Below are 288,358 nucleotides of genomic sequence, written 5' to 3'. Positions count from 1 at the left end.
TTACCTTGACCTTTGAATAACCTTGACTCTCAAGGTCAAATTATAAAATTTTGCTAAAATTGCCATAACTTCTTTATTTATGATCAGATTAGATTGATACTTTGAAAAACAACTCTTACCTGACATACCACAATAGACTCCACCCAAACCATCGCCCGTGCCCCCCCTCCCCCCCCTCCCCCCCCTAATCCCCCCCCTATTTTTTTTTTAAGATCATCTCACAAATGACCACCACGCCCTCACACTATATCCCCCCCCACCCCACCCCCTCCCCAAATTTTTTTTAAACGGTTAAAAAACAAAACTATTTATTTTGATTATTTTATGTTTGAAATACCGTCCAACCATCGCACCCAAGAATCCCCCCCACCCCCCTCCCCCCCTCACCCCACCCGAATCCCCCCCCTATTTTTTTTTAGATCATCTCACAAATTACCACCACACCCTCACACTATACCCCCCACCTCACCCCCCCCCCCCCAATTTTTTTTTTTGAAACGGTTAAAAAACACAAATATTTATTTTTATTATTTTATGTTTGAAATACCGTCCAACCATCGCATCCAAGAATCCCCCCCCCCCAACCCCCCCCACCCCCCACCCCCCCCCCCCGATTTTTTTTTCCTTTTTTCGCATTTTTGGAAGATAATGTAATAAATGTCCACACCCCCACACAATGCACCCCTCTTCACTCCACCCCTCCCTCCTTTGTGATTGAAAATGAGAGTCCCTTCACCTTTAAAAAGAAAATAGATGAGCGGTCTGCACCCGCAAGGCGGTGCTCTTGTTTTAATATGCCACATCCCCCCCTTTTGAAGAAGACGGGGTATATTGTTTTGCTGGATGTCAGTCTGTCTGTCTGTCGGTAGACTAGTTCGTTTCCGATCAACTACTCAACAACGATTGACCAATTGCATTGATACTTCACATGTTCATTGGCCTTGAACAGTAGATGATCCCTATTGAAATTGGGGTCACAAGTTCAAAATTAAAGGTCAATGTCACAATAAATGTGAAAATCGTTTCCGATCAATAATTCATCAACAAATTGACCCATTGGCTTGATACTTCACATGTGCGTTGGCCAGTAGATGACCCCTATTGAAATTGGAGTCACTTGGTTGAAGGTCATGGTACTGTCACAATAAGTGGGGAAATCATGTCCGAACAATGACTCGTCATTAATTTGACCGATTGGCTTGATACTTCGAATGTGCATTGGCCTTGGACTGTAGGTGACCCCAATGTGAAAATGGCTTTTTCAACAAGCATAAAACCAGAACACCCAGCGAGTAACTAGCAGCCTGTTCAGGTTTTATGCTGTTTCCTGCTCACCAGTAACTAAGGGTTGGTAATGAAACCTTTAAAACTTGAATTAAGTAAGAAAGGTATTTAATTAAATGTTACTTTCTAAGGGACTACAGATGCGTCAAAAAACATATCTAAGTGGGAAATAGTTAAATCTTAACACCACTAATCTGACACTTACTTATGCATATATTACAGAAAAATCAAAGTTTCTTCCTTTGAATACTTCAGTACTTTTTGTATTGCTAGTGATTGTAATTGATTTTAGCCACATCCACACACAAAACAAAAAATGAAATAAAATATAAGACACATTATGCATACAGATAATTTATGCTAAAAGAGTTCAAAGGGTCAGGCTAATGTTGTCACGTTAAATCATGTAAAAATGAGCCACCTTGTGGGAAAAATTGGGCTTAATGCATGTGCATAATGTGTCATCCTAGATTAGCCTGTGCAGTCCACACAGGCTAATCAGGGTCAATGCTTTGTTCTTTTATGGTATGTTTGTTAGATTGAAGGAACTCTCGTCTTAGTGAAAATCCAGTTTAGGCAAAAAAGTTGTATTGGATAGTTTAACGCATATAGAAACAAAAAGTAAATTTATTTTTCTAGATTTTAACTTTGCTTCAATGAAAATTTTGGTTGAATATTTAAAAAGTTTAATATGCCCAGAAAATGTTCCAATGAATATTTTAGTGGAATATTTAACATGTTTAATGTGCCCAGGAAATGCAAATTAACTTGCAGCCTGTTCAGGTGTTATGTTATTACCTGCTCATTAGGCTTGTAAACGAAAGCTTTAAAACTTGAGTCTATGATCGTACAAAGGTCTTAAATTTATGTATATTGTATAAGGAACTACAAAATAATCAAAGTACATATCTAAGTGGAATAGGGTTGAGTATTGGCATTAATCTAATTTTAAACGTTGCAGGAGTATGAAACGTTTATGCTGGGTTTTGTAATGTCCAACATTAACTTTCCCATGAGTGCGACCCAGCTAGTGTTGAGTTGCGAGGCAGAAGAGGTACTGGTTATTACAAGAAAGGTAAGTTAAGTTAGTTTAGACCTTTTTTATTTGAGCTTGAATGCATCGAACGCCTTAGGCTTAGTGAAACGGCGTAGTAAAAGCTATTGAGTGTGTTTTTGGGTAAAACCAGACTTGGTGTCTTAGGGTGAGATCTAAAGAAAGCTCCCATGGTGGGGATCAATCATGTGACCTTCCGGTTAGGCGGACACCATATCCACTATACCATTGCTACTAATCAATAAGTAAATTGATTAGATTTGACTTTCTTACATAATTTAGCAGCATTCTATGAAAACTGGGGTTAATGCATGTGTGGTCGGAAAAGGCTAATCATGGGCACAGGCTAATCAGGGAACAACACTTCCTGCCTACACTAAATTTTGGTTTAATAGAGATTGTCTTTGAATGAAGCAGTCGGTAAAAGCGGAAAGTGGTGTCCCTGATCAGCCGGTGCAGACTAATAATAGATGACTTTTTATGCAAACGCGTTAAGCCCGATTTTCCAAGAGCAAGGCTCAATTATTGCTTCAAATCTGTTCTGACATCATCCAACATAGTTATAACTGGTAACTACAATATAATAAAATAAAATAATGTTTTTGACTGGTTTAATCAGTATTTTCCCTAACATAGCCAAGTCAACCATACTTAACAAAAATGTTATTTATGATTTCTGTTTTCATTTTGAGTAAAAAAGTAATACATACTGTTGCATCAAAGGCATAGTATTAAATGTTATCAGTTAACTACATGATCGGACCAGAGATCTGCAATAACTTAGCTCTTACAATACAGAACTAATACCATACAAGTTTGTTGATCGTTTCAAATTTCATCTCATCGTTAAACCGACTTGTGTTGGGTTTAGAATTGTTTTCCTAATGAGAAATGTACACAGACTTTTTAAACCCGACCGTTGACTTTCCTACCCCATATTTCTCAGACAGAATCTTGAGTGTAGGTTAAGGCATCATATCTGACTTTTTGATCAGTTTGCTTTTGTCTTCAAGAGAGAATGTCACGCGCTTTCGCTATGAAGGAGGTTGGGGAATTTTAGTCTTAGTTATCTGTATCGCCAATTTGAACATATAAATGGATATCTATATGCAACTGCTTCAAGACCTCCGCTAATCATCATTTTATATGACACTAAATAAGCAATACAATATCAAATTGCTTATTAAAATTTAGCACTGCTTCCTACATCAAAAACAAAACACACTAAAGAAACCTTATGTTTGTTATCAGTTATTATAATCAGCATTATCACTTCTATTGATTGATATCTACATCGCAAGCAGTCTCTTTAAATGGTTTTGCGATGTTTACAGTTTGCAAAATTTTCGACAAACTTTATTTATTTCACGCGTCTTTTATCCGCTATTAACAGGTTTTTGACCCTATGTCTGAGCTGCAATAAACCGGTCTTGACCGGTTTAGAGAGGTACAGTTACGTATGGAATAACCCAATTTTTATCAAAAGAATGACCGGTATTTAGAAAAGAGGTGATTCCGGTCTTGAGGAAATATTTTACGTATGGTTTTATAGGCAAAAAAAATGGGACCGGACATTGTGTCCGATTTAGAGAGGATTCCGGTATAGAGTGGATCAGGTTTAGAGGGTTTCCACTGTTGTACCCTAAAAAACTCATACGATTGTTTTTTTGTACCAGCGATTTTCTTTGCTCAATTGGGAAAAGTACCATAACGATGGGAAAAAAGTAGGGCTAAAAACCCTGAAATTGGGAAAGTACCTGTTGTGAAATCTTCAGAGTGGGAATTATGGGTCTTTTAAATTGCTTTATGTAAATTTCAAACAAACTATTTTGTATGGATACTTTGTAAAGAAGGCATACTAATGCTGTTTGTACTCATGTCAGCTCATGCCCATATGTTCTTGCTGGGCTTTTGTGGTCAGTTTATGTCTCTTACTGAGCTATTGTGGTCAGTCTATGTTTCTTGCTGAGTTATAACAGTCAGTCTGTTCTCTTGCTGAGCTATTGTTGTAAGTAAATGTCCCTTGCTGGGCTGTTGTGGTCAGTCTATGTCTCTTTCTGAGCTATTGTTGTCAATATATGTATCTTGCTGAGCTATTGTGGTCAGTCTAGTTTCTTGCTGAGCTATTGTCGTCAGTCTATGTCTCTTGCAGAGCTATTGTGGTCAGTCTAGTTTCTTGCTGAGCTATTGTCGTCAGTCTATGTTCTTGCTGAGTTATAACAGTCAGTCTGTTCTCTTGCTGAACTATTGTTGTAAGTAAATGTCCCTTGCTGAGCTGTTGTGGTCAGTCTATGTCTCTTTCTGAGCTATTGTTGTCAATATATGTATCTTGCTGAGCTATTGTGGTCAGGCTATTCTCTTGTTGAGCTGTTGTGGCCAGTCTATGTCTATTGCTGAGCTATTGTGGTCAGTCTGTGTCTCTTGCTGAGCTATTGTGGTCAGTCTGTGTCTCTTTTTGAGCTATTTTTGTATATATATGTCTTTGCTGAGCTATTGTGGTCAGGCTATGTCTCTTGCGGAGCTATTGTGGTCAGTCTATGTCTATTGCTGAGCTATAGTGGTCAGTCTGTGTCTCCTATTGAGCTATTGTGGTCAGTCTATGTCTCTTGCTGAGCTATTGTAGTCAGTCTGTGTCTCTTGCTAATCTATTGTTGTTAATATATGTCTCTTGCTTAGCTATTGTGGTCAGTCTACGTCTTTTGCTGACCTATTGTGGTCAGTCTATGTCTCTTGCTGAACTATTGTGTTCAGTTCATGTTTCTTGCTGAGCTTTTGTCGTCATTTCTTTTTTATATGTAATTAAGTATGTTTACTGACACATCTATAATGTTTTTGAAAGTCTTACATGATTACAATAGAAAGTAAAAAGTTGAATAGAAAATGTTGAAGTTCCTGTTGTTTGAAGCCGGTCCCTTCTAAAGCAAAAGCATGAGCCCCGACTAGTTACGCACGACTTGTATTGTATTATTTAATTGTTAAATGCATTTGTTTCTTTAAATACTTAATATGTTTATTTTTTATCCAATGAATTCAAATTAAATTAAATAATCTTTAGTGTTTTAATTGTTTATTGTTGCGTCATATTCCATATTAATAATCATTCCTGCTACGCCCTACTCACTTACTGCTCACAAATGAAGAATAAAATTACTTTATGCTTGAGTTTTTCAAACAGTATGACATTAATATGGTTAAGAATATAACTGTTTACAAACGCTACAAGTTAACAGAGGATCTTACATAATAGTGAGCATTTATTCCAATAATAACACTTTCGCAATGCCAATTATCTATCATATATGTAGATAATTTTCGGCATTATGAAAGTGTTATCATGTTTACATCAAATAACGTCACATCGCGTGAGTTAAAAAACACCACCTCACTGTAATTCCAAACACGTTTTTCGTTAAAATTAGTTGACCATGGTATATGCATAGGTAAGTAAATACGCGTTCTGTTCGTTATTTTAGATATCCTTGAAATTGAATTGTTATAAATTCGGACTCGATTCACGATTATGCGTTATTTTGTTGGCACTTTTCGAGTAATTCTCCTGGTTTGTAGTTGTTGATAGTTGCAAATACAGACGTGAAATGATCGTTAACAATTTTTTCCTCCTTAATATGTACGCTGATGGTGTTATTTGTTTGCAATAACTGATACTTGGAAACATTCGCACGTTTTTCTTCTGTACAGTATAAATTAAATAACAATTGGTTGCAGTTTGTGATACATTTTCTAAAATAAATGAAGTCCCCGTAAAGTGCGAAAAGCAAGTCAACAATTAAAGGACAAAACTCTCTACTCAATATCAATCAATGAACCCACCCGAACTTCAAAGCTAATCAGTTTTTGTTGTTATTTTTTATTATTGATTAATTTACAAAGGATGAGAGCCTATTATGATTGAAGTTGCGGAAGACCATATGTGGTATGTTATCACAGATGTGATTGGATAGTCAGCAATCTATTAGCTAATCAGCGACGTTAACAATGTATTGGCAAATCTGAGTCAACCAGGTCAGTTGCAGCGGATAGAGTCTATGGACTCGCCAGCGTCATTGACAGGTATCTTGCACTTGAATATCCTCGCGTATTAATTTGCTAAGTCGCCCCCTACTGTGAACATGTGCGTGTTATCTATAGTTTGCAAATGGATTTCTGAACTTAGGGCAAAGTTTTTTTCTCCCTTCTGTATTAAAAAGCGAAGTTTTCTCCCCGTGGGTGAATTGTTTTGCCTCAGTCGCCCGGTCGGCCGACCCCTGCCAAACAAAATAATTTTTTGCCAAGTTTGGAAAAGTACCAGTCCCAGCCCAATAGAGAAAAGTGTGTGCAAAAAAACTGATATTGGGAAATTTTGCATCTTCAATTCTTCAGATTGGAATTTGTGTGTATTTGATTTTTTGCTCACAAATACTTTTAAATTGATAACTAAATGTTGTCAAGTTGCCAATATTATAATTACATAGGTTCAAGCCATAAGGCTGCATAGGAAAAATAACTAAATGTTGTATTTTATTTATAACAATTGTTTTAAACCTGCAATTGGGATTTTTTGGACAGCAGTTGGGAAATTTACATTTTTGGCACACTTTGGAAAGTGCCGTTTTCCGGAACTTTAAACAGAAGGAAACAAATCTCTTCCAAGTTTAATGAAGGTTGGAAATAAATGAGGCCACTAGACTGTATACAAGTTTTACTCATAGTATATAGTTACCCAGTTTTTGAGCCGTTGTGACTCAGTTTAACACTCAAGCAATAAATCACAAGATACTAATCTGACCAAGTTTCATGAAGATAGGGATAAAAAGTGACCTCTAGAGTTTCCACAAGCTTTTCCTTTAATTTGACCTTGTGAACTACATTTTGATCTCAGGCGATACAGTCTGTAGATAGTCTAAGCAAATGACCTTCAGAGTGTTCACATGTGTTACTACAATTTATTATAAGAAATACTGCAATTGTAAATGGACCATACACATTTGTACTCAGTTGAGATATCATAAGACCAAATGTTGTAATCATGTATCATAATGATTGGCACAACAATTATTTAGTGTTCAGAAGGTTTCACTATAGGCATACCAGGAAAACTGTCATGCCCCCTGGAGGCCAATTATTTCAATGGACTGGAACTATACATCGGCATATAAAAACCTTGAGACAAACATTTAAAACGTTTCATTAAGATTGGGCATTGTATGTAACATCACCATGTTTCAATATAACCATATAAGAGAAACTGCTCAACTCACTTGTGGCTATGTTTTTAAACAGCCCGTTACCGCTTTCGTACTCGACCGAGATTTCATTGGGAAACATTTTCTGACAAATTTGCATGAAGATTATGAATAAATGTGCCCTAAACTGAGTTAAAATGGCAAATTGTAGACAAACAGCGCACAACAGACAAAAGCGGATCATAAAAGCTCACCATGTGCTTTGTTATGCGCAGGTAAGCTAAACATGTATATCACGTCATCTACAAAATACTCTTCTCTCATTGGCTGTTTGACGTCACATGCTGACCCCATATATTCTATGTGGTGTCAGTAGACTATATGGGGCAGACTTTACGGGGCAGTAAAAACTACATTTGTATATGGGGCAGTAGAAACATTAAAATTTGTTAATTGGATGAGATGAGATGGAAAGTAGTTGTCGTGATAAAATAGTTACGGGGTTAGTTACTGACCCGATAAGGAATATACGGTTCTGTGGAAAACTATATCGGGGCTTGGCCTTCGATCTCGCCCCGATATGGTTTTCTACAGAACCGTATATCCCATATCGGGTCAGTAACTTTCCCTGTAACTATTAATAGTGTGCATAATAAATCAACATATTTATCATGGAAATTACAAACTGGTATTCAGTGGAATGAACGCTGCAATTTTAAGAAGAAAAATATACCCAACATATGTTAGGCTAGAAAAAAGTGTAAAAATGCCGTGCAAAGAACATGTATTACCTTAATACTTACATGTAAACATGTGTAAATGGTATTGGTGTATAACAAAGCACATTATTTAAACTGTAGTTTAAACATTCCATGGATGCTTATTATCAAACTGACATCATGTAACCTTTGTGTCAGGACTTCTTGCTTGAGAATATGTAACCTTTAAGAGAACACTTACCTTTTGAATCTGAATGATAACAATTTATTCCTATACAAATAATCTGTTTCAAGAAAGAACACTAAGTACTATGACCCAGGTACGTATCTTTATGTGGGAAAATAAGATTAAAAACATCATATGAAATTGCATTTCACTACAAGAATTTAGCCTAAAAACATTTTCAATGGAACCTCTTTGAACAACTCAGGAAATCAGATTTAAGCAGAAACATTTCCTTTCAAACGACAGGCATTTGCATAACATAATACCAAAGTGAAAAATATTCTCTGTGGCGTTGCACGTATCCTTACACAGGGTGTTTAGAATTCTGGATGAAATTCTTTTTTCATATTAAGCCTTGTATGTGGTAAACTCAGTATAAAAGTAGCATTTCAGATGTCATTAGACCCCAGAAGATGGCTTCTTTATAAATGTGTATGGAAATAGTTTGACCCCTTGAATGTCTATGTCGGATAATTCTTAGTCTTTGGGCACATAAGAGCCTGTCGGTACATGCGTGAACCTTGTCAGCAAGCATCAGTCTGCATTATATACTCTATTGCTTGATCTGAACAATTGGGAACATTTTAAGGTTTTCTATTCACATCTTAAATCAGTTCTAGATCACTGAAAGTGTTATCAAACTGTTTTATTCTAAATTTTCTGGATAAGTGATTAAGTGCTCAATTAGAGCTGACCATCGTTAGTTAGTATTGTTGTATATCATGAAACATTTTATCATAACATGTACTGGCCCTTTATCGTCCATGTAATAGTACTGGTGACATACCCACCAACTTTAAATCAGAGTATGCAAAATCACAGACTTTTCATATTTCAACAAGCTGATAAATCCAATCCCATATTGTAGCCATCTTAGTTTGAGATAAAAAGAGATAATATTCAAAGTCAACAATCTGGCCTAAGATGTTTAAACAATAAATGATGTTGATAACCCAAAATGTCCTATGGACGTTCTAACATTTAACCTGTTAATTCATGTCAGGTGATTTTATCACAAGATATCATTCATATAGGTGAAGTGGATGTTAGATAATTGAAATATTTTCTGACTTTATCTATTGGTTTTTCCATTTATAGAACATCGGATGATTAAACTATTTGTACTTTGCCCTAGCATGTGATATACAGATAAAGGTTACAAAATATTTGTCTGAGAAGCAGTCAATATTATTGTGAATGCAATCTTTGGGTTGATTTTTATGTCATTCTGGACACACTGATCCCAATAATAAAATAGAACAAGCTAAGCAGTTCTTACAAATTCAATAAATTACATGTCAAAATATTGACTTAAATATGGCCACAATATGTTTTGTTTCATATTCATGTTTAAATATAATATTCACTACAAACGCGTCAAAATGATCTCAATGGAATATGGCTCGGTATAGCCTCTTAAACTTGGATCAAGTAAGAAAGGTCTTAAATATAATTAGATTTTCAAATATGAAAAATGTTGGTTGATTTGAACTTTGATTAAATCAATATATGAGTTGAATGTTCAAAGTGCCCAGAACATGTGGTTTTAAGAACACTTGTTGATCTTATTCTGAACATTTCAGGAGTATGAAACATTTCTGCTGGGTTTTGTTATGTCCAACATTTACTCTCTTATGAGTGTGGCCCAGCTTGTGTTGAGTTTCCTGGTAGAAGAGGTACCAGTCACTACTAGAAAGGTACGTTAAGTTATTTTAAGCCTATTTTATTCGAGCTTGAATGCATCGAACACCTAAGGCTTAGTGAAACATTGTTGAGTCTTTTCCTGGAGGGATCCAGCCTTGGTGCCTTTGGGGGAGATCTGAAGAAACCTCCCATGGTGGGGATGAAACCTGTGACCTCCCGCTTGCTAGGCGGACACCATATCTGCTATGCGATAGCGACCAATCAATAAATATATTAATTTGATAAGAATTTGTAATTTTAAAATATTTTATCAGCATTCTGGGAAAACTGGACTTAATGTGTGCACGGTTAGCACAAGCTAATAAGGGATAACACTTCCCGCCTACACTGGAGTATGGTTTAGAAGAGATCTTCTTTATATGAAAAAGTCGGTAAAAGCGGAAAGTGGTGTCCCTGATCAGCAGGTGCGGACTTATTGAGGACGACATTTTATACAAATGCATTAAGTCCCATTTTCCCAGATCAAGGCTCAATTATTGCTTCAGATCTGTTCTGACATCATCCAACATAGTTATAACTGGTAACTATCTTACAATAAAATGAATGTTTTTGCACTGGTTTAATCAGTATTTTCCCTAACCTAACCAAGTCAATCATATCAAGTAAAAAATTATTTATGAATTCAGTTTTCATTCTGAGTAAAACACACTGTTGCATCAAAGGTATAGTATAAAATGTTATCAGTAAATTAGGGCCCTAAAAATACCATTGTTACTTTGTACCAGCGATTTTTTTTTGCCTAATTGGGAAAAGTACCAGTACCGTTTAAATTGGGAAAAAGTAGCTCAAAAAACCTGAAATTTGAAAATACACGGCGTGAAATCTTCAGATTTGGAATAATGGGTCTTTTTAATTGCTTCATATAAATTGCACGAACCAATTTATATATTCATTTCATCCCTTTTGGTTTGAAATATTTAGTTTCAGTGCTACTTGTGTCCACACAGGCTAATCTGGGAAGACACTTTCTGCATAAAAAAACAAATTTCGGCAGGAAGAGGCTTCCTTCAAAATACAAATTCCATTCACGCCAAAAGTGTTATTCCTTATTAGCTTCTACAATCCACACCGGCTAATCCGGTATGACAATTTTGCACATGCATTACGCCCAGTTTTCCCAGAATGCGGCTCAATTAACTCTCAATTATTCTCACCGAAGCCATGTCCAGAGACAAGTGACTCCTTCTTTTCAAGGTTGTGCTTTCAATGGATACAAAGGTGAGTTTATACTGTGAGCCTCACTCTGGGAAAACAGGGCTTAATGCATGTGTGTAAAGTGTCGTCCCAGACCAGCCTGTGCAGTCGGTAAGGCTCATTTGAGACGACACTTTCCGCCTAGATAAGATTTTCTTGTAAAAGAGAATTTTCATAAAAAATTCCATAAAAGCGGAAAGTGATTACACATTTCGCACATGCACTAAGACCCGTTTTCCCAGAGCGCTGCTCTTTTGAAGTGTTCTTAGATTTTGTATTGTTTATTAATACAATGTTTTAGAATGTATCTAACAGGGCTACAGAGAAAAAAGGGAAATAGTTGAGATTTATGTGTAATCAGTCGAGGTCTTTTATCTAATGCTCTACTTCAGCTTGAAGAGACATGTCAGTGATTACGCATAATTCACTGTTCAAATATTGAAAGATAACATTGAAAATTACAGATAATTTTTAAGTTTTGGAGGATGTGACATGATGTGGCGTCATTGCTGATTATACGTTACGCTTAAAGTGGTTATATCTTCACTCCGTAATCATGGGACAAGACCCAATGTTATGTACGGAGCACAAACTATCACAACTACATCAATGTTTCATGTTGCTTTAAATGTTCTACAAAGAAAATGTTTGTATCAAAATACTCCATAACCATTGTGCCCCATATGGCGAGAACTAAGATTTATTTTAAGTTATATTAATATTTGCATTTATGATTTCTTCTTGTAAATGTTATAATCTTTTAAAATAATGTATGATGTTTTTTTCTGATTAATTTTAAAATTCTGTGTTGAGCGTAAATACGAAGGGAAATTTTGTAAAATAGTATTGACCCTAAAAACTTACAGCTTTCGAAGCGCCTGTAATACGTTTCGTATTTGTGTATGATATTTGGCTTATTTGCATCGATTTGTTAATATGTATTATAATTACATTTAATAAAACAAAAATCAAACACTTTCGTGAAATGTATTGAAATCAAATAACATTTTAACATCACCTGATAGAGGTTTTAACTCACAGAACTCATCGAAACAATTAAGCTCAATCTAACACTTTGAAAGTACGACCGCATTCATCAAAAGCGGAGAAAACGATTTTATTGAATATTATTTTCAGATATTTGTATTGTGCTACTTGCAGCTATTTTATCACAAGCATGTAAGTGTTTCAGTGATTAGATTACCTTTCATAAAATAACTAAGACTCGTGCATTTTCTTTAACCATATTAATTGAAGTGTTGTAATAGTATATGCAATATAATAAAACATCCATTTAACGTGTTAACTGAGATGTATTTGATTTTACCTGACCCCCGTGTAACATATGTGACAGTAACGAATAAATTCTACATAATATCCCGAAAATATTCTCCTGTCCGTCGGCGTGGCCTATTTGCTAGTGGGTTCGCTTGAGCAGCGGGCGTTCGAAAATTTGATTCCCTCGGGACACGCTCTGAAAGGACTGTTTGCCTTTCGAGAAGCCCGTTAAATCGATAGTACCGATTTTCTTACTGCTGGAACCCGGTACAAATGATAGGAATCTGGAGTAGAGTTCATCAGTAAAGGAGTATCATAAGTCAAACTGTTCATCCTTTAATCGGAACTGGTGACACTATAATAAATAAATCCTAGAATGAAACGCTTTTGTTTCTGATGCATATGGCTACTATTAAACAATGATCAAACTACTCTTGTCGACAATGCCATATCAAGCTACCTTGTTTGTGCTTAATTAATTATCCACTGTCAGAGTGTGCTATTTCTACATGAGAAATTTGCTCATAGCAATAAGTGATGGAAACAATGTGTGGTTTTAAATGGTCGTAGTAACATTTCAATGCAGTTTCATCAGTTGAAAGTACTTGTCGCCAATACGTTATCCCGTGTTTATGTCACGATAGCTTTGTACTTCGTTAATGCTTTTTGGCAATGAGAAATGTTGGACACATAACTGATGGTATCAATATCATTGTTCTTGTATGTATGTTGCAAAGTTCAAGAACTATGTATGCTGTGTAACGCGTTCTAGAACAATAATATATGGATTATTCAATATAATTGTTCTATTTGCATTTTGAATGCATTGCTTTTATATATGCTTCAGTAAGAATATGTATCAAAAAACTAATTTGCATCATTGTATCAATAAGAAATGTTAAAATGCAAAACTGATTTATGTCATTGATTGGTTATGCGATTAATTTCCGTGATTGCTGCAATGTAATGTTTATATTAGAGGGCAATTAAGGCGATTCTTAAAGCTATTTATTTCATGATAGGCTTTTCATCTATTGATCTGCAATAAAAAAATGCCTATGCGTCGTTTTCATCTTTAACATACAAATGTGTGTACATTTTTTAGATGCGCTTGAATGCTACGACTGCCGAAATGTCACAGATACGAACCTGCAACCGAACGGTCACGAGCTATCCACGTTAAGTAATTTCATATTCTTACTTAGAAGTACATAATACATGTATGTTATAGCTGAACTTGAAACGTTTTACATATGCTAATTTATGAAATATAATGGTTTTCCGTAAAAGGACATTATCTATGTTCAGTTGCATTCGTGTTTTTCAGTCATGTTCCATGGTAGCAGTAACGCTGGTTTCTTCTGAAAGAACAAACACGTTGAATTGCAAAGACAATAATATAAATATTTTCAAACTGTAATAAGGAAAACATGTTATTCGTTCTTGCTCAGTGAGAATGATAAAATATGTTCCGTTATTTATTTCATTTAGTTATTGAACTCTTTTAATACAAATTGAAAATCTGTCTTATTTTACACTTTTTAAGTTTTAACTGCAAAAACATATTATTTTGATATTTCAGTATACTGTGATTCCCTTGAACGGTTATGAGTAGTGTACTATCAATAAATCAGACATATGTATTGAAGGTAGTTTTAAGTAGCTGTATACAAGTTTTACTTGGAAATAATGGCCTTTCCTACTGAGGTTATTACCAATGAAATTTATTATAGAGTTCTGTCTCTTGTCCGTGTTTTAAGCAATGTCACCAAAACAGTTCGACCGGTCCTTTGATTAGTCGATCTGTTGCGTCCGCGTCCCAAGAATCATTTTCTACCAAACGTGATGCTCCGTCTTGTCATGAATGTCGCTCCACCCCCTTGTGCAACAAGGCTCTGTTCTACCAAACGAGATGCTCCGTCTTGTCATGAATGTCGCTCCACTCCCTTGTGCAACAAGGCTCTATGTAAACACTCAAGACGTACGTGCCCTTGCTTTTTAGAGTGATGTCTCTTTAGTCGCATTATTGATGTATAGACCTCGAAAACATGTTTTTTTAATAATGGAACTCATTTAAGAAATACGAGTAGATAAATACGTGTGTTTGTAATATAAACAAAAGCACACAATATTATTATTCAATCTGAATGAATCCAGTATACACTAGGAATTTGTTTACGTCCTTGTTTAATTGAAAAAAGTGTATTTGATTTTTTTTATTCAATATAAGACATACAATTTATACATGTATATGCTCATAAAACAAAGTGATCATGTAGCACGCTAATGTTCAAACATGTTATACAAGATAAATGCTAATATATACTTTTTTGTTCTTGTGATTACAAAAAAGGAAAAAAAGGTAAATATGTATTTTTTTGTTTTTTGGTTGTTTGTAAAAAAACAACAACAACATAATAGTTTAGAATAAAGATGAATTGCATAAAGTGGGTAAAAAGCATACTGAAATTGTTTATGAAAGTTTAATGTGTTTCCAGTTTTGTTCAAATAAGTGAAGTGTATCATTGTTTAGGGCGATTTCTTTTTAATTTGAATCTTCAGTTTTAAATAATTAATACACCAGTTCATGGTAGGTCTTTGTTTTCTGTATTTCATGCTGAATATAAAATATTTCATTAATATAATTATGTAATATACAGCGTTATTAACCTCTTGAATTTTGAAGGTATTTACCTCTAAACTGATGTCTAAGAGAGATAGTTTAACATTTAGTTTGTGTTTCTCAAGAAAGGTTGTCAATTGATTCCATAGAGATTGAATATGTTTACAATCCCTGAAAAGGTATTCTATTGTTTCAATATGTTCACTACATATATCACATAGATTTGTGTTGGATAGGTTGCACTTAAAAAGATGTTTATTTGTAGCTATGATTCTCTGGCTGTATTTATATTGAAAGTGTCTCAGTTTGCGATCAAAGTTTATTTGATGACGTGTATTATGCTGTCGTGAGACTGTCGGTGTCATTTCAATGTTTATTAAACATGTTCTATATATTGAGGTATATTTATTCTGATCAATGCTTATTATTCAAAACATTCCAAGACACATGAATTTTCAGCAAGAAATTGTGTTGACGATCCGTCCGTCGATTGTGCGAAGATGGATTCCATATTCAACGTGTGTGCCGATATTCAAAAAGCGAAATTGGTTTGCCCGAGGTTTTTCAACCTCTGTAACGTGGGAAGGGAGTTAGTGATTACGACAATTGTGTTGCTTGATTGTTTAGGTAACATTTCTGCCCAAAACAATTTTTATTAAGAATACTTTTATTGCATAAAATGATGAAATGATAATTGATTTTGCATTACCTGGTTTATAAAGTGCATTTACCCGTTTTGTATAATCTTCCTAAAGATAAGTATTTATATCTGGCTCTTAAACAACAAGAATTCTAAAATATTTCCATTCAAATTATTTAATAAAACGTTGAAAGTAATATGAGACATATAGCATTACTGTTATACAATCATGCAAGTTGATGGACATTGGAACTGGTTGTCTTCTTCGAGCGGATGTAACGTCACGTGCGCAAATGGAACTCAAGCACGTCATCGAATTTGCACCGATCCTGCACCTCACAATGGTGGACTGGACTGTGTGGGAACAGGAACTGAGAGTCAGACGTGCATTATGGATTCGTGTCCTGGTAAAATATAACCATTTACGTTTTAAAAAAAGATCACTCATATAAATATTAAAGCGACACAATGACCGGTTCCACTTATTTTCCCAAATAAAAGCTCATTATGTAACAATTTACCGTGGTTTACTTGTAATGAATTTTTAAAATTATAAAACACTTTATTGCCAAACAGGTAAACCGCAAAAATCAGTTGAAATGAGATACGTTTACTCACATGCTATATATGTAATCATTTCTTTGTTCAATGGGCCAGTGGGCACCATCGGGTTCATGCTCAGTTACATGCGACATTGGCATGCAGAGACGGGTCAGATCGTGTGACAACCCATTACCGACAAAAGGTAGGGACAATTGTTTGGGAGATTCCAGAGAGGACCGAATATGCCTCGCTACAGGATGCACGGGTATGTACCGGCGGATATGTATTTGATGATTTTCTCAACTGAAACGTTCACCAGAATTATTATAATTGAGCATATTCTTTTAAACGAAAACACATAAGTGCATGTATCAATTAGCAAAGCAAATAATAACTAAAACCAAATATAGCATCCTCTAAAAAATAATTGTCTTCCCGCTTGATGACCGTTGCCATGATAACACCCACATTTTGTACAGCAATCGCCACACGAGTCGTCATATTTATGAAATGTATGTGTATATTTTTCCGTTTGTATTGTATTCCTTATGACTGATTGTATGGCTTGGTAGCGTAAATGTTTTCGTCGTTTGTTTCTATATACAAGTTAAAAGACCTGTGTCATAATGAACACCTAACAACATCTACTTTAAGCTGCTTATTACCACAGCGTTGTGTATGAAAAAGTCCATATAAAAACACACACACTACGACGTTCGGTCGACAGCATGGGACTCGGTTCGGTATTAATATAAATCACGTCGGATATTATGCACACGTTAAAGTACTTCTTTTTTTTGATGGACATTGGTTGGCGTGGGACAACTGGAGTTCCTGTTCTGCGTCGTGTGGTGGAGGGCGTTAAACTAGAAACAGAGCATGCAATAATCCACTTCCGTCTCTTCTTGGCCGTTACTGTGATGGCCTTCCACAAGACATTGAGATCTGTAACGGTGCTTCTTGCACAGGTATTGCAATTATTCGTCAACAATGATATTAAAATACTTTCTATGTGGCTGCTAATGTCACATGTACACAGATTTTATTAATTGATTATAATACGTGTGATGGTTGATAAAGAAAAAAGGCCATTGATATGGAAACAATTAAAATACTAAATTTTACACTCTGATAATAGTTGGGTTACATGAAATCTTGTACAAAAATGCATACGTCTATTTTGAATGTATTTAATTTCATAGTGTGGTGCATTGTTTGCTTGCAGTATTAATATTATGTATTTCAGGTTATGATATTGTATTTTTTGTTGACCAACCAGCCATGCCAGGTTGTTGGTTATCAAAAGACTATACATACAAAACATGTCGTGCGGAATTTGGTAGATATAATTCACACCCAAATTACCAATTTAGTCTTCAAGAAGCAACGTTTACGGAAGCCAATTCAGGAGTGTATATGTTTACATGGACTTTTATCATATCACAGACTCATAGCTGTCAACGAGTGTCTTGTGACCTAAATAAAAACTACCATTTACTGTCGACAATTGCGATCGATACAACTAACACTAGGGTAGAGTCTAGTGTACTGGTATACATGTAAAAAAAGATTACGTGAAATTGGACAGATGTGTTTGTCACAATTCAAATCGTGGAAACCTCCAACTCGCCAGACCACTCGACAGCCGATCCACATTAACGGGCATTTTTATGCATTAGTTAAGATGCACATTTTGATTATAACGTCATTATTAATATACATGATGGGTAATATGGAATGATTCACTATGCTTAGAATGTTTCTAAATCATTAATTTTTTGTTGATCATGCCGAAACATTTTTAACAGCTGCATTATTTCTTGAGAGTTTTAATTATTTTGCCGTTTTGTGTTTTTGCTTTTCATGTACTAGTTCACTGACTTTGAATGTTATTCCGAAACACGAAACATTAAAGTATCGCAAATGAAATCAAATGGTGCATTTATTAGTCCAATACTTTAAAATTAAATTATGATTTCTTCTTATCAAAATATACTTTGTCACTGTGGCATTTATCTTGTTAAACATTATGGTTTGATTTGACACAAATTGTGCCCACATTTGTTCTTTCCAGCAGCTTTCTTAATTGCAATTATTATGAATGCCATTCTGGTTCGATAGAACAGAGACCTAAGCGTATAAGAAGTTTTAACGCAAACAATGCAAGACAAATGATTCGCTGTATTGTGTGCACATAATGAGACCCAGGCGTTTAAGATGTTTTAATGCAACCGATGCAAGAGAAATGATTCGCTGTATTGTGTTCACATAATGAGACCCAGGCGTATAAGAAGTTTTAACGCAAACAACGCAAGATAAATAATTTGCTGTACTGTGTTTACATAATCATTTTCACCTTAACGACTGAACGATGTATTCACCGAATTCGCAATAATTTTGTACTTATGTCACTATTGTTAAACCATCTTTAAAAACCCTACAATTCTATTGCCCGTTATGCTTTTCAACTCATTAGTGGACATGTCAATAGTTAGTTTCAAAGGAACTCCGTAGACCCTATCATCTTCGATATCGTTGCTGGAATTTCTGCTAATGTTGATAAACTGGACGAACGGATGCAATACAAATGTCTTTGCTGGAAGCAAAACGATATTGTTATCCGAAAGATCGAATATCCGAACACGGGTACAGTTGCACGGTAGTTCATAGATGTACCGAAGTAGATTGGAAGCTAAAACTAGTTTAGTGAATATAATTTCCTCTAGCAAACAACACATATGCATTGAACATCCGAAATATAGCAGCATTTTGCACGTAGTTTGTTTTATTGTAGAATTTCATTCCCAACTGTCACTTTGGTGCCAATAGACCAACTTGCAATTATTGATTTGAAAATATCACATGAGCTGTTTTGATTGGCTATGCTAGTATAAACAGAGACGTTGGTTCCTTCAATTTGCAGAATTTTTACAAAAAACGAAAGTATACACAGATACACAGATACAAAGAATTGACATAATATCCGATGGTCATCTTTGCTTGTATTTTTTTTTAAATATTAGTACACACGTGAAAATGTGAACTAGTTGTTTACATTATTTTGTTACTTAACATTGGGAACTATATATTGTATGTTCCTCTATTGTTATGAAAAGAACGCTGTAGGAGTAATGTATCATAACACATCATGTTGTATCCATTGAGAATCGTAATTCAGAAGGCTTTTATTTTTCACAAACGATGTTGCAATAAGAGTGTTTTATATTTCTAGAGGACGCAAGTCAGCGGAGATAAAGATCTTCACATCTGCTTCACCACAGGCCATATGTCCTTCTGGCTGTGGTAGAATCACATTTGCGCTGAATCACACTGTACATGATTCGTTCGTATCTGTATCTACAATAGGATAAAACAACATTGATATGAGCCTCGCCAGGGTTTAATGTATGTGCGTAAAGTGTTGTCCCAGATAAGCCTGTACAGTCCGCACAGGCTTATTACGGACGACACTTTCCGCATAAACTGGATCTTTGTCAAGAATCTCCCAATAAAAACAAATACAAAATAAGTGGAAAGTGTCGTTTCTGATTAGCATGTGCGGACTGCACATGCTAATCTTGGACGACATTTAGCGCACATGCATTTAACCCCCTTTTCACATACACTTTATCGGTTACGAGAAATAACGAAACCTGGTGTTGTTATTCAGAGTTATTATTTTCAGCCCGTTATTTTTATAATATTTTAAGAACTGTTACACACAAATTTATGTTTCAAATTAATTAATATAGACAAAAACGAAAATACTTCACAATTTTTTTTTTTCAGTTCATTATTACAGATGAAAAAAAAGGCTACAAATGTTTGTTTTTTACCTAATGGGTCAAAACCGTTTTTGCGGCAACATACATAACTTACAGACTAGACGAGAATTTACATGCTTTTGTAAACTATATTAAATATTTAACGACTGTTCTCAAGATCATATTATATATTAAAACAACTACTTTGATGTTCATTTAACTTTTTATAAGCGTTCAACATTGTGTCTTGCCCAAATATTTCAATTGTTTATGCTACATCGTAAATTAAAAGTAACCGATTTTGCTGAGTAATTTTAGAAAGTTGCATTTGTAAAAGTTTTCATCAATTATTTTTGTCGGTTGACTAACGACATGAGTACTATATCAATAGTAAATGAAAGGATGAAACCACGGGTATGACTTTCACTGAAAGTTATTACACTAGAAAACAAAAGGACCTAAAGGCACTACGATTTTTGAGTAATTTTGCTATATTAGGCTGACCCTACGGCGTGGACAGTTTTGACCCCATGGTCATGACTTCAGCAAATTTAGTAAGGCCAACTAGTCGTTACACTTGATGTTACACACCACGTATGAAATCCCTGATTATTTTGGTTTAGAGAGTTTTTAAGTTTTCATTTTTTACATATATAATTAGCTCCAGTGACCTTCATATGTAATGAACCGGGACGGTATTAGCAAAGCTCCCTCTGAGCACTGTTTGCTCAAAAGAGCTAAGCATATCTGAAAGTGATTTATTGTCATTCATTACAAGTGACATGTTCAAATGTTTCTGTTGGCGACATACGTGCAATTTATGTTTCATCATAACAAAGTGTCAAATATTTGCACCACCATTGATTAAACTGCCATGAGACATATAGTAAATGTATTTCTTTTCGTCATAACGGTCTAACCCAACCGTCGTCATATTAATATCAGATAAAATGTAGAGTATTTCCTCAATACTTTTAGAAAATGAAAAAATCGTAGTGTGTAAGCAATTTTTTTATAGATATTTCGCACTAAATAAGCTATAACGATTTAAAGGGGCATTTTCACGTTTTGGTAAATTGACAAAATAAAATAAAAATGTTTCAGAATCACACATTTTCGTATTATTTATGATATTTGTGAGGAAATAGTAATACAGACCATTTACCATACTCTAAAATATCCATTATACGCATCTTTTGACGATTTGAAAACCTGAAAATTAAAAAGAGTTGCAACGCGAAACAATTGAATAATTTGGAAAGTTCTGTTGTTGTCGTTATTGTTTGTGAAACTACGAGGATTGCTTATATAAGTAAAAAATACATCTGCTCATATCATAAGCACGGACGGTCGACTGGTCTAGGTGGGAGACTTTTTACTCCAGGATTCCAGTGGCTCGAGTCCAGTTAAGGTCTACTTTTGTTTAATTGTATTCTTGTTTTTTTTTACCGGAGAGTTTTAGGTCAGTTGTTTAAATTTATCAATATAAAGCATTTCATGACAAACTTCAATACATTCCAAAATCTGTGAAAAGGCCCATTTAAGCACAACACTATTCCTTAACAATGTAGGCCAGGAAAACATTAGCAATTGTTTCTGAGACACGCACATATGATCTCTCATATACCTTTTCACGCGAGCCTAATACTTGTGCTTTGTCAGTATGCGGATACTCGTAATAGAAAAACGTGTCCATGTACATGTACCGACGGCGTTAATGCATACATAAGGTGTACTTTCCAGACAGCTCAAACACCGATAAAACGCAGAAACATGCTATTCGATTCTTACTATTATAGCACAAATGGCATACAGCTGAAATGTAACTGTTTTAACAACCAAATTCTAAAAGCTGGCGTATGAATCTAGTTTAAGTTTCTGTTTCGTCTCCGTAACGGATTTTTTTTATCTTCGCGCCAATTTTCTTATACACAGCAAGCATTAACAACAATATGAAAATGCCATTGCGTTTTGTCATGCGTGCGTTTTTATAAATTATATGTTAGTTATACGTTACTCATAGCATTAACTATATTATAAACGGTTCAAAATGATTCGAACAATGGAATGATGAAACACCAAAATACAGTTTGAAATGATACAATTATAACATCGTACCTTAGATAGCGAATTGCATAATAACAGCACATTCAAATAATTGCAAATGTATTGAGAAAGTTATCCTTACCGTAATCACCCAACACAAGTATGAAAATAACATCCAGGACAAAACTCATTAGATTCAGGAGATACACGATTTGTCTGGATGACCATAAGGAGCACGATGAATATGTTGATTTAGACGAGCCAGTATCGACAAGCCTGTCATGAAACATATATCTCCAGTGATCACTGAGGCAGTGTCTTCTTTTTCAATAAATATAATGAACGACGGCAGGCGCTGTTAAATATCACATATATTAAACTAGGATTCTCATGAAATAAGATGTCAAACATTTTTTTCTTTAAGAATTACACACGATGGACGAGTTTTGAGGGGCTGAATCATTATGGGTATGTGCACATATTATCTTTCATATGAATGAATACACTGTCATCTATCAGGAAAGCATATACAGTTGAATCTGCAATCAAAAAGTCAACTGATTTCCTTTACTTCAAACATGTACATTTTGCACACTACATATACTATATAAACATGGGTAGAAAATTTATATTAAATATCAGGTTGCTGGTATTAACAGTCATGTATGTATAATGTTTAATTTTTATCTTTTATTAATTAATTTAATATCAACTGAGGTGTTTTGGGGATTATTGATACCTAGTTGCATTAACTAACTCAGCTTTTTAACAAAGTTCTATAAATAAAATATGTAATGGCCCAATCATCTGGCAAAAATACAAAGTAACTTTATAATTGCATAAATAATTAACATTTCCACTTAGTGATACAATACAGCGATGGGTGGTTAATTTACATTTGATAATACTAACCTGATGGTCAATAAAGCTTAATTGGTCATTATCGGCTTGGGTACTGCTCACATGTACTGCGGGTACTGCATACTTAAATGAACCCCGGATACGTAAAATATACTAAAACATACCCGGCCAATTTAGACTGTACCCGACTTGTATTCCTGTCCAAAACCCGATATCGTTAAACGCTCTACTTAATATGATACAAAATTCTCCTTGAAAAAAAAATGCTTTTATGAGTAGGTGTTATATGAACATAATTAATTTGACAAAAATAGCCGATAACGCCAATTCTAGCGTTAGAATTTCCGGGTACGTTTCAGTATATTTTCCTGTACCCGGGGTACATTTAAGTATACTTAAGAGTACCGGTGTTACATTTGAGTAATACCCGAGCCGACAATTACCAATCAAATGTCAATAAAGACATGTGTGAACTCGATAACGATAATGGCAGTTAATTTACGCAAGTCGGCTAAAACATGGCGATTGTGTATCTCACGGCAAGAATGTCTGATACTTTCTTTTGCTCCGGATAAATGTTTCAAATCTTTATTTATTTATAGATCTTTGTTTATAACCCAAAATGGTTGCTGAGAGCTGTCACAGCAAACATTATCATAGGTTTTATTTACACTCCTCTGTTTTAATATGTGGATACTGCTATTTACTTATTCACTCAATTACATCTGTTTACTGAGTTTTGTACAGACTCTGAATCAGCCATTCTACAAAATTAGCCCCACAATATTTCAAAACACATTAGCCTCAATTTAGGAAAACTGGGCTTAATGCATGTTTGTAAAGTGCAGTCCACACAGGCTAATCAGGGATGACACTTTCTGCTTTTATGGTATTTGTTGTTTATAAAAAAGTCCCTTCTCAGCCGAAATCCAGTTTAGGCCAAGAGTGTCATCCCCGATTAGCCTATGTGGACTGCACAGGATAATATGGGATGACAATTTACGCACATGTGTTTAACCATGAGCAAGGCTCGTTTGACATATTTTTATGAAGATGAGCGTCCAATAAATTTGTTTCAGTTATGTGGTATGTGTGCTGCTCAAAACTTTAGTTACTTATCTGTCATACGTTAAGAAACTTATCTTAAAAGACTTGCCAAAATAAATAATAAATGGTCTGGGTCCCAAGCGAATGGCTGGTACTGGCCTCTTTCGTATACTTGCCGTACCTTTTGTATCAACCATTGAACGAATTGCTTAACAACAAGAGGAATGTCTTGAAACTGGTGCGAGCAAGCTGTTTTGATAACCGTAGGTGTTTCTTTACCATTTGGGCATCGCTGTGGGAAAAATGATGCTTAAAGTGACTGGACTAGACTTGATTTTTGATTAGAAGAGACTTCAATAAAAGCGTAAATTGTCGTCCTTGATAAGCCTGTGCAGACTGCACATTATTATCTGGAGGAAACTGTACGCTTATACACCGAGCTCGTTTATCCCAGAGCGCAGCTCATTTACATTTACCCTCACCTGTTTTAATATGTGGATAGTGCTATTTACTATATTTCCCCCCTCCCTCCCCCCCTCCAACACACACCTATGAAAAAATGTATTGTGCTCCTTTTTTTACTATCTGTGTTATAATTCCCTTTGCATTTGCTGAAGGGTTCTGTACAAACGAGATCTATATTGATGCCTTTTCACTAGAATACAAATTGGTATATATATATATATATATATATATATATATATATATATATATATATATATATATATATATATATATATATATATATATAAATATATATATATATATATATATATATATATATATATATATATATATAAAGCCGAGGTTGACAGTAATTTTCAGAAAGTTGACAAATTTACTGTCACACTGTCAGACATGTAATATTTATTTTATTATACCGAATAAACTATTCAAACATGAACAATTTATATGAACCATGAACAATTTTAATATTCAATAACTGAATTTAATTTCAGCAATGAACAACCATAAATATGTTAAGTGGTTCAGATTTACGGGCAGAGCAAAATGAACTTCGCTTTATTCGGCACCGACATAGTAATCAATTTATCCCATCAATTTTCTTAGTTGTCAATTATTTCTTTAAAAATATATTACGGAACCAGCTTTCCGTATTTTATTTTCATCACTTGATTACGCAATTTATGACGTACTTGTGTGACGTCATTTCGGTGACGAAACATCTTGGGACAACACTACGGACGTGGTGTTTTTTTAACAGTAAAATTTTTGTTTAAAGCATCGAACAAATCCAAAACGTATTTCGGATTGTGTTTGTCATGCATAACACCTTAAGAACAGACACTGGAAGTGTATATCGTTGTTACTTTATTGTTATTAGAATTGGAAAGTTGCCGTTGAGGTAAGCGTGTCGTTTATACTAAATTGATTTTCTTTTTGACTCCTGTCAAACCTTAAATAATGGCATTAATCTATTCTACAGCACAGTTTCAGTTGCAAACGATATTTTAATTATCCAAATACAACGGACACGCAAAACTGCGTACTGCGCATGCGTGAATGGGACAGTTTAATTTTCGAACATTCCGCACGTGATTGCTTAGGCAGCCGGATACAGTATTTTTTGTCAGTAAATTTTTCCCGCTGGTGGCACGTGATTGCTATGGCAGCGGGATACAGTATATTTTGGACAGTAAATTTATTCCCGCTGTGTCTGACAGTATTTCTATGTCACGATTGCCTATGGGAGCTTAGCATTGCAAATAAAAGTGAGGTATAATAATACCAAATGTCACTGGTCTCTTGAAATGATTCTAACGGTCTTTGCCATAATGCTTCGAGTTTAGGGTTCAGTTTAGATAGGTACTTCTCAAAGCATCGGACTGGACAAAACGTACTGCCAGGCTGCTCGTAGATCTTTCCTTCTCCTGTGGTATCATTAGGCGTATCGTCAATCCTAAAAAGATGAATTAGAAACTGGTCTGACATTTGAAATTGCCTGAAACCGAAAATAGATAATTTTGCTAAAAGATTATGCGGTTGCACCACTAAAATTCCATATAATTTATGTGTTTTTTTGCCTCTGTCAAGTAAATTAACAGCCACCTTTTAATAGTTTTTTTTGTGCAGAAACTGTCAGCTTTTAGTAAAATTACTACGATTTGAAAGGTTGACATTATATATATATTTTTAATTCAACCTACCCGTGGTTTTTTGTTGATTCTGCGATGACCTGGTGTATGAACTTTCTCCCGGTTGAATCAGTTGCTATAGTTATGTTGACCTCGTCATTGACCCTAAATTCTCTTGACCTCTCCTCAAAAGATAGTACATTTAGTTAAACCACACCCTGTTTTGAAAACCACATGGAGTGTTAATATGTTAATATTAAACGGTACACTGTTGCCACTTAATTTTTCCAGATGGCTGTCTGATATTACAGGTTTGTGGTCGACACTCCCATGTCCACTTCGCTTAAGCTGCTTAGCTTTTGACTTGTAGGTTTCATTACTTGATGAAAATTGCTGGTCTTTCAAATTAATGTTATACGTGCTGAAGAGATGCTTGGAAATTCCATACCTCAGACTGTCCAAAGAATTTTTCTTTAGTTCCTCGCCGTTTTTTTCTGACGTACAGATGCATAGAAAAAGCGTAACTCAATAACTGGTTGTTAAGTTCCGCTGGATTTTCCACGAGATCACCAAGATCCATGTAATTGGAACGAAGATTTTCGTTGTACAAGTTCATACCATGTTTAACTAAACGTTTAGTGTGTTTAGAGTCCTTGTCGCGATCGAATGCCTTCAAATCCTCCTTGCTTATCGTTGAAGAACGTTTGCTTGCCATTTTGTCGTCTGTTTACAGCGGAAAGGCAAAATTGCGTACTGCGCATGCACGAATGGGACAGTATAATTTTCGAACATTCCGAACGTGGTTGCTAAGGGAGCGGGATACAGTATTTTTTGTACAGTATTTTTTTTCCCGCTGGTGGCACGTGATTGCCAAGGCAGCGGGCGACAGTACTTTTTGGACAGTAATTTTTTTCCCGCTGGGTCTGACAGTATTTCTATGTCACGATGGCCTATGGGAGTTTAGCATTGTAAATAAAAATTAAGTATAATATATATAGTATATGTCCTCAAATGTGTTAAAGGGCTCTGTTCACATTTTGGTTATTTTTTAAATAATTGTCGTAGATTAAAAGGGCCGTCCAACAGATTTTGGCATGTATTGAAGCTTGTCATTAAATGCTTTATATTGATAAATTTTAACATTTGAACTAAAAATCTCCAGTAAAAAAAACAACAAGAATATAATTTAAAAAAATAAAACAAGTAACCCTCAACAGGGCTCGAACCACTGATCCCTGGAGTCCTGGAGTAAAAGGTCTCCCGTCTAGACCCCTCGCCCATCCATGCTCATGCTTAGTGCTGATGTATTATTTACCTATATAAGCAATCGTCGTAGTATCCCAAAATAAAACGACAACAACAGAACATTCCAAAATATTTAATTGTTTCGCGTCGCACGACGCTTTATAATTTTCAGGTTTTCAAATCATCAAAAGATGCATATAATAGATATTTAAGAGTATGGTAAATTGTAAGTATTAATATTTCCTAAAAAATATAACTAAAACGAAACTTTGCGAATCTGACATTTTTTTTTAATTCTGTCAAATTACCAAAACTTGAAATCTGTTGGACGGCCCCTTTAAACAAAAAATGTACGCATTATGTTTAAACAAGCAAAATAACGTTCAGGACGGACACATTTTTTTGGGAAAATATTGGTTCATTAAAAGACGATTATCACTCAAAATTGGTTCATTACGCTTTTGCTCTATAATTTGGGAAAAACATTGAGTATTTAAAAGTAATTTCGCTGATAACTATGTAAGCCTAAATGTTGATGTTAAGTAAAGAACTATCGTTTGCTTCCAAAGGTCCCATTTTATTATATCGGGGCAGACAATCTTTTTAATAAACCTTTTTTCTTTTTATTATAATAAGTAAGGATTATTCAAAACAGTACAAAATGGTTAGTCAATATATTTAATGACATTTAAAAAAAAACAACAAACTCCTGATACCCTTCCCTTTTATAAGTTGATTAGGGTCATTTAGGCCTTTAAAAAATGGTCTGCTTCCTGTAACGAGTTGAGAAAAACTTCGGTAGGTAGGTATTTTTTTAAATGAATGAATGAATGTTTTTTTTTAAATCAACACGTATTTCGTGAATGCTTAAATAACTTACTTCTTAATTTCATTCTTAAAAATATTTAATGAAGACTGGTAGTCATAGACCTGGCCCATGTCTAATAAATATAAAAGATTTGAGAAAAAAATGAAGTGAGACTTTGTTGAAAAAAACCCATTATGTGCAGGTGATTATTATATATATACATCACTCAATAGATACACTCACGATAATGATGATTCTTTTGTGTTGTTAGTAAACACGGTCATACATTGATATTGTTTTATGCTAATCCGTGGCATCCCAACCTCAAAAACATTAACAGGGCTGTGATTCAAGAATCGCCACAAAGGAGTATCCTTGTAATTGGGGTACGGTAATTACAATTACAAGAATGGTTGAAAAGTTGTATTAAAACATAAATCGTCTGAAACATTTTCTCCAAATATCAAATCTTTAAAATTCAGTTTCTATTTAAAGTAGGCATATGTGACAACAAAAGATATATTCAATAGAATTACATATTCCGATATTTTACAAATTCCGAAACCAAATTCTAACGACTTACCGAGTAGGTTGCATCATAATTCACACACGAAAGGGCATCGCTGAGCACCATTGAATAGCTATCTGACTACGTCTGACAATGAGCAATACAACATATACTTTTTGTCACAAGGCTTTTTAATTTTGGACATTTTAACACCTCGGCCAGACTGGACGCCATGTTTATTGACCGGATATGCGCTCGCAAGTATGAAAAGACACAAGCACGGCTAAATTTATCGATGTTGTCACGAACCTGCGGTAAAGTCAAACTTATGTGGAAAAAATACGGTCGGCGATAAAAACATACGGTCGTTAGGGTAACAGGAAACAAGACTATTTTTTGATGCCTTATGATGGGCATACACTTGCCTGTGAACCAGCCATTATCTAAAATAATATATGATCCTTGCTCTGGGAAAACCAGGTGTAATGTATAAGCGTTAAGTGTTGTCCCAGATCAGCATGTACAGTTCGCACAGGCTAATTAAGAACAACACCTTCCGCATTTATTTTTTGTTTATATTAAGTCTTTTTTGAGCAAAAATATTGTTTATGCAAAAAGTATCTTCCCTGAAAGACTGTGTGTACTGCACATGTATTAAATTTCTTTTCCCTGTTCATTGCTTATTTATATTTAACATATTTTTCATAAAGCTTAGCTTACAAAAACCTTCAATAGGTTTACAGTAATAAGAAGGCTTCCACTTTCATAGACACTTAAATCAAGGTCAGTCATATTTAAATGCTCTGGAAAAACTGGGCTTAATGCATATAGATGAAGTGTTGTTCTAGATAAAGTTGTGCAGACCGCACAGGCTAATAAGGGGAATGACACTTGCTTTTATTGTATGTTTTGTTTAAAGGAAAACTTTTCTTATCAAGCATCCTGATTTGGTGGAAAGTGCTGTCCCAGATTAGCCAGTGCAAACTGAACAGGCTTACGTGGTACGACTTTGTATGCACATTAAGCCCAGTTTTCCGAGTTTGAGACTCAAATGTTCTACAATATTATACTCAACCTGGCACTTGAGCATCACATTTTGTGGTTGTTCAATGACAAAACATAAAAGAGCAAACACCAATTGAGAATGGTGATTTGAATGGACATTCCATCTTAGCTTTGGAAAATTAAAAAAAAAACTTCCGTTTAAACCTTGCTTTTGATTGTAGCTAAAAGGTACACATGTGTAATAAACAATACATGGGATGGTAACCAATACTGAAAATGATATTTGAAAATTCTTATGTCATTATTTTTATATATTTGAATAATTGATTTTTAAACCATCGACTAAAATGATCCAATTATTATTATGTTCTGCATTTTTACTTAATACATTTTGATATCAGAAGATAAAAGATATTTCTAAAAAAAGTATTTCCGTTCTTCACATTTAATTTAATATTATACTAAATTATATTTATACCATCCTCTAGATGCTATATATGCTTTTGTTTTCGCATTTTTTTCTGAACGCACTCCATAACCATGACGATTTAATTGGTTAATGTTTGAGTAACGAAAGTCTCAGTAAATAATAATGGATTTGATATATGGATATATCAATTAAAATGATTGTCAATTTGAAAGTTACCCAAGTCGGTTTGTCTGTTGTCTTAATTACGAGATACTGAATTGTCAATAATATGTAAATTATCTTATACAAATAATTAAATACAGTGTATTAACACCCATGTACAATGCCAGATTAAACCAAAAATTAAATTACACTTTCTTGATACCATCATGTATGCCAATTTTCATCTCTTGAATTGATGGCAGCTGTTTTCAGAACATTGTCTGATCCATCAAAGATGCCTGAATCAAAACAAAATTGTGACTTATACATATTTACCATTATTACTGTTTGTATCGTGTCCGAAAATTTAGATACGAAATATTAAAAAAATGTAGGTGTCCAAAAGTTTAGAGACACAAATTAAATGTCCGAACATTATAATTATATTGTCATAACTGTGATAAATCAATGTGTAATAATTTTCTTTTGAAGCATTTTTCTGTTCTTGCTTAAAAAATAAATACAACATCACAGCTGTGCTAATTCTTGCCTCAAGTTATATTGAACAAAAAACAACAACATAAAACATTGCTTCCTTTATAAGACGATACTGTTTCAAATGCTGTTGGGTGAGTTTATTATTTTCTGCTGGTACACAAATGTACATGGTTGTTTACCCGACTACGCGAATGAAATGATCAGTTGCCCTCAGACATGAATCTTTCAGGTTTTATGACATTAATCCGGTTGTAAAAATCCTTGATCAAAGTGTCACAAGATAAGGGAAAACAGGACCGAAGTCTGAACAATCGTGCGGTAAAATATATTGTCTGAACATTAAGAGACATTTATTATGGATGAAAACCCGTATGTAAAATAATTAAGAGTAACGAAAAATAATTATTTTTGCTAAAAAAGAGGGCGTCCTAAAACTTAGTCTGTCCGAAAACTAAGAGTAATAACGGTAATGCCCATAGTAGGGTGGCAGCAGTGGCACTGTCCGTCAGTCAGTCTGTTTGTCTGTCCAGCTTTTCAGAGGGTTTTTTCGCATGCAATCACATATTGAGCTGATTTTTAGGTATGGTATGTGAGTTCTATTATTATCTACATGACTACATATAAAGTGTGAGTTTCGTAAGAGTCCGTTGATATTTGGCGAAATTAACTTATCTTAGACATGTTCTCTATAATAAACGTTTTTTCTAGAGTTTTTTAAGCAACCCTGTCAGATATTGTGCTGATTTTGGCATGTTAGTCTACCTTCATGACTTAAAGGGGCTGTCAACCAGATTGACGAAATCCCGACTGGAATATTATATTACATGAAAAAAAGTTTTCATATTTTCAGTATATTCGGAAATCAAGTTCGCGATTTGAAATCGAAAGTACATCGAAAATAGGCGACATAACGATATACATGTACACACTATAAACCACGCAAGTAGATTGATCGTTTTTAGATTACTTTTTTCCAAGTAATGTTATATAAAAGTCGTGATATTTTAATCAATATAATCTAATAATTTTAATTGTAAAAATAGAGTATTTAATAACTTTTTTTTTCGTCAATCTGGTTAACAGCCCCTTTAACAGATGAAGTGTGATTCCATTTTTTGGCAAATATGTGGGCCTTGAACTTAGCAATGTTCTCTATAACCGTTTTCCGGAGGTTTTTTGCTCAACGCTTTCAGATATTTCGCTGATGTTTTGTATTTGAGTCTACATTCATTTTTAGCTCGACTATTATATGAAATATATATAGTGGAGCTATCCTACTCACCCCGGCGTCGGCGTGAGCGTTGGAGTGTTGCAAGTTATCCCTTGACATATTGCTTTTATATTTTGTTTAACCTCTTTACCAACATGACCCCAATCTATAAACAAGACCACACACGTGTATCAAGCATTTTTAAGAATTGTGTCCACTTAGAATATGCATATTATTGATAACTCTATGTTAAAGCGTGCGTACCACCTCAACTATTTTCTATTTCCCTTGACATATTGCTTTCATATTTTGCATACTTCTTAACCAACATGACCCCAATCTATAATCCATAGAAGACAACTGTAACAATCATTTTGTAAGAAGTATGGCCATTTTTCCACTAAGAATATGCATATTATTCATAAATCTATTTTAAAGTGTGCGTACCACCACACATTTTTTTTAAGTCCCTTGACATATTTCTCTCATATTATGCATACCTCTTCACTAACATAACCCCAATCTATAAACAAGGGCAGAAACCTGTTTCAAGCATTTTGTAAGTTGTATGCTCCCTTTTTATACTTAGACAATTAATAATTTGGTGTTGTGTTTAGGTCCACTTGATTCCTAAAGTATGAAAGCTATTTTTTTCACATTTGCAACACTTACTAACTATAATAAGGGAACTGTGCATGCAAAGTTATGTCATTCTGACGGGCATTTTGACAGAGTTATGGCCCCTTTTTATACTTAGAAAATTTACAATTTGGTTACTTTTTGTGTGTTGGTCCACTTTACTCCTAAAGTATTATAGCTATTGCTTTTAGAATTGGAACACTCACTAAATATCGTAAAAGGACTGTACATGACAAATTTGCATAACTCTGGTTTGCATTTTAACGGAATTATGGCCCATTTTTGACTTAGTTACTTTGAATATTGTGTTAAATTTTGTGTTATGATCCACTTTACTTATCGAGTTGAATTTGACCTTGACCTTTGAAAGACATTAACTCTCAATGTCAATTAATTAAATTTTGCTAAAATCGCTTTAACTTCTTTATTTATGATCAGGTTTGATTCATACTTTGACAAAACAACACTCACCTAACATACTACAATGTACTTCACCCAAACCATCACCCATGCCCCACCCCAGAATCCCCCTAATTAACTGACCACACAACCACATTATATCCCCTTCTTTTTACCTGGTTTAGATGTTTAATATTTATAATTTGGATCAAATAGATTCACCGAGTTAACCTGGTTTAGACTATTGCAAAACGCAATGCTGCATTTTTTTACGTTTCATATTAGCCCATGCTGAATTACCACTTCGCCCCATTGGTGAAAACAGGTACCATGTCACATTTTAATTAAATGCCACATGGTACCTGTTTGTACCAATGGGGCGATTAATTTGTTCAGGTCTCATGGAGGAAAATATTCTCAACATTTTAATTGATATTAATGTAGATCAAAAGCTGGGTAAGACAGTTACAGTAAATAAATGACATGATCGCAAATTAGCAAGAAACATGTTGTCAGTGCAAGAAAAAAAACAATTCATCGCTCTTCAAAATCAAAGATATTTTTTATATTTAACACATTTATTGTGTATGCTAAAGAAATGACAACCTATCTATGCCAACTTGTTGTGTCAATGAGAAAAACAAAAAAAATTGTTATAATATAATTGATGCAACAATAAAATACCCTCTATGATAGCTCTTATGTTCACAGAAACTCTTAAAATTATTTTAGCTTATTACAATTTTGTTTACAAAATAATTTCACCTGTAAAACTCTAAGAATGTTATAGTATCATAACAGAATGTTCAACACAATCCAATGGTAATTTAAATCATCTGATCAGAATCATAAATCACAATACATGGAGAATTACACTATTGCACTTTGAACTCCAGGATACTGCTGTTGCCACCAAGTCCCAAAAGGATGGAGTCAGTGTTCCGGTTGTAGCAGACTGACCGTGGGGACACCACTCCATCCTCCTTTGAAGCAATTGTAGCAAGCTTCCTTCTGCCCTCACAGTCCACCTGAAGGATAGTGTGAAAATTGTATCCACAGACCAGCACTTGGTCTCCAGGTGTAACGTGTACACACTGTGGCCATTGTAGTGCAGGGTCAGTGAAGAAGGTCAGGGCTGAACCATCCTTGACCAGTGTGAGGAGCTGGTTCTGGGAGCTGTGTGTGATGTACAACGTGTCCCCTCTGTGACTCACAACACATCTATTTACTGTAAAACAGAGATACATCAATATATTAAATAATCAATTATGTATAGAGTATTCAAGAAGAAATCTTTTTGAAACTGTATTACTAATGCGTTTTTAAATACCAGATGCAACACATTATACAGATATGCATACAATCCAATAATAATAATAACTATGAATTTGTGAAGGAAGTTCTGTCTAAGTGTATTGTGTTCTCTGAATGTTTGACAAATTAGTGAGTATTAGAACAATTAAAGTCTTCACAACAAACATAGGCGGACATATTATCGCTGTAATATGAACAGAAATATGTCAGGTGGTATACCTCCATGCCATGCAGTCATAATACATACATGCATACATAGTTATAATTTTATTGACACATACATGTAATGACATTTTGTACATGACCATTATTCAAAAGAATAAGAATAGTTATTTTTGTTACTGAAATTGAAATTGTATCCAGAGTATTTATCAGTTACAAAAGTCAATTACTGAAATATAAATGCATACTCATTTACTGAAATTTTAAAATGTACCAAAAACTGAAAAAAAGGTTACAAACAGTTAGTACAAAGCAATCTGTGTCTACTGTGAAACCAGTATAATTCAAGCAACATTAATTTTCCCTAATTTTGTGGTGTCTTTTTAACCTTAAAACCGAACGTTCAACATATTTTAAGATAAAGTTTTATATCAGACATTATGAAAAAAGAACCAATTAAAATGCCCCATTTTACCAATCCATGCAATTGTATGTTGGTGAAATTAAATGAATTCACGCTATTGTAGACATGACATATACATAGAATGTTCGAATCAAATTAATATGAAATTGTATTCTTAACAGCGACTTGATATAAACTGATGGTTTATTCTAAATATATTTATTCATAAGGTTATCAATAATAATTACATGTAACTATGATTCCTACCTTTAAAACTCTCTGACTTATCCTCATACACCTTGCTGACAAGTTTCCCTTTGAGTGTGTACTTATACAATGCAGTACCAGCAGTAATATACATTTCATCCTGGTGGAAGGCAATACCAATACATCTATGTTCTAACCGAAGCTTCCTTCCGGTCAAATGCTGCCTGTTCTTGACTGTGATAAACTGGACCTTATGTTTGTCCCTAGAATCCACAGTCACTGCCACCTCACTGGGCGTGATCTGACACATATCCAAGAATCAGGTAGTTTCATTCCAGTGTCTCACCACCTGGTACTGCTGGTCAATAAGCTTGACTTTCTTATTATTGTTGTCTGCAATCAAGACCTGTCTGTCGGGAAGAACAAGGCAGGCTATGATTCTGCATTCCTCTGAATCAATTGATATGTTCACATTGTGTACTGACTTGTCCTGCACAGTGATTACCCTGTTTGGATTCTCTTGCATCATTAATGTCTTGATACTGTTTTCAATCCTCCCAAGGCCAGAAAGTTTGGATAAGTTCTATACAATGTCATTGTGAGGCTGGACTGTTAAATAAAATTTATCCTGAAGAGAGTTCTTATTCAGAAAAGTGTTAGATTGTTCTATTATAGCCATACATTTCCTGGTGGCTATAAAAGATAGTTCTAGTTTGCGTTTATCACTAATGTCCTGTATGTAGTCTCGAAGTTGTTTCAATTCATCCCTTAGCCTGATGCAGTTGTCAACATCGTTTTTCGAAGAGGCTTGCAGTTTGGTTAGAGTATCTTTCATTTCCTTCAGTGTCTTCAGTTCAATTGTGTCTCAGGCTGAATTTATATCTCTGCGAGTTTCCTGTATTGTGTTTAACTGTTGATCGTATGAACTTTGCACAGACCTAATGCTAGCCTCCTGTTTGTCTTGAAGTTTCTTCATTTCTTTCAGAATAGTTTGGATAGAAACTGACAGCTGTTGAAGGTCTGTTGACTGACTTTTTACAATGTCGGAAATAAGTGTTACCTTTTTGCAGTGTCTGAAAGAAAATAGAAAAATAAGCTTAAACTTGTTTAAAATTCTTAAATACTTATTTTGTAAAAGTTTTCGTAGAGGGAATCCAAAAATACTTTCGTAAAATCGGAATGAGAAAAAATATATATTAGAGTCCAGTTATAGCTCAACATGGTATGTACACAAATATTCATTTAATTAAATATAAAACCTGCATTCATTTTGTCCGATGCAAAATCAATTGGTACAGATTTCACGAAATGTTTTCAGGGACACTACTGTGTAATACTACATACCAGATCCTGTAAGAGTTGTCTCTACTGTTTATCTTGTATTTATATGATTATAAGTCCCCTTCCGGTGAAACTTATGGTTTTCGCTTTGTGTGTCCGTGTGTCTGTAAGCATGTTAGTCTGTCAGTCAGTCTGTCACACTTTTCTGGATCCTGCGATTACTTTAAAAGTTCATATTTTTTCATGAAACTTTTCATGGACAGATGGCAATATTGAGTTTATGTACGTCATTTCATTTTGTTCATACGTCAATAATTATGTTGCTATGGCAACAAATAGACTATAAATATTGCTGAACATGGGGATTTTTATTGTCATCTACAAGGCAAATGTAAAAGAATTACGTCCCTTGAAAACAAAGGGAGACAATTATATTTTTTTCCATATCTTTTGAAAATCAGTAAATATAATATGGAAAACACTTTTGTTCTCGATTTTTAAGTAATTGTTTGCATACAAAAAACAACAACAATTTCCCAATTAAGTAAAAGACATGCACTTTTTTCCTATTGCAAAGGGCATTTTCCCAATAACCAAATTAGTGATTGTAAAAAAACACTTCACTATGACAAGGCATATTGATTTAAAAGTCACTGAAATTCATACAATAAATTGTACTACTTTGATTATCAATGATCTTGACTCTGGGAAAAAAGGACTTAATGAATGTATGAATCTTTTCAGAAATTGCATGTGAAGTCCCACAGGCTTATCAGGGTCGATACTTTCCGCTTATATGATTTTGATTCTTTTAATGGAATTCTTATCTTAGCGCAAAAATCCAGTTTAGAATAAAAAGTTTGGACCTGAATAGTCTGTCCGGACTTCACAGGCTCATCTGGGACAACACTTTCTGCACATGTATAAAACCCATTCCCAAATAACAAGGCTGAAATGATTTTGTTATTAATTAACATTTATTGCAGGTCTTAGTGGCAGCATATATCTAGTTGAAACGGAAAATGGAGTCCTCTGTATTTACTGGTGATCGCATACATCACATACGTCATACCATTCTACCTTTGCTTAATTGAAAATGTAAGTAATCCAACCTTGCTTACGACATCCCTTTCTATCTAAGCTTGATTGAAAAGGTAAGTAGTCCATCATCACTTATGTCACCTCATTCCATACGCTTGATTGAAAATGTAAGTAGTCCAACAGCACTTATGTCATCTCATTCTATATACACTTAATTGAAAAGATAAGCAGTCAATCTTCGATAACGTCACCCCATCCTACATATGCTTGATTAACTCGGTAAGCAGTCCAACATTGTTTACCTCATCCCATTCTACCTATGCTGATTGAAAAGGTAAGTAGTCCAATATCACTTACGTCATACCGTTTTACCTATGCTTGATTGAAATGGTAAGTAATCAAATATCGCTTACGTCATCCCATTCTACCTATGCTGATTGAAAAGGTAAGTAGTTCAACATCAATTACGTCATCTCAGTCTACCTAAGCCTGATCAAACAGGTAAGTAGTCGAACATCGCTTACGTCATCTCATTTAACTTTAGCCTGATTGAAAAGATACGTAGACAAACATTGCTAACGTCATCCACATCTATGCTTGATTGAACAGATACGTAGTACAACATCGCTTACGTCATCCCATCCTATCATTACTTGATTGAAAGGTAAGTACTCTAACATGATTGATATTATCTTGAATTGAAACATTGCTATACTTGAGGAATCGGAAAAAATCACGTTTTGGGATCTGGGCAATCATCAACCCATTCTTAGACTTAAGAATGAGGAATAGGTTAATGGAACCAAAAATGCGTCCAGCCGGTTTTAATGCTTTTTTAAAGGTCCAGACTTACCTTGACATATTTCTATAGTTAGTACTACAAGTGTTGTCAGCACTAATTAAGTCATCAAACTGCTCTTTAGTACTGAATGATTTTATATATTCATGTTCTCCACCAAAAACACTTATACTTAAGATAGCACTAATTTATTTTGCAGTTGACAAGGTAAACACCAAAACAGAACAATATGTATAGCTATCCACTAATAAAGGTTAATGTAAGTATTGCCAAATATGTTATGTTTTATTTGTACCTTGATAAATCTATTTTATCAATTTCGTGTGGGTTTGTAGGCCTTGTTAATTGATGCTGCAAGTGTTGTAAGTAAATATTTGTAAGGTTTGTTGAATGTTCCAAGATTGCTTCAAATACTTAAGAGTTTACTTAAATCATTGATTTGTTGGATCTGTGTGATTTAATAGGACACTGCGAATAATCAGACATGTAACGATTTATAAAATGTTGTTTTTATATCCTATCAAAGTGTTCGTCATCGGCCTATGACATGTTCAAAGTTACAATATTTGTGGTTGATCACTAGAAACTGAATGTCAGAATAACGCCCTTTGTCTCATCAGCTAAACACTGTATATTTATTATTCTAAAAGAGCACATGGATATTTTCCCATTTAAAATAATGAATTATTAAACCACTCAATGCAGGAGCCTTACAGTATGTAATGAAAATAGTTTACAATAATTGACTGAAAAGTTCTGTTAAATGCACGTTTTGTTTTAGCAATGTTGTAAAAAACACATCTTTTCTACCTTAGTTGGCACAAATCTTCTTTTCATTATCTTAGACTACAGGATTGTGATATTGAAATTCAGAAAAGTCTCCATACGAAGTTTTTCTTTCATTTATTTGCATTGTATTTATAATATTCTTAGCCTAATGTGTTATTTGCGGGTACACCATCTTGACCATCTTGTATCCATCGCATACCAACAGTTGAGTAATTTAGGTTTAACTACTTGGTGAATGTTCAATCTAAACAAACGAATGCAAAGTCATCATAGTTTACGCTGATGTAAACGCAATCATAGGCATGTGAATTCTCCTGTTCATTTTAAAAGAATACAGATAACAAGTATAATCTAACCAATATTCAAGAACCATGCCGTATATAAATCTAAGAGTCTACATGCCGAATCACAGATGACACAGCATGAACGTGAAGTATCTGACTAATTTATTTTCCATTTTCATCGATAAAACACTGTGTGCGGTTGAATGTCTTGACAAGCAGATTATATGGTTTTAATATGAAGCCTGATTTATCTAACGTGGCATTATCTTGTCATAGATTGCTTACATATTGAATGCTATTAATCAAACTTTATCGTGTCATTAGGTTTTTTCTGCCAATCTTCCACTATACTCAACTACCTTGCAAGATAAACTTCTATTAGTTCACCATCACCAATATCTAGCTATCAGGCAACAATACAAATGTTTAATATATAAAGTTTAGTCGCATTTTATTTTGATAAAGCATGTTTCAATTTTAGATCGCTGGCCGAAAAAGGGTATGACCATGAATTTTTATAGCTTGATTTTTAACTAATAAGTTCACAGTGGTATGTGAAAAATGGGCTATTCTACTGAGCTAGGGCAAATAGTTCTATAGATAATTATTTTATCTTAACTATTAATTTTTTATTTACATAGTTGGAATAGTTTTGCATTTTTTTCAATTGACCTCACTTTTTTAATCCTCTTTTATAAAGCTTTATTGCATCGACAGCTTACCGCCTAGTGAAACAATCTAGAGTCCACTTCCTGGGTAGAAACAGTTCTTGGTGTCTTTGGGAAAGATCTAAAGAAGGCTTTCACCGTTGGGATCAAACCTGTGACCTCCTGGATGATAGGTGGACACCATATCCACTTCCCCACATCGACTTTTATTTTTTATCAATACTTAAATATAATTATTTTGTACTAAAGCTTTATTTTTTATAAATATTTCTATTAAGACTTAAATGTAATCATTTGATTAAGAATTTGTTATTATTGTTTGTTATTAAGACTTTCATTTTATTATTTTTGTATAAAGACATTTCTTTATTAAGACTTTATATTTATTATTTTGGATCAATACTACATTTTTTAATTCTTTATTAAGACTTTATATGTATTAATTTTTACCAAGACTAACTTTTTATTATTTTTATTAAGACAGTATCTTTCAGGGCATCACCCTCAGTGGAGGACAAAAGCAGCAAATGCTCTGGGAAAATGGAGCTTACTGCATGCGGGAAAAGTGTCATCTCAGAATAGCCTGTGCAGTCCGAGTCAGTTCGGCTTAGGAGGCCAGGCGACAGACGTCTACTTTGACAGGGACATCTAAATCTAGACTCCCCGCTCATTGCTGTTGATACATTCGTTGGAAAACACATCTATGATAAATGAGGTAAATTAAGGTAATTGTAGACAATGGTTTCTTGTCTTTATTCCTTTCCCACTCAGAAGCAAAGTGAAAATGCTTATCTCATACGTTGTTTTCTTATAATTTTGTGCGCAATCGGATTTTCTATTTTATACATTTTACATTGTATGTAACAGGACCTTCATTAATTGTCGAATGACAAATGATTAAATTCGTAAAAATTAATAGTTCTGACCATTCTTCGTTTATCGGTCTTAATGTTATATTTCTTAAATAACAAATACTATCTCTACCAATTTTCTAGTTCAGTGAGCGCTAAGCGCTGATACTCATTCATGCATGAGAAAGATAAATAACTAAGTCGATGTTAAACAGCCCATTTTATTCTCTGAAAATAATATCGACACGCTCTGTATTATATATCCAAACAACACAAATATTTGCATGACCAATATATAAATGCAACGATATTAATATTCATTATAAATTAATAAATCATACAAAATACTATTCTGTTTTTTCAAGCTTTAACATTTTCAAACATTAACATTGTTCTTTCAAATCAGAGAACAAAGAAATGATTAATTCATGAGAAAACAGTGTTATTGTTTTTTCTGGTATAATACTTATAAAATATCGACAATCATAAATACATAATTCCTATATTTTATTCGGACATTGTGCAGTTAAATATTTTTTCCTAAATACCCTATATTGAATTTAGTTAAAATGAATGAAAGTAACCAACAATAGTTTAAGTATGAAAATATTCATTTGCAACAAACGATAATTAAAGTATGAAAATATGTGAATAGTTACAAAGATCTTACCTGAAAATATTATCAGAACGCTCTGGCCAGTCTGCCGAGAGCGGTTCTTTAAATATTATTTCGATATTAATTTCTTGGAATTTTGATATATCAGGCATTTCCAAATATGTATCTCACATGATCCCACGTGGTCTCACGTGATACGTTTACTCACTAACTAATTCATATTTATTCGGGTCAAAACCGTTGACCCTAAGTCACGGAATTTTCCCGATTCTTCGCACGTCTTTTCAATGTTCCCAACATGGAAGAGAATTTGGATCGGGAATGTATAAGTCATTCTATGACCGACTTTTGTTTGATTTGTTTTTGGTTCATTCATAGTAAAAGTGCACCAAGGTAAAACTCCGGGGTGAAACAGGTTGGTGATTAAGTCCGATAGAGATGTTTGCTGCTATTTTTCTTTTACATCTTTTTGTTCATTTGTTTATTGATTCTATTTTCTATTAACTATTAGTTTATGTATTAAATAGATCTGCAACTTCACACATTAAATGCATGATGTGAACTTCAAAATGGAAAATGTGCTTTCACAAATGAATAGTGCTATGGGACAGCGGGTCTTAACGCAAGTGTGTAAAACTGCTATCACTTTGATATATTGTTATCAGAAAATATACTGCACAATTCCTTACATAGAATTAATCGTTTCTAACATTATACAATAACAACTATTAAAAAGTGTTTTAATTGAAATTAAAAAAACTATGTCAATAAGGATTAATTAAATTTATTAAATAAGTTAAAAGTAAAAATGAAATAATACATTATTTTATGAAATTGTAATTTTGTTTGGATTACAGCTATATGCAACAAGCATAAAACCAGAGTAGCCTGCGAGAAACTTGCATCTATTCAGGTTTTATGCTTTTTGCTTCTCATTAATATATAATGTTGGAAATGAAGTCTTTACAACTTGAATCTAGTAAAAGATGTTGTTATTTTTATTTAATTGTTTAAGGGACTATAAATTGATCAAATGCGTATATGAGTTGGAACGGGTTTTCTTGAGTAAGCATTTTTGATGACCGTCCATGTACATGTGTATCTTATAAAAAGAGACCCACTTGGATTTGATGGGATGGAAAGGTCAAGGTCAATGTGCAATTACTTAAAACAGTAAAAGTTGTATCTGCTCAATAACTTAAGAATTTTAATAATGAATTATATATGCCTTTTATACCTTAAATGCATGTGCATAAAGTGTCATCCCATATAGCCATGTACAGTCAGCACAGGCTAATCAGGGACAACATTTTCCCCCTAAACTCGATTTTCACTTAGAAGAGACTTCCTTTAAACAAAAAAAAGTATTAAGGGCGGAAAGTGACCTCTCTGATAAGCCTACATATTATACAGTCTAATCATGTACGACACTTAACGCACATGCATAAGGCCAGATTTCCAGGTTTCAAATTATGGTTATCAATGATTGCATTACTTATACAACTGAACAAGGGACTGGACTGGTCTTACAAAATTATTGTCACTGAGGAACAAAGTAATACACACATAAGTAGCTTAGTAAATTAAGACTCTTTTATATATTGCTATTTGCGTTTTGATTCATGAAAGTGTTGCCCCTGATAAGCCTGTGATGCATTTAGCCTTGTTTTCCGAGACGGAGGCTGATGTTTATTAGCTATTTGATTGGGTATAAGCAGGGTACTCTTGACCCCTGGTATCCACTTTCTGCCTCACATTGTTAACCATCGTCGTGGTTACCAATAGTTAGATATCAGAGATGGGATCCCACGAGGCTCTTCTGAGTCATGACGGGGCATTCTCCAAATTCCTGAAGACGTATCATGAGAAAGAACTAAAAACAGCAGATTCTGATGATATTGAAGGTATCCTCGGGTTATTTTTACCAGGACTGTGGAGCTGAGTTTAATCAAGGTATATATGAATATGTATGAAGATATTTTAAGATAGTTTAGGCTATTTTTAAGCATTACTGTTGAACTGCGTTGAATAAGGGGAGAAAAATCTGTGTAAACCTTTTTATTTTAGCTATAGTGCATGGAAAGCTTAACGCCTATTCTTTCTGATTTTCTTTATGTGTGTCTGTCTGTTTGTCGGTCTATCAGTTGGTCAGTCGGTCTGTCTTTCTGTCGGTCAGTTGGTCCTTCTGTCGGTCTGTCTGTCTGTATGTCTGTCTGTCGGCCGGTATTCATGTACATACATCTGAAAAAATGTTCCAAACTGGAAATTCGTCCATATATCAGGCAATTTAAAAACGAATACAAAGAAGTTATCTTGATATAACTTGCAAATTGTAGCAGCAATGTAAAACTCAATTTATTCAAGGAAGGGAACTGTGTTTTCTTGCTGAAACAAATGTAAGATTACAAAAGTTGTCTTAAAAGTTGTATTTGTTCTTCACATTAAGCATTGCACTTGTCGGTGTGTCCGTCGGTGTGCATGTAGTCCTTAGACCTTTTCTGAATGGAACTTCTTGTATTTATTGTGCCATTTTATATTACTTAGCACTAGCTGTAAGGTTTAACTTGGCATTTAAAATTTAAAAAAATGGCAACAATACCAGTGTTTATGTTCTTTTTTGGTGTACTTACATGTTTTGTGGGGACATTCATGGCTTTGACATATCTTGATATATAAAGAAAATAACTAATCCAGGATTTTCCATAAAAAAAACGAACACTGCTTTGAGAAAATTAGGCTAAATGCATAACGCCTCAGATTAGCCTGTGCAGTCTGCAATCTGATTTGGTGGAATATTTTGAAAAGGAAGTCTCCTCCATAAGAAACTCAAGTTTATAGTATATAGGCGTAAAGTATCATCCATGATTAGCCTGCGTGGATAGGCTAATCTGGGACAAAACTTTATGCATCTGCATTAAACCTGATTTTACAAGAGTACGACTCACATGAATGATATTATCAAGATTTAAGATTTAAAAATTAATTTTATATTTCCAGATGTAGTTTTAGATTTTAAGATTTTTCTCCATGGACTGGTGTCCATTCAGTCGAACAGCGATCATTCCGAAGAGAACTGATTGACCGACAAAATGCTACGCAGGAGGTATGCAGATAGATTCTGGGAAAACTGGGCATGGCCGTAATGTGTCTTCCCAGATAAGTTGATGCAGTGTCCATAGGGTAATCAGGAATGACACTTTCAGCTGATATGGTATTTGTTTGTTTAAAGGAAGTCTCCTATTAGTGAAAATTCGGATAAGGGGAAATGGTCGTCCCTTATTATCCTGGTTTGACTGCATAGGCTAATTTGAGACGACAAGTTCTGCATATGCATTAGGCCCAGTTTTCACAGAGCAAGGCTCATACAGGTGCTATTTTGTGTGTTTAATAGGAAACTCTTCACATATGTTTGGCGATGTTTGGAGACACCTTTTTTATTTTTGTTTTTCAGAAAGCAATTAGTTGAATCACAGACTAGAAGTATTTACTGCAAATAATTTAAATGTGTACAAGCCACACATCTGTTCAATGTGTTCACTTTTTATGCCTCCGATAGGATGGCCAATAGCTTTCGGACTGTCTGCCCATCTGTCTGTCCGTCTAAACAATACTTTTGGGTCAAAAGATACTTTTGGTTCAAAACAATGCGTTTTGGTCTAGAATACTTTTCGGTCGAAACGATACTTTTGAATGGGACCTTCACCCAGATTGACGAAAAAACAAAAGTTCTCAAATATCTTTTTTTAAATTATTAGTTTATATTGATTAAAATATCACGACTTGTATATTACATTGCTTGAAAAAAGTTCATAGTTTCAGTATATTCGGTAATAAAATTTTGCGATGTGAAATCGAGAGTAGTTCGCGAAAATAGGTGACATAACTATATACACACTATAAATAACGCAAGAAGATTGATCCTTTTATATATATAATATAAACAATTCAGAATGCATGCACAATTTGCTTTCCTGGGTTTACCACGTGACGATGATGATCAATCTACTTGCGTTATTGATAGTTAACCGGTAGTTACCTGGTACACATACCCAGTAAAATGTTATTGCCGATTATATGAAAATATGAAAACATAACAACTTTTTACAAATAATTTAATATACAAGTCGTGATATGTTAATCAATATGAACTAATAATTGTAAAAAATACGGTATTTTAGAACTTTTCTTTTTTCATCAATCGCGGTTGACGGTCCCTTAAGACCTATTTTCAATGAGTGAGGCTCATAAACATTAGTTTGGCACAGGCTCTGGAGAAATTGATGATCTGTGGTCAGTTTGATGAGCTGAGGTCTCGATTAGATTCCAGATAACTAAGTAGTTCTCTGTATGTATTTTTTGTAAAAGCCATAAGGGTTTTCTTCACTCTTGGGAAATTGTGCTCAATGCAAAAAGAATCGCTCCAGATTAGCCTGTGCAGTTCGCAACCATATATGTGTCAATTGTGTGGACATGGTCAGAACCTTTAGGAAAAAAGCTCCACTAAGGAAAATAATACACACGTTTTTGGAGATTTATTGACAATGAAAATAGGTGGAATATACCCTCCGATACAACCAAAAAGAGCATAAATGCTCAAAATGCATAATATAGGGATATAATGTTCATTGGAAAACTGAAATCGTGACTGAATGATTTCTAACATTTGTTTAAGAAAAGTATATTACCCCCATGGGAAACTATTTATGATTCATCACGGGTTCTGCCTTGTAAGTGAGACAATTAATTAGATACATGCAACGAATTTCTACTCTATTATAAAATTCCATAACATCTCCTGGATACCTATTTTTATTCTATTGTATTTGCCCTAATCAACATATCTAGTTACTTCAATACGAAGAAGTGAGTCGCGCTCTGAGATAACTGGACTTAATGTATGTTCGTACAGAATCGGTCGAGATGACAGTTTCCGCTTTTTGGATTTTCACATTTGCGGGAAGACTTTTGGTAGTGAAAATCTAGTCAAGGAGGATAGTGTGGGCTCAGAATAGCATGTGCGGAAGTCACAAGCTAATCCTGGATGACACTTTATGCATTTGTTTTAAGCCCTATTTTCTCAGAGCAAGGCTTAAGTGTTTTTAATAAAGTGGCCATGGCTGTGTTCAGCTTATTGTTATCAAGCACTAGCTGTCAATCCATCAGAGTTTACCAGGAAAACCAATGTTGGCCTTAAATGACTGTAGACAATCACAAAGAAAGGTATTTGGGCTTATATACCAGGTTTTCGCAGAATTATGACCCATTTGTCTTTTTTTCCACTATTGAATATATATAGACTCAAAATTGTGCATCTATTGTGCAGTTTAAGAATTTTATTGCGTAAAAATCATAATAAATGTGGCCTACTGATAGAAAACAAATGCTCTGCAAGTACGTCATGTTGGAGGAACAGGAGTAGTGTGTGAAAATGATTTTATTGCGTAACTTTAATAAATGTGGCCTACTGATAGAAAACCAATGCTCTGCAAGTACTTCGTGTTAGAGGAACAAGTGTAGTGTGTGAAACTGTTTGAAACTGTTTGATATAACATGACACTTATTTAAGATGAGTTGTGCCTTGCTCTGAGGAAATGAGGCTTACAGCTTAGCACATACATAAAGTGTTATAATGATGATGACGTTTGTGTCACAAGTGGTTAGCATTTGGCTATGATATTAATTAGTGAACACATCATTTTGAATGAAAAATAATCAAATTATGACGAAAAATCTACTTCTCTGAAAACTTTTACTATCTCACTATCTCTTGACACTGGTGAGTAGCTTTTGTATCGACCCATATACATGTTACCTAACGAAGAGAAGACTCTTTTGAAACTGGTTAATAACTTTTGTATTAACCCTCGAATGTATTGCAAAGCAACAAGAATAATCTTTTAAAACTGGTGAGTATCTTTTGTATCAACCCTTAAACATATTGCATAGCAATAAGATTTTCTTGAAACTGGTGTGTTACTTGTGTATCAACCCTCAAATGTCTTGTTTAGTTTAGCAGCCTCTGGTTCAAGCCTCGAACGTGCTAGCAACAAGAAAATCCCCTTGAGACTGGTAAGTAACTTTTGTATCAACCCTAAAATATGTTGCTAAGCATAGCAACTTCTGTATCGATCCTCGAATGTGTTACCTATTAACAAGAAGAATATCTTGAAATTGGTGAGAAACTTTTGTATTCACCCTGGAACGTATTGCATAGAAACAAGAAGAATCTCTGGAAACTTGTAACTTTTGTATCGGCCCTCGAACTTTTGCATAGCAACAAGACGGTTCTCTTGAAACTAATGAGTAACTTTTGTATAAATTAGCTCACCTGTTTCCTAAAAAACAAGAAGTGTTTATGTTGCACGTATTTAAATAGGTCCTCTTTTATTATTTCATCTGTTAATAACCGCAAATTGTAAGTTAACATTCAATCTGATGTCTCATGAAATTCTATGCATGTAGTGTATGTCATTATTTGAAATGTACCCTGTTGTGGTGCGCAATACTGGTAGATAGGCAAACTGGTAGATCACTTAAAACACGTTTTAGGAAACATTTTTATAAAATAAAAAGCAACAATAAAAATTACAAATTAATTTACCAACACTTTAATAAAACGGGTCGTAGCATAACAAATATTTCTATTCAACCTATGGAACAACTTATTTTTGATAATAGTACTTCAAAACAGTACCAATTAAAAGCAAGGTGCGTGTTGGAGTTTTATGGATTACACGTTTACAAACAGCTCATCCACTTGGATTAAATGAAAATATATTAAATGTTGAAACTATTTCTAAAAATAAATTGATTTATTTATTTTCTCTTTTCAGTAAACGTCTTAGAAATAAACGTTCACACCGCATAAGGGAAAAGGTAACATAAGGCGTAAATTTAAACGACTTCTTTCTTTAAATGACTGCTACACATTATTACAAAATAAGGGTAAACATAAATTACTAAGTGCACTTTGCTTTCTTTCTGTTTCTTCTTTGGCGCATATTGATAAGGAATGTAAACTTATTTTATTTCAATCTGATCGAATCATCCACTGACTATTATCTTAAATCTTTTATTGAAAGTGCACACAACAAAACTAGAAATCGTATCAAAATTGACTTTTGTAACAAAGGTCTTGATTAAATTCACCTTCCTAAAATATTCAATGATACAAATGTGCGTCAGTTGATACCCCCTTATTTCCGCAATACTGAACATGTCATGAACTTGCAGAACAAAAAGGGTGTTTGTGTTTGTTTTTTAACGTTGAAATGTTTTGAAAGTTCAGGTATATGTAAATTAACAATAAATACAAGTTTTTAGATAATTCTAAGCTCACGATTATGTCTAAAATATTATTTCGTTTAGCAACGTCTTCTCCTGTTTTTCTAGAAACTTCTTCTGAACAGCTTGTCAAATATTAACTTATATTTTAAATTTTGAGTGTAAAATCATATGGCGGTCCTCTACTCAGTCTAATGGTTCCGGTATTTTAAGTTTTATAATGAATCCGGTCATTTGAGTTTTATAATGGTTCCGGTCGTTTGAGTTTTATAATGGTTCCGGTCATATGAGTTGTATAATGGTTCCTGTTATTTGAATTTTGTAATTGGTCCGGTCATTTGAGTTAATAAGGGTTCCGGTTATGTTAGTTTTATAATGGTTCCGGTAATTTGAGTTTAATAATCGTTCCGGTCATGTGATTTTATAATGGTTCTGGTCATTTGAGTTGATAATGGTACTGGTCATTTGAGTTTTATCATAGTTCCGGTCATTTGAGTTTTATAATTATTCCAGCTCATTTGAGTTTATAATGGTTCCGGTCCATTTGAGTTTTATAATGCTTCCGATCATTTGAGTTTAATTATGGTTCAATCTTGAAAACTGTAAGAGGTGTCATCTCTATAACATTATATTAATATAATACCAATCTAACAATTTCCATTGAAAAAGAGCATGAGGGGGAATATTCAGGCTTGACTAGGACTGTTTAAGTATTACTTAAATTTTAATTTAATAAGTTTGTATGTAAATGAATTATTATCCGTGATACTTACACTAATTAAAGCTAGTTTGGAGGCCTAACTTAACATTTCAGTTATGAACAGTTACAAATGCTTCCTGTTTATACCCCTGTTATCAAGTTCACTGAAACCAACTATTTCTATTACTTTATTGATTCAACACAGCCTTAAGTTTAAATAGTTCCGTTGGTATGGCCTGATAAACCAACCTCAAACTCAGGTGTAATCATTTAGTCTTATCTTACCCTACAATTCATATGACAAATTGGATAGTTACTGTGGCTACTGGACTTTTAACCTTATATTAAACTTCATTTTTATATTTGTTTGATAGTAATTGTGTTAGGTGTTATGTGTTTACAGACAATGGACCAAAACTAGATGGGCTTCATTTGTTGAGCTCATTTATTTAGACAACCAGCATTGGGAGACACCAAATCATTGACGTTAAATCTTCAGTAAAGATATCTCAAGCTGCTGTTTTTTAAATCTCATTCAGTAAAATGGCAACTTTTTCACAAGCCACCATTGACAAGGGATCTGACATTGTCCAAGACTTCTTGTGCTCGACCTGTGAAGATAAGAAACTGGATACCACGGCTGATTTCTACTGTGAATCATGCGTGAAGTTTTACTGTGAAATTTGTATTAACATGCACAGCCAGTTGTTTACAAAACATGCCCCCTTTGGAAGGGGATATTTGAAGAAATGGCCGGTTGCCAAGAAGGTGGAAGATTTTCTTCTGAAATGTGATGTCCATACGAAAGAAAACCTGACAATGTTTTGTGATGAACACAGTGAGCTCTGCTGCACAAATTGTGCATTACTTAATCACAGGTGTAGATTTATTTAAATTATAGACAACAAATACACCTACATTTGGAAACAAATGTAGGGTTTTCTTACTGAGTTGGAAGGAACTTTACTGGGCAACTATTAATTTGTTTATGTACAATACATATTAATACAAGACTGCAGTTGTATGCTTCCTTTGTAATTGTTGACTCGATTTTTAGCTCACCTGATTGCTCAGGTAAGCTTTTGTGACCGGTCTTTGGCCGTCGTATGTCCGTCCGTCCGTCCGTCCGTACATTTGCTCGTAAACACTCTATAGGCCACATTTCTTGTCCCATCTTCATGAAACTTGGTCAGAAGCTTTGTCCCAATAAAATCTCGGCCGAGTTTGAAACTGGGTTGTGCCGGGTCAAAAACAAGGTCACTAGGTCAAAAAAAGAAAAACCTTGTCAACACTGAAGAAGTCACATTTCATGCCCAATCTTCATGTAACTTTGTCAAAATGTTTGTCTAAAGGATATCTTAGTTGAGTTCAAAAGTGGTTGAAAAACATGGCCGCCAGTGGGCGGGGCGGTTTTCCTTATTTGGCTATAGAGAAACCTTGTAAACACTCTAGAAGTCACAATTTTTGCCCAATCATCATGAAAGTTGGTCAAAACATTGGTTCAATTGATGTCTCGGACGAGTTCAAAAATGGTCGAGATCGGTAAAAAATACATGGCCGCCAGTGGGCGGGGCATTTTTCTCTATATGTATATAGTGAAAACACGTCAACACAGTAAGTCACATTTTTGGCCCAATGTTTATGAAATTTGCGAAGAAAATTTGTTTCTTTGATACGAGAGTTGAGTTCAAAAATGGTTCCGGTTTGTTGAATAACATGGCTGTTGGGAGGGGGGGGGAGCAGTTTCCTTATTATGACCCTCCCCCCTCCTTTCGAAGAAGAGGGGTTATATTGTTTTGCTCATGTCGGTCCGTCCGTCCACCAGATGGTTTCCGTATGATAACTCAAGAGCGCTTATGCCAAGGATCATGAAACTTCACAGGTACATTGATCATGACTTGCAGATGACCCCTATAGATTTTCAGGTCACTAGGTCAAAGGTCAAGGTCACGATAACCCGAAATAGTAAAATGGTTTCCGTATGATTACTAAAGAACGCTTATGCCTAGGATCAAGAAACTTCACAGATACATTCATTATGACTCGCAGATGACCCCTATTGATTTTCAGGTCACTAGGTAGAAGGTCAAGGTCACGGTGATCCAAAGCAGTAAAATGGTTTCCGGATGATAATCAAGAACGCTTATGCCTAGGATCATGAAACTTCTTAGATACATTGATCATGACTCGTAGATAACCCCTATTGATTTTCAGGTCACTAGGTCAAAGGTAAAGGTCACGATGACCTGAAATAGTAAAATGGTTTCTGGATGATAACTCAAGAACGCTTATGCCTAGGATCATGAATCTTCATAGGTACAATGATCATGACTCACAGATGACCCCTATTGATTTTCAGGTCACTAGGACAAAGGTCAAGGTCACGGTGACCTGAAATAGTAAAATGGTTTCTGGATGATAACTCAAGAACGCTTATGCCTAGGTGCACGAAACTTCATAGGTATATTGAGTATGACTCGCAGATGACCCCTATTAATTATAAGGTCACTAGGTCAAAGGTCAAGGTCACAGTGCCAAAAAACGTATTCATACAATGGCTGTCAAGGTCACGGTGACTCAACTTAGAAAAATGGTTTCCGGATGATAACTCAAGAATGCTTACGCCTAGGATCATGATCATGACTCGCAGATGAAATAATGATGAAACTTGACCAGGACGTTTGTCTGGACAATATCTAGGTCAAGTTTGACATTTGGTAAAGATTGAATGAACCGACTCCTCTCAGGTGAGCGAACTAGGGACATCTTGGCCCTCTTGTTTAGTAAGCTGTTTGATTCCCAAAATACAAACTTCCAAAAATATATATTTAAGTAATTTATATATTTTAAAATAGTATTCCCTTTACTTTCAGACAGTGCAAAAGGATAACTCTTATATCCGACAAAGTAAAAAGTCAGTCCACACACCTTCAAAAACTGACAGTTTCTATCAAAAAAATTCTGAAGAAAATGAAGAAACTTCAAGAAAACAAAGAGGCTTGCATTGATTTTGTGCAAAGTTCATATGATGAGCAGTTATACACGATACAGGAAACTCGCAGAAAAATAAATGCAACCTTAGACACGATTGAACAGAAAACACTGACGGAAATGAAAGATACTTTGACCAAACTTCAAGCCTCTTCCAAAAGTGATGTTGACAAATGCATCAGGCTTTGGGAAGAATTGAAACAACTTCGAGAGGCCATACAGGACTTAAATGATAAAAGCAGGCTGGGACTATCCTTTATAGCTAACAAAAAAGGCGAGGCCAAAATAAAACAGTCTGAAACTTTTCTGAAGAAAAGCTCTCTTCAGGTTAAAGTTTTGATAAGATTCCAGCCTAACAGTGACATTGTGCAGTACTTGTCCAAACTGCCAGGTCTTGGGAGAATAGACAGTACACAAACATTGATGGTACAAGAGCATCCAAACAATGTGTTAACTGTGCAGGGGAAGTCTGTACACAATGTGAGAATATCAAGTGATTCAGATGAATGCAAAATCACAGCCATCTGTGTTCTGCAGGATGGACAGTTCCTGGTTGCAGATAGCAACAATAAGAAAGTCAAGCTGTTTGACAAGCAGTACCAGGTTGTGAGTCATTGGAGTGCGAGTGCCTATCCAAGAGATATGTGTCCTATCACGCCCAGTGAGGTGGCTGTAAATGTGGATGGTACCAACACACATGAGGTCCAGTTTATCTCAGTGGACAACATGCAGCTGGTGGCAGGAAGGACGCTTCAGTTACAACATTCATGTTGTGGTGTTACCTTTCACCAGGGAGACCTTTATATGTCTTGTTGGAATGCATTGTACAAGAACACGCTTAGTGAAAATATTGTCTGCAAGATGTATGAGGACACATCAGGCAGCTATACAGGTAGGAATCATAGTTCAAGATTCATGGTTCACTAACATTATAAGGGATATGTTGAATAAATAGATTTCAAACATTGTATTTCAGCCGGAGTTAAGAATACAATTTATTTTTTATTGATTTAGGCATTTCTAGAATGCCCTGTCTAAACATACCGTGAATTTATAACAGTTTGTTTACATTAAATTTTATGGATTGTTTAAATCGGGTATATTGGTTGGATCTTGTTTGAGTGTGTTTTTTTGTAATGACTGTTTTAAGGTTATGAACCTTAAAATAATTGGCTGAACATTAGATTTTGTGGTTGAACGGACAGCACACAACTAAAGTAAAATAAATGTCCGTTGAATTATATTGGTTTCTCTGAAGACGCGGGATGAATAAAAATAACAAGTATGTTACTTGTTTTTTAGAATTTGGTATATGTTTGATAGTCTGAAAATGAGTTTGAAAGTATACTTGTAACAACTGCCCTTTTTAACTGATTGAAGAAGCTATAAGCAATATTTCAATTTCAGTTAAACAAAATATCTATCGTTTTGCATGTGTATTATTGAAATGTACACAATGTCAATATGTGCCATTTACATTTTAATCATGTGTTCATGTTTGGGTGATCTATTGTAACTGCATTTAGTAAAATCACCTGACACAATCGTGTGTATACTGTAATATAATTACAATGTATATCATTCTATGTTTTTTTGTGGAACACTTTAAATCTTCAAACACGAGTCCAAGACAAATATGTAAAACATGAAAAGAACACAAATCACTGGAAAAAATCTTCCTTCAACAAATAAATAGGTTTATTATTGAGCCTTATACATACTCTAATAATTTGTTGTATTTAACAACACATTATTAATACAGTTTGAATGATATGTGTTATTTCCTACTACATATATACATATAATTCAATGTCTTGATGTTACTATGTTTTGCAGTTTATAAGTGTGCTGTGAGTCCCACAGGGGACAAGTTATACATCACTAACTACTCCCATAACAAGCTCCTAACCTTGGCCAGAGATGGTTCAGTCCTGGCCACCTTTACTGACCATGCGCTTATAAACCCAAATGGTGTACACATGACACCTGCAGGCCAGGTGCTGGTATGTGGATACTGGTCCCACAATATGCTACAGATGGACAATCGGGGGAGAAGGAAGCTAGCCACTCTTGTGACACTTGAGGATGGAGTGGAGTGTCCAATGTCAGCCTGCTACAACAGACACACTGCCTCCATCATTGTTGGACTTGATCATAACAGCAGCATACTAGTGTTTAAAGTGGAATAGTGTTATTGGACATGCATCTTGATTTTTGATTTAGATGAATTAAATTTCCATTGGAAAGTGTTGTTGTAGTCTTTTAGAAAATTGTTTGTTCATACTACAACAGAATACGTGTTATTGCAGTTTATTTATTTTGTAAATACAAAATGTCATTAGTTAAAAAAAAAATTATGTGAACATAAGAACTGCTCTAAAATATATTTTATTGTCACATCTACGTCGATTGTTTTTGTATTTCTCTTTGATGTAAGAGGTTGACATGAATTCCTTGTTAGAATGAAAAAAGAATTTGTTCAGAAAATAACTTTTGTTATTTGCACGACATAACAATAACACTGGATCTATGCATAAGCTGTCATTCCTTTAACATAACCAATTTGTTGAGGAGTACTTGGGTTTTTATTGGTTTTTAAATACGGTAAAAAGTGTCATGCACTGAAAACATGTTTTTTTGTAATTTAAAAAATAAAAGTTATTTTGTCAGCATTTCTGTTTTTAAGACCCAGTTTTCATCTAAATTAATATCGAGTGAAATATTGGGAAATTGTCTGCCTGTAGACCTCAATAAATAAATAATGATAGCAAGGACTGATGAAAATAAAAGCGATGCAGCATTGCGTTGTGCAGTTATGATGTAAACCCTAGTGGTTAGGGTGAAACGAAAGTAATGTTAAGCAGCTACACCAGTTTGATTATTTACTTTCAATATCAATACATTTTGTTTGTATCCCTTCAACTCACCAGCGCGTTTATACCTGCATGGTTTGTTCTCATATATAACAATTAGTATTTAATAGCATGTTTATGTATATATTTAAGCATATTGTTGTAAGTTTACCTGCATGGCTAACATATCAAGTTTGAATGTTGTTTCGGTCCATTGATTTGAGGCCATGTTATGGGCCTTTGACTTAGTAATTTCCATTACAATAATCTCGTCCGGACTTTTGAGTTAACCTTTCGCCGATATTTACCAGATTGTTGTGTTTGAGTCTACTTGACTTACAGATCAATTTTGAGTTTCGTTCCGGTTCATAGATTTTTCATGAAGTAACGGGCCTTGGAATTAGGAATTTTCTTCAAAATAATACTTTTCCGGATTTCTCTTTGAAGTTCTTTGAGATAATTACTTTATTTTGGGTATGTCAGTATTTGACTAAAAACCTTTTTTTACTAACATATATCAACATAAAAACTATATACATTTTTGTAATTATATTTAATGTTTTCATTCTTGTTTATATGCGATATTTAATTTGTTGAATGTTGGTATTTAAGAACTGTTTATTATATTACTGAGACTAGTGTGTACATTTTGTCAATAAATTTCTGCATTCAAGTTACGTGACTTATCTTTATGGAGTTTGGGACAGTATTTCAGGCATTTCACCTCAGTCACTTGCCCTACTCAAACTTTCGCTGGAGTTGCTGATTTACTTGTACTAAATGCACATCCTTATGTCAGTAACGGATAACTGCCCTTTTTGTCAGAGGCACAGGGAGAATGGCAATAGAATTTCATGACCAATCCAAACTCAATGGATTATGTGGTCGGGCTATGGAAAGATACCACAATACTTGCATTTATATTCTAGATCTCTACCAACTGAGGTAGGTGTACGAGTTGCAGCATTTAAATAGTAAGGATTATCGAATATTTATATTTGCACACAACAAAATAATTCATGCACCTTGTTGAAAAAGTGGCACTTATGCATTGAAAACACATTTTGTTCAGTTGTCATCCACAAAACTAGCATTGAAGCGAAAACACATTTTGTTCAGTTGTCATCCACAAAATTGGCATTGAAGCAAACTTTTTATGATATGACATATTTGCCACATCTGTTACACAATCATGTGTTCTCAGACAGCGTTAAGAATTCGCATAAGTAACGATGTCCTTAAAGGGAAGCATATACAAATATAATTATCTGTTCTTCCGTTTTTTAATTGCTTAGTATGCGCCACATCTTGTGCGGAATATTACGCATGAAGTATTGCAGGAAAACAAAAGAAACTTTATAGCTTTAAGAGGAAGTGCAGATTTTTAATCTGAGTCACATGCTTTCAAAAATTGGTCACCATGTTAAATCTTAGAGAAACATTTTTACCACTCTAGAATAAACATGTATGTCTTGTTCCTGATGAGAAATGAGTCAGAATGTTTATCTTGAAAAAATAGACTGATTTCGAATTTGAGTCGCGTGCGTTAAATAGTAAGGTTACCTGGTCGAATCTTTGAAAACACATATAACAACTCTAGTAACCATAGTTTTCACTCAATCTTGATAAAACATGGTAAAATGTTTATCTTGACTATATTTTGCCATGATAGAATATTGGTCAAGTTTGGTAAAAATCTAGCTCATCTGGTTTGACAATATATGTACGTTGGGCACAGGTTAGCGCTTAATGGTCCTTAGGGCCCTTTTGTTATTATTTATTTATTTAATACCTATAAATAAAACTTAAATACTGTTTATGTTTGTTTTTTAATCAAGAAACGACGCTATAGAATCTCCATATTTCACACTTATAAATCGTCCGTTTTCAATTACTTGAAAATTTGACCAATTGAATGACGTCAATATTGTTGATCAACACAGCATAACGGTATTTAAATTTGTGCATACAATTATTGTGGCCATACCACGTGGTCCGTGACGTAATTTTGGCTAGCACGCTAAGAAGAAATTTGTAAACATTGGCCCCGCTTAAAAACTTCAAATCCACGTATCTTATTCTTTACTCTATTTGGACGAACTAACGCGCAGGCTATGGGTAAAGTTAAGCACTAGTCCCGGTTATATAAATATTTGACACCAGGTGTGTAGTTTAGTCTATCATTCGAGTCGAATTCCTTGTTTTTACGTTACAATGTACGCAAGTACGACAAGCACATTTCAAATCGTCCAAAATTTCTGTTTTATATTCCTTTTTGCAGTGAACCAATATGTGCGGACGTGATTAATTTCATATACAATGTGTTTTTTTCTGAAAAAATATCTTAAAACACCACCTTATGATATTTTTAATGTACACCAACATTTTGGCTAACACGACAAGCAACGAAATTCAAGGCAAGCACGACAAGTCGATTTTCGGCTAGAACGACTAGTTGTGATAAATTAAGTTTCTGAAGCAAGTTAATAAAGATTTCAAAACATTTTCTTGATCCGGCACATTACTCACAAACATACAATGTCGGACAATAACTTCGATGCTGCCTTACACAAGTGCTATTGAAAAATGTGAAACTTTCACCGAAAACAACCCTCGGAATCTGACAGAGGGACTATATGCCTGAACAAGTTCCAATTTAATCTGGCGAATGTCTGCCACGCCCTTCTGGAGTCGGTTACACATAATTCTTTTGATTTCAATAAACAGTCCACAATAACTCAACTATCGTTAAGATGAACTGATTGATATACAATGGAACATTTGACGCAGCATATCAACGCACGTTCCTTTGATCGTGTTATCCTTAAGTAACATATGCTCATGTATATTAGCATTTTTTGTGTAGGATTATATAAGTAATTTTTTATTAGTAGCATTCATGACGACCGACGAGCGATACATTTGTGTCATATGCGCCAGAGTGTACAAACACAGGCGCAATTTGGTTTACCATGAGAGAAAACAAGCTGGGAAGTTACCGTTTAACTGTTTCGGCGTTGGGTTTTTATCAGAGACACAGGTCATTGTCATATTGCGCTTTTAGACAGTAGACAAATGACAGTTGGCTGTTTCATTTTCCTTGCGATTCTAATCATTGAGAATTATGTAGATTGCAGTTTCACTACATAAACGATATCTTAAGAAAGCTGTGATTAACAGTCTTATCAAAAATGCATTATAGATTTATAAGATACACATTTCCAAAATCATTAAATAGTTTATTATACACATTGCCTTACCACGTGACTTTTTAAGATCTATGTTGGGAGAATAAATTGAGACACCGGCAACGTTTTTAAGGATGTCAACATTTTATATAAGTGTAGAACCGTGCGTTTCAACGATTATAAAAATGTCAGATCAGTGTTTGGACTTCATATTACAAACGCGCGTTTGCACTTTACTGAAATAATACTTTTTTGTTAAAAAAAATCATGATACCGATAGAACACTCTCACAAATGAGAGGGCTGTGCAGTTTATCCCATTAAAATGGTGAACTATTAAAAAAGACATCCTTAAAAACGTTACCTAGGTCGTGTTTTATTCTCCAAACACAGATTTTAAAAAGTCACGTGGTATAGACACCGTATTATTGCAATTAAGTAGCAAACAGTGTACATGTCAGATACATGTGCTTATTATGCTTATGGATGATTACAGGTGCAATGTACACGGAGACGGAAAGAACTATGTTTGTCCTAATTGTGGCAAGGAATTCGCAACGAAAGTTTACTTAGATGCCCACTCGGCCCGGGAAGAGCGCACTCGAGAGATCGAGTGCGAGATATGCGACCACAAGGCAACAACACGCGCTCACTTGCAAGAACATCTCAAAACACACAGTGAGGAAAAAACAAATGTCTGCCGTGTGTGCAGAGCCGCCTATAAACATATAAGCTCACTGTGTAGGCATTACGCGCAAAAACACAAATAAAGTGTTTTTACCTGTCTGTGATTTATACAACGATGTTTACTTGTTGCGTTTCTTTACTTTTTATTGTATTTTATTTTGTGTTAACGCTACTTTTATATTATAGCAATTGTGATTTATATTGTGATTTACATGTATTTTAATAGTTTTAATAAAAGCTTTATCATCAGATCTCCATCATAATTAACATTTCAATCTTAGCTGTTTGTACCACGATGTTTACTTGTTGCGTTTCTTTACTTTTTATTGTATTATATTTTTTGTTTACGCTCCTGTTATATAATAGCAATTGTGATTTAGATTGTGATTTACATGTGATTTAATGGTGCCAATTAATATTGTTTCATTAATTAAAATTATTAATAAAACATAAGCTGCGATGTATGAATTTCTAAAACAAAAAGAATGAAAACATAACAAATCGGTTAAGAATTTATGCAAAATCTGTGTAATTGGTACTCACAAAGAGTGACCAAATCTTCGTTGTTCACTGCATATGCAAATCACACGACAAAAGCAAAGGAAAATGAGCATTTGTGTTATATTGTATTTTGTTTTTATCCGAAATGAGAAATTATTCAATCATTTATACTTTGCTTTTATCCGAATTTTTTTAATTAACTCCGTCACGCGCAACGCTCAATTCCAATATATAAAATAGAGTATTATCTTTTGTTATTGGCAGTTTAATATTTCGCAGGTTTGGAAAACGAAGAGTTATAAAAACAACGTTTGACTTAATGCTGTTCAAAGCTTCAAATAATTACATTTGCAAGCAATTAGTATCTGATTTACAAAGGCGACAATAAACACATACCATTTGCATTTATTAGAGAAGGGTAAATATTCAGCACTATTAACTTAAATACTGGAATAAACACACACTATGTACATGAATAATTATATATATCTCCAATCAAGCTACTTGATTCAATCACTCTCAAACACGGAAGTCTTCACAAAGGCTATATCTAATTAAATGTCTTTAATGTCGAGCCCAAGTCTATAGGTTGGCAACAACTTGCTTGTTTCTTCTTGCACTTTCCCACCGCACTCCTAGTGTTCCCATGGCAACAGCATTTCGACTTGCGTCCATTTTGGCCCCTTTTTACTTCGCCTTCACACGGAGTCTCACCGGGTTTTCAAACTCGTGGTATCTAATTTTGAAATAAATAAAAAATAAATACATTGATGCGTTGAAATAACATGTTTCTTTTATGCCCCCGAAAGGAGGGCATTCAGTGATCGCACTGACCGTCTTTCCGTCCGTCCGACAGTCCGTCACACTTTGCCTTTAGGAAAAATGCTCATAACTTCTATGTTGCTTTAGATGTAACATTCATTTTGATATGCATTTGTATATGGACATGGCCTTTCCATACGCACATAAATTTTGACCCCTTTGACCTTGACCTTCAACAAATAGTCCGCGTTTAGGCTGTAAAATATGCGTTCAGTGGTCTTTAATAAGTGCAGATTATGTTCATTTGTCCTGTCTAAAGATGTAAAACACTACTTTGTATACATTGTACACGGCTGAACGCGCACAGGACAGGGCGCAGAATCACACGAAGACAGTTAAAAGACACAAACTATTCAAGGGGCATACACATTTAAATGATTTGAAGTATATTGTTTGACAACAAAGAAGTTACCAAATCTATACTAATAGTTCTAGTCGTTTTAGCCGAAAATCGACTTGTCATGCTTGCCTTGAATTTCGTTGCTTGTCGTGTTAGCCAAAATGTTGGTGTACATAAAAATGTCATTAGATGGTGTTTTTAGTTTTTTTTTCAGACACACTACATATTATATGGAATTAATCACGTCCGCACATATTGGTTCACTGCAAAAAGGAATATAATACAGAAATTTTGGACGATTTGAAATGTGCATGTCGTACTTGCGTACAATGTAACGTAAAAACTAGGAATTTGACTCGAATGATAGACTAAACTACACATCTGGCGTCAAATATTCATATAACCGGGACTAGTGCTCAACTTTACCCATAGCCTGCGCTTTATTTCATCTAAATAGAGTAAAGAATAAGATACTTACGTGGGTTTGAAGTTTTTAATCGGGGCCAATATTGACAAATTTCTACTTAGCGTGCTAGCCAAAATGACATCACGGACCACGTGGTATGGCCACACTGGAAATATGCATCTTTAAATCCTCTATTTTAATATAAAAAAATTGAAGAAGTTTGTTTTATCTTAAGTGGTAAGTGTGTTATAATTGTAGAACTGTATACTCGGAAAATATCATTTAAGATCAGGTTCGTTTGCTTTAGAACTCCGTTTTACTGCTTCGTTAAAAGAGCTCGGCTTTCCTTGAAATACTTATCCAACGGCTCGTTAGTAGTGAATGATATTATAGTTATGTTCCCAAGCATGACAATGAAACTTAAGATAACACCAATGTATAATGAAGTTGACTACGTAAATATAAAAACAAAACAACGTTTTAAACTATGCTCAACATTTTTTATATCTAAATATTACCAAATATCTTCTTTAGTTTATTTGTACCGTGATAAATCTATTCCTTCACATTTTGTGTGGGCTTTAACGCCTTGTTTATTGATGTTTTAAGTGTCTTAAGAAAATATTTGCAATGTTTGTTTAATGTTTCAAGAGTGTCTCAAATACTTAAGAGTGTACTTAAACAATTGATTTATTGCATCATTGTGATTAAATAGAAAAATGCGATAGATCTGACAAAGTAAAGCTTGTTAAATGTGTTTTTTATCATACCAAAGTGTTTCTCATCGGCCAATGACATTTTTAGGTTACACTTTTCGTGATCTCTAGAAAACTGAATATCAGAATAACGCCCTTTGTCTAACCAACTAAACACTGCATATGTATTATTCTAACACAGCATATGGATATTTTCCCATACAAAAAGAGGGAATTATTTAATAAACAACTCCATGAAGTACAGAACATCCCGTTATAAAAATAGTTCAAAGTAATTTTATGAAATTTACTTTAAAATGCATGTTTTTTTAAAGCAAAGTTGTAACAAACAAATCATTTCTGCCTTAGTTCGCACAAATCTTCTATTCACAATCTTAGACAACAAAACTGTGATATTGACGTTCAGAAAAGTTTTTCTTTCGTGTATTTGCTTTTTATTTATAATTCTAAGGCTAATTTGTTATTTGTGGGCATAAAATATCGGTCCTATTGTATCCAAAGCGTACAAACAGTTAAATAATTTAGCCTGAACTGCTTGGTTAATGTTCAATATAAAAATACAAATTCAAAGTCATCTTAGTTTACGCTGATAAAAAAAACGCAATTGTAGGCACGTGAATTCTCATGTTCATTTCAAAATGATTCAGAGTGAACAATTATAGACCAACTACGATTGAAGAAACAAGTCCTAAATAAATCTAAGGGTCTACGTGCCCTCTCACTGCTTTCCAAAGATAAAACAGTATTAAAATGAAGTTTCTGTTTAATTTATTTGCCACTTTTCATCGATAAAAAACTGTGTGTGGTGGTTGTCTTGATAAGCAGATAAGCTTGCTTTCATATTTAGCCTAAATTGTCAAATGTTGCATCATCTTGTAATAGCTTGCTTGCATATTGAGTGTGGTTTATCAAACGTGGCATTATCATGTCAAGAGTCTTTTGTCTACCAATTCTCAACTTGTGTATATACCTTGCAAGGTAAACTTTTTTAAGGTCACCAGCACCAATATCTAGCTATTTGGCAAAAACAAATACTCTTTTTTTTCTGGCTGGGCCGCAATTGTTTTATATAGCCTGTTTCGAATTTCGATCATGGCAGAAAACAGGTATGAAAATGACCGTTTATAGCTTGGCTATTCACCAAATAGTTTCAGCTAAACTACTCACCTACATGTCGTCTTTGTTGTCAAGGTCTATGTAATTCTCAGGTTAAGATTACTTTACCAAATATTTATTTTACTAGTTCTACTACAAGTATTTAATAAAACGTCGCTATGGTCAATGTCTTTGTGTGAGGTGACATACCAAGTTCCATAATTCCGACCTGCAATATAGCAGAATGATGCCCTCCATGTATCCCAAAAGGCCTGGATCCAAAATGTGTCTCTGAAAAACAAAATCTTGTTCGAGGACGATTTCCAATGAGTCAAAATATAACAAGGTGGTTGAAGCCTACGCACTAAAGCGATGTATTGCCGGCAGGTGATCTTACTGAAAGTGACATATATGTTTTCTAGTTTTCGTTGTACCAAACTGACCACTGACTCTTAAGAAACTGGATAAGCAAAATATTCAATGAAGCCTATACTGCTCTGTATAGGTAAATGTATGCATTAATGTATGTAGCATTCCTACAAATTACGTTTGTAATAAATTTTACATTTATTGTTATCCTACATGGTCTTGAAATGTTGTTTTGTTTACCAAATGTCTATGCATCAATTAGAAAAAAGCATTAGCATAACATATCTTAAAAGTAACTTAAAAAACGCAATTGTTTTTCGGTGTGAAGCGAAAAAATGACCATCATTTGCAAAAGTCTCGTGAAAATATTACATTTCTTACTTAACTGAGAAAATATTTTACAAAATAACCAAAAAGTAATTTATGTTAATTATGTGACAAATAAGAATTTACAGTGTTTGTTTTTGTTCAAATTTCGGTCCGTTAGGGGGACCCATTCCCAATGGAATTTTTTTTTATTGTTCCCAAATGGCACCCAAACATTCCCAATTGAAGATTAAAAAAAATAGTCTAAATAAGTCAAATCGTCTCCAAATCTAGCACTTTAGATTGAACATAAGAACATATTTTTGAAAGCACTTTTATTATGAATTTCAAAGTATTTGTAAGCATGAACTCTACACCATTAATATCCCGATTATAGGCGAAAGTACGCGATATTTCTCAATCCAATGGGACCTTGCCCCTTCCCAAACTTAAAAAAAAAACATTAATTTAAGTATTCCTTATATATTTATCCTCACAAAATACCTAAAAGGGCAGTGGTATGTGATCAACAATAGAAAGTGATTTGCTACTGGGCTAATGCAAATTGTGATAAAGGTAACGAGTAGATCCGTACTATTTGATTGTTTTCATTTACCTGGTTGGCATTTTTGCCGATCTTCAATTGACTTTGATCCTATTTGTAAAAGCTTCATTGCAAAGAAGGCTTACGGCCTAATGAAATGATATGGAGTCTATTTGCTGAGTAGAATCATTACTTGGTGACTTTGGGAAGATCTTAACAAGGCTCCCACAGTGGAGAACAAACCTGTGACCCCTAATTGCTAGGTGGATATCATTCCACTATGACACAGCGACCATATTTTTATTAGGTCGTATTTATTATTATTTTGTATATAGAATTTATTTTTAAAAATATTTTTATTAAGGTTTTATTTTAATTATTTTGTATTTAGACTTTGTGTGTATTATTTTCTATTTTAGACTGTATAATTTTTATTATTTTTTATTACGATTTTTAAAAATTATTTTTATTAAGACTATATATTTTCTATGTACCTTGTCATATTGCTTTTAGTTATTGCATACTTGTTTACCAACATGCCCACAATCTATTAACAATAGCAGACAACTGTATCAAGCATTTTGTTAAAATTATGTTCCCTTTTTATACTTAAAAAATGAAAATTTTGTTAAGTTTTGTGTTTAGGTTCACTTTATTCCTAAAGTATCGAAGCAATTGCTTTCATACTTTCAACATTTACTTACTATTGTAAGAGGACTGTACAGGGCAAGTTGCATAACTCTGGTTGGCATTTTTATGGAATTATGGCCCTTTTTTGTCTTAGTAACTTTATAAAATTGTGTGCTTAGATCCACTTTAAATCTTGAGTATCAAGAGTATTATTGCTTTTAAACGTAAAATACTTTCTTACAATCATGAGGGTACTGTACCTGACAAGTTAAAGTTGACCTTAACTTTTGAATAACCTTGACTCTTAAGGTCAAATTAATCAATTTTAATTGAATTGCCTTAACGTCTTTATTTATAAATGATTTGATTCATACTTTGACATAACAATACTTACCTGACATACCACAATGGACTCACCCAAACCATCACCATGCCAACTTCAGAATCCCCCCCAAAAAAAAATTGTTTTTATCATTTTTTTAATTTTGAAAGATCATCTAATAAATGACTATCCCCCTCGCATTATACCCCACTCTCCACCCGCAACCCCCGCCAAAAAGTTGTTTTCTTTGAAACCTAAGCTATTGCTATCAAACTTGAAATAAAAGCTTATGTGTGTGTTTTATGTCTTTACAAATGTTAAAGAGATTGTGGAAAATATACCTGAACTCAAAATCGTCTATAAAGTACAACTTAAACATAAGCGGTCAATATGTTTCAATTATGGTCCTCTTCCACTTATAATATGACTATATTACCTTGACCTTAATAACTATGAACAATTTCCCCATGATGGCTTACATTATACTGTCAAGCATTCGAATAGTCGAGCGCGCTGTCCTCTGACAGCTCTTGTTTCTGAACTGACTCCATTACCACGACGATTTAAATGGTAAATATTTGATTTTCAAAATTCTGGGTAGATTATAATGGATTTAAAATACGGATATAGCAATTAAAATGATCTGCCAATTTAAGGAAACGCAAGTGGGGTTGTATGTTGTCTTAATTACGAGACACTGAATCGTCAATAATATGTCGATTATCTTAGACAAATATATGGAATATGGTTTATTTACAGCAATTAATATACTCCCTGATTAAACCAATAAAGACACTGAAAAGAACTGTAACATAATTACAATGACTTTAATAGTAAAATAATAAGTAATTGTCAATAGTTGGGAGGTCACAGATTTGATTCTCAATGTGGTTGCCTTTTTTAAATCTCCCTCATAGACACCAAGAACTGGTTCTAGTCTCAGGAAACAGACTCAAGAGCGTGTCAAAAAAGCCTTAGGCTTTCTATGCAATCTAGCTAAAATTAATATGTTTAAACTAAATAAGCTGTCTAAAGACAGTGACCTTGGTGTATTAAATGCAGTTGGTGTATTAAATGCAGTTTTGGTAACATGCAATACAACGTGACATCAAATATTGAATTCAAATACCTTCTTGGACGACATGCAATACAACGTGACATCAAATATTGAATTCAAATACCTTCTTGGACGGTCCCATTTGAAAGCACAGGTGTACTTATAGTGTTAATGTATGCAGTTTTGGTAACATGCAATACAACGTGACATCAAATATTGAATTCAAATACCTTCTTGGACGGTCCCATTTGAAAGCACACACAAAATCAGAATATTCTCCTCGTATTTTTTATCGAGCTGTGTTTAATATTATTTAACATTTCATGTTTTATATGAAAAAGAAAACATTTTCAGTGTGAAAATCATACCGAAGATCAGAAGTGGTTATCAAAATTGCGCAAACCATTTGAAATATGTTCATGTTTTTATGAATGGATTTTTTGAGTGGTGCAATAAATATTAAACAGTGCAATAAAAATGTATAGTTTGTTTATGGAGCTCGGGCATTTAGTAGCCAAGTTGACGCCACGCATATAATTTAAGTTACAAAACCGCATTAAAAAGTCACGTTTTAAATATATAAATTCGATAGCACATTTCAGCTGTATTTCGATTATGGTATTAAAGGGTATTCATCACTTAAATAGATAGCTTAAGTGTTTCGGTAATAAAAATGTGGATGGAAAAAGAACAAATTAGCATTTCTGAAATGCTCTTTTATAATGGACTAATTCATGAAACATTCTATAATAATGACCATTTCCTTAAATCTTGTAGGATATATTTCCTTAATATGCAAATGCCTTAGAGGCAGCAGCAATTTATTGATTAATACGGTCTTTGTTTAGACTGGACGGACTATAAAAGCCATCATAGAGCATAGAAACTATAGGAATCTGAAGTTGGTGATTACTGATTAATAACCTGGGAAGTAAATCCTACGATTTCAAATCTTATACAAACTCTAAAGGCAGCTGGCTTTCAGAAGTAAACTATGAATACCATGCATATAATGACTATGAATGTTTACTAATAATGTTATAATAATGTATATAAATGATTCGTTATTTAAATGTGAAAGGTCGAAATTGCTATTGAAGTGGTTCAAATTTCCTGTCTCAGTCATAACTTTGTCATATATTGAGTGATTCTAAAATGATTGTGTGCTAATATAAATTGAACAAAATGTGTCGTGTGTAAAACCCATCTATATACCTCAAAGATCAAGGTGACACCTAGAAATTTTTAGTTCAACTTGGGCTACAAAACAGCTTGTGTGCAAAGTAATGATGTTCTTCACCATGCAATCTTAAATTAACGTGAAGGAACTGGGGTAAATTTGCACCTTTAAGTCAATCAGTAGGTTTGTCCTGGACCTCAAAAATGTGTTGCTTTTTTTTCACACAATATGTGGAAAAAGCTTCGACCTACAATCATGCAAATTATTATGATGGTCACTTAGGAGGAGCTGAAAATGCCTATTTACTATTCCAGTCATTGATTAAACAATGTTCTGATTTTCCTTGCTGGCTGATTTATAACTGTAGGGGAGTGACATCATAGAAAGGCATGCATGTATGAAGGGCAGGGCGGGAGAGTATTCTATGTTTTAAAAACATCTCTTGTTATAATTGAATGTGTTTTGTATATTTATTCAGAGAGCATGTTTACAGATTTTGTGTTGGTTGAGTGCGCGTTCCCAAATTTCTTTCTCCATATCTGTTTTTGGAAACAATTTAAAAAATCATATCTGTGTCAACATTTTAATGCTGTAATTAGATCAGCAACAATTTAATTTTTTAATCAAGGATTGGCTGCTGCAATACTGAGTTTTGCAATATTGCAGATTTTATTGCATATCATGCAAAATGGTATTATTAAGCTACAATTTATTTCGTCAGGAGGCTATTTTAAGAATAAACTTTTACTGATTCTTAGTAATTTTAGGATGGATTTTTTTTGTTAACATCATATTTGGACATTTTAAGTTTGCCATTTAAAATAGTGAATATTTCATGTACTGTTGATTGAATTGTTAATTATATTGTACATCAGAAATCAAATAGGTAAACTACAACCTACAACATTGCCGGTATTTGTTATGACAGTTACTGGTTTGGATGTAATTCTGACTGCATTTAAAAGATTCCTATAAAGATCTCACTCTGTAATTTATTAATCTAAATAAAACTTAATACCATTTCAAATGGTTTTAAAATCCGTGTACAATATACCATGTTAATGTATATCATAGCACAGAGTCGAAGCTTAATAAGTAATTAAACATACGGAATATATCCAAATTCAATGTCCATGTCCTATTCAGTGTTTATATTAATGGTAATAATGTTGATTAAAAATGTCATTATGTGAAATGCAACCACAACAGTTTGCATTTTTTTTATTTTTAAATAAAAAAATCTTTCAAAGTTGCAGGACTGTTTTATTGATAACATTCCTTACATGCAATCAATTACCTCCCTTACGTGCTGTTCGAAAAAAGCTTTAGTATTTTGCACATAACATCTAATGGATGCCCTGAACCAAGTTTGTTCAGTTCTTGCTCCAGAGATCCAAATGTTTCCCACAGTGGGGGTTACTGCTATCCCATGTAATTAGTGAATAAGTGAAAGCTTTGAAAAGCTATCCTCTAAAATTGTACTGCTCAGAGGTTTGATATCTGTCATGTAACATTGTAAAGTGATTCTTCAGCAAATTTGATCATTCATGCCCCTAGAACATAAATATACACGGACCTGGATGTTAATTGTTTCTCCAAACTCTAAAAATAAAGTGCATGTATATAATAATTTATAAAATTTACCAAATTATACGGCTGTTTGATAGCCAAGATAAATAAGTTAATGTGTTAAGTATCCTGTAAGTTGACCTGTACACCATTCTGATTATAACTCTGCAATAACATACTCGATATGCTGCAGGATATGTTATGGTATATGAAAACTATAATAGAAAAATACATGTTAAAATCTGCTGCTTTGACACTAACATGCCAAAAGGTTTGGTATTTGGGTTGTAATTTTCTAAAGTGGTATTTAACAAAATGTTGTTTTGAATTGAATTATGTGGTCGCCATATGCTCTGTCTTTCGGGTATATTTGTTTCGATATTGTAAATTATGAAAACATTGTTTACCAGCTAAAATGAAAGATGTATGTTAAACACATTATAGTTCCGCATATATTTTACAGGCTTACAAAAATATTATATTTTGAAGCCAAATCGGTCACGCTTTATTGCGAAATTTGATAAAAGTTATTTCAATATGACATAAAGCTTAAGTATGAATCTTATTTGATTTGCACTTTAATGACATATTCGTGTCAGCTTGTTGTTGAAGCCATCCTTTTCATTTCATGTCATATTCCTTTTTAAATGCTTGCGTGCGTTGATCAAGTTACAACTGTGTATAGTTAAAAGGTGCATACTCAGGCGTACTAACAGGTTGCTTGTGCATGGCCTAATATGATTAAACAAACAATTTCTATAAGCTTAAACAAGTGGCTACTGAGACTGAAAATGAAAACACTTTTTAAAGCAAGTTTACAGCGACACATGTCTTGGTGATGTTTAATTATTCATTAAACTACTATTTGGAAACTTCTTCTATGAAACCAAAAAAACTTGAACTTTGCCTTTTAGTTGGTGACTTTAGAAAATGGTCCTCTACCAAGTTTGATCAAATTATGGTTCTTGGTATGAAATTTGCCATGCCCCAAGGGCTGCATTTCAATAAAGACTTTATAGTTACTTTGTTAACATCTTTGGGCTTTTTGGAAGTGCATAGTAAAGTGCTATTGATTGATAAATATACACATTGGTACTTAAGAGCTCCAGTGTAATTGAATAAAACATTTTAAGAAATAAATTATTTACCCCACCTGGGCTTGAAGCAATGATCTTTTGATTTTAAGGTTATCACCAGAGTCATGCAGCTATTCCGGTCAGTGTGCATTTGATATTGTATACTGGTATATTCAATCCCAATGTTGCCACCAAATACCACGAAGATAAAAGGAACCCTCCAAATTATTTAATACCAAGCACTTTTTACACGTTATAAATGTTCATAATTGTTTATTAATGATTGTTCATTAACAAACATGATTCTTTATTAGTTTACGTCATTAGTGTGTTGTTTTGTGCTGCCTGAGGTTCATTGTTTTTAAATGTTTAACTCAACTGAGCGCAACACGTTCATTGTGAATAGCCGTTCTGCGACGTCTGTCGTCAGTTGTCAATACTTACCTTTTTCCAATCAAGAGGTCACATTTATTTCCAATCTTCACATGACACTTGGTCGAAACATCTCTCCCAGTGATATCTTGGCTTTGTTTGAAACTGGATAATGTGATGCCAAAGACTAGGTCACTAGGTCAAATTAAAGACAAAGCTCCAGAAGCCCAAACGTTATGAAATTAAGTCAGAACAATTTCTTGAATGATGCCTTAGCAGAGTTCAAAATGGATCTGGTTTGCACGAAAACATGGCTGCCAGGGGAAGGGAAAGTCTTCGAATATGCTATAGTGAAACATTATTAACACTCATTTTTCCATTTCCATGATATCTGGTAAACTAGGTCACCCAGTAAGCTAAGTATTTAGTTGGTAAATTAAAATGTTATCACTACTTTATATAAATCGTTCGTTAATTATGACAATATACGAAACTACATCAGTAAGCACACAATTATGCCATTATGGGTTTAATAAGATTTACAAAAAGAAAATCAATATATGATACAAATTTAAGTTGTTTATAACACTTGATTATCAGTATAGAGATTGCTTCATGTGCAGAAGGTGGTTTTCTTTCCGTTTTCAGTAAACAATAATTGTTTTGTCATTAAATGAACATGTACCTCGCATTTTATTTGGCTTTGTTTTATGGTTGATCAAATGTTTCTCTGACACTTTAATTGTTTCATGAAAAATAATACACACTAGCACAGCCATACCATTGTACATAGTAATGACATTTCTGACATCAAGATTTTCTCGAATATACTATTTAAAAAATATAATTTTTTTAAACTGTATGTATTTCTTCTACTAGAAGAAGAACTACCGGTTGAAGCTTTGTTTTACTTTTTAAAACAGTAAATGTGTCCATTTTTAGTCTTTAGACAAACTGTACTTTGAGGCTAATGAAGACCTCGTATTTGTATAAGAATGAAATAAAGTTTACTAATATCCACATATATGTACTAAATATGATATGTTTAAAGAGTTGGCTAGGTGTTTTAATGTATATTGCGGTTATTATCAATTTATTGACTAACAAGAAATATCTTTATTCAGTGTATTTATCATACCACCGCGTTGATATCTGCCTGATATAACGTTGTCTGATATATTATTTTATATCATGGTCAACAGGAAGTTTTTATATCAGTCAATGTTTTCAAAAATTTCTATCAACAGGTTCAACAAAACAAACAATTTGATTCCAAGAACGTACATAGTTTATTATAGTTTAAAGTCATAAATCACATAAACGTTTATTTTTTTTAATCACCACAGCCCGCACTACAGATGTTTAATTACGTCATTAATCGGATAATAAATCTCAAAATGATATTATGGGCATCTAACAGTTTAAAGGTGTCTATCGCAACAGTTGTTTATGTTTGGTGTTTTCACTTCATATACACGTATATTTGTTAATTCAGCATCGACATACTTAAACAATATCCCGAAAAAAGAAAAATAATGCATTTGAATATCAACCGTACTTTCGATTTGACAACTGAGGACAGAAATGATTCTATTTACGATGTGAATCTAAATTATGTTTAAGTGTAGATTCGTTCATACGACACAAAGACACTTTTTTTGTTTTACGGTTCATTTCGGCTTAGAGGACTGGATGAGTAATGTAAAATATTGAAAATAATATATATTTTTTATAAACAACTGGTAGAAAGATGAGTTGCAGATATTTGGCCAGTAACCACATTTTAACTTAATCTTTTGACCTGTTAATTCTTTTCAGCTCAATTCAACAGTTAAAAATGCCCATGATATCACTTTAAATATCTATATAGTCATTGCACTTGCAAGTGTTGCACATAAAGTCTAGACACATGATAACTGTATGCTAATCTTCAACTATTTAAACAAACGATTTAACACGCTTATGTCAATATTGACACAATCATCAAAATGTCAATTTCAAAACACATCTCCAAAGTGGCGTCTCGAAAACTATTCGGTGAAGTATGTTCTGCGATTAAATTTGTCGCTGCAGTCCATTACTAATCTGCAATGCAACACGTTTATAATTGAAGCGGGTGTACTCATCCCATTCGTAGTGCAAACAACTGTTTGTTCTATACGATATTTAAAATAAGCGATTATACGTGTCGTATTTTCGAACGCCGTTGCTACATGTGTGTAAACGTGTAAAAGCCGGATCAGAAAAATCAGCGGGAATCCGTACATTTTAAATATAAAAGATGATTGTTTCGCAGATGTTTAGAAAAATGTGGTCTGATGAACTGAAAACCAGGTTGCTTTCCCATCGCTTTGTAATATATCAGGCTCCGCACGAATAAAATAACAACTCGGTAAGCCTCGCCGTTATATTATTCTAAGCCTCGCTTGATATATCACAAAACGATGGGACAGTAACCTGTTATTCTCTATATATCCTGACTATGAAGTTTAACAAAAATACGTATCGATATTGTTAAAAAATTCAGTTGAAAACAAAGGGTTTATTGTTATAATTTGTTTACTTGTGAGCCACATACCCATCGCATGAATTGTGTGTTATTAAGTGCGAGTATATTCAAACCACACTGTAGTATTCGTGGATAAAAATTATAATACTGGGGATCACATTGTATGTGTCCTCAAAAGGCTTATTATGAGTATTTTTCTTCACAGTTGAAACATAAAATATGATAATATTTGATAAACACGCATTTTCCTCCGACACATTCAAAGCACACTTTTATAGAAGCGTCATGCGAAAATAGGTCTTATAGCATTTCGGTTAGCATAGCTCAAGCCCTTCCTACACAATTGCACAGTCTGGTCGGATGCTTCAATGTTACCTATAAAATCACGCAATGCTTCATGGTCTTATAAGGGATATCCTGACCAAATTGCGATATCTGCAGGCTGAGTTATAGCAACGCTGGCGGCATATGGGATAAGAAATTGTCGGCGAAATGACACTCGCTGTTCATATTTTAATCATAGCCGTTATTGTTTGGAGTGAATGTCCATGCATGCTAGTTGACTAGATTAGTTTCAACAGCCGTCGATCTGTTGCGGTGATATCATACATAAAAAGTGTCCTTAGTTACTTTATGACATGTGTATACAGATAATTTTCAGATGGAAAAGTTGGAAAAAAAGACGGCAATGTAGTAAAAAAAAGAAGACGGGCGTCGACTTCTCCTTCATATAATACAAGGGCGAGGTTATTATGTCCCTGGCAAAGTTATCGCCCACGTTACCCTCACGGCTGAGCCAAGCTTCTGTTCTTCAAAAGGTTAAAGTAAAATTCTGAACTAAGTTTTACAGTAAAATATGATTGGACTATAGGGGACTACAGGGTTGTCTCTGGTCCGTCCATGTGCCTGTATGTCTGTGTGTCTGAGTCAGAGTCAGACTCCTGCTATAACTCATATAGAACTTAAGCATATGGGTCTCACTGACTGGAAAAACTAGGCTTAATGCATGTTTGAAAAGGATGATCTGGGAAAACACTTTCTTCCTAAATTGGATTTTTGCAAAGAAAAGACTTCTTTTGAATGAAAGATACCATAAAAAAGGAAAGTTTCGTCCGTGATTAGCCTTTGCAGACTGCAAAGGCTAATCTGAGATGACACTACGAACATGCATTAAACCCCTTTTGCCCAGAATGTAGCTCATATACATATATATAATGGGTCAGAGTTTAAAATGTTTCAGGTGTTAGCAGTGCTGCAGATCGTAGTCCTCATCATGGGTTTATCACATGGGGCATACAAGCTTAACAGAAAACAAGAGACCTACTGGCGGGCCTCATATTGAAGCCGTCACAATGGTAAGTCTTTAATATAGAATGCCCTAGCATAGTGGATATGGGGCCCATCTAATCACCGGGAGGTTATGGGTTCATTCCCCCAAAGACACCAAATACTCGTTTAACAGTAAACAGACTTGATAGTATTTCAATAAGCCTAAGGCTTTTGATGCAATCAAGCTACAATTAAATGGTTTAAACTAATAGTAAGGCTTTCTTGTACATAGACACTTGTGTGAATGTCAATCATAATTAAATGGGACGAGTTTTGGGGAAACTGGGCTTAATGCAAGTGTGTAAAGTGTCATTTCATATTAACTTATTTAATTTTGGGGAAAAAATCCGCTTTTATGGTATTTCTGTCTCGCACAGTGTCAAGGACAGTGTGGTGTCAGCAGGTCTGGAAACCATTTCAATGTTATCTCGTTTGCTCAGGCAAGAAATATATTTGAAAAGAAAGTTGGTGCATGACACAATTATCATGCTCCTGACAACAATTTTATAGGTGTTTATATTTGTCCACATTCTAATATATTATTAATGCATTTTTAAGATTAACATGATTTAAACCAACTTTGGTTAATTTAATGAGAAAAACATAATTCGATCAATGCATTTAGCATGATCGCAATGACTTACAAAACTATTAAATCTGTTATATACATTAGTCAAAAGCTCTGCACAGCACACCACAAAAAGATGTCTGTTTGAAGAATAGTTAGGTTTTAATATTTAAAATGTTACTGATGCTTAAAGTTAAGCTTGTGATTGTATTAGTTTATTATTCCCACTTTCAAATAAAAGAGGGGGTATATTTTATTGCTGGATGTCAGTTAGTATGTCGCTCGGTAAGTCGGTCTGTCTGTCTGTAAACCAGTTCGTTTCTGATCAATAACTGGTCAAAAATTGACCAATGCCCTTAGACAGTGGATGACCCCTATTGACGTTGGGGTCACTAGGTCACAGGGAATTGTCACAGTCACAATAAGTGTAATGGAATCGACAGATTGGCTTGATACTTCCCATTTGAATTGGTCTTGGATAGTACATGACCCCTATTGAAATTGGGTTCACTATGTAAAAGGTCAAGGTTACTGTCTTAATAAGTGTGAACATTGTTTCCGATCAATTATTCTTCAACAATTTGACCGATTGGCTTTATACTTCACAAGTGCATTCGCCTTGGACAGAATATTACCCCTTTTGAAATGTGGGACACTAGTGTAAAGCCCTGTTTGGGGGGCATATGTCTACAACAAATGAACTCTTGGTTATATTTGTATTAGTATTTGGTTTTTTATATATAGGTAGATAATAAAAAATGTATACTATGGAGATAAAAATTACTTAAACTGGCACAGAACCTGTATCAATATTGATGTAGTTGTGATGTAGCTTAAATTTTGACATATTTTTTTTTTACAAAAGTCAGTTCGATTCCTTTTTATCTGATTGATGTGACTGATTATCTTTTTCACAAAAACCAACATCAATTCTTTTGGAGACATTCTATGTTTACATTTTTGTTTATATATAATAAGTAATTGGTTGAATGCTGATTATTTATATTTGTTTATTATATTAATGGGACTTAATCTTAAAATGTGTGAATACAAATACTGCATTTAAGTTTTATGACTTATCTTTATGTTTTGTCTTGTAGGCTGCATCACTCTCTTTGGCAGTTTTTCAGTCATATCAGGGGAGTCAGTTACCCTTCTCACACTTTTCATGAAGTAGCTGGTTGACCAGGACTGGGTGAACATCCTTATATCAGTAACTTATAACTACCCGTCTTTAATCAGAGGCAATAATTGAAGGCATTCAAAGAACCTTCATACAATGACTGTTAGTTAAAGAAACTGAATCTGTATCCTTTTTAGATTGTTTAAATTGTTCCGCTCTGTTTCACATGTATCCACCGGAGCTTAAAAAAGATTTAAAAAATGAAAACTTAACAAATTTCTTCTCTAATACCACAAGAGTCACATCAGATAGTGGTCCACAAAGATCAAGCCTTAAATAATTGGTGTGTAATATCATCTTGGAGTCGTCTACTAAGTTTATCAAAATCTGTCCCATAGAGCCCAAGCTTGCCACACTCCATGGGTCACATGATTTATATAGACAATAATGTCCCTAGTGTCCAAGCTGGCCACACTCAAGGGGTCACATGATTTATATGGACAATAATGCCCGTAGAGTACAAGCTGACAAGGCTCCATGGGTCACATGATTTATATAGACAATAATGCCCCCAGAGTTCAAGCTGGTCACTTTCTAGGGATCACATGAATATATGGACAATACATCGCCTAGAGTCCAAGCTGGCCAGGTGAAAAGGATCAAATAATTTCTATAGACAATAATGCCCCTAGAGTCCAAGCTGGCCAGACTTCATGGGTAAAATTATTTATATAGACAAAAGTGCCTCTAGAGTCCAAGCTGGCCACATTCGAGGGGTCACATGATTTCTATAAACAATTCCCATAAGGTCCAAGCTGGCCAAACTCAAGGGTCACATGATTTCTATGAACAATAGTGCCCCTAGAGTCCAAGCTGGCCACACCCCATAGGTCACTTGATTTATAAAGAAATAATACCCATATAGTCCAAGCTGGCCACACTCCAGTGGTCACGTTATTTATACAATAAATTATGCCCCTTTAGTCCAAGCTGGCCACTCTCCAGGAGTCACATGATTTATATAGACAATAATGCCCCTAGAGTCCAAGCTGGCCACAGTCCTGGGGTCACAAGATTTCTATAGACAATAATGCCCATAGAGTCAAAGCTGGCCACACTCCAGGAGTCATATGATTTCTATAGACAATAATGCCCCTAGAGTCCGAGCTGGCCACACTCCAGGGGACACATGGTTTCTATAGACAATAATGCCCCTAGAGTCCAATCTTGCCACACTCCAGGGGTCACATGATTTCTATAGACAATAATCCCTTAGAGGCCAAGCTTGCTACACTCAAGATGTCATATGATTTATATAGACAATAGTGCCCCTAGTGTCTAAACTGGCCACACTCCAGAGGGCACATGATTTCTTTAAACAATAATGCCCCTAGAGTCCAAGTTGGCCACACTCCAGGAGTAACATGATTTATATAGACAATAATGCCCCTAGAGTCTCAGCTGGCCACACTCGAGAGGTCTCATGATTTTTATAGACAAGAATGCCCCAAGAGTCCAAGCTGGCAACATTCCAGAGGTCACACTATTTCTATAGACAATAATGCCCATAGAGTCCAAGTTGGCTAAACTCCAGGGCTCACATGATTTTTTATAGAAAATAATGCTCCTAGAGTCCAAGCTGGCAATAATCCAGTGGTCACATGATTTCTAAAGAGTCCAAGCTGGCCACACTCGAATGGTCGCATGATTTATATTGACAATATTGCCCCTAGAGTCTGAGCTGGACATACCCCAGTTGTCACATGATTTCTAAAGACAATAATGACCCTAGGGTCCAAGCTGGCCACACTTTAGTGATCACATGATTTTTATTGCCAATACTTTTCCAAGAATCTAAGCTGACCACACTCCAGTGGTCACATGATTTCTATTGACAATAATGCCCCAAGAATCCAAGCTGGCCACAATCCACTGGTAACATGATTATATACATGTGTACACCTATTTAGTAAATGATTTAAACAATCTTTTCTTCTGAAACCATTAGGGTCCGCTGTTATTTTGTTTTCATTTTTTAATGTGTATGGTGGTCCTCTACCCAAGTTGTTTAAAGAATTCCCATGTGATAACATGTATCATTGAAAACGATGGATGCTCCCCTTGCTTGATCTTCAGCACAGTGGCCTTAAATCTCACCAAAAGGTACCTACATGCCAAATATCTAAGAGATCAGTAAAATATTGAAGACGCTATTAGAAACTGTAACAAAAGTGTGAAGGAAAAACCATTATTAGCCTTGGTGACTTTGACCTTGACCCCAATGACCTAAAACCTCATCAAAATATAGAGGTCCATTCAAGGTACCTACATGTTTATAAATAAGAGATCGGTAAAATATTGAAGGCACATTGAGGAACTGTAACAAAAGTGTGACGGAAGGAATGAAGTAAGGAAGTAAGGAAGGACAAACTGGAAATATATTCTCCCCAAAAAATATTTTCGGAGAGCATAAAAATTGGCCCTGCCGAAGGGGTTTATTGTTTTATTTCTAAACATTAACAGCTCTAAAAGCTCGTCCACAGGTCCAGCATTTTGAAAGTTGGCATGTAATGTCTTATATTGGTCCTCTGCTTATTTTATTGCACAAATAAGTTTCTCATTTATTGTTGTTTATAATTAATCTAGATCCCTTATACACTTTATGGTAACATCGCTCCTCTTGCTCATCTGATGGATTACACATTATAAATTTAGTATATATTTGTCAAGATTGGTTATCAATGTATGGAACTGTTTATTATATTATTATTTTTAAGGTAAGCAATAAAACTTGTTAAACAGTATGTCGTTTATACTTTTATTTAATTAATTAGTAAGATGCGCTTAAAAATCACACTTGCAATATTTAGTTTGAATTCTATAAGCTTAAGACTATGAGTTATTTGACTCCTGGTTTACAAAAGCTACTAAAATCCAGTGAAATAGTTTACATTTTTGGTGTAGCTGTCTAACCCAGGTTTTCACCTGTATTGACCCCTAGTGCAGCCAATAAAATTTTGCAGAAATTTCCCGTCAGGAGGCACAAAGGAATAAGTGGAATTTTGCATTTGTTAGAAACACCGTATCAACAATAAATTTGAATATGAAAAACTAGTTGATATCTGTGTTGTGCAGTTTAGCGTAAAAAATGTACACTGTTGGGAAATTCCCCCTATTTCATTAAGATTTGTTATTGGCTGTGTACTCAGGATAATTTTGGTAATATTGTCGAAATGTTAATATCATAATATGGTGTAAATGCCAGTTCAAAATTTTTGTATTTAGATCTTCGAATAAACGTTATAAATGTAAAATATTCTATTGCAAATTAAAATCAAGATTTGAAACAAGGCGTACATAAAGCCAATATACAATGTATACATATCCGCCACCACCGTTATACACCATTGTTTTATTAGTATCTCGTTCACTTACGTTTTGTGATGGATTAGGCGATTGATAAATAGACATACCACATCTTCATCTTAGAGCTTGTTTTCACCAACTTGCTTGCATTGAGTGTCTACATTATTAAAGTAAAGATAAGATTATAAACTACTTTCGTCCTCATTCAAATGTAATTAGATATAATGTAGTTATAATTTGTTAAAAAAATTATCTCAACAAATAAGAAATTCAATTTAAGCGGATAGTGTTGTCCCTGGTTAGTCTGGATACAGTTGTCCCTGATAAGACTGTATGGATTTCAGAGGCTTATCTGTGATGACATTTAACGCACATGCTTTAAGCCCTATTTTCCCAGAGCATGGCTCATTTTAACCAGGTTTTCCGAAGTGTTTATTTGATTGGCGAATGTCGGTAGGCGGGGGGCGGGCGGGCAGGTGGGCGGGCTGGCGGGCGGAACAAGCTTGTCCGGGCCATAACTTTGTTGTTCATTGTAAGATTTTAAAATCATTTGTCACATTTGTTCACCATATTTGGACGGTGTGTCGCACGAAAGAATTATGTCAATATCTCCAAGGTCAAGGTCGCCACGACTAAAAAAAGATTTATTTTGAAACAAAGGGGTTTTATTATAAACAGTCAGTTCAGTTTGAGTTGTCTCCCTTTATCAGACTTTTTTCAAATTGAAAATTGTGAAATTTTGTCCCTTATTTGATATGAAGATGATATCCCAATATTGTTATGCGGTACGTGTGTCTTGTGTGTTCCTTGTGTGATTTGAATGTGCCATTAACAATGAAACTAGGATATATGTTGTGAATATAAGCATAGTGCTCAGTAAAATCAAATGACATTCATTTATTGTATTAAAACGTAAAATATTTTATTTATGAAATTTGCTGCTGTTTATATTCTCAAAGTTTTCAATGACTATATGAGCCTCGTTCTAGACAAAAGAAATAGGCATTAAGTGTCTTCCCATATTAAGATGTGTAGTTCACATTTGTGAGTTGTCTTTAGATCTTCCCTTAAAGACACCAAGTACTGATTCTTCCCTGGAAACGGACTCGAGAGCATTTCATTAAGCCTAAGGCTTTGAATGCAAACCAGCGAAATAAATATGTTTAAAGTAATGGGAAGGCTTCCACTTACATAGACGCTTCAGTTAATGTCAATCATATTTTAATAAGCCGTGCTCTTGAAAAACTGGGCTTAATGCATGTACATGAAGTGTTGTTCCATATAAACTTGTGCAGACCACACAGGCTAATAATGGGAATGACACCTTCCGCATTTATGGTATTTTTATGTCCGCCACTATAGTAGTGGTGGACATATTGTTTTTGCCCTGTCAGTCTGTTGGTCTGTTGGTCTGTTTGCGCCAACTTTAACATTTTGCAATAACTTTTGCTATATTAAAGATAGCAACTTCATATTTGGCATGCATATGTATCTCATGAAGCTGCACATTTTGAGTGGTGAAAGGTCAAGGTCAAGATCATTTTTCAAGGTCAGAGGTAAAATATATGTGGCCCAAATCGCAAATATATGTGGCCCAAATCGCTTATTTTATAAATACTTTTGCAATATTGAAGATAGCAACTTGATATTTGGCTTGCATGTGCATCTCATGGAGCTGCACATTTTGAGTGGTGAAAGGTCAAGGTCAAGGTCATCCTATAAGGTCAGAGGTCAAATATATGTGGCCTCAAATTGCTTATTTTATGAATTCTTTTGCAATATTGAAGATAGCAACTTGATATTTGGCATGCATGTGTATCTCATGGAGCTGCACATTTTGAGTGGTGAAAGGTCAAGGTCATCCTTCACAAGGTCAAGGTCATCCTTCAAGGTCAAACATCATATAGGGGGGACATTGTGTTTCACAAACGCATCTTGTTTGTTTGAAGTAAGACTTCTTAGCACAAATCCTGTGTTTTACAAACGCAGGATTTGTGGGACGTTTTTGTGCATACAAATCAATTATTCAAATATGAATTTGGATTCAAATATTCAGCTGTTTGAAAATATTTGAATATTCATTTCCAGCCCTAATAAATGTATACCACAATATAATTATTTGTCAGGAGCATTATACTTATTGCATACATCATTTGTTTTGAAATGTTTTTCCTGCCTAAGAAAACAAGATAACATTGAATGAAGATGTACAGACATGGTTTTTGCTCACCGACCTTGCAACCCTGCCAGATAGAACGTATTGCATTCAAAGAGAGCGCAAAAATGCACTGCCGGAATGACTACCTTTGCGAAACTCATAGGTTTTAAAGTTTAAATGGCAATTATAAAAGTATATCAGGGTAGAAAACAGCAAGGAACAACAATATGCTATAATATATATTAGTGCACAGAATGCAATATACATGTAATACTATTTTTTATAAATGAGAACACAGTGTTCAAGAATAAAACCTCAGGCAAATATACAGGTGCATGCACAAGTTGATTTATACAGTTAAGTATCAAACTGGTGTAGCTCCTTAACATTTCTAAACTTTATCAAATAGTTTCACCTTGTAACCCTTTTTTCATGTATCAATGATTGTATTCATGTCATAAACCATCAATTTACAAAGACATGTACATACACATACTTATTTTACCGTATATCTTGTGTGTTTACTGTGTAATAACTGTAAATACACAAACTGAATTACAGTATACTTTATTCTTACTTTTTAACACAGTTAATTTATTTTATACTTATTTATGTATACCACATTCTTAACAAAAAAGTTTTCATATTTACAACTACCCTTCAATTTACATCTATGATTACAGTGTTCATATAACATAAAACTGTATACTGTAAGATTTGCTAGTTATTCATGTATTTATAATGGACATTATTAACAAACCTGTGATTTTGCATATAAAGTGCATTTTGTACAATACAATCAATTGCAATTTAGAATACAAAAATAACTTAATGCAAGCAATCACAATTTGCAAGTTACCTACATTATGATGGTTACTAAGTAAACAGCATGTTTTAATGCAATTTACAATTACATATATAACATATAACACATATAATGCGAGTTGCTTGGTTGACAACACATATTTTTGCATTAATAAAATTATGAATTACATATTAGTCTTATAACATTCCAAAAAACTCCTTTATTTGATTGACGTGTTGTGTTTGCATAAACATTTAAAGCAAATCTTAGTCTAGCCTTAAACCCCTGAAAATTTGTGATAACTTCTTTCCTTTTGCACTCAAAACTGTACTTTTCTCCTTGAAATGAATAAAGTATTGAATATTTGCATTTTTTAAGATTTCAGAGATGTCTTTTATGAGTTTTTGTACGGCATTTCATTCCCAGAATAAATTGGTAATTGATTCTTCTGACATTTTGCAAAAAGCAAAAAGTGCATGTATTACTATCTGACAAGCCCATTTAAAAAAGGAAGTTTGTTCCCAATATTTTGTGGATAATCCTAGTTTGTAGCCATTGCATATATGTATTATTTGTGTTTGTAAACACTGTGTTGCAAAAAATCATTTGTCAAGGCTCTGTTAAGGGGTCATTTGTACCTGATCGCAGATCTCTTGTGCTGTTTTTTAAGAACCCTTTCCACACAGCATCATGGGTTGGTTTACATTATTGCAAAACGCAATGTTGCATTTCTATAAGTTTCATGCTAGCACATGCTGAATTATCATTTTGACCCATTAGTGCAGAAAGGTACCATGTCGCTTTTTAATTAAATGTCACATGGTACCGTTTTGCACCAATGGGGCGATTTATTCATTCAGGTTTCATGATTGAAAATATTCTCAACATTTCTTGGATATTAATGTTGATCAAAACCTGGGTTACACAGCTACGCTAAATTAATTATTATAAATTACCAAACACATGTTGTCAGTGCAGGAAAAAATCATCATATATTAGAATCAAAAACAAAAATTCTATGCTATCTTCAATACATTTGTTGTGTACATTAAAGAAATGACAGCCTTTATACATACATGTTGTAGTTACAGTGTAATGTTGATGTTATGAAAATAACAGACACTATATTACTATATTCGGATCTAAAATTGATTGCGATTTTTTCACCAGCATTTTTTGTCAACTTGTAAAGTAAATGAGAAATACAAAAGCAATTTGTATAGATGTAACAATATTATACACTATTTAGCAGTTCTTTTTTTCACATAAACTCTAAACATTCTTTGAACTTGTGACATTATTTTTTTTAAATAAATGCATCTTGAAATCACTAACAATGTTTTAGTAACACAACAACACAATCTAATTGCAATTTAAGTCATCTGAATTAAAAATCAAATTTACATGAAGAATTAACCTATTGCACTTTGAACACCATGATGCTGTTGTAATTACGTCCTCCCACAATGATGGAAGCAGTGTGTCTGTTGTAGCAGATGGATTCTGGGGTCAGCAAACAGTTCTTCTCCATACCAAGAGTAGCCAGCTTCCTTTTGCCCGCACTGTCCACCTGTAGGATGAAGGGATTGGCGAATATTTCTCCACAAACGAGCACCTGTCCTGCAGGTGTCACGTGTATACAACGTGGGAATTGTAGTGCAGGGTCAGTGAAGGTGGCCAGGACTGAACCATCCCTGGCCAGGATGAGGAGCTTGTGCTGGGGGTATTGTGTGATGTACAACTTGTCCCCTGTGGGACTCACAGCACACGCACTATCTGCATAACAGAGTAACATCAAGATATTGAAATATCATTTTCCCAATCAGAGCAATAATGGAAATGGCTATGTGCAAACAGCTTAAAACCTTGACAGCCTGCAAGTCACTCGCAGTTTTTTCATATTTTATGCTGTTTACTGCTCATCAGTATCTAAGGTTTTGAAGATGAAGTCTTAAAAACTTGAATCGAGTAAGAAAGGTCTCATATTAAATTTAACTTTCTAAGGGACTACAAATGCGTTAAAATACGTATATAAGTGGTAAATGGTAATACAAAGAGTGGTTAATAACAAATCTTATTGAAATTGTATTAATAGTGTGTTGTTAAATACCAGAGACAGCACATTAGTAACATATGCATACAATCCACTAATAATAAATATGTATCTGTGGCAGGATGTTCGGTTCCAGTGTACTGTGTTCTCTCAATGTTTCAAGTTTGACATGTTTGTATGTGACTGGTGTTAGAATAATTAAAGTCTTCACAAACAACGTAGAAAGAAATAATTCAATATGCACAGGAATATGTAAGGTGGTATAACTCCATGCTGTAATAATACATTACCCATACATGCAGACATAGTTATAATGTCATTGACACACTATAAGAAATTTTACATGACCATCATTCAAAAGAATAATACTAGTTATTTTTGATACAGAAACTGATATAGCATCTAGTTTCTTCATCAGTTATAAAAGTCAATTGCTGAAATTATAAATTCATACTCATTGACTGATTTTGTTTTCCAAAATCAAAAACAGGTTACACACAGATATTGAAACGAACTCTGTGTCAACTATGAAATCAATATAATTCAACAGAGAATAATTTTCCTGGATTTTGTGGCGTCCATTTAAGCTTAAAATCAAATGCTCAACATATTTTAGGGCAAACTCTTATATTGGACATTAAACAAATAAATTAGAATCAATAAATATGCCCCATTTTACAAGCTCATGAAATTGTATGTAAGTGAAATTTAATGGGTTCTCAATATTTTAGACATGGCATAGACATGGAATGTCTTAATGAACTTTACATGAAATTGTATCATATCCTGCTACTGAAATATAATCTGATGGTTCATTCTAAATCTATTAAACCATAATGATATCAATATAAAGTAACTATTATTCTAACCTGTATAATAATATGATGTATCCTCATACATCTTGCTGACAAGTTTCCCATTCAGCGTATACTTGTACAGTGCAGTCAAAGAAGTAATATACAGGTCCCCCTGGTGGAAGGCAATACCGTTACATCTATGTAGTAACTGAAGCTTTCTTCCTTTCCTCAGCTGCCTGTTGTTGACTGTGATAAACTGGACCTCATGTTTGTTATTTCGATCATCCACAGTCACAGCCACCTCACTCGATGTGATCTGACATATATCCAAGGGCCATTGAGTCATACTACAGTGATTTACCACATGGTACTGCTGGTCAAGAAGCTTGACATTGTCATTATTGTAGTCTACAACCAGGACTTGTCCGTCTGGGAGGGCAAGGATGCCTGTGATCCAGCATTCCTTTGAATCACTTGGTATTTTCACATTGTTTTCAGACTTCCTCAGCACAGTGATTACCTTGTTTGGATTTTCTTGTACCATCAATGTCTTGGTACTGTGTTCTATCCTCCCAAGACCTGACAGCTTGGACAAGTACTGTACAATTTCACTGTTAGGCTGGAATGTTATATAGAATTTATCCTGAAGAGAGTTCGTGTTCAGAAAAGTTGTAGACTGTTCTATTTTGTCCTCGCATTTCCTGGTGGCTATAAAGGATAGTTCCAGTTTGCTTTTATCACTAATGTCCTGTATGGCATCTCGAAGTTGTGTCAATTCATCCCTTAGCCTGATGCATTCGTCAACATCACTTTTGGAAGAGGCTTGCAGTTTGGTTAGAGTATCTTTCATTTCCTTCAGTGTCTTCTGTTCAATCGTGGCTAAGGCTGCATTTATTGTTTGCCGAGTTTCCTCTATCCTGCGTAACTGCTCATCATATGAACTTTGCACAGACTGAATGCTAGCCTCCTGGCTGTCTTGAAGTTTCTTCATTTCTTTTAGAATACTTTGGATTGAAATTGACAGTTGCTGAAGGTCTGTAGACTGACTTTTTACGATGTCGGATATAAGAGTTACCTTTTTGCAGTGTCTGAAAGTTAATAGAAAAAAAACACACTTAAAATTGTTTAAAATACTTATTTTGTGAAAGTGTTTGGCCTGGAATCTATAAAAAATACTTTTGTAAAATCAAAATATGAAAGATTATATATAAGAGTCCAGCTTTAGGTCAGTATGGTATGTACACAAATATTACTTTATTTAAAGCTAAAACCTACATTCATTTCGTCTGATATTTTACTAAATGTAAAATCTATTGTTACAGATTTCAAAAACATAGTTGAAGAGACATTACTGTGTCAAAATAAATACTAGATCCATAAAAGTTGTCTCTACTGTTTTTGTATGATTATGCTTCATAGTTAGTTGTAGCTTGGGTATGAATGAATAAAATATATATATGCTTTATATATATTATAACACATATGCCTTACATTATATTTATTACACCGGCTTGACTACAAAATCTGAAAATCAGCTTAAAACTGCAGTCTTTTTATAATTATTGTACATGAACAAATGAATTGTTTCTTGAAATAACAAATCTTTTGTTGATATTATAAAATTGTTATTTGTTGGCTAATAATTTGACTTCCTTGCAAAGAAGTTTGAAACCACTACATCAGTTTCTTAACATATCTGCTTTTTAATTTAAGTAAAGTTATCATTTACCTGTGATTTAGGAATTCACAATGTTTGCAGCACAGCTCACTGTGTTCAGAACAAAACATTTCGAGGTTTTTATCTTTATGGACATCACATTTCAGTAGAAAATCTTCCACCTTTTTGGTCACTGGCCATTTCTTCATATCTCCCCTTCCAAAGGTGTCATGTTTTGTAAACAACTGGCTGTGTGGGCGGATACATTTTCCACAATAAAACTTAACACAAGATTCACAGTAGAAATCAGCTGTATTATCAAGTTTCTTGTCTGCACAGGTGTTGCACAAGAAGTCGTGGAAAATGTCAGAGCCCTTGTCAATGATAGATTGTGAAAAGGTTGCCATTTTACTGAAAGAGTTTTACAAGTATTATCGGCTGAATTGAATAGCTGAACAAATCAAGCTTATCTAACCACGATCCGCAGTCTTAAACAAGAAGGACCAAACCTTCCAATATCAAACACAGTTGAAACTCAATTTGATTTGAAGGTTAAAACTTCCGATAAAAAAATATTTTAACTGTCACATGAACTGTTTCTGTATAATTACACCGTCAGTTTGCGGTTGGTTTATATGGCCACACAAAAGCAAATATCTCAACTCAACGCTGTGTTTTATCAATAAAGCAATGAGAATAGTCGGTTTAAGTGAACTAGTTAGCATGGGTAAAAACAGGAAGTATTTTAATCTGTAGATCACGTGAATGCCAATTTATAACTCTAATCTAGCTTTCATTAATAGACTTAATATGAAAAGATAAATCATTTACAGACCAACTAATTTAATTTAAATGAACTTTAATATATATAAAACTTTCCTTGTCATGCTGAAAATATTTCACCTTGTGCTGCTCTGTCAGAGGGAATCACTGGTTTGGTGTCATAGTCACATAACATAGTTAATATCACTTACAATACTCAAATTGGTCCAAAGTTTAAATATAGTGAATAGCAATAAGTCTAACCTCTTGGTCAAAAAGGTACAAGGTCACTCACCAAAGATGAAGCTGAGCAGATTTTTTTCTGTTTTCATTGGATTCTTAGAAACCAGCAATGATATCATAAAAACATTTCGAAGCAAGTTTAATGATGATTGGGCACAAATTGTGACTTCAAGAGTGAAAAAACTGACAGCTCAACGGCGGCCAGTTTTTTCAACAGACAGTAATTATTATTAAACAAGTTTGAGATATCATAAAAAAATCATAAAGACAAATGCCCCAAACAGTTTTCCTGAGAACTTTACAAAAATGCGACTTACAGAGTGTTCACAAGGTTTCACTATTGACATTAATGAAGAACTGCAACAAACCCCTGTCAGCCATTGTTTTGAATGGACTGGAACAATTATAAAACTCTAATAAAAATGTATCTATGAAAAACATAACTAGAACTGTAACTGTCATGCCTGAAATACTCCCTTTATATGGGTTTGTCAGCGGGCATAATAAGTTCAGTGAGCTATAAATTTTCTGGATATGAGAATGTTAAAAGTCACTTTAATAACTTCATAATATCTGCATTTTGCATTCAAATGTTTTACGAGACAACTCTTGTCTCTTGCATTCGAAATTTTTTGCATTTTACATTTTTTTTTCTGAAAAACAAATCCCAATCCAATGTTTAAACAAAATATTTTTTATACATAGCAACATTTAGTTCATTTCCTTATCAAGCTCTTAAATTTGAAAGTTCAACCTTTATATTTAAAACACTTTTATTCTCGATTTTAAAGTATTCGTTAGCAAACAAAAAACAACAAAACTTTCTTAATTTAGTAAAAACCATGCATTTTTTCCCATTGCAAATGACTCTTTCCACATTGCCGAAATAGTGAGAGAAAAAATGCTTCAATATGACAATGCATTAAATTTTATTTTAAAGTCACTGGAATGCATACAATAAATTGTACTTCTTTTATTATCAATGATCCTGACTCTGGGAATACAGGGCTTAATGAATGTATGAATCTTCCCAGATTAGCATGAGAAGTCAAACAGACTAATCAGGGATCACACGTTCTGTTTTAATGGTTTTGTTTCCATTATAAGAATTTTGTTCTTAGCGCAAAAATCCAGTTTAGGTAAAAGAGTGTGGCCCCTGATTAGCCTGTGCAAACTTCCATGGCTTATCCGGAAGAACACTTTCTGCACGTGTATTAAGCCAAATTTCCCAAGAGCAAGGATAAAATAATTTTGTCAATGATTTACATTCATTTCATGTTCTAGTAGCAGTATATATGGAGTTGGAACAGAGAAAGGGGATCGTTACATCAGGAGTCCTCTGTGTTTACTGGGTGATCGCAAACATTGCTTACATCATCCCATTCTACCTACACTTGATTGAAATGATACATAGTCCAATATCACTTTCATTATTCCATTCTACTTACCCTTAATTGAAAAGGTAAGTAGTCCAACATAAATGCGAACGTCATCCTTTTCTACCAAGGCCTGATTGAAAAGGTACTTAGATCAACATAGCTTAAGTCATTCCGTTCTACCTTCCCTTGATTGAAAAGGTAAGAAGTCTAACATCACTTATTCATCCCATTATACCTAAGCCTTATTAAAATGGTAAGTAGCCCAACAGTGCTTATGTCACTCCATTTTACCTATGCCTGATTGAAAAGGCACGTAGTCCAACATCGCTTACGTCATCCATTTCTACCTATGCTTGATTTAAAAGGTCAGTTCTGTACTTACTGGGTATAATGCTTCCATGGGACTTGAATCGTGACCTCACTGTCACTAGGCAGACAACATATATACCACACCACAGCAACTTCTGTGCATTTGTTTTTGTTTAGTTTGTTCCAAAATCTGGTTTCATGGTTTTTGCGCTTATGTTTCATAAATATGAAAATACTAGATATGGAATACATTTATGTGTTACTTAAAAGAGACTTGAGCACAGATTATTTGTTTAAATGTAATTTAGTATGTTTACTAACAATATTATACTGTTTTAAAAAGTCTTACATAATAAAAATAGAAAGTAAAAAAGTTGAATAGCAAATATTGACATTCCTACGATTTGAAGCCGGCCCTCTGAAAGCAAAAACACGAGCGCAAAAACTATGCCACGCTGGCTTTATAATTATCATCTATTGCATGTTTTTTCCAAATTATCATGGAAAAGCAATGTAAGCACTTTATTAATTTTCCAACTTCACATGAAAATTCTACATAAATGAACCAACATTTTGAACATTTTTGTTGTCAGGAGTGTTATTTCGCTTGTTTAAAAATAAATTATGCATTCCTGCTTGTATCTATGATGATTATTTTGAAAAACATAAATTTACCAATTTGTGAAAAAATCCCTTAAAATCTTAACATGATTAGCCTCACATTTTTCTATGCATATATTACATTCTGTATATATTATTATGCCCCCCTTCGAAGAAGAGGGGATATATTGCTTTGCTCATGTCGGTTTGTCGGTCGGTCGGTCTGTCGGTCCGTCCACCAGGTGGTTGTTAGACGATAACTCAAGAACGCTTGGGCCTAGGATCATGAAACTTCAAAGGTTCAATGATCATGACTAACAGATGACCCCTATTGATTTTGAGGTCACTAGGTCAAAGGTCAAGGTCACGGTGGCCAGAAATAGTAAAATGGTTTTCGAATGATAACTCAAGAACGCATCTGCCTAGGATCATGAAACTTCATGGGTAGATTGAACATGACTTGCAAATGACACCTTTTGATTTTGAGGTCACTAGGTCAAAGGTCAAGGTCACAGTGACCCGAAATAGTAAAATGGTTTCCGGATGATAACTCAAGAACGCATACGCCTAGGATCATGAAACTTCATGGGTAGATTGATCATGACTTGCAGATGACCCCTATTGATTTTGAGGTCACTAGGTCAAAGGTCAAGGTCACAATGACAAATCGTATTCACACAATGGCAGCCACTACAACGGACAGCCCATATGGGGGGCATGCATGTTTTACAAACAGCCCTTGTATTCTATATTGCAAGTGAGTGCAATTGAAAAAATACGACAAACAATTCATTTTTGCTAAAAGATTTAACAAGTGTCAGGCTAATGATGTCACGTTATTATAATAATGTAAAAATGAGCCACCATCTGGGTAAACCGGGTTTAATGCCTGTGCATAAAGTGTCATCCCAGATTAAGCTGTGGAGTTTAATGCCTGTGCATAAAGTGTCATCCCAGATTAGGCTCAGGGGTTTAATGCCTCTGCATAAAGTGTCATCCCAGATTTGGCTGTGGGGATTAATGCCTGTGCATAAAGTGTCATCCCAGATTTGGTTGTGGGGTTTAATGCCTGTGCAAAAAGTGTCATCCCAGATTAGGCTGTGGGGTTAAATGCCTGTGCATAAAGTGTCATCCCAGATTAGGCTGTGGGGTTTAATGCCTGTGCATAAAGTGTCATCCCAGATTAGGCTTTGGGGTTAATGCCTGTGCATAAAGTGTCATCCCAGATTAGGATGTGGGGTTTAATGCCTGTGCATAAAGTGTCATCCCAGATTAGCATGTGCAGTCCACACAGGTTAATCAGGAAAACCGCTTCCGCTTGTATTGTATTTTAGTTTAAAGGAACTCTCCTCTTATTGAATATCCAGTTTAAGCGGAAAGTGTTTTCTGCACAGGCTAATCTGGGACAACACTCTGCGCACATGCATTAAGACTAGTTTTTCCATAACGTGGTTCAAATTTATTTATGGGAATTCAAAACAAGTTTTATGGGATAGTTCAACGGATATAGTTGCAGAAAGTATGACATTTTTTTCTACATTTTTACTTTGCTTCAATGCATATTTTAGTTTAATATTTTACATGTTTAATATTCCCAGGAAATGCAAAGGAACTGGCAGTCTGTTCAGGTTTTATGCTTTTTGCTGTTCATTAGTATCTTAGGGTTGGAAATGAAAGCTTTAAAACTTGAATCTTTGTGCAAAGGTCTTAAATTTAATTTGATGTTCTAAGGGACTATAAACGCTGCCAAGTGTGTATTTGAGTGGAATAGGGTTTAGTATAGGCATTGATATAATTTTGAACATTGCAGGAGTATGAAACATTGCTGCTGGGTTTTGTGATGTCCAACATTTACTTCCTCATGAGTGTGAGCCAGCTTGTGTTGAGTTGCAAATCAGAAGAGGTACCAGTTACTACAAGAAAGGTACGTAAATTAGTTTAAACCTATTTTACTAGAGCTTTAATGCATTAAACGCCTTAGTGGAACGGCTTTTAGTGAAACACTATTGAGTATGCTCCTGGGTAGAACCAGACTTTGTGTCTTTTTAGGAGATCTGAAGAATTTTAGCTCCCATGGTGTGTATCAAACCTGTGACCTCCTGGTTGCTAGGCGGACACCATATAAACAATGCCATAGTGACCAATAAATAAGTAAATGAATTTAATAAGAATTTCTAATTCTTACATATTTAAGCAGCATTCTGGGAAAACTAGGCTTAATGCATGTGAATTGTCATAGGCTAATCAAGACAACACTTCCCGCCTACACTTGATAATGGTTTGGAAGAGATCTTTAATTGAAAACGTCGGTTAACCTGGAAAGTGGTGTCCCTGATCAGTCGGTGCAGACAACATAGGCTAATTAGGGACGCCATTTTATACAAATTCAGTAAGAACCATTTTTCCAGCGCAAGGCTTAATATTGCTTCAGATCTGTTCTGACATCATCCAACAAAGTTTTAACTGGTAAATACCTGACAATATAATGAAATAAAATAATGTTTTTGCACTGGTTTAATCAGTATTTTCCCTAACCTTCCCAAGTAAACCATTCCAAGTAAAATGTTATTTATGAAATCAGTTTTCATTTTTAGTAAAAAAAAACAACATACTGTTGCATCAAAGGCATAGTATTAAATGTTATAAGTCAACTAGCACCCTAGAAAACTCATACCATTGTTACTTTGTATCAGCGATTTTTTTTCCCAAATGGGAAAAGTACTGGCACCATAAATGTACCAATTGGTTAATAGTAGTGCAAAAAACCTGATATTGGAAAAACACCTGTTATGAAATCATCAAATTGGGAATTGTGGATCTTTTCAATCGCTTCATAGAAATTGCACAAACTAATTTATATATTCATTTACATCACTTTTGGCTTGAAATGTTTAGTTTCAGTGCTCATTGTGTTTGTTCATGTGCAGAAAATGCACTTTTGAAAAAGACATTGATTAAATTGTCCTACCCTTTGGGAATTCTTCAGATGTCACTTGGGAATGTTGAATTCGTTTTCAAATGGGAAAGTACGTTTTATGGGTACTTTATAAAAAATCACCATTTGTACCCATGTCAGCTCATGCTCATATGTTCTTGCTGAGCTCTTGTGGTCAGTCTATGTCTCTTGATGAGCCCTTGTGGTCAGTCTATGTCTCTTGATGAGCCCTTGTGGCCAGTCTATGTCTCTTGATGAGCCCTTGTGGTCAGTCTCTGTCTCTTAATGAGCCCTTGTGGTCAGTCTATGTGTCTTGATGAGCTATTGTGGTCAGTCTATGTCTCTTGATGAGCCCTTGTGGGCAGGGTCAGTCTATGTCTCTTGCTGAGCTATTGTGGTCAGTCTATGTCCCTTGATGAGCCCTTGTGGTCAGTCTATGTCTCTTGATGAGCCCTTGTGGTCAGTCTTTATCTCTTGCAGAGCTGTTGTGGTCAGCCTATGTCTCTTGCTGAGCTATTGTGGTCAGTCTATGTCTCTTGATGAGCCCTTGCTTCTGGTCAGTCTATGTCTCTTGATGAGCCATTGTGGTCAGTCTATGTCTCTTGATGAGCCCTTGTGGTCAGTATATGTCTCTTGCTGAGCTATTGTGGTCAGTATAAGTATCTTGCTGAGTTATTGTGGTAAGTCTATGTCTCTGGATGAGCCTTTGTGGTCAGTCTATGTCTCTTGATGAGCTATTGCGGTCAGTCTATGTCTCTTGATGAGCCCTTGTGGTCAGTCTATGTATCTTGATGAGCCCTTGTGGCCAGTCTATGTCTCTCGATGAGCCCTTGTGGTCAGTCTATGCCTCTTGATGAGCTATTGTGGTCAGTCTGTGTCTCTTTATGAGCCCTTGTGGTCAGTCTATGTCTCTTGATGAGCTATTGCGGTCAGTCTATGTCTCTTGCTGAGCTATTCTGGTCAGTCTATGTCTCTTTATGAGCCCTTGTGGTCAGTCTATGTCTCTTGATGAGCCCTTGTGGTCAGTCTTTGTCTCTTGCTGAGCTGTTGTGGTCAGCCTATGTCTCTTGCTGAGCTATTGTGGTCAGTCTATGTCTCTTGATGAGCCCTTGCTTGTGGTCAGTCTATGTCTCTTGATGAGCCCTTGTGGTCAGTCTTTGTCTCTTGCTGAGCTGTTGTGGTCAGCCTATGTCTCTTGCTGAGCTATTGTGGTCAGTCTATGTCTCTTGATGAGCCCTTGTGGTCAGTCTATGTCTCTTGATGAGCCCTTGTGATCAGTCTATGTCTCTTGCTGAGCTATTATGGTCAGTTTATGTATCTTGCTGAGTTATTGTGGTCAGTCTATGTCTCTTGATGAGCCTTTGTGGTCAGTCTATGTCTCTTGATGAGCTATTGCGGTCAGTCTATGTCTCTTACTGAGCTATTGTTGTCAGTCTTTGTCTCTTGATGAGCCCTTGTGGTCAGTCTATGTCTCTTGATGAGCCCTTGTGGTCAGTCTATGTCTCTTGCTGTGCTCGTGTGGTCAGTCTATGTCTCTTGATGAGCCCTAGTGGTCAGTCTATGTCTCTTGATGAGCCCTTGTGGTCAGTCTATGTTCTTTGCTGAGCAATTGTGGTCAATCTATGTCTCATGCTGAACTATTGTGGTCAGTCTATGTCTCTTGATGAGCCTTTGGGGTCAGTCTATGTCTTTTGATGAGCTATTGCGGTCAGTCTATGTCTGAGCTATTGTTGCCAGTCTTTGTCTCTTGATGAGCCCTTGTGGTCAGTCTATGTCTCTTGATGAGCCCATGTGGTCAGTCTTTATCTCTTACAGAGCTGTTGTGGTCAGCCTATGTCTCTTGCTGAGCTATTGTGGTCAGTCTATGTCTCTTGATGAGCCCTTGCTTCTGGTCAGTCTATGTCTCTTGATGAGCCATTGTGGTCAGTCTATGTCTCTTGATGAGCCCTTGTGGTCAGTCTATGTCTCTTGCTGAGCTATTGTGGTCAGTCTAAGTATCTTGCTGAGTTATTGTGGTCAGTCTATGTCTCTTGATGAGCCTTTGTGGTCAGTCTATGTCTCTTGATGAGCTATTGCGGTCAGTCTATGTCTCTTGATGAGCCCTTGTGGTCAGTCTATGTCACTTGATGAGCCCTTGTGGTCAGTCTATGTCTCTTGATGAGCCCTTGTGGTCAGTCAATGTTCTTTGCTGAGCAATTGTGGTCAATCTATGTCTCTCGCTGAACTATTGTGGTCAGTCTATGTCTCTTGATGAGCCCTTGTGGTCAGTCTATGTGTCTTGATGAGTTATTACGGTCAGACTATGTCTCTAGCTGAGCTATTGTAGTAAGTCTATGTCTCTAGCTGAGCTATTGTGGTAAGTCTATGTCTCTTGATCAGCTCTTGTGGTCAGTCTATGTCTCTTGCTAAGCTATTGTGGTCAGTCTATGTCTCTTGATGAGCCCTTGTGGTCAGTCTATGTCTCTTAATGAGCTGTTGCGGTCAGTCTATGTCTCTTGCTGGGCTATTGTGGTCAGTCTATGTCTCTAGCTGAGCTATTGTGGTCAGACTATGTCTCTAGCTGAGCTATTGTGTTCAGTCTATGTCTCTTGCTGAGCTTTTGTGGTCAGTCTATGTCTCTTGATGAGATATTGTGGTCAGTCTATGTATCTGCTGAGCTATTGTGGTCAGTCTATGTCTCATGCTGAGTTATTGTGGTCAGTCTATGTCTCTTGCTGAGCTCTTGTGGTCAGTCTATGTCTCTTGATGCCCTATTGTGGTCAATCAATGTCTCTAGCTGAGTTATTGTGGTCAGTCTATGCCTCTAGGTGAGCTAGTGTGGTCAGTCTATGTTTCTCGCTGAGCTATTGTGGTCAGTCTATGTCTCTTGCTGAGCTATTGTGGTCAGTCTATGTCTCTTGCTGAGCTATTGTAGTCAGTCTATGTCTCTAGCTAAGCTTTTGTGGTCAGTCTATGTCTCTTACTGAGCTATTGTTGTCAGTCTTTGTCTCTTGATGAGCCCTTGTGGTCAGTCTATGTCTCTTGATGAGCCCTTGTGGTCAGTCTATGTCTCTTGCTGAGCTCGTGTGGTCAGTCTATGTCTCTTGATGAGCCCTAGTGGTCAGTCTATGTCTCTTGATGAGCCCTTGAGGTCAGTCTATGTTCTTTGCTGAGCAATTGTGGTCAATCTATGTCTCATGCTGAACTATTGTGGTCAGTCTATGTCTCTTGATGAGCCTTTGTGGTCAGTCTATGTCTTTTGATGAGCTATTGCGGTCAGTCTATGTCTGAGCTATTGTTGCCAGTCTTTTTCTCTTGATGAGCCCTTGTGGTCAGTCTATGACACTTGATGAGCCCTTGTGGTCAGTCTATGTCTCTTGCTGAGCTCGTGTGGTCAGTCTATGTCACTTGATGAGCTCTTGTGGTCAGTCTATGTCTCTTGATGAGCCCTTGTGGTCAGTCAATGTTCTTTGCTGAGCAATTGTGGTCAATCTATGTCTCTCGCTGAACTATTGTGGTCAGTCTATGTCTCTTGATGAGCGCTTGTGGTCAGTCTATGTCTCTTGATGAGTTATTGCGGTCAGACTATGTCTCAAGCTGAGCTATAGTAGAAAGTCTATTTCTCTAGCTGAGCTATTGTGGTAAGTCTATGTCTCTTGATAAGCTCTTGTGGTCAGTCTATGTCTCTTGCTGAGCTATTGTGGTCAGTCTATGTCTCTTGATGAGCCCTTGTGGTCAGTCTATGTCTCTTAATGAGCTGTTGCGGTCAGTCTATGTCTCTTGCTGGGCTATTGTGGTCAGTCTATGTCTCTAGCTGAGCTATTGTGGTCAGACTATGTCTCTAGCTGAGCTATTGTGTTCAGTCTATGTCTCTTGCTGAGCTTTTGTGGTCAGTCTATGTCTCTTGATGAGATATTGTGGTCAGTCTATGTCTCTGCTGAGCTCTTGTGGTCAGTCTATGTCTCATGCTGAGCTATTGTGGTCAGTCTATGTCTCTTGCTGAGCTTTTGTGGTCAGTATATGTCTCTTGATGAGTTATTGTGGTCAGTCTATGTCTCATGCTGAGCTCTTGTGGTCAGTCTATGTCTTTTGATGAGCCCTTTTGGTCAGTCTATGTCTCTTGCTGAGCTATTGTGGTCAGTCTATGTATCTTGCTGAGTTATTGTGGTCAGTCTATGTCTCTTGATGAGCCCTTGTGGCCAGTCTATGTCTCTTGATGAGCCCTTGTGGACAGTCTATGTCTCTTGATGAGCTATTGTGGTCAGTCTATGTCTCTTTATGAGCCCTTGTGGTTAGTCTATGTCTCTTGATGAGCTATTGCGGTCAGTCTATGTCTCTTGCTGAGCTATTGTGGTCAGTCTATGTCTCTTTATGAGCCCTTGTGGTCAGTCTATGTCTCTTGATGAGCCCTTGTGGTCAGTCTTTGTCTCTTGCTGAGCTGTTGTGGTCAGCCTATGTCTCTTGCTGAGCTATTGTGGTCAGTCTATGTCTCTTGATGAGCCCTTGCTTGTGGTCAGTTTATGTCTCTTGATGAGCCCTTGTGGTCAGTCTATGTCTCTTGATGAGCCCTTGTGGTCAGTATATGTCTCTTGCTGAGCTATTATGGTCAGTTTATGTATCTTGCTGAATTATTGTGGTCAGTCTATGTCTCTTGATGAGCCTTTGTGGTCAGTCTATGTCTCTTGATGAGCTATTGCGGTCAGTCTATGTCTCTTACTGAGCTATTGTTGTCAGTCTTTGTCTCTTGATGAGCCCTTGTGGTCAGTCTATGTCTCTTGATGAGCCCTTGTGGTCAGTCTATGTCTCTTGCTGAGCTCGTGTGGTCAGTCTATGTCTCTTGATGAGCCCTTGTGGTCAGTCTATGTCTCTTGACGAGCCCTTGTGGTCAGTCTATGTTCTTTGCTGTGCAATTGTGGTCAATCTATGCCTCATGATGAACTATTGTGGTCAGTCTATGTCTCTTGATGAGCCTTTTTGGTCAGTCTATGTCTCTTGATGAGCTATTGCGGTCAGTCTATGTCACTTACTGAGCTATTGTTGCCAGTCTTTGTCTCTTGATGAGCCCTTGTGGTCAGTCTATGTCTCTTGATGAGCCCTTGTGGTCAGTATATGTCTCTTGCTGAGCTCGTGTGGTCAGTCTATGTCACTTGATGAGCCCTTGTGGTCAGTCTATGTCTCTTGATGAGCCCTTGTGGTCAGTCTATGTTCTTTGCTGAGCAATTGTGGTCAATCTATGTCTCTTGCTTAACTATTGTGGTCAGTCTATGTCTCTTGATGAGCGCTTGTGGTCAGTCTATGTCTCTTGATGAGTTATTGCGGTCAGTCTATGTCTCTTTCTGAGCTATTGTGACCAGTCTGTGTCTCCAGCTGAGGTATTGTAGTCCGTTTGTGTCTCTAGCTCAGCTACTGTGGTCAGTCTATGTCTCTAGCTGAGCTATTGTGGTCAGTCTATGTCTCTGGCTGATCTATTGTGGTCAGTATATGTCTCTAGCTGAGGTATTGTTGTCAGTATATGTCTCTAGCTGAGCTATTGTGGTCAGTCTTTGTCTTGCTGAGCTATTTTGGCCAGTCTGTGTATCCAGCTGAGGTATTGTGGTCAGTCTATGTCTCTTGAAGACCTATTGTGGTCAGTCTATGTTTCTTGATGAGATATTGTGGTCAGTTTATGTCTCTTGCTGAGCTATTGTGGTCAGTCTATGGCTCTTGCTGAGCTCTTGTGGTCAGTCTATGTCTCTTGATGAGCTATTGTGGTCAGTCTCTGTCTCTTGATGAGCTAGTGTGGTCAGTCTATGTCTCTTGATGAGCTATTGAGGTCAGTCTATGTCTCTTGATGAGCTATTGTGGTCAGTCTATGTCTCTAGCTGAGTTTTATGTCTCTTTCTGAGATATTGTTGTCAGTCTTTGTCTCTTGATGAGCCCTTGTGGTCAGTCTATGTCTCTTGATGAGCTATTGCGGTCAGTCTATGTCTCTTGTTGAGCTATTGTGGTCAGTCTATGTCTCTTTATGAGCCCGTGTGGTCAGTCTATGTCTCTTGATGAGCCCTTGTATTCAGTCTTTGTCTCTTGCTGAGCTGTTGTGGTCAGCCTATTTCTCTTGCTGAGCTATTGTGGTCAGTCTATGTCTCTTGATGAGCCCTTGTGGTCAGTCTATGTCTCTTGCTGAGCTCGTGTGGTCAGTCTATGTCACTTGATGAGCCCTTGTGGTCAGTCTATGTCTCTTGATGAGCCATTGTGGTCAGTCTATGTTCTTTGCTGAGCAATTGTGAACTATTGAGGTCAGTCTATGTCTCTTGATGAGCTATTGTGGTCAGTCTATGACTCTAGCTGAGTTTTATGTCTCTTTCTGAGCTATTGTTGTCAGTCTATGTCTTTTGCTGAGCTATTGTGGTCAGTCTTTGTCTCTTGCTGAGCTATTGTGGTCAGTTAATGTCTCTTGCTGAGCTAATAATATTAAATTATGATGGACCACATACAATGTTAACGGGTCAAGGGTAACTGATTATCTGGACTAAATTGATATTTCTTTGCAGATTATTTTGACAAGCAATCCGTCTTGTAATCTGGTTAAGAGAACATCAAATGAGAAAAACAACGACTCGATTGCTTGACTTTACGCATGTTAAAATAATGTGTAAATTGCGTCTCGGCTAGTAATCCCTACCCCACATCGATCCCAAGTTAAATTGTTGAGAGTAAAACATAAAAATGGTCCCAATTATTCAAATGTAATCCATGGTTGTATCAATACTGGTACGATCTGTTTATGTATGTGTTTATTGACAAGCTATTGATTCCCTTCATTGGTTTAGCATATAGTATTAAGTAAGTGACAACAATTTGTATTGTGCTAGAAATAAAATTTATACGAGAAACTCCATGAAAAATGCATAATTAAAAACAAATTTAGGTAAACCTTGACTTTAACATTTAACCAGATATTTGATGGTTTCAGTAGGTTAACCAGTTAACCTGTGACATCCGTAATAATTAGGGCAATATGGGAATATGTGTGTTTTATAAGCTTTTTCGTCTTACACAATTGTGTCTGCTATGCTTACAGAAATAAGTGAAAACTGTCTGATATATCTGGATCCTGTTATTACTCAAAATGTACATTAATGGATCTCGGTTCCTGGATACATATGCATGTTATTTCAGTTTTTTCTTCAGACCAAAATTGTATTGCTATGGTTACAGAAATACTTGAAAACGAAAATCTCAACCCTGCCATAGATAAAAAATACTTTAGCTAGCTAACTCCATTACTACTTAAATGTACGCCGGGTACTCCAATTGTTTACTGTAATGTACCCTGGGTACGGAAAATATTCTCAAACGTACTCGTGAATTCTAACGCTAAATTAATGGCTGTCTGCTTTTTTTAAAATTAATTATTTTCGTATGTATATCAATATTCTGTAAAATGGCCTCTTTATTATGGAAACTCAAACTGAAGAAGCATGTTGGGGAAAGTTTTGTTCAAAAAGAATTTTGTTGCGTATCTAGTACCGCGTTTTACAAAATCGGATTTTGGGTCGCAATCAAATTCGGGTACAGTCTTAATTGGCCGGATACGATTTAGTATATTTTTCGTACCAGGTGTACATTAAAGTACACTAACTTATACCCAGGGTACATCAAAGTAGTACCCGAGCCAACATTGACCATTCTAGCAACATTAACCTGGTATGAGACTGCTTCATGGTCAGTCTGACTGATGTTTTTAGAGACTGTAATATCATAAATACTATCAAAGAACAGCAACATGACAGGATTTTGTAATGAATTTGTTTATACAGGTCTCCCCTTACCTGTGATCCAAGGTGTGTTGTGTGTTCTGTGTTGATGACATAAGTATATGAACTATACGTACTAGTTGCTTAAACATATTTTTTTCGCTCCATTACATCGAACGTCTAGAAATGCTATCTAGTCTGTTTCCTATGTAGTACCAGTACTTGGTGCCTTGGGAAGGGAGATCTAAAGAATGCTTTCACGGTGGGGATCAAACCCCTGACCTCAAGGTTGCTAGGCAGACACCATCCACTATGCCCTTAATACTAGAAAACCAAATTACCCAGGAACAGTGGGAGTAGGTGTAATTAATTAAAAGATATGACGGAAATACTGTTGAAAACAGTGAAAATAAAAACGTCACAGACGTGACGTATAACTCCGCATGCTGCATTGACACAGAATATTTTGCATGTTGACTTCACAAAACAAGAGAAGCTAATCTATGGCTATTTTTAAGAATTATTATGCCATTATCATTTATTGCCATTTTGACCTTTGAACACTTGAATTCTTTCGCATGACACGCCTTCTAATGACTGTGAACAAAATTAATGTACAGAGTCATTTTAAAATCTCACAATGAATGACATAGTTATGACCCAGACAGGATCATTTTTGGCCATTTTTGACATTTGAACTCAAAGTGTGACCTTGCTCTTTGAGATATCGACGTAATTCTTTTGCATGACACACCGCCCAATGATTGTGAAGAAATGTACAGAGTAATTTTAAAATCTAAAAATGAATGACATAGTTATGGCCCGAACAAGCTTATTTATGGTTGAAGTCAAAGTGTGACTTTGGTCATGGAGATATCAGATATTCTTTTGCATGACACACCATCCAATGACGGTGAACACATGTGCCAAACAATTTTAAAATCTCACAATGAACGACATAGTTATGGCCCGGACAAGCTAATTTATGGCCATTTTCGACCTTTGAACTCAAAGTGTGACCTTGACCTTGGAGATGTCGACGTAATACTTTTGCGTGACAAACTGTCTAATTATGGTGAACAAATGTGCCAAATGATTTTAAAATATCACATTGAACGACATATTAATGACCGGGACAAGCTAATTTATGGCCATTTTTTATCTTTGAACTCAAATTGTGACCTTGACCTTGGGGATATCGAAGAAATTCTTTCGCGCGACACACCGTCCAATGCTGGTGAACAAATGTGCCAAATGATATTAAAATCTGACAATGAACGAAATAGTTATGGTCCGGACAAGCATTTGACCTTTAAACTCAAAGTTTTACCTTGACATTGGAGATATCGACGTAATTTGTTCGCGAGACACACCATCCAATGATGGTGAAGAAATGTACCAAGTCATTTTAAAAGCTAAAGATAAATGACATAGTTATGGTCCAGACAAACTAACGGTTTAAAACGCACTAAGTGACCCCGTGACCTAGTTTTTGACCCAATATGACCCATATTCAAACTTGGCCTAGCCATCATCTAGATACAACTTGTGACCAAGTTTGGTCAAACGTCACGATTCTGTAATTTCTCTTCCTGATGGGTCGGCTGCCCCCCCCCCCCTTTGAGTACTGTAGCTGTCTGATGTAGCTCAATGCTTCTTTTTCTTGTACCGTTCGGATGATGCCATATATGTTTGGGTGTTGGTGATGAATCACTTTTTTCATCATATAATGCCATGCCTCTAAGTTGTTGGTTGTTCTTGGACCGTGTGTGTTGAAATGATTCCATACTGCTGTATCGCCTTCTACCCACTGTTCGGTGACATAGTCGGTGAAGCTCTCTACAGCTGCGGGAAGTACCAGATCGCCAACGTCTGTAAGGGCATTCCACAGTCTCGAGAGGCACAAGCGGAAGAACAGCTGCTCTCCGTACCAGGCGGTGTACATCCTTGTCCGTTCTGTATGCCTAAGGAAGTCCACAACACTGAACTTTCCTCCAAATACACTGCGGAAAGTGAAAGAAGCAGGCCTTTACATCTGTTGTTGAGACAATGCAACCGGCGGCATTTCTGGGCGCTACCGCGTGGCCCATAAATTATACGTCTGGCTAACGCTGTAACTGTGTCTTACACCATTCGTATGTTGGTAAACTCATGACAAGCTAAGCGGTTTCTTCATTCCATTCTCGGGTTCGAAGCGACGTTACCTTTTCCTTGTAGATTGTTGGAACTGTCGGGGTTTTTTTGCATCGTTTTTGTATCTTGCAACGCATGCAAGTTTGTCCAATACTTGTGGACTAGACTTGTGAACCGAACTGTAACTTTTCCTTCACTACCCTCTTCACACCTACTTGAACGTGGTAATGGATTTCTGAATGTGGGACAATCGGAAGGACACCAAAAGTTTGATCTTTATTAAATTAAAAGCCTTTTTTTAAGTTTTTTGATAGATTTTTGGCGTCTTCCCAATTATGAAATGTCTGTCTTTCTTTGTCTTTTTCGCAATAATGAGTGATTAATTTTCTGAATTTGAAAATGTTTTAATTCATTTTAAGAGAATAGTTTCTGTATTTTGCATTCAAATCTTTAATGAGAACACTCTCATACTGATTGTAAGATTATGAATCAAATCTTTAAATAGAAAAATTCCACAATTCTCTTTATACCGTCACTTATGGAAATCTAGTGAAAATATTAACATGATCACTAACAACCCCCTCTCCCCCCTCCCCAGACCTACCCCCAAAAAACTACAACATTGTTTGTTCAAGTAATATCAATTATTTTGTTAAATAGAAATATTTCCCAAACTTTGACGCATCATTTTTCTGATATCATTGTTATTGTTTGATGGGCAAATGTTTCCCAAACTGACAGGCAAGGGCTTCTTCCCAATATTTTTTGACGAAGCCTTTAGACCTTTTTGAGCCTAGCTCTGGGAAAACTGGTTTTAATGCATTTAAGGTATCGCATCAGATTGGGCTGTGCAGTGTGCACAGGCTTGTCAGGGACGACATTTTCCGCCTGAACTGGATTTTCACTAAGATTAGACTTCCTTTAAACGAAGAATACATCAAACTCAGAATATTTATTCCCTGATTAGCTTTGTGCAGGCTGAACAGGCTTATATGGTCCGATACTCTCATCACATGCATAAGGCCCTATTGTACCAGAGCAAGGCTAAAAGATATACTTGGGATCCAGCCAGGACTCTCCTTAGCCTTGTTCTAGGAAATCTGGGCTTAATGCATCTGTGTAAAGTATAGTACCAGATAAGCCGGTGCAGATTGAGCAGTGTTTCGAATAACGAATACGTTAGTTTGTTTACTTGCTGACGGAGTTTAAGCTCCGTCGGAACTCCGCCAGAGCTCTGCCGGAGACGTCATGCTTATCTCAAGTTTATTGATTCTCACGATTTTATGACGTTTCCTTTGTTTTAAACTCTTATATAAGCAAGTTGTTAATAAGTTTTGTTTTCCGATTCAGTTAAGTTTAACAGTTCATACAGGTGTGATGTTAAAATACTAAAATAAAATAAATGTGAAATTACGTACGTTGAATACAATCAAATTTTCGGAGTTAATTGGGAATATTAAAAAAGTGGAAATTAATAGAATTGTTTATTTGTGTTTAAAATAATGGATTTGAACTAAAGTAGATTCCTATGTTGCAGTGAAACTTGTGATACTCTACAGTCCGCCGTTCAAACAATAAACTAAACAATGAATTATTCGCCACAAACAGACTTATATGGGCCAACACTCTCCCAACATGCATAAGGCCCAGTTGTAATAGAGTGAGGCTATATATATATATATATATATATATATATATATATATATATATATATATATATATATATATATATATATATATATATATAGTGGGGATCCAGCCAGGACTCTCCTTAGCCCTGTTCTAGGAAATCTGGGCTTAATGCATGTGTGTAAAGTATAGTCCCAGATTAGCCTGTGTAGATTGAACAGGTTTATATAGTTTGACACTCTCCTCACATGCAGTAGACCCCATTGTACCAGAGCGAGGCTCATAGATATAGTGGGGATCCAACCATGACTCTCTTTAACCTTGTTCTAGGAAATCTGGGCTTAATGGAAGTGTGTAAAGGATAGTTCCAGACTAGCCTGTGCAAATTAAACATGCTTACATGGTATAATTAATACCTCATAATTCATTGTTGATGAGCATAACCAATAGTGTATGCTTTGTACTTATATTTTAATGCATCTTTATTAACACTTACATTTATTAAATATATTAGCACAATGATGTTCAAAATACTGCATTTGAATTACAGTCCAACCTGCCCGAGTGACCGCCTGTTAATAGCGACCAATAGTCAATAACGACCACACCGATTTCCTCCCGAACGATTTCGCTATATATTGAACCTGCGAATAAAGCCCACCTGCGAACAAAGACCAAAGACCGCCCTTTTACATTCCCTAAAGTCCATTTTGATAGCTTACAACGACCACTGCAATCATAAAAATCAACGATTTTGGAACTTTCAAAAAACAAAATGGCCGCCATGACGCTGTGTAGTCACGTTATACACATCTTACCAGTGGACTCGTCGGTCGCTATGGAAATATCGGCAAGTGACAGTTTATTGCACTCGATAGCAGTTGTTTGTTTATTTAACACGCATTCTTATTGGTAGTCGCCTGCTTCTTTTATGCATTTGACAGTTTGTCAAAAGTGTAAAAATATTGCCTTTGTATTAAAGTGACTCGCGATTAATGTACAAATTAATGAAAATATCAAAGACAAGTTTAGGGCTTTCATCAACTCATTAAGGAAATTAACGGTTTTATATCAATAACGATGCCTGAAATACAAACATTTTGATAGCCATTCCCTTCTTACATTTCTCCTTGATAAGACATGCATAGATTATAGACAAGTAATCATTTCAATTTAACCATCATGGCTTCCAAGCGTAAGTTCTTGATGTTGGAAGAACGCGCTGCGGTAATTAGTTTGTTAGTTACAGGACGCAGTTGTAGACGAGTGGCTAGTGTTCTTGGTGTAGGCAAAACTCAAATCCAGAACATTCTGAATTACATGTACATATACATGTATGTCAATAATTATTTATAAATGTATATGATTAATGAAATAAATAATAAAAACATAAGGGAATGGAAAAAAACAAAACTGTATTTTCAATCCTTTATTTATTATACATGCATACGTATTCAAACATTTAAACAAAAGAGCACGTACATAGATACGGTACCTGTTAAAATACTACTTGCATATTTTGCAAAGTTTCAATCGACCCTGGGAATAAAGACCACCTGTGAACAAAGACCACAACGACCAAATCCCTTGAGTGGTCTTTATAGACAGGTTAGACTGTATATATCTTTTGCTTGAACAGTTCCCTTATGATAGCTAGTAAGTGCTGCAAGTATGAAAGCAATAGCTTTGGTATGTTGGGAATAAAGAGGATCTAAACACAAAACTTAACCAAATTTGCAATTTGTTAAGTAAAACAAGGAACATAATTCTGTCAAAGTGCCAGTCAGAGTTATCTTACTTTGCCTGCCCAGTCCCCTTATGATAGTAAGTAAGTGAACCAATAGTTTGAATGCAATAGCTTTGATACTTTATGAAAAAGTGGACCTAAACACAAAACTTAACCGAACGGAGACGCCGACACAGACTCCGAAGTCGCTCAGGTGGTGACATAAGCTCTTTTTTTCAAAAGATTTATGCACCTTGACCTACACAATTGTATTGTTGCCATAAAGAAGTATTTTAAGTTTGAGTTAAATATCATGAATAGTGTTAAAGTTTTAGAAATTTAACGACATATTCTAAGTTAAAAAGGGGTATAACTTTAAAAATATTGTTGACAGAGTTATCCATCTAGATCTGAACAAGTGTCTTGTCCCCATAAGGAAGTATTCCAAGTCTGAATTAATTATCTTTGATAGTATTCAAATTATTGAACTTATTAAAAATTGTAACCCGAAATTCTAATTTAAAAAGGGGCTTTACTCTAAAAATAATGCTGCCAGAGTTATGCACCTTGACATAAACAATTGTCTTCTTGCCATAAAGAAGTTCCAAGTTTGAGTTAATTATCTTTGATAGTGTTAAAGTTATTTGACTTTATAAAATAAATTAACCAACGCCGACGCCGGGGCGAGTAGTATAGCTCTCATTTTTCTTCGAAAAGTCGAGCATAGCTCTCATTTTTCTTCGAAAGACAAGCTTAAAATGTATTAATTTGTATAACAATGAAAATCTTTCTTTGCATGGCCACTATTTTTGTAGTTATCTAAAGTTTCAGACTAAATTATGCATATAAATAACTCCGTTACTATAATAGCTATTTATCATCACGTATGCCTTGACATTAATAATATCAGTGGACTGACATAAAATGTACAATACACTTGACTAATAGCCGAGCATGCTTTCTTCAAAGATCTTTTGTCATATAAGCTCGCAGTCTTATGATGGGCCATCTAAGTGTATCGTATTCTTGTTTTGCAGACTTCAGTCTGAAGACTAACATTTCCATTACATGGAATATTAAAGCTAAAAATTGTTCAATCAATAAAAGAAATCTTAGTTGAAAATTTGTTATTGTCTTTTAAAAAAGCAGATTTCATAGTTTAACATTTAGAATCAAAGAGGATGTTGTGTTCTCAAGTGGTTCAATACAGAGTCATGTACGAACACTTCAACCACTAGTTAATAACAATCAGTGTTCTCTGTAACAAGGAAGATTTTAGGCTGGCTTGTCTTTTCACAATTAGAAATGTTCAACTGACACTAAGTGATTTCTGGGAGACACACTCAACTAAACAATACCATAAGTGTGACTATGCACTTGAAAAAGTATTGTGTGTATGAAAACCCATCAATGGTTAGAAAGTTTTCCTAGAAGATTAAATTTGAAAACTTATTTTACCATTTCAAACAAGCTCCGTCAGGTGTGATGCAAAGTGTTTGTACTTCACTGACATTGGTAGTTTAATCACATAATATTAGACTACATCATTGTGCTATCTTATCTCCTAGACCATCTATGGCAGTATAGTACTTTCATATTTCTTTATGTAAATTTGTTATGTTTTGCAAGTTTAATCATTCCTAAATATAAGCAATAATGTCCTTTTTGCTTTTTTACCGTTCAATTGGCTTTACCAAACATGTTGGTTCAAATCGTAGTGTAAAATGGATTTAACAAGTTTACCATTCAACTGCAATATACAGTATCATAATAAACTTTTCTATAATAAATAATCATTCAGCAACCACCCGCGACTTGTTTTCTGTAGACAGGGATTTTTTGTGCGATCAAGTGTGTGGTTAAACTGCAATTAATCATGGAGTTATTCTGCAAGCCTGAGGCCTGGATCAGCCATGTCACAAAGTTGACGCAAGCATTTCACAATTTTAATATTTCCATTATATTGTGCAAAAACAGTCATTGTAAACTGTTTGAAATTGACTTTTAGGGCTCAACACTGTCAAAAACTGACATTTGACATTTTAAAAGTACAATTTGCTTTGCTGTAATGTTCTGATTTTGCAAATTGTGTTTTCTACGAAGGTATTGGGCTATGTTGGTTTTAATGAATTATGATCCTTAATAAACAACATCAATGAAAGTAAAAAAGAAAATTGTTTAGATTCTATGTTAAAAAATTGTTTGCATACTGTATATTATTATGACGCTTTAAAGAAATCAAAGTTAGATCTAAGCATGCACTTTTAAAACGGACGTGGGTTGAATTATAAGGATGATCATGTGGCGAAAGCGAAAACACACATGAGTGATGTAGTTATGACCAATAGCAAGACAAGTGCAACAATCTGGAGTCAAAGTTTTATCATTATCCGTTTATAAATGTCATAATTGGTTAAAGTTTGATTCATTTCTTTTTAAATTTGATTAAAATGCACTTTCGTGAAATTTATCAAAATTTCACGAAAGTGCAAATATTTATGATTTGTAGGCAATCCTATGCACATGTGACATGGCATAATTATTGTTGTTGACAAAGGTTTTAAACTTGCAAAAAATATGGCTTATATTTCTCACAAGAGAACTGTAATTCAGTCTATAACTTATGTGTCTTACCAAACAGACACTACATATACACACATTTTAATATTTGCAAAAGGTATTGACTATGGCATTTACTGTGTTCCACAATACAGTTGAGCTGTCATTATTTTGTTGATCAGATGATTTTATTTTTGGCTTTAATCAAAAGTGTTTAGCCAATTACAATATGATAATATTTTACTATACTTGTGCATTAAAAACAAATTTTTACAATTTCTACAAGTTTGTAAATAGGTAGTTTCTTTACAACTTTGAGGAGTATATGACTCAATTTATCACAATTTTAAAATGTTTAGGATTTTTTTACAAAAAGAAAAAAAAAGGAAAGAACGCCCTATGCTGTGATGGTTATTTCAAAAATTGCAAGAAGTTCAGTTCAGGAAAATTCGCCTCCTTAAATACGATTGACAAACTTATAATTTCTGCATAAATCGCAGTAAAGTCACATTAGTAGTACAATAGTCATATATAAGTTGCCAAACGTATTTTTGTATTGTTAATTTGGTGTTGAATATGCATTATGAGCTTTATAGTTTTATTCACTGTAATTATCTCAAATAATGTGAATGAATCCGACATAATTTAAGACTGGATTGGAGTGCTGACATCATGAACATATATGTATGTATTGTTTCATGGAAAATGGTGAATCATATATTACTCAAAGTGCCGACCGCGTTGAAAGTCTATTGGCAAGATACGGGGAAGTTTCTATCAATGTATATGTTAGAGGAACAGTTGACTAAATGAAAATCTAAATTTGTTTAAAAAAAAATTGTTTAATAAATGTTAGTTTAATAAAATATCACACCCATCCGTGAATCTCCTGTAGACTCAGGTCTAAACGAATAAGTACAAATAAATGAAACAAGAAGTGATGAAATATTGCAAAAATCCTATATATCAATCGTAAAATAAAAAGCACATATCAAGGGAGCTTGGTATTGTGCGAGCAATTAAATGCCCAATGTAAATATTATTTCTGATTGGTGGATGTTTATTTATGCTCTTGTTTTACTTTTGAAAATAATTAAGTTACCAACAGATCTGTCCGTTGTTTGTTTTTTGATAAGGATGACTTTGATATATTTCTACTAGGTGGTAATTAACGTTATCATTACATCATTATTATTTACGAGACTGTACGACTTTTTTCTTTCGGGAGCTAAGATCAAAGTTATATCTTTGTTTTGTTTTGTATTTATTACTTCTTAGTATACTGTTACTATCGCTTCGTTATGATTTAAACATAAAGGAACAATTCATAATTATTGTTATTGTGTTGTTGCTGTTATGTTTAACGACCACGTTACTTACGCAAACAATTACATGAATGCTGTAGTTTGGAGCACATGCTCTGAAGATGTTCATCCTTATTGAAATAATTTCAAATAATATGCACCATAAATTGCGGATAAATATCATAATACTTTTATTTGCCGCCCTAAACCGCATGGTATTTTTTTTACTTTAGATTTTGATATTTTACGCGTGTGTAATGGTGTTTGTTGAGAATATTTCTGCGATACGAGCCAAGAACTGGCCCGCATAACTACCCTGTAATGGACTGAAGCGCCCTTTACTTTAAGCAGTTTTGTAACGAATTGTGGTTGAGTCTTGCTCTGTGAAAATGTTTAATGCATGTGCTACTCGTGGACTACACTTTCGGCTTTTATTTGTTTTTAATGAAGTCTATGCGTGCGAAAATCCTGTTTCAGCTGAAGGTTTCTTTGCTGATTAGCCTCTTCAGACTACACAGGCTCCGGGACAACACTTGATGCACGTGTTTAAAGCCCCATTTTCCTAGTCCTCTACCGGTTTCACTAGAGGGGACTATGGATTTACCCCTCCTGCTACTTTATCATGGACTGTCGCGCCATTTACTGTAAGCAAATATGCTGTTGTTGTTTTTTTAAGAAATATTTGATAGGTCCTTCAGGGCATCTTCGGCTTTCCATAGAGGGGACTTTGGGTTTACCCCTGGTCTGTCTATTCTTTCATGGACTGCCACACCATTTCCTGTAAGAAAATATTCTAGATATTTTATTATAGTGTGCGTTGTTCTGGGAAAATGGGGTTTAATACATGTGCGTAAAATTATGTTCCACATTAGCCTGTGCAGTCCACACAGGCTAGTCAAGCAGGACATTTTCTGCTTTTATTGTACTTTTCATTTTGGGGCATTACTTTGCGCACATACTTTTAGTCCAATTATCCAAGAGCAAATTGAAAACTTATTGAGGGGAAACTGTTTTAAATCATCCTTGTCCGGCATTATACAGTATGTGTGGTGTGTTGTCAACTTTTTGCTCGTTACGAATCTAGAACCCCCCATTTTTGCATACAATATTGATGAAATTTGCAAAGAATGGTTATCTGGACAATCAGTTCGAGTCTACCCCACTTGCGTCCAAAAAATAGGTCATTGGGTCGAATCTTAGAACAACCTTGTTACCACTGTATAGCTCATTTATCAGAAATTGTTTGTTAGTGAGAAACTTATGTACTATGCAGCATGCAAAACACAATCATATATTGAAAATGGAAAATTAAGCCTGGTAAAATTTTACACTGATCTGTAAAAATGTCTGTTTGTCTTCCCTTACAATTCTGAAGTTGTTTTTGCAATGTCTACTTATTGCATATTGCAATACGTAAAAACCTTTTTAGCTCACCTGAGCACAATGTGCTCAAGTGAGCTTTTGTACTAACCTTTTGTCCGTCGTGCGTCATGCGTTTTGTGGCGTCAACATTTGCCGTGTTAATTCTCTAGAGGTCACATGTATTGTCATGACATTTGGTCACAAGATTATATGCTAATGATATCTTGGAAAAGTTGAAATTGAATCCGGTGGAAAAACATTGCCGACAGGGGAGGGGCATTTAACCTTATATAGCTGTAGTTAAACATTGTTTACACTTTAGAGGTCACATTTATTTTCCAATCATCTTGAAACTTGGTCAGAAGATTTGTCCCAATGATATCTTGGACGAGTTTGAATATGGTTGTGGTTGGCTGAAAAACATTGCTGCCAAGGGGCGGGGCATTTATCCTTTTATGGCTCTTTATGGCTATAGTAAAACCTTATTAACACTAGAGGCCGAATTTATTGTTCGATCTTCATGAAACTTGGTCAGAAGATTTGTCCTCATGATATCTTGGGTGAGTTCAAAATGGTTCCGGCTGGCTGTAAAACATGGCCACCATGGGGCGGGTCATTTTTCCTTATATGGCTATAGTCAAAACTTTTTAATACTCTTAACAAGTCAAATGTTTTGTCCAATCTTGATGAAACTTGGTCAGAATATTTGCTTTAATGATATTGGATGTGTTTAAAATGGTTCTGGCTTGTTGAAAGACGTGGGGTGGGGAATTTATACTTAGATGGCGAAAGTTAAACATTGTTAGCACTATAAAAGTTACATTTATTGTTTACTCTTAATGAAATTGGTCAGAGCATTTTGTTCTAATGACATCGTTTGCTGCAAACAAATAGGTCAGTGCCTTTGTATATCAGGTAAGCGACTTTAAGCCTTTCAGTCCTTCTTTGTTATTGTTCCAAGCATCTTGCATAAGTTAGTGAACATTAAAGTGTGTTTGGTCCCAAAATCTTCAACTGAAGGAATCTATAATGTAATTTATCTTGTTTTTAGGAATTTACTTCCTGATGATTTAAATAACATATTGCAAAATCTGTTACTTCATGCTAGGGATAGGTTGGTTTTGTATACTGAGGTATGCTAGTTCATAGTTAATTATTCAGATTGCGTGATTAGATCTGTGTAATATGAAGCTTTGCAGTAGACGCATCACAACCTTCCTGTTTTGGTGTTTGTTTAATCATTATACAGTTATATATCTTCCTTGTATTTGTATTTGTTAACTTTATTGTTTAAGTAGAAATACATTCCATGAATGGTTGTTTATTAGATCAAAGTAATTCCTTGCCTGTATTAATGTCTGATCGAAATAAAAGATAAACAAAATGATAGGGGCTTGTTAACATTGTGACAATTAAGCAAATATGTCACAGATTAAAAAAAGAGATGTACTTTTGTGAAAGTCTGAACTAACTGGCAGAGGGCCCATCTGTCTGTCTCCCCATCCTTCCGTTTATTCGTCCGTCTGTCTGTATATCTGTCTAAAGTCTGTAAACTATTGTCAAAATGTGGAAGTTTAGACAATTCGACTTTAATCATGGAAACTAATACAATTATACAAGTTTTGCTAGGAACAATATGTAATGGTATTGAAAAACAATATCTGTTAACAAGTCTTTTAAAATATATTTGTGTTAGCCAACAACTGTCTCAACCAAGGAAATTGTGTTTACTGGAAGATCATCTAATAAGTATAGGTATTTTGAGTGTAATTAGATTTCAGCAATGAAATAATGATGATGAAAACTCCATTACATTTTTGGATTTAAATGAGCCTTTGTGAAAACTGGACGTGCATGAGCGTAATGTGGCGTCCCAGAATAATAACCTGTGCAGTCTGCACATGCTTATCAGGGACAACACTTTCCACTTGTATTGAATTTTCCGTTTAAAGAAGGTCTCTTCTATACAAAAATCCAGTCAGGGATGACACTTAACACACATGCATTAAACCGTGTTTTCCCAGAGCAAGGCTCATTTATTTCAATATGATTATTATAATGAGTTGCATGTGTTAAAGGTCAGTCTAGTTACGTTTGCAACCTAAATGTTTACGTCAACAATTTGAGGATGTTTACAATAATATATAATGATCATTATGAGTTTCGTGTATTTTAGGTGGTTCAAGCAACATTCGCCACCTATGTTTTTAGCTTTACAACTTTATGATTTATAATGGCCACGTTACTTTTTATGGAGCTGATCATGTGCTTGTTGTCTGTTGCTAGGATACAGGGGTACCTGAGTAAAGCTGACATCGATACTTCCAATGTTACACACCTCTCAGATAGAAAGTTATGATTTTTTCCCCTATTTAGACTTGGGTACGCCATTTGACGCGATTGCATTCCATTAGAAAATCAAGTTAAAATCTCCATACTTCAAATGTGACACATCTCTCTGATAGTAGGTACTGGTTTTGTTTTCGATGACCCCGTAGAGTAGTTCATCCGTTAGACCATCCGTACAGTGTTCCATTTCCCGAATTCATTTCCTTAATGCGTTCTTATATTGACCTGATTTTAGTGTGTTTTTAGTCCACCTGCATGACTAACAGATCACGTTCCAGTTTCTTCTGGTGCAATGATATTTTAAGAAGTGTTGGGTCTTGGATCTTGATTTTTCTCGAAAATAATAATTAAAACAAGAGCTGTGTTTGTTAAACACAATGCGCTTTGAAGTCCCACAACAGCTATTTAAGAGAAAACAAGGCCCATGATAAAATAGCCAAATATCAATGGACTGGAACGAGTAACACACTTTATCTGTAAGTCATGTAGGTAGACTCACACCAAATAAAGGTCACATAGACCTTGACCTTTGACCTAGTGACCTCAAACCATGTTTGATTGTAGATTTCAATGAGATGCAAGCACATGTGACGTTTAAAGAACATAGACCCAAGAGTTTTCATTTTATGAGCAAGGTTAAAGTTTTGGGACGGACACACACATATAATGACAGACAAACAGGCCAAAAACAGTATACCCCCTGATCATTCGATCTGGCAGCATACAAAGCAAACAGGCCAACTTTGCAACAATGGTATTAACAAGAATCATCTATGTGTATTCTTTGAAACCATTAAGTTGTAAGTACCCCCTTCAAAAACAAAAAAACATATATCTGTATTCTTTACAACACTTAATTTGAAAGAACCTTCTTCAAAAACAAAAGAAAATTTATTGCAGCTTAAGTTGATAACATAATTGGCAATATATTTTTATTTCCTGTTCATTTGTTGTTAAAACATGGTTCGCGCCTTACACATAGTGTTTAGTAAATGTGTGTTGTTGTTGTTGTTGTTTTGGGAAATGTGTCTACTCTCTTAATATACACATTGTTCAATCTAGTTTAAGTTAGTAAGAATATCCAATTCTAGACGGCGCGATAGCGCGATTCGCTTTATATTTCCGAAGATCACTCACATTTTCAGCATATATGCGAGAAAATTCGCATGCTCGATATCAAGGAGTACTCTTTAAGAGCAAAGCAATATCGACTTCGACGTAAATTTTGAGAACCGATTTACGCTTAGATGAATATAAAGACGAAACTAAAGGCCGCCTAAAAGCGGAGCGTCGTTGTTTTGGAAAATTGATATTAGCCAATAAGAGCGCATGCTCTGACTGAGCGACAGCACTTATAGGCAGTCAATACCTGCAGTTAAATCATGCAGAGGACACGTGACGTAATTTCCATTAGTGCGTTTCATTCATTACACACAAATGTAAACGTTTTGTTAAATTCTCGAAATAGACCCATTAAATTTGTTATCCAAAATACACATCGGAGTTTTTATGTTAAGATGACGTTTTCTTTTATAGCTTCAAATAAACAGTTCTCCTTTTTAATCCTTTGTCTCGATAACAAGCGCGCGAAAATCATGCTGCATGTATAACATCACGTCATCCGCATGGAAAACATGGGTGTATCAATTGGTGTATAAAAACTTTTTAACGCTGATTCCCTTATATCATGAAATGCATGCAAATAATTACATGTTTCTTTTTAAAGATACAGAAATATCATGTGGAAACATATTTGCGTTTTTAGCAGGGAAAGTGCAGTTTTATTTAACAGTATTTCACTGTCATAACGGTATGAAATAATGTTTAAGGTAAAACAATTAAACATTAAAACAAAGCTGTATACAAATGGTTTTTGATAATTGCCCTTGTTTCTGAAAAATCCCCCTACTTTCAAAGTGAGGGGGGAATTTCTCCCCTACTTCTGGATTTCTAGAATAGACACTGCCTGGGTTACTTCTCATATTAGACTTTGAAAAAGCATTCGATTTATTGAACAGAATACTCTTTCCTTCTTAAATGTTGGTCCGTACATCACGCATTGGTTTCATGTTTTATATTAAGATCTTAAATCAGCTGTTTCTAAGTGTGGCTACTTATCTAATTTGTTCACAATGTGAAAGAAGCTGAACCCAAGGAGATCCCCTCTCATGTTATAGTTGTATCCTCTTCGCTGAAGTGTTGCCACTTGTATTGAAAGATTACAAGAAAAATAATAGGTATAAGTATTCATGGAATTGAATATAAGTTGTCCCAGTATGCGGACGATACTACTATTTTAAGGACGGTTCTTAACAATCCTTAAATGAAACACTTACTGTGATCCAGTAATTTGCAAATATTTCAGGTCTTTTTGTGAATTTTGAGAAATATGGAAACTTCACAGTCTGAGAACATTTATGTTTCTGCCATAAACATGGTTAGGCTAAAGGGCGCATAACTCAGGAATGTGTGATCAACTGGGAATAAAAAGTGACTTGAAGTTCCAGCGTGTTATTTTCTGATTTTGGGGAAAGGGCCTGTTATTTTAAGGGATAAAAAGCGCAGAAAACGCCTGATTTGGGGGGAAAATAAGCAAAGTCTTCAATAATTAAAGGCAATACGTTATTTAATTGTGAAATATTTTTTTCTACACTGGATCAGGTTATCATATATTATACCCGCCTGTAGATCTGCCGTAGAATCATATGGAATTCTATAGAAATCGTTCGATGGAATTCCGTTGAGTATTGGCACTAACTTTCCATACGATTCCATGCAATCAATGGAAAAGTGAGACAAAAACAACAGTGGACGGACTTGATATGGTATGGAATGCCGTAGAATTCTATAGAATGCTGTGGATTTCCATAGAATGCCATACAATTCCATAGAATGCAGTATAATTCCATAGAACACCGTGGAATTCCATAGAATGCCATGTAATTCCATAAACTGTCGTGGAATTCCGTAGAATGCCGTGAAATTCTATAGAATTCTATAGAATTATATGGAATTCTGTTAAAAGCTATGGAATTTAATAGAAAGCTGGATTAAAATATAGCAAAAACTGATTATAGATTATATATTACTGGCATTTTATTGATTTTGAAAAACAAATATGCATGTAACTAAAAGTTTATCAAAGAAGTTAAACAACAGCTTTAAGGTAATTTTGTAGAAACCTGCCTCTTTTATATACACCATATGGACAAGACCTGGCATCAATCATACAAATAAATGCTTTAAATTCAATAGTGTTATATTCAGGGTCTTTGTTGTGTACACTGTCAAAACTTGCAAATATTACAAGCAAAACTTACAGTTCCAGAAACAAGGCAGTTCAGGGGCCCGTCTTATCAAAGATCGTATGACAATGTTAACTTTAGATTCAATTTTGTAATATAAAAATATAGGCGACCATGGAAAGTGTGTTTCTAATTTAAAGGCGATAAGACAGATACTTGGGAAATGACTGGAAGTTAAACATGTGAGTTTAACACGTTTCTTCCTTCAACACTTTTTAGCTCTAGATGGCTTCAGAAGGTCTCGAAGAACATACTGCATGGCGTCATTCATGGTGAAGGGCCATTTTTCCTTGATGACATCTACAAAAGAGAAATATACGATACAAAATATTAAATCGTCTATAGTGTTGTTTTCTTCGTGTTTTCTCGTACAGACTGTAATTGTGATCTACTTTGCTGTCGGTGTCATAAACTGTAATGAAATTATTGTAGGCACCGACTTTGATGGCATCAAACTATTACACTTTGCAGGTTTTGTTAATTAATTCTTTTATAAAAAAATGACATGATATAATTTTAATGTTTAAAAAATCATTAAAGTGAATTAAAAATTGTCATAGTGAGGTAATAACTAACGGTTCGGAATTCCAATGCATAGGAAATAATAACATCCTGTAATCCTATATGTCATGTACTTCTACTTAAATAATCTTCAAGTAGTTGTCCATACTACTTAAGTTTTAGCTCGGCGTTTTCTGAGAAAACCCGAGGTATTGTCATAGCCAGCTCGTCTTGTCGTCCGCCGTCCGCTTTCTGCCGTCCGCGTCGTGCTAAAACCTTTACATTTTGTTAAAGTTTTGAACATTGGCTCTAAAATCAATTTGCTTCCACCTACAACTTTGAAACTTCATATGAAGATGCACCTTGATGAGTTCTACACGCCACACCCATTTTTGGGTCACTAGGTCAAGGTCACTGTGACCTTAACAAAATGTTCTGACAAGCTTTCATTTATTCAGCACCCGTAGCCGAGCGTGGCACCCATCATGCGGTGCTCTTGTTTAATTTATTTCTGTACTAGTAAATTTTGCTAATAACTGTTTATGCCCCCGAGACGCCAGCACAAATTTTCTAAGTTAATTTCCATTGATTTTTATCCATTAAAATGTTAGTTATTTTCCATTACGATAGCCATTGAAAAAAAAATGGCAAAGTCCAACTTTACATAGTGTTTTCCATATATTCCGTAGAAACGCATGGAGTTTTAGTATAGATTCCATGCAATTCCATAACAGCTTCAGATGGAAAATTGGCAAGTTGATGGAATTCCATCAAATTCCATTGATATTCATTGAATTCCATATAATTTTCTATAGAATTCCATAGAACAGTGCTTATGACTTTGGCAGATCTACAAACTGGTATTGAGATCGATTTGTTGTTTCAATTTTTTATATTTCAACCTATGCACCATTAATAGGTTGATATGACTTCAAGAACAAATTATTTAACACTCTGTTCTCAATTATTGTAAATGCTAAGTTCTGCCATATTCTGTTGCTAGACGAATTCATGACCCTTTTTTACTTTCCAACAAACATGTGAACAATTTCTTCAATGTCTTTTTCACATGCCCTGGGAATGGGTATTGAACCCCGGTTGCAGAAGTGAGAAGTGCATGTATCAACCACTGCGCTACCGGACAACCTTGTAGATAAAGAATTAACATAAACCTATCTAAAATGAGATTTTGAAAATTAGGTCAATGCCTTTGCTGCATAATACAACAATCAGGCCAATATGTTGTTTTGCATTAAACAACTAAATCACTTGAATGTGAATGCTGCATAATTAAACACTTCAATGTGTTTGAAGCAAAATGCAACTAAATCAGGTCAATGTGTTTACTGCATAATACAACAATCAGGTAAATGTGTTCACTGCATAATGCAACTAAATCAGGTTAATTTGTTCACCGCATAATACAACTAAATCGTGTCCAATTGTGTTTGTTGCATAATGCAACAATGAGATCAATGTGTTCACTGCATAATGCAACAAACAGATCAATGTGTTCGCAGCATATTGCAACAAATGGTTCAATGTGTTCGCTGCATTAAACAACTAAATCAGGTCAATGTTTTTGCATACTTATACAACTAAATCAGGTCAATGTGTTTGCTAGATAATGCAACAATCAGGGTACTGTGTTCACTGCATTAAACAAATTAAATCAGTTGGATGTGTTGGGTGCATGATACAATAATCTGATCAAATAGTGTTCGCTGCATAATGTAAAGTTCATGTCAATGTGTTTGTTGCATGATGAAATAATCAGGTCAATTTGTTTGCTGCATAATGCATTTAACAGGTCAATATGTTCACTGCATAATACAACAATCAGGTCAATGTGTTCACTGAATAATGCAACAAAGCGGTCAATGTGTTCACTGCATAATACAACAATCAGGTCAATGTGTTCACTGCATAATACCATTTACAGGTCTATGCGTTCACTGCATACTACAACAATCAGGTCAATGTGTTGTTTTGCATTAAACAACTAAATCACTTGAATGTGAATGCTGCTTAATTAAACAATCATTTCAATGTGTTTGAAGCAAAATGCAACTAAATCAGGCCAATGTGTTTGCTGAATAAAACTACGTAGTCAGGTCAATGTGTTCATTGCATAATGCAACTAAATCAGCTGAATATGTTTGCTTCATAATGCAACAGTCCGGTCAATGTTTTGGCTGCAAAATGCAACCAAATCAGGTCAATCGGTTTGCTGCATAATACAACAATCAGATAAATGTGTTCACTGCATAATGCAATCAGTTTAATGTGTTTGCTGCATAATACAAAAAATCAGGTAAATGTGTTATTTGTATAATACAACAATCAGGTCAGTGTGTTCTCTGCATAATAAAACTAAATCATAGCCATTCATACCTTGACAAAGAAATTAGTTTTTACAGTGATGTATGCATTTGATTTCTCGTTTATTTGCTGTTCTTATTGATATCCGAGTTTTTCAAATTGCAACGTTATATATTCCTATGATAAATTGCTTAAGTGCTAGAAAGTAACAAAATTGCAGGGCATAGACCTTATTTTTGTAAGTTAATACATGTCATTTACCCACACTATTTCATTCCATTTATATTTTTTAACAACAAAAAATACATCTGGAGCAGTTAGGCAAAACTTCCTTGTCATACAAATATTAACAATCAATAAGAAACATCCTTAAGGGTGTGATAATGTAAAAAAAAGTGTTATGTTGCAGAAAATATTATAACATTTATGTTGCCTTTCTAAGTTTTGCTTGTCAGCATGATCGTGGCAGTCCAAATTGTGTTTGTCGGTCAAAATTAGCAATGTTTGTATGAATCCGGAGCGATATTTACAAAGGACAATTTGTTTGTGACTATCTGATATATCTGTTACGTTATTCACTCTTATCGTGTTAAATGGATCTTTTCAAGGTTTGGTAAATCGACAAAATTGAAAAAAATTGTTGCAGATTCGCACATTTTCGTTTAAGTTATGATAGTTGTGAGGAAACAGTATTACTGAACATTTACAATAGTCCAATATAGCCATTATATGTATCTTTTGACAATTTGAAAACCTAAAAATTATAAAGCGTTGCAACGCGAAACGATTGAATAATTTGGAGAGTTCTGTTGTTGTCGTTTAAATTTACGAAACTACGAGATTGCTTATATAAGGTATAAAATACTTATTCTGTGTATACTCGGCGGAATAGCCATAGTTACTTCAGACTAACCCCAGGACTCCGGGGGTAACTGGTTCGAGCCCTGGTACCGGCTACTTTTTTTCCTTGTTTTTATATTATTCTTTATTTTTATACTGGAGCTTTTAAGATCCAATGTTTACATTTATCAAAATAAAGCATTTAATGACAAACTTCAAAATATGCCATAATCTGTGAAAGGCCTCTTTAAATTTGGTTGTTATTGTATCTATGAACTAGGATGTACATAATAGCAATACTTAAAGCAATACTTAACTATCGGTCCTTCACAGTCAACATTTAAGAATGCCCTTTCGTTTACCAGATCTGCTTGGCGCTCCTCACAAGTGGTTATTTCCGTTGATCTTGAATGTGACACCAAATTGTGTGTGGTACTAACAGTAATATATTTAAAAGTTGACCCAATCCGAAAATATTGTACGTATGTCCCAGCATTGACTGACTGGGAGGTATATATTGATTGACCCATCCTTCTATCTCTATACGGTTAACACAAAATGACATTCCATAGAATATCAATTATGTTTCCTACAAAGCTTTCATACTTGAATGGATGTTGTCCTTGAACACTATCAACACACCCACTCTAACCTTACCACATGTTGCTGTTGACTGACCTTCATTTGGCACAGACTAATGCAGAGCCCAATCTCTTGTTTAACCCTTTAGGACTTAGATATATATTTTGTACACATTTGTAGTCCCTTAGAAAATAATATTAAATTTAATACCTATCTAACAAGAAGCAAGTTTTAAAGGCCTCATGTTCAACCTTTATATACTGATTAGCATCAAACAGCATAAAAACCTGAACAGTCAGCGAGTTAACTGGGCTCAAACCACTGACCAATGGAGTAAAAGTCTAACACTTAGAACACTCGGCCATTCGTTCTGATATATTGACTGAAGTATGTTATACTTTATGTAGGCAATCCTCGTCGTTTTACAAAATATAACGATGAAAAACAGAACTCTCTCAATTATTCAATCGTTTCGCGTTGCAATGCTTTATATTTTTCAGGTTTTTAAATCGTCAAAAGATGTATTTAATAGATATTTAAGAGCATGGTAAATGTTAAGAATTACTGTTTCCTCACAAATATCATACATATACCTACAACGAACATTTGCGAATCTGAAACATTTTTTGTAAATTGTGTCCATTTACCAAAACGTAAATAGGACCCTTTAATCATAAAATGCAACCACTTCTGTCATATCAAATATAGCAGAATTTAAAGATTGTTAACATATGCTCAATACAATGATTTTACAGAAAACCTTTTATTGGCTTTTGGTGAAACAAAAACTGCATTAGGATGTTTTTAGTTAATTATCTAGATGGAATATAATTATTTATTTGCTGAGTAAACTATGGTTCCTGTCTGTTTAGAAAAATAAAACAAGACTGCAATGAGGCGCAGTAGGATTTTTTTGCTATAGAAAAACAATATGACGACTTCTTGGCATGATAATGTTTGTGTATTTTTTCAACATAAAATGGATGCCAGGTGCTGGGGCAGTTTTTTTTAGACTTTTTTGGGGGGTAAAATCTTGCGAAAACCACCTGCTCTTAATTCTTTAGTTCCATGAAGTCTTAGATTGCGCCTTAGGACCTTTGGCGTTCTTGTGTCTTTTCTTGTATACCTTCATTTCCAGTCAGGCATTGACCTTAATCAAAACAATCATGTGGTTAGTTTAACCGCACTTCCCATTGCTGATCTTAAAATCATGACAATTGTTCAGTTGGTTCTTTATTTTTTTTTTTGACTGTCAACCAAAGAACCTCGTGTGCGCACATTGCATCCTACCAACACTTTTCGTTCTGCCAGTAGTGAGCCTTGGTATGTACGTTGAAAAATAAATTTTATTTAACAAATAACATTATCTATCAAATCTACGTCATGTGAAAATGTCATTGCGATACGTCTGTTAATTGATACATCCTGCAATGGCGGCGCCTCCTATCATTAGCGCCCCCTTCAAACATTGGCTCCATCTCTTTTGGAAAAATGCAAAATTATCTACCACGTTGGCAAGAAGCCATTATTTTTGTGCATACAGCATCTAATGTATGTTGTACGCAATCGTTTGATGCCGTTAGCTATTTAATTGGGTTGGCATGTTCTTGTCACTCAGGAAAAACTCCTCGAAATGCTTTTTAAGACTCCAACATGCCACAGATTCTCAAGTTTTTGAATGGGTTGAGAATGTATGTGTCTGTACATTTTTGGACGAATCAATTATCGCTGAATCGCACGTAACATTGCCCGATTTTAAAAACAATGCAAATTATGTTAAAAAAACATATAAAACCTAATCAACCTGTAAAATTGTCCATGAAATTTCAAAACATCCGGGCCTGAGCGCCACCTCGGAAGTTTCATTGGCTCATTTATTAATGCATCGCAAAAACGAGGTGGCGCCCGTGTTTAAGGCTAGTGACTATTTACTGACTTTACAATACTGATCTATACATCGTTTCTTAAAAGCTGTTTCTTGTGCAAAGTATGCTGTCTCATCATGCGTTTTTAAAAGTCCTGCTTAAGACAAAAGTTCACTACCAACACCCTACCAGCTCATTTGGAAATAGGTATAATACATGCAGATGCCCAATATTCATAATAATGTATATTTACCATGACATTGCAGTGATGGGGAAAGATTTGTGCGTAATATCCGTCAACATGTATTTCTATGAAGTCAGTCAAGAGCCACTAATTTACAAAACGGATGCAAACTGCTATTTCCAGCCATCCACTATTTAAGTACTCACAGTCAACAAGGATGTGTGTTGACCCTCTTGTTTAACTGTGGCTGTCTTATCCAGAGGTTTTGACCTAGATTCATTACCATACTTGTATGCGGCAAGAAAATTGATGGCAGATATAATTGCGCACATGTTCATGTTGTTTTGCATGTTCAGGCTATTTAAATCTGCCTTCCATGTCAACATTAGTAGATTTCACGCAAACACTTGATGATATCTGCAAGGCCCAGGATGTTAGTCCATAATTAGAATAATGGATGTTTGCGTAGCTATGAATATTTAGAGTATTTAAGTAATTGAAATATGGAAGTATATAAACGTATATAATATATATATATATATATATATATATATATATATATATATATATATATATATATATATATATATATATATATATATATGATTTAGAGTGATAATGCTGGAACAAAGCTTACTTTATAATTTAAATAAATGATTTTAGAATATTTAATAAACAAATTATTAAATATTTATTACAGCAATTTGCACCATTAGCATTCAATTATGGTTGTCAGGGACGGCAAAACATTAATAACTGAAAAAAACCCAGACTGAACTAGATAAAACATTCGTAAAAGGAGAAGAAGGGGTCTGTACGAAAAAGAACCCCCTACAGTAGAGGTTGAATGTGTGACTTCCCAGCTGCTAGATGGACGCTATATCCGTTACGCCATCATGAAAAATTGTGAGGTTACTGCCTTGATGTGGCTAAAATACTGTTGAAAACGACAAAAAAGTAAAAAACACAAACAAGCAAACAACATATAAATTGCTTAGTAAAACAATGATCTAGTATTTATTACTGTTTGCATTTGAGCCTCGCTCTGGAAAAACAGGGCTAAATGCATGTGTGTAAAGTGTTGTCCCAGATTAGCTTGTACTGTTTGAACAGGCGATTTGCTAAGACAAGACTTTTTCAAATGATAAAAACCCATTAAAATTACCTGAGTAGCTTGTGGAGACTTTTCAGGCAAATCTGGGATTGCAATTGCATTAAGCCCTGTTTTCTCAGAGCAACGCTTATTTTCATTTTGATTGATCAAGACGAAGGTACTTGGGACACATTATATCCACTTGCTGCTTTAAGAAGACGCCATCTTACTGGTTAACAATGGCGAGATATCAGAGCCTGGAAACAGTGTTTGATGCGTGTGCGTAAAGTGTTATCCCAGATATGCAAGTGCAGTCTTCACAGGACAACAATCAAGGAAAGCATTTTCGGCCTAAATTGGATTTTTCCTAAGAAGAGACTTCATTTTAATACCATAAAACCATAAAAGCAGGAAGCGCTGGCCCTGATAAGCATTTGCAGAATGCACAGGCTAATCAGCAACGACACTTTCTGCTTAAACTTGATTTTCCCTAAAACTAGACATCCTTTAAACGAAAAACACCATAAGGGCTGCACATACTGCACAAGCTAATAGCTTATGCATTTAAGGCTCATTTTGATTCGTTAAGAACAGGGTACTAGTGACCCATGCTATCCACTGGCTGCCTCATGTAGACACCATCATTATGGTTACCAATGGCAAGATTTCGGAGATGGGATCGTACGAAGCCCTACTGAGTCGTGACGGAGCCTTCTCCAAGTTAATGAAGACGTATCTCAGCGAACACCAAACAGATAAAAAGGAAGCCGGTTGTGAGGAGGAAGAAGGTTTGGGTTATTTTTATTTCTTCCTCGGGCGTTTGTCCCTTCTAAGAGAATTTTCGTTTTTGTTATCCCAGAGTAAGGCGCATGTAGTTACATTGAAGACTTTTGTTTGTTGTACAGGAAATTCTTCACAGATAATTTTGTTTTTGGAAAAGTTCATTTTAATTGGTAACATAAATATAGAAAGCATTCGGGTGAACCACACAGACTTATATTATATTGTCCAAAAAGAATATTTGAGCTGCCCTCTAGGGAAACCGTGTTTTGTTTGGCATGCGCATTAAGTGTGGTCCCAGATTAGCCTGTGCAAACTAAATCATTTTACGGTATCAAAGCTTAATTGTATCATACATTTCTTAATCCAATGGTTGAACAAGAAAGAACATTCCATATGTGCTTGCTGACTTACTACAAAATATGCAGAAAAAAGGTAGACACATTTTTGTTAAATAATGACGTCCTGTAAAAAAAAAGTTAATCGTCATTGTTTTTTTCACTGTTTGAGACGTTTATTTTAATAATAATAATAATATTATTATTATACTTATTATAATAATAATTATGAATATTATTCGTATAATTAAATCAAAAAATATAAACTTATATAATTTATTTTAAAATATAAATAAATTTTAATAAATTATTCAAATTAAAAATTGAATATTTGTAATAAAAACAATCAAATTAAATAAATGATTTTTCCTCATAAAACAAAGGAAAGCGTAAAATAAGAAAAAAAATCTATCATTTCGACAATCTCACAGAGAATCAGATAAAAGTACAACAGATATGAGACACCTGGCTTCACAAGGAGACAAAGTGACACAATATTCAGCACAGACATCTCTGATCTCGGACACAGTTCCGTCTGCTGATATGGACTCTGCCAGGCTTATAGAAGAAGAGGAAGTGGAAATTGGTCGTGTAAGTATCCGTTAAAATCTTGTTTATTTTAAATTCAGTGTATTTAAAGCCTAAGGCATTGAGAAAGAGTCCTGCATTCTTGGCTGTCCAGTTGACACAGTGGTTAGTACATGCTTCTCACCTGGATGACATGGGTTCAATCCCCATTCCTATAAGCACGTGAGTTTGGTCACCATACCAGACAGGTGGGGTTTTCTCCTGCTCTAGCTATCCCCACAATACAAGATCACATCAAAAACTGAAAAGCTTTCAGCAACAACTAAATAGCTGGAAATTGTAGCTAATATCCCGAATTATTTCCAATGTTCATGAGTATAGTAAGCAAATCAGGTAGGAGTGCTGAGACACACTCCGGGTCCTCACATTATGCAGCCTCAGGCAAGGAAGGACCTCATAAACTTATAAATACACACACACATTTGGAAAGTTCTTGAGGACGTTGTCTGAGTGGGGACCATTCACAAGACAATACCCTATTTAGTATTTGTAATGAATTCATGTATACAGAAGCTTGGCTTTGTTGGCTTAAATATATATCAATTTTTTTCTTGTTTGCTAAACTATATAAACAATCCCTAATGGAGATTTTACAGCATTAGTTTCATATATAATTGCAGGTGCAGTGAAGGTTGTGCAGGCTAATCAGGGATGACTCTTTCCACCTTAACTGGAGTGTTGTTTAGAAGAGATCTTCTTTAAAAGATAAATTTCATAAAATGAAGTGTTGTCCTTGATCAGTCTGTGATGCAGTATGATACAATGTAAGTAAGATATAAATTTTTGGTAATTGAAAATAAATGATGTAAATCTTTTTTGAGTCTTGTGTTCTGGGAAAACTGGGCTTAATGCATGTGCATAAAATGTCGTCCCATATAAGCCTGTGGAGTCTGCACAGGCTAATCTGGGACAACAGTTATTGCTTTATGTTTTTTTTTGTTAAAAGGATGACTCTTCTTAACAAACCTCCAGTTTAGACAGAAAATGTGGTCCCTGATTAGCCTGTGCAGACTGTTTCATAAACACAAATCCCAATTTCAATTTTGTGTTTTTCGTTGAATGTTCAAACATAGACCTGATTAAAGAAGCAAATTAATGTACTTAAGGGAATGCAATCAATCCCTTACCGTGAGTCAATTGTGGTTTTTTAAGGAATGCCATCCGTTAGTGCATCTGCCAGGCTGTCCATATCACTTAATTGTCCAGTGCATCTCCTATGCTCTTTGGAAGGATTTTCAAAAAAGGTAATACTATTTCAAGATCCTTGAGATCCTGTGCAGACGTCACTTTTAAGTTATATTTTCTCAGGGTCAATGTCACATATGAAGATCAACAGTTCAGGCCTCTATTCTTGTGTCAGCTTAAAGTGTGCTATACCTGTAATAGGACTTTCTATCAAACTCAGATAGTATTTTTAATGTCACTAAGACATAGGGCAGAAGACACAAGTTAGGCATGCCTTCTTAAGGTCAAAGTCACACTCAAAAGATTTCATATAAAGTTAATGGCATATAGCTAAAACATTTGTCAATCACACTAGCTCATAATGCTCGAGGTCACCAGTTACATGTCAAAAGAGAGCTGGAGATGAAGCTGCCTCTTGGAATGCCTTGTTAAAGTAAGCGTAGTGTTAAGGTTGAGCGTTTACCAAGCTTATTATATGTTATGAAAGAAATTATATATCCTTGTTTAGTTTTATAATTATGAGCTCTGTGAAAACGGGGCTTAATGCATGTTCATCGGTCAGTAATGCAATCAGAACAGGCTAATCAGGGAGGACACTTTTCAGCACAGGCTAATCAGGGAGGACACTTTTCAGCACAGGCTAATCATGGAGGACACTTTTCAGCACAGGCTAATCAGGGAGGACACTTTTCAGCACAGGCTAATCATGGAGGACACTTTTCAGCACAGGCTAATCAGGGAGGACACTTTTCAGCACAGGCTAATCAGAGAAGACACTTTTCAGCACAGGCTAATCAGGGAGGACACTTTTCAGCACAGGCTAATCAGGGAGGACACTTTTCAACCTGCAATCACTAAGAAGATACTTCCTTGAAAAAGAACAAAATACCATTAACACAGAAAGTGTCATCTCTAATTAGCCTGTGCAGAATGCTTTGGGACCACTCTTTACACTTTAAGCCCAGTTTTTCAGACCAACACTTTACGCACATGCATTAATCACAGTTTTCTCAGAATGAGGCTCATATGTTTTCAGAATCCTAGTTCTCAGCGATGAAGAATCGTAGAAAAATATTTTTCTGTCATGTTTTATGTGTTTTCAGAATCCTAGTTCTAAGCGATGGAAGAATCTTATAATATGTCTGACCCCAGACCTTGTTGGCGGATAGCAAATCTGCGTTTTATGCCATGACCAAGGATACAGAGCTCGTGTGAACAGTCTTGTGAATAAAGGTATGTGACATCAAATGGTGGTCCAGTACCAAGTTTTATTCAAATCAGGCCCCTGAAGTCAAAACTGGAAAAGCTACAGGGTAAGCTGGTTGATATACAAGTACACTATTTAAACAAAGTCAATTTATAAATATTGTTCTATGAAACCACAAAGAATTATTACCTTGGGGAGCCATGAAATCGCCCTTTTGTTTTTAAACAAATTATTGGTGAACCAATCATCCTTAAAAAAAAATGTAAACATTTGTATTTATTTTTGTAATAATTTATTTTTAAAAATTGTGAATATTTTTGGGGGGTTTATTATTTGCTTCATTATTTTGTTTTGTGCTTTCAGTGGCATTGAAATTGGATTATGTGGATTTATTTTGATTGAATGAGCCCTAAATATAGCAATCACATGACTTGAAAGTGGTCACCTGACCATAGTTCAGGTCATGTGATTGCTGTTTTTTAAAACAAAGTTTTTTCAATTTAAAGGAGAAATTAATATTCCACAATCACTGTCACAATCCTCAATAGCTCAAGTGGTAGAGAAGTGGGAGGGTTTGGGAGTTGTGTGATCTCTTGGAGTGGGTTCCATCCCAGCCTGGACCATTAGGGGCGTTTTACAACCAGCATCTGTTACAATCCTTAATAACTCAAGTGGTGGAGCAGTGGGAGGGTTTGGGAGTTGTGTGCTCTCTTGGTGTGGGTTCCATCCCAGCCTGGACCATTAGGGGCGTTTTACAACCAGCATCTGTTACAATCCTTAATAGCTCAAGTGGTGGAGCAGTGGGAGGGTTTGGGAGTTGTGTGCTCTCTTGGTGTGGGTTCCATCCCAGTCGGGACCATTAGGGGCGTTTTACAACCAGCATCTGTTACAATCCTTTATAGCTCAAGTGATAGAGCAGTGGGAGGGTTTGGGAGTTGTGTGCTCTCTTGGTGTGGGTTCCATCCCAGTCGGGACCATTAGGGGCGTTTTACAACCAACATCTGTTACAATCCTTAATAGCTCAAGTGGTAGAGCAATGGGAGGGTTTGGGAGTTGTGTGCTCTCTTGTTGTGAGTTCAATCCCAGCCTGGGACATGCGCATCGTTTTACATCCCTTCATGAGGGGAGGATTTGCGGTTGGGGGAACAAGTGGAATTAGGTTTAAGTTGAGTAACTAAAGAGAAAGTAGATACTTATAAAATATATGTAAATATAAACAAATATTTTTGTTAAGAATTTTTCACAAAACACGCTTCTCTCTCTATTTATACACTTTGGAACAAGTTATAAATAACAAATAGTGTCTTTATTAATATTGTGTCACATTTAATGTAACATCAGATATCACGGAGTATTAAAGAAATAAAATGTTATTTTTAAGTTAAGACCAAGTTTGAGATTGAGGGCTGGTTATAAACAAGAGCTGTCAGAAGACAGCACGCTCGACGTTTTGCGTGCTTGACAGTATGACGTAAGCTATCATGGGGGAAATTTGTAATATTCAATAAGGTCAAGGTAATATAGTCACATTCTAACAGGAAGAGGACCAGAATTGAAACATAATGATCGCTAATGTCTTAAAGAAGTGGGACATTAAAGATGATTCTGAGTTCAGGTATATTTTCCATAATCTATTGAACATTTTTAAAGACATTAAACAAACTAATAAGATTACATTTCAAGTTTGATAGCAATAGCTTGGGTGGGATGGTTTGACGGTCTTTAAAAAATAAAATAATAATACAAATTTGTGTTGTTTGTTTTACCATGTTTAAAAAAAAATCTTTGTGTGTGTTTGGGGGGGGGGGGGGGATTTGAGAGTGGGAATAATGTGGGGGCATGGTCATTTATTAGATGAAATTTCAAAAATAAGAAAAAACAAGAGCTGTGTGCATTAAACACAATGCACACTACTGCGCTGCTTTGAAGCCATAGATTTGACCTTTGACCTTGAAGAATGACCTTAACCTTTCACCACTCAAAATAAGCAGCTCCATGAGATACACGTGCATGCCAAATATACAGTTGCGATCTTCAATATTGCAAATTTGACCTTTGACCTTGAAGGATGACCTTTACCTTTCATCACTCAAAATGTGCAGCTTCATGAGATACACATGCATGCCAAATATCGAGTTGCTACATGTATCTTCAATATTGCAAAATTTGACCTTGACCTTTGACGTTGAAGGATAACCTTGACCTTTCACCGCTAAAATGTGCAGCTCTATGAGTTACGCATGCATGCCAAATATCGAGTTGCTATCTTCAATATTGCAAAATTTGACCTTTGACCTTGAAGGATGACCTTGATCTTTTACCACTCAAAATGTGCTGCTCCATGTGATACGCATGCATGCCAAATATTGAGTTGCTATCTTCAATATTGCAAAATTTGACCTTGACCTTGAAGGATGACCTTTCACCACACAAAATGTGCAACTCCAGGAGATATGCATGAATGCAGAATATCGAGTTGCTATCTTCAATACTGCAAAATTTGACCTTGACCTTGAAGGATGACCATGACCTTTCACCACTCAAAATGTGCAGCTTCATTAGATACACATGCATGCCAAATATCAAGTTGCTATCTACAATATTGCAAAAGTTATGACCAATGTTAAAGTTTTCGGACGAACGCACAGACTGACAGACAGGTCAACTGCTATATGCCACCCTACCGGGAGGAAAAAATATGTTGTTTTTTTTTAACTGCGCGGGGGGGGGGGGGAGGGGGATTCTGGGGTGTGGAGTGGGGGATGGTTTGGGTGGAGTCCATTGAGGTATGTCAGATAAGTGTTGTTTTGTCAAAGTATGAATCAAATCTGATCCTAAATAAAGAAGTTATTGCAATTTAAGCAAAATTTACTTATTTGACCTTCAGATTCAAGGTCATTCAAAGGTCAAGTTCAAATTCAACTTGCCAGGTACAGTACCTACATGATAGTAAGAAAGAATTTGAAGTTTGAAAGCAATAGCCTTGATACTTTAGAAGTAAAGTGCATCTAAACACAAAATTTAACAAAATATTCAAGCTTACTCAGTCAAAAAGGGCCATAATTCGATCAAAATGCCAACCAGAGTTATGCAACTTCTCCTGTACAGTCCCCTTATAATATTTAGCGAGTGTTCCAAGTCTTCAAGCAATACCTATGATAGTTTAGGAGTAAAATGGACGAAAACACAAAACTTAACCAAATTTCCAATTTTCTAAGTATAGAAGGGGCCATAATTCTGTCAAAATGCCAGTCAGATATAACTTTGCCTGCACCGTCCCCTTATGATAGTAAGTAAGTGTTGCAAGATTAAAAGCTATAACAATTTTTCAATGTCTTAGTATAAAAAAGGGCATAACTCTAAAAATAATGCTGACAGAGTCTTGCAACTTCACATACACATTTGTCTTGTTGCTATAAAGAAGTGTTTTAAGTTTGAGTTAATTATCTTTGATAGTTTTAAAGTTATTTGACTTTATAAAAAACTTTAACCAACGCCGAAGCGTAAAATAAAAATCAAAGTAAGTAAAACAACAGTCCACTGATATTGTCTAATCATCTTTTCATTGGTTGGCAGGTCTGGATCGATCTCATGACTCCAAACATGTATGGACTAAACTGCTTCTGGTCCCTTGTTCAAAACAAAGACCGTGCCCCAGTCCTGAGGAGGTTACGAGCAGACAACTGCATGTGATTGTCAGTGCGAGCAGACGCGTCCCTGAAATGATATGGGACTAAGCTTTAAACATTGTGGCCTTGTGAAAAGAAACCGTGGGAGATATACACTTTGTTTTTAAATTAAACAATGTTTTATTGAATCAAAAATAAAAACTAGTTCATTTGCAATATGTGTTTAATTCACCCAGTTACACATATTTACTATTATTGTACATATGAGCCTTGCTCTGGGAAAACAGGGTTTACTGCATGTGCCTAAAGTGTTATCCCAGATTAGCAAGACTAAGTGAAGTCCAAACAGGCTAATCAGGGATGACACTTCCCACTTAAACTGTTGTTGTTGTTTTTTTTAAAGAAATTACTTCCTGTGCAGTCAGCACAGGCTAATCAGAGAAGAAACTTTACGCACATGCATAAAGCCCCGTTTTCTCAGAGACAGAGCACAGCTCAAAAATAACGCAAATTCATCCAAAAGAAAATTTCTTGTGTATTTAAATAATTACATGCAGCAATATTCTGTCATAGCTTTTCATAGTACATGGCATTTTAAAGATGCTGAATCTGTAAAATAATAGCCTTGTTTATTTGCAATCAAACCCATTGCTTACTTATCAAAAATGACTTTTGTTAAGAGTTTTTATAATTTGCTGTCGATGAAGGCCAGTGTTTTATGAGCTTTCTGTGTGTCCACTCCTATGGAAATATTTCTGGACATTATATTGAAAACAGGAAATGCAAATATAAATTAAAACAGCCATAAAAGGTTGAAAGCTATGTTCACTCAATGGTATTTTTTGCACGGTTTGTTATACCTTGTTGTTAACAGTAGGGAATTATTAGTACTGTGTGGGTTGTGAAAGAGTGTTCAATTTTTTTTATGAGTGATATCAAAACATTTGTGAAAAGATACATATTCAGCATTTATAAAAGATTCAGGGACAGTAACCACAATGAAATACTCAAATGAGTCTCATTCTGGGAAAACTGGGCTTAATGCATGTGTGTTAAGTATTGTCCCAGATTAGCATGTGGAGTGCACATAGACTCATCTGGGAGGACATCGGAAATGATTTTCACACTTATTTTGACAGTGACCTTGACCTTTGACCTATTAACCCCAATTTTAATATGAGTCATATACTGACCAAAGCCCTTGCACATGGGAAGTATAAAGACAGCTAGTTGGTTGACGAGTTATTGATCGGAAACAATTTTAACACTTTGTGACAGTGACCTTGACTTAGTTACCCCAATTTCAATAGGGGTCATCTACTGTCAAAGGCCAATGCCCATAGGAAGTATCAAGCCAATTGGTCCCTCCATTCACAAGTTATTGATCAGAAACGAGCTGGTCTACCGACACACCGACCGACCTACATTCAGCAAAACAATATACCCCCTCTTCTTCGAAGGGGGGAATAATAAAGTTGATTTTCAACAGTAATAAAAAACAAGAGCTGTCAGAAGACAGCGCGCTCAACTATTCGAGTGCTTGACAGTATAACTTAAGCCATCATGGGGAAATTGTTCAAATGATTCAATGAGGTCAAGGTAATAGTTCAGGTATATTTTTCACAATATATTGAACATTTGTAAAGACATAAAACAAACTAATAAGACTTATTTCAAGTTTGATAGCAATAGCTTGGATGGGAAGTTTGAACGGTCCTTCAAAAATAAAGTAAATAAATATATATTTTTGTGTAACCATGTTTTAAAGACAAAAAATATTCGTTTTGGGTTGGGTAGGGGGGGTTGAGAGGGGGGTATAATGTGGGGTGTGGTCATTTATTAGACGATCTTTCGAAAAGGAAAAAAGGGGCGGCAGTGATTCTGGGTTGGGGCGTGGGGTATTGTTTGGGTGGAGTCCATTGTGGTATTCAGGTAAGTGTTGTTTTGTCAAAGTATTAATAAAATCTGATCATAAATAAAGAAGTTACGGCAATGTAACTAAATTTATATGCATATTATAAGTGAAAAAAGGGCCATAATTCTTACAAAATGCATGATACAGTAGTCTGCTCTTGTTTATAGATTGAGGTCATGTTGGTTAAGAAGTTTGCAAACTATGAAAGCAAAATGTTAAGGGACAATGAAAATATTTAAGGTGGTACAGGGCTCAACATTAACAGTTGTCCTATTGCCCCTGGCAAGTAAAAGTTGGGTCCGGCAAGTTATTTTATAATCAAGTTGTCCGCCCAGGCAAGTGCAAAAAAGAACAAAGAGCATTTAATTTAGACTTTAATTAGACTTTTATTGCTGTAATCATTTTGTTAAATGTGCAAAAATAAAGAAAGATGTTGTGGTGTATCATTTTGATCTTCTTAAAATATATGACATTTACAGTTAATGTGATATTTCATGTTTGGGAAAGTGACTTTACGTTCAGGGCAATTGGATTTTTTAAGTACTTGCCCGGCAGAGCAAGTTGGTTTTTAGGTTAATTTGGTACGCAAACTTTAACATAGATTTATCAATAATATGCATATTGTAAGTGAAAAAAGGGCCATAATTCTTACAAAATGCTTGATACAGTTGTCTGCTCTTGTTTATAGGTTGGGGTCGTGTTTGGTAAAGAAGTATGCAAAATATTAAAGCAATATGTAAAGGGAAAATATTTGGGGTGGTACGCAAACTTTAACATTTGCATGCTAACGCTAACAGGAACAGGAACGCTTATGCCGACGCCAGGGGGAGTAGGATAGCTCCACTATATATATTTCATATATAATAGTCGAGCTAAAAATCATAAAAAGACAGCATTATTTTGTATTCAAACAGATCAATTGAAAAATAAACTTGTTTGAAACTACATTCTTAGTTGAACCCATTTAATATGTATGTGATTATTGATGTCACCTTCGAATCTTTTTCATGACCTGACTAGAACATATTCCAACTTCTATGAAATGTAACCAAGTAATGTTGAAAATTAAAGATACAATTCATAATTGTTTCTTACATTTATACTTGCTTTGGTTAAATCAAAGGGTAGGGATTCCCGTAAAACAAAAGAAAGAAAAGTGCATATTACTAATACATTAACCTGTTAAAATTAATCCTATTTTTATCTGCCTAAGTCTTATTGAAACACACTTCGTCTTGAGTCCGTTTTCTTGGTAGATCCCGTACTTGGTGTCGTAGGGGGAGATCTAAAGAACGCACTAACAGTGAACGACTGAACCTGTAACTTCCAGGTTGCTAGACAGACACAAGATCTGCAAAACCACAGCGACCTGTATAACCTGTTTAATAAGGGCCAGAACTGCAGTAAGAATGTCTCCTTATCATCTCTGCACACACTTCTTTCCCGTCATCTAATGTTCGGAAAAAAAGAATAGATTTCTCAGAGAAGATGTGCTGGAAAAACTTATTCATGCAACTACCCAGTATAAAGTGGTATGAGATTTTGCTCCTGTATGTATGTTTACTTTAAAGGTCGAGTCAAAATTTCATGAAAACGGGAAATGAACATTTTCATCAGTAAAACTGCGACTCCATCTTATTTATAATTGTGAGTCTGATTATAAAACACAACTATCGTTTTTAATATTTTTGTTGTATTAAATAATCAGAAATCCAGATATAAGTGTAGTTAAAAATATCATTATATTATGACTCTGTTACAAGTACCCGGGTAATAATCCAACATAAATTGCTTTAGTTCCATTGTGGTGGATTGCATTCATTGAAAACTAGTATATAAGGACATTTTAAAGCAACACAATGCTAACTGACAGCATCACTGTCATTTTGCTTAAAATTAGTTGTTTATAATTTACAATACAGGTAATTTAGAAGAGAATTTAAAACACTTAATAACAAAGTTAAAATAATGGCAAAATCTGTGAACAAGTCACTCGAATCAATTCAATGCAAACCTAAGTGCGCCAAAATACTAATGTCTCAACTGTTGTCAAGAACCAAAGGCCAGAATATCTTCACAACATTGGGCATCAGAAGTCCCTAAGACTCATTGGGACAAGAAGTTTGCAATTGCGGTGTAAGCAGATTCCCATTATCTTCATTTGGAGACTGTACCTGAAAGAAAAGTGCAAGTTCAGTTGCAAGTGCTTAATTTTCTTTTTTTATTTGATTGGTCTTTTTGATGTCACAATTTGGATTGACAAATATATACTCATAATAATGGTATACAGGTATTGTACAGATAGATCGTGAGTGTATCTGTTACTTGGTTGGGTCAAATAAGACTAGCACAAGTAGCTTACTAAGTTACGCTCGATTGGTCATTGTCAGCTCGAGTACTACTTACATGTACCCTGGGCACTATAAAGTGTACTTACATGTACCCCATGTACGTTTAAATACAAAAAACATACCCAGAAATTTTTCACGCTAAATAAGACAAAGTCGTTGTTGGCTATTTTTTTTAAATTAACTATGTTCACATTTATGTCAATTGTCTGTTAAATGGCCTCTATATTATCGAAACTCATACTCAAAAAGCATGTTGATTCAGGTTTTTTAAAGAGAAGTTTGTTAAAGATAAACAATATCGTTTTAATGTAATTGGTAGCGTGTTTTACAAGGGCGAGAATACAACTCGGGTAATCTAATATTGACCAGGTAGCGTTCAAATTCCCGGGTACGTTTAAGTATATTTACCATACCCAGGGTACATGTAAGTATACTCAAGAGTACCCAGGGTACATGTAAGTAGTACCAGAGCCTACAATGACCAATCAAGCCTAAGTTACTATGTCAATGAGTAAATTATATAGTTGTTTTTTACAGAGGTTTTGAAGCATCAAGTCAATAAATTGAACTTATTCAAATGATTTTTTAACAAAAATAATAACATATAATTAAATATGGCATAATTTAAAATCAACAAATTTGTTGCATAGACAAATTTAGATTGTCCAAAACCGAACAGTCTGGATCCTTCAATGTATAACAAACGTTTCCTTCTTATGGTTGTTTTGATGTTCACTGGCAGAAAATTCAATAAACAAACATTACAACACATAATTAAACTTGTATTGATTGAATTATTTGAAAAACCTTTTCAATCAGTGTTTACAAAGTTGTCGAGGAACTGTCCGAATTACGTTGTAGTTCGATTACCGATTCACTTTGTCCAACGCTTGGCAGACCAATTGGCTGAATTCTACGAGCCGAAAACTTCTTGTTAACGTTCCCTATTGTCGCCTAATGGTGTCATCTCAGTTAAATGTGAATTAAATATTTAGTACCCCTGTTTGTGACTGTACGGCGCCGACATATGGACGCTGACATATTGGAATTGGTGACAACTCGCCCCCTTAAAGACTCGACCCATAACGATTCGCCCCGTGTTTTATAACGATTCGCCCCACATATATAATGACTCGCACCACATATTTAACGACTCGTCCCATCATAACTTATATGGTAGGATTTTTTTGTAATTTGTTAATAGCCTAGTATCTTTGATTCAATTTCGGTCATTTTAATGCTTTATTTCGATTCTATTGTGTATAAAGCGGGTAAAAACAAAAACGAAACATTCAAAAGTGGATGGGGTATGAACAAATATCTTAAGAATTGGCAAATTAGAAATTCGATGAAATTTGTTAAAATGCTTTTCTTAAAAAATAATATAATTTTAAAACAGATAACATTTCTGTATTAAATGTTATTGAATGGTTTATTGTTTATTTATTGTTCATTGTTATAGAAACCACGTTTTTAAGGAACGTCTCAGTTTCAACAGAAAATGGGATATTGTATCGCATCCTGCATGATGTTCAAGATTTCAACACCTGGAATTTTATTAACTCTTGCAATTAATTTTATACATGACCACAGTTACACAACTAGGTTTTTTGCATATATAATATATAACGACTCGTCCAATCATTTTTTTGGTAAACCCGTCGTAGACAAAACAAACAAGGAGGCGCAGGCATGGTGTTAGTTGACTTATCAATTTTAAATTATGATGTACTATAATCATGTATACATCTTTAACTACTAAAAAAGTAATTTTCAGTACATGTAAGCAGTCCCAATTTAACCAAAATTCTGTAAGTATGGATCACCTTGATAGTTTTGACAGCTACAGCTACGAGAATTCTCAGGACGAGCCTTTTATAACCCAAAACAGGTTCGTCAATCCACACGTGGGGAACAATGTAAACAATGTAAACAATGTAAAAAATGACAACACAAATAGGAAGCGGACTAGAATAAACACAGGTGGTGAGTGTAGCAATGGTGCAGTAATAACAAACGAAAATGACTTTGAGCAATTATCTCTTGATGGAAAAGTGACAGAAATATTTAAACAAATGAAGAATTTCGATCACAAGGTTGATGAATGTTTAAAGATGCATACAAAATTGACATCAATAGAAGGCTCACTATCCGAACACGACCAGCGCTTAAAACTGCTTGAGTACAAATCCATTGACATCGAGGCAAGGAGCCGAAGAAATAACCTCATATTTGGTGGAATAGGTGAACAAAGAAATGAAAACTGTTTTGATGTCATAGGTCAATTTCTTGACGAACAGCTCCAGATAACGCACCGTCCAATAATCCAGCGAGCCCACCGCCTTGGAAGATTCTCTCCAAGCAACAGTAGGGGTATCATTGTGAACTTCCTGAACTTTCAAGACACAGTAGATGTTCTCTCTCATGCAAAACACTTAGCAGGGTCAAACTTCAGCATAAACCGAGACTACCCTAAAGAAATCTCACAAGCTCGGAAAACGCTCTGGCCAAAATACAAAAAACTCCGTGAAAGTAATCCACGCAGCAAAATTGCACTAGTCTTCCCTGCAAAAATAGTTATGGATGGAAGGGTAGTCGAGGACATATATCCTGATTGGAACTCAATTCTCAACGGTAACAGAGTTCGCACAATCCCCGAAGTCTTCGGGACGAGTCAGGCACACAGTTTCCGTTCTCGCCAAAGCACCTGGAACAATATCCCGCCGGCTTCTATCACAACCTCTGGCAACCGGAGGAACACAACTGCGGTCGCCACCCCCATTACTCCAACTGCCACGATCCCCGAAGTACCACGGTCCAACCAGGCACACAGTGTCCCTCCTCCCCAAAGCGCCAGGAACAATATCCCGCCAGAGCCTATCACAACCTCTGCTAACCAGAGGAAAACAACCGTGGTCATCACTCCCAATACTCCAACTCCCAATTCCGAACACGTATCAAGACGCTCGCAGTCTGCTTCTCCTAATTCTTCAAAAGCTCATGCTCGTAATCATCCTCCAGTATCTCCCAGAACTCCACTGAACACCCAGTCATCTGTGCCCAGCATCCAACGCCCCTGGGATTCTGCGCGTACTGATAACCGTGTGCCCTCTAGGGACACTCCACAGTCCAATAACCATAGTAGGACCACAGCAGACAGCAACCATAGCCATTAGGCCAGTGGGGGGACAGAACCCTCATCCAACCTGAAAGTAAACACCATAAAATTAGGAACTTTAAATGTTAGCGGCATCAAGAAAAGACTAAATTACCAGGAATTCACTGATTTCATAGGTTGTTATGATATATTTTGTATCTGTGAATCTCACACTGATACACACGATATTATAAAGATAAATAACTATGATTATTTTGCGAACCATAGAAAGCAAGAATATAAACGCAAGTCTGGTGGCATTGGTATATTTGTTAAAGACAAGCTTGTACCCTCAATTAACATTTTAAAGTCAAATTGCGAATATGCCCTTTGGATCTCTATTGATAAATCTCTAACGATGCTTGACGAAAATATTGTCATTGGTGCTGTATACGTCCCACCCGAAAACTCTAAATTTTTTAACGACGATGAATTTATGACCCTTGAAAATGAAATCTCCCAGATATGTAGTGACCATAAATATGTAATTCTTGCAGGTGATTTCAATGGCAGAGTAGGCAGCATGAAAGATTACATAACCACTGACCCACATTTAAATGACATTTTCGATATCGATGACGACATACAGAGTCAACTAGACAAATACAAAACTCTTGAAAAATTATCCGTCCCACTTGCCCGCACCTCTCAAGACCATCGAACGAATGCACATGGCCTCCGTCTTATAGACTTATGTAAGAACAACAACATTTTCATTCTAAACGGTAGACTAACCTCTGGAAATAATCACGATATGCTTACATTCAGAAATAAATCCACAATAGACTATGTTATTGCCTCATCTGATTGTTTCTATTTTGTTTCGGAATTTCAAATCATTGAAACTGACCCAATATTCTCGGATGGCCATAATGCACTCTCATGGTCAATAAATATATCACATAGCAATCATCCAAATATAACTCCAAAAAGTAAAACTCACACCAATCAAAAACCAAAATGGAAACCTGATCTCGCCAGCCAATTTGTTAGCAATATCAACCCTAATGCGATTAACCAAATACTTAACCAAATGGATACTTACCCCAAATCGCAGCAGACCATAGAGCACATAACTGATGAGCTGCAATCAGTCTTCCATCAAGCATCCACCAGCACCTTCCCTGAAAATAAAACACATTTTCAAAATAACCATTCAGCTAACAATAAACCATGGTTTGGTCCTCAATGTTTCAAAGCACGCAAAAAGTATCACACTGCCAAAAAAATTTATAATAGCAACAAAACCACATTTAACAAAAAAGAAATGACGAACGCCAGCAAAAAATACAAACAAACAATGAACCACCATATTAATGCAAACAAACAAAACATGTCAAACAAACTTCGATCAATGTCCGACAAAAACCCCAAACAATATTGGTCATATCTTAACAAACTAAAACCAAAATCAAAAATCACAACTACACCAACTCTAGAAGAATTACAGGAACACTTCAAAGAACTAAATACAAACACTATCAATGACAACCGTTTCAATGACACAAACGACCAATCACATTATACAAGCACCACACTTAATTCCACAATCACCAAAGAAGAAATAGAACAAGAGCACCGCCTTGCGGGTGCAGACCGCTCATCTATTTTCTTTTTAAAGGTGAAGGGACTCTCATTTTCAATCACAAAGGAGGGAGGAGTGGAGTGAAGAGGGGTGTATAGTGTGGGGTTGTGGACATTTATTACATTATCTTCCAAAAAAGCGAAAAAAAAAAAAAAAAAAAAAAAAAATTCGGGGGGGGGGGGGGGGGGGGGGGGGCGATGGGGGGGGGGATGTTTGGGTGCGATGGTTGGACGGTATTTCAAACATAACAGTTTTTAAAAAAAAATGGGAGGGGGGGGGGTATAGTGTGAGGGTGTGGTGGTAATTTGTGAGATGATCTTAAAAAAAAAAAAAAAAAAAAAAAATTGGGGGGGGGGTGGGGGGTGGGGGGGGGGTATAGTGTGAGGGTGTGGTGGTCATTTGTGAGATGATCTTAAAAAAAAAAAAAAAAAAAAAAAAAAAATAGGGGGGGGGGGAGGGGGGGAGGGGGGGGAGGGCACGGGGGATGGTTTGGGTGGAGTCTATTGTGGTATGTCAGGTAAGAGTAGTTTCATCAAAGTATCAATCAAATCTAATCATAAATAAAGAAGTTATGGCAATTTTAGCAAAATTTAATAATTTGACCTTGAGAGTCAAGGTCATTCTAAGGTCAAAGTAAAATTCAAGTTGCCAGGTACAGTAACCTCATGATAGCATGTAAGTATTTGAAGTTTGAAAGCAATAGCCTTGATACTTAAGAAGTAAAGTGGATCGAAACACAAAATTTAACCATTATATTAAAAGTTACTAAGTCAAAAAAGGGCCATAATTCCGTAACAATGACAACCAGAGTTATGCAACTTGTCCTTTTACTGTACCCTTATGATAGTTTGTGAGTGTTCCAAGTATGAAAGCAATATCTATGATACTTTAGGGGTAAAATGGACCAAAACATAAATCTTAACCAAATTTTCAATTTTCTAAGTATAAAGGGCCCATAATTCCGTCCAAATGCCAGTCAGAGTTACATAACTTTGCCTGCACGGTCCCCTTATGATAGTTCATAAATCTTGCAAGTATGAAAGCAATAGCTTTGATACTGTAGGAATAAAGTGGACCTAAACACAAAACTTAATCAAATTTCCAATTTTCTAAGTATAAAAAGGGCACATAATTCTGTCAAAATGCCAGTCAGAGTTACATTACTTTGCCTGCACAGTCCCCATATGATAGTTAGTAAGTGTTGCAAGTATGAAAGCAATAGCTTTGATGCTTAAGGAATAAAATGGACCTAAACACAAAACTTAACCAAAATTGTCAATTTTCTAAGTATAAAAAGGGCACATAATTCTGTCAAAATGCATGCCAGAGTTATCTAACTTTGCCTGCCCAGTCCCCTCATGATAGTAAGTAAGTGTACCAAGTTTGAATGCAATAGCATTGATACTTACTGAGAAAAGTGGAACTAAACGCAAAACTTAACCAAAATTTTCAATTTTTTAAGTATAAAAAGGGCACATAATTCTGTCAAAATGCACGCCAGAGTTATCTAACTTTGCCTGCCCAGTCCCCTCATGATAGTAAGTAAGTGTACCAAGTTTGAATGCAATAGCATTGATACTTTCTGAGAAAAGTGGACCTAAACGCAAAACTTAACCGGACGCCGACGCCAACGCCAACGCCAACGCCAACGCCAACGCCGACGCCAAGGTGATGACAATAGCTCATAATTTTTTTTCAAAAAATAGATGAGCTAAAAATGTATTTCAAACCTTAAAAACTCAAAAACTCCTAGCCCATTTGACAACATTCTTAACGAATACATAAAGTCCACAAAACATCTACTTATGCCTGTTTATTGCAAACTATTTAACTACATACTTGAAACCGGGTTCATCCCACAAAGTTGGCTCAATGGAATTATAATACCCATATTTAAAAACAAAGGTGACCCTAAAGATCCTAGTAACTACAGACCCATAACTATCCTCAGCTGTCTTGGCAAACTTTTTACTTCAATACTTAACAACAGACTAACTAAGTTCTTAAATGAAAACAATATCTTAGATGAAAATCAAGCTGGCTTTAGAAAAGGATATTCCTGCTCTGATCACATATTTACACTTCACTCACTAATTGAATTAATGAAAAAAAAGAAACAAAAACTTTACTGCGCATTTATTGACTTCTCCCAAGCCTTCGATAAAGTCTGGCGTACTGGCCTCTGGCACAAACTAATCAAACAAAATATAACAGGTAAATTTCTCACTTTAGTTCAAAACATGTATAGCAATATCAAATCTAGTATCTCACTTAACGGTAACATATCTGAACCATTCATATCAGAAATTGGCGTAAGACAAGGTGAAAACCTGTCCCCTCTCCTATTTTCCCTCTTCCTTAATGATCTGCAAACACATATGCACCTCCAAGGCTCAAACGGCATAGAACTTACAAATCCTGAAGACCTAACTTTGTGGCTAAAACTACTTATATTACTTTATGCTGATGACACTGTTATCATTTCTGACTCAAAAACTGACTTCCAAAATAGCTTAAACATTTTCCATGATTACTGCGAGAATTGGCATTTAAAAATAAACCTCAGCAAAACTAAAATTATAATCTTCGGTGCTAGACAACTTCAAAACTTTCATTTCACACTAGGCATCCATCCCATAGACATAACTGACCGTTACCACTACCTAGGGATAACACTCTCAAGCAATGGCTCTTTCCTAAACGCAAGAAAACACCTAGCTGAACAAGCAACAAAAGCAATGCACCTATTATATATCAGAGCAAACAACGCAGAACTTCCCATAGACTTAATCCTTAAACTTTTCGACCACACAGTGCTACCAATTTTAACATATGGTTCAGAAATATTTGGTTTTGAAAACATAGACATTCTGGAGAGAGTACACAACAACTTCCTCAGAAAAATTACTAAAGCCAGAAAATCTACTCCTATATCTTTTCTATACGGTGAACTTGGCAGGCATCCAATTGCAATCAATATTAAAACTCGTATGATCTCCTTCTGGTGTAGAACTCTTCAAGGCAAAGAACAGAAAATATCACATCAGATTTATAAGTACATGATGAACCTCCCAAACTCAAATTTTAAGTGGTCAAACAAAATAAAAGAAATACTCACATCAGTTAACCAAAGTAGCATATGGGATAATCAGTTTCAAATAAACCAAATTAATATCCACCGCTTAGTTAAATCACAGTTACTAACTCAGTTCAAAACCCAATGGCACCACCAATTACAGCAAACACACAAAGGACAAATATATACCAGCTTCAAACAATCACCATCCCTTGAAAACTACCTTATTAAACTCACCAAAAAAGAATACATTTACCTATTCCAATTCAGGACTGCTAACCACTGGTTTCCAGTCGAGACAGGCCGATACGACGGAACCCCATTTGAAGATAGAGTCTGCAGGCTATGTAATTCGGGTCAGATTGGCACCGAACACCACTACCTCCTTAACTGCGATTTCTTTGATACTGAAAGAGAACAATTCCTAGGTAATGACACACATAATGCTTCTCTTAGCTCATTCTTATCATCAGAATCCTTACCTTTACTTAAAAATACAAGCAAATTTATACGCTTTATATTTAGTAAATTTAAACGCTAACAAAGATTCAATACAAGTACACATTTGTTTATAAATACAAATGCCACCAGACCACCAAATTATAGTATATGTTCTACTACAGTGCACTAATTGACTGTTAGTTTTTTGTTAAGTCTCGATCTAATGCGTTATTATGTACTTGGAAATGAATTTCATTTCAAAACCTGTATAGCCATCCTTTCTATTATTAATTAGGGCACATTTTTGTCTAAATAGTCTCCCTTTAATGATAATAACTACATTACTGCTTCTTCAAAGAGTCTACTTTTTTTCTTACATCCGTTTACTACTGTATAATCTGTGGTTACCTACTTGAAATTGAATAAATTCAATTTACATGCCACATTCTCAGTCTTATGTACATGTATGCTTTACCGTTATAAACATTAATTGTTAAGCATGAGGAACATTTATGCTTATAAGTTATATTTAATTACTTGTTAATACTTAATATGTGTACCAGTGTGAGAAATGTACATAAATTTGCTATATTCTTAATTTCAATCGCTAATTGATGATTGTATTATATTAATTTGGTTGTGTTTCTATAATAATGTTATATATCATGACTATGTGTACTTTTGCATCATTTTGATATGTTAAAAATCTGTACAAATATTTATTTGCTTTCATGACCATGGCTTCTTAAACAAATACTTCCTCGAAAAACCGGCCAAAAATTTATAGAATAAATTGCAATAATAATAACCAGTTTATAACTTATTACAATTTCCTTTTGCTAGTGATTTTTATAATTCTGTACCATTTCTATCTACAAATTTGTGTTTTGTTTTAAATAGCCGACTTATACCACCAGTATAATAGAAAGTTGACTGTAGTTACCTACTTGAAATTAAATAAATTCCATAAATTCAATTTACATGACACATTTTCAGTCCTATGTACATCTACACTTTACCGTTAAAAACATTAATTGTTAAGCATGAGGAACGTTTATGCTTATTTAATTACTTGATACTACTTAAAATGTGTATCAATGTGAGAAATGTACATAAATTTGTTATATCCTTTATTTCACTCGCTAACTGATAATTTATATATCATGACTACGTCTACTTTTGCATCATTCTGATATGTTAAAAATCTGTACATATATTTATTTGCTTTTCATGACCCTGGCTTCTTAAACAAATACTTTCTCGGAAAACCAGCTAAAAAAAAAAAAAAAAAAAAAAAAGAAAATATTGCAATAATAATAATATCAGTTTATAACTTATAACAATTCCTTTTGCTAGTGATTTTCATATTTTTGTACCGTCTCGATTCACGAATTATCGTTTTGTTTTAAATAAGCCATTATAATAGTAAGTTGACAAAAAATCACCTCTTGATACCGCTTAGGCCTTGCTCATTCCTTTTGAATGCAGTACACACAATTTGCTTAATCCTAACGGTAGTACCTTATCTATTCTGTCCTTGAGAAGTACAGCTATCATTCATGGCCTCGGGTTGCTCCGACATTATCCATTCGCCCATTGGCAAATTTCATTGTGCGGGTGCAGTCGAGCGAATAAATCACGAAAAAGCATGTCTGCAACTATTCCGAATACAGAAATTAAAGCTACCAACTGCAAGTTGCATTATCGCCTTAAACGCACTGTTTTAACCTGCACTTTTTAAATAAACATTTTTCTTTCCTGAAAACTGCTATCGGTAACAGCGCGTGCAAAGTTAAGTGACGTGTGAACAAGACAACCCCGCATAATTAAGGTTAAAGATCACTAATAATATTAGAATCCTCGACAAATTAGGCTACACAATTACGAACCGTTATTTCATTCTCATGCATTGCTCACTATGTATGATAATCTGGTGTTTTTTGTAATTGATTAACTTTTCCCACATTCTCGTAGTCAATATATTTATATATGCTCATTCTGAATACCCCCACCCTCGCTGGATAATATGTGCTGTTGTTGCTAAATTATCGGAAGTCAAAATATTGTTATAAAAATTGTACTTTGTTATATTGCCCTTATTGTATATGTTATATACTTGGGTGAAAATAAAAGTTCTGTTCTGTTCTGTTTTAAACTCCGCAGTGGCACGAATTACTCAATTAAATTTCTCACCATTGCAGTAATTTACCAAATCGTGGAATTAATTGATTTATCACAAATTATTTCTTGTTTATTTGAAAGCATTGAAAACTTGTGCTAATTGTTCGCACCTACAAATTAAAAGAACCGCTATTTAATTAGCATTTAAAGTAAAGGGTGTGCGAACAACACAAAAAGACTTATTAAAATGCCCTTCATTTAAAGGTTTTAAAATAGATTCGAAACGGGACACAAATACATAGTAACTTTAATTGAATATTTAAAGGCCCTAGAAAGGTGACGATCCGTAATTATTTACCGTATTTTAAATATTTTTTAAATATTTAATTTATAAAGGTTGTCAAAAAAACAATATATATATATATATGCTATTGGACATTACCATAAAAAATGAGCAATACAACTTGTTTTGAGCTCAAAATACAGTGTCCTCGAAGTCAATTGTGTTTACAAACAATCCGTTTATTTACATCGCTGTTTACTCGGGAAAGTTAAAGTAAAAGTGGCTCAGATCACCAAAAATATATCGTTGATTTTCAACGTTTTCCGGTATCACTCACAAAGTAGGTCTCTTTAAATTGGTTAAAACGTTTGTAGTGATCTAAAAAGTTACTTTCTGCTGGTAAAAAGTAGTTTAAAATCGAATTAAAATTGATATTTCTTTCGGCTATTTTTAGAATACGTCACCGCTTTGAGGCTACACATTACGTTAGTTGCAAAGTTGTAAACATTTCTTCCAATTATGAAACGGGTATATCTTCCATAATTGTTGACAACGTTTCACCTAAGCTGTGTTATTAGCATTGGACTCAAGTATCAATAAGCCTTAGGCGTTTGATGTAATAGAGCTTACATAAATAGGTTTGAACTAAAAGTTTGCGTTCATACGGTTCAAGTTCTGGCATGGCAGGTAGTTTCATCAAGAGGTACTTTCTTATATGTTGCCGAAACGAAAGATAAGAATTTAGTGTAAAGAGGTTATCTGTAAGGTTAACTGAGCCTTGCCAAGCGAAAACAGGACTTAATGCAAGTGTGTAGTCCCAGATTAGCCTCTGCAGGCCACACAGGCTAATCAGGGACGACACTTTCCATGTACACTGGATTTTCATTTGAAAAACTGCACAGGCTTATCTGGGATGACACTTTATGCACATGTATTTAACCCAATTTTCACAGAGCGTGACTCGTATGATGTTTTCTAGAAATGCTATGAGATTATGGAATTTAATCGGACAGGTATTTAATACTACGATATAATGTGTTTTATGTAGGGGTATAAGAGAATGACTACATTCACTCAACTGATTTCAGATAACAAACAACAACAAAACTATTTCTTGTTTACATATTTTGTTCAAATATCACACATTAAGACAAACATGATTTTAAACACAATTTGAGCATTTATTATTCATTACAATGTTTAACACAACCAAACATGTCTCTTGTACTCGTGTCTTTACAGCTTATTGTGTTCATAGTGCTTGTGTGGTACATTTAGACTGAAAATGCCTGAAGATTTCTCAGCTTAGGTTTTCCTTGCTGACACCTTAATAACAAAAATGATTACAAAAACTACACAGATTTTGCATGCTTCTTGTAGAAAGCACATCGCAGGTTGATTGCAGTGGAACAGTGGAAGTGCACAGTAAAATCATTATTATTTTTGGGACATCAATTCTTGTTCATTCCAAGAATTGAACACAAACTCATCAGAAATGACCCACGCAGTCTTTTTTCTACAAAATCAGAAATCTACGCATATACTTATAAACCAAAATGTCAGTTGTAAAAAATCATGAAACTTCTTGCTGACGAATATAAATGGTTGTGCAGTATTTCATGTGTAAAACCATTATGTGTATCATCAGGCAGCTATACATGTAGTGCAGCTGGACAATGTCCATAACATCGCACACATGAAATGAAGTTTAGGTAAAAGCCTGCCCTGTAGTTTTTCACCCAAATTTCTTCACCTGAAGCAATATAAGATAGCAAACATCAGATTAAAATGTTTATAATATTTACCAGAAACCAATTTCACAGTAAATCACCTAGAACACTGCAACTGCGCACTGCACAGGCTAATTTGAGACCACACTTTGCACACATGCATTAAGCTCTGTTTTCCCAGAGTGCGGGTATTCTGATTGTTGGATACTCCATTACTTATTCACAGTCTTGCACATGTACAGTCTTGTAACTGCTTTTGCTTTAAATTATTAATCTTTTAACAACCGTCGGAGACGGGTGATGCTCCCCAAAGGTTTTTGTTGTCACAATATTGCACTATATATTCAGATAAAAGGAAACGTCTTGAGGGGCATTACTTTGGACAAAATAATAAGATGGATAGTTTAGCAACTTAAAAATTTCAAAGGGCCATAACTCTCTAAATAAATCATCTAACCAGAACCCACAAATAACATGTGCATCTCCTCAAGGTGGTTAAGCTTTCTATAAAGCTTCATTGAACTCCAGTCAGTAGTTGGGGAAAAATAGATCGACAAGAATTGCACTATATGTACAGTTTATAGAATATTTACAAGGGCCATAACTCTGTAAAAAATCAGCCGACCATAACCGGCTGAAAATATGCACATCTCCTGTTGGTAGTGAAGCTTACCATAAAGTTTCATTGAATTCCCGTAATAAGTTGCTGAGAAATAGCTCGGACAAGAATTGCATCATATGTACAATGGAACATTTCAAAGGGCCATAATTCTGTGAAAAATCATCCGACCAGAACCGGCTGATAATATGCACATCTCTTTTTGGTAGTCAAGCTTCCCATAAAGTTTCATTGAATTCTGGTCATTAGTTGCTGAGAAATAGCCCGGACAAGAATTGCACTATATGTACAATTAATGGAAAATTTCAAATGGCCATAACTCTGTAAAAAATCATCCGACCAGAACCGGCTGATGATATGCACATGTTCTCTAGGTAGTAAAGCTTCCCATAAAGTTTCATTGAATTCCGGTCATTAGTTGCTGAGAAATAGCCCGGACAAGAATTGCAATAATATGAACAGTTAATGGAAAATTTCAAAGGGCCATAACTCTGTGAAAAATCATCCCACCAGAACCCGCTGATATTATGCACATCTCCTCTTGGTAGTGAAGCTCCCCATAAAGTTTCATTGAATTCCGGTCATTAGTTGCTGAGAAATAGCCCGGACAAAACTTGTGCACGGACGGTCAGACAGGCTCACGGACAGACGAAGCAGCGACTATATGCTCCCCCAAAAATAAATTTTTGGGGAGCATAAAAATTAAGCCAGGTGAAAAGAATGTGTTCCCATAAAGCCAGTGGATCTGACAGTAACTGTTGTCTATTGTAAACAAGATGTGTTTGTGAAACACAATGTCCCCCTATATGACGTTTGACCTTGTAGGATGACCTTGACCTTGACCCTTCACCACTCGAAATGTGCAGCTCCATGAGATACACATGCATTTCAAATATAAAATTGCTAGCTTCAATATTGCAGAAGTGATATTACATTTCCAATTTTGACCCATATATTTGACCTTGAAGGATGACCTTGACCTTGACCTTTCACCACTAAAAATGTGCAGCTCCATGAGATACACATGCATGCCAAATATCAAGTTGCTATCTTCAATATTGCAGAAGAATTCATAAAATTAGCGATTTGGGCCACATAAATTTGACCTCTGACCTTGAAGGATGACCTTGACCTTTTACCACTCAAAATGTGCAGCTCTGTGAGATACACATGCATGCCAAATATCAAGTTGCTATCTTCAATATTGCAAAAGTACTCATAAAATGAGCGATTTTGGCTACATTTATTTGACATCTGACCTTGAAGGATGACCTTGACCTTTTACCACTCAAAATGTACAGCTCCATGAGATACACATGCATGCCAAATATCAAGTTGCTATCTTGAATATTGAAATACTGCAAAAGTGTACATTAAATGAGCGATTTTGACCCATATATTTGACCTTTGACCTTGAAGGATGACCTTGACCTTTCACCACTTAAAATGTGCAGCTCCATGAGATACATATGCATGCCAAATATCAAGTTGCTATCTTCAAAATTGCAAAAGTTATTGCAAATGTTAAAGTTGGCGCAAACCAACCAACCAACAGACCAACAGACAGGGCTAAAACAATTTGTCCCCCACTACTATAGTGGGGGACATAAAAATGCCTAAATTTCTCTTTAAGATCACAAACATTAAACAATTGTGATGCAAATTATATTGAAAGATCATAAAGTTAAAATTGAGAAATTAAATTAATTTGAATTACCTTTGATAGAAAGCAATCGCAGATCTCCGTTTCAAACTATTCTCATGTCTGAAGAGAAGCATTTCGACTTGTTCGTGACATCGCCTGAAGTATAACATAAAGATGTAAAGACATTTCAGTTAAATCACAAAATGCATTTCACTTCCAACAAAATTCCAAATAAACTGTATGATGTTGATGCTTTAGTAACAGGCAGGTTGCCCTGCTCAGCCTTGACTTAAAACCTGAAAACTGCGAGCTTGATTCCCAGTTTGACATAAAAACCTGCTGGAATTGATAATGTATTTATTTCTACATGCCTTCTCCATCAACCTTTGACTCAAATAGGTTTTTTCTACATCCCTTCACACTCAACCTTTGACTCAAATAGACTGTTTCTACATCCCTTCTCCCTTAGCCTTTTGCTAAAATAGGCTGTTTATATGTCCCTTCTCCCTTATTCTTTGGCTCAAATAGGCTGTTTCTACGTCCCCTCTCCCTTAACCTTTGACGTCACTCAAATAGGCTGATTCTATGTCCCTGCTCCCTTAACATTTGACTCAAATAGGCTGTTTCTACGTCCCTTCTGCCTTAACCTTAGACTCAAATAGGCTGTTTCTACGTCCCTTCTCCCTTAACCTTTGACTCAAATAGGCTGTATCTACGTCCCTTCTCCCTTAACCTTTGACTCAAATAGGCTGTTTCTACGTCCCTTCTCCCTTAACCTTTGTCTCAAATAGGCTGTTTCTATGTCCCTTCTCCCTCAACCTTTGACTCAAATAGGCTGTTTCTACGTCCCTTCTCCCATAACCTTTGACTCAAATAGGCTGTTTCTACGTCCCTTCTTCCTCAACCTTTGACTCAAATAGGCCATTTGTCAGTGTCTTGCACGTGATACTTGTAAACCATGTTACCCAGACATATTGTGAGGTAACAGACCACTGTGACGTGAGTGACATGCTAATGAAAATGGCAAAAAATCCATACAAACAGATAAACTGAGTCGTGTTCTGTAAAAACAGGACTTAAAGCATATGCCTAAAGTGTCGCCCCAGATTAGCCTGTGCAGTCTACAAAGGCTAAGCAGGGATGACACTTTCCGCCTTAAATGGATTTCCCCTTAAGACACTTCCTTAAAACAAAAAAATACATAAAAGCGTAATGCTGTCCCTCACTAGCCTGTGCGGACTTCACAGGCATGTCTGTGATGATATCCCTATATTCATATAACGCGAATGAAACTTACCCTCTCTAATGCCAAGTACAATCCATCCACCCCGAGATTGTACCCGCTCTCAAGAATCCTACGTGCGTCTGTGCGTGTGCTTCCCAGCGAGGTGTTCAGTTGTTCCACCACAACGTCACACAGCGACTTGTTCGCCTTTCCAGACTGTTGCACGTCCAGAGATTGGAAGAACAACTCAGCCAGCTTGACGTAATCTTGGTGGCATTTGCAAAGGAATAATGGAGTAATAATTCAAGGTCACTGTGGCGTAATGGATATGGTGTCCACCTAGCAACCAGGAGGTCAAGGATTCACTCCCCACTATGGAAACGTTCTTCAGATCTAACCATGGACACCATGTACTGGGTCTACCGAGGAAACTGACTGAAGAGCGATTTAATAAGCATTTGGCTTTCAATACAATCAAGCTTTAAATAAATTATTTTAAACTAGAGGAATAATGACATTCTTGAAACTGTTGAAACTAAAACTTGTCACGGTAGTGAAAAAATATCACAGCCGCTGCATGTAGTAATATGTAGAAAGTTGTTGCAATTAACAAGTGGGACTTAGGACATGGTCAGTTTTTACTAAAGCGGCTTTTTTTCCAACAAAGTTTAAACATAAATATTATACAATGTTTTCTTAGAAATCGAAATACCTAGAAGCACACAGCTTGTGAAAACCGCAGTTCTGAACACATACCTAGAAGCACAGAGCTTGTGAACACCCCTGATCTTAACACATACCTAGAAGCACACAGCTTGTGAACACCGCAGATCTGAACACATACCTAGAAGCACAGAGCTTGTGAACACCCCTGATCTTAACACATACCTAGAAGCACACAGCTTGTGAACACTGCAGATGTGAACACATACCTAGAAGCACAGAGCTTGTGAACACCCCTGATCTTAACACATACCTAGAAGCACACAGCTTGTGAACACCGCAGATCTGAACACATACCTAGAAGCACACAGCTTGTGAACACCGCAGATGTGAACACATACCTAGAATCACACAGCTTGTGAACACCCCTGATCTTAACACATACCTAGAAGCACAGAGCTTGTGAACACCCCTGATCTTAACACATACCTAGAAGCACAGAGCTTGTGAACACCCCTGATCTGAACACATACCTAGAAGCACACAGCTTGTGAACACCCCTGATCTTAACACATACCTAGAAGCACACAGCTTGTGAACACCCCTGATCTGAACACATACCTAGAAGCACAGAGCTTGTGAACACCCCTGATCTTAACACATACCTAGAAGCACACAGCTTGTGAACACTGCAGATGTGAACACATACCTAGAAGCACAGAGCTTGTGAACACCCCTGATCTTAACACATACCTAGAAGCACACAGCTTGTGAACACCGCAGATCTGAACACATACCTAGAAGCACACAGCGTGTGAACACCCCAGATCTGAACACATCATAGTGAATGGCCTCGTAGGGTCGACATTCCATCTTCTGTAGCAGTTTCTGGGTAACTGGTTCAGGGAGGTCTCTGTTAACATTAATTTACCAATTAGTCTGATAATTTATAACTGTTATACTATTAAATCAATTAAATTTATATTTGTCGGTATGAAAATTTGAGGCTTTTCATAGTATGACTTTTTCATGGACATTTAAGATTGTGAATTTCTGATTTTGTGAAAATAATGAGGAATTTGATTCTGTCATTTACCAATGTGTTTGTGTTAAATACATTAATTGTTCAACCCACAAAGTCAACAAAACTTAATGTCCAACAAACAATAATGACGGTGCAGTATTTACCAAAAAAGTTCAGGAAATACAAATTAAAGGGCCTTCTTCACTGATTTTTCTATAACAAATTTCAAAACTATTTCAAGTTCATTCAAGATTTTTGAAAAAAAAAATTAAAGCGACAAACATTTAGTAATTTTTGAAAAATAAGGTGTATTAATATATAGATATGTTGTACAGAGCTTAGTTTTATAATTCATGTTACTTAAACACTAAAGATTAGAAATGAGGTTGAAAAAAACAGCTCACCTGCATAATGCCTGAAGTAATTCAACAAAAACATTCCCATCAACACCATGAACACCTTTGCTCACTAAAAATTTAATGAAATGAACATATGAGCCTTGCATGTGAGGAAAGTGTTGTCCAAGAAGAGCCTATGCAGTCTGCACAGGTTAATCAGGGACAACACTTTTTGTCCTCGACTTGATTTTCATTTAGAAGAGACTTCCTTGAAATGATAAATTCCATAACAGCGGACAGTGCAGTCCCTGATAAGTCTGTGCGACAACTAAGGCTAATCTGGGATGACACAAAGCTCATGATTGCTTAACTTTGACTGGGGTTACATCAATACAGACATACATGAAGTTGTTAACAATAAGCGCTAATCCTTACTATTTTACCTGTATGCTATCAACACAGCTTTCCTGCATTAGCGTATTACAGGAAATGTCAGTTACCCCGTAAGTACAAAGTATAATGTACAGAGCTCCGCACTAAGGCACGTCCGAACGACATTCACTGTACCAAGATAGCCAATGTCCAAGGAACATGTCCGACCGGTCGAGTGTATTCTGGGCGGGATAATGTGTTCTATATCAATAATCTACATTTTAAATAAGCTTTTCAAAGATGTAAACATCTTATTACAGTACGATCAGATGACAATTAAATCCCAGAGTGAAGTCGGAGACAACAAACGCTTTTTAACGGATCATATCTCGAAATGGATTTGGATCGTATTTTTATCGAGAAAACACGTCAGTACCTATTTTTAAACGGAAATCCTCTAGATACGGTTTTTGATTGGTTTCCTCGAAGTGATGTGTTTTCTTGATAAAAATACCTTTTAAGCTAAAAGCTGGGATCGCCAAGGATTGTCAGGGATCGATGAAGGTATCAAACTCGCCTTAAACACAAAGTTACATTAAAATTATTAGTTATTTATCAATTATAAATAACTTTAATTTGTTTGATCAATTAGAAGTGTTTTGACAAACTTTTTTACGCAATGCAATAAGCAAAACTAATATTAAAGGTTGATCCCGGCTTTTAGTTTAAATTAAAGGGAGTTAATCCTGTACAATTTTATGACTACCATAACACGTTATTTTGCGACATTTAAGATTCACTTACGCATTAGTAAGGCAAGCTTATAAGAATGATTGAGTCATAATTGGGCGTCTCCATGCACAAGAAAATACCCGTTGAATGATAGATATAAATGTTTTGATAATACTTGCGTCAGGGCACATGAAAGATTGGTCAGGGCTAGTAGGTTCTGCATTTACTAGCCCGAATGGGCTAGTTGAAAAAAAATTAGTGTCGAGGCCTTATGTACTGTGTACTTTGTGACGTATCTGGACTTATCTGTGTTGCGAAACAGACATAGGATGTGTGCATGGATTATACTGGATATTTTTTTCCTTTATGCCTACAGTAATTGAGTCTTTAAACAAATTAAATATTGGACATAATTATATACATGTATTACAATCTTAAATTTGAGGATCGGTATAACCACGAAACAAATGGAAAATTAATGTCCCATAAATAATAAGAATATTACAGCAGTAATATTTTCACTTTACCTTTGTGTCCAGCGAGGGCGTCATAGGCCATTCGAACATTAGACTCAAACATCGGGCGACTGTAGTGTGTCAACTTCAGGATCTGGTCTGCTTTCTGAACCTGGCTTGAGCTGTCCTAAATGGAATCAAAACTGCGAACCAATGCAGAACTATTATTAGTTTTAGTTTGGTTGTGAATAATATTGCGGAATAGAATTACATAAGAGCCCTAAGGTTATTTTATTACAAGAGGGCCACAATGGCCCTGAAGCGCTCACCTAAGTTCAATATAGTAAATAATGAGCAATTCGTGCTCAGGTGAGCTAAACACAAGAAAAATTATCTTAAATACATTTAATTAAAAACTAGACAAAATGTAACTACACATTATGCAAACTTTATGTTAGGCGTCTTAATTTAATAATAAAAGCTGTTGCATGCAAACTTACTAGTCCGCAAGAAACTATATGGGATCCTCAGGTCTGTTTGCAATGATTTTGCTAAGAGCATCTCGCATCAATGCACCTACATTGCTCTTCTCTGCAAAACAAATAGAACAAAATAACTTCTTGATACCAAATAATAGGAATTTACTTAACTGAAGTGTTTGTTGTTCTTTAGGAAAACTGTAAATAAAACACCATGAAATGTTACACCATTTACTAATGAACAGCTATTGAAGGGGATAATTGATTAATGTGTCAACAATATATGTTTATATTGGACCATGTATACACTGTAACTCCAATATAACGCTCTCCGTTATAACGCTGAATCCAATATAATGCGGGGGTGCTTCAATCCCGTTTTTTCTCCAACCTTCCATTTCTGATTCAAATCCATGTTATGCGACTTCATGTATTTTCAGAAAATTCAAAGATGGCAGCAATCACTGCTTGATGTCTTTATCCGTCCGTTTAACTGATTTTAATCGATTAGAGGTTAAACTAAACTTGACAGCTAATTGGTGTTAATCTGTTGTGTAATGTCAATAAAGGTGTAAACAACTTGCGAGTCAGTGTTTATTACATATATTCTCTATCAGAGCAGTTCATTGTATAAACTATGGCTGCGTTATTGTTTATTATATGCATTACACGCTTGATACATAAAACGATCTTTGTGTATGTTTAATGTTTCAGTGCGCATACAAAAAATAAATTAAATAATCGTGACGATTTATTTACATGCTAACGCAGTATACTTGTTAACAGAGATTCACTTTAATTTTTGCCCGTTATCAGAAAGTCCCCGGGATGCATGTTTTTTACATGACGCGTATTATGTAATAAAACATTTCTTTGTACATGTATAATTATCATATTGCATTTTATCTAAACACAGCATGGCAATACACAGGACCTATAATATATGCTATACTATACCTGTTTTTATAGCCCCCTGCAATAAATGAGCACCAAACTTATAACGCGGATCCGTTTATAACACTGTTTCGCGGCTTAGATCCCATTGACCGCGCTACATTGGAGTTACAGTGTATTCATATGTGTTATCTGAATCACCACAACTTTGGAAAAACTTATCCAATCTGTATCTACATCAACACTGAACCATTTTATCGACCAATGATCGTTTCATTCAAATAATAACAGTAATTATTGTGGGTCATCTTTGTTTCCAATGTATGTGAGATAAGTGGGTTTATTACATTTTATCCCAATCCAGAATAAGTCTATAATCAGAACTCAATAAAAATCGATACGAACCGATGTAAAAATAATATTCGTAACTTGATTTTGTAATTCTTAATGGTAAGACAAAATTTTAAAATAAATACGTAACGGACTTGAAAATAATTCGTAGTTACGAAAATACGACCCTTATCAGGAGCTCTGTATAATGAAATTCGAGAAGTTAAAACACAATCATTTGTGCAAACCTGCAAATATGTAAACTTGGAATTGTCGGCCTAATACCTGAAAACCACATTGTATGTATAACTAACCGGTTGATAGCAAACATTTACATTTAATTTAACTGTTTCTTCCCTTTGTTCTACTTATTGCCATTGTATGAAATGATATGTTTATTATATATGTGTTGATTTTTCCACCCACTATCTGAGTGAACCTCCATTTCTGAAGGGCTTAGGCCTGAACATGTGTGGCATTCCTATGCCACTAACGCTTAGAGTTTCTTATACTAAAGGGTAGAAATAAATGAAACCATACTGAATACTTTCTAAGTTATAGTTCACTAAATGATACCTTACTAAGGCTTAGTTGGTAAGTTAAGAACCCATCCTATTACACTAGTATGAGTGCATCTGCACAACATGTGCACTATCACACGGAGCAATATCACACGAGTTAATTATAACACAACAGGACTAGTAGCTGATAGTAACATTAACATTATCGTATCGGTATTGTCTTTTGTATTATTAATGAACGATGTAAGATCGCTTAAACAATCGCGAAAATACGTTGCAATACTTCCAAAATTCTGTTACCAAGAATTTTTACAATTGTTTGAACTGAATTATTGCAAAACAAATAGAAGTGACCTCAAGAAAACAAACTGCACCTACAAATTGCCTGTCAGACTCTTTGGGAATGTCGTCAGATGAATTTATCTTTTTGCTTCGTTCAGTCATTTTTGTCGACAGGGTAAATACGCTTCCGTAATGTTCCGGACAAATCCGAAAGCAGCTTGCAATGGTCGCACGGATATTCCCGCCTGCGACCGGTTGATGACGGAAACTACCGAAGTTTATCGAGCACATGTCGAAAGAGTTTCAAACAAGAATGTTATTACAGGTTAACGTCAAACATTAAATTGTTCGTTTACTGGTGAATTACACACGATGGAAGAGTTTTGCGTGGGTTAGGTAATATGGGCATGTGTGCTTTTTATCTTTCATAGGAATAAATACACTGTCTTTTATCAGAACAGCCATTTAAGTTGAATTTGCAATCAGCATCTTTACTTATGAGGTCAAATACCGTATCTATAAATAGTTCTTAAATTTGGTTCAATGTGTACATTATGCACACGACGGATTCAATATAAACATGGGTCAAACGTAAATATTAAATATCAGGTTGATTGTATTTGCAGTCATGTATGCATAATGGTGATTGTTAAGCTTGCGAAATTATTAAATATCAACTGAGGTGTTAATGAAATGATGGCTACTATATAGGCTTACATTGTATATGTATGAGCCACACTATGGGAAATCAGGGCTTAATGTGTGTGCCTTTGACGCCAGATTAGCCTGTGCAGGCTATATTAAGTATGGCTCAACTGGTCATGGTCGGCTCGGGTACTACTTCAAAGTACCTCGGGTATTCTTTAAGTATACTATAGTGTACCTTGGGTATGGAAAATACGTTTAAAGGCACCCGGTCAATACATAGAGAATAGTATGTTTGAACTTACTTGCTGATCTTTTTGTAATACATTAGGCAAGGCTTAGAATAATATAACAGTGACTTTAGAGTTTATTAGACGTTTGGCATGTTTATAATGACATCATGAGCACTTGATATCTTGTAAAATATGTTTTTGCTGTTTTTGTTGCTTTTTCGGCGTAAGCTGTATTAAGCCAGCTTTTCACCTTAGCCTGACCTTTGTAAGTGTCCAATAAAATTCAAATAAAATTTCACGCGGCTAGGTACGAATGAATACACTTCATTTATTCCATTGGCTGATTTGAGTATACCACCAGAACATTGGAAACATATCCGCGTCTTTGTAACACTGTTTTACTGTATGAAACAATTTTATCTCTAATGAAAAGGCTTAATAGATAGAACAGTTTTACACTCAATTCTCAACATCAATACAGTTTGTGCGTACACCTTTTATTTTCAGAGTATTACCAGCGCAAAAGCGTTTATACTTAAAAGGCTATGTTCTCATATTTAGTACTTACTTCCATATTCCTGTCAACATGTTAACATGTAAAAGTATAAAGAGCAGTGGAAGTGAGGCCTCACTTTAGTTTAAACCTATTTATTTTAGCTCGATTGCATCGAAAGCCTAAGGCTTATATAAATGCTCTCAAGTCCGTTTCCTGGGCCTAGAACCAGTACTTTGTGTGTTTGGGGGAGATCTAAAGAACGCTCCCACGGTGGGGATCGAACCCGTGACCTCCCGGTCGCTAGGCGGACACCATATCCATTACACCACGGCCTCACTTTAAAGCATTGCATTTCAACCCGCGAGTTTTCGGGTCAATTCGCGGACATTCAGAGTTTATATACAGGTCATCACCGGAGTTCGCGGCCAGTAAAATAATCGTTATATAATAAAGACGCTATCCGTGAACTAGGTGACCTGGAATTTTCTTTAGACCAGAAATATGTAAAATGAAGATATTCAGCAATATTATTATGGTATGCCAATAATAGATTCTTAATGTGTTTTCAAAAATACAATGATAAATATTATTTTTGATAAATTTAACAATAATTATTCCACCATATTGCCTAATGTACTAAAGTGATATTATGAGCATGTAACAGTTTATAGGTGTCTATCGCAACCGTTGATTATTTTTGATGTTTCTACTTCATATACACTTATATTAATTAATGCAGCATCAACATACTAAAACAATATACCAGAAAGAGAAAAATAATGCATTTGAATATCAACCGTACTTTCGTTTGACAACTGATCATGCGTTTACGAGTTGAACCAAAATTTAGTTTTAGTGCAGATTTGTTCATACGACACAAAGACACAATATTGTTTTCGGATCATTTCGGCTTACAGGACTGGGTGGGTCACGTAAGAATATCGAATATAAAATTTTATTTTTATAAACAACTGGTAGCAAGGTGAGTTGCAGATAATTGATCAGTAACCACATTTTAACTAACTATTTTGACCTGTTAATTCTTCTCAGCTCAATTCAACAGTGCAAAATGCCCATAATATCACTTTAAGCATGAGCACGATGATTCTCGATACTGTTAATAATTGAATCAAATAGCAATGCCCGACAAACCACTAAAACAGGTTTGTTCGAAGAACGCGCCTATAAATACGGATACTTCTCGTGTGGCCGGTTGACTCATATGTTTAAATTTCACTTCCATTCTTCATTTGGTTTTCTGTTTTGTATCTATAGGTTTATGACCAGCAATATGTAATTATGTAAAATAAGCCGCGAAAACTCCGCGTAACATCCCGTATTGCGTGTGATCCAGATAAGAACTGCACAGAAAAAGACATTCGCTATCCTTGGTCTCATTTTTTGAACTCTTTACCTTTCACAAACTCAAACCACAATCAACGCCTATATCTTTTTTAAAGATATTTCTTGTTAAACATAATGTCACTTCTACTTAACTTTAATTATTTTTTAAGATGCGCTTAAAAATCACACCTGCAATATAAAGTTTGATTTCTAAAAGCTTAAGACTAGGGGTGATTTGACTCCTTGTTTATAAAAGCTACTGAAATCCGGTGAAATATTTTACATTTTTTGGCGTAGCTGTCTAACCCAGGTTTTCACCTTTATTGATCCCTAGTGCAGCCAATAAAATTTTGCTAAAATTTCCTGCCAGGAGGCACAAATGAATAAGTGGAATTTTGCATTTGTTAGAAACACCGTATAAAAAAAAATAGAAATCTGTATGCCTTTACTTCATAGAGAGATAAATTAGAATATGAAAAATTAGTTAATATCTGTGTTGTGCAGTTTAGAAAAAATGTACACTGTTGGGAAATTCCCACTATTTCATTAAGATTTGTTATTGGCTGTTTACTCAGGATAATTTTGGTAAATGTCGAAATGTTAATATCATAATATGGTGTAAATGCCAGTTCAAAACTTTTGTATTTAGATCTTTGAAGAAAAGTTATAAATGTAAAATATTCTATTGCAAATTAAAATCAAGTTTTGCAACAAGGCGTACATAAAGACAGTATATACATATCCGCCACCACCGTTATACACCATTGTTTTATTAGTATCTCGTTCACTTACGTTTTGTGATGGATTAGGCGATTGATAAATAGACATGCCACATCTTCATCTTAGAGCTTGTTTTCACCAACTTGCCTGCATTGGGTGTCTACATTACTAAAGTAAAGATAAGATTATAAACTACTTTTGTCCTCATTTAAATGTAATTAGATATAATGTAGTTATAATTTGTTAAAAAAATTATCTCAGCAAATTAGAAATTCAATTTAAGCGGATAGTGTTGTCCCTGATTAGCCTGGATAGCGTTGTCCCTGATAAGACTGTATGGATTTCAGAGGCTTATCTGTGATGACATTTAACGCACATGCTTTAAGCCCTATTTTCCCAGAGCATGGCTCATTTTAACCAGGTTTTCCGAAGTGGTTATTAGATTGGCAAATGTCGGTAGGCGGGGGGCGGGCGGGCAGGTGGGCGGGCTGGCGGGCGGAACAAGCTTGTGCGGGCCATAACTTTGTTGTTCATTGTTAGATTTTAAAATCATTTGTCACATTTGTTCACCATATTTGGACGGTGTGTCGCTCAAAAGAATTATGTCAATATCTCCAAGGTCAAGGTCGCCACGACTAAAAAAAGATTTATTTTGAAACAAAGGGGTTTTATTATAAACAATCAGTTCAGTTTGAGTTGTCTCCCTTTATCAGACTTTTTTTCAAATTGAAAATTGTGACAATTTTGTCCCTTATTTGATATGAAGATGATATCCCAATATTGTTATGCGGTACGTGTGTCTTGTGTGTTCCTTGTGTGATTTGAATGTGCCATTAACAATGAAACTAGGATATATGTTGTGAATATAAGCATAGTGCTCAGTAAAATCAAATGACATTCATTTATTGTATTAAAACGTAAAATATTTTATTTATGAAATTTGCTGCTGTTTATATTCTCAAAGTTTTCAATGACTATATGAGCCTCGTTCTAGACAAAAGAAATAGGCATTAAGTGTCTTCCCATATTAAGATGTGTAGTTCACATTTGTGAGTTGTCTTTAGATCTTCCCTTAAAGACACCAAGTACTGATTCTTCCCTGGAAACGGACTCGAGAGCATTTCATTAAGCCTAAGGCTTTGAATGCAAACCAGCGAAATAAATATGTTTAAAGTAATGGGAAGGCTTCCACTTACATAGACGCTTCAGTTAATGTCAATCATATTTTAATAAGCCGTGCTCTTGAAAAACTGGGCTTAATGCATGTACATGAAGTGTTGTTCCAGATAAACTTGTGCAGACCACACAGGCTAATAATGGGAATGACACCTTCCGCATTTATGGTATTTTTATGTCCGCCACTATAGTAGTGGTGGACATATTGTTTTTGCCCTGTCTGTCTGTTGGTCTGTTTGCGCCAACTTTAACATTTTGCAATAACTTTTGGTATATTGAAGATAGCAACTTCATATTTGGCATGCATATGTATCTCATGAAGCTGCACATTTTGAGTGGTGAAAGGTCAAGGTCAAGGTCATCTTTCAAGGTCAGAGGTAAAATATATGTGGCCAAAATCGCTCATTTTATGAATACTTTTGCAATATTAAAGATAGCAACTTGATATTTGGCATGCATGTGTATCTCATGGAGCTGCACATTTTGAGTGGTGAAAGGTCAAGGTCAAGGTCATCATTCAAGATCAGAGGTCAAATATATGTGGCCCAAATCGCAAATATATGTGGCCCAAATCGCTTATTTTATAAATACTTTTGCAATATTGAAGATAGCAACTTGATATTTGGCATCCTATAAGGTCAGAGGTCAAATATATGTGGCCCAAATTGCTTATTTTATGAATTCTTTTGCAATATTGAAGATAGCAACTTGATATTTGGCATGCATGTGTATCTCATGGAGCTGCACAGTTTGAGTGGTGAAAGGTCAAGGTCATCCTTCACAAGGTCAAGGTCATCCTTCAAGGTCAAACATTATATAGGGGGGACATTGTGTTTCACAAACGCATCTTGTTTGTTTGAAGTAAGACTTCTTAGCACAAATCCTGTGTTTTACAAACGCAGGATTTGTGGGACGTTTTTGTGCATACAAATCAATTATTCAAATATGAATTTGGATTCAAATATTCAGCTGTTTGAAAATATTTGAATATTCATTTCCAGCCCTAATAAATGTATACCACAATATAATTATTTGTCAGGAGCATTATACTTATTGCATACATCATTTGTTTTGAAATGTTTTTCCTGCCTAAGAAAACAAGATAACATTGAAAGAAGATGTACAGACATGGTTTTTGCTCACCGACCTTGCAACCCTGCCAGATAGAACGTATTGCATTCAAAGAGAGCGCAAAAATGCACTGCCGGAATGACTACCTTTGCGAAACTCATAGGTTTTAAAGTTTAAATGGCAATTATAAAAGTATATCAGGGTAGAAAACAGCAAGGAACAACAATATGCTATAATATATATTAGTGCACAGAATGCAATATACATGTAATACTAATTTTTATAAATGAGAACATAGTGTTCAAGAATAAAACCTCAGGCAAATATACATGTGCATGCACAAGTTGATTTATACAGTTAAGTATCAAACTGGTGTAGCTCCTTAACATTTCTAAACTTTATCAAATAGTTTCACCTTGTAACCCTTTTTTCATGTATTAATGATTGTATTCATGTCATATACCATCAATTTACAAAGACATGTACATACACATACTTATTTTACCGTATATCTTGCGTGTTTACTGTGTAATAACTGTCAATACACAAACTGAATTACAGTATACATCATTCTTACTTTTTAACACAGTTAACGTTACTTATTTTATACTTATTTATGTATACCACAAGTGATTCTTAACAAAAGAAGTTTCATATTTACAACTACCCTTCAATTTACATCTATGATTACAGTGTTCATATAACATAAAACTGTATACAGTAAGATTTGCTAGTTATTCATGTTTTTATAATGGACATTATGAACAAACATGTGATTTTACATATAAAGTGCATTTTTTACAATACAATCAATTGCAATTTAGAATACAAAAACAATTTAATGCAAGCAATCACAATTTGCAAGTTACCTACATTATGATGGTTGCTAAGTAAACAGCATGTTTGAATGCAATTTACAATTACATTTATAACATTTTACATATATAATGCGAGTAGCTTGGTTGACAACACTTATTTATGCATTAATAAAATTATGAATTACATATAAGTCTTATAACATTAAAAAAAACTCCTTTATTTGATTGACTTGTTGTGTTTGCATAAACATTTAAAGCAAATCTTAGTCTAGCCTTAAATCCCTGTAAATTTGGGATAACTTCTTTCCTTTTGCACTGAAAAATGTACTTTCCTCCTTGAAATGAATAAAGTATTTAATATTTGCATTGTTTAAGATTTCAGAGATGTCTTTTATGAGTTTTGTAGCATTACATTCCCAGAATAAATGGGTAATTGATTCTTCTGACATTTTGCAAAAAGTACATGTATTACTATCTGACAAGCCCATTTAAAAAAGGCAGTTTGTTCCCAATATTCTGTGGATAATCCTAGTTTGTAGCCATTGCATATATGCATTATTTGTGTTTGTAAACACTGTGTTGCAAAAAATCATGTGTCAAGGCTCTGTTAAGGGGTCATTAGTCTCTGATCGCAGATCTCTTGTGCTGTATTTTAAGAACCCTTTCCACACACCATCATGGGTTGGTTTACATTATTGCAAAACGCAATGTTGCATTTCTATAAGTTTCATGCTAGCACATGCTGAATTATCATTTTGACCCATTAGTGCAAAAAGGTACATTGTCGCTTTTAAATTAAATGTCACATGGTACCGTTTTGCACCAATGGGGCGATTTATTAATTCAGGTTTCATGATTGAAAATATTCTCAACATTTCTTGAATATTAATGTTGATCAAAACCTGGGTTACACAGCTACGCTAAATTAATTATTATAAATTACCAAGAAACATGTTGTCAGTGCAGGAAAAAAAACATCATCATTATATTAAAATAAAAAAACAAAAATTCAATGCTATCTTCAATACATTTGTTGTGTATATTAAAGAAATGACAGCCTATGTACATAGTTATAGTGTAATGTTGATGTTATGTAAATAACAGATACTATATTACTATATTCGAAACTAAAATTGTTTGTGTTTTTTTCGCCAGCATTTTTGTCAACTTGTTAAGTAAATGAGAAATACAAAAGCAATTTGTATAGATGTAACAATAGTATACACTATTTGGCAGTTCTTTTGTTCACAGAAACTCTAAACATTCTTTGAACTTGTGACATTATTTTTTTTACAAAATAAATGCATCTTGAAATAACTAACAATGTTTAAGTAACACAACAACACAATCCAATTGCAATTTAATTCATCTGAATCAAAAATCAAATTTACATGTAGAATTAACCTATTGCACTTTGAACACTATGATGCTGTTGTCCTGATGTCCCACAATGACTGAGGCAGTGTGTCTGTTGTAGCAGACGGAATATGGGTTCAGCATACAATTCTTCTCCATAAGAATAGCCAGCTTCCTTTTGCCCTCACTGTCCACCTGTAGGATGAAGGGATCGGGCCATATGCGTACACAAACGAGCACCTGTCCTGCTGGTGTCACGTGTACACCACATGGGGATTCTAGTCCAGGGTCAGTAAAGGTGGCCAGGACTGAACCATCCCTGGCCAGGGTGAGGAGCTTGTTCTGCCAGACGTTTGTGAAGTACAACTTGTCCCCTGTGGGACTCACAGCACACCTATTAACTGCAAAACAGAGTAACATCAAGATATTGAAATATCATTTTCCCAATCAGAGCAATAGTGGAAATGGCTATGTGCAAGCAGCTTAAAACCTTGATAGCCTGCAAGTCACTCGCAGTTTGTTCATATTTTATGCTGTTTACTGCTCATCAGTATCTGAGCTTTTGAAGATGAAGTCTTAAAAACTTGAATCGAGTAAGAAAGGTCTCATATTAAATTTAACTTTCTAAGGGACTACAAATGCGTTAAAATACGTATCTAAGTGGGAAATGGTTATACGAAGAGTGGTCGATAACAAATCTTATTGAAATTGTATTAATAGTGTGTTGTTAAATACCAGAGACAGCACATTAGTAACATATGCATACAATCCACTAATAATAATTATGTATGTGTGACAGGATGTTCTGTTCCAGTGTATTGTGTTCTCTCAATATTTCAAGTTTGACATGTTTGTATGTGACTGGTGTTAGAATAATTAAAGTCTTCACAAACAACGTAGAAAGAAATGATTCAATATGCACAGGAATATGTAAGGTGGTGTAACTCCATGCTGTAATAATACATACCCATACATGCAGTATAAAGAAGTGAAACTCCAGCTGCTGGAGCAGTATTGAATTTTCATTAAAACAATTAATTGGTCCTTTATTTAAGGCAAGTGACCGATTGCCCAAACAGTACAAAACAGCACAATACAGCACAATACAAACCAACATAAACACAAAATATGAATAAAGCTGGGGTCACCGCCTTGGAACGGTCAATGCAAAGCATTGGGGGTTTAAACCTGGTTATAGAGCGCTCAACCTCACACTTGGCCCAGCAATATTCATAATACATTTAAGTGTAAATAAAATTTAACGTCATAGCATTGTAACTCAAATTAAACAATAATAAAAGGGAATTAAAACGCATTCAATTTAATACTATATAATTACTCAATTGTATTGAAGATACAAGAGTAACAGAGTTACAACTTTTTGACGAACGATCAAATAAAACTATTAACAATTGTCAACTAGATTCCTTCTTTATAGATAAAAAGATTTGAGAATGTAGCATCATGGCGTTTATATCTCAGATAATCATCGCGCAAATACAGGAAGAAGCAGCAATAATGGGTGTAAAAATTCCATATTACATAGCTTGGTTGTTTATGTGACTGCTAAAAAATAAAAATAATTAAATCCAACAAGAAACGCCTATCAGTGACAAAATATAAATAAAATGGAACGTCAGACATAGTTATAATGTCATTGACACACAGGAAGAAATTTTACATGACCATCATTCAAAAGAATAATTCTAGTTATTTTTGATACAGAAATTGATATAGCATCTAGTTTCTGCATCAGTTACAAAGTCAGTTGCTGAAATTATAAATTCATACTCATTGACTGATTTTGTTTTCCAAAATCAAAAACAGGTTACACACAGATATTAAAACAAACTCTGTGTCTACTATAAAATCAATATAATTCAACAGACAATAATTTTCCTGGATTTTGTGGTGTCCATTCAACCTTAAAATCAAATGTTCAACATATTTTAGGGCAAACTCTTATATTGGACATTAAACAAATAAATTAGAATCAATAAATATGCCCCATTTTACCAGCTCATGAAATTGTATGTGAGTGAAATTAAATGGGTTCTCAATATTTTAGATATGGCAAAGACATGGAATGTCCTAATGAACTTTACATGATTGTATTATATTCTGCTACTGAAATATAATCTGATGGTTTATTCTAAATCTATTAAACCATAATGATATCAATATAAATTAACTATGATTCTAACCTGTATAATCACGTGATGTATCCTCATACATCTTGCTGACAAGTTTCCCATTCAGTTTATACTTGTACAATGCAGTCGAAGAAGTAATATACAGGTCTCCGTGGTGGTAGGCAATACCATTACATCTATGTAGTAACTGAAGCTTTCTTCCTTGCACCAGCTGCCTGTTGTTGACTGTGATAAACTGGACCTCATGTATGTTGTTCTTAACATTATCCACAGTCACAGCCACCTCACTCGATGTGATCTGACATATATCAATGGGACATTTAGTCACACTCCAGTGACTTACCACCTGGTACTGCTGGTCAAGAAGCTTGACATTATTATTATTGTTGTCTACAACCAGGACCTGTCTGTCTGGGAGGACAAGGATGCCTGTGATCATGCATCGCTTTGAATCACTTGATATTTTCACATTGTTTTCAGACTTCCTCAGCACAGTGATTACCTTGTTTGGATCCTCTTGTACCATCAATGTCTTGGTACTGTGTTCTATCCTCCCTAGACCTGACAGCTTGGACAAGTACTGTACAATTTCACTGTTAGGCTGAAATGTAATATAGAGTTTATCCTGAAGAGAGTTCGTGTTCAGAAAAGTTGTAGACTGTTCTATTTTGTCCTCGCATTTCCTGGTGGCTATAAAGTATAGTTCCAGCTTGCTTTTTTCATTAATGTCCTGTATGGCGTCTCGAAGTTGTTTTAATTCATCCCTAAGCCTAATGCATTTGTCAGCTTCACTTTTGGTAGAGGCCTGCAGTTTGGTTAGAGTGTCTTTCATTTCCTTCAGTGTTTTCTGTTCAATCGTGTCTAAGGTTGCATTTATTTCTCTGCGAGTTTCCTGTATCCTGCTTAACTGTTCATCATATGAACTCTGCACATTCTGAATGCTAGCCTCCTGGTTGTCTTGAAGTTTCTTCATTTCTTTCAGAATAGTTTGGATAGAAACTGACAGGTGTTTAAGGTCTGCAGACTGACTTTTTACAATGTCAGATATAAGAGTTACCTTTTGGCAGTGTCTGAAAGAAAATAGAAAAAAACAAACTGAAAATTGTTTAAAATACTTAAATACTTATTTTGTGAAAGTTTTTGTCATTGGAATCTAAAAATACTTTGGTAAAATTTGAATATGAAATATTATATATTAGAGTCCAGCTTTAAGTCAACATGGTATTTACACAAATATTCATTTATTTAAACTTAAAACCTACATTCATTTATTCCGAGATTTTACTGGATCAATTGTTACAGATTTTAAAAAATAGTTAAAGGGACATTACTGTGTTATTCTGAATACTAGATCCTGTAAGAGTTGTCTCTACTGTTTATCTTGTATTTATATGATTATGCTTCATAGTTTGTTGTACACTTGTAGCTTGGGTATGAATGAATAAAAATATATATGCTTAATATATATTATAACACATATGACTTACATTATATTAATTACACCGGCTAGACCACAACATCTGAAAGTCAGCTTAAAACTGCAGTCTTTTTATAATTATTGTACATGAACAAATTTATTGTTCCTTGAGATCACAAATCTTTTGTTGATATTATACAATTGATATTTTTTGGGGTAATAAATAGAAGATATGTGTTCATGTCAGTGTAAGATCGTTGTCGGTCTGTCGGTCCGTCCACGAGGATGTTTCCGGATGATAACTCAAGAACGCTTAGGCCTAGGATCATGAAACTTGATAGGTTGATTGATCATGACTCGCAGATGATCCCTATTGATTTCCAGGTCACTAGGTCAAAGGTCAAGGTCACAGTGACCCGAAATAGTAAAATGGTTTCCGGATGATAACTCAAGAACGCTTATGCCTAGGATCATGAAGCTTCCTAGGTAGATTGATAATGGCTGGCAAATAACCCCTATTGATTTTCAGGTCACTAGGTCAAAGGTCAAGGTCACGGTGACCCGAAATAGTAAAATGGTTTCCGGATGATAACTCAAGAACGCTTATGCCTAGGATCATGAAACTTCAAAGGTACATTGATCATGACTCGCAGATGACTCCTGTTGATTATCCGGTCAGTAGGTCAAAGGTCAAGGTCACGGTGACCCGATATAGTGAAATGGTTTCCGGATGATAACTCAAGAACGCTTATGCCTAGGATCATGAAACATAATAATTTGATTGATCATGACTCGCAGTTGACCCCTATTGATTTTCAGGTCACTATATCAAAGGTCAAGGTCACGGTGACCTGAAATAGTAAAATGGTTTCCGGATGATAACTCAAGAACGCTAATGGCTACGATCATGAAACTTCATAGGTACATTGATCATGACTCGCAGATGACCCCTATTGATTCTGAGGTCACTAGGTCAAAGGTAAGGTCATGGTGACCCGAAATAGTAAAATGGTTTCCGGATGATAACTCAAGAACGCTTATGCCTAGGATCATAAAACTTCATAGGTACATTTATCATGACTCGCAGATGACCCCTATCGATTTTTAGGTCACTAGGTCAAAGGTCAAGTTCACGGTAACCCGAAATAGTAAAATGGTTTCCGGATGATAACTGAAGAACGCTTATTCCTAGGATCATGAAACTTGATAGGTAGATTGATCATGACTCGCAGATGACCCCTATTGATTTTCTGGTCACTAAGTCAAAGCTCAAGGTCCGGTGACCCGAAATAGTAAAATGGTTTCCAGATGATAACTCAAGAACGCTTATGGCTAGGATCATGAAACTTCATAGGAACATTGATCATGTCTGGCAGATGACCCCTATTGATTTTCAGGTCAGTAGGTTAAAGGTCAAGGTCACAGTGAAAAAAAACATTCACACAATGGCTTTCACTACAACGGAGAGCCCATATGGGGATATGCATGTTTTACAAACAGCCCTTGTTTCACGAGTGGCGCACATAAACAAATTGTATGTTTCTTTTATGCCCCTTTTCCAAGAAACAAGAAAATAATTAGCAGCTGTTTCTCTTTCGCTAAAAAGGTACCCTTTCTCTGGCGGCGTGCCTCAATACATTTCAATACACAATATGATGTCATTATACCAGTGAAATTCTCCAGTTAAACTCTTTTACAATTTAAATAAACGGTGAAAAGAGCATAAAATAAAAAGACAATTTGTTGGATTTGATGGAATATCGTTTTTAATTCACTCGTGATCATAACAAATATATTTAAATCTTGAAGCAAATCTTGATATGAAAATCTAAAAATAGAAAATGTTGTTCTGAAAATGTGTTATTTTCACTCATGAAAATAACAATTTGTTTATTTTCACTGCTTTATTTCACTGCAGAAATGTAATATTTTATCATTAGGCATAAAAGAATTTTACTTCCTTGCAAAGAAGTTTGAAACCCCTACAATTGTTTCTTAACCTTAATGTTTTTTAATTTAAGTAAAGTTAATATTTACCTGTGATTAAGGAATGCACAATTTGTGCAGCACAGCTCACTGTGTTCAGAACAAAACATTTTAATGTTTTTGTCTATATGGACATCACATTTTAGAAGAAAATCTTCTACCTTCTTGGGCACTGGCCATTTCTTCATAGCTCCCCTTCCATAGGGGGCATGTTTTGTAAACAACTGGCTGTGCATGCCAATACATGTTCTACAGTAAAACTTAACACATGATTGGCAGTAGAAATCAGCTGTATTATCCAATTTCTTATCTTCGCAGGTTGAGCACAAGAAGTCTTGGATCATGTCAGATCCCTTTTCGATGGTGGATTGTGAAAAGGTTGCCATTTTACTAAATGAGTTTTACAAGTACAGTCAGCTAAATTAAATAGTTGAACAAATCAAGCACATCTAACCACAGCCGGCAGTCGAAAACAAGTTGCACCAAACCTACCACTATCAAACAAATATAAAACTCAAGTTGATTTGAAGGTTAAAACTTCCGATAAACAAATATGCTAACTGTCAAAACAAACTATTTAAACTGTCACATGAACTGTAGGGTAATATTACACCGTCAGTTTGCAGTTGGTTTATTTGGGCATACAAAAACAAATATCTCAACTCAGACTGTGTTTAATCAATAAAGCAATGAGAATATTTGATTTAAGTGAAGTTGATAGCATTCGTATAAACAGGAAGAATTTTTAACTGTAGATGATCTGAATGCCAATTTAGGACCCCACTATTGCTTTAACAAATGAACTTGTCATTAAAAATAAAGCATTTACAGACCAACTAATTAAATAAATAAGAACATGAAAATAAATAAAACTGTCCTTGTCACACCTAAAATATTCATCCTTGTGCTGTCTTGTCTGAGGGAATCGATAGTTTGGTTTAGTATTCATAAAATATGATTTATATATTATAAATACCACTTACAATTTTCAAGATTGGTCCAGGTCAAAGTTTGAATATACCAAATGACAATACCGGTAACGCTAATCCGTTCAGGTCAGAAGGCGCTAGGTCTCTCATCTTAGACTGGAAGCTGAGCAGCTTTTGTGCTGTTTCTAAGAACTCAGCCATGATATCGTAAGAACAAATGTTGTAAGAAAGTTTAATGATGATAAGGCACAAACATGTGTTTACAATGTTTCTCTACAGCCATGCATTTCATCAGGAACCAGTTTTGAACATGGCCGAGATATCATCAGAACACCGAGATATCATCAGAACAACTTGTCTAAGAAGTTCAATGATAATCTTGCAAAAAATGTGGCTTCTTAACTGTTGATAAAGCGAAACTAAAATTATTTTAAGACAAAAAACGGACCCGCTCAAAGATGGCTAGCTTTTTCATCAGACATCAGTCATTCTTAAACTTGTCCAATATATCATCAAGATATATGTTCAATGCAAAATTGATGAGAACTGGACAAAAAAGCGATTTACAGAGTGTTCACGATGTTTCACTATAGCCATATATGGACAACTGACACACCCACTGTCCGCCAATTGTTTGAATTGACTGGAACTCTTAATTAAATATTATCTACAAACAACATAAATACAACTGTTACTGTCATGCCTGAAATACCCCGTGCAGGAAGCTTTGTCAAAGGGCATTGGTAGTCCATTTTTACGATCTGGTTAACAAATATAATGTATTAGCATGCAAGTTATTTTTCTTGATTTGGGGAAAGAGCATGGCCTTCTATTTAAAAAAAAATAATATCGACACAACTGAGAAAGGGGATATGTTTTTCCAAAGTAAGCTTAAAATTTGGGGAAAATTGCATCATTTAAAAGAAATAGTGCATCAGTCAGACTTGTCAAAGGTAGAGTTTGCATCAACTTATTGCCTTGGAATGGGTCTAAATTAAATTCAGAGTCTTATTTTCATTGCTATGCTTCCCTTTGAAGAAGAGGGGGCATATTGTTTTGCTGGATGTCCGTCTGTCTGTCGGTCGGTCGGTCTGTCTGTAGACCAGTTTGGTTTGAATCAATAACTCGTCAACTAATAGACCAATTGGCTTAATACTTAAGATATGCATCGGCCTTGGACAGTAGATGACCCCTATCAAAATCAAGGTCACTGGATTAAAGGTCAAGGTCGCTCTCACAATAAGTGTGAAAATTGTTTCCGATAATAATTAGTCAACAATTGACGGATTAGTTTGATAATTACCATGTGCATTATCCTTGGAAGTCGATGACCCTATTGAAATTGGGGTCACTAGGTCAAATGTCATGATCAATGCCACAATAAGTGGGAAAATTGATTCCGATCAATAACTCGTCAACAAATTGGCCGATGTTCTCTGTTCTTACCATGTGAATTGGCCTTGGACAGTACATGACCCCTATTGAAATTGGGGTCACTATGTCAAAGCTCAAGGTCATTGTCACAATAAGTGTAAAAAGCATTTTTGATCAACTGGTCATTAAATTTACGGACTGGCTTGATACTTCACATGTGAATCGACCTTGAAAAGTAGATGACCCCTATCGAAATTGGTGTAACTAGTTTTGTGGGGCATATATCTCCAACCACAGAATTCTTCTTCAAGTGGCTCAGTCGCACTTATATTATAAGATAAACTCTTATGGTTTTATGGTCAGGCCCTGTTTGGGGGTTGCCTTTGTCTCCGACTGCGGAGCTCTTGTTTTTAACAGAATCTGAGTTCAAGCTTAATAAAGAAATTATGTATGTTTCTTTTCCCGTGGTAGGAAGATTTTCAAAGATCTTTTCGTTGTAATCTAATTAATACAAGTGTGCCATATGCCCGCAGATCATTTTGTGTGTCAAATGGGAATGCCCCCAATATGGGTTTGAGTCATTTTATGTCGTCAAGCTCACAGTGCATTTGTGTTTGAACTTCTAAAAAATGGCAAAGGGTCGTTTGAATTCTTATAAACATTTTTTATTTAAATATTGGCAGGAATTACTTTTTAAAATGTGTGTACTCAGTCTTTGACATATGGTGTTATTCCAATTGTACTATGACATACATGATGAAGGAATGGTTTTCACGTAACAGCTGTATGTTCAAACTTTAGTGGTTACCGGTACTTAAATAAAAATGAATTCATTTGTATAACAATGAAAATCTTTTTGCATTTCCACTATTCTTTTAGTAATCTAAAGTTTCAGACTTGAATATGCATATAAATAACTACATAACTGTAATAGATATTTATCATCGAGTATGCCTTTACATTCATTATATCAGTGACTGGCAGAAAATGTACAATACAATACACTATGACTTATAGCATGCTTTCTTGTGTTACATAAGCAGTCTTATGATGGGCCATCCAAGTGTATGGAATTCAGGTTTTGCAAACTTCAGAAACACTGAAGACAAAAATTGCTATTACATGGATTATTAAAGCTTGAAATTGTACAATTTATAAAACAACTTTAGTTGGACATTGTGTTATTGTCTATTTAAAAAGCATAATTAAATATTCAGACTGGATCGGGATGATTTGTTCTCGAGTGGTGCAATACAGAATCGTGAATAATTCAACTGCAATATACAGTATCATTATACACTTTGTTTACATTAATTATCATTATACAACCACCTGCTACTAGACAGAGTATGAAATTCAAGAGTTTTTGCGATAAATTGTGTGGTTAAACTGCAATGAATCATGGAGTTATTCTGCAAGCAAAACATATAAAAATGTTGCCAGGATTTTTCATTTTTTAAGAGTGGCCTGGAACAGCCATGTCACAAAGTTTCACAATTTTAATTTTAAATTAATTAATTTTAAATGTCCACATTCTTTTACAAAACCAGTCATTGTAAACTGTTTAAAATTTACTTTTAGGGCTCAACAACGTCAAAAACAGACATTTTACATTTAAAAAGTACAATTTACTTTGCTGTAATGTCCTGATTTTGCAAATTGTGTTTCCTACTAAGGTATTGGGCTATGCTTGTTTAATTGGATTACGATCCTTAATAAACAACACCATTGAATAAGTAAAAAAGAAAATTGAATAGATTCTTTGTTAAACAAAAATGTTAGCATGTATGGAGTCACTTAAAAAAAACAGTTAGATCTAAGCATGCACTTTTAAAACGGACGTGGGTTGAATTATAAGGAAGATTATGTGACGAAAGTGAAAACACAGGAGTAATGTAGTGACGACCGAGAGCAAGACAAGTGTAACAATCTGGAGTCAAACTTTTATCCTTATCTGTTTATAAATCATAAAGTTTGATTCATTTCTTTTTAAATTTGATGAAAATGATTAAAATGCACTTTCGTGAAATGCATCAAAATTTCAAACATTGTAAACATTTATGATTTGTAGGGAATTCTATGCGCATGTGACATGGCATAATTGTTGTTGGCAAAGGTTTTAAATTTGCAAAAAATATATGGCTTACATTTCTCACACGAGAACTGTAATTCAATCTAACTATAATAACTTATGTGTCATACTAAACAACAAACAACACATATACACACATTTTAATATTTGTAAAAGGTATTGACTATGGCATTTACTATGTTTGACAATACAGTTGAGCTGTTGATCAGATGATGTATGATGTGTTTTTTTTTTAAATCAAAAGTGTCCAGCCAATTAAAATATGATAATATTTTACTATACTTATGCATTAAAAACATGATTTTACAATTTCTACAAGTTTGTAAATAGGTTGGTTTTTTAGCTCAACTGAGCACAACGTGCTCATGGTGAGCTTTTAGGATCGCTTTTTGTCCGTCGTCCATCGTGGGTACGTTGTTCGTCGTCAGCATTTGCCTTGTGAACATTCTAGAGTCCACATTTCTTGTCCGATATTCATAAAACTTGGTCAGAACATTTGTCCCAATAATACCTCCACTGAGATTGAAACTGGCTAATGCTTGGTAAAAAAATAGGTCTCTAGGTCAAAAAAAAAAAGAAAAAACCTTGTGAACACTGTATAAGTCACATTTGATGCCCAATATTCATGTAACTTTGTCAAAATGTTTGTCTTTATGATATGTTGGTTGAGTTCAAAAATGGATCCTGTCCGTTGAAAAACATTGCCGCCATGGGGCGGGCAGTATCCCTTATATGGCTATAGAACGACGTTGTGGACATCTAGATACACAAGTTTTGTCCATTCATCATGAAACTTAGTAAAAACATTGGTTTTATTGATATCTCTGACGAGTTTAAAAATGGTCCAGATCGGTGAAAAATCAAGGCCGCCAGAGGGCGGAGCAATTTTCTCTATTTGTATATGGTGAAACATGTGAACACTTTAGAAGTCACTTTTTTGGTTCAATCTTCGTGAAATTTGGTCAGAGCATTTGTATTCTGGATGGTTGAGTTCGAAAATGGATTATTGACAGGGGTCCGTAAAAAACATGGCCGCCAGGGGGGTGGGTCATTTTCCTTATATTTACAAAGTAAAAAAACTTGGAAACACTCTAGAGGTCACATTTTTTTGCCTAATCATCATAACATTTGGTCATAACATTGGTGTTGTGGATATCTCGGACGAGTTCGAAAGGGTCGTGATTATTTGAAAAACATGGCTGCCAGGGGGGGATCAGTTTTATTTATATGTAAATAGTGAAAACATGTGAACAGTCAAGAAGACACATTTGTTGCCCAATCTTCATGAAATTTTGTCAGAACATTTGTTTTCTGGATACGATGGTTGAGTTCGAAAATGGTTTGGATCCATGGCCGCCAGGGGGGGTCATTTTTAACCAGGTTTTCCGAAGGAAAAAACTGGTTATAAGATTGGCGAATGCGGGCGGGCTGGCGGGCTGGCGGGCGGGCGGAACAAGCTTGTCCGGGCCATAACTATGTCGTTCATTGTCAGATTTTAAAATCATTTGGCACATTTGTTCACCATCATTGGACGGTGTGTCGCGCGAAATACTTACGTCGATATCTCCAAGGTCAAGGTCGCCACGACTAAAAATAGATTTTTTTTAAAAACAAACTTACAAAGGGGGTTAATTTTGTTTGTTCATTTGAAAAGTTCAGTTTGAATTTCTCCCTTTATCAGATTTTTTTTCACAATTAAAACCTGGTTTTGTGACAATTTTGTCCCTTGTCCTTATATTAACATAGCAAAAAAGCTTGTGAACACTCTAGAAGTCACATTTTCTGCCTAATAATCTTAAAATTTGGTCAAAACAGTAGTTTTGTGGATATCTCGGATGAGATCGAAAATGTTCGTGATCATTTGAAAAACATGGCGGCAAAGGGGGTGGTGCAGTTATCTCTATATGTATATAGTGAAAGCATGTGAACAGTCTAGAAGGCACATTTTTTGCGCAATCTTCATGCAAGTTCGTCAGAACATTAATTTTACTTCCTGGATACGACGGTTGAGTTCCAAAATGGTTCGATCGGTAAAAGAAACATGGCCGTCAGGGGGGGGGGGTCTCTCTCCTTATATTTATATAGTAAAAATGCTTTTGAACACTCTAGAATTCACATTTTTGCCTAATTATCACGAAAGTCGGTCAAAACATTGACTATGTAAATATCTCGGACGAGTTTGAAAATGGTCGTGATCAGCGGAAAAACATGGCCGCCAGGGGGTGGGGCAGTTTTCTCTTTATGTATATAGTGAAAGCACGTAAACTGTCTAGAAGACACATTTTTCCCCAAATCTTCAAAAAATTCGGTCAGAACATGTATTTCTAGATACAACGGTTGAGTTCGAAAATGGTTCAGATCGGTTAAAAACATGGCCGCCAGGGGGAGGTCTTTTTCCTTATATTTATATGGTAAAAAAGCTTGTGAACACTCTAGAAGTCACATTTGTTGTCCAATTATCATGGAACTTGGTCAAAACATTGGTTTTATGGGTATTGTGTTATGATATATAGGCCGAGTTCCAAGAATGGTTACGGTCTGTTGAAAAACATTGCTTTAAATGGCTTTATAGTGTTACCTTGTTTACACTCTACTAAGAAATTACCAATGTACGCGTTGAATGAAATTTATGCATATTATGATATTCATGATCTCCATGCAGTCATCTGAATATTAATTCTGCCGATAAGATATACAGTTGAACTGCCTTTTTTGTTCCTTTCTGAAGATGATTATTATGATGATGATTGGGCGGGGATGGAGTGCAACAAACATATTTAATATGCCATATGAAAACCCTTTATGAAAATCAAATAGTTTAACATTTTAAGAAGTAATATTGATTTCACAGAAAATTACTCAGGGCAGAAACAACTGTATATAACTTGCTGTGTTTGACCTCCAATCATGAATGCACTGGCTTGTCAGGAATGCACTCAATGATCCCATTCATCCACCTGTTTATCAGCAACTAATTAATTCTCTTTTGACTGTGCCTGAATTGTTCTGGTAAAGTAGTATTCATTTATGTCTTTCGAAATGGTAATGTGATGTAACAGGCTTGCAGCTTAAATGTACTTAGTCCCTAAAAATAGGCACCAACTGGGAACTCACATCAAAGACCCTCAGACTGATAAGAGTGGACCACAAATTGTTATGACACACAGTTTATTGACGAGATCGGTAGTTTTGGTATGATAATCAAAGATTTTTGTTTTAAATAAGTTTGAAATGAGTAGTAAATTGCATCAATTAAAAGATCTATTAATTATGTAGTAGTTTTGAATGTATTGTGCAATAAAAGATTATCATTCCCATTGAAACCTTTGATAAATAATACTTCATCAACGGTTAAATAACAAGTATAAAGCGCAGTTTTTTACCTCCAAATTTTCAATTAAAAAGTTGGTACACAAATTAAATTGCGTATGAAGTAAAATTATAGGGCATCAGTCAGACTTGACAAAGGTAGACCTTGCATCAACTTATTGACTTGGAATGTACCAAAGGCATTTAATCTAAATTAAATTCAGGGCCTTTTTAATTTTTTAGCTCACCTGATTGCTCAGGTGAGCTTTTGTGACCAGTCTTTGTCCGTCTTCCGTCCGTCCGTCGTCCACATTTGGTTTGTAAACACTCTAGAGGCCACATTTCATGTCGGATCTTCATGAAACTTGGTCAGAAGATTTGTCCAAATGATATCTCGATCAAGTTTGAAAATGGGTCATGCTGGGTCAAAAAAAGGTCACTAGGTCAAAAAAAAAGAAAAACCTTGTAAACACTTTAGAAGTCACATTTCATGCCCAATCTTCATGTAACTTTGTCAAAATGTTTGCCTTAATGATATGTTGGTCGAGTTCAAAAGTGGTTCCGGTCCATTGAAAAACATGGCCACCAGTGGGCGGGGCAGTTTTCCTTATTTGGCTATAGAGAAACCTTGTAAACACTCTAGAAGTCACAATTTTTGCCCATTCATCATGAAAGTTGGTCAAAACATTGGTTTTATTGATATCACAGACGAGTTCGAAATGGTCCAGATCGGTGAAAAAACATGGCCGCCAGTGGGCGGGGCATTTTTCTCTATATGTATATAGTGAAATCATGAAATTTGGTCAGAACATTTGTTTCTTTGATATGAGAGTTGAGTTCGAAAATGGTTCCGGTCCATTAAATAACATGGCTGCCGTGGGAGGGGGGCAGTTTTCCTTATTTGGCTATAGAGAAACGTTGTAAACACTCTAGAAGTCACAATTTTTGCCCAATCATCATGAAAGTTGGTCAAAACATTGGTTTTATTGATATCTCGGACGAGTTCGAAAATGGTCCAGATCGGTGAAAAAACATGGCCGCCAGTGAGCGGGGCATTATTCTCTATATGTATATAGTGAAATCATGTGAACACTTTAGAAGTCACATTTTTGGCCCAATTTTCATGAAATTTGGTCAGAACATTTGTTTCCTTGATATGAGAGTTGAGTTCGAAAATGGTTCCGGTCAGTTCCTCTCAGGTGAGCGAACTAGGGCCATCTTGGCCCTCTTGTTTAAACATATTCTGATTTTTGACGTCTTTCCAATTAAGACATTTTTATCTTTTTTCCCAATGATAAGTTATGAATTGTCTTAATGGGAAAATAGTTTCAGCATGTTGCATTCCAATGTTTAATGAGAACACGCCTCTCCCAATTGGAAGTTTTTGCATTTTACATGAATAACTTTCTGGGAAAAAGCCTGAAATTCCCAATGAAATGTTTTAAAAAAGATTTAAAATAAATATCAACATTGATTTCCCCATCCAGCTCTTTAATTTGAAAGTTGAACCTTAGTAAATATAATATTGAAAACACTTTAATTCTCAATTTTAAAGTATTTGTTAGCAAAAAAAAAAATTCCGATTAAGTAAAAACAACTCAATATTTTCCTATTGCAAAGGGCATTTTCCCCATTACCAAAATAGTGGAAAAAATACGTCACTATGACAACACATTAAAATTGACTTTAAAGTCATTTGAATTCATACAATCAATGATCCTCTCTCTGGGAAAACAGGGCTTAATGGATAGATAATCATGTGAAGTCCCACAGGCTAATCAGGGACGACACTCTCCACTTTTATGGTTTTGTTTCTTTTGAAGAAATATTTGTCTTAGTGCAAAAATCCAGTTAAGGAAAGAATTGTAGTCACTGATTAGCCTGTGTGGACTTCCTAGGTCAATCTGGGACAACATTTTCTGCACATGTATTAAGCCCCATTTCCCAAGAGTGAGGCTGAAATAATGTTGTCGATGTTTTACAGTCATTTCAGGTCGAAGTAACAGTTTATTTCGAGTTGAAACGGAGAATGTGCATCATTACATCAGAAGTCCTCTCTTTTACTGGATGATCGCAAACGTCGCTTACGTCATCCCATTCTACCCGTTCTTGATTGAAAATGTAAGTAGTCCAACATTTCTAACATCATCATATTCCATCTACACATGATTGTAAATGTACATATTCCAACATCTCTTACGTCATGCTTTTCTACCTACGCTTGATTGAAAAGGTACGTAGTCCAACATAGCTTATGTCATTTCATTCAAGCTTCCCTTGATTGAAAAGGTAAAATGTCCAAAATCATCCCATTCTTCCTAAGCCTGACTGACAAGGTAAGTAGTCAACATCAATAACGTCATCCCATTCTATCTACGCCTGATTGTAAAGGTGAGAAGTCGAACATCGCTTACGTCATCCCATTCTATCTATGCTTGATTGAAAAGGTTATAAGTCCAAAATTGCTTACGTCTCACCCATTTTTACCTACGCTTGATTGAAAAGGTAAGTTCTGTAAATACTGGGCGATGCTTCCACAGTTGGGCTTGAATCGTGACCTCACTGTCGTTAGGCAGACCCCATAATCCACTATGCAACAGGGACTTCTGTGCAAAAATGTTTGTTTAATTTGTTCAATTATCTGGTTTCATCGTTCTTGCGCTTCTGTTTCATATTAAAATAATACTTATGGATTAAATTTATGTGTTACTTATTAAAGGGACGTGTGCACATTTTTATGCCCCCAAATCGAAAGATTGGGGGTATATTGTTTTTGGCCTGTCTGTCTGTCACTCATTGTATGTGTGTGTTCCACAACTTTAACCAAAACTTTAACCAAAACATAACTTTTTGAATATTGAAGATAGCACCTTGATATTTGGCATGCATGTCTATTTCATGAAGCTGCACTTTTTTAAGAGGTGAAAGGTCAAGGTCATCCTTCAAGGTCAAAAGTAAAAAAATACAATCCAAGGGAAGTAATAAGCTTTAAAAGGGAGATAATTTGTAAACCTGCAAAATGATATATTGAAATTGTATTTCAAAGTGGCGCAATAGGAGTGCAGTACCTGTAACTAAACTCTGGAATGCACACACACACGGGCATTGTGTTTCTGACAAACACAACTCTTGTTTGTAAGTGTAATTTAGTATGTTTACTAACAAAGCTATAATGTTTTTAAAAGTCTTACAAAATAACAATAGAAAGTTAAAAAGTTGAATAGAAGAATATTGACGTTCATGTTGTTTAAAGCCAGGCCTCCTAAAAACATGAGCACAACCACCATGCCCCGCTGGCTTTATAATTATCATCTATTACAGGAAATTTCAAAATATCTTGGAAAAGCGATTATTATTTCACCAACTTCACCTGAGCATTATACATTTATGAACCATCATTTTAAACATTTTAGACAGGAGTGTTTTTGGCCTGTTTAAACATAATGTATGCATTCATGTTTGTATCTATGACGATTTTTTGAAAAACCTAATTTTACCAATCTGCAAACAAATCCTGTGAACCCTTTCTGCCATAAGAAGCAAAGTGACAATGGCTTTTGCAACTAGCATAAACCAGAACAGAGAGTTACTCGCAGTCTGTTCAGGTTTTATGCAGTTTGCTGCTCATCAGTAACTAAGGGTTGGAAATGAAGCCTTCAAAACTTTAAAGAATTTAGTAAGAAAAGTATTTAATTAAATGTAACTTTCTAAGGGACTACAAATGCACCAAAAAGTATCTAAGTGGGAAAGGGTAAAATCTTGACAACACTAATGTGACATTTTCCTATGCATGTATTACAGAACCATCAAAGTTTCTCGCCTAGACTAGATTACTTAAGTAGTTTCTTTATTGCAAGTTAGTGCAATAGATTTAAGCCACATAACTTCAGTACTTTCTGTATTGCTAGTGCGTGCAATCGATTAAATCCACATCCACTAACAAACCAAAACATAAAATAAAAAATAAGACACACACTTCATGCCGGTAATGTTTGCTTAAAGATTCCACAAGGGTCAGCCTAATGTTGTCCCGTTATAAAAATGAGCCAACCTCTGGGAAATAAGGGTTTAATGCATGTGCATAAAGTGTCATACTAGATTAGCCCGTGCAGTCCACACTGGGTAATCAGGGACAACGCTTTCTGCTTGTATGGTATTTTGTATGCCTACGGATCGAATGATCAGGGGTATGTTGTTTTTGGCCTGTCTGTCTTTCTGTCTGTTATTCTGTCCCAAAACTTTAACCTTACAGTAAAGTTTTGCAATAAATTTTGAAATATTGAACATAGCAACTTGATATTTGGCATGCATGTGTATCTCATGGAGCTGCATATTTTGAGTGGTGAAAGGTCACGGTCATCTTTCAAGGTCAAAGGTCAAACATTTTAAAATTTAATATAGTAAAGTTTTGCAATAACTTTTGAAATATTGAACATAGCAACTTGATATTTGGCATGCATGTGTATCTCATGGAGCTGCACATTTTGAGTGGTGAAAGGTCATGGTCATCTTTCAAGGTCAAAGGTCAAAAAATTTTAAATTTAATATAGTAAAGTTTTGCAATAACTTTTGAAATATTGAACATAGCAACTTGATATTTGGCATGCATGTGTATCTCATAGAGCTGCACATTTTGAGTGGTGAAAGGTCAAGGTCAAGATCATCCTTCAAGGTCAAAGGTAAAAAAAATAATAGCGGCGGATTAGGGTTCATTGTGTTTCTGACAAATACATCTCTTGTTGTTTAAAGAAACTCTCTTCTTAGTGAAAATCCAGTTTAAGCAGAAAGTGTCGTCTGCACATGCTGGGACAACACTCTACGCACATGCATTGAGAACAGTTATTCCAGAGTGAGATTCAAATTTTATTTTTGGAAATACAAAAATGTTTTATTGGATAATTCAACGGAAACAGTTACAAAAAGTAATATTTTTTTAGATTTTAACTATTTTATTACAAGACTGGAAAACATATATACATACATATGCAACACATCTAAAGTCATACGTTATCTATTTAATTATAGACAGTGACATACACAGAAATACACATGCAACACATCTAAATTCATACGTTATCTTTATAATTATAGATAGTGGCATACACAGAAATACATATGCAACACATCTAAAGTCAATCGACTGAAATCTTAGTTGGTGTATAATTGTGTCACATTAATTCAGACAGGTGTGTTATGTCTGGGACAAAACATATAATGCCAGCGTTGAACGGGCACAGCAGATGAGTGTTGATAGGTAGTGCTAAGACTGTACAAAACAAATACATGCACTTTTCACGTAGTACTTGAATGGATGACTAAACATTTTGATTTATAGGGCTTGTAGTTAAATAATATATTGATTTAGTGAATAATTATATACAATCTACAAAAAATAATGAACAATAACTACTATGAAATAATGTATGGTTCAATTCACAACGATTAATTAAAAAATATATCTTCGTCGCTGGTGGCGTTTAACCTACATCGGAATCTCCCTTGGTAAAAAGAGTTTACTGTACCTTCGAGCATCACCTTGTACAATATAAAGGCATTAACATTGTCCAAGCATATAGTTTCTGTTTTCCACCTGCACAACGTTATTTGACATTGTAGCTGTATATTATTGATAACAATTTATTGATTTTATATCGACTTGTTCAACTTATTTTATGCCAGGGTCAGAATTATATTAATAATTGACATCACCCCAGTGTATTTAAAACACCCTGTATGGATTGAAGGGACCCTGCAGGCACATTGTTAATCTTATCTCAATTTCATTCATGTCACTACAATCAATAATTTAATTGGAAAAGCACAATAGCAGTTCTATTTACATGTTCATTCTTATTGTCACAAGAATGGTTTTGCTGAATAGATTATTTGAGTTTATAAAATGATTTTACTAATTTAAATGTGTATAACAAGCCATAAATTATTCTTTGGTATAATTTCAATGCTTTTAATAAAAAACAATAGTTTCAATAGCCCAGTGAATTTCTTTACGTCAAATGGTCCGGATCAAATAACCACAAGCTTTGGTATTCAAAAGTGTTCATTATCTACACTTATGGTGTGACAGAAATATCAATATGATATTTGAGAACAGTTGGGACAGGGTTATAGCCATTCTAACCGACATTAAAATTAATGATCAATATAATGTATTTTCAAATAATTGCCTTGTAGAATTCTTTATGCAATTTTCATTTTAGGCAATTTAGATTGAAACCTGTTGTATTACTTAAATTGCACATGTTTACATATTAAACCTACATACAAAATAGCCCAAGTATTTAAAAAGAATCAAATTACATGTGCGGTATGTGTATGCAGTCAGCAATTTGGAAATGCCGTTCACATCTAATTTTTATTCCCCGCCATAGGCGGAGGGATATTGTTTTGGCGTTGTCTGTCTGTCTTTCTGTCCGTCAGTCCAGCACTGTTGTGTCTGGAGCCATATCTTGGAAGTGCTTTGGCGGATTTCATTGAAACTTGGTATGAGTATGGATAAGAGGATGATGCATGCCAAATGGCAATGTACACCATCTGTTAATAACGGAGTTATGCCCTTTGTATCTTGAATAAAATGCGTTTTAATATAAGCTAAGAGGTTTATCTCCGTTTACACATCAGCCAGAGTCATGAAACTTGCCAAAGTTGTTTTCAATCATCTGGGGGTGCTTCACATTCAACACCCATAATCCTAGGCGCTAAGGTCAAGGTCACACATTGAGGTCAGAGGTTACAAATTTGATTAATTATTCATTATTTAGTCATTCCTTAACTATGCATCAAGGGATTCTGTAATAACTGTCCACCATATTCTCCATTATCTTCCTGAGTGTCAAATATAAGATCCATGTTGCTAGGGTTAATTTGGCGGGGGAAATCAATTCAATGAATTTGCTTGTTTGTTTTGAAAGTTCAGTTTAATTAAAAAAAAACAATAATACCGTTGACTCGGGTTTGCTTCAACTAGCTTGGCTGGAATTTCTGAATTGCTCGAAGATTCCTCGAAGGATAAATTTTGTATTTCTTTATACTCATATTTTTGTGTATGGCTTGAATAATTGAAGGTAACATTTTCTGATGGCTGCATGTGATCTACTTTTAAGTCAGACATAAATAATCAAATTTAACTCCTACAATATTAAGTTTAAATCCTCAAAATTCCAGACAAGGAGTAATTTTTTCCACTTGTTTTTTTTTTAAATCTATAATTATGCCCCCCTTCGGAGAAGAGGGGGTATATTGTTTTGCTCATGTCGGTAGGTCGGTCGGTCCGTCCGTCCACCAGATGGTTTCCGGATAATAACTCAAGAACGCTTAGGCCTAGGATCATGAAACTTCATAGATACATTGATCATGACTGGCAGATGACCCCTATTGATTTTCAGGTCACTAGGTCAAAGATCAAGGTCACAGTGACTCTATATAGTAAAATGGTTTCCGGATAATAACTCAAGAACGCTTACGCCTAGGATCATGAAACTTCATAGGTACATTGATCATGACTGGCAGATGCCCCTATTTATTTTCAGGTCACTAGGTCAAAGGTCAAGGTCACGGTGACTCGAAACAGTAAATAGTTTCCGGAAGATAACTCAATAACGCTTACGCCTAGGATCATGAAACTTCATAGGTACATTGATCATGACTAGCAGATGACCCCTATGGATTTTCAGGTCACTAGGTCAAAGGTCAAGGTCACGGTGACTCGAAACTGTAAAATGGTTTCCGGATGATGACTCAAGAAAGCTTAGGCCTAGAATCATGAAACTTCATTGAAACATTGATCATGACTGGCAGATGACCCCTATTGATTTACAGGTCACTAGGTCAAAGGTCAAGGTCACAGTGACTCGAAACAGTAAAATGGTTTCCGGATGATAACTCAAGAATGCTTAGGCCTAGGATCATGAAACTTCATAGGAACATTGATGATGACTGGCAGATGACCCCTATTGATTTTCAGGTCACTAGGTCAAAGGTCAAGGTCACAGTGACTCGAAACAGTTAAATGGTTTCCTGATGAAAACTCAAGAACGCTTAGGCCTAGGATCATGAAACTTCATAGGAACATTTATCATGACTGGCAGATTACCCTATTGATTTTCAGGTCAGTAGGTCAAAGGTCAAGGTCACAGTGACCTGGCTACCACTTCAACGGACAGCCCATATGGGGGCATGCATGTTTTACAAACAGCCCTTGTTATCCCTTGAAATGCCTTTATAATATTAAAAACTGAATCTGTTTACCCATCCACTACAAAATTTTCTGAAAAAGACGAATATTCATGTAACATACAGCTACAGTGAAGAGGACTATAAAACCAACTGTTTAAAAACAGAGATGTATTATTACTGTTCATTATGTTCATTTGCCAGGCATTTTCTATTAAATTTCATGGTTCCAGTCTTTTCAAATATATAGCTGCAGTGAAACCTTGTTAACACCAGAAGTCACATATTGTTTCCAATCACCATGAGGCTTACTCAAAACATTTGCTCTTATGATATCATGGCTGAGTTCTAAGATGTCTATGGAAACTGCACAAAAACTGCTCAGCTACAGGTCTCGGTTTAGTGGCGTAGGACCTTTGACCCTCTTGTTAGATTATTGCTATTTGCATACTTATTATTTAAATGTTGTCCTGAGCCAATCTTAAAAACTGTAAATGGTATCTATTATATTTTATGAATATTAAAACAAACAAGTAATTCCCTCGAACAAAGCAGCACCAGGGAGAATATTTCAGGTATAACAAGGACAGTTTTATTCCTTTTCAAGTTCTCATCTATTTCATACTTTGCTTTGTAAGTTCATTTTTTGTGAAAATTACGTTAATTAAAGCTAGTTTTAGGTCCTAACTTGGCTTTAAAGGGCTGTACAATAAACAATGCTATCTGTTTATAACCATATTATCAAGTTAATTTAAACCAACTATTCTTGTTGTAATTTTTTTTTGTACCCTCGACCACTACCATAACCCTTTAAAGAGGGTACGACAAACACAAAGTTGTTGTCACCTGCAGAAAATTTATTTGATGTTGCAGCTGTCTGTTATTGCTAACAATTTATCGATTTAATATAGATTTGTCAATTGTTTGACATGCCATGATCAGCAAAAAAATTATTATTGACATCTCCCCTTTGTATTTAAAACACACTCTATTAATTGAAGGGACCCTTGGGACGTTGTTTAACTAATCTCAATTTCAATGATGACTCTGAAATCAAGGTTTAAATCTTAAAAGGGCAATAACAGTTATATGTAAATATTCCTCTTTAGTATACTACTGGTACAACATTGGTTTTACTGAATTGATTCTTTATGTTGAAAAAAATTATTTGACAAAGTTTAATGGAAATAAAAAATCCTAAATCATTCTATGGTCCAATTACATTGTTTGAAATCTATATACAACACAAAAGCTTTCAATAGCTCAAAACAGAAATTTTCCTTCCCAGTGAATTCATTTACGTCCAATGGCCCCGATCAAATAACCTCATGCTTTGGTCTTCAAATATGTTCATTATCTACACTGAATTTGTTAAAGCAATATCAATAGGATATTTTGAAATAGTTGGGAGATAATTATACCTATTCAAACTGGCATTTAAGATTAATGATCAACAGATTATATTTTATAATAACTGACTTGTATATAAGTCTTTGAGCATTTCTCGTGTCAGGCAATTTAAGTTGAAACCCATTGAATTGCCTTTATAATATTTGTACAATGAAATCATTCATGCAAAATAGCCCAATTATTGAAATAGAATCAAATTACGAGTATAGCTGTCGTCTATATGTTAAGCAATGTTGAAATGCCGTTTACATCTAATTACATAAACTTAAAGCAGTATTCAAGATATGTTAAACGTTTCTGTTATTTTAACTCAATATTTTTTTTAATTCATAGCATTTAAAGATTTTAAGCACAAATAGGGACCTGATAATTTTTGAAAGAAGTGCTGTTAAAGAAGCTATTGACATTGATCAATGTTCAGATGGCAGGCTAAGAACGGCTAAGTAACTTCTCAAACCCCATAATATACTACATATTTGTGTTTGTCTTTAGTACAGCAAATATTGAATTCATGCTATGCACATAAATATCATTCACATAGGGTCCATTTGTGTCACAAGATGATTGTCATTATTGAAGTTGGAATTTTGTTACTGTTTTTGTATAAACTTTCAGAACAAAAAGGGTGTTTTAATAGTTGTATGTTTACTCTGAAATGTTTTGAAAGTTCAGATTTATACAACAATACAATATACAATAAGAACATGGTTATGGTTATGTCTCTAAATGTATTTTATGTTTAAAGAAAAGTCTTTATAAAATGACATTCATTTTTAGCTCGGCTGTTTTCAGAGAAAACCGGAGGTATTGTCAAAGCCAGCTCGTCTCGTCCGTCGTCGTCCGCTGTCCGCAAACCTTCACGTTTTGTCAAGGTTTTGAACATTGGCTCTAAAATCAAAGTGCTATAACCTACAACTTTGAAACCTCATATGTAGATGCACCTTGATGAGTTCTACACACCACACCCATTTTGGGGTCACTAGGTCAAAGGTCAAGGTCACTGTGACCTCTAAAAAAATAATCTGACAAGCTCTCATTTATTCAAAACTGCACCCGCAGGCGAGTGTGGCACCCGTTATGTGGTGCTCTTGCTAGTTCACCTGAGCACATATTGTTCATTGGAGCATTCAGGATACTGTGATCATGTATGTTGTCCTTAAATTAGTGAGTGTGAGCGTCTGTGAAATGTTTCTTGTATAACTTCTCCTCCTAAAGCGATAGGCAGATATTAACCAATGTGTTATATTCGGTTTGTAACGTGGTATGGTGGTGCTCTAAGAAGATTGTTAAAATAATTCCATTGAATTCCAGCTTCAACAGTTTGACACTGAACTGTCAAAATCAATACATTTGTGTGTGCGTCGTTAAATTTGCTAGAACGTTTATACATGTGGGCTGTGTTCTCATATACAACAATTTGTATTATTTTGGATTCTGAGTAATATAACATATTATAGCATATTGTGGGTTTTTACTGTTCCCTTCCCTGGAATTCTTATAAAAATTCATTCAAATTGTTTTTTATCATTGACATTCAAATATTTTAAACTTATAAATTTTACATAATCTGTCATTCAAGTAGTGCATGTTGTTTACTCCCTTTAAATGCAATCATATGTTATGTCTGGCAGGGTAACAAAGTCAGTTCACTGACAGCATGTCTGAAATTGTTTATTCAATGTATTTTCTTTGCTAAGGCATACATATAGGATCTGGCACGAGTTGTCATATCATACCATATTTTATTAAACGAGTTCATGAATTTTGTTAGTAATCGAGCCTTTAGCGAGCTTACTAATGAATTTCCTGTACGAGTTTAATAAACGATGGTATGATATGACAACGAATGTCAGATCTTTTTATCACATGCTTTTAAATGAGCAAATTAAATAAATGTTTACGCAATCATAATGATAAATCCCAAATGTTGTTTACGTTTCGTGATGTCATTTGACGTTGCAATGTCATTTCAGCAAAAAAACAAAATGTGATTGGTCAATAAACGAAAACTAAGCCAATGAAAACGCTTAAAAATGTTGTATTACACATGTGTTATATAAAAAATAAGTAATGGTTGTATTACGTGGGAAACAGGGTATAACATGTGATACAATATATTTACCAAACTATTTGGCATATGCAATAATTATCGTGCTCCTGACAAACAATAATGTGTAGATTTTTTTAACCAGGATTTTCTAAGGAAAACTAGTTATTAGATTGGTGAATGTCGGCGGGCTAACGGCCGTTCAGGCGGAAAAGCTTGTCCGGGCCATAACTATGTTGTTCATTGTGAGATTTTACAATCGTTTGGTACATTTGTTCACCATAATTGGACGGTGTGTCGTGAAAAAGAATTAAGTCAATATCTCCAAGGCCAAGGTCACACTTGGAGTTTAAAATTAAAAAAAAGCCATAAATAAGCTTGTCCGGGCCATAACTATGTCGTTTATTGTGAGATTTAAAAATCATTTGGCACATTTGTTTACAATCATTGGACGGTGTGTCGTACAAAAGAATAACGTAGATATATCAAAGGTCAAGGTCACACTTGGAGTTCAAAATTCATAAATGGTCATAAATTAGCTTGCCCAGACCATAACTATGTCGTTCATTGTGAGATTTTAAAATCATTTGGCACATTTGTTCACCATCATTGGACGGTGTGTCGTGAAAAAGAATTAAGTCAATATCTCCAAGGCCAAGGTCACACTTGGAGTTCAAAATTAAAAAAAAGCCATAAATAAGCTTGTCCGGGCCATAACTATGTCGTGTATTGTGAGATTTTAAAATCATTTGGCACATTTGTTTACAATCATTGGACGGTGTGTCGTACAAAAGAATAACGTAGATATATCAAAGGTCAAGGTCACACTTGGAGTTCAAAATTCATATATGGTCATAAATTAGCTTGCCCAGACCATAACTATGTCGTTCATTGTGAGATTTTAAAATCATTTGGCACATTTGTTCACCATCATTGGACGGTGTGTCGTGCAAAAGAATTACGTCGATATCTCCAAGGTCAAGGTCACACTTTAAGTTCAAAATTCAAAAATGGCCATAAATAAGCTTGTCCGGGCCATAACTATGTCGTTCATTGTGAGATTTTAAAATCCTTTTGCACATGTGTTTACCATCATTGGACGGTGTGTCATGCGAAAGACTTACGTCGATATCTCCAAGGTCGAGGTAACACTTCGAATTCAATGGTAAAAAATGGCCATAATTAAGCTTGTCCGGGCCATAACTATTCAGTTTATTGGGAAAATTGAAAATCATTTGGCGCATGTGTTCACCATCATTGGACGGTGTGTCATGCGAAAGAATTGTGTCGATATGTGCAACGTCAAGCTCACACTGTGACTTCAAAGGTGAACAAGAGCGCCGATGGCGTTAAAAGCATAGGTGCAAAATACAGGGAAGAATGGCGTCACGTGGTATAATGTAGTTCGATATCGCCATCCGCGAATTTCTCAAATCAATAATTTCAAACAATTACCGACTATATAAATAGATAATCTTTCCATTAACATCAGTGTTTGAAACGCTTATGAAAAATAATTACCCAAGCCTTTCAAAATTTAATCACGGACAGATCTGTATCGAAATGTTTTTTTCACAAATGAAAATAGACGCTACCCTATTCGTCTGCGTCAAGAATTTGTCGTAAAACTTGTGGTAAGCGTAAGATGCAGACGTGCACAACAGATTGAGTTCTGAATACAGATTTCTGAATGCAGATTTTTATAGAAACTCCTCACAGCAGTTACTTCCCTTGCTTCGCCCGGTCAGTAACTTCTAGTATAAGGGAGGCCACTGCGTAGGAGATTGAGATTTATAGTGCAGATATAATTGTTTTACGAACGAAATTTGTTTTAGGTTATAAGAAGATTTTTTGACAAAAAACGGTCTTAGAAAAAATCACTAAAAACTGTGTAAGCAGTATTCTTGGAAGAATACGTTAGAAAAACGTTTCCAATAAAAAATTGTAAAAATGACCATTTACTTAATTAAATAGATATTTCGTCTGATTTTTGATCAGGTAAGGCTTCATAACGGGCAACCGATCGATGTGGATTTTCGAAATGTGGTATATACCATAAGCATAGGTGCGTTAACGCACCTATGCTATAAATGCCAATAAATGATCTTTTCCAGGCCATAACTATGTCATTCATTGTGAGATTTTAAAATTACTCGTTACAATTGTTCACAATTATTGGGCGGTGTGTCTTGCGAAAGTCTTACATCGATATCTCCCGTCTTAACAAAAAAAAATTCAACATTACAACTACCCTTCAATTTACATCTATGATTACAGTGTTCATATAACATAAAACTGTATACTGTAAGATTTGCTAGTTATTCATGTATTTATAATGGACATTATGAACAAACATGTGATTTCGAAGAAGAGGGGGTATATTGCTTTGCTCATGTCGGTCGGTCGGTCGGTCGGTCGGTAGGTCGGTCGGTCGGTCGGTCGGTATGTCGGTCGGTCCGTCCGTCCACCAGATGGTTTCCGGATGATAACTCAAGAACGCATACGCCTAGGATCATGAAACTTCATAGGTAGATTGATCATGACTCGCAGATGACCCCTATTGATTTTGAGGTCACTAGGTCAAAGGTCAAGGTCACGGTGACCCAAAATAGTAAATTGGTTTCCGGATGATAACTCAAGAACGCATACGCCTAGGATCATGAAACTTCATGGGTAGATTGATCATGACTCGCAGATAACCCCTATTGATTTTGAGGTCACTAGGTCAAAGGTCAAGGTCACGGTGACCCGAAATAGTAAAATGGTTTCTGGATGATAAATCAAGAATTCATACGCCTAGGATCATGAAACTTCATGGGTAGATTGATCATGACTTGCAGATAACCCCTATTGATTTTGAGGTCACTAGGTCAAAGGTCAAGGTCACGGTGACCCGAAATAGTAAAATGGTTTCCGGATGATAACTCAAGAATGCATACGCCTAGGATCATGAAACTTCATGGGTAGATTGATCAAGACTCGCAGATGACCCCTATTGATTTTGAGGTCACTAGGTCAAAGGTCAAGGTCACGGTGACCCGAAATAGTAAAATGGTTTCCGGATGATAACTCAAGAATGCATACGCCTATGATCATAAAACTTCATGGGTAGATTGATCAAGACTCGCAGATGACCCCTATAGATTTTGAGGTCAATAGGTCAAAGGTCAAGGTCACGGTGACCCGAAATAGTAAAATGGTTTTCGGATGATAACTCAAGAACGCATATGCCTAGGATCATGAAACTTCATAGGTAGATTGATCATGACTCGCAGATGACCCCTATTGATTTTGAGGTCACAAGGTCAAAGGTCAAAGGTCAAGGTCACGGTGACCCGAAATAGTAAAATGATTTTCGGATGATAACTCAAGAACGCTTTTGCCTAGGATAATGACACTTCATAGGTACATTGATCGTGACTCGCAGATGACCCCTATTGATGTTCAGGTCACTAGTTTATTCTGTTTTCACACTGTCCAGTAAAGAGACTTACAAATTGAATTTTTGACACATGTTCATTCATAATGATGTATAAGCCTTTGTTTCTGTGCCAGTAAATACTATGTTTATGGAAATGACGTGAGAATTCAACATTTAAAAAACCAATGTTATATGATATGTAATATTATATGGCAACAGGACAGTTGTGATTTGCTGGGTCAATTCTATTTAGCTTGACCATCCAAGCGGTTGATAGCTTTGACAAACTGGTGGTCTGAAACATTGAGAAAATGTCACGATTCACTGACAATAAATCAAACATGTAATTCTTGCTACGCAACTTGCATTTAATTTTGTCAATTCAAATTATACATAAAAATATAATTAATTTTTAATCTGCTTGTTAATTGAAAAACAGCAACACAGTTTGTATGTATAAAACAATGTTAATACATAAATAGGATCAAGCATATTAAAATATCAACTTAGATTTAGTTTCCTTTACTGTACAGGATTTGTAAAGTTAGGTTAATATTTGTGTATTGAACAAAAATAACAACAGTGAAAAGAAAAGTTAATTTGGGGATGTTCTATCCAAACCCTGAGAGTTAAGATTTCCTCAAATGCCAAGCAAAGATTGTAAATTTCAACCCACTCCTCTGGTTAGTTTTCAGAGGCACATATAATTAACTTTTGAGCTTAGTGTCTCATTTGTACATGCATTACTGTATTAACTCCAAATCAACTAGTACAAGTGGTAGACCAGTATTACATGGACTGGTGTTCACTGTTTACACAGTTTCACAACCCAATCTGATACTGGTCAGTATCTTGGCAAGTTGCCAAAGTTGGGAGTGGAATTAATGGTCTATTACATAACTGACTTCTGTGTGTGGTAAACACATGATACTGGTCATGTGGTCAAGTTGCACTTGTATACATTTGCCCAATACACAACACTAGCCTTGGCTATTTTTAATCAGATTGCATTGCTATCTATGGTGGTCATTGACTAGGGGAGTTAACTGCTATAAATAACATGTTTCATTACCATTAATAAATAAAACATTACAAATTGTGTGCACGTTTCACATATTGTCAAATAAGTCAAAATGTGTGAAAGGAATCCAAAAAATCAAAGACTCAATCATATAATTGATATAATTGATTAGTATAGGTCCTGATTGGTTTTTACACTATTATTTGGATACATTTCACAGGTCATTGACATACAGTGACAAAAACATATTCACACAATGGCTGTCACTACAACGGAGAGCCCATATGGGGGGCATGCATGTTTTACAAACAGCCCTTGTTTACAATACAATCAATTGCAATTTAGAATACAAAAATAACTTAATGCAAGCAATTACAATTTGAAAGTTACATACATTATGATGGTTGCTAAGCAAACAGCATGTTTTAGTGCAATTTACAATAACATATATAACATATTACATATATAATCGGAGTTGCTTGGTTGACAACACTTATTTTGGCATTAATAAAATTATGAATTACATATTAGTCTTAAAACATTAAAAAAACTCCTTTATTTGATTGATAAGATTTCAGAGATGTCTTTTATGAGTTTTTGTTCGGCATTACATTCCCAGAATGAATGGGTAATTGATTCGTCTGACATTTTGAAAAAAGTGCATGTATTACTATCTGATAAGCCCATTTAAAAAAGGAAGTTTGTTCCCAATATTCTGTGGATAATCCTAGTTTGTAGCCATTGCATATATGTATTATTTGTGTTTGTAAACACTGTGTTGCAAAAAATCATGTGTCAAGACTCTGTTTAGGGGGCATTTGTCTCTGATCGCAGATCACTTGTGCTGTATTTTAAGAACCCTTTCCACACAGCATCATGGGTTGGTTTACATTATTGCAAAACGCAATGCTGCATTTCTTTAAGTTTCTCTAGCACATGCTGAATTATCATTTTGACCCATTAGTGCAAAAAGGTACCATGCCGCTTTTTAATTAAATGTCACATGGTACCGTTTTGCACCAATGGGGCTATTTATTCATTCAGGTTTCATGATTGAAAATATTCTCAACATTTCTTGGATATTAATGTTGATCAAAACCTGGGTTACACAGCTACGCTAAATTAATTATTATAAATTACCAAGAAACATGTTGTCAGTGCAGGAAAAAAAATCATCATATATTAAAATCAAAAACAAAAATTAAATGCTATTTTCAATACAATTGTTGTGTATATTAAAGAAATGACAGCCTATATACATAGTTACAGTGTAATGTTGATGTTATGTATATAACATACACTGTATTACTATATTCGGAACTAAAATTGATTGTCTTTTTTTCACCAGCATTTTTTGTCAACTTGTAAAGTAAATGAGAAAAACAAAAGCAATATGTATAGATGTAACAATATTATACACTATTTAGCAGTTATTTTGTTCACAGAAACTCTAAACATTATTTGAACTTGTGACATTATTTTTTTTACAAAATAAATGCATCTTGAAATCACTAACAATGTTTTAGTAACACAACAACACAATCCAAATGCAATTTAATTCATCTAAATCAAAAATCAAATTTACATGTATAATTAACCTATTGCACTTTGAACACCATGATGCTGTTGTAATCAAGTCCCACAATGATGGAGGCAGTGTGTCTGTTGTAGCAGACGGATACTAGGGTCTGCATACAATTCTCCATACCAAGAGTAGCCAGCTTCCTTTTGCCCTCACTGTCCACCTGTAGGATGAAGGGATCGGGAGATATGCCTCCACAAACGAGCACCTGTCCTGCAGGTGTAACGTGTACACCACGTGGGCCTTCTAGTGCAGGGTCAGTGAAGGTGGCCAGGACTGAACCATCCCTGGCCAGGGTGAGGACCTTGTGCTGCCTGTAGTTTGTGATGTACAACTTGTCCCCTGTGGAACTCACAGCACACTTATAAACTGCATAACAGAGTAACATCAAGATATTGAAATATCATATCAGAGCAATAGTAGAAATGGCTATGTGCAAACAGCTTAAAACCTTTACAGCCTGCAAGTCACTCGCAGTTTGTTCATATTTTATGCTGTTTACTGCTCATCAGTATCTAAGCTTTTTAAAATGAAGTCTTAAAAACTTGAATCGAGTAAGAAAGGTCTCATATTAAATTTAACTTTCTAAGGGACTACAAATGCGTTAAAATACGTATCTAAGTGGGAAATGGTTATGCGAAGAGTGGTTAATAACAAATCTTTTTGAAATTGTATTAATAGTGTGTTGTTAAATACCAGAGACAGCACCTTAGTAACATGTCCATACAATCCACTAATAATAAATATGTATGTGTGGCAGGCTGTTCGGCTCCAGTGTATTGTGTTCTCTCAATGTTTCAAGTTTGACATGTTTGTATGTGACTGGTGTTAGAAAAATTAAAGTCTTCACAAAAAAACGTAGAAAGAAATGATTCAATATGCACAGGAATATGTAAGGTGGTGTAACTCCATGCTGTAATAATACATTACCCATACATGCAGACATAGTTATAATGTCGTTGACACACAGTAAGAAATTTTACATGACCATCAGGCAAAAGAATATTACTAGTTATTTTTGATACAGAAATTGATATAGCATATAGTTTCTTCATCAGTTACAAAAGTCAGCTGCTGAAATTATAAATTCATACCCATTGACTGTTTTTGATTTCCAAAATGAAAAACAGGTTACACACAGATATTGAACCGAACTCTGTGTCTACTATGAAATCAATATAATTCAACAGACAATAATTTTCCTGGATTTTGTGGTGTCCATTCAGCCTTAAAATCAAATGTTCAACATATTTTAGGGCAAACTCTTATATTGGACATAAAACAAATAAATTAGAATAAATAAATATGCCCCATTTTACCAGCTCATGAAATTGTATGTAAGTGAAATTAAATGGGTTCTCAATATTTTAGACATGGCATAGACATAGAATGTCTAAATGAACTTTACATGGAATTGTATAATATCCTGCTACTGAAATATAATCTGATGGTTTATTCTAAATCTATTAAACCATAATGATATCAATATAAATTAACTATTATTATAACCTGTATAACCATCTGATGTGTCCTCATACATCTTGCTGACACGTTTCCCATTCAGTGTATACTTGTACAGTGCAGTGAAAGAAGTAATATACAGGTCTCCCTGGTGGAAGGCAATACCTCCACATTTATGTTGTAACTGAAGCTTTCTTCCTTGCACCAGCTGCCTGTTGTTGACTGTGATAAACTGAACCCCATGTGTGTTAACACTATCATCCACAGTCACAGCCACCTCACTCGATGTGATCTGACATATATCAATGGGCCATTTAGTCACACTACAGTGACTTACCACCTGGTACTGCTGGTCAAGAAGCTTGACATTATTATTCTCGTTGTCTACAACCAGGACCTGTCTGTCTGGGAGGACAAGGATGCCTGTGATCGTGCATTTCTTTGAATCACTTGATATTTTCACATGGTTTTCAGACTTGGTACCGTGTTCTATCCTCCCAAGACCAGACAGCTTGGACAAGTACTGTACAATTTCACTGTTAGGCTGGAATGTTATATAGAATTTATCCTGAAGAGAGTTCGTGTTCAGAAAAGTTGTAGACTGTTCTATTTTGTCCTCGCATTTCCTGGTGGCTATAAAGGATAGTTCCAGCTTGCTTTTTTCACTAATGTCCTGTATGGCGTCTCGAAGTTGTGTCAATTCATCCCTTAGCCTGATGCATTCGTCAACATCACTTTTGGAAGAGGCTTGCAGTTTGGTTAGAGTATCTTTCATTTCCTTCAGTGTCTTCTGTTCAATCGTGTCTAAGGCTGCATTTATTGTTTGCCGAGTTTCCTCTATCCTGCGTAACTGCTCATCATATGAACTTTGCACAGACTGAATGCTAGCCTCCTGGCTGTCTTGAAGTTTCTTCATTTCTTTAAGAATACTTAGGATTGAAATTGACAGTTGCTGAAGGTCTGTAGAGTGACTTTTTACGATGTCGGATATAAGAGTTACCTTTTTGCAGTGTCTGAAAGTTAATAGAATAAAACACACTTAAAATTGTTTAAAATACTTATTTTGTGAAAGTGTTTGGCCTGGAATCTATAAAAAATACTTTGGTAAAATCAAAATATGAAAGATTATATATTAGAGTCCAGCTTTAGGTCAGTATGGTATGTAAACAAATATTACTTTATTTAAAGCTAAAACCTACATTCATTTCGTCTGATATTTTACTATATGTAAAATCTATTGTTACAGATTTCAAAAACATAGTTGAAGGGACATTACTGTGTCAAAATAAATACTAGATCCATAAGAGTTGTCTCTACTGTTTTTGTATGATTATGCTTCATAGTTAGTTGTACACTTGTAGCTTGGGTATGAACGAATACAATATATATGCTTTATATATATTATAACACATATGCCTTACATTATATTTATTACACCGGCTTGACTACAAAATCTGAAAGTCAGCTTAAACTGCAGGCTTTTTATAATTATTGTACATGAACAAATGAATTGTTTCTTGAAATAACAAATCTATTGTTGATATAATAAAATTGTTATTTGTTGGCTAATAATTTGACTTCCTTGCAAAGAAGTTTGAAACCCCTACATCAGTTTCTTAACATATCTGCTTTTTAATTTAAGTAAAGTTAACATTTACCTGTGATTTAGGAATGCACAATTTGTGCAGCACAGCTCACTGTGTTCAGAACAAAACATTTCAAGGTTTTTATCTTTATGGACATCACATTTCAGTAGAAAATCTTCCACCTTTTTGGTCACTGGCCATTTCTTCATATCTCCCCTTCCAAAAGGGTCATGTTTTGTAAACAACTGGCTGTGTGGACGGATACATTTTCCACAATAAAACTTAACACAAGATTCACAGTAGAAATCAGCTGTATTATCCAGTTTCTTGTCTGCGCAGGTGTAGCACAAGAAGTCGTGAAAAATGTCAGAGCCCTTGTCAATGATGGATTGTGAAAAGGTTGCCATTTTACTGAAAGAGTTTTACAAGTACTAAAGGCTGAATTTAATAGCTGAACAAATCAAGCTCATCTAACCACGATCCGCAGTCCTAAACATGAAGGACCAAACCTTCCAATATCAAACACAGTTGAAACTCAAGTTGATTTGAAGGTTAAAACTTCCGATAAACAAAATATTTTAACTGTCACATGAACTGTTTATGTAAGATTACACCGTCAGTTTGCGGTTGGTTTATATGGCCACACAAAAGCAAATATCTCAACTCAACGCTGTGTTTTATCAATAAAGCAATGAGAATAGTCGGTTTAAGTGAACTAGTTAGCATGGGTAAAAACAGGAAGTATTTTAAACTTTATAACTCTAATCTAGCTTTCATTAATAGACTTAATATGAAAAGATAAAGCATTTACAGACCAACTAATTTAATTAAAATGTACTTTACTATGTATAAAACTGTCCTTGTCATGCTGGAAATATTTCACCTTGTGCTGCTCTGTCAGAGGGAATCACTGGTTTGGTGTCATAGTCACATAACATAGTAAATATCACTTACAATACTCAAATTGGTCCAAAGTTTAAATATAGTGAATAGCAATAAGTCTAACCTCTTGGTCAAAAAGGTACAAGGTCACTCACCAAAGATGAAGCTGAGCAGCTTTTTTCTGTTTTCATTGGATTCTTAGAAATCAGCAATGATATCATAAAAACATTTCGAAGCAAGTTTAATGATGATTGGGCACAAATTGTGACTTCAAGAGTGAAAAAACTGACAGCTCAATGGCGGCCAGTTTTTTCAACAAACAGTAATTATTATTAAACTAGTTTGTGATATCATAAAGAAATCATAAAGACAAATGTCCCAAACAGTTTTCATGAGAACTTTACAAAAATGCGACTTACAGAGTGTTCACAAGGTTTCACTATTGAGATATATGGACAACAGCAACAACGCCTGTCAGCCATTGTTTTGAATGGACTGGAACAATTATAAAACTCTAATAAAAATGTATCTATGACAAACATAACTAGAACTGTAACTGTCATGCCTGAAATACTCCCTGTATATGGGTTGTCAGCGGGCATAATACGTTCAGTGAGTTATTAATTTTCTGGATATGAAAATGTTAAAAGTCACTTTAATAACTTCATAATATTTGCATTTTGCATGCAAATGTTTTACGAGACAACTCTTGTCTCATGCATTCGAAGTTTTAGCATTTTACATTTTTTATTTTCTGAAAAACAAATCCCAATCCAATGTTTAAACAAAAGATTTTTTTATACATAGCAACATTTAGTTCATTTCCTTATCAAACTGTTAAATTTGAAAGTTCAACCTTTATATTTAAAACACTTTAATTCTCGATTTTAAAGTATTCGTTACAAAACAAAAAACAACAAAACTTTCTAAATTTAGTAAAAACCATGCATTTTTCCCCATTGCAAATGACTCTTTCCACATTGCCGAAATAGTGAGAGAAAAAATGCTTCAATATGACAATGCAATAAATTTGATTTTAAAGTCACTGGAATGCATACAATAAATTATACTTCTTTGATTATCAATGATCCTGACTCTGGGAATACAGAGCTTAATGAATTTATGAATCTTCCCAGATTTGCATGAGAAGTCCAACAGACTAATCAGGGATCACACGTTCTGCTTTAATGGTTTTGTTTCCTTTAAAATAATTCTGTTCTTAGCGCAAAAATCCAGTTTAGGCAAAAGAGTGTTGCCCCTGATTAGCCTGTGCAAACTTCCATGGCTTATCTGGAAGAACACTTTCTGCACGTGTATTAAGCCCAATTTCCCAAGGGCAAGGATAAAATAATTTTGTCAATGATTTACATTCATTTCAGGTTCTAATAGCAGTATATATGGAGTTGGAACGGAGAAAGGGGATCGTTACATCAGGAGTCCTCTGTGTTTACTGGGTGATCGCAAACATTGCTTACATCATCCCATTCTACCTACACTTGATTGAAATGATACATAGCCCAATATCACTTTCATCATTCCATTCTACTTACCCTTAATTGAAAAGGTAAGTAGTCCAACAATGCTTACGTCATCCTTTTCTACCTACGCCTGATTAAAAAGGTACTTAGATCAACATAGCTTAAGTCATTCCGTTCTACCTTCCCTTGATTGAAAAGGTAAGAAGTCTAACATCACTTATTCATCCCATTATACCTAAGCCTTATTAAAAAGGTAAGTAGCCCAACACTGCTTATGTCATCCCATTCAACCTATGCCTGATTGAAAAGTTACGTAGTCCAACATCGCTTACGTCATCCATTTCTACCTATGCTTGATTTAAAAGGTCAGTTCTGTACTTACTGGGTATAATGCTTCCATGGGACTTGAATCGTGACCTCACTGTCGCTAGGCAGACAACATATATACCACACCACAGCAACTTCTGTGCAAATTTTTTTGTTTAGTTTGTTCCAAAATCTGGTTTCATGGTTTTTGCGCTTATGTTTCATAAATATGAAAATACTAGATATGGAATACATTTATGTGTTACTTAAAAGAGACTTGAGCACAGATTATTTGTTTAAATGTAATTTAGTATGTTTACTAACAATATGATACTGTTTTAAAAAGTCTTACATAATAACAATAGAAAGTAAAAAAAGTTGAATAGCAAATATTGACATTCCTACGATTTGAAGCCGGCCCTCTGAAAGCAAAAACACGAGCGCAACCACTATGCCAGGCTGGCTTTATAATTATCATATATTGCATGTTTTTTCCAAATTATCATGGAAAAGCAATGTAAGCACTTTATTATTTTTCCAACTTCACATGAAAATTCTACATAAATGAACCAACATTTTGAACATTTTTGTAGTCAGGAGTGTTATTTCGCTTGTTTAAAAATAAATTAAGCATTCCTGCTTGTATCTATGATGATTATTTTGAAAAACATAATTTTACCAATTTGTGAAAAAATCCCTTTAAATCTTAACATGATTAGCCTCACATTTTTCTATGCATATATTACATTCTGTATATATTATATTCTATATTGCAAGTGAGTGCAATCGATTAAAGCCACATATACAAACAAACAAAAAATGAAATAAAAAATACGACAAACAATTCATTTTTGCTAAAAGATTTCACAAGTGTCAGGCTAATGATGTCACGTTATTATTATAATGTAAAAATGAGCCGCAATCTGGGTAAACCGGGTTTAATGCCTGTGCATAAAGTGTCATCCCAGATTAGACTGTGGGGTTTAATGCCTGTGCATAAAGTGTCATCCCAGATTAGAATGTGGGGTATAATGCCTGTGCATAAAGTGTCATCCCAGATTAGACTGTGGGGTTTAATGCCTGTGCATAAAGTGTCATCCCAGATTTGACTGTGGGGTTTAATGTCTGTGCATAAAGTGTCATCCCAGATTAGGCTGTGGGGTTTAATGCCTGTGCATAAAGTGTCATCCCAGATTAGACTGTGGGGTTTAATGCCTGTGCATAAAGTGTCATCCCAGATTAGGCTGTGGGGTTTAATGCCTGTGCATAAAGTGTCATCCCAGATTAGACTGTGGGGTTTAATGCCTGTGCATATAGTGTCATCCCAGATTAGGCTGTGGGGTTTAATGCCTGTGCATAAAGTGTCATCCCAGATTAGCATGTGCAGTCCACACAGGTTAATCAGGAACACCGCTTTCCGCTTGTATTGTATTTTTAGTTTAAAGGAACTCTCTCCTTATTGAATATCCAGTTTAAGCAGAAAGTGTCATCTGCGCAGGCTAATCTAGGAAAACACTCTACGCACGTATGCCTTAAGAACAGTTATCCCAAAGTGCGGTTCACATTTATTTATCGGAATACAAAAACGTTTTATTGTATAGTTTAACAGGTATGGTGACAAAAAGTAATATTGTTTTTCTAGATTTTAACTTTGCTTCACTGCATATTTTAGTTGAATATTTTACATTTTGAATATGCCCAGAAAATGCGTAAATGAATATTTTAGGTGAATATTTAACATGTTAAAGGTGCCCACAGTATGTTCAGGTTTTTTTTTCTATTTGCTGCTCATTGTATCTTAGGGTTGGAAATGAAGGCTTTAATACTTGAATCTCGGTACAAAGGTCTTAAATTTAATTGCATTCCCTAAGGGACTACGAATGCGTCAAAGTGTGCACCTGAGTGGAATATGGTTGAGTATAGGCTTTGATATAATTCTGAACAATGCAGGGGTATTTAACATTTCTTGGATAGTTCAGCTGATATAGATACACAAATAATGATAAATGTTGATTGATTTGAACTTTGATTCAATCATTACTTGAGTTGAATGTTTAATGTGCCCGGAAAATGTGGTTTTAAGAACACTTGTTGATCTCATTTTGAACATTGCAGGAGTATAATACATTGTTATGTCCAACATTTACTTCATCATGAATGTGACCCAGCTTGTGTTGAGTTGCCTTGCAGAAGAGGTACCGGTCACTACAAGAAAGGTACGTAAATTAGTTTAGACCTATTTTATTTGAGCTTGAATGCATCGAACGCCTTAGGCTTAGTGAAACAGCTTAGTGAAACACTGTTGAGCCTGTTCCTTGGTAGAACCAGCCTTGGTGACTTTGGGGAGATCTGAAGAAACCTTCCATAGATTAAACCTGTGACCTTCCGGTTGCTAGGCAGATATCATATTCACTATGCCATATCGACGAATAAAAAAGTACATTGATTTAATAAGAATTTGTAATTTTAACATATTTGAGCAGCATTTGGGGAAAATTTGCTTAATGCGTGTGCAGTCGGCACAGGCTAATCATTGGATTATAGTTTAGAAGAGATCTTCTTAAAATGAAAAAGTCTGTAAAAGCGGAACGTGGTTTCCCTGATAAGCTGGTGTGGACTGCACAGGCACATTATGGATGACATTTAATGCAAATGCATTAAGCCCCATTTTCCCATACCAATGCTCAATTATCACTGCAGATCTGTTCTGACATTATCCAACATATGTATAACTGGTAACTACCTGACAATATATTGAAATAAAATAATGTGTTTGCACAGGTTTAATCAGTATCTTCCCTAACCTAACCACGTCCACTATACCAAGTAAAACGTTATTTATAAATTTAGTTTTCATTCTGAGAAAACAAAGTCAATTACACTGTTGTATCAAAGGCATAGCATAAAATGTTGTCAGTCAACAAGTACCCTAGAAAACTCATTCAATTGTAATTGTGTACCAGTGATTTATAATCCCCAATCGGGAAAAGTACCGGTACCGAACCAATTGGGAAAAAGTAGTCCACACTACCCTGAAATTGTGAAAATACCCGTCATGAAATCTTCAGATTGGGAATTATGAGTCTTTTTAATTGCTTGGTATAAATCGCACAAACCAATTTATATATTCATTTTCATCCGTTTTGCTTGAAATGTTTAGTTTCAGTGCTAACTGTATTTACTCACGTGCAGATTATGCACTGTTGGAAATTGAAGCTTTAATTCGAAGTACGGCCCAACTTTCTTGAGAAAGTTTATAATTAAGCTATACTGGTATACATTCTTTTTGGAAGACTTGTAAATTCCTTGTTCTCAGATTTTCAGCGAAAATGAGATATTTTCGTCAGTAATATTCTGCATAGTGTTTGCTAATTGGAGGATTTGTCAACCCACTCGATAAACAAAAAATTAATGTCCCACCAATCATAAGGATTTGACAGTTTTGTGTTATATATTCTGTTATACAAGACCCCTGGGACGTTGTTAATCTGATCTCAATTTCATTCATGTCACTAAATTCAAGATTTAAATTGGAAAAGCACAATAGCAGTTCTATTTAAATAATCCTCTTTAGTATATTATTGGCACGAGATTGGGTTTACTGAATAGATCCTTTGATTGTAAAAGATGAATTGACTAAGTCAAATGCGAATATCAAACCACAAATAATTCTTTTGTTCAATTTCAATGTATTTAATCAAAATACAATACGAACACAATTTTTCAATAGCCCAGTGAATTCATTTACGTCAAATGGTCTGGATCAAATTACCACATGCTTTGGTATCAAATATATTCATTATCTACGCTTGTGGTGTTAAAGAAATATCAATATGATATTTGAGAACAGTTGGGATAGGGTTATAGCCATTCTAACTGGTATTTTAAATTAATGATCAATATAATGTATTTCCTTGTAGAACTCTTTGTGCAATTTTCATTTCAGACAATTTAGATTTAAACCTGTTGTATTGCTTTCATTGCACTTTTAACATTTTAAACATTCATGCAAAATAGCCCCAATATTGAAAAAGAATCAAATTACACGTGCGGTATATGTATGCAGTAAGCAATTTGGAAACGTCTTTCACATCTAATTATTTGTTTTGAAATTTTAGTTTATTTTAAATGAACTATAATACCGTTGACTTGGGTTGGCTTCAACTCGCTTGGCTCGAATTTCTGGATTGCGAGAAAATTCCTCAAAGAATTTTTTTTGTATTTTTGTATACTCATATTTTTTTATTTGTTTTGAATAATAGAGGGTATCATTTTATGATGGCTGCACCTGACCTAATTTTAAATAAAACATTAAAAAAAAAACATTTAACTCCTTCAATATTTAGTTTGAATCCTCAAAGTGTTAGACCAGGAGTCATTTTTCTCCTGTTTGTTTGAATCTATAAACATCCCTTTAAATGCCTTAGATTTTTAAAATTAAAAATTGAATGTGTTTACCCATCATCTACATTGCTCTCTGCAAAAGACAAAAATTCAAGTAACATACAACTTCAGGGTAGAGGACTATACAACCAACTGTTTAAAAACAAAGATGTATATGACCGTTCATATTGTTCATTTGTCTGGGGAAATTTTCTTTTTTTTTATTCGTTTTCTATTAAATATGAAGTTGTATGTTATATGATAAACCTTTCTTATTCATTTTTTTGCATTATAAAACTGTCCTGATTGTCTGAAAAATGTCCAGATTTACAATGAAATAGGTCAGACAAATTGTTCATAGTAATGTTTACATTTACACTGCAGCAAAAACTCTTTCTGTCATAATTTCACAGTTATATCCCTTGCATATGTTGAAATTGTGAGGAGCCAAAGCAAAACATAATAGGTATGCAGCGTACATTGTTGCGAAACCATTTTGTTCTAATCATATCTCGGCAGAGCATTTTGTCACAATTTTTTTTGTGTATTTCGAATTACTAAACTAAAAAAGCGACGAACTTTGAATTATAGCTGCTGTTTTCAGCTATTTCTAAAACTCTCTTTTTAGCTCACCTGAGCACAACATGCTCATGGTGAGCTTTTGTGATTGCATTTTGTCCGTCGTGCGTTATCCGTTGTCCGTTGTGCGACGTCAATATTGCCTTGTTCAGGCACTCTCTAGTGGCCACATTTATTGTCCAATCTTCATGAAATTTGGTCAGAAGATTGGTTTCAATGATATCTTGGATGAGTTCGAAAATTGTTGCGTTTGCTTGAAAAACATCGCTGCCAAGGGGCGGTGCATTTTTCCTTATATGGCTATATATGGCTATAGTAAAATCTTGTTAGCACTCTAGAGGCAACATTGATTTTCTGATCATTATGAAACTTGGTCAGGAGATTCATCCCAATAATATCTTGGACGAGTACGAAAATGATGCCGGTTGGTTGAAAAACATGGCCGCGAGGGGGCGGGGCATTTTTCGTTATATGGCTATAGTAAAACCTTGTTAGCACTCTAGAGGCCACATTTATTATCCAATTTTCATGAAACTTGCTCAGAAGATTGATCCCACTGATATCTTTGATGAGTTCAAAAATGGTAACCTTTGCTTGAAAAACATGGCTGCCAAGGGGCGGAGCATTTTTCCTTATATGGCTATATACATGTATGGCTAGAGTAAAATCTTGTTAACACTCTAGAGGCCACATTTATTGTCCAATCTTAATGAAACTTGGTCAGAAGATTCATCCTAATAATATCTTGGACTAGTTTGAAAATGATGCCGGTTGGTTGAAAAACGTGGCCGCCAGGGGGCGGGGTATTTTTCCAATATGGCTATAGTAAAACCTTGTTAACACTCTAGAGGCCACATTTATTGTCCAATCTTGATCAAATATGGTCAGAAGATTTGTCTTAATGATATCTTGGATAAGTTCGAAAATGGTTACGTTTGCTTGAATAACATGGCCGCCAAGGGGCGGGGCATTTTTCCTTAATATGGCTATATAAGGCTATAGTAAACTCTTGTTAACACTCTAGAGGCCACATTTATAGTCCGATCTTCATGAAACTCGGTCTGAAGATTCATCCCAATAATATCTTGGACGAGTTTAAAAATGATGCCGGTTGGTTGAAAAAAATGGCCACCACAGGGGCTGGGCTATTTTCCTTATATGGCTATAGTAAAACCTTGTTAACACTCTAGAGGTCACATTTATTTTCCTATCATCATGAAAAAAAAACTTGGTCAGAAGATTTGTCCCTATGATATCTTGGATGAGTTTGAAAATGGTTTTGGTTGCTTTAAAAACATGGCCACCAGGGGTGGGGCATTTTTCCTTATATGGCTATATATGGCTATAGTAAAACCTTGTTAACACTCTTGAGGCCACATTTATTGTCCAATCTTTATGAAATTTGGTCAGAAGATTGGTCTCAATGATATCTTGGATGAGTTCGAAAATAATTATGTTTGCTTGAAAAAAATGGCTTTCAAGGAACTGGGCATTTTTCCTTATATGGCTATAGTAAAGTCTTGTTAACACTCTAAAGCCTACATTTACTGTCCGATCTTCATGAAACTTAGTCAGAAGATTCATCCCGATAATATCTTGGATGAGTTAAAAAAAAATGATGCCGTATGGTTGAAAAACATGGCTGCCAGGGGGCAGGGCAATTTTCCTTATATGGCTATAGTAAAACCTTGTTAACATTCTAGGGGCCATATTTATTTTCCGATCTTTGTGAAACATGGTCATAAGATTTGTCCCAATACTATCTTGTTATCTAAGGTGAGCGACTTTGGACCTTTCAGGCCTTCTTGTTTCAAATTTGGTGTTACTGTTTGTTGTGGGAGGAAAGCCGGAGTGCGCAAGGGAACCCCACCTGTCCAGTATGTTGACCACCAACCAAACTTACATCGTTCAGGGAACAGGGATTGAATAACATGGCTTAAGTGCAACATTGTGAACACTTACTCAAATCATTTGTTCATATAATATCTTTGCTCAGTAAAAGTGTGGCTATGTAAACAGCAGGGGACAAAATATTTCTAAACTGCACTCGTAATGCAGGACTAGTGCATTTAAATAAATTTTCACTCGTCCTGAAAACACCTGCACTCGTCCTTCAAATATGTGTGAAATACAGATTTCAAAGGGCTGATATGACTAATAAAGTTTCCTATATCACTGCTAAAATGCTGCTTACTCGGTTATTCATGCCAGCTGATCACAAAAGAAATGTTTAGGAGTGAAATAAGTTACTTTATTAATGAAGAACACAAAATAAATAAATGAAGACACATATTTTGCTAACTTCATGTTGTATAGTTTTCAAATCTCTTAACATGTAACACGAACAGGACTGAAATAATAATAAAAAAACTGTACTTGATAAAATAAGGCTTAATTATGTAAACTATTTATATAGTATTGATTGACTGAGGCACTTGGATAAACAAATCATCAGCCAGTGGGAATCGTGATTTGAGCCACAAAGCGGTTAACTAATTCTTTAAAAATCAATACTTACAGTGAAGGTCACAATTTACCAAAAGATTTCCTACACAAATTCAATGTAAAAGCAATAACTTTTACAAAAAATAAAGTCAAACTTTTGCGCGTAGACACCCCCATAACCATACCTTTTCTTAAAGAGCATTCCAAGCCACAATGATTTAAACAATAAAAAAGATAGGTCATACAGTATGTAAGAAAGAACTCATTGTGAATCACTGGGCACTGTTTTATGGCCATCTTTTTACCGGCATCTCTCCAGTTGATGATAGTTTCCCGCCAACTGTCAAAGTCTCATGTAGTCTCCAACCTAAAAGCAAAACAGTGACTTTGTCGTATACAACAATGTTTACCCTACCACATTAACACAGAAATATTCAAAAATAAAGTCATGGCAAGTGCCCGTACAGAGAATTGTGTCTTCAAATAAATGAAGATTTTGTTTTTAGAGGGTATAGCATTGAACACCAAAAGTATTTAGTATATTGTATCCTATAAGAGAAATTTATTTTGACTGAAATGTGTTTTTCTTGCATATCATTATCTTCCCATCCATATTGCACCAATTTATTAAGTTTGGCTGGACTAGCTGTCCTTTTGGCCATTCTGTATCATATTTTCACACGCGGGTGTTTTCGGTCCGAAGAAGGCGATATTAGGCCTGTTAAAGCTTAAATGCACCTTTAAGATTTAAAGCTGTTGTGTTCAATATCTGCAATAAAATACCATAATGTGTGGTGGGGAAAGAATGAATGTGTTAGATATTTTCACTCTAAGCAATTTTGAGAATGTCTTTTTTGTGTGTGTTTTTTAAACGGCCCAAAAATGTAAATTTCAAAGCAAAAAAAATCCAATTTCATCCAAAACAATAAACAAATTAGTCAAAATGAGTGATCAAAGATACTTTGAAGTGTAGAAATCAATAAGCTTCCAATAACTTGTTATTTCACACCAATAAAAGTGTGAAATCTTGAAAGCGCCTTGTCGATCGGTGCCCATTTATTTACCAGCCGCCATTGATATATTCTAGCATATAATGTCATGGGTACCTTTAAACTGCAGCAGATGGTCAATATGCATTGCCAGCTCTCATTTAGAGGTTCAAGAGAATACTCAATTTCATATTTTGGGCACACATTAAGTATTTTGGGCTATTTTTATGGTGGCAATCTGGTCAAAATGGGAGTTTGTAACCAAGCGAAAACACAAAATGCTCATTTGGGAGGTTTAAGCTGGAAGGAAAAGTTGAAATGAACAAAAAACACATATGTAGGCAAGCATTATAAGCTTAGCAATGATGTTCCATGTAGTAACAGGGGTAGAAAGGCAGTTCAGATCAGGTGTCCTGAAAGGGGTTTCTAGTACTTCTTTTGGGGACACAGCTTCCTGCAGAACTCTCAACACAACACATATCATTGATTCATGTCACCTTTCTATGCAAAGACAAGCGAATAAGGACAATACTGCCCTTAAATCACTGAATGAGAGAAGCATGTACCAAATAAAAAAAACAAGTTGCTGAAAGTGCCAAATTTTGTCCAAAAGTACCCTCTAAGGTAAATGATGAAGGGACACTTGCTATAACAATCCTATGTTTAAGTAAGGCGTGACACCCTTTTAAGCCGGAACCATGAATATACATGTAAGCATATTGTGAGAAAGCAATACCAAAAACAAGCTAATTGTAGGGTTACAAGTAGCAAATCAACTCAGCTGTACTGCATACATGCTCAGAAACAAGGATAAACCTGTTAAGTGCAAACCTCAGCTGCCCACAAAGCACGAGCTTTACGTGTCAGGACGCGGAACTATCAATACAAACTGCACGGAGAATTACAAGACGGCAAGGGTTTGAGTGACCAAAATCCTGATTATGACAGTCTTTCACACCTTAAGCATCATAAATATGCTTATTTGCTTGTGTACATGATAATAAAATGATATTATTACCTGTTTTGCCATCAACAACCCTTATTCAGTGGCCCTTGTCTTAGTCACAGACATTCCTCTACCTGAAAAAGTCAAAATACCCAATAGAAATAGAAATAAAATGAAACAAAAACGTGCATTTATGTATTTTAAGTGTACTTTTATGAATAATATGAAGTGATAAAGCTTGTTAAATTCATGATTGTTCTAAATATGAAGGTTGGCTCAGATAAGCATCTGTTGCACTGTACATACTGTAAAAATGCCTGTCATTCCATGTCGGTGAAATGGGGCTCTGTTTGAATGTTCATGCTTTTTGCACAAGCTATTGTTGCATTACTGGATCACGGAGTCCCTGGCGTTGAATTTTGACTTCATGTTACACATTTACGCTACACTGTCAACCAATATGCGATTGAATTTAAGTCGGAAAGCAATTTAGCCCTTATTCCGCTATATAACGGTGGGGGTCAACTTGAAAAACAGCTATTCCAGGTCAAACAATATGAATTCATGCATGTTATGCGTTATTTTCTTCTCTTTTGTTAAGAAATGACCAAAAATCTGCTTTCCCAGTCTATTTGTTTATATATAATAAGTAATTTGTTGAATGCTGATTATTTATATTTGTTTATTATATTATTGGGACTTAATTTTAAAATGTGTGAATACAAATACTGCATTCAACTTTTATGACTTATCTTTATGTATTGTCTAGTAGGCTGTATCACTCTCTTTGGCAGTTTTTCAGTCATATCAGGGGAGTCAGTTACCCTTCTCACACTTTTCATGGAGTAGCTGGTTGACCAGGGCTGAGTGAACATCCTTATATCAGTAACTGATAACTACCCGTCTTTAATCAGAGGCAATAATTGAAGGCATTCAAATGAACCTTCATATAATGATTGTTAGTTAAAGAAACTGAATCTGTATCCTTTTTAGGTTGTTTAAATTGTTCCGGTCTGTTGCACATGTATCCACCGGAGCTTAAAATAGATTTTAAAAATGAAAACTTAAAAAATGTCTTCTCTGAAACCACAAGAGTCACATCAGATAGTGGTCCACAAGGGTCAAGCCTTAAATAATTGGTGTGTAATATCATCTAGGGGTCGTCTACTAAGTTTATCAAAATCTTTCCCATAGAGTCCAAGCTTGCCACACTCCAGGGGTCACATGATTAATATAGACAATAATGCCCCTAGAGTCCAAGCTTGCCACACTCAAGGGGTCACATGATTTATATGGACCATAATGCCCTTAGAGTCCAGGCTAGCTACACTCCAGGGGTCACATAATTTCTATATACAATAATGCCCCTAGAGACCAAGCTGGCAACGCTCAAGGGGTCACATGATTAATATAGACAATAATGCCCCTAGAGTCCAAGCTTGCCACACCCAAGGGGTCACATGATTTATATGGACCATAATGCCCTTAGAGACCAGGCTGGCTACACTCCAGGGGTCACATAATTTATATATACAATAATGCCCCTAGAGTCCAAGCTGGCAACGCTCCAGGGGTCACATGATTAATATAGACAATAATGCCCCTAGAGTCCAAGCTGGCCACACTCAATGGGGTCACATGATTTTTATAGACAATAATGCCCCTAGTGTCCAAGCTGGCCGCACTCCAGGGGTCACATGATTTATATAGACAATAATGCCCTAGAGTCCAAGCTGGCCACACTCCATGGGTCACATGATCTATATAGACAATAATGCCCTAGAGTCCAAGCTGGCCACACTCAAGGGGTCACATGATTTATATGGACAATAATGCCCCTAGAGTCCAAGCTGGCAACACTTCAGGGGTCACATGATTTATATAGACAATAATGCCCCTAGAGTCCAAGCTGGCCACACTCAAGGGGTCATATGATTTATATAGACAATAAAGCCCCTAGAGTCCAAGCTGACAAGGCTCCATGGGTCACATGATTTATATAGACAAAAGTGCCCGTAGAGTCCAAGCTGGCCACAATCCAGGGGTCACATGATTTCTATAAACAATTCCCATAGTGTCCAAGCTGGCCAAACTCAAGAGTCACATGATTTCTAGGAACAATAATGCCCCTAGAGTCCAAGCTGGCCACACTCCATGGGTAACATTATTTATATAGACAAAAGTGCCCGTAGAGTCCAAGCTGGCCACACTCCAGGGGTCACATGATTTCTATAAACAATTCCCATAGGGTCCAAGCTGGCCAAACTCAAGGGTCACATGATTTCTATGAACAATAATGCCCCTAGAGTCCAAGCTGGCCACACCCGTTAGGTCACATGATTTATATAGAAATAATGCCCATATAGTCCAAGCTGGCCAAACTCAAGGGTCACATGATTTCTATGAACAATAGTGCCCCTAGAGTCCAAGCTTTCCACACTCCATAGGTCACATGATTTATACTGCCCATAGAGTCAAAGCTGGCCACACTCAAGATGTCATATGATTTCTATAGACAATAGTGCCCCTAGTGTCTAAGCTGGCCACACTCCAGAGGGCACATGATTTCTATGAACAATAATGCCCCTAGAGTCCAAGCTGGCCACACTCCAGGAGTTACATGATGTATATAGACAATAATGCCCCTAGAGTCCCAGCTGGCCACACTCGAGGGGTCACATGATTTTTATAGACAATAATGCCCCAAGAGTCCAAGCTGGCCACATTCCAGAGGTCACACTATTTCTATAGACAATAATGCCCCTTGAGTCCAAGCTGGCCACACTCAAGATGTCATATGATTTCTATAGACAATAATGTCCCTTGAGTCCCAGCTGGCCACACTCCAGGAGTCACATGATTTATATAGACAATAATGCCCCTAGAGTCCAAGCTGGCCACACTTCAGGGGTCACATGATGTATATGACACTAAAGCCCCTAGAGTCCAAGCTGGCCACACTCCAGGGGTCACATGATTTCTATAGACAATAATGCCCCTAGAGTCCAAGCTGGCCACACTCAAGGGGCACATGATATATTTAGACAATAATGCCCGTAGAGTCCAAGCTGGCCACGTTCCATGGGTCACATGTTATATACAGACAATAATCCCCATAGAGTCCAAGCTGGCCAGACTGAGGTGTAACATTATTTATATACACGTGTAGACCTATTTAGTAAATAATAAAAACAATCTTAACTGAAACCATTAGGGTCTGAAGTTGTTTTTTTTAATTTTTTATAAATTTGTATGGTGGTCCTCTACCAAGGTTGTTCAAAGAATGGCCCTGTGATAAAAATTGGCCCTGCCGTAGGGATTTATTGTTTTATTTTTTAACATTGAAAACTCTAAAACTCTTCCGGAAGGCCCAGCATTTTGAAAATAGGCATGTAATATCTTATAATGGTCTCTGCTAATTATATTGCAAAAATATGTTACTCATTTATTGTTGTTTATAATTTATCTAGATCCCTGATACCCTTTATGGTAACATTGTTCCTGTTGTTCTGATGGATTACACATTATAAATTTAGTTTATATTTGTCATGATTGTGTATCAATGTTTGGAAACTGTTTATTATATTATTATTAAATTAAGCAAGCAACTCTTCGTGCCCCCGGTCAGGTGACATATAACAGTTGAACTATCAGTCCGTCTGTCAGTCCGTGCGTCTATCCGAAAACTTTAACATTGGCCATAACGTTTGCAATATTGAAGATAACAACTTTAAATTTGACATGCATGTGTATTTCATGGAGATGCACATTTTTTGTGTTGAAAGGTCAAGGTCATACTTGAAACACAATGGTCAAAAGGCAAAATCCAAGGGAAGTTACAAGCTTTATAGGGAGATAATTTATATTTTTCATCATTTGGCAGGTACAGATCATTTAATTAATTGAAGTAATATTTATTAAAGGGATATAATCAAAAAAAGTTTATAATCATAGCGGCGCAGTAGGGGGCATTTTGTCTCTGACAACCACATCTCTTGTTAAACAATATATCACTTCTATTTTTATTAAATAAATTAATTAAAATGCGCTTAAGTATTGACACCTTTAATATTTATTTTGACTACTAAAAATTCCAGACCAAGGAGATTAATGACTCCCTAATAATTTATGATTACGATAACAAGATACTATGATGGTGTGATGTTTAAGTTGTTTTGATAATGATGATCTAAAAGTCTAATGACATTGAAATACTCTAGAAAGTAAATATTTCCAATGGTTCATATTATTATATTTATATTTCCAGAAAATCTATGGAATATCAACAACCTTTCATATTAATCTTATTTAACCTTTCATCCAATATGCATGCTATGTAAGGATCTGTAATTGGAATTTCTCTATTTGATCTATATATGATTAAATATAAATGACTAGATATAAATAATTGAACTATGTTTACGCAAGCTCTGTTCAGCTACTGGCAAAATATGGTTTTCCCGTTGAGTTGTCCCCCATTAATTTATCTAAGTTTTAAATGTCTACCTTGTACATTCTTTGCTGGAAATAAGTTTACTTCTCTAAAGTTTGTCATAATAATTGGCCTTAAATAAAGTACTTATGTTTAATTGATTATCATTATTCTTCCAAACTCCACCTGATCAGAATCATTAAGTGTCTTCTTGTCTAAGGTAAAAATCATAGGGCCCATGACCCTCTTGTTTTATTTTATACATAATTTAAAGTGCTTTAAAATAACAACATCGCACAATAACTAGTGCAATACAACCCATCAGAACAATGTAACGTATTTCTTCAATTATAAGACGGGCAAATTTACCGCAGTCATGTTTTCCCTCACAATAGGCGGGTGGATACTATCAAGGCGTTGTCTGTCCGCCCGGATCACTTTTATTTTTTTTGTCTTGAGTCATATCTTAGTTTGCTTGCATATATGGATAAGAAGAGTATGTATGTCAAATGCTGTCACAGTCCATTTGCAAAAGCGGAGTTATGGCCCTTTTTGATTTAAAAAAAAGAAAAGAAACTGTTATGTTTGGACTCACATAATAGAAATGCCTGGGCATATATCATGAAAACTTGGTATGAGTATATATATGGAAAAGAGGACGATGCGTGTCAAATTGCGACGCAAATCATTTGGCAATTATGGGGTCATGGCCATTGTTACTTGAAAATACCCTTTATATATCGGATTTGTAAGCCACAGCCCTGAAACTTATCACATTTGATCTCATTCATCTGGGACTCAGTCAAATGGGATACCCATTACCTTAGAGGCAAGGTCAAGGTCACAGATTGAGGTCAAATTTCACATATTTGATGACTTATTCATAATATAGCCATTACTTCAATATGCCTCGTGTTATTTTGTAAGAACTTTCTACAATTGATCTCCTTTATCTGGCCGTATGTCACAGGTAAGACTCAGGGCTCTTGGGTCAAGGTCAATGTCACCAACTGAGGTCAAATGTTGTTCACAATCAACTGGGGCAGAGTCATCTTTCAGACCTGTCACATTTGGTCGCAGTAGTGTGGTGGATATGGTGTCCGCCTAGCGATCAGGAGGTCACAGGTTCAATCCCCACTCTGGAAGCCTTCCTTAAATCTCTCTGAAAGACACCAAGTACTGGCTCTAGATCCAGGAATAGGACTTAAGAGCGTGTCAAATAAGCCTTACGCTTTCTATGCAATGGTGCTTAAACAAATAGGTATAAACTACACCAATCACATAAGAGGCCTCACTTGGAGTTCAAAGATCACAAATTTGAAGATTTAGCCATAACTAACACACTGAGGTAAATGTAACAAATGTTGATTAAATCTGTCTTATTTTGTTAGGATTCTACCACACATCAAGGGGTTTGCTCCAACCCCATATCAAGTTAATAATTTGCTTGTGTTTTTTATTTCATTTAAATACATAATTTGTATTGTTGTTGAAATAAACCATCTAACAATCAACCCGCCAGAACACTGTAGTGATGTAATATTCCCTTTAGAATATTTTTTCTTAGATTTTGACTTTTCCCTTTGGTCCCGTTAAAAAACCTTTTCTTTTAGTTCTGCACCAATCAATAAACATAATTTATTCAATGCAATACATTTGCTTGTTTTTTATATCAGATTTTGAAAATGCATATAGAATAAATAAGTTCTATATGCTCTAAGATTAACGCCTTAGACACCATAGCCCTCTTGTTGTATTTTATGCATCATTTTGAATCTTGGTAAAATACAACATCCCACAATCAAGTAGCGCGATATAAGCAACCAAAACATTGAGGTCCCAGTGATGTAGTGGATACTTAAGACACTTAACGCACATGCCATAAGCCTAGAGCAAGACTAATATCTTAGATACCCATTTTAGAAAAAAAAATCAAGAAAGTTAATTCTTTTTTTGTGTGTGAAAACAATTTGCTAAAAGCTTTCAATAGCTTCATTTATTTGTGAGTGTATGATCATAACTTATCATAATGTATCATCTTTTATCATAAATTATCTCAAAAGGGTCACCATGTTAAGACAGCTTGTTGCCTGTAAGACCCTTGCTAAAAGGTCAAGGTTTTACTTCCAGGTCAAAGGTCGAATTTTAGCAACACTGCTGCATATTTATCCTTAAATTTTAAAATAATGGCAAATATTCACCTTATGCAGATTGCATGTCAGCAGATAGACCTGTCTCCAAGGCTCAAATGTCAAGGTCACGCTTAAAGGTCAAATGTCCTAAATGGTATTAAACTGCTTGTTGGGACGCAACTTCATCATAAAATTCAAAAAAAAAGGAATGAACCAAAACTGTTCTCCATATGGAGAATATGTGTCATGCTCAAGTACTGTGCCCTTGCTTAAAGGTCAAGGTAACATTTAGTTTTTTGGAGGTCAAAGGTCTACATGTGTAAGGTGCAGCTTAGGGCATTATTTGCAATGGAAAATTCCTATAATAATATATTCCAGTCTTGTTTTATCTGTTTTCAGAATACTTGTTCTCAGCGATGGAACAATCCTAGAATACAAACTGGCCCAGACCTTGTTGGCCCATAGCAACTCTGCTTTTTATGCCATGGCCAAGGATGCAGGGCTCGTGTGATAAGTCTTGTAAATGAAGAAATGTGCTATGTTGTATTCAAATCAGGCCCCTGAAGTCCAACCTGGACACGCTGAATGGTAACATGGTAACACGGTGTATTTACATGTGGACTATTTTGTTGAGCCATGTACACCGTTTGTGCCCATTTGGTTTTAAAAGTTTGGTGACTGAACCAATTATACATAAAAAAAACTGATGGACAAATTGTTGTTGTTGTTTTTTATAAATCATTTAAATATTTCTGAATTTTTAGCTCGGCTGTTTTCGGAGAAAACCCGAGGTATTTTCATAGCCAGCTCGTCCGCCGTCCCTGTCGTGCTAAAACCTTCACATTGGCTTTAATAGCTGCACATTGACGAGTTCTACACGCAACACCCATTTTTGGGTCACTAGGTCAAAGGTCACTGTGACAACTAATAAAAAACACATGTTTTTATATTTATTTTCCTGAACTCATTTATATATTTTCTGTCATATCGATCACATCAAACATATCATATTTCATATAGAACAAGTGTAACTTACCCAGCCCTGGAATTGAAACCCTCTCTTCCAACTTTAAAGTCCACTGTCTGTTCATTGCACCACTCTGGATTGTGGTTTCAGTGGTATTGAAATTGGATTATGTGGATTAAATTTGATTGAATGAGCACTAAATATAGCAATCACATGACTTGAAAGTGCTCACCTGACCATAGTTCAGGTCATGTGATTGCTATTTTTTTTAAACAAGTTTTTTCAATTTATTGGATAAATGAATATTCCAACCAGCAACTGTCACAATCCTCAATAGTTCAAGTGATAGAGCAGTGGGAGGGTTTGGGAGTTGCTCTCTGGGTGTGGGTTCCTAGCTGGGGACATGCACATGTGGTCGTACATTAGGGGCGTTTACAACCCTTGATGGGAATTGGTTAGGTTAAGTTGAGAAACTAAAGAAAAAGTATAGACTGATAAAAAAAAAATACAAATATGTATATATAAATAAATATTTTGATGAACAATTGGTATTGAAATAACATCTAATATCGCCAAGTGTTAAAGAAAAAAATTTAAAAAAACTTTTTTTAGTACAAGTTTCTGATTCTTAAAGTGTTCCTTATTCCTTAAGCCAACATTTAATGTGTAAATGATATGTCCAAACAGTCCACTAATATTGTTTAACAGTCCACTGATATTGTCTGATAGTCCACAGATATTTTCTAACTGTCCACTGATATTGTCTAACAGTCCACTGATATTGTCAAACAGTCCACTGATATTGTCTAATAGTCCACTGATATTGTCTAATAGTTCACTGATATTGTCTAATAGTCCACTGATATTGTGTAATAGTCCACTGATATTGTCTAATAGTCCACTGATGATATCTAATCATCTTTTTATTAGTTGGCAGGGCTGGATCGATATCGTGACTTCAAACAGGGATAGACTCAACTGTTCTGGTCCCGTGTTCCAACAAAGACCGTGCCCCAGTCCTGAGGATTTGTTATGAGCTAACATGGGCAGACAACTGCATTTGATTGTCGGAGCGAGCATAAGCGTCCCTGAAATGATATGGGACTAAGTTTTAATCTTTGTCGCATTATGAAAAGAAAACATGGGAGAGATAAACGTTGAGTTTTAATGTAAACCATGTTCAATTCAATCAAAAATAAAAACTCGTTCATTTGCAATATGTGCTTCATTCACCAAGTTACACGTATTTACTGTTCTTTTACAAATGAGCCTTGCTCTGGGAAAACAGGGTTTAATGCATGTGTGTAAAGTGTTATCCCAGATTAGCAAGACTTAGTGAAGTCAGCACAGGCTAATCAGGGATGACACTTTTCGTTTAAACTGTTGTATTTATTTTAAAGAACTTACTTCATTTGCATACAGCACAGGCCTAATCTGGGACGACCCTTAGAGCGGCTCAAATATAATGCTAATTCATCTAAAAGACAATTTGTCATTTATTTAAATAATTACATGCAGCAATATGCTGTCAAATGTTTTACATTAAAAGATGCTGGATCTGTAAAATTATAGACAAAAAAATCAGAATACTTACAGAAATTCATATATGTATTGTAGACCTTGTGGTTAGGAATTGACATATATACATATAATACTGGTATACATGTATTGTACAGATTGTGAATGTAGCTGTTACTTAGTTCGGTCAAATAAGACTAGCACAAGTAGCTTACTATGCAAATTAAACATTTGGGCCATGCTATGTGAAAAGGAGGTTTAACGCATGTTAGTAAAGTGCCGTCCCTTATTAGCCTGTGCAGTCTGCAAACGTGTCGAAGAAGAAAAGTGTTGTCCCTGATTACCCTGTGCAAACTGCACAGGCTAATCTGGGACAACACTTTACGCACATGCATTTAACCTTCTTTTCTCAGAGCGTGGCTTATTTATTTGTTATGGAGGTTTTGAGGCATCAACTAAACGAATTAAAATAATTTCAATTATTTCTCAGTAGACATGATAACATAAAATCTAATATGACATTATGTCAAATCATCATATATGTTGTGTAGAAAATTTAAGATTTTCAAAAACAGGAGCCTTTATTGTCAAACTATTCTTAAGATAAAATGAAGACCACATAAACATACATTGCAACACTTAACTGAACTTTTTGATTGGATTATTTCAAACTTAACTGAACTTTTCGATTGGATTATTTCAAAAGCTTTTTAATTGACTTTAACAAAGTTGACAAAGGTTCAATATTTGATCACCAATGCAAGGGCTCAGGAACACTGAAAATGCAATCACCTTGTATAAACTAGTCCTTTGTCACAGACATGACGAATATCCCCCCCATGCCGCATTGACACAGAATATTTTGCATGTTGTCTTCACAAAAAACAGCGAACACCATGCTCAGTGTTTAAAACGCACTAAGTGACCCTGTGACTTAGTTTTTGACCCAGCATCGCCCATGTTTAAACTTGGCCTAGACATCATTTAGATACAACTTCTGACCAAGTTTGGTAAAGCTCGGATGAAAACTACTTGAATTAGAGAGCGGACACCATGCTGAATGTTTAAAATGCACTAAGTGACCCCGTGACCTATTTTTGACCCGGCAAACCCATATTCAAACTTGACCTAGACATCATCTAGATACATCTGACCAAATTTGGTGAAGATCAGATGACAACAACTTGAATTAGAGAGCGGACACTGAATACGGACCGACCGACAGAAAGACAGACAAGCTCAGTCCTATATACCCCCCCTAAACTTCCTTTGTGGGGGTATAACTACAAGCTCAAATGGTACGCAAATGGTACCATTAAATCACAAAATAATTGCTTTTATTTACTTTGTTTTATTATGTTCTCTCTATGCAGGTTACATTATACAAAATATTTTTGGTGTTTAATGTTATTCTCTTTAAAAATATAAACAGCATTTATTTGAAGACACAATTCTCTGTATGGGCACTTGCCAGACTTTATTATTGAATATTTCTGTGTGCATGTGAAAGGACAAACAGTGTTGTATTCAGCAAATGCACTGTTTTGCTTTAAGGTTGGAGACTACATGAGACTTTGACAGATTGCAGAAAACCCTCATGAACTGGAGAGAAGCCAGTAAAAAGATGGCCATAAAACAATGACCGTTGATTTGCGTTGAGTTCCTCCTCATATACCACATGACCTATATTTTTTATTGTTTAAATCTATTCGGCTTGGAATGCTCTTCAAGAAAGGTATGAGGGTCTCTGTGCCCAATACATTGACTTTGTTTTTTGTTAAAGTTATTGCTTGAACTTGTTAAAGAAATCTTTTAGTATATTGTGACCTTAATATAACGTTTTAACAATCATTTTCCATTCGATATGTTTGGAATTTGAAGAGCTTTTATTTTGGAGAGGTCACTCATACTTAAACAGTGAATAATTTACAACATGGAGGAGGAGTTGTCCCTCTTGCTATACACTATAAATCAAATGAGCTTCATTCTGGGAAAACTGGGCTTAATGAATGTGCCTAAAGTGTCATATAAGATAAACCTGAGCAGGCTAATTAGGGATGACACTTTGAACTTTTAAGGAAATTTTTCATTTATATGAATTGTTTTTTAAACAAAAATCCAGTTAATGCGGAAAGTGTCGTCCGTGATCAGCCTGCATTGGCAAATCTAGAATGACAATTTACGCACATGCATTAAGCCCAGTTTTCCGAAAACAAGGCCTTTAACCAATCATTATCTTCTGTAGAAGCTCGCCTCTCAACGCTGCTCCGTTCGTCTGAACAAACGTCTGCTGATTGACCATGTTTCCTAGCAACGTCAGGAACCCTGCCATCTAGTTCTGCTCGAGCTTTGTGTCTGAAGAGTTCAAAGACAATAAGAATTTTATATCTAAATTTTATGTGCCACGCTCAGAGAAAATAAATTTACATCCAAACTATATGAGCCGCGCTCTGTGAAAACAAGCAAGAGCGTACAGTATTGCCCAACATTAGATTGTGCATTCCACACTGGGAAAACAAGCAAGAGCGTACAGTATTGCCCCACATTAGATTGTGCATTCCACACTGGGAAAACATGCAAGAGTGTACAGTATTGCCCCACATTTGATTGTGCATTCCACACTGGGAAAACATGCAAGAGCGTACAGTATTGCCCCACATTAGATTGTGCATTCCGCACTGGGAAAACATGCAAGAGCGTACAGTATTGCCCCACATTAGATTGTGCATTCCAAACTAGGAAAACATGCAAGAGAGTACAGTATTGCCCCACATTATATTGTGCAGTCCACGCTGGGAAAACATGCAAGAGCGTACAGTATTGCCCCACATTAGATTGTGCAGTCCACACTGGAAAAACATGCAAGAGAGTACAGTATTGCCCCACATTAAATTGTGCAGTCCACACTGGGAAAACATGCAAGAGAGAACAGTATTGCCCCACATTAGATTGTGCAGTCCACACTGGGAAAACATGCAAGAGAGTACAGTATTGCCCCAGATTAGATTGTGCAGTCCACACTGGGAAAACATGCAAGAGAGTACAGTATTGCCCCACATTAGATTGTGCAGTCCACACTGGGAAAACATGCAAGAGAGTACAGTACTGCCCCACATTAGATTGTACAGTCCACACTTGGAAAACAAGCAAGAGCGTACAGTATTTCCCCACATTAGATTGTGCAGTCCACACTGGGAAAACAAGCAAGAGCGTACAGTATTACCCCACATTAGATTGTGCAGTCCACACTGGGAAAACATGCAAGAGAGTACAGTATTGCCCCACATTAGATTGTCCAGTCCACACTGGGAAAACATGCAAGAGAGTACAGTATTGCCCCAGATTAGATTGTGCAGTCCACACTGGGAAAACATGCAAGAGAGTACAGTATTGCCCCACATTAGATTGTGCAGTCCACACTGGGAAAACATGCAAGAGAGTACAGTATTGCCCCACATAAGGTTGTGCAGTCCACACTGGGAAATCATGCAAGAGAGTACAGTATTGCCCCACATTAGATTGTGCAGTCCACACTAGGAAAACATGCAAGAGCGTACAGTATTGCCCCACATTAGATTGTGCAGTCCACACTGGGAAAACATGCAAGAGAGTACAGTATTGCCACACATTAGATTGTGCAGTCCACACTGGGAAAACATGCAAGAGAGTACAATATTGCCCCACATTAGATTGTGCATTCCACACTGGGAAAACATGCAAGAGAGTACAGTATTGCCTCACATTTGATTGTGCAGTCCACACTGGGAAACCATGCAAGAGAGTACAGCATCGCCCCAGATTAGATTGGGGTGCATTCCACACAGACTGATTAGGGACAACACTTTTCACCTAGACTGGGTTATTTCTTATAAGGGCCTTCCTTTAATAATCAAAATCTTTAAACACCCTTTAAAATCTTTAAAAGTGTCACAGTGATAAGCCTGTGCGGACTGCACAGATTAATATGGGAAGATACTGTTCACACATGCATCAAGCCTGGTTTTCCTATGATGCCGCTTGTATAAATATAACTACAGCATTATTGATTAGGAAATTAATGCTCATCTGACTAACCTTGCTACATCAACTTAAATTCTATCAGACTATGGCTAGCTATATCCTGAAGTACAAATGGGCCAAATTTCAGGACCATAGCTAAAAAAACAAGATGGCCCTAGATCGCTCATCTGAGGAAAACTGGTATAATACATTAACAGGAGCTCCTACAAGCTATTTACAATATTATGTATATTTTGGATGCATGCATAAGTTGATTTTTAGGAATTGAATTGAATTATATATAATCCCAACCAGAATTCATCAAGATAAACATTCTGACTAAATTTCATAAAGATCTGATAAGCTGTGACCTCCTCGTCTACATGAAGTTTTACTATGATTTGAGCAGATGATCTACTTTATGACCTCAGATGACCCATATACAATCCCAAGCCAGATTTCATCAATTAATACATTCTGACAAAATTTCAATAAGACGTGATGAAAACTATGACCTCTTTCATCTACACAAGGTTTTACTAGAATTGGCCTGGTGACCTAATTTTTGACCCCAGATGACCCATATACGATCCAACATCAGATATTATCAAGATAAACATTCTGACCATATTTCATTAAGATCAGATGAAAACTATGACCTATATTGTCTACACAAAGTTTTCTATTATTTGACCTAGCGACCTAGTTTCTGACCCCAGATGACCCAAATACAATCCCAATCCGGATTTCATCAAGATAAACATTCTGACAAAACTTTATAAAGATTTGATTGAAACTGTGACCTCTATTGTTTACACAAAGTTTTTCTATGATTTGACCTAGTTTTTGACCCCAGATGACCCAAATACAATCCCAACCCAGATTTCATCAAGATTAACATTCTGACCACATTTCATAAAGATTGGATGAAAACTGTGATCTCTACTGTCTACACAAACAATTTGTTGACAGACACACGCATACACGACTGACGCCGGACATCACATGATAACATAAGCTCACCATGTGACTTCGGGACAGGTGAGCTAAAACACGATACCATATATTTAAACTTAAGCTCCTTCTAAATGCATGGCAAAGTTATATCACTATTAATTCATATCTAAACAGTTGTAGGAAGAAAACTGCCAAGGTAGTGCTTAAACAGGGACACGTTGCTTCTTCTATTTTGAATTCAAGTCTTGGACAAGAAAAATACATTAGCGTTTCCTTTTAAGACGATCATTAATCGAAGCAGTAGACATTAATAATGAAATAATACACAAACAGAGAAATACTGGTAAGAACAATACACCAGAATGATTGACAGTTTTATACAATTATTCATAACAATCTGAATAAGCTCAGTTTATTAAGGAACTAAATTTTCTGGTCAAGCGTCAATCTAAAATGAACATTTTTCAAACAGAGTGGGATCCCTTCTGCACCAAAAACCATAAGATCAAAATTAATAATGTGAGCACATTGTATTTGGTTTGGGTGAATACATGTATTTGATTTGTATAGAGAAACCTTATTTTGTTTTTTACCTTTTATTATTATTTAACAAAACACTTGAAGGCAAATCAAGAAAACAATACACTTGTTTAAACGGACGTTGGGTTTTTAGGACGGCCACACAGACAAGTAAAATCCTTAATACCTCACACTTTTTGGGGCAAAAAAAAACATATCATACACACTGAATAGACAACAGAGTTGTGAGGGTATGACTCTGAATAATTATGAAATATAAGCAATACCTCTGAATTATTATGAAATATGAGCAATAACTCTGAATAATTATGAAATATGAGCAATAACTTTGAATAATGCAAGAGAGTACAGTATTGCCCCACATTAGATTGTGCAGTCCACACTGGGAAAACATGCAAGAGTGTACAGTATTGCCCCACATTAGATTGTGCAGCCCACACTGGGAAAATATGCAAGAGCGTACAGTATTGCCCCACATTAGATTATGCAGTCCACACTGGGAAAACATGCAAGAGCGTACAGTATTTCCCCACATTTGATTGTGCAGTCCGCACTGGGAAAACAAGCAAGAGCGTACAGTATTGCCCAACATTAGATTGTGCATTCCACACTGGGAAAACATGCAAGAGAGTACAGTATTGCACCAGATTAGATTGTGCAGTCCACACTGGGAAAACATGCAAGAGAGTACAGTATTGCCCCACATTAGATTGTGCAGTTCACACTTGGAAAACAAGCAAGAGCGTACAGTATTGCCCCACATTTGATTGTGCAGTCCGCACTGGGAAAACAAGCAAGAGCGTACAGTATTGCCCCACATTAGATTGTGCATTCCACACTGGGAAAACATGCAAGAGAGTACAGTATTGCACCAGATTAGATTGTGCAGTCCACACTGGGAAAACATGCAAGAGAGTACAGTTTTGCCCCAGATTAGATTGTGCAGTCCACACTGGGAAAACATGCACCCTTTAAAGTCTTTAAAAGTGTCACAGTGATAAGCCTGTGCGGACTGCACAGATTAATATGGGAAGATACTGTTCACACATGCATCCAGCCTTGTTTTCCTATGATGCCGCTTGTATAAATATAACTACAGCATTATTGATTAGGAAATTAATGCTCACCTGACTAACCTTGCTACATCAACTTAAATTCTATCAGACTATGGCTAGCTATATCCTGAAGTACAAATGGGCCAAATTTCAGGACCATAGCTAAAAAAACAAGATAGACCTAGATCGCTCATCTGAGGACAACTGGTATAATACATTAACAGGAGCTTCTACAAGCTATTTACAATATTATGTACATTTTGGATCCATGCATAAGTTGATTTTTAGGAATTGAGTTGAATTATATATAATCCCAACCAGGATTCATCAAGATAAACATTCTGTCTAAATTTCATAAAGATCTGATAAATTGTGACCTCCTTGTCTACAGGAAGTTTCACTATGATTTGAGCAGATGATCTACTTTATGATGATGAAATCTGAGCAATAACTCTAAATAATTATAAAATATGAGCAATAAATCTGAATAATTATGAAATATGAGCAATAACTCTGAATAATTATGAAATATGAGCAATAACTCTGAATAATTGTGAAATATGAGCAATAACTATTGATAATGATGGAATATGAGCAATAACTCTGAATAATTATGAAATATGAGCAATAACTCTGAATAATTATGCAATATGAGCAATAATTCTGAATAATTATGATATACATGTATGGGCAATAACTCTGAATACTTATGAAACATTAGCATTTACTCTGAATAATTATGAAATATGAGCAATAACTCTGAATAATTATGAAATATGAGCAATAACTCTGAATAGTTATGAAATAAGAGCAATAACTCTGAATAATAATGAAATATGAGCAATATCTCTGAATAATTATGAAATATGAGCAATAACTCTGAATAATTATGAAATATAGCAATATCTCTGAATAATTATGAAATATGAGCAATAATTCTGAATATTAATGATATATGGGCAAAAACTCTTAATAGTTATGGTATAAGGGTAATAACTTTTAAACCTGCATAGGGGCTGCTAGGCAACATCACCCTTGTTCCATCTCCACGGGCTGTAACAGGTTGCCCATAGCAACTGCAATGCATCATTGCTCATAGCAACCGCATTGTTGCCCATTGCAAACGCATCATTGCTCATAGCAAATCCATCACTACTGGTCAGCAGGTGAGGTAAGGGAGGTAAGTGGAGTCTGTTCACCTGCTTCAGCAGGGGAAACCACACCTGTATCCCACCGATGCAGTTGATCACATCCTGGAGCAAGAATGCATCATTCATGAAAATTTCCAAAGTATAACTGAATAGCCCTTGTACTTGAAACTAATTATACTCACACAAGTTTGATTATAGTAACAATACCGTGAAATCATCATTCTTTATGGGCCATTATTGTTTGATGATTTTGTGATTGACCAATCAATCAATTTTTCATACACTCATTAGAAAATGACTCAGGCAAAATCTCCTCTTTTTTAAATAAAAAAGCACACCAAAGTACGTTTCAACAAAAATTAATTTTTTTTGAAAAACCAGGAAATTTCATGCCAACAAATAATAATTAAGTTACAGTATAACTTAACAATCATTGTACTGGTAACTTATCAAAGTCACAGAAGTTTGAATATAGTGACAATATTCAGCTACAAGGCTTTAACCCTTACCCTGGGAAAGCAGGGCATAATGAATGTGCATTAAGTATTATCACAGATTTGCCTGTGCAGCCTGCACAGGCAGACCAGGGATGACCCTTTCAGCTTTCATGAATTCTTTCTTTTTAAGGAAATCTTTTCTAAATACAAATTTAATACCAGGAGAAATGTGCCATCTCTCACTAACCAATGCAGACTGCGCAGGCTAATCTTGGATGACAATTTACGCACATGTATTAAGCCATCTCTGACTTACCTATGCAGACTGCACAGGATAATCTTGGATGACAATTTACGCACATGTATTTAGCCATCTCTGACTAACCTATCTAGACTGCACAGGCTAATATGGGATGATATTATATGCACATGTATTTAGCCATCTCTGACTAACCTAGGCAGACTGCACAGGCTAATCTGGGATGACATTTTAAGCACTTGTATTTAGCAATCTCTGACTTACCTATGCAGACTGCACAGGCTAATCTTGGATGACATTTCACTCACATGTATTTTGCAATCTCTGACTAACCTAGGCAGACTGCACAGGTAAATCTGGGATGACATTTTACGCACATGTATTTAGCCATCTCTGACTAACCTATGCAGACTGCACAGGCTAATCTTGGATGACATTTTACGCACATGTATTTAGCCATCTCTGACTAACCTATGCAGACTGCACAGGCTTATCTTGGATGACATTTTACGCACATGTATTTAGCCATCTCTGACTAACCTAGGCAGACTGCACAGGCTAATCTTGGATGACAATTTACGCACATGTATTTAGCCATCTCTGACTAACCTAGGCATACTGCACAGGCTAATCTTGGATGACAATTTACGCACATGTATTTAGCCATCTCTGACTTACCTATGCAGACTGCACAGGCTAATCTTGGATGACATTTTACGCACATGTATTTAGCCATCTCTGACTAACCTAGGCAGACTGCACATGCTAACCTTGGATGACATTTCACTCACATGTATTTAGCAATCTCTGACTAACCTAGGCAGACTACACAGACTAATCTGGGATGACATTTTACGCACATGTATTTAGCCATCTCTGACTAACCTATGCAGAATACACAGACTAATCTTGGATGACATTTTATGCACATGTATTTAGCCATCTCTGACTAACCTATGCAGACTGCACAGGCGTATCTGGGATGACATTATACGCACATGTATTTAGTCATCTCTGACTAACCTAGGCAGACTGCACATGCTAACCTTGGATGACATTTCACTCATATGTATTTAGCAATCTCTGACTAACCTATCTAGACTGCACAGGCTAATATGGGATGACATTTTACGCACATGTATCTAGCCATCCCTGACTAAGCTATGCAGACTGCACAGGCTAATCTGGGATGACATTTTACGCATATGTATTTAGCCATCTCTGACTAACCTAGGCAGACTGCACAGGCTAATCTGGGATGACATTTTACGTACATGTATTTAGCCATCTCTGACTAACCTAGGCAGACTACACATACTAATCTGGGATGACATTTTACGCATACGTATTTAGCCATCTCTGACTAACCTATGCAGACTGCATAGGCTAATCTGGGATGACATTTTACGCATATGTATTTAGCAATCTCTGACTAACCTTGGCAGACTGCATAGGCTAATCTTGGATGACATTTTACGCACTTGTGTTGAGCAATCTCTGACTAACCTTGGCAGACTGCACAGGCTAATCTGGGATGACATTTTACTCACTTGTATTGAGCCATCTCTGACTAACCTATGCAGACTGCACAGGCTAATCTAGGATGACATTTTACGCACATGTTTTGAGCAATCTCTGACTAACCTAGGCAGACTGCACAGGCTAATCTGGGATGACATTTTATGCACATGTTTTGAGCCATCTCTGACTAACCTAGGCAGACTGCACAGGCTAATCTAGGATAATATTTTACGCACATGTATTTAGCCATCTCTGACTAACCTATGCAGACTGCACAGGCTAACATTGATGACATTTTTCACAAATGCATTAATTCACATTTTCCTAGAGCAGAGCTCATTTTAATTAATATAGCAAACAGATATTTATTTCCTTCGTTATAGTACCAGCAAACAGCTATTTCCAAATTAGGAAAAAAATAACAAGAGCTGTCAGAGGACAGCACGCTCGACTATTCGAGTGCTTGACAGTATAACGTAAGCCATCATGGGGTAATTGTTCAAATTATTCAATAGGGTCAAGGTTATAGTTCACAGGGCCCTCACACTACTTTGGGGGAAGGGGTCCGCAGCCCTTAGGAGGGGGAATTTTCACGGCGTTTCCCTTTTTGGGGGATTCTTTTACTTACTCTCTCATTATTTCATTTGAACATGTTGCCCTATATTCATTGCATTTTTCATAATTTAGTATGTTTGAAAAGATTAAATTGAAATAGAATTGAGATATAATAATCATGAGACACATCTTTCTATTAAAAAAAAAAGGGGAAAAAAGTATACTTTTCAGGTGGGGGACTGCCGCCGAAATTCGGCGGCAGATTTGATAGATTGAGGGCCCTGGTTCAGGTATATTTTCCACAATCTATTAAACATTTGTAAAGACATAAAACAAACTAATAAGATTTTATTTCAAGTTTGATAGCAATAGCTAGGGTGGGAAGTTTGGACAGTCCTTCAAAAATAAAAATTGGGGGGGGGGGGGGTTGAGAGGGGTGTATAATGTGGGTTGTGGTCATTTATTACATGATCTTTCAAAAATAAAAAGGAAAAAAAAAATGGAGGGGGGTGGGGGCAGGGTTTATGGGTTGGGGCGTGGGGTATTGTTTGGGTGGAATCCATTGTGGTATTCAGGTAAGCGTTGTTTTGTAAAAGTATAAATAAAATCTGATCAAAAATAAAGAAGTTATAACAATTTAACTAAAATTTACTCTTGACCTTGAGAGTCAAGGTCATTGAAAGGTCAAGGTCAAAATGAACTTGGCAGGTACAGTACCCTCATGTTAGTAAGAAAATATTTGAAGTTTGAAAGCCATAGCGTATGCGTGATTATATTTTTAAAAATGTTTACATTGCCAATGTTATATAAAGAGCTTTGTGATTTATAGCAAAAACATAAAACTAATAATTTATAATTACTAAACATAGAGGTTTTGTATCTAGAAAAAGTTAAGAAAATATTTTACAACAAGATTTGTTTCAATGGAATTGTTGTAAGTATTTGTTTTTGTTTTTAGAAGGATTTTTTTTTAATTAAATTGTTTTGCAATAAAATTTGTCTGGGAAGCATTATTGATGGTTTATAGAATGTATGATTCACCTAAATCGAATCCATTTTTTTTGGTGTTGTTCATATTTATTTTTTACAAGGGCAATCTCAGATTCAATTTTTATTCTCGTATTTAGGTATTCAATAAAGTGAGGAAAGGTTGGTATGCATTTTTGGTATTTCATTTTAAATATAGATTTTAATAGTATCACAATAAAGTTAAATACATCAGAGTGTAGTTTTTTCTCAGTGAATCCAAAGAAAGCATGAGTTTTATTTATTTCAATTAATATGTTTTTACTGGCAAGAAATGTTTCCATCTTTTTCCATATTATTTGAATGTGTTGGCACTCCCAAAATAAGTGGTCTATTGTTTCAATATGGGATTGACAGAAATCACATATTGTGCTGTTGCTAAGTTTGCATTTAAAGAGAAATGTGTTTGTGGGGATGATTCGCATGATAAATTTATATTGAAAGCTGCGTAAAGACATGTCGATGGTTGAAATGTGGGACACAATATGGATTTCATCAAACCATTATTGCAAATAATAATATCATTTCAAAAATAAATACATTTTTTGAGAAAAAATATATCTTATGTTCAATCAAATTAAATATATGGATAAAGCATTAATCATACAAAACAAATTATGTCAAATGTGTTCAATACACATCAAACTTTGTACAAAACAACAATTCAAGGTGTGAAATCAAACCAGAAACAAATGCATCACCTCTTTTTAAGAGTAATTAAATTCATCTGTCAACAGCAATTTCACACCTACCAGTATAGACAGCAATTAGTTCACACATTTAGGCTTTGATGTCAACATTCACTAATTTTTGACAGAGTTTTTCAATCACTATATATTAACCAACATTAATATTTTCAAACACCATAAACAATTAAGGAAAAAATACAATAAGATTCAATTAAACAACACATTATTTAAACATTCACATATTAAATCACATTTTTGATAAAAAGAAGATATACAATATTGATGTACCTAGCATGTGCTATGGACAAGGAGCTACATTCTAGAAAACATAAATAATAGATGAAAATCAGTGGCGACCTACTTCTTGGTTCATACTATGTGCTGGTGTATTTCTCTACTAGCACTAGCCTGTGCTATGGACAAGGAGCTACATTCTACAAAACATAAACAATCGATGAAAATCAGTGGCTACCTACTTCTTGGTACATACTGTGTGCTGGTGTATTTCTCTACTAGCACTAGCCTGTGATATGGACAAGGGGCTACATTCTACAATACAGAAACTATGGATTGACATCAATGGCTTCCTACTACTTGGTACATACTATGTGCTGGGGTATTTCTCTACTAGCACTAGCCTGTGCCTGGGACAAGAGGCTACATTCTACAATACAGAAACTATAGATGGACATCAGTGGCGACCTACTTCTTGGTACATACTATGTGCTGGTGTATTTCTCTACTAGCACTAACCTGTGCTATGGACAAGGGGCTACATTCTTCAATACAGAAACTATAGATGGACATCAGTGGCGACCTACTTCTTGGTACATACTATGTGCTGGTGTATTTCTCTACTAGCACTAGCCTGTGCTATGGACAAGGGGCTACATTCTACAATACAGAAACAATAGATGAAAATCAGTGGCTACCTACTTCTTGGTACATACTATGTGATGGTGTATTTCTCTACTAGCACTAGCCTGTGCCTGGGACAAGAGGCTACATTCTACAATACATAAACTATGGATGAACATCAGTGGCTACCTACTTCTTGGTACATACTATGTGCTGGTGTATTTCTCTACTAGCACTAGCCTGTGCCTTGGACAAGGGGCTACATTCTACAATATCGAAACTAAGGATCAACACCAGTGGCTACCTACTTCTTGGTACATACTATGTGCTGGTGTATTTCTCTACTAGCACTAGCCTGTGCCTTGGACAAGGCGCTACATTCTACAATACAGAAACTATGGATGGATATCAGTGGCTACCTACTTCTTGGTACATACTATGTGCTGGTGTATTTCTCTACTAGCACTAGCCTGTGCCTTGGACAAGGAGCTACATTCTACAAAAAATAAACTATAGATGAAAATCAGTGGCTACCTACTTCTTGGTACATACTATGTGCTGGTGTATTTCTTTCTAGCACTAGCCTGTGTCTGGGACATGGGGCTACATCCTACTATACATAAACTTAGGATGGACATCAGTGGCTTCCTACTACTTGGTACATACTATGTGCTGGTGTATTTCTCTACTAGCACTAGCCTGTGTCTGGGACAAGGAGCTACATTCTACAATACAAAAACTATGGATGGATATCAGTGGCTACCTACTTCTTGGTACTTACTATGTGCTGGTGTATTTCTCTACTAGCACTAGCCTGTGCCTGGGACAAGGAGTTACATTCTACAAAACATAAACTATTGATGGATATCAGTGGCTACCTACTTCTTGGTTCATACTATGTGCTTGTGTATTTCTCTACTAGCACTAGCCTGTGCTATGGACAAGGGGTTACATTCTACAAAACATAAACTATTGATGGATATCAGTGGCTACCTACTTCTTGGTACATACTATGTGCTGGTGTATTTCTCTACTAGCACTAGCCTGTGCCTTGGACAAGGGGCTACATTCTACAATACAGAAACTATGGATGGACATCAGTGACTACCTACTTCTTGGTACATACTATGTGCTGGTGCATTTCTCTACTAGCACTAGCCTGTGCCTGGGACAAGGAGCTACATTCTACAAAACAGAAACTATAGATGAACATCAGTGGCTACCTTCTTCTTGGTACATACTATGTGCTGGTGTATTTCTCTACTAGCACTAGCCTGTGCTATGGACAAGGGGTTACATTCTACAATACAGAAACTATGGATGGATATCAGTGGCTACCTACTTCTTGGTACAAACTATATGCTGGTGTATTTCTGTACTAGCACTAGCCTGTGCTATGGACAAGGGGCTACATTCTACAAAACATAAACTATAGACGGACATCAGTGGCGACCTACTTCTTGGTACATACTATGTGCTGGTGTATTTCTCTACTAGCACTAGCCTGTGCTATGGACAAGGGGCTACATTCTACAAAACATAAACTATAGATGAACATCAGTGGCTATCTACTTCTTGGTACATACTATGTGCTGGTGTATTTCTCTACTAGCACTAGCCTGTGCTATGGACAAAGAGCTACATTCTACAAAACAGAAACTATGGAAAGACCTCAGTTGCTACCTACTTCTTGGTACACACTATGTGCTGGTGTATTTCTCTACTAGCACTGGCCTGTGCTATGAACAAGGGGCTACATTCTACAATACAGAAACTATAGATGGACATCAGTGGCGACCTACTTCTTGGTACATACTATGTGCTGATGTATTTCTCTACTAGCACTAGCCTGTGCCTGGGACAAGAGCTACATTCTACAAAACAGAAACTATGGATGTATATCAGTGGCTACCTACTTCTTGGTTCATACTATGTGCTGGTGTATTTCTGTACTAGCACTAGCCTGTGCCTTGGACAAGGGGCTAAATTCTAAAAAACAGAAACTATAGATGAACATCAGTGGCTATCTACTTCTTGGTACATACTATGTGCTGATGTATTTCTCTACTAGCACTAGCCTGTGCCTGGGACAAGGAGCTACATTCTACAATACAGAAACTATGGATGGACATCAGTGACTACCTACTTCTTGGTACATACTATGTGCTGGTGCATTTCTCTACTAGCACTAGCCTGTGCCTGGGACAAGGAGCTACATTCTACAAAACAGAAACTATAGATGAACATCAGTGGCTACCTTCTTCTTGGTACATACTATGTGCTGGTGTATTTTTCTACTAGCACTAGCCTGTGCTATGGACAAGGGGTTACATTCTACAATACAGAAACTATGGATGGATATCAGTGGCTACCTACTTCTTGGTACAAACTATATGCTGGTGTATTTCTGTACTAGCACTAGCCTGTGCTATGGACAAGGGGCTACATTCTACAAAACATAAACTATAGATGGACATCAGTGGCGACCTACTTCTTGGTACATACTATGTGCTGGTGTATTTCTCTACTAGGACTAGCCTGTGCTATGGGCAAGGGGTTACATTCTACAAAACATAAACTAAAGATGAACATCAGTGGCGACCTACTTCTTGGTACATACTATGTGCTGGTGTATTTCTCTACTAGCACTAGCCTGTGCCTGGGACAAGGAGGTACATTCTACAAAACAGAAACTATGGAAAGACCTCAGTGGCTACCTACTTCTTGGTACATACTATGTGCTGGTGTATTTTTCTACTCGCACTAGCCTGTGCCTTGGACAAGAAGCTACATTCTACAATACAGAAACTATGGATGGACATCAGTGGCTACCTACTTCTTGGTTCATACTATGTGCTTGTGTATTTCTCTACTAGCACTAGCCTGTGCTATGGGCAAGGGGCTACATTCTACAAAACATAAACTATAAATGAACATCAGTGGCGACCTACGTCTTGGTACATACTATGTGCTGGTGTATTTCTCTACTAGCACTAGCCTGTGCCTAGGACAAGGAGCTACATTCTACAATACAGAAACTATGGATTGACATCAATGGCTACCTTCTTCTTGGTACATACTATGTGCTGGGGTATTTCTCTACTAGCACTAGCCTGTGCCTGGGACAAGAGCTACATTCTACAATACAGAAACTATAGATGGACATCAGTGGCGACCTACTTCTTGGTACATACTATGTGCTGGTGTATTTCTCTACTAGCACTAGCCTGTGCTATGGACAAGGGGCTACATTCTACAAAACAGAAACTATAGATGAACATCAGTGGCTACCTACTTCTTGGTACATACTATGTGCTGGTGTATTTCTCTACTAGCACTAGCCTGTGCTATGGACAAGGGGCTACATTCTACAAAACAGAAACTATAGATGAACATCAGTGGCTACCTACTTCTTGGTACATACTATGTGCTGGTGTATTTCTCTACTAGCACTAGCCTGTGCCTGGGACAAGAAGCTACATTCTACAATACAGAAACTATGGATGGACATCAGTGGCTACCTTCTTCTTGGTACATACTATGTGCTGGTGTATTACTCTATTAGCACTAGCCTGTGCCTGGGACAAGGAGCTACATTCTACAAAACAGAAACTATAGATGAACATCAGTGGCTACCTACTTCTTGGTACATACTATGTGCTGGTGTATTTCTCTACTCGCACTAGCCTGTGCCTTGGACAAGAATCTACATTCTACAATACAGAAACTATGGATGGACATCAGTGGCTACCTACTTCTTGGTTCATACTATGTGCTTGTGTATTTCTCTACTAGCACTAGCCTGTGCTATGGACAAGGGGCTACATTCTACAAAACATAAACTATAAATGAACATCAGTGGCGACCTACTTCTTGGTACATACTATGTGCTGGTGTATTTCTCTACTAGCACTAGCCTGTGCCTGGGACAAGGAGCTACATTCTACAATACATAAACTATGGATTGACATCAATGGCTACCTTCTTCTTGGTACATACTATGTGCTGGTGTATTTCTCTACTAGCACTAGCCTGTGTCTGGGACAAGGGGCTACATTCTACAATACAGAAACTATAGATGGACATCAGTGGCGACCTACTTCTTGGTACATACTATGTGCTGGTGTATTTCTCTACTAGCACTAGCCTGTGCTATGGACAAGGGGCTACATTCTACAAAACATAAACTATAGATGAACATCAGTGGCTATCTACTTCTTGGTACATACTATGTGCTGGTGTATTTCTCTACAAGCACTAGCCTGTGCTATGGACAAGGGGCTACATTCTACAAAACAGAAACTATGGAAAGACCTCAGTTGCTACCTACTTCTTGGTACACACTATGTGCTGGTGTATTTCTCTACTAGCACTAGCCTGTGCTATGAACAAGGGGCTATATTCTACAATACAGAAACTATAGATGGACATCAGTGGCGACCTACTTCTTGGTACATACTATGTGCTGATGTATTTCTCTACTAGCACTAGCCTGTGCCTGGGACAAGAGCTACATTCTACAATACAGAAACTATGGATGTATATCAGTGGCTACCTACTTCTTGGTTCATACTATGTGCTGGTGTATTTCTGTACTAGCACTAGCCTGTGCCTTGGACAAGGGGCTACATTCTACAAAACAGAAACTATGGATGGACATCAGTGGCTACCTTCTTCTTGGTACATACTATGTGCTGGTGTATTACTCTATTAGCACTAGCCTGTGCCTGGGACAAGGAGCTACATTCTACAAAACAGAAACTATAGATGAACATCAGTGGCTACCTACTTCTTGGTACATACTATGTGCTGGTGTATTTCTCTACTAGCACTAGCCTGTGCCTTGGACAAGGGGCTACATTTTACAAAACACAAACTATAGATGAACATCAGTGGCTACCTACTTCTTGGTACATACTATGTGCTGGTGTATTTCTCTACTAGCACTAGCCTGTGCCTTGGACAAGGAGCTACATTCTACAATACAGAAACTATGGATGGATATCAGTGGCTACCTACTTCTTGGTACATACTATGTGCTGGTGTATTTCTCTACTAGCACTAGCCTGTGCCTTGGACAAGGGGCTACATTCTACAAAACATAAACTATAGATGGATATCAGTGGCTACCTATTTCTTGGTACATACTATGTGCTGGTGTATTTCTCTACAAGCACTAGCCTGTGCCTGGGACAAGGAGCTACATTCTACAATACATAAACTATAGATGGACATTAGTGGCTATCTACTCCTTGGTACATACTATGTGCTGGTGCATTTCTCTACTAGCACTAGCCTGTGCCTGGGACAAGGAGCTACATTCTACAATACAGAAACTATAGATGGATATCAGTGGCTACCTACTTCTTGGTACATACTATGTGCTGGTGTATTTCTCTACTAGCACTAGCCTGTGCCTGGGACAAGGAGCTTCATTCTACAATACAGAAACTATGGATGGACATCAGTGGCTACCTACTTCTTGGTACATACTATGTGCTGGTGTATTTCTCTACTAGCACTAGCCTGTTCCTGGGACAAGGAGCTAAATTCTACAAAACATAAACTAATGATCAACATCAGTGGCAACCTACTTCTTGGTACATACTATGTGCTGGTGTATTTCTCTACTAGAAGTAGCCAGTGCCTGGGACAAGGAGCTACATTCTACAAAACATAAACTATAGATGGACATCAGCGGCGACCTATTTCTTGGTTCATACTAAGTGCTGGTGTATTTCTGTACTAGCACTAGCCTGTGCTATGGACAAGGGGCTACATTCTACAAAACATAAACTATAGATGGACATCAGTGGCTACCTACTTCTTGGTTAATACTATGTGATGGTGTATTTCTCTACTAGCACTAGCCTGTGCCTGGGACAAGGAGCTACATTGTACAAAACATAAACTATAGATGGACATCAGTGGCGACCTACTTCTTGGTACATACTATGTGCTGGTGTATTTCTCTACTAGCACTTGCTTGTGACTAGGACAAGGAAATACAGTCTTCAATACAGAAACAATTGATGAGCAGCACTGGCTACCTACTTCTTGGTACATACTGTGTGCTGGTGTATTCATCTAAAAGCAAAAGTTTGTGTCTGGGACAAGATGCTATATTCTACAAAACAGAAACTATGGATGAACATCAGTGGCTTACTTTTTGTTGGTACATACTATGTGCTTGTGTATTTTTCTACCAGCACTAACATGTGCTATGGACAAGGGGCTACAGTCTACAAAACAGAAACTTAAGACGGATATCAGTGGCTACCAAGTTCTTGGTACATACTATGTGCTGGTGCATTTCTCTACTAGCCTGTGCTAGGACAAGAAGCTACATTCTACAAAACAGAAACTATGGATGGACATCAGTGGCTATCTCTTCTTGGTACATACTATGTGCTGGTGCATTTTTCTACTAGCACAAGCATGTGCCTGGGACAAGGAGCTACAATCTACAAAACAGAAACTATTGATTGACATCAGTGGTTTCTACTTTCTGGTATGGACACATCTGTATAAATGTGACTCTTAAAATTGTGAGCTCAAAAGTCAATACTGATTACAACCAGATGAATGAAATTAAACTTTATGAATTCTGGAGAAGAAGCTTCAGTCGCAAATCAATGATAGTCAAACAAAAACGTTTTGCCGTTAATAATGGCTTTCTGACTTGAATGTCTGGATAACAAATACATGCCAATATATTTCAGTCTTGTAGAGTTTTATATTACTTATATTCTTGTAGAATTTGTATATGCCTTGCCACATTTGCTTGAGAAATGTAATCTGAATTTCTATGACTGACCTTTAAAGAAATAAACAGATGTGTTCTCACAAGTAACAATGCATATCCAATAGGGACAAATATGGTATATCACATAGAGAAAAGAAAAACCCATGATTCACTGGTAAACACCATGAGAATATCAACAGAAATTAATACATGTTGTGTAGACCTTGTGACTGTGGGTTAGGATTGACAAATATATACTCATAATACATACTGGTAAACATTTATTTATTGTACAGATAGATTGTGAATGTAGCTGTTAGGTAGTTCAGTTGAATAAGACTAGCACAGGTAGCTTACTAAGTTACTACGGCAATAAGTAAATTAAACAGTTATTTTTATGGAGGTTTTCAAGCATCAAGTCAATGAATTTAACTTACCGTAAAAATCCAGTCATAAGTCGAGATTTTTTTCCTGAAAATTTTGATAAAATTCACAGTCTCGACTTATGAGGTCGTCCATGAAAAAAAATGATGACATTCTATCAAGATCGATCCCCGCGGTAATAAATGGTTAAAGTTGTTGTATAGAAAACTTGTTGAAATTTGACACACAAAATGTGTTCTTTTAACTGATACTTACCAATTAATATAACAACAGTTTGCCGCAACATTTCCCTTGTTTTTATTTTCATAGTTTAATCCAAAGTTTTCATGTTAGCAGGTATTTTTTACAACTGAATGTGTGAACAAAACAGTGTTTTTTTCATTCAAAATCAGGTCCGGTAACCGGACCCAATGGAAAAAAGTATATATTTTTCCCAAATGGGAGCTAAAAATTCCCAATGGAACAAAACAATTTTTTTTTTTTTTAGATCAATATTTTGTTCATCTCCCATCCATATAAGATCAACCTTAGTAAATATAATACTGGGCACACTTGTATCCTCAATTTTAAAGCATTTGTTAGCAAAACAACAACAACAATAATTTTCCAATTTTAGTCAAAACGCCGCGAATTTTCCCACTCCAAAGGGACCCGGCCCCAATCCCAAAATGGTGAAAAAAAACACTGCGAAAAGATCAAGTCATTTTTAAAGTCGAGCGAGAATTGGCAACCTGCGTGAATTGACAGTTTGACATCATCAAAGGAAAGCTGCTTCCTGTCAAGAAGCCATAAAGCATCATCCTTCTCGCTGATAAAATAAGATTCCTTTAATTTGTGAAGCGACATGTTTAACCAATCGGGAGTTTGTTATTCACTGGTAATTGTCCAATTATGTTTGAGCACGTGCATAGATCCGCCTTTGAAACTGTTATGTAGAACAAAGGTGGAGTTAGCGGTTTATTGGTTATGTCAATCATTGTTATAAAAACGTGTTTTACCGAGGAACTAATCAATTGTTTTAATAGTCTAAGTAAAAGTACACAGATTTGGTTACAGTGATCACAGTGTGTCATCGGATTATAAGTTTGTGGATTATTACTAGTGTGGACAATTTAGTGTAAACTTTATAATAATAATATATTAATTTGACTAACATTTGATTTGTGAAAATGCCTGGAAAACGCAAACACCATGCGTATGACAATGCGTTTAAAATACGCGTGATAGAATTTGCAGAGCAATCAAATAATAATAGTGCTGCTGAACACGAGTTTGGTGTTTCATATGTCGTTGTTGTGTAAATTGCGATGTACATGTACCGGTATATACGTTCTGGTTTCCTATGTTGTTGATTTTGTTTTTATGTGGTTCATAAGGGTTATGGAGGTTTCGGTAAATGACAAGTTCGGTAAATTGATTTATATAGTAAAAGCCGTGGAGGTTTCGGTAAATTGATTTTATAGAGGAGGTATACCTACAACGAGGTGTTAATGACACCTATTATCGGCTTACAATAACATTAGGGGCATTTATTTGCAAACTGTGGATTAATTTTGATGTACATTAATTGAGTTGTTTGGCACTAATTAATTTATCCGTTTAAATGTACGGACTTGATTTTATCAAATTAGAGATGTTTGCAAAGTGTTATTATTAATTATCCAGGCTTGCAACCTATTGATATTCTAATCGATGGAGGTAAATTATATATTAAAAGTTTATCTTTAGGTCATGATCGTTTTGTATTTTATATATGTTTTTAAACAATTAGTTGATAAAAACCTTAATTAAAGTGTATCAGTTAAAAAATATAATAATGTGGCTCTTACAAGAGGTGGCCTCCACGTGGCAAGAGCTGGGCAACATATTCATTATGTTGGCAAACTACCTCATGTTTATATAATGGTTAAGTTTCGGTGGTTTAAAATACTAAGATCAAATATGTTTGTTTCTTATATAAATAAATTTCTCGCTTCTTTTTCCTACAATCAGGTCAGCACATAAGGTATTATTCTTAAAATAATCTAGATATGTATGTTTAGATCGTGAACATGCTTTAACACTGGTGGCCGAGTTTTTACATACACGACCAGTAACTTTCAAACTGAGAAATAAACAAACGTTTTCCTTCTTTAATCATGTTTACCAAAAAATACTGGTGGTGACATCAAAGGATGTTTGTTTGTGGTAAAAATAACATTATTATGTAATTGGGTAATTATAAAATTATCATGGTCATTGTCAAATAAGAAATGATCATCAGCCACATCAATGCCCTGGGACCATCCACAGCGGTCCACCACATGCTCGACGACGACGAGTCTTGAACGATGAATGACTGATATGGTTGAAATGTAACATTAAATTGAACAGTGTCGTACATGTATCTCATTTGTATTAGAAATGTAATTAAATTAAATCAGCATGCGGAAAATCTGAATGATAATAAAGTGTCGTATTAATATTGTAGTGTGTCAAAAATGTATCTTATTAATATGTGATTACTCCCTCATTATTGTTTTAAATGACATGAAATATTCAAATATATATATTGTATCCATGTTTTACTTGTTGCTAAATAAAACAGATTACAAAGTAAATCAGTTATTATTTTTTATTGAACCGATTTGTTTAGGCAAAAAATGATTTTATTTTGGCCGTAAAACCCATTGTTCCAGTGCAGTAGCCAGGTGCCTGTGTATTATGTTGATAAGATAATGATCATCACAGCAGCTTGCTATTACACAGTGTATTAATTCTGCTGGCGTTGTGTTAGGTGTCATTTTTATCAGTTTTCAATTATGTGTATCTCTTCGCTTAACTCAACGTTTAATGGCACGCGCACTTAACATAATTATAAAACATAACGCGTATCATTATATTACTTTTTATTAATTACGTACACGTATTAAATTTTATATATTGTTTTTTTCTTGTGTTTTTCTCAACCAGAAAGAAATAATAAAACATATAAATAAATATAAAATTTAACATGAAATCATTTTTATTAAATCATATTTTACAAGAAACTTTTTAAAATAGCATTAAACTTAATTGAAGAGCTTACATTGATTCCGCCATAAATCATTACTTCCAGAGCTCCAGATAAAAATTTGGTCAAATTCTTATTTACTCCCTATTTTAAAAATAAATTCTTATTTTACCCCCTATTTATAAAATTAATTCTTAACAATATATTACCAAATAATTTTGAGTGCTTTAGATTCGCAGTCATTTACACAAGAGCTTATAAGTTCACCAATTATTGACGAAACCATGCTTTGGGTATTTGAATCTAATTGAAAAAATGCATGCAGCGAGGACTTTTGACACTGAAATGGCTTTTTTGCCTTCCACGCTTCAATACACCGCTTCAGTAGGCCATAAAAAAAAATTCTGTAAAACAGTCACTCACACTTCGGCTTTATATAGGTCATAATGGCCTTTTGGTCGCCGTTAAAGTCATATCAAAAACCATATTTAACATTTAATATTAATGGAATTTTAAATAGGTATACAGTATATTACTTGTGTATAAAAATTACGATTAGTGTAATTAAAATGGTACAATAAACACTAATGACTCGCCTGCAAATCTAGGAAAACAGAATCGAGACCGTTTGGCCTTTGGACCATTCTTAGGTGTGGCTCTTCCTCACAGCAAACGCTTGAGTGACGTTGATTTAAAGTTGTAGCTTTAATTGAGCGCCAAGACGAGCCAGAACCGGGATGAAATGTTTACCATACATAATTTGCTACTGGAAGATTTACGCACGTTCGAAAATTTCGATTTCGTGTTTTAATTTTTCAATGCGTAACTTTACGCAAAGATTTTAAATCTAAATCGTTATTTAAATAATTTAATTCGTTTTTATGCCTTTACGCATGTTATCTGGAGCACTGATTACTTCTTATTACTATTATGTTATTTAAATAAAAGCACCAATTAAAAAAAAACAACAGTATTGCGTTATTTAAATCATAAAATAAACCAAAAATTTCCTAACAGAATTCGTTTTTCAGAGGTAGCTCATTCATTTCCCTTAATTCTTTACCTTAGGCATAGCATTAATTACTCAACTCAAAATTAATCCACAGTTTGCAAATAAATGCCTCTAATGTTATTGTAAGCCTATAATAGGTGTCATTAACACCTCGTTGTAGGTATACCTCCTCTGTAAAATCAATTTACCGAAACCTCCACGGCTATTACTATATAAATCAATTTACCGAACTTGTCATTTACCGAAACCTCCAGCACCCGTTCATAATGATTTGCTTGTCTATATTTTTATATTATATTATTTTCGATTTCCTAAATAGATTTCGTATTGATTATAATAAACAAATAAAAAAATAAACAAACATTACAACACATGATTATACCTTTGTTGATTGGATTATTTGAAAAACCTGTTCAATCAGTGTTTACGCAGTTGACGAGGAACTGTCCGAATTACCATCTAGTTCGATTTCCGATTCACTTTGTCCAAAGCTTTGCAGACCAGTTGGCTGTGGCCTAGGAGCCGATAACCTATACATATATCTAAATAGTTGTAATTTTCCCATTGTCGCTTAATGTTGTCATCTAAGTTAAATTTGAATTAAATCTTTAGTTCCCATGTTTTTAACTTTACGGGGCCCGATTCATGGAAGCTGACATATTGGGATCAGTAAAAATATTTCACATCTATTCTGGTAGTCGTTGTCGGCATTACTCGTTTATGACAGATCTATATGGATAGAATCTGCGTTGCGGTGGTTTCTCTTGTAATAAATGGGTATATTAATTTAAATTTAATATGATTTTAAGTGCTACCTAATTTGCGGGCAAAAGCTTTAAAGATGTCTATTTTAGTTTGCATATTTATTAGAAATAAAAACCTGCACATTTAAATAGACAACCCAGCTCCCAAAAGGTAATCCGTTTTTAGAGAAATTAACCAAAAACATTTTTTTTGATTTAGGCAATGTATATAAAAACACTAGTCTTGTTTACAAACGTTTCAATAATATGATTATAGGTGCTACCTAATTTACGGGCAAAAGCTTTTTTAGTTTTTTTGATAACCATGTATTATTAATAAATATATGGACATGATTGTGTTCAAAATATGATAATTGTTGCAATAATTTAGTAATGCATCCAAAAAAATCAATCTTAAAACGAGTTACATGTTCCAAGCTTGAAGATCTAGCATCTTATATATTTTTTTGTTTTCTAGCCACAGGAATTTATAGCTGGTTCGGTGTCTGTGGTATAGTGGATGGGGTGTCTGCTAACTGGCTTAGTCACTGGGAGGTCTCTGTATTGATCCTTTAAGTGGGAGCATTCTTTAGATAACCCTAAAGACATACTATGGCGTACCATTTGGGTTGAAAGTCAAGAAGACCTACACGTTAAAAAGAGAAATGTACGTCAAAGTACAATAAGTACGTCGACATGAATATAAAATACACTTCAAAGTATATATTTGTACGACAAAGTACAATTTGTACTTCGACATACATGTTTGTACTTCTACGTACACATTTTCTGAACAGCCAATCAAAACACTAGTCTCTTGAGCCACTTTTCCTTCAGATTTATTCATAATAAATGTTTAAAACTTTAGTTGAGGACAAAATGAATAAAAATATCAGAATGGCAAAATAACATCACATAGAAGTTTCAAGTATTTAATGCATTGAAATAGATTATATACAAATTTGAAGAAGATTCAATTGTTACCTTTTTAAAATTAAAATTGTTCAGCTTATTGTGTGTCTGAAATGATCATGCGGGGCGGAGTATCACGACCGTCCAGCGCATTACTGTGTTGGAAATTCCCAACGGTAACCAGTTACCAAGCATTAATGGGATAAATAATGTATTATAAACTCCCCGTTGATGGTATTTTGTGATAACCATAACTTGCATAAGTCAGAGGTTAATTTCGCCACGCCAGGTCAATAAATACGCACAATATCTATGAGTTAGCGGTCGATAGTCGCATAATTTGGTATAAATTATAATAATAATAATGTTTCATAAATACGCACAATATCTATGAGTAAGCGGTCGATTGTGGCATAATTCGGTATAAATAATAATAATAATGTTCAATGTCAAAAATCTCTAAAAGCAACAGACGTAAGGTGTCTTCTGATTGGCTAACACTCAAGGGTCAGTGAAAATTGTACGTCGAAGTACATTTCTCGATCCACTTAGTAGGTCTTGCAGACTTTCGACGTCATGGTACGTCATATAGACACTAAGTACTGGTCCTACTCAGGAAACAGTTTGTTTCATCAAATGTCTCAATTCAACTTGACAGCTTGCTAAAGCAGTTGCATTTAGCATACAGCACACTGATTTAACATAATCAAAATCATGTGATGTGTCAAATCAATTTTGATTGACAAATTTGACAGGATTTTTGTTTAATCCAATAAGTTTTAGACTGTCAAATAACACACACTACGTATTGAAAGCCATACTGGAGCTTTCGTCTGTATATCACTGACTTCATCAGAAGAATGATTTCTACTGTTGGGAAACGTTAACACCACTAATTGTCTTCTTATTTATTATCAATGTATAATTATGTGTAACAGCATAACAACATACTTGATTCGCAATTAAAATATTTAATAAATACAGGTATCTTGCAGGTTTCTAATTTTCTTTCGCAAACTATTGTTGAATAGTTTAAATTTTGTCGCCACTAAAAAACTAGCCATTTTGTAGCAATTCTAAAATCACAGTCTAAACTGCATACACTTAGCTCTATAGTTACAATATGAATGCAAATATTAGAATGCATCATGTTATATCATCCATTTTTTTATTTAAACATTCAAATAACACATAACACAGTACATATATAAAAAGGTATGTGGTATTGTGTGGAGATACAAAACACTTCACATCATTTATTTGCACATAAAATAATAGTTTTATATATTATATATTTATATATGATTTTATAGAACACAATCATCAACTTACATTTCAAGAATATTTACGTATATGAAATTACTAAGTGGTGTTATTGTATTACCTTTTACAAAATTAACATTGCTGGTTTTGTACTAGCCATAAAACATTTATCATGGATTAACAAGTAACAACCAATTTATTAATTACACAATAGAACGGAAATCATATTAATTACATTATGCATTTACTAAACAAGCTATTTGCTACTGTTTAGAATTACACTATCTTACTAAAAATGATCACAGGTACTTAGTGCTTTTACATACTTGTGGTAAGTTTTGTATTACTAGTTTGACAATTATCGGCAGACACTTGTCGATATACAGACAAAATTTGCATGGGAACTTCCATTTTTTTTCAGCATAATTGCCTTCAAATTGTTAATTTAACAACCCTTTGACATTGTTTGCACATCTGATCTTATTATACAATAGCTGATTTTTGTTTATAGATAGACATATATAGACTTTTCAAAGTTCTATAAAAGTTCACACATGTTCCATCCAAGTAAACAAGCAGAACCAATAAAGATCACCACAGATAATAACTGTGTGTATAGCTTGGAAATTTGATAGATCAGGAATCCCTCCTTTGTTGATTTCTGTAAACCAAAACTGTCAGTTTTGCTGGATAGAATGGCTTGTATGATGCTCAGCTCTTGCCTTCGGCTTTGCAGAACAGCTTCTAAAAACGGAAAACCAACAAATATCTTAAAATTTGATCAATAATGCAGACAACTTATAAATGTCTTGTTTTTTGTTGATTTCGAATCTGGAAGATTTTTTACGTAAGATTGTAGTACGAAAATCCAACGGTATCGGATTTTGTGGTTTTAGGCCTAAACTAATTATAGTGATATGTAACCTTTCGGGATATCGGTAAAGTGCGAGCAGACGAGGTGTAAATACGTTAAAAATTAAAGCTAAAAGACTAAAAAGTTAGATCGGAATATCTTTAAATTTTGTGAATAAATGTGTTTCTGGTGGATAACAACGACAACTTACCAGAATATTGCTCATAATCACACGTAAAACGTCTTTCTGAGACATTGTGTACACACCGGTCTTACTCACAATAACGAAGTGACGTCACCATCTATGTATAGAATGCTTTCTGAGAGCGAATGAAAATGCGTCACATATTCTGACAAATAAACAGTAGGGTGTCGTTATTGAAATACCGCGAGAATACTGGAAGAATAGAGATGCCAACTATAATGTTTAAAACAAATAATTTTTTAACAAGCGTTTGTGATTTGTCAGGATAATAATAACAATAAGGTATCGAAAAGATCAAAGCAAATAAATTCGACAGAAATCTAAGATTCGGCAATATATTTAAGACGGGTTATGTTCACTTAAATTGTGTTTGGTAAAGACTGTAACTATATGTAGTGAACCAGTCTTCGGCTTATACTCACTGAAGAAGAGCATTCAGGGGAGATAATTGAGTAACGACTTAATTCTGGAACGGTTGCGAAGAAAAACAAATAATGCGAGAATATTTAGTGCGATTCGCTACACAATTATGATGTCATTGATATAACTTTTCCTGAGGTATGTATTTACATGTGATTTAGCAAATGTCAAAGTGTTTTTGATTTGTTCAAGGCCATAAATAGCATCGCGAAAATATATGTCGCGTGGCAAATTTTTTGAGACGTATCCATATGTGGTATTCTTATGTAATTTTATGTCTAAATTCCCATATGTATGAACGGTCAACGCCCGCTTCGCGGGCTTTTGCCCGTATCAAGTTTAATGGTTGTTCACTTTTTAAATGAACAATATTTAAAATTTCTATATTAAAAACCTCTTGAATAGATGAAAGTAACTGCGTTTAAAGTAAAATAAATGTTTAAATATGATCAATTTTATTATAAAGTGTTGGGCATCTTTAAATCACTTGCATAACAACATATATTTTATCTGTCTTTACATGTGTCTATTTACAGCAGTGTGACATCTATGATTTCATCTAGACCCTGCTAGAAACGAATAACTGAATGACATTTTTTGACAAACATTCATATGCGAAGTTGTTGTCCACCGAAAAAGAAAATTATTTCTTAACAGTCAATTAAATTTGTGTTTTATGTTTCTTGAACATATGCAGGGATTTCAGTAAGTTGAAGACGGAAGATGAAGAAGAAGGGGGAAATGATAAAAAAAATTTACTTAAAGCGAGTATATTATATGATTTCAATGTCAACATTGTATTCTTCCTTCCTAACCCAACATATAAATATTACCGTAGAATGTTAAATTAAATCAATTCACAATCCTTATATGGTACCATAAATCAAATAATGTTTACTACAGTGAAACAAGTATGTAAACACGCATACGGAAGGAGTTTTTTTTCTGTACAGCAGAAATTTATTTACTATTACATACACTTTTTCTTTCATTTATTTTCTTGTGCTACTTCTTCTGAACTTTAATTATTGTTTGGGATTCATCAACGTTTTTATCTGTTTTTAAAAGTTATACGAATTTACTTAATCGGCTTTAGTTTTAAAAAAGGAGCCGGGTGTTAACCCTATTTTATTCGCATATCTAAATGAAAACCCTGCATAAGTAAATCGGAAAACTATTGGACTTCAATTGAAGCCAAAAAAGTATACACAACAATTTTTCCCGGGTTGTTTGCATTGATTTTGAAAGTGGTCTTTTTCTTTACCCTAAGGTGTATCGATGCTCCATGCATTTATGGGAAGAAGTAGAAGAAAGGAATTTAAAGCGATTGCTCATGGCATAAACTGATGAAACATAAACATAAAGAAACCAGATTGATGTGTCCTATTATGATTTATGCAAGAATAAAAAAGATATATGTCGAAGATCAACAGGCATGTTTGCATTTAAAATATTCACAATTTTGTCACTTTATCATGGGACAGAAAAATTAACATTCAATTACACAATATATAACACATTCTATAGTAAAACATCCTAGTTAGTATTGTTTACAAGTTTAATGTCTTGCTAGAAGTCTTCAAAACCCAATGATCCCAAAACTATGTGCGCTTCTTTGTTTGTGGCATGCTTTTTATTAACTACTGGACTTTCATAAAAAAATTATATAAATGCATGGACACTATTAGTATATTCATAAATTTAACATGTTTGCTATCTGCTAGTTGTTTATTTCACTTCTCTTTTACTATTGTTTGTACATCTCAGTGATATTTGTTATGCTGAAACTGCTTTTTGATGACATACAAACACTCTTCATAAGAACTGCAGTTTCATTATTGTCAATCACGATTGCCACCTCTTTTTGGAAATGCACTACTATTTAATAAACGAGCCAATGCTACTTCCGAGATGATGCGAAGGACCGCACGTTTATAAAAAATACACGGACAAGTCTACAGGGTGAGAAGGTTCTACATGTTTTGATAACATATTTCGCTTTTTTTTTTAATCTGGAAATGAAGTGCGCTTTAGCGAAGATAAATTCATCCACAAATGTACAGGAACATACAATCACAACCCTTTTGCAAACGAGAGGACCTTTATACGTTGTGGTATGGTGGAGTTTTTACAATCAAGTCAATGTTTTTTGCATGTGTGACGAGCAAATTGCCCTTATATTAAGTTGCTAGCGATATCAAACGATTGCTCTCAACATATACAAGTCGCTGCATTAACAAAAAGATTGGCTTCTCACCAAATAGATAATTGTGCATTCTTCCAAAAGAGTTGGAGCCGTTGCCAAGGTCGTGGTGCTAAAACATGAGGTGGCGCCAATGCGCATTTGAAGCTATTATAAAGTGACAAATTTTAAGTAACGGGTTCTACGTATTATGTGTCCAGGAATTATATTTTACTACATTCATTGTCAAATCTATAAATTGAGTCGCGTACGTTTTGACATACATTTATCTAGAACAAGCATTTCCTATAATGCCCTGAATGATTAAAACGACGGTATGTGTTCTATTGAAAATGAAACACTTAACACTGAAAGATGTTAACACACGACTTATGACTCAGTGATCAGGGAAAACTGTAAAGCACCTTTGAACGCACATCTCGAGTCTTTGGTCTATTTGTGATCCGCTTCCGTGTATATAATTTTATAAGCCTCTTTTACTAATAATGATTTCTTCCAGCAATTACAGCGCAAAACAAATTCGTTTATACGTCATCAACACACAATGCGTGTGAAACAAGGTGATCCAGATAATACCTACTTTTTAGACCCAGCTAATTGTAAGTTTCATTTTTGACCGATCATTAGCAATATCAACTTATCAGCAAAAGGCAAGAGATATATCTATTCTGGTAAGGGTGTTGATATCATAAGTACCGTGTGCGCAAGTATATCAGCGATATTATAGGGCTAACGTGCTCCGTTTAAAGGGGCCTTTTCACGTTTTGGTAAATTGACAAAATAAAAAAAAAATGGTTTCAGATTCGCAAATTGTTGTTGTAGTTATGATAATTGTGAGGAAACAGTAATACTGAACGTTTACCAGGCTCTTTAATATCTAATATATGCTCCTTTGTTACGATATAAAAAACGGAATATTATAAAGCGTTGCAACTTGAAACGGTAGACTATTTTGGTGAAATCTGTTGTTGTGTTATATTTTGTGATACTACGAGGATTGCTTATATAAAGAAATACATCGCTAATTGTATGAGCACGGGTGAATACGGAATACCGTAAGGGCCATCATGGTTTCATATTAAAATCCAGAGGGCGACAATGCGATAGTGCGATAGTACGATGGCGACAATGCGATAGTACGATGGCGACAATGCGACAACGCTATAGTACGATGACGACAATGCGACAATACGATGGCGACAGTGCGAGAGTACGATTGCGACAATGCGATAGTGCGATAATACGATGACGACAGTGCGACAATACGATGGCGACAATGCGATGGTACTATGACGACAATGCGATAGTACGATGGCAACAGTGCGACAATACTATGGCGACAGTGCGATAGTACGATTACGACAGTAAGACAAAACATTGGCGACACTGCGATAGTACGATGGCGACAATGCGATAGTACGATGACGACAGTGCGACAATACTATGGCGACAATGCGATAGTACGATGACGACAGTGCGACAATACTATGGCGACAGTGCGATAGTACGATGGCGACAATGCGATAATACGATGACGACATTGCGACAAGACGATGGCGACAATGCGATAGTACGATGGCGACAATGCGATGATACAATGGCGACAGTACGATATGACTATCGCATTGTCGCCATCGTACTATCGCATTGTAACCATCGTACTATCGCACTATCGCATTGTCGCCCTCTGGACTTTAATGTGTAACCACGATGGCCCTAACGGTTTTCCGTAGATGACAGAGTGGTATAAGCGATAGACTTTTACTCCAGGGGTCAATGGTTCGAGCCCAGTTGATGGTTACTTTTTTTCTTTCTTTAATTTTATTCTTGTTTATTTACTAGGGCTTTTTAGATGCAATGTTTACATTTATCAATATAGAGTAATTAATTACAAACTTCATGCTTAAATATCGTTTTACAATGTAGGTGTTTTTACTGTTTCCTAGCAACTACGAAAGGCGCAACATACAAAGTGGTTTGTTTCCACTAACCAGACCGTCCACAATTTTCAGTGCTGACCATACATTTGTGTGCGATATTCTTCGGTGCTGACCATACATTTGTGTTCGGTATTCTTCGGTGCTGACCATACATTTGTGTGCGGTATTCTTCGGTGCTGACCATACATTTGTGTGCGGTATTCTTCGGCGCTGACCATACATGTGTGCGGTATTCTTCGGTGCTGACCATACATTTGTGTGCGGTATTCTTCGGTGCTGACCATACATTTGTGTGCGGTATTCTTCGGTGCTGACCATACATGTGTGTGCGGTATTCCAGGGCTGACCATACATTTGTGTGCGGTATTCCAGGGCTGACCATACACTTTTGTGCGGTATTCCAGGACTGGCCATACACTTGTGTGCGGCATTCCAGGGCTGACCATACACTTGTGTGCGGTATTCCAGGGCTGACCATACACTTGTGTGCGGTATTCCAGGGCTGACCATACACTTGTGTGCGGTATTCCAGGGCTGACCCTACACTTGTGTGCGGTATTCCAGGGCTGACCATACACTTGTGTGCGGTATTCCAGGGCTGACCATACACTTGTGTGTGGTGTTCCAGGTTGAGGTATCTATCTGTTTTTCTTAATTTCATCATAATGAAATATAATCGATAAATTAAAGTGAACATAATTATGAAGAAACGTGTGTTGCAATGATATGTTTGAGATTTGTGTCATTCATTACACTATTTAACTGGAAAGTAATTGGAGTATATTCAAAATAGGCTAATAAAAATAATACCGACCTATCTTAATATTTTGGAGATTTTAGTAGAAAAAGAAAACTTATTTGAGCTCAATTAAGATTCGTTGTCTCGTTTTTTTGTGAATGAAGCATTTTGATTGAGGAACAAAAATCATCGTTACATGTAGAAGTAAAATCTTTTATCGTGAATTATCTTACTCATATAATTACTCTATCAACACTATTGTTGCGCGTTAACTATTTTGAGAATGTTGTGTACTTTGTAATTGGATATATGAATTATTACATATTTTGGGTTTGTCGGGCAATCGGTTTTATTTATGTTGCCGATTTCTTAATTGAGTTAATTCCGTATATAATCAAATATTTGCATCTTTTTTTGTTGAAGGGACCTTTTCACGTTTTGGTAAATTGACAATTTTTTTTCCAGATTTGCAAATTGTCGTAGTAGTTATGATATTTCTGAGGAAAAAGTAATACTGAACATTGACCATGCTCTAAAATATCAATTATATGCATCTTTTGACGATTTAAAAACCTGAAAATTATAAAACGTTGCAATGCGAAACGATTGAATAATTTGGAGAGTTCTGGTGTTGTCGTGATATTTTGTGATACTACGAGGATTGCTTACATGAAGTATAAAAACATTTTAGATCCAATGTTTACATTTATCAATCTAAAGCATTTAATGAACTACTTCAATACATGCCAGAATCTTTGAATGGATAAAATGTAATGGATTAAATAGATATGGTGTCCGCCTAGCGACCAGGAGGTCACAGGTTTGATCCCCACTGTGGGAGCGTTCTTTAGATTACCCCCAATAGACACCAAGTATAGTGTAGTTGATATGGTGTCCGCCTTGCGACCGATAGGTCACAGGTTCGATCCCCACTGTCAGAGCGTTCTTTAGATTACCCCCATAGACACCAAGTACTGGTTAACTTATAATATCACCATAGTGTAGTTGATATGGTGTCCGCCTTGCGACCGATAGGTCACAGGTTCGATCCCCACTGTCAGAGCGTTCTTTAGATTACCCCCATAGACACCAAGTACTGGTTAACTTATAATATCACCATAGTGTAGTTGATATGGTGTCTGCCTAGCGATCGGGAGGTCACAGGTTTGATCCCCACTGTGGGAGCGTTCTTTAGATTACCCCCATAGACACCAAGTACTGGTTAACTTATAATATCACCATAGTGTAGTTGATATGGTGTCTGCCTAGCGATCGGGAGGTCACAGGTTTGATCCCCACTGTGGGAGCGTTCTTTAAATTACCCCCATAGACACCAAGTATAGTGTAGTTGATATGGTGTCTGCCTAGCGATCGGGAGGTCACAGGTTCGATCCCCACCGTCGGAGCGTTCTTCAGATCTCCCCCAAAGACACCAAGTACTGGTTCTAGGCCCAGGAAACGGACTCGAGAGCGTTTATATAAGCCTTAGGCTTTCGATACAATCGAGCTAAAAACAAATAGGTTTAAACTAAAATCTGTGAAAAGGCGCCTTTAGAGAACGCATTCGTTAAAGATTTGGATGTACGTATTTACGTAAGAAAATCACATAAAAGGACAGTTATCTATTAGATTTAAGTCACATGATGATATTATTTTGTCATGAATTTAAATCATATATAATGTATTAGCGCAACCTCCTGTACTTAGCGCCACTGCCTTAGCATTGGCTCCATCTCTTTTGAACGAATGCAAAATTATCTATTAGAACTGCAAGAAGCCAATGATTTTGTGAATGTAGCAACTTTATATGTTGGGAGCAATAGTTTGATGTCGTAAGCGAATTATTTGGATAGGCCTTGCTCGCCACACAGGCGAAACACATAGATTTGCTTTTCAAAGCCCCATCCTGTCATAACTTATCAAGGTCCTCACGTTTCCAAACGGGCTACGTATGTATGTTTCTCTACATTTGTGGATGAATTAATCTTCTCTTAATCGCACTACATTTCCCGATTTTCATAATAATGCGAAATATGTTGTTTTTTTAAACATTCAAAACATACCCACAATAGATTATGCTTGTATTTTGTAAACTTCCGGTCTTGAGCGCCATATAGGAAGTAGCATTTGCTCATATATAAATGCATCTCAAAAGGTGGCGCCCGTGATTAACAGCCATTCGGAGTGTGTCCCAGCACTCCTACCTAGTTTGCTTACTAGTCTCATGAAACGTAGGACGAAGTCTGACTTATAGCTGCAGTTTACAGCTTCTTTGTAATTTCCGAAATATTTTCAATATTTAGTTTGGGCTAGTTGAGGGGGAGGTGGGGTGCGGAATGTAATAACCACCAACTAAACTCACAATCTTCCGGGATAGGGGATTGAACCCGGGTCATCTCGATTAGAATCGCCAGTATGTATTAGCCCCTGTGCTAAATGGACAGCCCGACCCGTTACAGATCTTTGGTTCAAACATTTGACTATTGTATTTTTCCAAAGATCTATCAATATACATTTATGTTCGATCTTCGCGATATTGATATTTGCAATACATCTTCTGCTGATATAGATTACATTACACTTAATCATTTTGTATCCCTCGAAAGTAGTGCGTATTTAAAACGAGTGCTTTTTCTCTTTTGATTAAAAAGCAATTAAGCGATCGCAACCATGCGTGTTGTGGGTATTCCCTATATCCTGTGTGTGTCTGCAACATTTGGGTTTATTTCATTGATTACTCCGTTGAAATTTGAACGTTTGGGATGCGTTTGTCAAAATCTCACTTTCAATACTCTGTTTTCCGAGGGAGCTAGCCTTTGGGCGAATTTTACTTGGAAGACAGAGTATTTTTACTGCAAATACTTGAAGAGGACAGATTTATATGTAAAATGATACCGTCTTGCAAAATTTGATACATAGGAAAGGCAAGATAAATGCTTTAAATTTGGCATGACCCAATGGGATTTGGAATTCGTGTAATCCAACCTATAGAATGTGAAATGCTCGCATGGGCACTCCCGATTAAATCGGCAAAGGACGGAAACTACCGAAGTTTATCGATCACATGTCGACAGTGTTGTGAAAGGTATCTAGTCACTTGTATTATCAACAAATTTTATTAATTACTATCCCCATGTCACTCTGTCAATTAACACTGCTCGCGGTATTATAATCTCGCTTAGGACTAAATTAAATTTACTTTTAAAGTCTTCTTGCACATTGGTTAAGCTTTAGCTTTTTGTTTTGTTCCTAGGTTTAAATATTTGGGCAGATTTATTCAGAATATGTTGTATTCAACCTTGCTATTATAATTAGTAAGGACTCTTCAAAACAGTATTAATGTATACTGTAATTTAATATGTTTACTAAAAAATCGTTAAAAACATATTACATTACAATTTTCGAAAAAAAAATATGTAAAAAAGTCCCTTTAATAAGTTGATTAGTGGCATTTTTAATTGGCATACAGTTTCTGCACCAGTCATGCTCTTAAATGATCTTATCCACACACTTATATTGCAAAACATTTTGGGTAAACAGTGAATAATGCAAGTGTGTAAAGTACTGTCCTCGATTTCCCTTTGCAGACTGCACATGCTAATAAGGGACAACACTTTTAGCCTGGACTACGTTTTTTAAAGGATACTTCCTGTAAATAAGACATTTAATTGATGCGTATAGTGTTGTCCCTGATTAACCTGGATAGTGCTGCCCTGTATAGTGTTGTGCCTTATTAACCTGGATAGTGCTGCCCTGTATAGTGGTGTGCCTTATTAACCTGGATAGTGCTGCCCTGTATAGTGTTGTGCCTTATTAACCTGGATAGAGCGGCCCTGTATAGTGTTGTGCCTTATTAACCTGGATAGTGCTGCCCTGTATAGTGTTGTGCCTTATTAACCTGGATAGTGCGGCCCTGTATAGTGTTGTGCCTTATTAACCTGGATAGTGCTGCCCTGTATAGTGTTGTGCCTTATTAACCTGGATAGTGCTGCCCTGTATAGTGTTGTACCTGATTAACCTGGATAGTGCTGCCCTGTATAGTGTTGTGCCTTATTAACCTGGATAGTGCGGCCCTGTATAGTGGTGTGCCTTATTAACCTGGATAGTGCTGCCCTGTATAGTGGTGTGCCTTATTAACCTGGATAGTGCTGCCCTGTATAGTGTTGTGCCTTATTAACCTGGATAGTGCTGCCCTGTATAGTGTTGTGCCTTATTAACCTGGATAGTGCTGCCCCGTATAGTGGTGTGCCTTATTAACCTGGATAGTGCTGCCTTGTATAGTGTTGTGCCTTATTAACCTGGATAGTGCTGCCCTGTATAGTGCTGTGCCTTATTAACCTGGATAGTGCTGCCCCGTATAGTGTTGTGCCTTATTAACCTGGATAGTGCTGCCCTGTATAGTGTTGTGCCTGATTAACCTGGATAGTGCTGCCCTGTATAGTGTTGTCCCTGATTAACCTGGATAGTGCTGCCCCGTATAGTGGTGTGCCTTATTAACCTGGATAGTGCTGCCCTGTATAGTGTTGTGCCTTATTAACCTGGATAGTGCTGCCCTGTATAGTGTTGTGCCTTATTAACCTGGATAGTGCTGCCCTGTATAGTGTTGTGCCTTATTAACCTGGATAGTGCTGCCCTGTATAGTGTTGTGCCTTATTAACCTGGATAGTGCTGCCCTGTATAGTGTTGTCCCTGATTAACCTGGATAGTGCTGCCCTGTACGGACTACAGAGGCTTGTCTGTGATGACATTTAACACATGTGCATTTAGCCCCATTTTCGCAGAGCATGGCTCATTTTATATAAAATGTGATATCCCAATAACCTTCTTTCCTATCCGGTACGTGTGCCTTGTGTGTTCCTTGTGTGATTTGAATGTGCCCTTACAACGAAACTATGATATCTCTTTTGAATATAAGCATAGTGCTCAGAACAATCAAATGGCAATCATTAATTTTATAAAAACTAAAAAAAAGTTATCTTTAAAACTTGCTGCTCTTTATATTCTCAAAGTATTCAATGAATATAATTATGAGCTTCGTTCCAGGAAAACTTTTGCCTAATGCATGTTCGTAAAGTGTCTTCCCATTTTAATCTGTGCAGTTCACATAGGGTAATCCCCAATTTGTGAATGGTCTTTAGATCTCCCTTAACGACACCTAGTACTGGTTTTACCCAGGATATTGACTCAAGAGCTTTTAAAAAAGTCTAAGGCTTTTAATGCAATCCAGCTCAAATAAATAGGTTTAAAGAATGGGAAGGCTTCCACTTACATAGACGCTTCAGTCAATGACAATCATATTGAAATAAGCCGCGCTCTGGAACAACTGGGCTTAATGCATGTACATGAAGTGTTGTTCCAGATTAACCCGTGCAGACCGCACAGGCTAATAAGGGGAATGACATCTTCCGCTTTTGTTGAATTTTTTATTTAAAGAAAGACTCTTCTTTGCAAAAATCCGGATTTGGTGGAAAGTGTCGTCCCAGATTACCTGTGCAAACTAAACAGGCTTATGTGGTACGACTTTTTATGCACATGCATTAAGCCTGGTTGTCCCAGTACGAGACTCAAATATTCTACAATAGTATTTTCATCCTGCCACATTGGGCATCAAATTATTTGGTGGTTCAAAACAAAAGAGCTTATCGTAGAGCTTTGATTTTGAAAGCATATATTTAAATGATCATTTATTGTTTTGTTTTTCATTTTCACTTAATAAATTGTATTTTTATAAGATATATACAATATTTTGGGAAGATATATTCAGGTTATTCTCATTTATTTCGATACTATACTAAATTATTTGGATATCATTCCCTAGATAATATTTAGTGGGAGCGTTCTTTAGATCTCCCCCAAAGACACCAAGTACTGGATCTAGGCCCAGGAAACGGACTCGAGAGCGTTTATATAAGCCCTAGGGGTTCGATGCAATCGAGCTAAAATAAATAGGTTTAAACTAAAAGATAATATTTATGCTATTTTGGCTAATTGTGCAATTTGTTTCTAACTGGAATCCAGAGGCACTATGATTTAATTGGTTAATATTTGATTTATGAAATTCTGAGTAGATACTAATGGATTTACAATACGGAGATAGCAATTAAAATGATTGGCCATTTGAAAGTAACACAAGTGGGTTGTATGTTGTTTTAATTACGAGACAGTGAATTGTCAATAACACGTCCATTATCTTCGACAATATATTAAATACGGTTCATTAACACCCGTGTATACTATAATGCATTTTCTCTATAATAACCGTTTGCCGGTGTTTTTTACGCAACGCTTTTAGACATTGAGCTGAATTTTAGTGTGTGAGTCTCCCTTTATGACCTACAGATGAAGAGTGAGTTTTTTCAGTCCATTGATTTTTGGGTGAAGTTATTGGCCTAGGACTTAATATTTTTATGCCCCCGAAGGAGGGCATATAGCGATCGGAATGTCCGTCCGTCTGTCCGTCCATCTGTACGTCTGTCCGTCACACTTTGCGTTTAGGTTTCGAAAAATGCTCAAAACTTCTATGTCGCTTCAGATAGCAATTTCATAGTTGGCATGCATGTGTATATGGACAAGGCCTTTCCATACGCACACAAATTTTGACCCCTGTGACCTTGACCTTGAACTTATGGTCCGCGTTTAGGTTTCGAAATCTGCGTTTCGGTTTTGAAAAAAGCTCATAACTTCTATCAAACGTATATAGGGGCATATGTCATCCTATGATGACAGCTCTTGTTCTCTATAAAACTGTTTTCCGGATGTTGTTTACGCAACGCTTTCAGATATTGAGCTGATAATATGTGAGTCAATCTGGATGACTTACAGGTAAAGTTTTGAGTTTCTTTCCTGTCCATTGATTTTTGGTGAAGCTATGGGCTTGTTCTTCGACATTTTCTCTTTAATAACCGTTTTCTGGAGTATTTTTCACGAACAACTTTCTGCTATTCTTCTGATTTTTGGTGTGTGAGTCTACCCACATGACTTACAGGTGAAGTGTGAGTTTTGTTCCGGTCAATTGATTTTTGACGAAGTTGGCAATCAATCAAAAACAATTTCAATGAGTTAAGTGTATTAAGGTAGGAAACAGTAAAGAACACTATGAAATAATATATACAACTGCTCTTAATGCAATATAAAACTAATTGTTATGTATTAGAACAAAGCCTTCTAGAATACGCACACAATTTGTGATTTTGACAGTTTTATATATGTCAGACTGTTGTAGATGCTTCATATTTCTAAACTTTATAAAATATTTTCACCCTGTATACTCGGTTTAGATCATTGCAAAACGCAATGCTGCATATCTATAAGTTTCATATTAGCCCATGCTGAATTATCATTTATTCATATACGTTTCATGGCGGAAACTATTCTCATCATTTCAATGAATATTAATGTAAATCAAAACCTGGATGAGACAGCTACGCTGAATAAATAGTTATAAATTACCAAGAAACATGTTCTCAGTGCAAGAAAAAAACAAGTAATCATTATTCAAAATCAACAATGAAAAACTTAAGTTATCTTCAATACATTTGACATGTATCTTAAAGAAACGACAGCCTATACGCATATATAGTTCTGGTGTAATTGTGTTGTAATGTGATGTAATGTAAAAAACAGACACTATATTCTGGACTAAAATTGTTTCTATATTTTCACCAGCAGTTCTAGTCGACCTGTCAAGTCAATGAGAAATACAAAAACAATTGTTATAGATGTAACAAGATAATAAACACTACAGCTGTTCTTATTTTCACTGAAACTCGTAACAGTTTTTGAACTTATGACATTATTGGTTTTCAAAACAATGCAACTGCAAAATACTAACAATGTTTAATTATTATAACACTTCACACAGCGCAATCCTATGGCCATTGAAATAATATGAATCATCAATCAAGGTACATGTAGAATTACATTATTTTACTTTGAACACCAGGATACTGCTGTTCCGTTCAAGTCCCACAATGATGGAGGCAGTGTGTCTGTTGTAGCAGACTGACCATGCGGACACTACTCCATCCTCCTTTGTACCAAGAGTAGCCAGCTTCCTCTTGCCCTCACTGTCTACTTGTAGGATAGTATTGGAATTGTTTCCACATACCAGCACCTGGCCTGCATGTGTAGCATGAAGACCTTTTGGCCATTGTAGTGCAGGGTCAATGAAGGTGGCCAGGACTGAGCCATCCCTGGCCAGAGTGAGGAGCTTGGCATGGGAGGTGTTAGTGATGTACAACTTGTCCCCTGTGGGACTCACAGCACACTTATATACTGCAAAACAGAGTAACAACAAGATATTGAATTATATTATATAGATGTTAATAACAAAGCTCATTGAAACTGTATAAATAATGTGTTGTTAAATACCAAAGACAACATTATTAAGATATGTATGAAACCCTCTAATAATAAATATTTATGTGTGGCAGGAAGTTCATTCAAAAGAATAACTATAGATATTGTTGTTACTAAAATTCAAATTGTATATAGTTTCTTCATCAGCTACAAAAGTCAGTTGCAAAAAATTATAAATTCATTCTCATTTGCTAAAAATTAAAAATTTACCAAAATTAAAAAAAAGGTTACGCACATTAAAAAGCACACTGTGTCTTATATGAAACCAATATAATTCAACGGACACTAAAAGTCCATAAACACTCAAAATCAACGAATAGTTCGTACAATATTTTAAAAAATAAAGTTAATACATAACAAATCAATGTTTTTTATAGCAATAGACATAATTTTAACGTTCAATGTGGTATGTTAACATAGAATTAAAAAGACACACAAGCTCTTTTCTTTTTTGTGGGACAATAATATTTTTATATTGAACACATGTTTATGTCTCATGTTAGTGTTGGTATGTCGTAAGCATAGATATTGTTGCAGGAAAACGTTTTGAAAAAAAAAACATTTTGTATCTCATTAAATCTGTGTTACCATACCACATCTAGCGTTGAACTTTTGACTATTGCTATAAGGAATACTGATTTTTTATGGGTTACCTTTTTAATATTTCGCAAAATATGTGCTGATATTGAGTATTTTAGTTACTTTATTTTTCGTGGATTTTGGTGGTGTGCACCCAACCACAACATCAAATGTTCAACCAAATTTGAGGTAAAAGTTTCATATCAGATATTATAAAAACAAAAACAAATTTAAGATCCAATAAATATGCCTGATTTTACCAATCCATTAATTTCTATGTTAACAAAATTAAATGACACAATATTTTAAGAAATAACAATCTGGTAATGCCCTTATCAATGATCCAAAACATAAATTGTTTTCTAAACTGCGGTTGAATAATACACTGATTGTACATTTTATGAGTGCTGCAACAATACGCCAAAAACCGTATTGCAATATATTGTCAGTTCAAAAACCCGTATTGCAATATATCGCAATATATTGCTAACTTGTACCAAAATTATAACTTGCCAATTACCCGATAAACCCGTATATTCCAGTTTTAAAGCAAATTTTGGTAAATATTTACTATATACCGGTAAATGTGCTCAAGAATAACAAGAAACACAAACATTCGCAACTTTTCTTAAGTATCAAATACGTTTTGGCATTTGATACTATTTAAAGATGTGATGAAATAATATCCAACCCGGGCGTTTTTTTCCACTGAACACACGTAATTCACCTGACGTGATGTTCCCATTTTTATACAACACAAAATACACCCATACTTTCCATGCGACGTCCTACATGTCTGTATAATTTTCGCGCGCTTTTTATTGAGACAAAGGATAAAGCGCTTTTTATTTGACGCTATAAATTTTTATTGTCGCATTAGCATTAAAATTTTGAAGCGTATTTCCTAAATTTGGATTACAAATTTAATAATGCTCAATTCAGAATCGAACGAAACATTTACAGCTGTGCGCAATTAATTCAACGATAATCTGTTCAAAAGCATCGAACGAATGCTCTGATGTAACACCGCTACTCCGTATAATATACTTTTCAGAATGCTATTTTTACGAAAAAGAATATTTACACTGCTTTGTTTTGTTTACCTTGTTATCATTATTTCGGATGGCTTGTCTGGACAAAATGTGAATGAATATTTGTAAAATTTTCGTACCGGTTTGATGAAAATCGTATCGCAATACAATATGCGGATTGCGTACTGCGATATATACCGATATACCGGTATATTGTTGCAGCACTACATTTTATATGTATTTATACAACAAATTCTTAATCATATCATGATTAATCAACTATGATTCTTACCTGTGTAAGTGTCTGATGTATCTTCATACATCTTGTTGACAAGTTTCCCACTCAATGTGTACTTATACAATGCAGTAGCAGAAGTAATATACAGGTCTCCTTGGTGGCAGGCAATACCAATACATGCATGTGGTAACTGAAGCTCCCTTCCTGTCAATAGCTGCCTGTTGTTGACTGTGATAAACTTGACCTCATGTATATTATAAGCATTTTCATTGACAGTCACAGCCACCTCACTGGGTGTGATATCACACAGATCTTGTGGAAAGGCAGTCAAACTACAGTTACTCACCACCTGGTAACACTGGTCAAGAAGCTTGATTTTCTTATTATTGTTGTCTGCAACCAGGACCTGTCCATCCTGGAGGACTAAGATGGCTTTGATATTGCATTCATTCCAATCACTTGATATTCGCATATTGTGTACATACTGTTCTTGCACAGTGATTACCTTGTTTGGATTCTCTTCTCCCATCAATTTCTCCGTACTGTGTTTAATCCTCCCAAGACCTGACAGTGTTGACAAGTACTGTACAATTTCACTGTTAGGCTGGAATGTTACATAAAATTTATCCTGAACATAGTTCTTCTTCAGAAAATTTTCAGATTGTTCTATTATCACCTTGCATTTCCTGGTGGCTATAAAGGATAGTTCCATTTTGCTTTTATCGCTAATGTCCTGTATGGTGTCCCGAAGTTGTTTCAATTCATCCCTTAGCCTGTTGCAGTTGTCAACATCTTTTTTGGAAAAGACTTGCAGTTTGCTTAGAGTATCTTTCATTTCCTTCAGTGTCTTCTGTTCAATCGTGTCTAAGGCTGTATTTATTTCTCTGCGAGTTTCCTGTATCTTGTTTAGCTGTTCATCATATGAACTTTGCACATACTGAATGCTAGCCTCTTGGTTATCTTGAAGTTTCGTCAATGCTTTCAAAATAGTTTGGATAGAAACTGACAGTTGTTGAAGGTCTGTAGACTGACTTTTTACGATGTCGGATATAAGAGTTATCTTTTGGCAGTGTCTGAAAGAAGATTGAAAAAAAACTGTAAACAATATTAAATACTTTGTTTTTTTAAAAAGCCTTTGTAATGAGAATCTAAAATACTTTGGTAAAACCAGAATGAAAAAGTTAATATATTAGAGTCCAGCTTTAGGTCAATATGGTATTTACATAAGTATTCATTTATTTAAATCTAAAACCTACATATTCATTTCAACAGATATTTTACTGGATGTGAAATCAGTGACCCAAGTACAAAGATAGCTTAAAACTGCTGTCTTTTTATATTTTTTTAAATATTTTATTGTATATGAACACATTTATGATTTATTGAAATAAAAAAAATATGTTGTTGATATTATAAGATTGATGTTATTTTGCTAATAATTTGACTTCCTTGCAATGAAGTTTGAAAACCGTTCATTTGTTTCTTAACCTTGCTGTTTTTAATTTAAATAAAGTTAACATTTACCTGTGATTAAGAATTGCACAGTTTGTGCAGCACAGTTCACTGTGATTATCACAAAACATTTCAAGGTTTTTGTCTTTATGGACATCACACATTCAGAAGAAAATCTTCCACCTTCTTGGCCACTGGCCATTTCTTCTTATCTGCCCTTCCATAGGGGGCATGTTTCGTAAACAACTGGCTGTGCATGCCAATACATTTTCCGCAGTAAAATTTAACACAAGATTCACAGTAGAAATCAGATATTTTATCCAGATTCTTGTCTTCGCAGGTCGAACATAAGAAGTCTTGGACCATGTCAGATCCCTTCTCACTGGTAGATTGTAAAAAGGTTGCCATTTTATTGCATGAGTTTTGTAAATACAGCAGCTTTAGATCTCTGAAAGTTTAATTTAATTTATATAGTTTAGTATCGCTTACTTAACAAATAACGCCCATCTAGATCCGGTCCATAGTCCAATAACAAGCATTGCCTTACCGTACCATTATCATAGATAAAACTCAATTTTATTTAAAGGTTTTAAGACCAGTAGGCAAAGTAACTATCTACTATGTAATATGAAATGTATTGCAAGATAAAACCATATGAATACACCTCAGTTTGCGGTTAGTTTATTTGGGCATATTTTTTAATCATTAAAGCAATATAATAGTCGGTTTAAGTTAACTAGATAACATTGGGTATACACAGGGAGTATTTTAAACTGTAGAATGCCAAGTATGTACTCCAATCTAGCTTTAATGAAGCAGCCTGATATGAAAACTATTCATGTACAAACCAACTTTTAAATTTACTACGAACTTGAACATAAATAAAACTGTCATTGTCATGCCTGAAATATTACTCCTCGTGCTGCTTGTCAGAGAAAATTGCTCGTTTGGTTTAATATTCATATAATATAGTATAATTAAAAATAATTTATATAGAAAGCATTATAGTTATGTATTGGTTTTGAATGTATTTAGCAAAATAAAATAATCTAATAAACTGTTTGTGTTAACAATTGTGACCTTTGGTAAGTAATACTTTATGTATACAAATGTAAAGTTTGTAACAAGTAAACAATTTAGGGTATTAATCAGACTTGACTATGACAGAGCGTGCATCCACTTATCGCCTTGGAATGTACCAAATTAAGCAGGGCTATGGGAAAGCGGTTGTTAAACATATGTTTGATAAGTTTCTTCCCATATTAGCTTGTTCAGTCCGCACTGGCTGAATGTGGAAGACACTTTTCATCTTGACTGGATATTATTTAAATGAAAAATTCAGAGTAGTAGAACGTTTTGACACTTTACATACATGTATGAAGAGTTTTCCAAAAGCATGGATCATTCAAATTAAATCAAGGGCTTTTTTCATGTGTTAATAGACGATGATTTTTGCGCCTTCCCAATTTAGAAATATCTCTCTTTTTATATCCCCCACCACTATAGTGGGGGACATATTGTTGTTCCCCTGTCTGTTGGTTTGTTTGTTTGTGCAAACTAAAACATTTGCTATAACTTTTGCAATATTGAAGATAGCAAATTAATATTTGGCATGCATGTCTATCTCATGGAGCTGCACATCTTTAGTGGTGAAAGGTCAGGTCATCCTTCAAGGTCAAAGGTCAATTATATGGGTCACAATCGTTTATTTAATGTATACTTTTGTACTATTGAAGATAACAACTTGATATTTGGCATGCATGTGTATCTCATGGAGTTGCACATATTGAGTGGTGAAAGGTCAAGGTCAAGATCATCTTTCAAAGTCAAAGGTCAAATATATAGGGACATACTGTTTCACAAACACATCGCTTGTTTCTCCTTATGCACTTTTGAAAATCTAGTCAACATGATCTCTAAACCTTCAAAACACAAAACCCTGTTTTTTCGAAGCATTGTCAATAAAAATTGTAAAGTGACCTATTTCCCAAATTTGCACACATCTTTTCCCCAATTTCATGGTTGTTTTATGCACAAAATGTTCCCCAAATCAACAGGGGAATGGGAAGATAGATCGGAATCTCCCGATCCATGCTCTGGGAAATCTCGGCTTAATGCATGTGCGTTAAGTGTCGTCCGAGGTCCTGTTCTCAAAATGGTGGACAAATTACTGACTTGTGTATCATTTAGTGTCTGTTTCATTGCATCAAAAGACAATTTTAAGCATAAATAGGTACTGTAAGCACTATGAAAATGTATATAAACTGCTTTAAACGTCCCTGGAATGCATACAACAGATTGTACAACTTTAATTATAAATGAACTCTGGGAGGAAAACAGGGCTTAATGCATGTACAACAAAAACCATACTTTCCATTTTTATGTTATTTTTCAATTAAATGAAGACTCTTCCTACAGAACGAACAGGCTAATCTGGGAGGACTCTTAAGGCACACGCGTTAAATCTCATTTACCCAGAACGAGGCTCAAAATATTTTTTCAATATTTATGTAAATTCTAGGTTTTGGTTGAACTTCATATCGAGTTAGATAGAGAACGGACATTGTTACTTCAAGATTCCTCTGTATTTACTGAGTGAGTGCCAACATCACTTATGTAATCCCTTTCTACCTACTGTTGATTGAAAAGGTAAGTATTCCAACATCGCTTATGTCATCCCATTCTACCTGTGCTTGATTGAAGAGGTAAGTAAGAAGTCAAACATAACTTACGTCATCCCATTCTACCCACGCTGGATTGAAAAGGTACGGAGTCAAGGATTGCCAATATTGCTTATGTTATCCCATTCTATCTATTCTTGATTGAAAAGGTCTAGTCCAACATCGCTTAAATCATCCCATTCTACATATGCTTCATTGAAAAGGTATGACTGCACAGGCTTATCAGGCATGGCACTTTCTGCCTATACTATATTTTTTATTAGAATTTACTTCATTAAAACAAAAAAATCAATAAAATTGGAAAGACTGCACAGGCTAATCTTGGACGACACTTTACCCACATGCATTAAGACCTGTTTTCGCATTCCTCATGTTCTCCCAAGACATTGAGGCCGTCGACAATACGTTGCCAGAAATGATTGTGGAAGTGTTGTGGAGTTTCTATGCAGTAATCAGCGTCTTTGCAGTCGTGGCCTACAGCACACCAATATACCTGACAGTGATTCTTCCCCTGGGATTTATTATAAATATTATTAATTATAAATAAAAAAAATGTTTTTTAAAAAATATATAAATTAATATATATAAATAAATAAATACAATTATTCAGTATATTAAGACCCTAAAAACAAAAATGTTGGGTTTAAACAATACTTTTGAGTTTAAACAATACTTTTGGGTCTTAACAATACGTTTGGGTCAAAACAATACTTTTGGATCTGAACATTACTGTTTGGTTTAAAAGGTCACACTATATAAATATTTTCCCTATACTATTCAATGTTAAATCAACAACTTGAAGCAAAAATAACTGCAACATTGTGCACATATGATCCCCATAAATGTATCTTTTCTTAAAGGCATTTCTAAGCTGAATCTATTTATGCAATAGAAAGGTATATCATGCACACACACGAAAGAACTTTACACAAATCAAAATCGACTGCTTTTGCAAAAAAAAAACCCGGTCTTTTTCTATTGGCATATGTAACCTTTTTCAGTGCAATGTTGTACCATAGTCTCTAACTGGCGGCCAATGTAAATAACCCACCATGTTTTACAGACATCCCTCAGATGTCGTGTCATGGGGAAATTCGTTGAAGAATTTCTCAATTTGAGGGCGTGTGTGCACCAGGGTTCGGTATACAGAGAACTTATACTGCCTTGTGTGTGTATGTCAGAGTTTATTTGCAGGTCATCGCTGAGTCTTCACGACTACCTTATGTGCTGACCTTCTTATACTGCCTTGCTATATGAGCTAGCTTTTATAGCGACGCGGTAGAGAGCCTGCCTGATTTGGAACCCGGAGGTTCCAGGTTCGATCCTCATCGTGGTTGGGGATTTTTCTGAGTGGGTTATATAGCGTTATCATATTTCAGGGATTTCGTAGTGAACACCTATTCATGCCCTATCAAAATCATCAAAAGATAAAACTAGAACCATAATCTAAAGTGGTAAACATGTCTTCAAAGAAACTATGCCATTTTTTGAAAGAGTACAGCCTACATGACTCAATAATTTAGTATAATGTAACCTAAATGATAGATTTTGTCAATGTCAAAACAATACTTTTGGGTCTAAACAATACTTTTTGGCCTAAACAATACTTTTGGGTCTAAGCAATTCTCAAAACAATACTTTTGGGTCTAAACAATACTTTTGAGTCAAAGCAATACATTTGCGTCTAAACAATACTTTGAGGTCTAAACAAAACGTGTGGGTCTAAACAATACTTGTGGGTCTTAACAATACATTGGGGTTTAAACAATACTTTAGGGTCTAAACAATACTTTGGGGTCTAAACAATACTTATGAATCTAAACAATACTTTTGGGTAAACAGTACATTTGCGTCTTAACAATACTTTTGGGTCTTAACAATATCTTTTGGTCTAAACAATACTTTTGGGCTTAAACAATACATTTGCGTCTAAACAATACTTTGAGGTCTAAACAAAACTTTTGGGTAAAAACAATACTTGTGGGTCTACGCAATAATTTGGGGCCTAAACAATACTTTGGGGTCTAAACAATACTTTTGAGTTTAAACAATACTTTTGGGTCAACAGTACATTTGCGTCTAAACAATACTTTTGAGTCCAAACAATTTTTTGGGGTCTAAACAATACTTTTGGGTTTAAACAATACATTTGCCCCTAAACACTAATTTTGGGTCTAAACAATACTTTGGGGTCTAAACATAACTTTGGGGTCTAAACAATAATTTGGGGTCTAAACAATACTTTGGTCTGTAAACAGTTTTTATTTTTGGTCTAAACAATTCTTTTGGTTCAAAACAATACTTTTGGTATCAAACAGCTCAAAAAATACTGTTGGGTTTAAAGAATATTTAAAGCTCAAAACAATACTTTATGGTCTAAACAATACTTTTTGGTCCAAACAATACTTTTTGGTAAAAACAATATTTTAAGCTCTTTACAATACTTTTCAGAAGCATTCACCACTCAAGAGATTTGTTTTTATGTACATTTTCAAAATTTCATTAACACTCTTCAAGTTTGCATGTATGTTTACTTAATCTTAGTTACTGTAAAATTTGTGAGATATGAATTTTAGTTTATCTTGTGGCTTTACTGTTCCACCAATTTTAAGATCACAAAGAATAATTAGTATTTGTGCATGTGTTTTGGCCAAAATCAGTAATCTATGAATGTACATGTAGGTACCTTTCTCTGACCTCCTACAAAAATGACCTAATCCGATTGGTTTAGAGCGGTCATGTGCCCATGGTGTATATTCCATACACCCCGAGTAATTTCCATACACCCTGAGTAATCGAGTAATCAGTTGAGATACAATCGTTATACAGTTAGTAACTGACGGTTACTTCGCTCTCGTATGGTATGAAATTACTGAGGGTGTATATCCCATAACCACCGGTTACTAAAAGTAGTCCATGAAAAGGTCATTTTTGACAAACCATAAAATCTCATTCAGAGCAATATGAATGATTTTACAATATATTTTGTACGATACTATTCTGTCTAGATTGGATTTTTGCTTTAAACAGCGAAAAGTGTGGTTCCTAATTAGCCTGTGTGGAGTTACATTGTCAATGATTCAGATGGCTTGGGAGGTGTCATGGTCTTGGTAGCTTCACTGTTTTCAGTCCTGGTAAGAGACAAATATTCAGCCTTATAATTGGTCTTTTCGTAACATATGCATGTGAAGTGTTGCTCTATCTCATCAAGTATCATATCTTGAAGGATTATTTTAGCATTGAGCAACACCTTTATTAACAAGAGTGCAAAACTGTCACAAGATACGCCCGTTTGAAGGTTTTGGACAACATGATAACTTAACCATGACCCATATTTGAACTTGACCTACATATCATCTAGACACAACTTCTGACCAAATTTGGTTAAGATCGGATCAAAACTACTTCAATTGGAGAGCGGACCCCATACTAAATACTTGAAATGCACTAAGTGACCCCGTGACTTAGTACTTGACCCGGCTTGACCCATATTCGAACTTGACCTAGATATTGTCCAGATACAACTTCTAACCAAGTTTGGTGAAGATCGGATGAAAACTACTCCAATTAGAGAGCGGACACCATGCTAAATGCTTGAAATGCACTAAGTGACCCAGTGACCTAGTTTTTGACACGGCATGACCAATATGCGAACTTGACCTAGATATTGTCAAGATAAAATTTCTGTCCAAGTTTGGTGAAGATTGGATGAAAACTATTTGAATTAGAGAGCGGACACTGCCGTGGACATTGCCCACCCGCCGCAAAGATAAAACTATAATACGTCCCGTTTTTTTTAAACGGGCGTATTAAAATGTATTATCCCTCGTTAAAGGCGGAGGGATGTATAGAATTGGCGTTGTCGGTCCGTCAGTATGTCCGTCCATCAATGTGTCTTTCACAAAACTTGTTATGGCTATATCTCAGAAACATTATAAGATATTAACATCAAAAGTGCCATGCATATCAACCATAAACATACACTTTTTTGATATGAGTTACTGCCCTTGGTTTGTTTTTGTAGGATGTAACATTTCAAGGCTATATCTCAGATACCATACAAGACTTCAACATGGAACTTCATGGGTGTATAGATAATAAAGTGCCATGCTTAAGAAACATAACCTTTCACTTGTTTAAATATTAGTTATTGCCCTTTGTTATTTTTGTATGATGAACTTCCCAGGGCTATATCGCAAGTATGATACACATTTAAACATGAAACTTCATGGGTGGGTAAAAATCAATTGGAGGAAGTGCCATGCACAAAATCCATCACCTTGCACTTTTTAAACCTAGAGTTATTGCCCTTTCTTGTTTTTGAATTGTGTAAATTTTCAGGGCTATATCTCAGATAGACTACAATATTTCAACATGAACCTTATTGGGTGTATAGATATCAATGAGGATAATTGCAATTCATCAAAACAATTAACGTACACTCAATTAATTTTTATAACTAAACCATATATTTAGGGATTTGCACCAATCCATAGATAAAATTTATTTCGCGGGTGATACCATTGCAACAAATTTGCTTTGTCTCGATTTTTCAACAGCCTGTAGAAACTGTTCTCTACATTGAGTAAGTTTCATTTGATTACTGGGATCTGATCTTTTCTCAAAGTTCCTCTTGCATTTTTTGAATTTCTTTCTTAACTCTGTCAGTTCCGTTGTCCAGTACCCTTTGCTATGTTTACAAATATATTTTTTTCTAGTATTTCTTCAGCACCATATTTTACGGTTTCCACTAAAGAGTTGTAAATGATGTTCACATCTGTATCTGTTGTGTGTTTTTCAATCCACTGTTAAATATTTTCATTGCATCAATGTTTCCATTTAAACCAGTCACTGTTCTTAAGATCCCATCTTGACTCTGCTTCCCAGCTTTCCTTCTCTCCCTATTCAAACACTATAAGTTTATGGTCTGAGTTAAAATAGGCCTCGTCTTGCACTTTCCAATGTTTGATCTTGTGAACTTATGTGTTAGAAATAATAGTTAAATCGATAATGTGGTCCTTTCTGGTGCATGTTGCATTATTTGTCACGGTTAGTTCTGTTCCTTGAAAGTATTCGTGTAAAAAGCATCCTAGTTAATTATTGTTCTTAATTGCCAATACTTGTGATGTGCATTAAAGTCCCCTAGTAACATCAACGGTGTACCAGTCCTTTCAATATGTTCTATTGTGTTGAACAGTGTTTTCATCCTTTCACTATTCTCTGGTGGAATGTACACAGATCCGATTATAAAACTGCAATTTTCTGCATAAATTTCGCACCACACTGCCTCAATGCCACATGACTTTGTGACACATGCAGGCTGACATTGGGATCTGTACAAGTAATTCACTGCTATTCGTGTCGTTGTCGACACTATGCGTGTATGGCAAATTTGGATTAAAAAATCTGCCTGACGGTGGTCAAAGACCTATCAATACACATTGTATATTGATAGGTCTTTGCGGTGGTTTTGTATTGAAATGTGCATATTAAATTCAATTTATTTTAACTTTTTTTTTGTCCTAAAATGATCAATAAATAAATAGTATATATATGCGTATTCATCATCTGGTCACATTACTAAATACTAATTATTATTGTGTGTAAATTATCCGTTCAATATAAAAATCCAAAAGTATAATGTGTCATTCTGTCATTGAATAATAATTGTGTGTATACTGTATAATTATAAAACTCTGGTAAGCGTTCATGTGGCCATGCAACATCTTAAAGCATCAGCAAACCCACTGTGTCCACAGGTTATGCTTCTCAAATGACCTGTGCATTTATGATTGGAGATCTTAAGTACTACTTTCTTTTAGCGCAAACATATGGGCCGTACTCTGTGAAAAAGGGTTCAATGCATGTGCATAAAGTGTCATATCAGATTAGCCTGTGCAGTCCGCACAGGCTATTCTGGGACAACACTTTCCGCCTAAACTTGATTTTTGCTAAGAAGAGACTTTCTTGAAACGATAAATAGCACAAAAGCGGAAAGTGTCATCCCTGATTAGTCTGTGCGGACTGCACGGGCTAATCTGGGACGACACTTTACGCACATGCATTAAGCCCCCTTTAGACGCTTCCACCAGAGACGTCGATAACTGCCATTGTCTGATATTCCTTTATCTGCTTCCACTAAACATTTGCAAAAATCACCACACTGTATATTGGTTGGACGTAACTATGTTCATTTGTTGGACGTAACTATGATCATTGGTTGGACGCAACCCTGTTCATGGGTTAAACGTAACTATGTTCATTGGTTGGACGTAACTATGTTCATGGGTTAGACGTAACTATGTTCATTGGTTGGACGTAACTATGTTCATGGGTTAGACGTAAATATGTTCATACACTCACGGCGTACATTTCTAAATAACGTTTTTCAATATTGTATTACTGCCAACAGTAAAACAATATTGACTACTGTGATGCACGAGAAAAGTCTGCGTGAAGAGAACGAGTTATATTTTGCGACCAACATATGTAAAGAGACATTCATATTACCTATACTTACTGAAACAGTTTCAGAGGAAAGTATTAATATTAATTAATAATTGCTGTTTGATGTTTGACTTCTTGTTCTCACTACTTGTTTACCCTTTACTTCAACCAGTAGTCACCTTTACTAGACAATGCTTTCTTGACACTATTTTTAATTTAATAACAAATTCATTCGTTGTTTCCCATATCCAGCCGTATAATTTATTAACAAGGGTATCATTAATTTACCTGCCTTTACTAGAAAAATGTTTCATTACATTTCTTAATTTCTTAACCTGTGAGTTATTGCATTAGCTTTGTTTTCTTTATCAGCCAATTATGTTGAACTCCTTTAACAAGACAACGAGACTTGTATGCACGTGTGATGCTCCTATCAGCTTTTTCCAAAGCAAGCATATATATGTGCCTTTGAACTGAAACCATTCTGAAGGCTGTTCGGCAACCGCAGTGGTTTGTATACGCGCTATTCACCTTGGCGATCTGGGTGCAATCCCTGCCCCATAGCAAATGTGAGCTTGGTTGGAGGATTACCATACAGGAGTTTGTATACGCACGTTTCAACAGGGCGATCTGGGTGCAATCTCTGTCCCCAGCAGATGTGAGCTTGGTTGGTGCTCACCATACAGGAGCGGTGGGGTTTTGACAAGTTCTCAAGTCCGCCCATGTGATGAATATTAATAAATCTATCAACATTTATTTATAAAAAGTATTTAATGTAAAAATACCTCACCACAACGTAACCAGAGACTTCAGACATTGTAAAAATACCTCACCACAACGTAACCGGAGACTTCAGACATTGTAAAAATATCTCACCACAACGTAACCGGAGACTTCAGACATTGTAAAAATACCTCACCACAACGTAACTAGAGACTTCTGACATTGTAAAAATACCTCACCACAACGTAACCAGAGACTTCAGACATTGTAAAAATACCTCACCACAACGTAACCAGAGACTTCAGATATTGTAAAAATACCTCACCACAACGTAACCAGGGACTTCAGACATTGTAAAAATACCTCACCACAACGTAACCAGAGACTTCAGACATTGTAAAAATGAAAGGAGTTTCATTATGGAGCTTTGTAAATTAAGGACCTGGGGTCCGTTTCATCAACGATCGTACGACAAAATTGAAATACGACACATATTTCGAAGACGCATTTTAACTAAACACCAAATAATAATACTATTATTTTTCCGTATATCTATTCATTTCATTGTTTTCTCACATATGATTTATATTTTGAATGCATATTGATGAACAGCTTTTGTATTTTCAGTCTCCAAAATTAGGTCGTAAATTAAGATTGTCGTACGATCTTTGATGAAACGGCCCCCTGTTCATTTTAGTTCCCCATACTTCCAGGGTCTTTCCTGTGAGCTTTACCTTAGATTTTTCTTTATTTAAAAATCAATTTTGGTCATAATTTGTAAAGAAAATCAAGGGGGCGCAAATGCCTTGACATAAGGGTATATACACTTGATATTTGACATGGGTACCTCAAAATCAAAATGCGTTTACTTTTCCTCCATTTGTCCAACGCAAACAAAGAACCAACAAGAATTTCCACTCCCAATATCCAGTGAACTTGACCTTTGATCTGGTGTCCTCAAAATCAACATGTGTCTTCCATGTCTCAGAAAATACCACCACACAAATTATATTAAGTTAAAGCATTCCCAAATTCTCGCGGCAACACTGTGGCAAGCCCTGATTACATTGACCTTTGACCTGTTTACACGAAAATGGATAGGCGTCTTCCTCACCTTTCATGTAACAATCATACCCATTGCCCTGATTGTAGGTCAAATCGTGCAAATGTGCATGGTTGAAGGTCGAAGTATTTTCTAGACATTGCACGGTTACAAAAGGTCAACGAACCGACAAACTTACCGACCGACAGACCTACCAACCGATGGACGGAAAAATGCAAAGCAATACCTGTACAACTACTTTTTTGAAGAGGACATTATAAGACAAGCTCTACAAGTAACTGACTGTGAGAGCAACAAAACGAAAGGGGCAAAACTAAGAAAGCAACGAAAAGAAAGGGACAAAACTGTGTGGTAAACAAAATAAAAGGGACAAAACTGTGCGAGCAACAAAAAGAAAGGGACAAAACTGTGCGAGCAAAAAAAGAAAGGGACAAAACTGTGAGAGCAACAATAAAGGGCCACAACTGAGAGAGTAACACAAGGAAAAGTACACAACTGTGGATTTATAATGTTTACTGGCTAAATAATTATGGACAGTTTATGTGCATTGTTTACCCAACAGTTTAAAAAATACATTTACATAGAATTATACCTTCAATTCACTATGTCTCAAACACCAACAATGTAAAATTCTAGTTAATATTTCTAGACAAGACAGTTCAGTGAATATTTATTGAATGTTCTCCATACATCAATGAGAATACATATTCACAAGCAAATGTCATATATACTCAATAAACAAGTACACAACTGTGTAAACCATTTCGACTAACGCATACATTTAAGTAAATCCTGCAAAAATCAAACAGTGTCCATGAGTGAATGAATGCAGTTTTAAAGGCAGTAAAATGGTTTTAAAGGTACCGTCAACCACGAATTACGAAAAGGAAAAGTTCTAAAATACCGTATTTTTTACAATAATAAGTTTATATTGATTAAAATATCACGACTGGTAAATTACATTACTTTAAAGTAACTATAACGCTCAAAATCAAATAAATAAAAACGAGCATTTTGTATCTACAAAAATCTAAGTAATCATTCTACATCTAGCGTTAAAATTTTGGCTATTGCTATAAGAAACACCGATTGTTAAGGTGTTAACTTTATTTTACGAAATACTTAACGAAATTTTCGTTAATTTTGAGCGTTATAGTGACTTAAATAATTTAATATTTTTAGTATATTTGGTAATAAAATTTCGAGATGTGAAATCGAATGTACATCGCGAAAATAGGTGACATAACGATAAACACACAATAAATAACGCAAGTAGATTGATCATTTTATATATAAAATTTGTACAATTCACTACGCATGCACAATTTGCATTCCTGGGTTAACCACGTGACGATGATGATCAATCAACTGGCGTTAACTGGTAGTTACCTGGTACCGGTACCCAGTAAAAATGATTACCGAATATACTGAAAATATGAAAACTTAACAACATTTTTTAAGTAATGTAATATACCAGTCGTGATATTTTAATCAATATAAACTAATAATTATAACAAGAGGGCCAAGATGGCCCTAGTTCGCTAACCTGAGAGGAGTCAGTTCATTCAAACTTTAACAAACATCAAACTTGACCTAGATATTGTCCAGACAAACATTCTGGTCAAGTTTTATCATTATTGAACCAAAACTCTGGCATATGGAGTGATTTTGTTTTTGTAAGATTTGACCTAGTGGCCTATATTTTAAGTTGATCCCCCTTACCAAACATCAAACTTTGCTTACAAAAATAAATATAATGACCAAGATTCATAAAATCTGAAACACAATTGTGACCTCTAGAGTGTTTACAAGGATTTTGTATAATATAATGAAATGTTGGACAATCTAAGGGCAATAATTATGGCATTAATTATGTGATATATATTAAACCAATCTTTTCACCAAGTTTCATGATGATTGGGCAAAAAATGTGACTTCTAGAGTATTCACAAGCTTTTATATAAATATAAAAAATGCCCCCCCCCCCTCGCCGGCCATGTTATTCAACTGACTGGAACCATTTTCGAACTCAACACTCATATCAAAGAAACAAAATTCTGACCAAATTTCATGAAAATTTGGCCAAAAATGTGAGTGTTCACATGTTTTCACTATATACATATACAGAAATATGCCCCGCCCACTGGCGGCCATGTTTTTTCACCGATCACTTTCGAACTCGTCCGAGATATCAATTAAACCAATTTTTTGACTAACTTTCATGATGATTGGGAAAAAATTGTGACTTCTAGAGTGTTTACAAGGTTTCTCTATAGCCAAATAAAGAAAACTGCCCCCGGCAGCCATATTATTGAACTGACTAGAACCATTTTCGAACTCATCTCATATCAAGGAAACAAAGGTTCTGACCAAATTTCATGAAAATTTGGCCAAAAAATGTGACTTCTAGAGTGTTCACATGTTTTCACTACATACATATAGAGAAAAATGCCTCGCCCACCTGAGGCCATGTTTTTTTCACCAATCTGAACCATTTTCAAACTCGTCCGAGATATCTATAAAACCAACGTTTTGACCATTTTTCATGATGATTGGGCAAAATTGTGACTCCTAGAGTGTTTACAAGGTTTCTCTATAGCCAAATAGGGAAAACTGCCCCGCCCACTGGTGGCCATGTTTTTCAACGGACCGGAACCACTTTTGAACTCAACCAACATATTATTAAGACAAACATTTTGACAAAGTTACATAAAGATTGGGCATGAAATGTGACTTCTACAGTGTTTATAAGTTTTGTTTTGTTTTACCTAGTGACCTTGTTTTTGACCCGGCACAACCAAGTTTCGAACTAGACCGAGATTTCATTGGGACAAAGCTTCTGACCAAGTTTCATGAAGATCGAACAATACATGTGGCCTCTAGAGTGTTAACGAACAAATGTGGACGGACGGACAGACGATAGACAAAGACCGGTCACAAAAGCTCACCTGAGCAATCAGGTGAGCTAAAAAGATGCAATGATTATAATGCACACATGTCAGATGGATAACAAAGTTATAAGGTGTTCAAAACATTTACATGATAAATTCCATTTTTGATTGATTTAATAAGAGAATTCTATCAACTTGACCATTATATTGTTTCATGATCCTAGGCGTAAGCTTTCTTGAGTTATCATCCAAAAACCATTTTACTGTGTCAAGTAACCGAGACCTTGACGTAATGACATGAAAGTCAAAACGGGTCATCTGCAAGTTATGATCAATGTACCTATGAAGTTTCATGATCCTAGGCATATGCCTTCTTGAGTTATCTTCTGGAAACCATTTTCTAAGTTGAAACACCGTGACCTTGACCTTTGACCTTGTGACCTGAAAATCAATAGGGGTCATCTGCGAGTCATGATCCATGTACCTATGAAGTTTCATCATCCTAGGCATAAGCGTTCTTGAGTAAAACAATTTTACTATTTTGGGTCACCTCAATGTGCCTATGAAGTTTCATGATCCTAGGCGTAAGCGTTATTGAGTTATCATCCGAAAACCATTTTACTATTTCGAGTCACCATGACCTTTGACCTAGTGACCTGAAAATCAATAGGGGTCATCTGCAAGTCATGATCAATGTACATATGAACTTTTATGATCTTAGGCATAAGCGTTCTTGAGCTTTCATCCAGAAACCATTTAACTGTTTCGGGTCACCGGGACCTTGACCTTTGATCTAGTGACCTGAAAATCAATAGGGGTCATCTGTGAATCACGAACAATGTACCAATGAAGTTTCATGATCCATAAGCGTTCTTGAGTTATCATCCAGAAACCATTTTACTATTTCGAGTCACCGTGACCTTGACCTTTGACCTAGTGACCTCAAAATCTATAGGGGTCATCTGCGAGTCATGATCAATGTCCCTATGAAGTTTCATGATCCTAGGCGTAAGCGTTCTTGAGTTATCATCCGGAAACCATTTTACTATTTCGGGTCACCGTGACTTTGACATTTGACCTAGTAACCTCAAAATCAATATGGGTCATCTGCGAGTCATGATCAATGTACCTATGAAGTTTCATGATCATAGGACTAAGCGTTCTTGACTTATCTTTCGGAAACCATCTGGTGGACAGACAAATGGACCGACATGAGCAAAACAGTATACCCCCTCTTCTTCGAAGGGGGCATAAAAATGTGACTTCCATAGTGTTCGATCACAAGGTTTGACCGAAACCATTTTTGAACTCAACTCTCGTATCAAAGAAACAAATGTTCTGACCGAATTTCATGAAAATTGGGCCAAAGATGTGACTTCTACTGTGTTCACATGTTTTCACTATATACATATAGAGAAAAATGCCCCGCCTACTGGCGGCCATGTTTTTTCACCGATCCGAACCATTGTCGAACTCGTCCCAGATATCAATAAAACCAATGTTTTGACCAACTTTCATGATGATTGGACAAAAAATTGTGACTTCTAGAGTGTTTACAAGGTTTCTCTATAGCCAAATAGGGAAAACTGCCACTATATACATATAGAAAAATGCCCCGCCCACTGGCGGCCATGTATTTTCACCGATCTCGACCATTTTCGAACTCGTCCGAGATATCAATTGAATCAATGTTTTGACCACATTTCATGATGATTGGGCAAAAATTGTGACTTCTACAGTGTTTACAAGGTTTTTCGATAGCCAAATAAGGAAAACTGTCCCGCCCACTGGCGGCCATGTTTTTCAACAGACCAGAACCTCTTTTGAACTCAATCAAGATATCATTAAGACAAACATTTAGACAAAGTTAAATGAAGATTGAACATAAAATGTGACTTCTACAGTGTTTACAAGGTGTTTGTTTTTTACCTAGTGACCTTGTTTTTGACCCAGCACAACCCAGTTTCGAACTCGGCCGAGATTTTATTGGGGCAAAGCTTCTGACCAAGTTTCATGAAGATGGAACAACAAATGTGGCATCTAGAGTGTTTACGAGCAAATGTTAACGGACGGACGGACGTACGTCGGACAAAGACCGGTCAGAAAAGCTCACCTGAGCAATCAGGTGAGCTAAAAAATACGATTTTTATAACTTTTTTTTTCGTCGTTCGTGGTTGACGGTACCTTTAATAACCATCTTTAATAACATAATAAACAAGAGGGCAAAGATGGCCCTAGTTCGCTCACCTGAGAGGAGTCGGTTCTTTCAATCTTTACCAAATGTCAAACTTGACCTAAGTATTGTCCAGACAAACATCCTGGTCAAGTTTCATCATTATTTCATCTGCGAGTCATGATCAATGTACCTATGAAGTTTCATGATCCTAGGCGTAAGCATTCTTGAGTTATCATGCGGAAACCATTTTTCTAACTTGAGTCACCGTAACCTTGACAGCCATGTTTTTTCAGCGATCCGAACCATTTTCAAACTTGTCCGAGATATCAATAAAACCAATGTTTTGACCAACTTTCATGATGATTGGGCTAAAATTGTGCCTTCTAGAGTGTTAACATGATTTATCTATAGCCAAATAGGGAAGTTGCCAATATATACATATAGAGAAAAATGCCCAGCCCACTGGCGGCCATGTTTTTTCACCGATCTCGACCATTTTCGAACTTGTCCGAGACATCAATTGAACCAATGTTTTGACCACCATTCATGATGATTTGGCAAAAATTGTGACTTCTAGAGTGTTTTCAAGGTTTCTCTATAGCCGAATAAGGAAATCTGCCCCGCCCACTGGCGGCCATGTTTTTTAACGGATCGGAACCACTTTTGAACTCAACCAAGATATAATTAAGACAAACATTTTGACAAAGTAACATGAAGATTGGTCATGAAATGTTACTTCTACAGTGTTTACAAGGTTTTTCTTTTTTATAAACTAGTGACCTAGTTTTTGACCCGGCACAACCCAGTTTCGAACTCGACCGAGATTTCATTGGAACAAAGCTTCTGACCAAGTTTCATGAATATGGGACAAGAAATGTGGCCTCTAGATTGTGTACGAGCAAATGTTAACGGACGGACGGACATACGACGGACAAAGACCGGTCATAAAAGCTCACCTGAGCAATCAGGTGAGCTAAAAATGCGTATTATACCAAATATAAAGACACAATGTAACCTTGCTATGTTTGTTATCTTTTTATAACGTCTTAAAATACGGTGTTTTAATAACGTTTCTCACATAAACAATGATCTGAAAAAAGTAAACAAAACTATGAACAACACTTACACAAGAATGCTAAACTATCACACCTACATCTTTAAACCTTAGAAATTGCTAAATTATTTTTATTTCAGAACAAGTGGTTCAGACCTGTATTAATTCTACAAATCTTAGAAGATCTGAAATATTTTTGGCACAAAAGTTACATAACCTTGGCAAGTTTTCAGAACTAGATATACGTTATCTTTTCGTGCACAAGCACACATACATACACCAAACACGAAATTGCCAGGTAATTTTCCTGAAAAAATATATGTTTAAGTAAAAAATCTCATAGAAACAAAACACAGCCCGAAGAAATGTTATGAAGCGGTGGAAATGAACCAGACTTCAAGTATTGCGTAATTAATCCTCAATTTTAGGATCAAACGATAATTGTAAATGATTTCTTGTAACGTATTATAATTACTAATTAACTTGCATTAAAGAGCTGACCAATTAACAATTTATATTCACATAATTGGACTATCTCTAAACAAAACTCAATATCGTATCTTCTAAAATTCCTATAATGTACAGCGTAAGAGACTATTACATAAACAATAAATTGAGATTTTGAATAAGCATTGGTTTATTATATGTGTCTTGTTCTGAAAAAACTGGGCTTAATTCATGTGCGAAAAGTGTCGTCCCAGATTAGCCAGTGCAGTCCGCACAGGCTAATCAGGGACGACACTTTCCGCTTAAACTTGATTTTCGGTAAGAAGGGACTTCCTTCAAACTAAAAATACCATAAAAGCGGAAAGTGTCGTCCCTGATTAGCCTGTGCGGACTGCACAGGCTAATCTGGGACGACACTTTACGCACATGAATTAAGCCCAGTTTTCTCAGAACAAGACACATATATAATGATGTTGAAAATAAAGGAGATAACAAAATTTACAAATAATATTTATTACCTTTTCTAATGTATGTCATTTAAATACACATGATTTTTTGTCGTGCAATAGAAACTACGATTATATTTAACAGTCAAGATCTTCAGAAAGAATGATAAGAGAGTATTCACACGTGCGTATTTTTAATGGCAGTACTTGAATGGAATCTTTGCAAAAAAAGCATTTTTAAAGAATTGTTGTTATGGCTATCGGTAAAGGGCTTACAAGTAAAGATTGGAAAAGTTTCAATCGATTTCTCATACATTTTAGCTTAGCCATTTCTTTTATTTTACAAAATGTATAAGAGATCCATCCTTTCTTATGAACGAAACTGAAAACAAAGAAAGGATAACATTACAATCTTAATCTCAAATACCATAGTGAACTCTCTGCTAGACAGAATGGCAACTTTGAAAAACTTTGAAAAATCCCGATTTCTTAATAATTATATAGCTATGTTTAAATAGTTGAACATTAGTTTCTATCTTTGTTTCACATTTCAGGAATATGCTGTGCTTATTAATGAAGCATTTTATGAACAAGAACATAATTTAAAAAATCATCAAAAAATAATAAACATTTGCTCTCAAATATATAAGAATAATCAATATCTGTAGTTTCTCAATGGAAAAAATACGAATAAACTGATACATTAATCAGAGAAAAATTAAGTTACTGTAAACTGTAATGATGATTTTACAAAAAAGTATGCTATTATAATATTTTAAAATCCATTAAACTACTATTAAGATTATGAGACAGTGTATGGTTATCTTAATAAAATATATGAGCCTCGATCTGCAAAAACAGGGCTTATGCGCAAACCGGGCCTAATGCGCATGCGTCAAGTGTCGTCCCAAACGATTCAGGGACGACACTTTCCGCTATCATTGTATTGTACATTAACTGAAGTCTTTTCTTGGCTAAAATCCAGTTAGGTACAACGTGTCCTCACTGCGGACTAAACAAGGTTATATTTGACGACACTCTATACGAGCATTCAATAAACCCCGTTTTACCAGATCGCGACTCATGTTCATTGAAATTGCTCGTCTGACACCACTATTGTGCTAACAATATGCCCCAATTTAGCTACAGTCTGCCAGACATGTATAACACAGAAAACTTATTGCTTTCAAGCTTTGTGCATTTTACAATGTTAATTAAAATAAAGATTATATATACAGATAATTATTTTAACATATACAGAAAATGTATAAACTACTAAACAAATCCAAAAGATATAAAATACATGGCGTAGACTCTTTTTGGGAACAATACTGTCTTATTCAAGAGAAAAATATCTTTTTTATATATATATCTGAAAATCGAATATGACTTCAAACTTGGAATAAACATCATTTATTTAATGTGCTTTACGTATTTGTTTAATATTTTGTTAATTGTTTTAGTAAATTAAGCACTTTACCATCTTTTCCACTACCTTTTCATTTTCAGCGATTCAAACTATACATCATTTAGCTGTATTTTTAAACTGTATTCATGTACGCATAGGCACGGTTTCATGTGTTTAGGATTTTTTAACGATTCAAATAAACATTCAGTTTTGAAATAAACTCTATTCGTGCAATTCAATTATATATGCAATTTTTTATTTTACTTACAATATCTTAGACTTGATAAATTAGAAAATATAAAACAGTTTGTTCTAAGATTGATGCCTTATTCCACTTCAAATAATATTGTCTTTTAACATAAAATGCTTAAAATTTGAGATATATTTAGCACACGTATACAGTTTTAATTTTAAATAAACTTCTAAATAAAACAACATACAGAATCAGCATAAAATATTATATACACGTAAATTAATAAGGCCACAGGTCACTATGAAGATATATTTCTTTATGAATTTTATAGAACCGACTTCAAGAAATCACAAAAAATAAATTAAATCTACATTAATGGATCTTAAACAATGAACACATTTACATGTAACGTAGTAAATCTCTATGTTTTACCCACTACGCGAGCACTTTTAATTAACTTGTATTCAACCTCCGTTAAAAGCTTTAAATCCGAACATCCGTTTTAGCTACCTTGTCATGCCTATCCAAATCTCGGACATCGGATTCCGAATGATACACCTTTTGCAAAATTAAATCTATAAACATTGACTCCTCGGAGGCGCACTTACGCAGGCCGCTCAAACGCAGTTTCTCACGACGCTGCGGACTGTGTTCAAAAACCGCCACAAGTTCATGAAAACTTCTTGGTCTTTGATCCTCGTTTTCATCTTCGCACCCTGCTGATCGCGTTCGTCTACGAAATGTAACATCCGAACTTAACACCGCAGTTTCGTTGTTAATTCCAGTAGAATTGAACACTGTGTTATCATTGCCAGACGTCGTTATCACTGTATTGTTTTTCTCCGCAATCCCTTTCGTAAAACTGCGCTCACTAGCACTATGTGATAAAGTTCGTTTTTGATCCGATTTTTTTGTTCCCTCGAAATCCGCTTGACCAGGGTACTTCCAGATTGGATAAACGGGAGGCTTACTGATCGGGGTTTCACAACAATCCGCGGACTGACTTTCATTTACATTAATAGCGGTATCGCAATCCTTTGCACCTTCACTACACTTATTTTTCAAATCTTGTGATTTCTTTTTCCCCTTACCAGCATTGTCTAGTTCGTTGTATGTCTCGTTGAAACAATCCAGCAAAGACACAATATCAGGTGCACTGAAGGAAAGTCTCGCTTTTGATCTCCGTTTCTTCCTGGAACTTTCCTCGTCACTTGAGTCAATAGCACTGGAAAGTTTTTGTGCAACACCCGACGACAATTTCCTGGCTAAAAGTCTGTTAGACTTTAAATCTGGGGAACTGTCACTTTCCAAATCTTTCAGCGAATTTTTCCTGATTTCTTCAAACTTTTCTTTCATCTCGGCAACAGAGGGTGGTGGGTCAGTTTGCGTTTCTACGGTCTGCGTTTCTACTGCTCGAGTAAAATTTGGCATAGATTTTCGATGCTCAGCATTTCCACGTTTTCTAAATCTTCCACTACGTCCTTGACCTTTGGCATTTTTGTCAGTATTAACCTCTATATTCAACGTTACAGAATTTTTACCAGATCCATCTTCCGCGTTACCTCTAACAAAATCATGCGTTTTGGTTGTCACTATAGAAGGTTTAAATTCCGTCGCCATGGACACATACGAGTTTGACCCTGGAGACGTGGCCTTGCTAGTGACCACAGCACGGGACTGGATCTGTATATTCAAATTTCTTGAAGGAGAAGTAACAATTTCAAATTTATTTACGTTCTGGTTCAAAAATTGGTTATTTGCTTTCTCTAGATTTACAGACATTCCATTATTTGCCTGTCTAGACCTATTGAAAGATTGACTTGTAATCTGACCGTGACCTATATTCGCAATGTTGCCCAAAGCAACCGATTCAAGTTCTTTAATTGCTGTGTTATAGCTATCTTGAACAGCTCTTTGCGAAGGGACTTCCAGCCGTAGTTGATGTCGAGGTGGTTCCTGACGAATTTCATCAATTGGTCGTTGACTGTAGAGCGGTTTAGGGTTTTCTGGTTGGCTAGGTTTTGATGAGCTCTTTACTACAGACCTGCATTGTTTGGTGACTTCATCCAATAGAACCTGAAATGACTTCGTAATATCTTCAAACTCGTTCTGCGTCTGGCGCTCGATTTCTTCGATATGTGAACGCCTAGGATGACTGTAGTCAATATTGGATTCAGATTTAGACATGGAATCAGACCTTTGTGCCCAATTACCACCGAGCATGCT

At 35.4% G+C, this 288,358-nt stretch overlaps 4 protein-coding genes, 7 long non-coding RNA genes and 1 pseudogene across 17 annotated transcripts; 5 read left to right on the top strand and 7 right to left on the bottom strand.

The window, feature by feature from the left end:
- The first annotated feature begins 7,715 nt into the window (after positions 1-7,715).
- Positions 7,716-18,865, top strand: LOC127847318 (uncharacterized). The gene is made up of 7 exons (XR_008033918.1): positions 7,716-7,796; positions 10,050-10,163; positions 13,748-13,825; positions 13,970-15,892; positions 16,142-16,312; positions 16,563-17,416; positions 17,695-18,865. It is a non-coding gene; the product is annotated as an uncharacterized LOC127847318 (long non-coding RNA).
- Positions 18,866-34,020: 15,155 nt separating this feature from the next.
- On the bottom strand, positions 34,021-36,272 carry LOC127849002 (uncharacterized). The gene is made up of 2 exons (XM_052381729.1): positions 35,292-36,272; positions 34,021-34,373 (listed from the first exon to the last, which is right to left on the bottom strand). Exons 1-2 carry the CDS (start codon positions 35,539-35,541, stop codon positions 34,021-34,023), a joined length of 603 nt encoding a protein of 200 aa, XP_052237689.1. The 5' UTR covers positions 35,542-36,272.
- Positions 36,273-47,574: 11,302 nt separating this feature from the next.
- On the top strand, positions 47,575-56,060 carry LOC127847293 (uncharacterized). Of its 3 annotated transcripts, none has more exons than XM_052379129.1 (5): positions 47,575-47,629; positions 48,394-48,436; positions 50,084-50,422; positions 52,418-53,427; positions 54,372-56,060. In XM_052379129.1, the coding sequence occupies exons 3-5, from the start codon at positions 50,088-50,090 to the stop codon at positions 54,722-54,724; spliced, it is 1,698 nt and encodes a 565-aa protein (XP_052235089.1). In that variant the 5' UTR covers positions 47,575-47,629; positions 48,394-48,436; positions 50,084-50,087; the 3' UTR covers positions 54,725-56,060. The 3 variants fall into 3 exon arrangements, with proteins under 3 accessions (XP_052235089.1, XP_052235088.1, XP_052235090.1); XM_052379128.1 differs by having other exon boundaries at positions 47,588-47,629; positions 49,948-50,422; XM_052379130.1 differs by lacking the exons at positions 47,575-47,629; positions 48,394-48,436 and having other exon boundaries at positions 49,623-50,382.
- Positions 56,061-81,845: 25,785 nt separating this feature from the next.
- On the bottom strand, positions 81,846-201,128 carry LOC127847291 (uncharacterized). 3 transcript variants are annotated; one of them, XM_052379123.1, is made up of 3 exons: positions 200,503-201,128; positions 85,347-86,362; positions 81,846-84,200 (listed from the first exon to the last, which is right to left on the bottom strand). In XM_052379123.1, the coding sequence occupies exons 1-3, from the start codon at positions 200,835-200,837 to the stop codon at positions 83,842-83,844; spliced, it is 1,710 nt and encodes a 569-aa protein (XP_052235083.1). In that variant the 5' UTR covers positions 200,838-201,128; the 3' UTR covers positions 81,846-83,841. The 3 variants fall into 3 exon arrangements, with proteins under 3 accessions (XP_052235083.1, XP_052235085.1, XP_052235084.1); XM_052379125.1 differs by lacking the exon at positions 200,503-201,128 and adding an exon at positions 172,060-172,540; XM_052379124.1 differs by lacking the exon at positions 200,503-201,128 and adding an exon at positions 87,004-87,657.
- On the top strand, positions 89,216-205,314 carry LOC127847328 (uncharacterized). The gene is made up of 3 exons (XR_008033928.1): positions 89,216-89,398; positions 92,035-92,127; positions 205,292-205,314. It is a non-coding gene; the product is annotated as an uncharacterized LOC127847328 (long non-coding RNA).
- On the top strand, positions 127,354-132,971 carry LOC127847330 (uncharacterized). The gene is made up of 3 exons (XR_008033930.1): positions 127,354-127,578; positions 128,623-128,752; positions 132,303-132,971. It is a non-coding gene; the product is annotated as an uncharacterized LOC127847330 (long non-coding RNA).
- LOC127847306 (tubulin polyglutamylase complex subunit 1-like) lies at positions 148,395-158,755 on the bottom strand (annotated as a pseudogene).
- LOC127847329 (uncharacterized) lies at positions 153,347-153,922 on the bottom strand. The gene is made up of 3 exons (XR_008033929.1): positions 153,788-153,922; positions 153,480-153,523; positions 153,347-153,391 (listed from the first exon to the last, which is right to left on the bottom strand). It is a non-coding gene; the product is annotated as an uncharacterized LOC127847329 (long non-coding RNA).
- LOC127847320 (uncharacterized) lies at positions 165,730-197,014 on the top strand. The gene is made up of 2 exons (XR_008033920.1): positions 165,730-165,872; positions 196,775-197,014. It is a non-coding gene; the product is annotated as an uncharacterized LOC127847320 (long non-coding RNA).
- A 15,249-nt stretch (positions 205,315-220,563) lies between the features above and the next one.
- On the bottom strand, positions 220,564-246,328 carry LOC127847316 (uncharacterized). Of its 3 annotated transcripts, XR_008033917.1 has the most exons (5): positions 246,050-246,328; positions 241,717-241,750; positions 229,044-229,291; positions 223,714-223,842; positions 220,564-221,057 (listed from the first exon to the last, which is right to left on the bottom strand). It is a non-coding gene; the product is annotated as an uncharacterized LOC127847316 (long non-coding RNA). The 3 variants fall into 3 exon arrangements; XR_008033915.1 differs by having other exon boundaries at positions 220,564-223,842; XR_008033916.1 differs by lacking the exon at positions 241,717-241,750 and having other exon boundaries at positions 220,564-223,842.
- Positions 230,209-230,606, bottom strand: LOC127847335 (uncharacterized). Its single transcript, XR_008033934.1, has 3 exons — positions 230,564-230,606; positions 230,426-230,494; positions 230,209-230,356 (listed from the first exon to the last, which is right to left on the bottom strand). It is a non-coding gene; the product is annotated as an uncharacterized LOC127847335 (long non-coding RNA).
- A 14,752-nt stretch (positions 246,329-261,080) lies between the features above and the next one.
- Positions 261,081-267,142, bottom strand: LOC127847298 (uncharacterized). Its single transcript, XM_052379138.1, has 3 exons — positions 266,676-267,142; positions 265,206-266,224; positions 261,081-263,219 (listed from the first exon to the last, which is right to left on the bottom strand). Exons 1-3 carry the CDS (start codon positions 266,765-266,767, stop codon positions 262,867-262,869), a joined length of 1,464 nt encoding a protein of 487 aa, XP_052235098.1. The 5' UTR covers positions 266,768-267,142; the 3' UTR covers positions 261,081-262,866.
- Positions 267,143-288,358: the final 21,216 nt, after the last annotated feature.

This window comes from Dreissena polymorpha, chromosome 10 (genome assembly GCF_020536995.1).
Source record: "Dreissena polymorpha isolate Duluth1 chromosome 10, UMN_Dpol_1.0, whole genome shotgun sequence".
Taxonomy (NCBI): domain Eukaryota; kingdom Metazoa; phylum Mollusca; class Bivalvia; order Myida; family Dreissenidae; genus Dreissena; species Dreissena polymorpha.
The sequence above is the reverse complement of the archived record's forward strand: the minus strand, read 5'-3'. Positions and strand labels throughout refer to the sequence as shown.

What these genes read in the sequence shown, in the direction of transcription:
- LOC127849002 (XM_052381729.1), bottom strand. Translation starts at nt 35,541, where the DNA reads ATGTGTCAGATCACGCCCAGTGAGGTGGCAGTGACTGTGGATTCTAGG. An exon ending in TAAGTCAGAGAGTTTTAAAG is followed by an intron (nt 34,374 to 35,291) that starts GTAGGAATCATA and finishes TCTGTTTTACAG; the next exon opens with TAAATAGATGTGTTGTGAGT.
- LOC127847293 (XM_052379129.1), top strand. Translation starts at nt 50,088, where the DNA reads ATGGCAACTTTTTCACAAGCCACCATTGACAAGGGATCTGACATTGTC. An exon ending in TGTGCATTACTTAATCACAG is followed by an intron (nt 50,423 to 52,417) that starts GTGTAGATTTAT and finishes CTTTACTTTCAG; the next exon opens with ACAGTGCAAAAGGATAACTC. An exon ending in CACATCAGGCAGCTATACAG is followed by an intron (nt 53,428 to 54,371) that starts GTAGGAATCATA and finishes TATGTTTTGCAG; the next exon opens with TTTATAAGTGTGCTGTGAGT.
- LOC127847298 (XM_052379138.1), bottom strand. Translation starts at nt 266,767, where the DNA reads ATGTGTGATGTCCATAAAGACAAAAACCTTGAAATGTTTTGTGATAAT. An exon ending in TGTGCAATTCTTAATCACAG is followed by an intron (nt 266,225 to 266,675) that starts GTAAATGTTAAC and finishes ATCTTCTTTCAG; the next exon opens with ACACTGCCAAAAGATAACTC. An exon ending in TACATCAGACACTTACACAG is followed by an intron (nt 263,220 to 265,205) that starts GTAAGAATCATA and finishes TCTGTTTTGCAG; the next exon opens with TATATAAGTGTGCTGTGAGT.
- LOC127847291 (XM_052379123.1), bottom strand. Translation starts at nt 200,837, where the DNA reads ATGGCAACCTTTTCACAATCCATCATTGACAAGGGCTCTGACATTTTT. An exon ending in TGTGCATTCCTAAATCACAG is followed by an intron (nt 86,363 to 200,502) that starts GTAAATGTTAAC and finishes ATTAACTTTCAG; the next exon opens with ACACTGCAAAAAGGTAACTC. An exon ending in TACATCATATTATTATACAG is followed by an intron (nt 84,201 to 85,346) that starts GTTAGAATAATA and finishes TCTGTTATGCAG; the next exon opens with ATAGTGCGTGTGCTGTGAGT.